General features: G+C 40.2%; 2 protein-coding genes across 2 annotated transcripts; one reads left to right on the forward strand and one right to left on the reverse strand.

Moving 5' to 3' along the window:
* Positions 1 to 530: 530 nt before the first annotated feature.
* FOCAD (focadhesin) lies at positions 531 to 95,144 on the reverse strand. The gene is made up of 44 exons (XM_069881192.1): positions 95,055 to 95,144; positions 90,673 to 90,761; positions 89,095 to 89,169; positions 88,146 to 88,300; positions 84,456 to 84,560; positions 77,265 to 77,366; positions 75,549 to 75,753; positions 73,177 to 73,383; positions 72,650 to 72,737; positions 71,684 to 71,898; positions 68,223 to 68,480; positions 54,691 to 54,795; positions 54,195 to 54,296; positions 53,543 to 53,673; positions 51,805 to 51,931; positions 50,616 to 50,750; positions 50,213 to 50,263; positions 49,470 to 49,553; positions 47,475 to 47,604; positions 44,330 to 44,518; positions 43,755 to 43,876; positions 39,185 to 39,277; positions 36,292 to 36,380; positions 34,111 to 34,152; positions 31,693 to 31,801; positions 29,705 to 29,821; positions 26,700 to 26,938; positions 25,622 to 25,711; positions 22,751 to 22,898; positions 21,263 to 21,382; positions 20,069 to 20,191; positions 19,178 to 19,255; positions 18,718 to 18,789; positions 18,449 to 18,551; positions 17,941 to 18,021; positions 16,734 to 16,862; positions 13,968 to 14,083; positions 12,421 to 12,681; positions 11,704 to 11,793; positions 10,416 to 10,593; positions 8,861 to 8,958; positions 7,805 to 8,056; positions 2,275 to 2,350; positions 531 to 880 (listed from the first exon to the last, which is right to left on the reverse strand). The coding sequence occupies exons 2-44, from the start codon at positions 90,727 to 90,729 to the stop codon at positions 807 to 809; spliced, it is 5,421 nt and encodes a 1,806-aa protein (XP_069737293.1). The 5' UTR covers positions 90,730 to 90,761; positions 95,055 to 95,144; the 3' UTR covers positions 531 to 806.
* A 12,175-nt stretch (positions 95,145 to 107,319) lies between these two features.
* Positions 107,320 to 218,335, forward strand: MLLT3 (MLLT3 super elongation complex subunit). The gene is made up of 12 exons (XM_069881203.1): positions 107,320 to 107,455; positions 107,860 to 108,040; positions 165,394 to 165,476; positions 169,635 to 169,778; positions 181,505 to 181,624; positions 186,457 to 187,062; positions 202,130 to 202,208; positions 208,565 to 208,697; positions 210,242 to 210,341; positions 213,211 to 213,282; positions 214,567 to 214,638; positions 217,100 to 218,335. The coding sequence occupies exons 1-12, from the start codon at positions 107,444 to 107,446 to the stop codon at positions 217,229 to 217,231; spliced, it is 1,734 nt and encodes a 577-aa protein (XP_069737304.1). The 5' UTR covers positions 107,320 to 107,443; the 3' UTR covers positions 217,232 to 218,335.
* Positions 218,336 to 288,358: the final 70,023 nt, after the last annotated feature.

The following is a 288,358-nucleotide window of genomic DNA, read 5'->3' on the forward strand; positions in this document are numbered from 1 at the left end:
TCTTAGCAAGACGGTGAAGTGGAACAGTTCTTCATTCTTTCAAAAACACAAGAGTATTAAATAAGGAAAATGGCAGGAGCTAATTCATTCAACATGGCAAAGATGGAAGAGAGCTGCTATATTCTCCCTTTTGCCCAGAGGCAGAGAAAAACTCTCCTTATGTGCAAAAGAGGAAACAAGAACAGTTACAATGGGAAAGAAAACATAGCAGCTACTAGGATCATTCATTTATGTCAATGATCTTGATAAAGCTGTTGCAAAACTGACAAGCATTTTAAAAAACCCTACTCACATTATAAACCTTCATTGTGTTGCCACTACTGCACAAGAGCATTGTGTTCTAACTAAAAAAGGCAAATGTTTATAAAATAGCGGTAATTCAAAAGTATTTCACTAAAATGTATTTCAGTAAATATGCTACATCCAAACAAAGATTTTTTTTCCCCACCCATTCCTACAAAGTTTCCATGAGGTAAAGGAATATTCCACTCCAGTGTCTGAGGCTCTCAAGTGCCAGTGAAGCAAGTCAATTCAATCAACCGAGTATTTATTTCTCATTTAGATTTAGCACAGCTCAAACCATGTCAGGCAGTTCGTGAAAGAATGACACCCTGTCAAAAAAAAAAAAAATTCCAAAATGTTTTTCATCTTATGAGTCTTTGGGAGGAGGTAAATGAATACGAAAAATTCAAAACCTTCTGATAAGAAACCTCTTTGAAACTGGTCGGTCTTCCTGATGCCTGTTTAGCAATATTATTATTCCATGTACGAACAGTTTTCTGTACTGGGTAAGACATGGCATGCAGCTACCACCCATAAGCTTTTGTCCATACTGCTTTCTTCTCAAACTCTGTAAGAGATCTCAAGGCCAGAAGTGTAACTGTGAAGACAAGGACAAATGATATTAATTCGCACAGTCCAGACTGGAAAGGATGTAAGAGGAGTCTCCCTAGTAATTTGACTAACACAGGTCTAGATTCAATTCTCTTTCTACAACTTTTCCACTTCCTATCCTGACAGCTTCTGAAGCTACTTTCATTGTTCACTGGATACACCAGTATCTCCACCCCTGTGAACTATGATGACGTATGAGGCCTTTCATCTACTTTATGGCAAGTCTCCTACTGAAATCATACCACATCACCTGCTAATTAGACTGTCACTTTGAAACAGCACATAGATGAACCAACACTGCAGAAAGTTTGAATCCAATAAGCAGTGATACAAGAGGGTGGGTGGGAGGCACTGGGAAGGACACAACCACAGAGTAAAATGTTGTAAGTCCTCTGTGCAATTCACTGATTGAAAATGTAATTCACAGATTCTTTGATTCAGTTTGAAATTATCACATGTTTAGGCTAAATCCAGTAACCAGTTGAGTCACATTCTAGTCATCCAGAAGGGAGTTTCATGTTCTAGTATTTAAATGCAAAAACAAACAATGGAAAGCTGGAGGGTAAAAATGACTCATCTCAATCAGGGCATACTGAGAATATACTGTATATCAATCTCTGCTGCAGATCAGAGGATTCTCCAACAGTAGTTAGCATAGTTTCTGCTGGAGATCAGTGGATACAACAGGGGAATTTTGAAATGTATCAGACAGTGACTAAAGATTACAGAACCTCAAAACAAGGCTAACTATTTGAGTAAAGCGTGGAACTTATAACCAGATTTCAAGAAACCATGTTTAGCTCCAACAAGTCAGGTGTTTCAAAGGAGGTGCTTTCTGTTACTGGAAAGAGGCACAACCATACTCACTTCCCTTGAAAGTATTTGTGGTGTCCTCTTAAAATGACTTACACAGATCATATTCATAATCCTACATCTCTAGGTAAGCAATGAGGCTAGGGCTACAGGACATCACTGTAATTCAAAACATCATTTTCCCATGTTTCTTTTCATACAACTTTTCAACAACTCTCATTATAGCGTTGGAGGGTTTCCAAGCAGTAAGTCACATTTCATTTTTAAGGGTAACTTCAAAAATAATTGACAGTTCTATCACCAAAACAGACTTGCAGGACTAGATGTACTTCTAGGTCCTTTGGACCTTCAGTGGTACATCATCTTAAGTGCCAGCAGTTCAGACAGCAAACATAAGGTGTTACATACAGGAATGTTAACTTACACGTGAAGGTTTCCTTAAAGACAAAATATAGCTTTCCTACATGTGCTAATAGTAAGGATTCATCTCACTCTTTTTAACAACTGGATTTTGACCTTTAGTGATACTTATGAAAAAAAATAAGGACCCAGTTAAAAATATCTTACCTTTCAACAGGTCTGTGGAAAAGCTTGATAATGCCTCCTGAGGACTTTCCATCATACTGATCAGCCAGCCAATAAACTACAGATTGAAATATAAAGTAAAATCTGAATTAGAAGAGCTCTATATCAGAACATCACAAACTGTTTTCAGTTTGACAGGCAGCATCCAGCTGCTGCTAAACTGAGTAATTCAAGCGGAGTCAGTGACCAATCTATCTGAACACCCCAGAGTACATCCCACTGTAAATGTGATTTCTCCCACAGCTGCATCTGAAACTCCCTTTGTTTCTTCTAACTCCCTCAGCAATAATTCTTCGTAATGAAGAAGGTACGGTAAGTATTTTCCCTCCCTCTTGCCTGTTCATCCTTTTACCTATTAATACAGTCCTTTCTTATCAGTCTCTTGCCCGAACATTTTACTGCAAATCCTTCAGAACACTTACTGTCGTTGTTCCTCTTATGTCCTCTCTCATTTCTCATTGTTTATCTGGCAGTGCAATATGCCTGAAGAACAATGATGATTTTCGGGGCATAGTTTCAATGTCTTCCCTAAAGCCTAGTTAGGCACTTGCATATTAACAACCCACCCCTGAATTCCTCCAAAATTCTGAATTCTGACTACACTGGCAACTCTGAGCACAGCAGTGCACAGGAACCAGTCCTTAATGGATTCTGGTTTGCACTAAGCAGCTACCTATTAATCTGCAGGTTTACAAAAGTATTTCCGCATATCTCAGCCACAAGAGATACAGCAGGCTTGCCAAGTTAGGCACAGTTTTGCACGCTTATTTTTAACTTACACTTGAAAATAAATGACACCACAAACTGCACAGAAGAACTTTGATTGCTCTAAATTGCCACTGTGGTGATACTCAACTGCAGAGGATCCGTCTTTCAGTGTTTAAAAGACCAACTTGCTACTAGCAGCTGCCAACTCTCCTCTCTCAGCTCTAACTTAAGAGTTTGACTCCCAACACTGGAATGCTTTTTGTTCTTTGAAACTCTCACATTTTACTTGAGAAACTACAGTCAGTATTTTGAGACAAGTCATATCTGATTGCAAAAGAAAAACAAGATCATAGAATCATAGAATAACCAGGTTGGAAGAGACCCACCGGATCATCGAGTCCAACCATTCCCACCAATCTCTAAACCATGCCCTTCAGCACCTCGTCCACCCGTGCCTTAAACACCTCCAGGGAAGGTGAATCAACCACCTCCCTGGGTAGATCGTTCCATTGCCCAATGACCCTTTCAGTGAAGAATTTTTTCCTAATGTCCAGCCCAAATCTCCCTTGGTGGAGCTTGAGGCAATTCCCTCTTGTCCTGTCCCCCGTCACTTGGGAGAAGAGGCCAGCACCCTCCTCTCCACAACCTCCTTTCAGGTAGTTATAGAGAGCAATGAGGTCTCCCCTCAGCCTCCTCTTCTCCAGGCTAAACAACCCCAGCTCTCTCAGCCGCTCCTCGTAAGACTTGTTCTCCAGCCCCTTCATCAGCTTTGTTGCTCTTCTCTGGACTCGCTCCAGAGCCTCAACATCCTTCTTGTGGTGAGGGGCCCAGAACTGAACACAGTATTCGAGGAGCGGTCTCACCAGTGCAGAGTACAGAGGGAGAATAACCTCCCTGGACCTGCAGGTGACGCCGTTTCTGATCCAAGCCAAGATGCCATTGGCCTTCTTGGCCACCTGGGCACACTGCTGGCTCATGTTCAGTCGGTTGTCAAACAACATCCCCAGGTCCCTCTCCTCCAGGCAGCTTTCTAGACAGACTTCTCCTAGTCTGTAGCACTGCCACTGGACTCTGCCCAGCGGTCCAGCCTGTTCAGATCCCTTTGCAGAGCCTCCCTGCCCTCCAGCAGATCAACACTTCCACTCAGCTTAGCGTCGTCTGCAAACTTGCTAAGGGTGCACTCAATGCCTTCATCCAGGTCATTGATAAAGACATCGAACAGGGCTGGACCCAGCACTGAGCCCTGGGGAACCCCACTTGTCACTGGCCTCCAGCTGGAGTTAACTCCATTTCCCACCACTCTCTGGGCCCGGCCATCCAACCAGTTTTCCACCCAGGAGAGTGTGCGCCTGTCCAGGCCAGAGGCTGACAGTTTCTCAAGCAGAATGCTGTGAAAAACTGTGTCAAAGGCTTTACTGAAGTCCAGGAAAATACATCCACAGCCTTTCCCTCATCCAGCAGCCGAGTCACTTTGTCATAGAAAGCGATCAGGTTAGTTTGGAAAGACCTGGCTTTTGTGAACCCATGTTGACTGGGCCTGATCACCCGGTTCTCTTGCATGTGCTTCATGATAGCACTCAAGATCACCTGCTCCATGACTTTCCCTGGCACTGAGGTCAGACTGACATGCCTGTAGTTTTCTGGGTCCTCCCTGCGACCCTTCTTGTAGATGGGCACAACATCAGCCAGCCTCCAGTCCAGTGGAACTTCCCCAGTCTTCCAGGACTGTTGGAAGATGATGGGAAGGGGTTTGGCCAGCACATCCGCCAGCTCCTTCAATATCCTTGGATGAATCCCATCCGACCCCATAGACTTGCGGGTGTCTAGCCGGGCTAGCAAGGCTCTGACCACCTCCTCTTGGATCATGGGAGCCTCATTTTGCTCCTCTAGCTCCTGGGTTTGTACACAGACGGAACGACTTTCTTAACAATTAAAGACTGAGGCAAAGAAGGCATTAAGTACCTCAGCCTTTTCCTCATCCCCTGTCACTGTTGTTACTTCTGCGTCCAATAGGGACTGTATGGTCTCCCTAGTCCTCCTTTTATTATTTATATATTTATAGAAGGATTTTTTGTTATCTTTCACAGACTTTGCCAATCTGATTTCTAGTTGAGCCTTAGCCCTTCTGATTTTTTCTCTACACAGTCTCACTTCCCTCCTGTAGTCCACCCAAGAGGCCTGTCCCCTCTTCCAGAGCCCATAAATGTTTCTCTTCTTCTTGATATCACTCAAGATCTCTCTGTTCAACCAAGCTGGTTTTCTCCCCTGCCGGCTTTTTTCCGGAACATGGGGATGGCTTTCTCCTGAGCTGCTAGGATTTCCTTTTTGAAGAGCTCCCAGCCCTCATGGGCTCCCTTGCCCTTAAGTACTGTCTCCCATGAGACTTTGCCAACCAGCCTTCTGAAGAGTTCAGCCTGCCCTCTGGAAATTTAATGCTACTGTCCTGCTTACCACCCTCTTCACTTCACCTAGAACAGAAAACCCCATCATGTCATGATCACTTTGTCCTAGGCGTCCACCTACTGCCACATCCCCCTCAAGGCCTTCTCTGTTCACAAACAGCAGGTCCAGGAGGGCACCTTCCCTTGTTGGTTCATTCACCAGCTGTGCAAGGAAGTTGTCTCGCACGCACTCCAGGAACCTCCTAGACTGCTTCCTTTCTGCTGTATTGTACTTCCAGCAGATATCAGGAAGATTGAAGTCTCCCACCAGAACAAGAGGCATCAATCTAGAGATTAACCCCAGCTGTTTATAGAAGAGCTCATCAGCTGCTTCTCCTTGGCTGGGTGGTCTGTAACAGACTCCCATCACAAAATCTACCTTCTGGTGGGCTCCTCTGATTTTAACCCACAGGCACTCAATCTCCTCATCACCACAATCCATCTCAACAGTGTCCAAGTCCTCCCTTACAAACAGCTGTACCCCACCTCCTCTCCTACCCTTCCTATCCCGCCTGAAGAGTTTGTACCCCACCATAACTGTACTCCAGTTATATGAGTCGTCCCACCATGATTCCGTGATGGCAACGACATCATAGGCTCCTTGCCTTACAACAGCTTCCAGCCCTTCCTTCTTATTCCCCATGCTGTGTGCATTGGTGTAAATGCACTTCAGCTGAGCTGCCAAGCCTTCAGCCCTCTTATAGGGAATAGAGTTCATTCCCAATTGCCTGGTAACTGGAGTAGCTAGCGCCAGAGTGCCCGTATCTCCCTTAGCACCCCCAGGTGTGTTCTCCCCCACTTTCTGTGTGGTGATGTACTGGTGGTCCACATCAGCACACCCTCTCCGAATCACCATTGCCCCACGTCCAGGCTCGTTCCTGTCTAGCCTGGGCTCAACCCCCTCCCCCTTCACATCTAGTTTAAAGCTCGATTTATGAGCTTAGCTAGGTTTCTAGCAAGGGCTTTAGTCCCCCTAGGAGACACACGTGTCCCATCCTTAGCAACAAAGTCTGGGGGTGCGTGAGCCACCCCATGATCAAAGAAGCCAAAGCCCCTTTCCTCACACCAGGCTCAGAGCCAGGCACTAATCGAATTCTTCTTCCTGACTTCCAGCTCCTCTTTATTTAGCCTTGGGATGGAGCAGAATACTATTTGTGCCCCAGAGCCCTCCATCATTTTCCCAATGGCCCTGAAGTCTTTCTTGATGGTTTTGGTCTTTTTGTTTACTAGATCATCGTTACCAATTTGGACTACTGTCAGAGGATAGTAGTCTGTCTTGTGGACCAGGGAAGGAAGTTTTCTAGCTACCTCCTTCACTGATGCCCCCGGTAAGAAGCAGACCTTTCTGTGGAGTGGGTCCGGTCTGCAAATGGGTCCCTCCGTTCCTTTTAGGGGGGAGTCCCCTACAACAATCACCCTCCTCTTCTTCTTAATGGAGGATGTTTTTGTCTTTTTCTGAGGATGGTGCGGCCTAGGCAAGGATTCTAGGCTGTGGGAGCCATCATCCTCAGGGTTGGATTCCACCTGCAGCACATGGTACTTGTTCACCAGGGGGATCTGGGGTTTTGGTGTCTGGTTGAGGGGAGCAGGTTTCCTTCATCTGGCAGGAACTTGCTGCCACTCCCCATCTCATGTAACCCCAACCTTGCAGTTTGCAGATGGATGGTGTTTGGACACACCAGCTCCAGCAGGCTGCTGAGTTAGTGAGAGGGCACTGCTCCACTGGTCTATCTCCCTCTCGCACTCCCTGATGGTCCTCAGCCTCTTTACCTCCTCCCTTAGCTCCTCCACCATGTGAAGGAGTTCCCCCACTCGAGCGCAACTTTCACAAGTGGAGCCAGGACCAGAGGCACGAGCTGGTGTGGGAGGGGTGCACTGCCTGCAGCCCAGGGTCTGGGTAGCTGCTGCACCCACTGTGGCTCTGGCTGGGTGGCAGCATCCATCCTGCCTGCTGCAGCACACGGAGCAGCTTTAATCTTCTGCCAGGTGGCCACCATGGTCTTCGGTGTCTTCTGTCTAGTCTCTAGGTCCTCTCTGCACCCTGCCTTCTCGCCCTGCCCGCTCAAACTGCCCCGCACCTCTTTGCCACACTCCTCTTCGCTGTGCTCCAGGTCATGGTGCTCCCAGGGGACTGTTTAAATCTCCCGCTGTATCCACTGGGACCGCCCCCTCCTGTCAGGCACCGCACGGGACCAGCGTGGCTGTCAGGAGCCCCGCCCTCACCTGTTTTTTTCTGGGATTTTCATAAATCAGATTCAGTAGATACAGAGGACATAACTGCTCCAACTAAAACTTGAGCTGACTACTAAAAACGGGTTGATTTCCGACTCCTGGAAAATGCTTACCATGACATGCAATTTTACCTTCTGTGTTTGTTCCTTCCAAGGGTCTTTAGCCAGCAAAAGGGAAATGCTGCTTGGGAGGAGAGTGAGAGTCTCTTGCACAGCAAGCTTGTCAGCAGGATGCTTGCCAATGGGATCCTCAGATAATTTTGGTAATATTGTTTGGTGCTTCCACGCTGACCAGTTAGCACTGAGGCCAATCAGTAAGGGTGAACCATGGTCAGCCCAGGCCACAACAGAAGCAGCAAACAGCCGCAGGAGGAAATCTATGCACTAAATAGGAAAAAGGCAAAAATACACTTTGATATAGAATAATACAGAAGGGGCAAAAAAAAAACCCAATAGCCCCCCGCTCCAAACCTGCATTCAAAGTGTAATAACTAGAAAGTCCTTAATAGTCTCTTATCCTTTGAAACAGCATAAGACTTTTCAAATCAAACTAAAATGTTTACAGTAAGAAACAAACCCACAATCTTCTAAAATCGTCCTTCAGCTTAAGGCCGATCTGCATTTCACATAAAATGGGAAATGACTTTTTTACACCAAGTTGACTTTTGAGGGAAATTAGAGATTGTTACTCTTGTGGTGCTACAAATGTTTAGGGAGTATTGCAGCAGTGTAACAAATGCCTTTCTGATCTAAGCAGCAGCTTATTTTATGTCCTCAATCAAAAGACTTCAACAGACGAACAGATGTAACTGAACAATATTAGTCCCCTGAATCTGTCCAAGCCATCTTAGAAACACCAGCTGCACAGTTCTGATCTGCTTAGACAATTCTACTGGTGATATCAAATTTTTCCTTTAATTGTTCTAAATACAGTGCATTTGAAGCAATGATTTCCTTCATTTGTCTTTAGCTTCTAACATGTTTTAAATGTCATAGTTATTTTAAAGTAAGAGTTTAAAATACACACACGTTCACAAAAATTGAGAAAAATTTCTCTAAGGAGGTAACATGGCAATCTTGTAAAATATAAGAGCATAGGGAATAATACTTATTGCTGAGGAAGAATGTTAAATACATCAAGGCGTCCTTGTTTTCATAAAAGCTGCAAATTATTTTCACAGCAAGTACCTCTTTAAGATTGACATTCTGTAAGGGTGTTGACTTGTATGCTAAATTTCTGATGTAGCCCATCAGGTCTAGCAGCCAGTCCATTCTTTTCAGTACACCTAGAAGAAGATTGATAACACTGACCCACATAAAACGCTAGAATGCATAATTTTTCATTAAAAACTAGCACAAGGAATCGCTATAGCAACAAAGCACTGACTGTGGAAGACCACCAATATCACTATCACAATTGATTCAATATTGTCAATAACAGAAGGCATACAGGCATCTAAGAAATAAAAAAAATTTGCTTATAATGCAGGCAACATGCTGAATGCACAGATAAAAGAATGCTGAGTGAGAATTATTTCACATAATGGCAGCCTGCATGTCCCACTAACCCAGTCTGCATTTATGACTGCTACAGAAACCTAAAGCTTCCCTGAAGTTTTTGCCTGAGTACTTCATCTAACTCTAGCACTGATATCATTATACATTGGACAAGAACGTGGGAGGTGCTGTGAATATCCTCCTACAGTGCAGAGAGGATCAGTAAAATACAGCCAAGGCATGCAAATAAAATTAGTCCCCAACACAAGGGACAGAACATATTTAATTGATTCATATTCTGCAGTCCAAAATATGTTCTACATCCTGCAAATTTATAACCATCTTCACCTTTGAGACCATTTCACATCATACACTACCATTTCCTTGCACTCTTCACACGTGCTCTCTTTCATGTTGCCTCATCTTTTGCCTAAAGAAACCTCATTTCACTCATTCAAAACTCACTACTGCTTCAAGTTCTCCAACCACAGCTGACAGCTAAGCAACATAATGCTCCGAAGCTGTTCCATGAATACAGGCAGCCAAAGATCCTTCCACCACGAAAATGAAGAAGTCTCATTCTTTCTTCCCTCTGCTCTTGTTTTTAACTCCTTTATTTTCCTGCACAATTCTGCTATATCTCTTGCACCAGCTCCGGTGCTTTATAAGATTCTTAGCTGAGCCAGCCCAACTCACTAACCCACCAGATAACTATCTGGTATGGTCATGAAAAAGCGGAAAGGCAATTTGCTTCCTGTGTTAACTCAGTGCAAAGAGTTCAGAAAAGCAAGCTACCTCCTTGGTTCAACTAGTCTCACCGAACATGCTCCTGCCTGCTGTGTCATGCAGCAGTAAGTCAGATGGTGTGCCTGGAGGTCAGCAGCGTTCCACTATTATTGGTATATAATGTACATGTACATTTTTAAGACTACTTTATACTGAAAATCTAAAAAGACCGAGAAGTGTGGATCTAGTAAAAACTCTGGTCTGTGAACCACCTGGTTGAAATACTATAAAAGAATTTTAGCTGATCCACAGAAACGTAAAGAAATAGAGAAAAGCATAAAAGTAATGTTTGAAACAAGTAACTGAAGAGCAGAAAGTATCTGAAGACTGAGTAGTTTCTAATATGGAAAAATCTGGAAACACTTAGGCTAAACTGTTTTAAAATTATGTAAAAAGAATCAGTTTAGATTTTCGATATCTGATGATTTTATTGTTGATTTTTCTTTAAGTCTGACCGTACCTGTATTTTCATGGTTTACAATGCGAGAATGATAGAAACTATGCAAAAGTATCCACAAAATATTTTCTTTACAGTGATATCCTGCCACAGCATCTATCACGGCACTCAAGTTCATCAGAGGTAGTCTGCCTTGAGAAATTAAATACACCTTCGTGAATGTGGTCTTCTGTATATTGTTCTGCAAATATAATTAAAAAACATGTTAAATTAGAACTTACTTTTCTTGGGGGAACAGTAAATGCTGCACCTCTTTCCATAAAAAAGGAGGGGGTTGTAAATTCTTTATCTAGCAGGCTCATTTTTATTTAAGAGAAATTATGAAAGAGAACACTGTACACACTACTTTAATTTTATATGCTTCTAAATAGTCCAGCAAACTGCAAATCAGTACAGCTGGACTGTTTTCATACTGCTTGACAATTCTGAAGATGCTAGTCTTCTTGCAAGAGAGATTCACTACAGTGACATAAAAGGTTTTCTCTACGGCATTTTCCAGTGTGGAAATAAGAACTCAAAGGTATAAAGAAATGACAGTTCAGATTTCCAGACCTATCTAAATGCTTAACTCTCTAGTGAATCTTCCAGTAAAGAGAACAACATGGTTTTATGGCACAGTTGTTTGCTTATAACAATCTGCTCTGAAACCGTCAAGTTCATCCACACAGGTTACTTCCCCAGCATTTCAGCTGCTAAGGATTTCACTGCTGATTTATTCCACTGGTGACCTAGAAGCTCTTCTATTCCATTGTTATACTTAGCCATCCTGTATACCAGTAAACACTCTGACTGTGAATGCAAATTTATCACATTAAGTCAAGAATGGAAGGTTGTTTAGACAATGTACTTCGCATTTTTAAGAGAAGCGAGGCTCCACCCAGTTCAAGTACTGCTAGTCATTGGGATGCGTTTATAGTCTGTTTGTATAGTAGGTAGTTACATTAACTGAAGAGGACTATGGTCTGCTGTTTGCATTAATGGTCTGGAATTCAGAAGAGCTAGTACTACTTCTGTACTGCTGACAGAGTCCAGTTATCTATCCTGTCCAGTCAAAAGCTCCCAGATGAATTTAGTAGTATTTTAGTTGCCTTGAAAGAGTTTTGGATATGGGCTCTTAGAACTATTGCTTCTTCATGCTGCCTTCAAAATAGAGCCAAAACACTCTTAGTTATGTAGCAGATAAAACTATCATTGCTCCCAATGTGCTAAAACACTGTTGACAGGAAAAATGGTAAGGCATAGTTGTTTCACCTGATTATGTGATAAAAGACCAGGAGTAAGTCACGATTACCTTAGAGATCTGGAGAATACGATCAATCTCTGAATCGGCCATTTCCGAGATACACTTTGCTACAGTGATATACACCTCCAGTTCACCTCTCTGGAAACAGTAAATACATGTTCAGATATATACTTCCAGGTCTCTTCATAATTAAAATTGCTGAGCCTAGCAACTCTGTTAATGATTAGAATGAAGAGTTAATCTAGCCTCTAGCTGTATTTATTCTATATTATAAAATAAATTCTGTATTCGGTGGGGACTTCAATATACTTAATGATAAAGGAATGATGGCAACTGAAAAAATTTCAGACTTCATTTTTAATGGTAAAGTGCCCTTCCTTGGAGATACTTGTAGCTAAATAGTTTATTTAAATTACTGTGGGAAGCTGAACCTTCTATGTGGGAAAAAAAAACCCCAAACCTTTTAACTGCTCTCTGCTTCTGTTTCAATAACATTTAATTCAGTACTAGAACTGTATTTTTCAATTACTAAATAATTTATGAGGGAAATGCATATATTAAACTGGTCTCACAACTTAGTCATATTCTAAAGAATATTCCTAAGTAACTTAAATTGAAATTATGCAGGCATCTTAACTACTATGACTAAAAATTCTATATCTACTTCATGTTTCAAAACCTGATGGGTCAGTGCAAAAAAATGGGACATAGCATCAGTAAAAATATCCAGTTACAATGTACATATACCTCATAATTATTCCTTACCTGAATGTCATTTGGTAGAAGCTCAAATATTTTCTCCACAGCCTGGCACAGAAAGCTCCAGTAGTACTGGGCAGGGTTTGGAAGTTTCATAGACTGCATGAGTCCCTGTAAAACACACTGGCACATTTCTGTTTTTTTTATGTGGTTCTTCACTTCAAACTGTTGTATCATAAATACTTCTATAAAATATTGTAGTTTGTCTTCTGCAACATGTTTCACCCACAGGGGCAGGGATGTGAAAAGATATTCCTGGGTTTTCATCTGAAAAGCAAAAACTTTTGCTTAGATTCAGATTCTAGCTCTTCACTGACCTTCAACTATTGTCATAAAGGATAAAATTAAAAAGGATGAAATGTAAAATGCAAAGTCATAAATATTTCTCAATTCTGCTTCTCTTTTGATGAACTGCATGAATTCAAGAGTTCTAACATGTCAATATTCTGTTTTCCCTAAAGATGAAGGAGCTTTCTTTTAATGCAGTACAGATACCATATCTCTGTATCGGCAGGACAATTCTGATTTCCCTGTGTGGTGCTCACTGCATTCCTTCATAAAGCATCCAGACTGATCAGACAGCCAAGGACAGAAGTATGGTACTCCTAGCACCTTTAGTATTGCTAGCTAGTGAGGAAGAATGAATAATTATGTTGAAGGAATACAAAGCTTACATACATTGTGTCTGAGTTCATCCTGTGACCCTCAGATCCTCACTGAGGTGGGAAACTGGTGCTCAGAAAGAAAGAAAACCTTGGGGTTTTTTTGGTACTTTACCAATTACGTATCTTAAAATTGCCAAGTGTTTATATGTCAGTGAAAACTAATGAATTAAAAAATACAGTACCCCTTGAAGAACTGGAAAAGATTACAGAAATCCAAAATAGATTTTCTGAGAATTGTCGTGAACCTGCTCCTTAACTTGTATATAAACTGGCAGAACTGCAGTCCAGTGCACTGTGGGATTCAGGAAGTTTTACGTACTGTATAATGGAATCTGTGTTGTATGCCCAAATTTGACTATACTATAGGTTGGTGTGCTGGCTATCTACAGAATTAAGGCAAGGTTTTCAAGAAGTAACACATCTTATTAGATCAAGTCATTACTGGAAGAAGCAGGCAAGCTTTAGGGCAGATAGGTGGGACTTTTCTAAGACTATCAGCTAGTATAATAAAAGATACTTTTTCTCCCTACGTGCCATGCCTTCTTACATCATAAAATAGAGTAAGGTTGTTGTTCTATTAGAGGACTACATTAAAATTTGCTTTTCTAGAGATGCTGCTTAAAGCTTTTAACACCTATAGCATGAAATGAGAGAGAGGAAATAAGATTCAAGCAATTCAAGTAAAACCAGTGCAACAGATCTTAAATCTGCCTTTAATTTCAAGGCCCCAGAATAGCTTTTCCCTCACTATAAATATTCTATAAACAATACTTTTGCAGAATTCTGAACCCTGTAATCCTTTTCTGGTGAGACATCCCTAAATATCATCACTGAAGAATCTTACAGGAAAGAGGTGCTGAGGACCCACAAATTTTCTGACATACGTACACCAAGACTGTAGATAAGAGGTGGTGCCACCCACATCCCCAAAAGCATTGCTGCATTTTGAGATGACTGGGCTTGTGTTGCAGCCAGCTGAAGGCAGAGATGTTTTACCTCATCACCTAGAGCAGAAGAAAGCAAACAGAAGTTATGAGGAAATTATTTTCACTCTATATTTGTTCTTAGCTCATAAAATAGAGGAAGGTTATTGTTCTACTAGAGGATTACATTAATAATTTCTTTTCTAGAGATGCTGCTTAAAGCTTTTAACACATATTTCTTAGAAGTCTCCTTTCTATTCATGCACTTCCAGCAAGAAATCTCAGCATTGGTCCAAGTTCATTACAATTTACTCCAGAATAAAAACATGGGAGTGGTAAGAAAAGTAGGAATCAAAAAAAAAATCCTTGCCAAATAAAAAGAAGACTTAATCTATAGAAGGAGAAATGAGTCAATATTCCTTCCTACTAAATGTAGGAGTATTAGCATTTGTTCATTAGTTCCTAATCTTCCATGTACCCCTTAGCTGGGTGCTCAGTTTCAGCATTCTCCAGGTTAACACTTAGGAAGATCTTCCTGTGCACAGAGGTTACAATGGTCATTAAACCCTTACTGTTCCTCTTTAAAGTTCCATCAATGACTGATACAGTCTGTTTCTTAATAAACAGTCATAGATATGTTGAAGAGTGGGCAATTGCATGGTTTCCTTCTGTATAGTTAATGAGCAACATAAAGACAAACAACTGAAGTATTATACTAGCACTTGACAATTAGACATTAAGTTTCAAGCTGACATTTAACAGTAAACAGGTGCTTTGCAAGTTAAAATGTTCTTTCAATAATAAAAGTGGCAATCTATATAGCATAACTTTATGAAAGTTAACTGACATTAGCACAAGAACAAAGTAAAGGTTTAATAGTCTAGTATCAAGCTCTTCAAAATAAGGTATCTTATACACGAAGTCAAGTAATTTGCAGAACTCTGAAGTAGCACCTATTTGTTATTCAATAAGGCTCTGAAATGAGCAGTCACAGGCAAATCATAATCTGTGTCTTAGCAGTCCAAGCTAGCAACAGAGAATTTTTTAATTGGTTACTGAAGTATTTTGCTACAATTTCACCCTTTCAATCATGTTACATTGCTTCTTCTCAGCATCACACTTTGTAAGGCAATCTGTTATCTTCAGTATGTTTACAGAATTTGTGAAACATTTAAAATTTATAAAACCATTTATGAATTCTCGGATAGGAATAACGGTGACCAGCACAATCCAAGAGTATTGCGCATATAGTGTAATTTTCATAAAAATATTTGTTAGTGTGCCACATTTCTAAGTGGACTGTTAGGTCATAATAACAACTGTTCTGCATTATGCTTTCTAGCACAACATGAATACTGCACATTAGCACAGAGCAAGACCTATTCTGCATGTATTTTTAATCTAGAGAAGGGTGTGCAACTTCCGTAATGCTCCAGAGGGACAGTCAAGAGTAATTACATATAAAAATATAGACTATGATGCTGTCTAAAGTCAATAAAAACATAGCCGCAAAACTGATGTACTGTTCCTCTGGAATTCCCTTGATTTACAGAAGACTCCTAAGTGAAAAACAGAAAAAAGAAAATCCCTCATACATGTAACAAGTTCCAGCTATTCATAAAGTTGCACACAAATTTGCATCAGCATGGACTGCAGAGCTCAGTTGAGGAAATTCTTTCACTTATATAAAAGACTTGACAGTTAATTGCAAGAATATCATGTAAAACAGGATCTGCAGGTCACGTGTAAGTAAAAATGTTTAATATGTAGCCAAATATTTCTATATCTCACAAGCAGTTGTTCCTCATAGGACAATTCAATGATTTTTAGTGCTTACACAAACACTCCATATAAGTAAAATAAACCCCAGAAAGAAATTAGAACAAACTTGCATATTGTCGACTCTATAGCACACCACTTTAACTACAAAAGCTCTTGCCCAACCCAGTCGAAAAAGAATCTGCAAGGCCAGTAATAACAGTTACATAAATCAGGAGGAACAAAACTCAGAGGAACCAAATAAGAGAATACAGAACTTTGTACAGTAGTTTGTTGGGTTTTTTTTTTAATTAAACTAGTTAAAAACAGATGCTTACATCAACCAAAACAGGCACAGACATCCTGAGTAGAAAAATATATAAGCTGTCCAACACAAGACTTCAGGATGAAAGCTGTTCTCCAGCATGATGAAAGAAGGCTCTTAGAAGCACTAACAAAATGAGGATCCTGACAGAAAAAGGAACATGCTTTCCTCTCTCACCCACTGTAATTTAGCAGAAAGTGTATTTCAGACTGGTTCTGGCTAGATGAACTAGAGGAGTTCAAACTTGTGATAAAGCTGCCTGCAGCCTCTGACACAGGCACTGTACCAGCATTTAGTGGGTACTGAAAATAAGAAATAATTATTTGAGTTTCATGATGGGTCCTTCTTACTGTAAACAGTTCAAATGAAAAATCTGGTCCAATTTCACCAGTGTTCTAGGGAACTTCCAATACTGCTAAAAACTTCTCAGCTCTGATCTTCTCTAGTCTTTTCTTGAGTTCAACCAAACTGTCCACACACAAACATGCTGCAAATGTTAAAAAGTTGGTCTTGAAAGCATAGTAAGCACTTGAATCTCTGCAATATCTTCAAGCCCTAAAGCAGGCTCTAAAGTGCATGAAAGCTGTGTGTTGGTAAAGAAGTCTTGCAACAAGTACAAAAGATTTAATAGAAAACTGTTGATCTTACCAAAGTTTAGCCTCATCAAAGGAGAAAGAATGGATGCCCAGTTTACAGGTGGATACTGATGGCTTTCTCCAACTAATGCAATGGGTGCCAGCACTACTTTCACCAGCTCAGCTGGGATAGATTCAGGGCCTACAACAGAAGGTCCCATCAGAGTTTGAATTCTGTACACACGCATTTCGTTAAACAGCTCAGGAAAAAAAAAAAAGTGAACACTGCACTGAAGACCAATTTCTAGCGAAGAACTGAAAAGCATTATACAATTACTGTTACTTCTTCTCATACCTGGGAATTAGCTTTTTGTAACCAACAGTTGTATTTTTGACATTAGAGTCCTATCAAAACAAGCTTTTTGTGACTGGTAGAAACTTTCTGGTTCATTCCCCTTGAATAATTTTATGAGTTAATTACGCATGTTCCTCATCTAGTAGGATGGTATTTTTGCTTTTGTTAGTAGGACATCAGGAAATGTTTTCTGATACTGCTACCCTTCCCCATCCTGTAGGTGAAGGCCACAAAAATTGTCAGACAGGTGCCAACCTTCGCTATGTACTATGTTACTTAAACACAGGGAATTAACTCAGCAAGTCATCCTGGAGGTAAGGGATAAGCAATATTTACCTCCATTGAAAGCAAAGCCTATATTGTTGGGACAGCAGTGAGCTCACTTAGCTCCACAAAGGAATAATCTCCTCTGCTTTATCTCCTTTAATGCTGTACTCCAAGACATCTCTCTTTTACTAGCACTCCTCATGCACAAGCACACTTTCTTCACGTTCTTTCGCATTTATCCCATATAGCAGTAGCCCATTTGAATACTGCTCTGGGGTGCAGAGAATCTTAACCTAGCATCACTGAAACAAGAGGCAGTGTAAAGTTTGCTGGATGATGGAATATTTCTGAGGATACATATTTAAATTTAAAGTGATTTGACTTTCATTCCCACAGGGAAGATACACCATCTCAGACACGGAGGGGAAGAGTTTAAAAAGTCATAAAAATTCAGTGGACAAAACTAAAGCCCTAACTACATGATTCTAATTCACCTTGTTGAGTTTACTTACCTTTTTTTGTTTAGAAATTAAATATCCCCAATAGTGAAGTCCAGTTAGTATTTAGACAAGTTCTCTTACCAAATAGAGAGGTTATTAGGGTCACCATTCATAGTCACAGGAAATTTCCCAGATACTGTAGTTACATCTCCTCTTACCTTTCTTTCCACTTTCAATGGCAAAGTCAATGGCTGCTCTGATAAAGCTGTTTACAGGCAAGTAGCTAAAATCTGGAGGAACTGTGAAGACAAAAAGACTATCAATATACTAAAACACATCAGCAGAAATGATAACATCCATCTCCCACATTATAATGTCCCAATCTCTCCATTCAAAAGTCAAACTGAGCTAACTTATTCTGCAGGTGACTCAAAGCATCTAGCCCACATGATTATTGATAGATGCATTGGCATTTTCACTTCTAAGTCAAGCTAAACATTTGTGCTGGTGAGAGCTACTAGGTCTGAAAAAACAAAATCATTGACGAACTGAGAAGCCGAGGATAAGAACTTCCTTAAAACCTATGAGCCGCTGTGAGTCAGGCTTTGAAAGGGACAACTTCAAAAGCAACGTCTGACCTGTATTTGCTTAATGTGTCCCTTGCTGCCTTTTTAGCTAGATGATACTTCTATATGTTCTGTAAGCAGGAATAGCAAAGAATCTTACCAGATGCCCTGTTTTGAGTAGAAGACAAACAGGACATATGAAGGTGTCCCAAAAGTCCTGCTGCATTTGTCTGAAGTCCGATCTGCCCTGAGAAACTGATTATCTGTTAAGACAATAAACCGGTATTCAGACAAGTTTCCTTATGTTGCCTCATTCAAGCTGGACACAGACAATATGCAGTTTCTTTAAACACATTCGGCCTGTTTGTGCAAGGTGTCACAACAACCTAGCATATTATCCAAAGCAGGAGATAGAGGTCACCTTCTTACCTGTGTAAGAGTTCTGATAACTTCATTCAGCTTACTTTGAAACTGGGAGGACTGAATGCTCTCAGATTTCAGCTGCCAAAGAAAAAAAAAATTATGTGAATTTTATAGCAGAGAAAAAGAAACAACAAAACAGACAACAGGTTCTGAAAAGACAGATTACATCTGGACAGATGCCTTTTTTGTGCGGAGTGGAGCAGAAAAGGAAGAGAGCCTACATGGCTATATACTTTTCCCAAGTGGCATTGCACATGTGCCATATGATGGGGAATGAGAACACGTCTCATTTTATACACTATAATTCCATTCCACACAGTTCACACCCAGCATGACTTAGTTTTGCATAAAGGACATGCCCTGGTATATAACTACTGCTGTAGGGATACAGAGGATGTCATTACATCTTGCCTTATAGCCAAATTTCTGGAACAGATGCAGGTAACATTTGCTTGCATGTTCTCACCTGTATCACAGCTCCTTCAGAGCCCACCAGTGCAACCAGCCCACTGACAGCAGCCAGACGCTGCATTGTTGGAGAACCCTGGAGGTGTAATTCAGGATCAGTGAGTCAATGCAGTCACAACACACTATTGTATAACAAAACAATTGTTTCTTCCAGCTTAAAACCCATGACAACAACCATTTTTACACTTCTCATTCCAGTAATCTTTCCAGGTCAGACTCAAGCATGCCGGATAATTACTTATCCCTATCTTGGTGAATGAAACGTTTTATACAGAGCTTTCCCCGCCACCACTCCACCCCATCTGAAGTCATTATGCATTTCTCCCTGACAAATCACTTTCTTCTAGGACAGTCAGTATTCTACAAAACACAACATTGCAATTAGCCTCTGAAATACTGTTTCTTTATTGACATTTACCTTTAGTTGCAATTTTAAGTTGTAAGATTAGAGCTTAATTTCAAACACGGAATTTTTGTTACAATGAGATAAATTAAATCATTATAAAAACATAAGCACTATAATCACCATTTTGTTAGCCTAATTTTGGTAAGTAGCACTTAATTTCACAAGGCATCTTCCCTTTACTAACCCAGGTTTTATCCTTGGATATTGCTTCAAATTATTAAAGATATCCAAATTAGGGTCTCATTGAGATAAGCATATCCTATAAATCATCCAGAAGAGAAACAGGGGTTCTTTTTTTCCGTTTAGTAAACAGACCAAATATGTACTTTTGTTTCCAAATATCAATCAAAAGGGTGTTCATATGGTCGTGACTTTTACTAAAATCACTCCTGCAGAAGCAAGGAAAATAATGTCTCTACTGTCCATTTAAAAACAAGACTTCCACTCTGCAAAGAAACAGCATATGAATTCCAATTCCTTTACCTCTGCAAGCACAACTTTTATCCAGACTGGCATAAGTCTGTTACTCAGGTCTTCGGCTTTCCCATGACCACAAGCTGACAAGCCATGTACTACTGCACCTAGAGCTAAAGCAAAACCATGGACCTGCAAGGTGAAAAAGACAAAACTAAACTGAGATTTCCAAAGGATTTTGTATTCTATTTAATATTTATTATTGAAATATTATTTAAATATTTACTACTTCCTGATAACTACAAGTAACGTCTTTGTCTAAAATATTGGATTCTTTCTTACTTCAAGTATTTTCTCATGTTGAGTGACTGATCTTTGGCATAGATTGCTCTGGAGCCTTTATTTTAGAGCAGATTTTCTGATACGAAGGTAAAAAGCTGTAGCAAAGGTAGTTTGTTTTGACTTTTTTTTTCCAGATAAACATTCTAAACAGTTGATGGGTGTAATGTCAGGCTTTTGATCCAAAATAGCTGCCTCCACACCCCACCTTTTAACAAAAAAGAATGTGCACTGAAATAGTGAGATTATTTGGGGCATTTTTAGGGGGTAACCCTAGTGATAGGATGAGAGGGAGTGGCCTCAAGTGGCACCATGGGAGGTTCAGATTAGACATCAGGAAAAATTTCTTCACCAAAAGGGTTATCAAGCACCGGAACAGGCCACCCAGGAAGTGGTTGAGTAGTGGACAGCTACAGTTGGACTTGATGATCAAAAAGATCCTTTCCAACCTAGTGATTCTATGATTCTAGGGATGAAACAGACACCTGAGGAAGCTGGGGTTGTAGTTACAATGCACTGTCTGGAGGCTAAAGGAAAGCAAAGATTCAGAAGAGCATAGTAGATGTATCTTCCTGACAAAAAAGATAATCTAGAGAAACACATTATAAAAGTGACAAAAATTGGCAGGATGCAGGGAGGAACTTCAAAGCACCAACTTCCCTTCTAGGTGCAATCAAACATATAAAATCTTACATGTTTTGATTTTCCTGTCTGGTAATTCCTATACACCTGTAGACAATGTATCAATGGATCAACTGGTAGTCTTTGTAATTGAATGGTATGCACTACATACTCAATGCTAGTTAATGTTAAAGTAGATCACTATAATTTTCTTGATGTTACAGTCTGGGTAAAGCAGTATCCAATATTAAACAGATAAGAGAAAGACAGAACTGAAGTAAAGCCCAAACACTGAATTATGACCTGCTGATTATTTTCCACTATGGTCCTTATCTTGTTCATGGTGTCCTCAGCTTCAGCTGCTTCTATGATTCCAGCATTGAAAGCAGAGACACAGGAACAGGCCACAGAATAGGCAAGTACCTGAAAAAAAACCCCAATTTAATTCTCTTAAGCAGTGTTGGATGAAATCCACTGCAGCAATGTGCACATGAAGCAACAGACCAGCATAATGAAAAAGCCATGACATTTTCAATTTATACTGTCAGATGTTTATTCCCTCTCTGAGTCTTCATTGATGCTAACATTAAACAACTACAACTAAAGCTCAGAAATACTTCTGGGTTAGAGTACATCAAAATCTTGATCTTCCACACAAATCTAGTTACTCTTCTCAACACAAGTATCTGATCATTATTTATAAGAACATACAAAGCATCCTGTGATCCCAGCAGGGCTACATGCAGGTCTGCCAGACCAGAAGAGGAGCACGCAGCAGGACTGTCTCACAGCACATGACACTAGCCTCATGGATTCACAAATAACATTGTTTTTCTTTTCTTCAGTGGAGAACAAGGAAATGAAGCCTGAACTTTCAACAAGGCAACGGTTTAACCTTCTTTGTACCAAAGCTAAGCAACAGAAAAACACATGGCTATAAGGGGAGTACAGAGCACCTACCAGTGTATGATTGGTGACAATTTGACTAGCACAAGTTAACCTGCTGGAGGCTTACATAAATCAGGTGCAAGGTTGCTTTTTTTTTTCTGTGCAAAACACCTGCTTATTCTGATTCTTTTTTTCTGTTGTAAACTCCTCCAATTCCATCAGTTTTCCTTCTCAGGTTTTACCTCAACAACTTTACAGACTTTGTGCATGGACCATGTCAAAACTTAAAGGACATATCTTGGCAAAATAAGTTGAAAAATACTCAAGCTTCGCAGAGGTCAGTTTAAGTCTTCAAAGAGAACAGAAAATGGGTCCATAGCAGCATTCACAAGTGGAAGATTCATATTAGCTAGTGAAAGTAGCTTGCAAAGAAGGAAACAGAAGGCATATTGGAGGAAGAAGTATTAGCATTAAGGTTCTCTCTGAGAGTAACTTGGTATCTGCTTTCTAGTAGATCAGTAAACAACTATATATGAGAGACCTATATCCCCATTTACTCAGGATCCAATTTTAAACAGTTAATTTAAAGTTAAATAATTAAAGAAGCCCTTCAAATAATAATGCCTGTTAACTTTTCAGGTAGTTTCTTAATGTTTATGAAGCATTACACGCCACTCTATTATAATTACACATACAATATGAATTCTGTATATAATTATATACAAAGAAAGTAATTACAATTATTTTCTTCAGCAGCTACAAAACCATTTATTGTGAAAGAAATACTAGAAACCAGGCACTCTTCTACTACAGATACAAAGCTTCAGTAAAACATCTACAGTTATTAAAGGAATGCAACAAACTAAAAGGAAGAATTTAAATTTGTTATAAAATAGTTCATACCTCCTGGACCCATCTGCTTTGGTCCTGACTGCTGTCCAGGTATTTGCAGAGTTTCCGCAATGAAGCGGAAACATGTACCCGTGATTCGGTTTGGCTACTGTGACTCATAAATGAAAGAACAAGTCCCACTCCCAAAATACATCCAGTGCTTGAAGAGAAGAGAAAAGAAAGAGGATTACGTATGCTTTGGTTGGGCAAAAAGACCTCTGCCTAATAACTAGCCCTGCGAATAATTACTTACTAAAGTCAATTTTACAAATGGCTTTTATTTCATATGTAGGTTATGCTTTTTGGGAAATACAAGATGAAAGAAGAGCAAGAGAAAATGTGCATTTAAAATAATAAATTCTACACATACAGCCTCATTATTCCTTCTGCCCCAGCAGCTACAAAACCAAGAACATCAACTAGTATGAAGGAAGTACGGATTCAAACTTCTACATCTGATTTAAACTGATATCCCAAACTCTTATACCCCACTTAAACATACTAATTGTGGGACCACTAGTTCTCAGGCTCCTGCAAGAGGTGTTTCAGTCTGCAAAAAATTATGGAAGCTTGTGACTGAGCCAGAGAGCAGATGAGATGCCTGTAAAGATTAAGGCACCAACAGCTTCGCAGTCTGCCTCTTTTTCAGCTATGACCAGAAATCCCATTCTGGAGCAGAGAACTCACACTAAATTGAGCACCTGTGCTCCCACAACATGTTTCAGCTTCCACAGGTGATCAGTCATAACACTGAAAAGTTTTGTCAGAAAATTTCTGAACAGCTCTGACTGCCATCACAAAATACTAAAAGCATAGCAGATAGTCACTGCTCTGAAGTTGACCTCTCACTGGCACATATACACAGTAGCTTTAAGAATCAAGTCTTATTTTTTCCCCTTGGGCCAACAAGGCACTGTTGAGCGGGCCAACAACAGACACTGTATGTAGCAAGCAGTTAAAACGTACATGGCTAAGACCTCAGGCATTCTTCTAAGCTTCTGCTATCCAACTTAAAGCAGGAAAAGCCATGGACTTTACTCAGCGAAGTAAAAAAGAAACTTCCAAGAAGAACTTCACTCATATTTATAAGCTAATCTCTTTCAGTAACTGGAGATGAAGATGATGAGTATGGCTATAAGACTTGGAGTGGTGTTTTTACCCAGCAAAGAAAATACAAAAACCCTTCAGAATCAACATTTTTAGAGTAACTGGCATATGAAAACATGAACAGCCACAAATAAGGACATGGCTTATACACAAGGGTTCTATACACAATTCTACACTAACGCTCATTAGCAAATATACACAGAGAAAACAAAGTCCTGCATTAGAGCTGGCCAGAGCCAGACATACCCTCAGGCAGATGAAGGCCAGCAGTGCACTGGCGACATGAGCAGGGCACAGTCATGACCCAGTCTCTGGGGAGCACTGTGAACAGAAGTGTGGCAAACTGGTGCAGAGTGTGTTAGAAAAAAAGGGCAGTTTGAGCGGCAGTTCGAGCAGGGAGGGGCTGGAGGTTGGTCATAAGGGACTGAGGACCATGGGGACCACCCGGCATAAAATTAAGGCTGCTCCAGGTGCTGCACCAGACAGGATGGATGCAGCCACCCAGACAGAGCCTCAGTGGGCACATGCAGCAACCCAGACACTGGGCTGCTGGGAGTGCCCCCCTCCCACACTGACTCACATCACTGGTACTGACTTCAGTTGTGGAAGTTGTGCTCGCGTGGGGGAACTCCTCCGCTTGGTGTCAGAGCTAAGGGAGGAGATAACTAGACTGAGGACCATTAGGGAGTGTGAGAGGGAGACAGACCAGTGGAGCAACACCCTATGCTCCCTCTCACACACCAAGCAGGCAGCCAGAGTGGGCACAGTTGAGAACTCCCCATCCACTAAATGCAAGACTGAAGAGAAAAAAGATGGAGAATGGCAGCAAGTTCCTGCCCAGCACAGAAAACATGTTGTCCTCATTCAGATGACAAATTCCCAGGTTCCCATGCAGAACAGATACAAAGCACTTCAAGTGGAATCAAACTCCATAGACGAGGAGGATGGCTCCTGCAGCCTAGAAACATACCCTAGGCAGTGCCATCCTCAAATGACCATCTAAACAACCTTTAGGAAAAGAAAAGAAGGGTGATTGTCTTGTGGGTATTTAAAAGATGGGTAGACGAGGTGCTCAGACATGGTTTAGGGGCAGATAGGAATGGTTGGACTCAATGATCCAAATGGTCTTTTCCAACCTGGTGATTCTATGATTCTATGACAGCCAGGGGAGGGATAATCCCTCTACTCTGTGCTACCAACACATCTGGAATACTGCTCTAAATGCAGGAAAGACACCAACAAAATTGGAACAAGTTAATGGAAGGCAACTGAGGGAGCAAGGCTGGAGCCCATGCTGAGCCTTGCTGACAGGACAGGCTGTGGAGCCATGGCTGGTTCATGAGTGAGAAGTGCTGTTCTAGGGGCACCCAACATCATCTCCAGCACTGACAGGAAAGGACTGAGATGTAGTTGAGCTCTTGCATGGTGGGAGGCCAAGAGTCAGCAGGCACAAGCTGAAAGATTGGACATTCACATGGAGGTAAGGACAGCCCAAAAACAGAGATAGGGTTCAGAGACATTGTGCTGTCTCCACTCTTGGGGGTTTCAAATCCTGACTGTAAATCTTTGGGCAATGTAGTCCAAGTCCATGACTGAGGGGTTTGGGCAGGGATGTGGACATCCGAAGGTCTTGCTAGCCTGCGCAAGTTTGTGATGCTACACAAGTACACAGAACAGGCTTCTTATCCTATCCTTATACTCTTCTGTATAGAATTAAGGAATAGAAGCATGAACTAAAAACATAATAAAATATCATCAGTAATGAAGGAAGCTCACTTGTACTCCAGACTGGTGTCAAAGCAGCAGTCTTCCAGTGCATCCAGGGACTTCATTAGAACTAAGTTCATCTGTTGACTGGGTACATCACTACAAAACCAAAACAAAACAGATAAAAATTTGAAAATGCAGCTCTGCTCTTTAAATCACATAGGATACTAAACCTCTTGCTAAGACTGAATATGCCAGAAAATACAGTTCTTTTCTTGCTGTTTACCAGTTCTCATACTAGTCTGTAAGCAATAACTATATGACTGGTCATTTGTGTCACGTTAAAATAAACTTAATCATACACAAATAATAAAACATATTCAGACCTTAATTGGTACTCATTATTGCTACAACCCCCAGACAGAAACTCAGCACCCAGGATTTGTATAACACACTTGACAACAAGAAGACACTGATAGAACACGATCTCAGTTAGACCTGTAACTACTTATAAGCTGAAAATCTATAACATTTAAAGATATTAGCTCTGTCAATCTCTGCCTCCATCTCTTGGCCTACCTTACTGATAAAATAGGAAGCGTTTACATCTCACTTCAAAGACTTTAAGGACTCCTCTCTTTTACAAAACACACACAGTTTTCCTAATGAACAGGATATATTTAACACCAAGTAACTCTGTGATTTGGTATTAGCTATAGCTACATTCCTACCAGCTTTGCTGTTGTTGCCAGCCAATGCTTAGAACAACGTGTGAGATTAAGCTTTGAAATTATACAGGACAGTGGCAGAGTAAAAATGTATTTAGTCCATAAGAAATGTTTAAATAAATTTATTAATTTCAATAATTGCCAAACAAACAAAAAAATTCACATACTCCAAAATAAAGTGATTAAACAATTTTTTCCTTTGAGAGCATTTTAGTCCTTGTGTGTAGCTCAGCTGCCACCACTGACTAATCATCCGAAGACTGCCCATGCTCAAATTATGTGGCTGAGTCAGAGGCAGCAAGGCATCACGGATGAAGACAGAAGACTTGTAAATACTGTAATTCCTCAGAACTTAACGCAATATGCAGGAAAAAGAAGAAAGTTATCAGAACGCCTACATTACATAGGGCAATCCTTACCTAACTTTTTCTTCATACAAACGTGAGATAAACATCCCCAAACCAAGGCCCACATGGATCTGAACAGCTTGAGACTCATCAGCATTTAGTTTCCCAGGTAACCTGTCAGTCAGTATATTCAGGACCTCCTCAACCTTCTCCTTGCACGATACAACGAAAAATGGCACCAGGAGAGACAAAGCAGTTGCTGCACATGAACGAGCTATAACACTAGCTGTATTTTCACCTGAATAGGATTTCTAGAAAAACATAAAAAAAAATAATTTTTTTTTCTTTTTCCTCTTGGGGGAGGGAAATAAAATTCCTTTCCTGGTAGTAATTCTCAGTATTTCTAGAATTTAAAATAAATACCTATACAGCAAATCGCAGCACAGAGGTATTGCAATCTGGCAATAAACAGCATTTCATGGAATTGCTCATGGTAACTCTTCTTTTTGCTTTACCTTGTAAGCAGCTTAGAATTATGGTAATTCAGGATCTAATTTCTAAGTGTAAATAAGATCATTAAACATGGAACTGTAAACAAAAGATAAGACAAGATGCAACTAGAATTTAACAGCTAGTCTGCACAAAAATATGTTAGTTCATTTTAATTTTCATCCTGTTTGTTAAGATATCCAGCAGCATGATCAGAAGGGCAAACATACCAGCCATGATGTTACGTATATAATTATAACACACTAAGAAGTTAGTGAGTTGTAAAAAGCACTTCATTAAAAGCATCATACCTAGGATGCCAAAATATCATGAGATCATGCAAGATAAACAGTAGAGATACTTTTTAGAACAAAGATCCCCTAGAAAGGTTTCTCATTCCTTTCCATTCTGGAAGTTAAATCCATACATCTACCTCTAATTTTAAAGCAATGGATTGATTGTAAGTAATAGCCAAATGTATATTTGTCAACTTCCATGTGCAACTTCGAAAAGAAAAAGAAATAAAATCCCAGCAAAATACAAGGCACTCTGCAAGACAGCAATTTCTATTGTGCACCTTAGGACTTCAGAAATGAAACGTTGTATATTGTTTTATCTCAAACCCACCTTTTTTTTTAAACAGCATTATTTTCACAGGCAGGATTCACAGAACAATTCTGGAAGAATTGTTGGTGTCAACCAACAAATTAGCTCAATCTCCTTATATCCAACCTGTCTTGTGTTTATTTGGCGACCACAGGGGTCACATAACAAGGTTGAGTCAGGTTCATCAGTAATTTTCCGCTTTTTAATGCCATTATAACATCTCATCTACTGGATTAAATTCATAAATGCAGTTAATAACGTTCTGGTTAGAAAACATTACAACTATTTAGCCTTGTAGGACCCAAGTTCCATTATCAATTCATGATTCAATCTCCAAACCTGGTCATTTTGACCACAGATAGTTAAAAGCTAGCAATACTTATTCCTTAGGTCTATACAGAGCTTTCAGTCCATCTCCAGGTCAGAGTCAGGAAGGGACCTTAAAGATCGTCTAGTTCCAACACCCCTGCCATGGGCAGGAACACATCCCAGTACATCAGGCTGCCCAAGGCCCCATCCAGCCTGGCCTTGAACACCTTGAGGGATGAGGCATCCACAACTTCCCTGGGCAACCTGTGCCAATGCCTCATCACCCTCACTGTGAAGAAATTCCTCCTTATGTCTAGTCTATATCTGCCCCTCTCCAGTTTATCACCATTGCCCCTAGTACTATTGCCTTTGAAAAAAAGTCCCTCCCCAGCTTTCCTGTAGCACCTTCAGGTACCAGAAGGTTGCTATAAGGTCTCCTCGGAGCCTTCTCTTCTCCAGGCCAAACAACTCTAACTCTCTCAGCCTGCCCTCGAATGAGAGGTGCTCCAGCCCTCGGATCATCTCTGTAGCCCTCCTCTGGATCTGTTCCAACAGCTCCATATCCTTCTTAGGTTGAGGATTCCAGAATTGGACACAGGACTCCAGGTGAGGTCCCACAAGAAACGAACAGAGGGGCAGAATCACCTCCCTCAATCTGCTGGCCACACTTCTTCTGATGCAGCCCTGGATACAGTTGGCCTTCTGGGCTGCGAGCGCACATTGCTGGCTCATGTTGAGCTTCTCATCCCTCAACACCCCAAGTCCTCCTCCACAGGGCAGCTCTCAATCACATCATCCCCCATCCTGTACTGAAATTGGGGATTGCCTCAATCTAAGTCTAGGAACCTCACGAGGTTCTCACAGGCCCACTTCCCCAGCCTGTCCAGGTCCCTCTGGATGACATCTCATCCCTCCAGTGTGGCAACTGTACCACTCAGCTTGGTATCATTTACAAACGTGCTAAGGGTGCACTCAATCTCACTGTCTATATCACTGATGAAGATATTAAACAGCACTGGTCCCAGTACAGACCCCTGAGGAACACCACTAGTCACAGATCTGCATCTGGACATTGAGCTGTTGACCACTACTCTCTGAATGTGACCATCCAACCAGTTTCTCATCCACCGAACAGTCCTCCCATCAAATCCGTATCTCTCCAATTTAGAGAGAAGGATGTTGTGGGGGCTCTGTCAAAGGCTTTACAAAAGTCAGATAGATCAGATCCGTTAGTTTTCCTGTGTCTACTGATATGGTTACTCCATCACAGAAGGCCACTAGGTTGGTCATACAGGACTTGCCCCTGGTGAAACCATGCTGGCTGCCAAGGTCCTACTTAAGAACTGCCTAATACTAAAATGGCTTGAGAATTTCAGGCTGGTCTGAGGAAAGTTTGTTCATATTAGAAGGCTTTGTTTTGTATAAACCTGCCAGGGTTTGAATGCTTTTGTGTTTTTAAAACTTCCTTCATTCTTGTATCCTCATGTGTGGTTTTTACTATTTTGGTAAGACAGTCATGACAAACCCAAACATAAGCAGAAAACACAATAAAAGAAAAAACGATAGCAAGAAATGTTTTTATTCTCCTGTATTACAATTACTATAGGAAAACTCCACACTAAGAATTCCAGTTATGACATACAGATTTATTCTCTTAATGCCACAACACGTACCTGGTAGAACCATGGGAAGACTTGACCTTTAGGGTGATAGCGGCTATTCACAATACTAAGGAGGGTCTCTGTGACCATGGAAATCCAGTGTTTTGTGGGAATAAAATCAGGTTCAGTCTGCAAAAAACCAAACTCAAATATTATTTTTTTATATTCTACCTGAACAGAAGCTCAGCAGCTTATGTTCCAGCTATCATCATCAGGAATGAATGAGATTATTCTGCCACTCTTCTATATAGTAAGCAGTATGATTTACTTGCCAATGCTGACCTTCCAGACACTACTTCTGATCAGACACTGTTCAGTGAAAGCTTGAGAGTTGCAAGCAAACCTCACAATGACAGCAGGAAAAAAAAGCCAAAAGGTACTCACAGCTCTGAGCTTCTGCAACTCAGTGTAAATTACTGACTTCAAGAATCTCTTCACTCTGAAGCATAAATTAAATGCAGCCACAAAAAAGCGAACATGACTATTTGAACAATTATACTGATTTGGCTTGGTTATAAAGCACAAAACCCTCTAAGAATATCTAGGCCAAGCACTTTAATCTCTTGAATTATGTCAGGAACACCTAAATTCTGCTGAGACAGTAATCATATACAGGCAGACCAACGGCATTTAAAAATCAGGACTCTGTCTCCCCAAACATCCACTTAAAGGTTTGGCCAAAAATAAAAGCGATTCAGCCCTTCACACAGACAAACTACCAGTGTTATCAACTTGCCCTGTGACAAAAAAGGATCCATGTAAAAATAATATATAATTCAACTGCAGCTACACAGAAACGGCACCTTGAACTGTGATCTACCCTGTTGCTAACAACTGGCAGGTTCCCCATCACGTATATGGTTCAAAAGCCCTCTTCATTCTAGGTAGAATTCAAGTAAATGTGAGGGCAAACACAGCATGACAATGTATTTTTCTCAGATTTAAGGAGCAGTATATTAACTAGTGTTAACAGAAGGAATAAAATGGCAATGAATGAATATCCAAACCATTCGCCACAAATGTCTCAGCCTCTCAGATGCTGAACAATAGTGGATGACTGTAGCTTTTCAGTATGGAAATGAGTTTCTGAAAGGTTTTCACACATGTGGAACAAAACTCAACTAGAAAAAGTTCTTCCCTACCTCAACGACATATTTTGCATTTTTACATAAGCTGTTGAACTCCCTTCCATGAGTAACTGTTCACACACTGTTTCGTCACACTATAATGCTCTTCCACCATTAGGCAGGTCAAAAGAGTTTCATTCAAAATGCTCTTCAAAGACATTAGGCAGAAAAATCCTAACAAATCAGTACTCACAATTCTCCCAGCTGCCCCCCTTGCCCCGCTAAAAAAGATTCCAGGTCAGTAGAAAACACCACAATAAGGAAATTAATAAATGGGCTCTCAGAGCATTACCTTCCCTTCCTTGCAAGCCTTATGTCCTCTAAGTCTGCTAGATCCATTAGCAAAAGTTGTCCGTATGCAAAAGTTGTATGCATTAAATACAGCCTACAATAGATACCCATTGATCTGTACTTTTCTTCAGTTGATCAGTTGGTTTTAAGATCTTTCTGATCCCTGCATGTAAAACTTGAACAATTACAGTTGGTGAAACATTGTAAGATACTGTGCTGATGCGATGCTGAAATAGCAAGTTTGTTGAGCCTGCCACCTTAAAACACACAGTCATAACTGATTAGGAGGTGAGAAAAGAGGCTGGCTGGGTTTCATTATTCACTAGACCTCTACCTCATCTGTCAAAAGCAACAAATCAATGTGTTGGTCATTACATTCCTTGTTAGAAAGCACCTGTGCAGTCCAGCTGCTTTTGAACAGATCACACAGAAGCTATCACATAGAATTCACTGAGCAGGTTTAAATCTGAACTTCAAAATGTGAAGCACTTCACATCCATGTACTAGACCCTCAAACAACCGGTCATATTGCTTCATCATATTCCAATAAAAGCACAGAATCTCTTTCACAGATTGACTCACCTCAGGTAACCCTTCAGTGTCTGAAGAAAGGCTGCTTTCATATTTGGCTACAGCAACTGCAAGACCAGTTAAGGCAAAAATACAGTTTCCTTTGACCACTGGGTTGTCTCTGGACAAAAGTACAAACAGTTAAGAAGTGTAACAGAGATGCAGGCAATAAAACATGTATATCAGTGCAGGAAAGTTATGCTACACGTGGCCCAGGAGGAAAGGCCATTGTACCTAGCAACTTCATTGGCCAGCATTCTAGCTCAGCAAAAGCCCATAGCATTTCGCCTTCAGGAATTAGAGAAAGAATAGGGGCAAGAAGTATTTCAGCCTTCTTTCTTGTTTGTCTTATATATAAAAAGCCTAGCACACACAAAGTTGTACAAAAATACAAGCCTGCTCCTACTATAATTAGGACTGCATCCTGCAAAGCAAGCAGCACTCTCAGAAATGGACCAATCGGTCTTAGCTAGTACCAGCTCCACACAAGACAACAAAAAAATCTCTTCAAGCAGAGAACACTACACAGGCAGGTGTCACTTCACTGCAACAGCATCTGTTCTGGAGGTTTAGCAGAGCAGCCATCATGGAAATCTCAGCTGAAAAAAAGTCTGGAATTACTCCCCTGTGCTACAGAAACATCAACATCATGAAAAATGACACAGGTGTTAACTTCTACCAGGGCGCAAACTTTTTCTTTTAAGGAACTCAAGACAAAAAAAAAAATCTGCCACCTACAAATAAGAGAAAGAATGTAACTGTTAGCTAGACCAGTACACAGTGTGCTACTCTTCCTGCAATAGTATTTCTTTTCTAAAAACTTTCTCAATGGTTACTTTGAAAACACACCTACACTGCAAATTATAGGCATTTGCTCAAAGCACAAAGATCCCACTTAAATTATAAAAACGTATTCTGGGTTTCTGGTTTGCTTTTTAAAATAAAACACACAGGTCTTAGTTTCAGTGTTCCAAATAGGAGAGGTCAACGATACTCCACCATCGTCCTCTTAGATAAAGGATGTCTACAAATAACTACACCTAGGTGGTTAGTTAAGTTCTGTGAAATCTCCCTGTATCTCTTGCCTTAAAATTTCTTAATCTATGTATGGAACCTTTGCTGTTGTTAACCTTCTAAAAGGTTACTTTTTAATGATGTACCAAAACCAGGGAGAAACTTCTAAATCTACACATGGAAGTTGCATGTTTTAAATTTAATGAAGGTAAAAAGCCTTAAAGCGCCAGGAGGAAAAAGATTACGTTTTACTCTTAACTGAAAATAGGAGGAAAACCTTCAGTATTTTCTTACAAAAAATTGACCTATGCACAGGAAATCCTTCTGTTGTTACCTAAAGAACATTCACTACTCTTTCCCACATGAGGAAATGCTTCTACTCAGCCAGTTTTGCTAAAGAAATTCCATAACTAAAATCATAACTTTAATTCTGAGACAGAGAATATGATATATTTAAAGTTTATTATGTGGTTTCTCCTTTCTTTATCTCTTTCTACTACATTACCTTAACACAAGTATTTATTGAGTAGCTAAAATATCAATCTTCCAATTTTATCCCTTTTAAACTGACTCTTCCAAGATAGACCTATATGCAAGGAAATGGAAGAGCTGGAAGTATTTTAGATATGTGAATAATGATAACTTAAAAAAGGAAAAAGTTCAAACCTTTATGGAAAGTCTTTATTAAAATCTCTAGAACTCTCAACTCATATAAGTATTTAATATTAGTCCTTTATACATTTACAAGAATATCAACATTGGAATGGTCTTCTGAGATTTCACTGCAATTCTTTCAATAATGACTTCTCTATGATTTAAGATTTTCTATGTACTCATTCTTATGTGGATTCACTACTTCTGATGCTTTTGCTTAATCTTGTGCAGGTGGCCAATTTCAGGTTAACCAAGGGCTGTCAGTGGAGAGTGGAAGGAAGAAATCAAACCACTTTGGCAGCCTAAGAAGGAAGGTTGAGATACTTACTGCTGCCTGAAAGTGATGTGCTAATTCTAATAGCAAATGAACACATCCATCACAATGTGAAAACATGTAATTTCCTGTCTTTGAGGGAACCTAAGCACAGAAATGACACCTTAACAGAAAGTGCAACGGTTTTGAAGAACCCACACTCTAATACAGATGAGCCAACTTCTAGATAAATGAAGCTACTTGATACAAACAGGCTGTTAGGTAAAGGACAGACTTTAAAGTGCATACTCAAAACATTAGGAATCAGTCTTTCTAACAGGCACCGTCAGTGGTAAAAATCTGAAAGCGTGAGGTGGGGAAGAGTTTCTTTCCTGAGAAGCAGTCATGTGAAATCATGAAACTGGCAGATAATCAACCACAGAAAAAACTAACATCTTCCAGCACAAAAAACCCCTCATTCTCATCCATAATAAATTGTCAGTTCTTACTTGGAAGCGCCTTTGATGACATCAGTCAACATATCTCTGACCCTGCAACAGAAACAAAGAATTTATACCATGTTGGTCATACTACAGCATGAACTTAGCCAATTTTCCCTTGTGACTTAGACATGTCCATTACAGGTTAATAGTTATCTCACCTACCTAACAGAAGACATAGCACAAATAAATCAAAAGAATTAAAACCATAAAACTGCTTATATACTACCCAACATTTCTTCATGCTCACATGCGCTACCTATTTTTTATAAAGGGCTCTTACCTGACTTCATACTGCTTTTTATAAAAAGGTAGGTTCATACAATAGCTGTCTGTTCTTTGAGCTGCTAGACACAAGTTGCCCGACTACTGTGCTAGCTCTTAGTATAATAAAATGAGTATGTTTTACAGTGGACAACCATAACAATTTATCCAACATTTACTATACTCTTGGAAACCACTATGAGCAGTTATGACAGTAGGCAGTACAATAACCTGAATTTATTTAACTGAAAGCCATAGGAATAGTTACAATTCCTTATGCATTATTACAGTTGCTTTACAATAGGGTACTGGTCTGTGTTTGTTTAGTTTCACATTCATATCAAGACAGAACTAGGGATGCAGTGAATCTTCTATATTGCCAGATTTGAGTGAGGAAAGAGATCCTGCATACTACAACATACAATACCATCCTTGCTATGATTGTCATCCTACAGGAAAATATATATTCCAATCACAGTTCCACAACACATGATTAGAAGACTAAAATGCATGCCTCGTAAAATAGGGTCAAATGTTATAAGACTGAGTTATACTCTAGCTTTAAGAGTATCTCTTAAATTCAGAATTTAATCCTTCAGGAATATTCCTCAGGATTTCCTTTATAACCACAGTTTTTGCACACAGTACGCTAGAAACACACCAACTTGGCAAATATCAATGCGAAATTGCACAGTATTTATATAATAAATCATTAACACTGAAGTTTGTATCAAGCTGTCCACAATCAAGTTAAACACTGTGGTCAATACAAATGCTTAGTGAGTACTTGAGTTAGAGCCCGAAGCACCAAGTAATTAAGGTGGAACAGGAAAAATACATGGGAACTAATACTAGCCTCCCAACTCTTACTGTTGATTTCGTTAGTGCTAAATGGAATCCAGTTTGGTTTTGACAGAGCTTACGCGAATACTATTTAGGAAACACAGAGCAGAAATCCATTCAGGAGAAATCTACAAAAGCAGCATTACTATAGTCATTCTTCTCACACAGAAAATGTTTCCTATTTATACCCTACCAAGAAAGGGATTGGGCAGGGCAACAACAGAAAATTATGCCACTACTATGTAAAGAATCTCTTCTACAATATCGTATCATTCTGGTTCTTACTATGAAACTCTGTAATCTATACTTCTCTGGCATAAAACAAACAAACACAAGTGTATTCCTGTTGAGTGGGACACATCATGCTTTGTGACTGAAACAGGCAAAGGGCATCTTGGTTCCTTTTATACATACTGTGTTCCAAATGCACAGAAACAGGTATTCATACTGTCCATGGGTATGTAGTTCCTTCTGTCCATGACGTGCCCAACTTCATGCCTCTGGCTACACTCATACATAGCTAAATCTTGACAGATTGACAGACACTTCTCAGCTGACTAAAACAGAAGTAACTGAGGATGTGGATTGAGATGTGCAGTACGTCCTTGGTTTTAAACAACATCCTCAGGGGCAACATTGCCAACGTAATATATGAACTGAGGTGTGTCTCGGTTTACTGCAACATACATCGTATCACAGCTTACGTATCTTTTGCAAGTAATTTCAATGAGACAGCTCACTTAGTCTCTATATGTAAGTTCTGCTCTTTGCACAATCCTGATTTAAAATGACACAACCAAATACAGTTCTCCATTCTTTCCAGTTGCTAACCCTACAAAATTTCAGACACTGTAGAGGGCAAAGTACCTTTGAACCTGTGCATATGGGAATCCTCACAGACAAGTACCCAACAGTGTCTTTCTTCCTGCACAATCCCCCAGCCTTACCTTGGTCATTGATCTGCCATTTTTTCCAGTGCTCATAGTCTTTAAACTTGCAAATCTAAAGGCTTTAAATTCTTGCCAGCCTCTGCCTCCTTACTTGCCATTACAAGGAATTAAGAGCAAGCAGACACTCGCTTACCAGAGCCAGGCAGTAAATTGTTTGTGCTGCACCTCTTCAGGATCCTCTTTTCTATGTTTTAACTGCATTTCCAGCTCTGCCTGCCTCCCCTGCAGAATTACAAAATAAGTCTGAAGTGGATCTAACAAGGCCAGTTATCACAACACTTATTCAGAGAACACTTAGGTAACAGATGTAGCTACTTAATAAGTGAACTTGAACATTTTTGGTATAAGATCCTATTGCAATACACAATATATTAAGTAAAATATCATTGGGCAGCCTGTTCCAGTGCCTGATAATCCTCTCAGTGAAGGGGTACAAGAAGGAGGGAATAAGATTTAGAAGCCTGTTAGCTAAAGTTGATTGTAACAGCAGAACACCACTGCCTCTGTTCACTACTTAAAGCAGAATTCCTCATTCTTTTCCCTTCTATGACCTCAGCCTCCCCGAGACCTCATAAAACAATTCTTTCAATACCTTAAAGGAGATGATATGCACTCTGGCCTCTAACAATCACTATCTAAAAACAGTAAGCAGTTTTGCCTAATGTTCAGTCTCCAGACATGAGATAATTACATCTTAACTTGTTTATGTAGTCAGTTTCTGCTCCTTAGTAAGTTATTAAGTCTTATGTGAAAAATATGGGCACATAAGATGTGTTTTTCAGGTACCGAATGCTTGCAGTTTGGGTGTGCATAAGAATACAAGAGAGTCAATCCTGTAAATCCAGATGTCACTCAAAAGATGACTCTCCACAGAGATCAAAGAGGCAGATAGAACATACTGACTAAAGAGAAGGCTGCATAAAAACTATACAGAACCCCACTGCAATTTCATAGAATCACAGAACCACCAGGTTGGAAGAGACCCACCGGATCATCGAGTCCAACCATTCCCACCAATCTCTAAACCATGCCCCTCAGTACCTCATCCACCCGCACCTTAAACACGTCCAGGGAAGGTGACCCAACCACCTCCCTGGGCAGATCGTTCCATTGCCTAATGACCCTTTCAGTGAAGAATTTTTTCCTTACGTCAAGCCTGAACCTCCCCTGGCGGAGCTTGAGGCCATTCCCTCTTGTCCTGTCCCCCGTCACTTGGGAGAAGAGGCCAGCTCCCTCCTCTCCACAACCTCCCTTCAGGTAGTTGTAGAGAGCAATAAGATCTCCCCCGAACCTCCTCTTCTCCAGGCTAAACAACCCCAGCTCTCTCAGTTGCTCCTCGTAAAACTTGTTCTCCAGCCCCTTCATCAGCTTTGTCGCTCTTCTCTGGACACGCTCCAGAGCCTCAAACACAAAAACATTGGCTTAAGTTCTGTACTAAATCAAAACCTGTGCAATCATCATAATGAAGTTGATATCAGTCTCAGTAACACGCTGAATGCACAAACTGACAGAAGTGCTTAGGCATGTAAGTAGACATAAAAACCAAGAGGACTTTCAAGTGTCCTAAGGGAAAAAAAATCCCTACACAAGTGTTTGGCAAACTGGACTCAATGAACACTTGCCGTGACATTGTAGAAATGATTATTAGCTGTTGAGAAATACTGAATTGTGTACTAACCAGACTACTTATCTTATCTTGCAGTCTCTTTTGGCCATCTCAGATGAAATGCATATGGAGTAAGTAAAGATACTAGGTTTCAGTTAAAAAGGAAGTCTGCAGTGAGGGACTTCAGAAGCAATCGAGATAGGCTCTACTGCTCTGTAAAATGGCACAAAATTCTAGAGAGGCTTTCAGAAACAAGTCCAGTAAACGCCAAGCTTCGTGTGAAATCCCTCAGTGTAAGAAACCAGGAAAGGGAGGCAAGACACCAATATGGTCGAGTCAAGACCTCATGTTCAAATTGAAGGGCAAGAAGGAAATGCACAGCTAGCAGAAGCAGGGCAGTATTAGGGTTATGGTTGGACTCGGATGGTCTCTGAGGTCTTTTCCAATATAAATGATTCTGTGATTCTGTGAAATCCTGGAATGGTCAAGCAAAATAGGAAAAGCAACACTCAGAAGTAAAATGGGAAATTAATTAAACACAAGCAACAATGGCCCCCTGTGCAGTTACAATCTAAAATTACAATTTGAATAGCAGCTGCTATTACAATGTGGCTAGCTCTGCTTAGAATCTGGTATTTTGCTGATGGCCAAGATAAAATTTGTTTTGAAAATGTTAGAGAGGCGTATCTTTTGCTACACAGCAAAACAAGGAACAGCTGGGGCTTCTAGAATTTGCTCAGCAACCTGAGCTGCTCATGCTGAAAACAGCTGATGTGGCCTGGAAATAGAAACAAATATGCCCTCCTAGTGGCACAAACAGAGCATTCTAGAAAGCAGCTATTTGTTAGAAGTTTTTTAGATCATTTCCCTGTTGAAAAAATAAATGACAACGGTTGCTCTAGATATCAGGTTAGCTAACCTTACAAAAGAGAGGTTTCAAGATATTTCCTAATCATTAGATAGGGTGGGAAAAAACCAAAAGACAAGTACTTCACATCATGATAGCATTACATGCAGCTTAAGAGAAGTTCTACTTCCTTAATTACTCCTTGATAGCTTCTTTGTCCTATGTGATACTATTGTTACAGATTTCCCCACAAAACAATAGGTTACAGCTCTAGCTAAAATTTCACATTGTGTAATTCCTAAGAATTGACGCATTCCGTAGCTTGACAGAGGAACAAGACTGCAACAATCTCAACTGTAAGCAGAGGTTATACTTCTGTGACGCACCCCAGACAGAGCTGTCATTAATTGAAGACTCATTTTAGTTTTACTTCCCTTTCATAAATTTTATCATTGAACACCTCAAACTTTATTTTTAAATTATTGTAACTTGTAAGAATGCTCTTGCTGGTAAAAATAAAACAACCCCTTAAATGAGCATTAATGTGCATGATATTATGTACCTCAAAATTACCTGCAGGACTGCACTGTAGGTTCGAGTCATAAATCCTAACCAGGACTGTGGTAGCATTATGGAGCAGTGCCATTCAGAAGGCTGAATGTTAACCTGTGCAAGAGACCAGAAAGTGTAAAAGTGATTACATTAAGTCTAACATATGCAGAATGTATATTCTCCAACCTGTGATTTGCAGGTAATCATGTGCACAGGACATTACACATTGCCGTAGGAAACTAAAATGTTAATGTATTTAATTCTCCATTCTGGTTTTACCTACACCAAGTTACTTCCAACATTATTACCCAGGTCAGATAAAACTGGTTGCTTCAGGTAGTCCAACAGATAATTGATCCCAGAGAGAGGAGTAAAATTATCTGTGGTGATAAGGAGAACAATTAGTAGCACTGGCAGACAAACATACGTACACAACGAAGATGTTAGTACAGTTTCTGTTTGTCATAATTTTTTTAAAACTTAGGTACTTCTAAAGTTTTAAACAGATAATTAAAATAAATGTAAGTATCTAACTACCTAAATACAGGGGAGATTAACTATAAGCAATTAGTAGCCAGGACTGGGGCGTATATAACTGTGTTCAAGTACATAGTTCAAACTTCCTTTAAGTAAAGGAATTGATAAAAAATAGAAACTAATCATGTAGTTGCTTTCTAGGAAGCACCAGTAGAGAACTAACAGGAGGAGAACAATACCGCTTCAAAGACAGTTTAGATAAATATGCTACAGTTCTCCCAACCAGAATGGAGAATTAAGTACATTAACATTTTAGTTTCCTACAGCAATGTGTAATGGCCTGTGTGTGAGCAACTCACACAGGTATGACAGCCTCAACTTCATAAGGAAAGAATAATTCAGTCAACTACACAATGTGATGCATGTGCACAGACTTTCCTCAGGAGCCCAATGTTGTTCTCTTCAGCAAGGGCCATAGCAAACTGCCTTAAAGACTTTTTCAGAGCATGTGGAAAACCAAAAAATAAGTCAAGTGATCTCAGTTACGTGTAATTTTCTAGCCTGTGGCAGATTAAACAGATGCTTCACAATTTCAAAGCCAACAAAGTTTTTCCAGACACAGTCCTGTGTGATATATGTACCTCTGCCCAAATGCAATGTGCATGGAACGCAGGTTATATATCAAAATATATTAATCCACAAAACATGCATATCACAACTGAGTAGAAGAGTCTCTATTTCCCTCTCTCAATGGTTGTCTCAATTGCAGCAACATTTTATTGAAAAAAGATAGGAGTTCAGGTGTCCTCTCCTTTTAAACTGGTGTGTTTTCAGATCCATGAACAACAGAAGCTCTATACTTTAAATCGTGAATGTGAATTGTTATATCTCATCATATTGCATGGTCGGCATACAGAATTGATTGTTCTATTGTCTACCTCTACCAAAAAGATGAAAAAATATCATCACAGATTCTTTTGAGTGCACAATTTACCTGTAAGAAGATATTGCACGGTGGGAGGCACAGAGAAGGAGGCTCAAGGGACTTTTAACCAACAACAAGTGGTTGCTATACACTGCCTCACTGGTCCTGGGATGTTTTTAGGAGGCAACATAGCCAGGTCAGGTTCCCAAGTTGTTTTCAAGGAAGAGCTGCAGCCTGACATCTGATGTAATGAGAAACATGAGCTAGGAGCTAGTAATCTGAGCCTGTTGATTGATACTTAAGAAGGGCATGTCTCCTTGATAAGACACACAAGCAGAGACTGTGTTAGCCAAAACCCAAGACAGGGAACGCTGGCAAACTGTCATAGAGACTACTACTGTACTTCAACACCTATTAATACACATGGCACAAGTTTTGCACACTTCCGCAAGACTGGAAAGTAATTTCAAATGAAATCAGAAGCCTGTCTCCCCTCTCCAGTGCACTCCCAATAAAAATCAAACACCATGGCAAGATGTGGATGAGTTTTCTTTAGGCACATGTGCCTTTGCACTGCCACAGATCTTTAATTGCTTCCTCATTTTGTGGTGATACATAGCCAGCAGAGGGCACACAAAACAAATTTAGGGAACAGATAAATTAAGCATGCTTCCCTCGCTATCCAATTGAGATAATACTGTTTAAAGAACTTAGAAGCTGTGATAACATTAATATTTATGGCCCATCTTAAACCTGCTGTAGAGCAGGGAGACTGGGAATACCAGTAAGCTCTTTTACTAAGTACAACAGCTTTCCACCTTGATAGCCCTACCAATTCACATTGCTGCTAAATTCAGCTCATGTCGAACAAATATGTGGCTATGAAAACATGTTTTCAATAATATTCCCATATCAGTGAAATGTTTAGACATGTATTTAAATGCCTTTCTTACACAAAGTACATATAAACTGCAGCCTTGGTGATTTCATAAAGCTAGCATTACATATCCATAATCTATGAAATAGACCAGTAGCCTCTCTTTTCATCTCAAATTTTGCTTAGAGGCTCAAACTTGTATGCATACACTTCCAAATTTTCCCCACAGTATTCCCTTGTAAGAAAAAAGTTGTCTTTCTCCAAGGCACATTAGTCTGAGAAAAAGAAACATTTTGTCAACAAACTTAGTTCCTGAATGGTGTTTTCTCCCAGAAGGAGGGGCTTCCTGTACATTTAGTAGTGGAAACCAGCACAAAGTTGTTAATAATCTGAACTTCATCCATTAAAATATCAAGGCAGAGAAGAACACACTACAGTGAAATCTCTTACAGAAAATCCAATTATCCCTATATTCTTCAGGTACAACATCTGAATAAGCCCTGAATCTTCTGAGTACATCACAACCAAACCAGGAAAGAAATATACAGAAGGAGCTTTCCACTTCACTGCTCAAAGATGTATGTCATCATAGCACATCTTATGAATGCACTTGAAGCAGAGGCAGAGAATACTTCTTCCTTGAGTATACAAAGTGCCTAACACAATTACTACTTGTGGAGCAGTATTTAATAGTGTACACATTGCTACTGGCACCCAACTTTGCAATTGTGCCTATAAATATTACAGGCACAATTATTGGGAAAAATAACTGTGCCAGTTCCAACACTGAGAAACACACAAAGGCAAGACCTTCCTCCTTTACCTTAAAGCACTGCACCAGTTCAGACTGTCAACGCCACCCTCTACCATGCCTGTGCGCTGAAAGAAGGCAGCCTCTGTGCTTTCTACATGTACCTTGAACTGTTCCCTTCTTCTCCACGAAAGAAAGAAAAAATGAGTAGCTTAGCTGAAGGCCTAATAACTTTAACCGAAAACATACATTTTGAAAACCATCAAAACATTGGTACATGATGTGAACATATATGACTATTCATCCTCACTGATTTTCACAACAGAGATTAAGTGAAGCTGGTAAGAGATTATTCCCATAAACCCCTAGGACGAATTACTCCAAGAACTGAAACAGTCACAGATAATTATTAACTAATCTAGCCCAGGTAACTGTGATAAACCCCAAAGACTTCTTGCGCAGTTTGATCCAGGCATCCATTGAGAAACTACAGAAAGTTCATGGTCTGTCTGACCACCATGACTACAGTAACTTAGACGTCCTTAGAAACCTCTGTTTAATAATCAATCATACAGCATACTCCTATTTCTGGGGAAAAGATGAAGATGATCCTCTTCTTTCAAGACACCAGTGATCAGTAAAGAGCAATACAGTATATCAAATGCACCATTGTTTATTGAACATCTGTTATGCCTCCCATGAGAGACCAGTTCAAATAAAATCAAAACCCTCTTCTGAATCTTAGTATGTTCCTGCTGGCAGCTATTACAGCTGCATCCAATCCTTCAATTAGAACAGCACCAAGGAGGTAGAATAAGTCTGGCCCATTAAGGTTAAATACTAAATTACCTTTTTACACTTGTTGTTAAAGTTAGATTTGAATGGAAGCTAAACCCAGGTATTAGTAATTTCTATGCTTTATAGACTTAAACATACATGAAGAAATTCTTTCCTCTGTATACAAATCTCATGTAACTCATTTTTTGGTACCGCTATCTCAGGCATCACACTTGTACAAAAAGAATCTCACAAAATGGAAATTGACTGCTTTAAGCCACACCCCGTGCCCCAGTACTCAAACAAGTAAGTGTAATAATGGCAAATAATCACTGATACAGGTAGATATGCAACCTGTAGGTTTATAAGCTTTAAAGCTTAAGCTCTCTGTTTGTACTGTTAAACTCTGCTCCCCAAAAGAACACTACGGCATGAAATTCAGTTGGATGAGCCCAGGCCCAAATAACTTTTTCCTGACAATGCTAACTCCACCTGCCTCTTTATTCAAGAGGGAAAAAAGCAAGACAATACTTTTTTGGCTTTTTAAAGCAGTATCAGCTGAGAACAGAAACACTGATATTTTGATAAAAATTTTCTAGTTATTGTGAATTTTCACCAAAATGGTGCAGTTAGGATTGTGAGAAGATGTTTTGTGCCTCATAAATACAGTCGTATATGCCATTGCTAGCTGATACTAATTCCTAACTAGCACGAACACATTGGGTAGTAAGGCAGGGAAGGAAGCATAATACTTCTGAAAGGAGAAGAAAAGCCAGCAACTTACCTCATGAATGAGGGCTACCAACATTTGCTGGAATTGGCGTGCCCTGCTGGCCAGAAATCGATTAATAGGCTTGCCATCTTTGCCTACATGGACTGGAAGGTCGTAACACAACAACATGCCAGCTTAAAGAAGAAGGGAAGGAGTAAAGAAAGGTCAGCATCAATACTCATGCTACTACTTTGTAAGCCTTGCCTAAGTCAGTGAAGAACCCAAAGCAAAGTAAACTTAACTTACTAAAGCTAACAATTTAAAAGCATATGCAAATGCCATAACACATACAGAATCACTAGGTTAGAAAAGACCCACTGGATCATTGAGTCCAACCATTTCTATCAATCACTAAACCATGCCCCTCAGCACCTCACCCACCCGTCTTTTAAACACTTCCAGGGAAGGTGACTCAATCACCTCTCTGGGCAGCCTGTTCCAGTGCCCAATGACCCTTTCCACAGAATCACAAGAATAGCTGAATCACAACACATAGTTGTTTCTTAAAGTAATCCAGTCTCAGATTCATAGAAATCTTTCAGTCGAAGCATGTAGCCTTGTCTAACTTCAAGAAAATGACAGCTTACCTGCAAGGCCTGACGTCATGCCTGGTTGTTTATTCCTCTCATACATTTTCAGCAAGAAGTTTGGAACACCTGCCACGGTCTTCCCCTGGTCTGAGTATGTGGTCCCTCCTCTCAAGGCAGAATGATACACACCACGGGGCATATTGGTCATCTCCTGTTTCACAAGTGATGCTGTAAACTCTTCAAATGCTAGATGAGTGCAAGAAATGAGGAGAGAGGAAAGGGAATGTCAGAGCTTTATGACAGAGACCAAACAAGTCCTGGAAAATGCAAATGATACCAGTGCTTCAAGAGAGATTTGTTTAGATACTAACACACTCAGATGAAAGCTTAAGGTCAAAGAATTGAGAAATCTTTGCAAGTCTCTCTGACACCATACCTGCTGCTACTGTAACTGCAAGAGGCTCAGAGCAAGTCATGTCAGATACCTGGATTACAAAGAAAACCAGCTTTAACTATTCCCTCAGCTGCTGGACTGCATTCTTTGACTGCTACACCAGTAATGCTAGCACATGCTGACAGAAGGAAAACGAGAAATGAAACCAGTGTTTAACAACCCAGTAAAAAATATTACCTTTAAAACCAGGTGATTCCTAAAGAGGTCTAAGAGAAGCATAATGCAAAGAGGCTAGATGGAGAGAGTGCATGTCTATACAAACAGGGAACACAGGGATATAGAAGTATTACTTTGATTTCTGTTACAACTGCAGTACAATTCTTTTGTCAAGCTCTGCGCTTTCAAACTATGTATGGTTTTAGTCTAATGAGCTTTAAAGTTATACACAATTAATATAATGTTCATTTGGAAAACCACCTTTAAAAAGCCTTTACAGGCACACATTAGAGAAAAGGGTTGTATTGCTACATGTACCATGTATGGACACATACATCACTTGCACAGTGTTTGTTGTCACATCACAGCTGAGAGCTGACACTGTACCAGCACCTTGCAAACCTGTTATGTTTGTAAGTCTTTCAGCGCTTTCTACAACTGAGTTTTAACGGGATTTATAGTAGCTGTTTCAGGCTTTAAACTAGCATGTTAGTTCCCAAATCCCATGCAGTCCTGCCTTAATTAGGAACTAGAGGAAAAAAGAGATGAAAGAGATGAACTCATCCTTTCTAAGTCCAAAAAATACTTATGGCAGCTTGGAATGAAATAGTTATTTACCGGAACTTTCTCATGTTCCCTGTTTTCAGCAAGTTTCTGTAATTTTCAGCAATGTTCCTTCCCAATTCAACTTCGTAGCGGAGTAGCAGTCTAAATCTGAAAGATTTTTGTAGCATAGCAGGAAGGACACCTAAATATGTTCTTTTTTTTTTTTTTTTTTTTAGTTTCTCCACCCGAAATGCCAACATTCTTCAAACAAAACCTCCAGAGGGTAGTCAGCAATTTTCACTACAGTGATTCAATCAAACTATAAATCTTTATCCTTAGGAATCCTCAACACTACATACTCTTCCAACAAAACTAAATTTACTGACATGAAAAACACTATTCACTTACCTGCTTTAGACTTTTATAAGAGCTTTTTTGTTTAAGATGGCTACAGCAATAGAGGAAAACTTATCTGAAGTGCACAGCTCTTTCTTTGCTGGTGACCATCCACTGACTTTGACAGACACATCCTATTACAGGTAATATTCGCTGCTGATGTATTACTGCACTTACTAGTTATGCCAAAGGACATAGTACTTACAAGCTATTCAAAACCAATTCTTCCTGTAAGAGGCACAATCTAATAATCTAGGCTGCCAGATAGAACTCAAACTAGAAACTGGATAAATGTAATAACACACCTAGATTAGCAGCAAAAGTTAGGAAATCATACTTTAAAGCTTGCAACCTGAAGGAAAAAAAAAACCAAAACCAAAAAGATGTAACTAACATCACAGGAACAAAATTCTTATCAAACCTCCTGCAGAGATATATCTCTGAAAAATAATAATAATAATAATAATAATAATAACAACAACAACAACAACAAAATTGCTGTTGTCTGGAGTTTATAGTTTGTTATATGGTATTATTTTTAATTCTGACTACCAGGTTTCAGACAATCTCAGACATTCAGAATGAAAAACTATTAAAAAAAGCCCCAAAAACTGGCTGTCATACCCTTTTCAAATACCCTGTGGACTCTAACGCTCTGTACAACAAACCAGTTTTATCAGAGAGAAAAATGATACCTAAAACTTCATTTTGCAATTCCTCACATAAGTAGTCAGCTATGGTAAATTGAAACCGCGGCATGTTCTAACCAACTGCCATAGACAGTCTGCTTTTACTTTGTTTCCTTTTTTTTTTTCTGTCAGCTGCATTGCAGACACAGGCCCTAAAGCTTGGTTTGCAAGTTTAGACATTTTTACCCCACAGACCTGGAGAAGACACTTGGCAAAAACACACAACTCAAAAGTAATGCCAGCACCAATCCCACCTCCTGTTTGGAGCCTTTTAACTGCAGCTGCCATAGAATTAAGTGCTCACCTCTTCAGGAAGACAGCATATGGAGGCTGAAAAAAACTAAAGATTTTCCTCTCCCTTCGAAGATTAGAGAGAAAGGGAAGAAAAAGAAACAGCCACTCGAAGTTCGAGGAAAAAGAGAGGAAAAGCAAGAGAGGAGATCTCACAAGCAGCAAGCTAAACTTCCTTTAGAAATTTCAGTTGATTTCATGTGCACTAACAAGGACTTGGAGGGTAACTGAGAATCAGAGACTGTTTTCTTAAAAATCATTTCAGCCTTTCTTCTTCTAAGTAGTAAGGAGGTAGCAAATTAATTGCAATAACGTGTAATAGCACAGTTCCAGCAGATGAGATGCCACATAATGAGCTCCAATAGAACAGAGGTCTTCTGACTGACTCAGACCATTGTCTTACAAATCCAGTTTCATACCTTTTCAGTGGAGCAATTAACTCAGAACAACCACACTTGCTGGTCATTAAAGCTTTTAGAATCATAGAATCATTTAGGTTGGAAAAGACTCTTAAGATAATTAAACCTAACACTCCTAAGACCACCATTTTCTTAGGAAAAAATAAAGGCTGCACTTTAACATGACATTCCATTATAAGAAAGCCACATGTCTGTACAGTCACCATGACTATAAATCTGCAAAGCAATCTCAAATACTGAATATATTCTACCTCCTAAAACAGGAGCTGGCGTTAGAAACAACAGCTTGATATATGAAGATCCTGGAACAAAAAGATCCACTTCCCTCTCCTCTTCATCTTCATACTCTGCCTCCTCTAGTGGTTCAACTTCTGGTCGTGCCTGAAAGATTAAAAAGGAACAATTGGAAATGTCAACACAAAAACTCCAACTCCTTATTATGTTCCATGACTCTAAGTGTCAAAAATATCAACTAAAAGGTTCCCATTTCATTAACTTGAAGCTGAAAAAGCACAAGCTTGTCTTCTACCTGAATGAAAAGTAAGACTGATTAATAAATATTCACATAGTACGTAAGTCAATATTTGTAATAGTAAAATTAACCTTGATGCTTACAGGCTGAATTAATACTGTTAAAACTTCATTTTCACTGTTTCTTCTTCAAAGTATAACAATACTTTATGTTGGTACTATAATATACACAGAGCATTTGCACATTAAAAGAGGGGCAACAAAGCTGGTGAAGGATCTGAAGAACAAATCTTATGAGGAGTGGCTGAGGGACCTGGGGTTTTTAGTCTGGGGGAAAGGAAGCTGAGGGGACACCTTATCACTCTCTACAAATATCTGAAAGGAGACTGTAGCAAGGTGGGAGGCAGTATCACCTCCCAAGCAGCAAGCGACAGTACGAGAGGAAATAGCCTCAAGTTGCAGCAGGGGTGGTTTAGAATGGATATTACGAAAAATTTCTTCACCAAAAGGGTCATCAAGCATTTGAACAGGCTGCCCAGGAAGTGACTGCGTGACCATCACTGGAGATTTTTAAAAGATGTGTAAATATGGAGCCTGGAGACATGGCTTAGTTGTGGACTTAGCAGTGTTTCCAGTTGGACTCACTGATCTTAAAGGTCTTTTCCAACCTAAATGATTCAGTGATTCTATGTTTTCTACTAGATGTTACTTTACCCTTCTGATTTTCAGAACTTGAAAAATTACAACACATATTAAATGCTTTCAGTGACAACATATTTACTCATTTTCTAGTGATTGTAAAGTACCAACATCAGTCATACCACCATGGAAGAGATTTATTACTGCAGCACTGTTTAGAGATTTTTCTCATTCTATCTTGTGCTCTTTTATGCAAAACATAATTTTTATTTGTAATGTTTATGCTGAACTCTTCTCACTGATTTACATAAAGTAGGTATGTTTTTTAACTTTAAAGTTGTTTCCAACCTTTTCACAACCGCCAGTTTCAACATGCAAATGGAGCCAATCTTGTCATAACACAAGAAATAAAAACTTACAGAAGTATTTACTATGCCATAAATTACTAATAGACTAATGGTTATTGCCTAGCCTCCCTTGCAAGGTTCACATAAAAAAAAAAAAAATATCACACAGATGTCCTTATATGTTCGTCTCCTTTCAGTGTTTCATTCTGTAACGTCAACCAATCGGACTGAAGTCTGATACGTACTTAAACTTTCCAATAAGTATCTCAATTCCTTTCTGGCTGCCTTTGTCACCAAAAAAGCAAAATGTTACGCTGTATAAATTCACAACACAAACATAGGAAAAGTTTTGCTTCCAAAAAGAAATTACCTACTTTTCAAACTGACTTGCCCACTCCAGAAACAAAAGCACTAACCATAAGTGTGACTGCAAAGGATGAAACAGGAATCACAAGAGCCATTTAATATCAAGACTTAACTGTATGTGTTAACAGAAAAGCTTAAAAGGCAAATCAGTTGTCCAAAAAATAACCTGATTTAACAACTGAAAGTAAGAAAAACTATCTGCTAACTGTTTAGATCTCACTCAGCCTCCCTTTGTCCCACTCACCTCACATAAGTCTTAGATATGCTAACTAAAAGCAATATCATTCCATTTCAGCAATAGGAGCTCATATTCCCTCTAGGAAGCATTGATGTCTGTCTTGTAGAGATGGCACAAAGACGTATTTCCCCTCCAAGAAGACAAAACCCATATCAGATAGAAGTGTCAGCAGTCCTTACTGTTACCTGTTCAGGAAGATGAAGAACTGTATGTTCCCCAGAGCCAAATGATGACAGTGACTTATAGGCTGAAATCGCTACAACAGCATCCTAGAAAATTAACAGGAAGAACAAGGAGATCACAAGCACAGCACATGGTATTGCTACCAACAGGAAACCCCATATACCAAGAGCATATCCACTAACAAGTGAATACTTAAGAAGACTTCAAAATTACAATGTCTTCCTAAGGTGAACTCTTAATTCCTCACTTTATACTTAAAATGCAAACCAGCAATACTACCTAGGCTTGACAGCAAACACTCTGATTGCTAAACTCCATTATTGCTGTGACGGTTTACAGAGAATTATCTGAACTATTTTTGAACTAAATGACTTTGGTTCCAGCAGCCTCATGTTGGTGACAGTCCAACATTCCCACTGTATTACAATACACCACCAAAGAACTGAGTTACTTGTCACAGTTGCAGCTTTGCCAAGAATGCTTCACCATATCAAGACTGAAGTGTACCAAAGGAGTCAAACTAGTTCATGTTAACAATTTTCCTTGGGAGTGGTGGATCATAGGACCATCTGTTATCCCCTTCCATGTGCACTAAACTGCTTCTAAAACAGTGTTAAATGGTCAGTGACATGAAACTCTATTAGAAAATTAGATTGCTGACACTGACAACCTTATCTTGACAGGTTTAAAACTTAATGTTAATTCTTGGTGTCAGCAACTGGATATTTTCAGTTGTATCGCTTACCTTGTTTTGTGTGTTGTTCCAAAGGAAGCTGATAACTTGAGCTTTGAATTTCTATAAAAGTAAACAAAACATGCACTCAGATTTTCTTTATCCAAATAAGCAGTTGAAGTAAAGGCAGTCACCTGAAACTGCTGCCACATCAACACGCACTGAGCTAAGGAAGCTGAAAGGACACAGGTCTGAACTGCAGACACATTCATGTGTTCTCGCATTTTGGGAGAGGGAAACCCCTGATAAAACTTGCACTAGAATTTCTCACCTCTCTCCTAGGATTCACAACGCAATCTAAAATTGCAAAACTCCGGGGAAACATGCATTATGATTAGCTTGAATTAGGCAGTGAGTGCAATTCAGAGATATTAAAAAGGTACACTAAAAGAAGACTCAGCCCATGAATACATACCTCATATTCATTTGTATGTACTGTTAACGAGGGAACCAGGGCAAATAATTCATTCAGTGATTTTAAAATGAGGGGTCTTGTATCACAACTCAGCTTTGGTGACAGAGCATTCCATGTAGAACGGATGCAAACAACCTGGAGGGAAAGTGAGAGACACCATTTATAATAGCAGTTCCAAGTTATTTAAACAACATCTGTTTCCAGCACTTGCCTTCTCCATGCCTACTTGGCACTAGGAATGAATATATGGTTCATAAAAAGAATAAGAAAAAAAAGGCAAGCATGTTAAATATTTACTTGTATTAACAGTCTCACGGTATATTAACTGACATCATGCAATAACACTGGACAGCACCAGGTAAAGCAGCAATAAATAGAATAGTGTAGCAATACACAAAAGCTGTAGTTGTATCTTCATGTAACACTACTGCTCTCCATCACTTCTTCAAATCAACTTAAAAGCAAGCTGTCTCTGGGAGCTCAACAGGATGAAAGCATAGGAAGCTATGGAGTAAGCTATACTCTCTGAGAGCCTCCAAAAGAAAATGTCCTTAATCTTTAAACACAAGCAAATACAATCAAATTTGTGGAACAAAAAAAAAGAATGTAAAACTGTAGAAGTTAACAAATCACTGGGAAAATATCCAACTAAAATAAACACAAATATCATGGCTTCATTAGGTCAGTTCTTACAATTTATAGTGAAAGAAACCACTTCAATGAACTACAAAATATTAATTGTTGGGAAACCACAGATGTTAGTAACAACATGCTCCCAATTCTTAATTTACAAAATTGGCTTTAAAATTATAGAATTGATTTTTATTCTGTTAAAAATGAGTTTGGAGTCTTGTCATTTATTTTCTAAGTCCTTAGAACATAATAACTGCACTCTTAAATCTCCCATTACAGTTACACTAGCAACCAGAAAGTTATTGTGTGTTAAGTAGAAGCTAAAACCACTTTAGACAAACTTCTGCAATCCCAGCCATTAGGTCCTTAGGAGAAAGGAGAAAAAAAACTACAACAAATTATTAGCAATAATACATAAAACCAGGAGTATCTGCAGGCTCCCATGCTACAAAAAATCCAGTAAAAGCTGAGAAAAAAATCATGCTTTTTCTCCCTTTCTGGGTTTAGTAGGGTTTTTTTGAGTAAAAGTAACAGGAACAAATTAGTTTAATTTTACCTCAGCCTCACAAAGTGCCTGAAGACCCTGTAACACTATGGCAGCAGGTGAAGCTTGATCAGGTTTTGTGCATTCATTTAACACCTGGGAAATTGCAGCCAACATGTCTGCTCCATGCTGATATGGCCTAAAGGGAAAAACATGATGATACAAGGCAACATTCATGCATACACACCAGTTTTGATCTATTAAAAAGAAAAAAAAATAACTAAGTATTGGTTTTGTTTAAATGAAAACTAAAATAAACTAAAAGTAGAAGGAAAAAATATACAAATGAGGGTATCAGAGAGAGCTCTGAAAGCTTAGTGACACAGAGAGTTAAATCAAGAGGCATCAAGTTCCAAATAAAAGATCATTAAGCTAAACCAAAAAGTGATTAAGTTATTGAAGTTTTTGTCCAAGGATTTCACATACACTGAAAGATTAAATAATTAAAGAAGTGAATGAGAAGAAAAATCTGTGCATGCTATTGAAGACTCTGTTCCTTGCTTCTTTATTGCTGTCTTATCACAGTACTCATTGCCACAGGTTGGTAGAGATTCTGGCAGCAAAACACTTATAGCTATCTTACATCAGATAACAACATTCTTCCAAATTTTCTGGTTCTCCAATATCATCTGTTTCTTCTTCAGCGACTGCATGGGTTGCTTGTTTGCTTTCCATTCCTTTAGCATCCATTCAGTTTTATAGGGCTGTGGTGGGGTAGGTGTCAACTGCTGATTCAGCAGTTCCTCATACTGTTTCTGCAAAAGCTTGTGGTAAAAAGCTAGGCAATTTGCATTCATGAAACATTCAGGCTTCCTCTATTTGCTCTCAGTTTCTTCCAAATAATTTCTAAATGCATGAAGAAATTACGTACACCTAAACTCTTAACTATCACTTAGATGGCAGAAAGAATATTACAGCAGCACTGAGATTTATTTCTTGCTTTTAGCTCTTTCTTCTTTAATTATTTCATGAAAAATGCTGTTTGGCAAAATTAAAGAAGGCTGACAAGGTAAAGGAAAGACTATTTCCTTTAAGATTGTTTTCTTTCAGTTGATGACTGAAAGATACATGAACCTTTCCAGCTGTTAGTAACTGACCTTCAAGAAAGAAAAATAAAAGTGAAACCCAAACGACAGGTGGCAAAGAAAAAAAGCTGGTATTGTGCACTCAAAACCAGAAAGTGATTAATAATGTTTTTTTTAAATAATCATTACAGGAACTGTCAATTATCATCAAGTACTGATATACATGGATTGTTAGAGCTGGAAGGGATACATCATCCAGCTAGACGTTCAACTGTGTTCCATGGTTGCTATTACGTCTGAATATAGACCAGTAATCTCCATGTGACAGAACACACTTTTCAGAAATGCACCCCATCTTTATTTGAATAGATCAAAAGACAGACAGATCAATAGTTGTTTCATCTAATGTTTCATCACTTTTTTTAAAATGTGGGGGTCGTATGCTTTAAAAGTTTCTGCTCTCAGTCAGTATAGAATACGTGTTTTGTTTCAGGGTGAAGACATTTTAATTTTCCCATTATTTATATATGCTTCCTATTAGTTACAATATAAATCCTGAAACCTACCAACTGCTGACATCAGCAATACCCAGGTATCTTATACTAGAAACCTATTACCCATAATTAATGTAACAGAGTAGGTAAAAATAATTATGCAGCTTTTCTGGGGGAAAAGAAAAATGTATTCCCTTACAAAGACAGAAGATGAACAACACTTTTGCTTACCTCTTCCTACATATATCTCTTATACAGGCAGCTTTAGCAATCAGCTTTTCCCATTGAGCATCTTTGTCAACAGACAAAGAGGGTATATCAGATGTTGCCAAGAACTTCTGCAATTCTGGGTAAATTCGATCCTGGAAAAGATTTAATGGAAAAACTATCATCAGATCTCCAAAAGTTGGTGATGAGATTTTCAATCGCAAGCACTTTCACATGACTTTTAAGTATCACTTTTACTGTATACCATACTCGACTTTATTTCTTTATTGGAATCTACTGCTGCACTGAGATCTAACTGGCCGTTGCAGACTGAATCTCTACTGCTACTTTATAAACAGAGAAGCAAATTACTGCCATGTAGCTAAGGCCTTGTTCGTACTGCACATTATGAAAAGCAGAAAGCTGTTCTTCAGTTTTTTTCCTATTCCAGTTTGAGACCTGAAGAAATGAAAAGCAGGTTTCATGAAAGACATGCTATTGATTTTTTTTCACTAAAACAGAATCAGTATGGATACCACTTCCACCATTTACTTTATGCTGCTGATCATTTAATCCTATTGTATGCAATGTCCCAAAATTAATTTCCTTCCTTGGTTAAAGGTAATGAAGTTATTCAACAACACTTATCTTAGTGACACTACAAGAATTTTCTAACCTGTCTTTCCCATAATGATGTCATCAGCCGCAAAGCAATGGCTCTAAGCTTTGGTGTGCTCCCCAGCATGTGTATGGCATGAAGAATCTGAGCTACACAAACCTGAAAAAAATTTTAACCAAATGTCACTATTATTTTTTATGTTCAAGAACAAAGACAAATCTATAATCGTTACTTTACAATTAAATACAACAAGGAGGTAACTGTCCAACTGTGATGCCAGAAAGGAACTTAAAGTCATTTTCTGAAAAACTTTAGTGCATAGTGAGTCCAAAAGAAACCTCCTATGATATATATAACGACATGGTGCAGACAAAGCATAACATACATTTCACTATATCAACATACTATTCCATTCAAAATATTAGAAAGTTATACTGAAGCTTACAATCCAGTTATTTCAAACACGCTATGCATTGCTCTGTCTAAATTTTTTTTAGAAATAAATGACCTCTTATTGATAGTTTCGGTTTTACTAAAAATTTTTCATTCTGACCTTGTGTACACCCAGTGCAGGTAACGTATACAATATATCCCTGTAAAGAGCAGGCTCCAAAGGTCTTCCTAATTTAAATATCAGTACTGGGATGAGATTTGGGACCTAAAATAAGAAAAAAGTAAGAAAAAAGGTTGGAACTATGTTGCCAACACAATATCTTGTATAAGAGAGCAATCTTGTCAGAACATATTAGAAATTCCTACCTTTTGGCATTATTTATTCTGCTAATAGGGAAGAAAAAGGAAAATTCTGAAGTCTATAATTTCATAGTGCATAAAACATTTCTTTTCAAGTTACCTCAAAACCAATTTGTTATGCATGTTCAGCTCTAACCACAGCAATTGTCTAATTTCCACAATACATTAATTTTTACTTGAAATTCCATTACAGGCACAGAGAAAGGAATATGTAATTGAAAATAGTACATTAGCATACATATCAAATCAATGAAGAAACTATTCCAATTCTGTTCTGTCATTACAGAAGAATTCTGATGATGTTATTATCATATGCAACAAACTTCTTATATAGTACAGTATAATTTACTACATTCTTTAATATATGGTAGAAAACTTCCAGAGAGCTGCTCCTGAAACAACAATGAAGGAAAAGAGACTTAATTACCTCCATTCCCCCTTTATTTAGATCAGATTTTCATTATTTTCATACTGGCAAGTCCTTCATTTTTTTCCAGTGGGCATTCATATAAATATGTTGTAAAATAAAATCTGCTCATGATGGGCTTGCTTTTTTTCCACTTGATTTTATTGATACTTAGTGATAGTTACACTACACTGCTTCACTTCTGCCTTTATGTAGTAGTAATGATGTTCGCTTAGTCACACGGGTTAGCCTTCAATAGATGAAAATTGTGATAAAAGATAATGCCACTCTCAAGAAGAGAGAAACTAACATGGATATTTGGTATGTAGCAGTAACAAGTGGAGACAATTATTTTGTAGTAATGTGGCTTTCAGAAAATTATTTCCCTTAGAGGATAAATAGGGTATAGAGTTCTCCGTTTCACTTTTACTGTTTACTTCTAGAGCGAGTTACCCTTGGAAGAGGCTTTTGCCTCTTTAATCTCTAACTTTAGAAAATTCATTCATTAAATCCAAGTTTGGAGGCTTAAAGCAGAACAAATGTGTATTAAAACCCACACATACTTGGTTGAAGTAAAAGACTGAACAACACTTAAATCCAGTGATTACAAGATTGGATCCAATCTTTAATCCAATCTATAATTCAGCAATCTTACACCTCTGAAAATGTATCTTGGTGAGGCTTATGTTTTATACACATATGAGTGGTTTACACATACAGTGGTTCAAAAAATTGTTAATGGGGAATTCTGCTACAATATTCTCTCAAGATGTATTTTTACATGAGCAGATTTTGAGATGATAATATTTTTCACTGTGCAAGGTCTACCTTAGTCCACAGAAACTACAGAAGAAGAATAATGAATAAAGAGTACCGAATAAAAATTCAACAGCTCCTGGATTCGGCATAATTCCCCCTGTACTTACTGGTTCCAAATTACGGACAAAAAAAGTATTCTTTATTCTACAAGAGATGACTATATTTACAGCTGAGCAATCTAAATTTGTTCTTCCACAAACTTAAAAACTTTGTTGTGGAATTTATACTTAATACCTAAGGAATTAATTATTTTTTTCCCCATTTCCCCAGATACTACTTGGCATTCTTAAATAGAATAAATCCCTTTATAAACCAAAACTTCCCCATATTTTAGACCCACAGACTAGCATTCCTTCCTCTCTTTCCCAAGGTTGTTGTCTAGGTTCTGCAGAAGTACTCATCAACCCATCACCTGCCTAGACAGAGGATGGGCTTTACTGTGAATCTTTCAAAGCAAAATCAGTAACAGTGGTAGAGAATTCAAGGTACTATTCCTTTGAGCAGACTTTCACACCTAGCAGCACTTTCAGGACAAGTTAAACGCTGCTTTGCTTTCCCATCTGTTCATTGAAACCTGAAAGCATCTTCTTAGCTAGCACCATCCCTCCTTTTTCTTTCAGACCTTTGGATTTAAGATTAGTTGGACAGTTTTCCAGCTTTTGTTGTGTACTGGTTTTGGCTGGAATAGAGTTAAGTGTCTTCACATTAGCTTGCATAAGCCTATTTTTTTGATTTGTGACTGAAACAGTGTGGACACTATTACTGATGTTCTAGCAATGGCTGAGCAGCATTCATACAGCATCACGGCCTTCTCAGTTTCTCACCTCTCCCCACCAACAAGAAGGCTGGTGGTGCACAATACATTGGGAAGCGACACAGCCGACCCCAACTGACCAGAGGGATATTCCATAGCACATATTGTCATTCTCAGCAATAAACTGAGGGAAGAAGGAGGAAGACAAGACATTGTGAGAGACAGTGGTTTTTTTTCCCCAATTAACCATTATGCATGATGGAGTCCTGCTTTCCTGAAGCTCAACGCCTGCCCACCAATGCGAAGTAGAGAATTAATTCCTTGTTTTGCTTTGCCTGCGCGCATGGCATTTGTTTTACCTATTAAACTGCCTTTACCTCAACCCACAAGTTTTCCTGCTTTCACTCTTCCAATTCTCTCACATCCCACTGTCAGAGAGTGAGCAAGGAGCTGTGACGGGCTCAGCTACCCACTAGGGTTAAACTGCAACATGCACAAATTTTTTAAAGTTATCTTCTAGATAAAAACTGAATGGCAGATGAGCAAAATTAAAAGAAGGTATCAGAGATACCGACTGAGGCAGGATCTATCAAGCTAAGACTTCATATGAAGCACAAATATTTCAAAGAGAACAAACATTCAACCCTTCAAATACACACACATAACTACTAGTTTTCTAAAGAAGGACTCTAGAGGCAAGACTTCTTCCATTAGAGGAATAAAAAATAAAAATTACACACAGAAAATGGAAACTAGAAATGGTTTAATTAAGCATCCTGCCTTACATATCTCATAAGCCTACTTACTACATTTAAGCAAGCAAAAATAGTAAATGGTTGGGGTTGGAAGGGATCTCTGGAGATCACCTAGTCCAACCTCCCCTGCTAATTCAAGTTCCCCTCATCAAGTTGCACAGAATTGCATTCAGGTGAACCTTAAACTCCCTTCAGACCAAACACATAGGTTTACTTCACACAAGTCAAAGCAGTGAGTCCACATACAACCCACCTCACAACATCACCTTGGATCAAGGCTTTAATGAAACTTGGGGATGGCAGCTCCTCAGTAACTCTCTGAACTACCCTTTTGTCTCTGCTCAAAATATTTTTTTTTTCTCTCCTCCCCATCTGGCTTTAGGCTCATTACAGCTCAACTGCTATTTCAGATACATGTAACAGCTGGGATGTTTCTCCCGCACCTCACTCCCTGGGGGCTTCCCTGAATTTATCCCACTGTGTGCCCTAATCAGAACTCCTCCTAGCTTAGATGTCTTTGAAATGATTGGTCACACTTCCAAGACCAACATCACAATAATTCTTAAATACTGTATGGTGATAAATACTCCTTGTTATCACAGTATTCTTTAAAGTACAAAAGAAGTTGGGGGAAGCAAATAATTCCAAACTCATCAGTACATTAGCTAGAGTTTAATTAACATCAATTCCAGTCCCAGTCAAAATTTAATGATAATATGTCTGCATTAACACTGATTAAACAGAAAACTGAAACCTTTACTCCCAATACGAGATTTAATTTGCTGCCCTATTGTAATGATTTGATTAGACTAATCTATGCACACTTTATCCAAAAGGGCAACTGCACTGCCTAAGAAAAAACAGCATTCATTACCACACATGAAGAAAACAGAAATTAATTTCCTGATTAAATTAAATGGAATCCAAAAGAATGCTTGAGTACCAAAGGCTCACCATCCTCAAAGCAAGTACCTATTTTGGTTAAATCAAGCCTCAGGAGAAGGAAAGCCTGTACATAAACCAAATAATACCAGAATAAACAAAAAGTCCCATTGAAGTTAGGAGACTTGATAGATGGAATTAGTTTTATTTCTAGGCACCTGTTGTACCTTGAGTGTTAAGAAAAAAAACCATCATCTGATTGACTGGTACCTAAATCTTTGAATGACACAAGGTAAATTGCAGGGCAATAAGCAAGCACTGGACATTCCATACCTCCAGGAGGGACAATCATTAACACTAATACAGCAACGTGAATCATCAATTTAAATCCCAAAATTATCAGGGAGGTCAGGTGCCCCTTCGTATCTAGTGAGATACAAAGACTTCAACATAACCTCTAACATGATGTGTGTATAGGAACGAACTGTCTTCTAATAATATTATCCAGAGAGTTTTGTATGCAGCAGCATGGTTGGAAGATTCTCAGCTCTGAGGGTAAGAGGCTTTTTTGTTAATTCTTTAAACCATACCAATGCCTGATAAATGCTGTCACTGGTTAATACCGCACTGGGCAAAAAGGCTCCATAAAACATTTCAACAGACATGGCAGACATGTCATTGCAATGGTCAAAATACTTACCTAAGTTCCTTCCTTCCAAACACTCCACATAGTGCCTCTTCCTTTTGCCAAAGGCGTCTTACAGTACACTATCTGGTCTTAGGTAAGTTCTCTACTCAGTAGGCAGTTTCCTGCATTTTTCTCAATTGTAGCTACACTGGATTACACATATGGCAATCAGACTTAAATTAAAAATAAATTATAATAAATTATATTCATAATCCCTAATTATAAAAGCATTTAAACCCTCTGAAGTCAGTCTGTTCAGGCCTGGCCTTATCAGTCATGAGTTCATTCCAAGCCTGGTGTATGCATTAATTAGAATCATAGAATCATAGAATAACCAGGTTGGAAGAGACCCACCGGATCATCGAGTCCAACCATTCCTATCAAACACTAGTGTAGTTATGAAATTATTGTCTAGTTATTGTCTAGTTATGAAGTTCATTCTACGCCAAACAGGTGTTAAATGAAAGTTCTACTAAATTTTTATACTCACGTCAAGTAAAAAGTTTGATTTACAGAATTCTCAGAAAAAGACTAAGTAGGTGCTACTGTAAAGCCAATTACAAAGCATGTGCTACTATAAAGCCAGTTACATATTTCCTTAAAGGTACTGGCCTTTAAAAGTGTACTTGTTTTGAACTGAATACTGAAGTCATAAGATCCAGGAAAAAAATAAAGTGTTCTAGTACAGCAAAGCTGCTCCTCTCTTCATCTCCCTAATGTAATGGATAAAAAATGCTGGGTCTAATTTCAATATTAAATTTATGCTAGATCTTCATTAAGTGCTTAAGAGCTCCAAAAAAGCTGACACAATAACTCATCAGCTCGCAGTAGGTAGGAAGCACCTATGGAGAGGAATGCATGTTAACACTGCCTTCTGCATCCCCCATGCTCCTGGAAGATGTGGTGGTGAGGTCAAGTCTGTCATCAGCAACCTGAAGAAGGGTTTCAAGATCATAGTTTTTTATTTTTAAAATAATTTTGCATCTCAAAATCATGCAAAGGTATGTCAATAACTCTACATTTTAAAATTAAGATTAAACACGCAAGAGAGAATGCTTTTATTTAATAAACCCTTCTGAGAACTGTTCTCACTCTTTGCAACTTGGTGATCTGTTTTCTTTTTCCTGAGTTAAAACAGTTTTTCTTTAAAAGCACAAGCTAAGGGAGGACAGCATGGGAAGAAGATAATTGTCCTCCTTACATTTTACTGAAGAGAAATCATTCTTGTGCAGTCCTTGAATCACAACATAGAATAAGAGACAGACAGAAAACAATACGCCAAGAGAAGTGATTTTTAAAAGGGAAAAAAAAAATTAAAAAAAAATTCAGATGTGTATTAACTTACGCTGTCCCCACTTGATATTCTAAACATAAGATATCACTTCACATTATTCCCATCATACCTTCTTTGCTTGCACACCTATCCTGGAGATTCTTATGGGCAAATTTTAACACTAACAGATTATTCCAGGCCCTCCACAAAGAGCCAACCAAAAGGCAGGAAATAACCATCACTATAAAGTTACAGGTTTTATTACTAGGAAATGTCAGGCTGAATTTTGGAAGACAGGTAGCATCAATCTAGCTCTCCAGAAGGCAACACAGTGAAATAAGTAGGCTTTCAAAAGCACTCATTAGTCTGGTAGTTCCTGCTCCAGTTAGCAAGGCAAAGTACTGAACAATTCACACAAATGGAGGAACCAGTTTTTCAGATAAGTGCACAAACGAAGACAAGTTTCTGCATATAAAAGCTATAAAATAAACTGCTCTCAAAAATTAGAAGCACTTTTTAGAGAATGTAAGCTGGGTTTTCAAAAGTTTCATGCACTCCAGCATGATCACAGAATCACAGAATCACAGAATAACCAGGTTGGAAGAGACCCACCGGATCACCGAGTCCAACCGTTCCTACATGATCCTAACTAATAAGCTTCCACCATGAAGAATCTGTCTATAAGATCTGTCTACAAGGTTATAATGATTGTTTCTCTACTCCTAGTCTCCAAAGCCCACATAATCAGATATGGAACAATACCATCAGGCATGACCTGAGTGAGCCAAATCCAGTTCAACATATCCCTCAACATGTTTTCTACACTAATACAAACATATTTTACTTTTTTCTTTTCTTCAGTGCATTCAAACCCACAAAGAACACAAAATAATACATCTTCAGATAGATGTCCCACAACACTGTCATTTACAACTGAAATACTTAATTCCAGCAGCTGAAAGACCACAGAATGACTGTTCTGTAGAGCTTCACAACCCTCTAATAACAGCAACAAATCTTGTGCTACTATTCACCAGTGACCTCTCAGTAAGATGATTTCATTTCTTCCCCTTGCAGCACAGCTGGTTTCACATAGTGTAGTAACAGATTTTCCACAACAAGAAAATTCATTCGATTAGAAGAACTATATTAACTTTTCCATGAACAGCATGTGTCAGTATAGCCTCTGCAGTAACTTGGCTTAACACAGCCTTAAAGTCCATGTATTACTCTTCGTTCATCAGCCGATTAAAAAGATTACTGGATTTTCTTCCACAATGTTTCAGATTGTTACTCCAAAATGCCTCAGCTAAAAACCAATCTTATACAATCAATAGATCTTACGCCATAAAAAGGCTTTTACTCAGTGGGGAAGGAGGCGTTATATACACAGAAGTCCTCTGTAGGCTCTCTTCAAGGAAAGGGTGAGAAAAAAAAATATTAAGTGTAACCAGAACAATGTCTGCAAAAACAATTATGGTAGTTTCTTTTAAAGCTTGCAAGTTTTTTTTAAACACTCTATTAATTTACTGCTAAGACTCCTTACAAAAACAACATTCAATGTGGAAATGGGAGATCCTGTTTGTGAAACCCCCCCGTGGAGCTCTTAATAAACACAAAAGCAATGAGGATAGGATTCTCAATGTACATTCTTTCTTTCTAACCCTGTTTTATTTTGAAACACAACTCTTCAACTCAGACTTTGCCAGGCAATCAACATGGCTTTTCCACTCAATATTTACATCTACAACCACAAATCATCTGAGCCACAAAGTAACAGAATTTCAGCAGCAGCAGAATTACTCATTGTCTTGATCATTTAGGGGAAAAAAAAAAAAGACCACATAATTCTTTTTATGCTATAGCCCTCACCATGAGATATCAGCGCATTCCTGTATTTTGCTGTACTACAGGAAGTACACAGTTTGGTGGTCTAGAAGTCCACCCTTTTTCATTTTGCCCTGTGGATGTTTTATTTAATTTTTGCAGGGCTAAGCAATGAAGTTTTCTAGCCCGAGTTTAATTTGATTCCAACATGGATTGAGGACAAGGGATTCAGAATGTACCTTTATTTCCTTATTTAGACATTCTTTCCTTTACAAACACCTGGCTTTAAAGTGTCCAAGTTCTGCTGACACCAAAGGAACAGATTCAAGTTAAAATAGGTGACTTTAAAAATAAGCTTGGGTTAGAAATAAGCCTGGTTCAAGATTATTTAGTAGACTTGCCGAACTACTGCTCAGGGCTGGGGTGTACTACTCTGACTAGTTTTGAACACTGGCTTACACAGAAGACTTTCAGAAGAAACTGAGTCAAAGAACAGATGCACAGGTGGCTCTACATCAGCTGAGCTTTGCTTTTGCACATATGCGCAATTCTTTTTGCTTACTCCTGCCCTTTGTACACAGTTAAGTACTTCCCACTTGATGTGAGAAAATGAAGATTTAATAACTACCCTACTAAAAAAATAGGTCAACAAAGTATCTATAAGCTACCTTAAGCTTTAAGTCTTCCCTCAAAAACCTGTTTCTTGCAGTTGCAAGAGAAAATCCATTTGGAAGACTTATCTCTGACTGATGGCTTACGAGCACACTGTCATGGTCAGATCACAATTTTCGTTACCTGTTAAGTTTTACATGTTTTCTCTTGCACTGATTAGCTCCACACCTTTCCTCCCAACTGCAGCTCTGAATGGCACATAAGAAATAAAAAGTGTTATTTTTCAGCAATACAATCCTATTCCTAAAATGCCTGTTTAGGAAAGGATTTCTTTTTGTTTCTTGGAGATAAAACAATGAGATTGCTTACTTATATGCTACCACCTTTCCAACTCATAGTTAAATAATATTATCAATATTTCATGCACCTAAAGCTTTATACCCAGAAAAATAAGTCAACATTTTAGCCTGGGCTAAAAGAGTGTACAAAGAAGCCACTTTTATACTACATTCAATCAACAAGTCTCAACTGGTGATATGCTTCATACAATGCTTCCCTCAAATACATTACAGTGCACATAATGCAAAACCCCAGACCTCTGGTAATGATAAACTCATGAATGAAACATTTAAAAGAAACCTTGGCATTGCTAAGCTGTTAATGTTTTCTAGCTGTTAATTGGATGATCAAGGAAAAGCTACATCTTCTGGGTTCAGAAGATTAAGATTTCTTTTATTTCTCAGCAAACAAAATGCGGAGTGTGTTTTTTTATATTCTAATTTAAAAAGCATGAAGCCACTTGTTAAGAAGGCTTTAAAAAATGCTCAAAGCTTCCCCTTCTTACAAAACAATTAAGTAAAAACTCACTGAATGAACTCCACACCATGCTCATTCAAAAACATTACAGCATGCCATTGTACCCCACGATTGGCAGCAATACCACCACCACTTAGTAAATGGCTCTCCTACCATAGGTTGGTTGGAGTTTTACCAGCCAAGAAAAGTAATCTAGGAGGTCTTAATGCAATACATTTATTTCTCCTTGCCACAGACCACCAAAGACTTTATGAGCCAGTGGTTTTTACTTTAAGGTTTTAAACAACACGCACCATTGGTATCTTTAGTTAAATGGAGAGACAACAAGCCAGCAACAAATTGAAAGGAAGCTAAACATTGCATGAAAAAGTAAAAGCAGCTTCCTGCATCCTCTTGCCTGCTGTCTGACAAAGTATCTTTTGCTGTGAGAAGAGTACTTTGAGGTTCCCATTTGCTCTCATGCTTTGTTATGCTTTTTGTTATGCTTTTCAACTCTCTCCTGTTTTGTGTTATTTAACCATCCTCTACAAGAGGTACAAAGCAATAAGAGAATGGAAGAGTTTTATATCGGTAGTTTGAGAGAAAGAATTTACCCACATGCAAGAAAATAGCAGCCATTCTAAGAAAAAAAGAAAGAACTATTAACTGCCAAAGTAAGAATGGGAAAAGATATCCTGAAAAGAACAAAAAGAACTTAATTTTGCACATTTCCATCAGAAGCTTATCTTTGAGGAGTCAGCTCTAACCTCTAGCAGCTCATTATTTCTGCTGATGTCAGACTTGTAAAATTCCAGGACAGCTGTTTCACACACAATTCCAGAAGGAGTATACCAAGGACACTGAATATATATTTCAAAAAGGACCATCTATGAACTACATCTTGTTCTTATTTTGAACTGTAAATAAATCGTGTAACCTTGAAGATTCTTCCTAAGGTAAATTATCAACATTGCAGTTCAATCTTTACATAACCACTGCAGTCTTCACACTGCAACCACCTGTGTATTCACTGAAATGAAATACCATACTAACACACACTAGCATAATGATAGCAGTATGCATAGGACAAAACAGGAACTTCAAAATACGATAAAATTCGCAAAGCACAACAATTTCACATTTAATACACACTCAGGCACGGATGTACTTTAACAGCATAGTTAATTCAACTGATGGCTACTTTGGTTTCAAGTGTGCTACAAATGTATTTCAGACAGATCAAAATGACTGTATTGCTCAGTTCAGTTTGCAGTTTTTTCTTCACTGCTACAGCACTCGCCAATATACTGTGTCCTTATCTAGTCCGCTCTGGTGAGACACCACCTGGACCACCGCACCCTGCTGGGTGAGACCCAGCTCTGGAGCCCTCAGCACAAGGGAGACATGGACTTGTTGGAGTGACTCCAGAGAAGGCATGCAAAAATGATCAGAGGGATGGAACACCTCTCCTGTGAGGAAAAGCTGAGAGAGTTGGGGTTGTTCAGCCTGGAGAAGAGAAGTCTCCAGAGAGACCTTATCACAGCCTTTCAATACTTAAAGAGGTCTTACAAGAAAGATGTGGGCAAACTTTTTAGCAGGGCCTACTGGGATAGGAAAAGGTTTTAACAGAAGGATGGTGATGAAGCACTGGAAAAGGTCACACAGAGAGGTGCTAGATGCCCCACCCCTGGAAACATTTCAAGTCAGGTTTGACGGTGCTGATAAACCTGATTAAGGTAAAGATGTCCCTGCTTTTTGCAGGAGGGTTGGACTAGATGATCTTTAAAAGTTTCTTCCAGCCCAAACTAGTCTATGATTCTTCCAGGCAAACAAACTAATGCTACCCTACACATGCCACAACAAAAAAAATAAATGAAACTTTCATCCTTTTATTCCTTCCTCCAAAGTACAGTGTTTTCTCCAGCTGCAATAGTGAGAAATGCAGTGAAGTTAAATGTGTGTGAAGATTACACACTTATCTGAAACCCACAGAATCACAGAACTGTTTGGACAGTCCCCAGCTTTCCTGCAGCCCCCCTTCAGGTACTAGAAAGTCACTACAAGGTCTCCCCGGAGGCTCCTCTTCTCCAGGCTGAACAAACCCAACTCTCTTAGTCTTTCCTCACAGCAGAGGTGCTCCAGCCCCCTGATCATCTTTGTAGTCCTCCTCTGGGCCCATTCCAAAAGTTCCATATCCTTCTTACGTTGAGAATTCCAGAACTGGACACAACATACCAGGTGAGGTCCCGCAAGAACAGAGTAGAGGGGCAGAATCACCTCCCTCGAACTGCTGGCCACACTTCTTTTGTTACAGCCCAGGATACAACTGGCCTTCTGGTCCATGGCTCACACTGAGCTTCTCATTAATGAGCACCCCCAAGTCCTTCTCCACAGGACTGGTCACAATCACATCATCCCCCATCCTGTATTGAAATCAGGGATTGCCCCGACCCAGGTGCAGGACCTTGCACTTGGTCTTTTTGAAATTCATGAGGTTCGCACAGGCTGACTTCTCCAGCTTGTCCAGTCCCTCTGGATGACATCCCATCTCTCCGGTGTGGCAACTGCACCACTCAGCTTGGTGTCATCTGCAAACTTGCTGAGTGTGCACTTGACGACCTCACTGTCTGTATCACTGATGAAGATATTAAACAGCACTGGTCCGCACCAGCTACCCCTCCCCTAAACCCAGCTACAGTTTGTTTAGCTAAGATGTAAATAATATATTTCACTATTTTTTTCAGAGCAGTGATCTTACAGTTCATATAAATTAATAGGTTCTACATGTTCTTCCATGCCCATATAACACTCACGGTCTTGACGAGTAATTCTACAGCAAAACCGTAAAATTTTCTCCAGACCGAATATGACTTTTCAATCTGTTACTGTGTGCCTGAAAAGGAGTCGAATTACTTTTTCCACATACCATCCAAACTAGAAACCCTTATCTTTAACACATAGTTTAAAAAAATTCAAGTGTGTAAGAATAGAAAACAAAATCCCTTGAACTAGCATCATTTAAGCCTAGAAATATAAAATAACTGACCTCCCCAAAGCCTAATTACAATGTAAAAGGATGACTCAATACAATGAAAAATAATAAAGAAAAGTTAAAGTGCAAAAAAATCAGTCAAATTGAGAAAGAAATTCTAAAAAAAATCACGTGCCAAAATCTGTATCAATTTGAGTGCATTATGAAACACACCCATACAAAAAACCAACAAAATAAAAGCCAGACTGAAAGAGATTTGAGAAGAGCCATAAAAGCTTAGCAGCAGGCAAACCGCAACAGATGAAGCTGACATCTGGCTTAAGAAACATGGTTATCTCCAAAAGCAGTGTATAATGGGCTCAAGTTTAGCAGAGCATTTCAGTATGTGTTCAACAGCAGTACATCCTGGACTGTTTCCCTGGATCAGAACTGCAGTGTTCAGCACTGTAAGTCATCAAGCACATACCCCATAAGCTGTACCTTTTTCCAACTCTTGCTCTGCCAAGTACGATAACTCTTTGAGATACAAAGCAATTTAAAAAAAAATTGAAGCAAATAAAGCGTGTCTTCATGGCACATCTGAAATTTGAAACACTTCTCCCTTTCCTACATTTTTTTTTTAATTTTACATGTGAGATATGATTGGTTCTCTTAATGCCTCCTGCATTGCTTACTACTGTTTCTAGACAAAGACTATGCACGTATTTTTAAGAACCAAGAATACAGATCACACAAGAGACTTGGCAGTCTTCCAGTAACCACAAAAGGACACAGAGAACAATTTATATGGTCACCAGAAGCCAGAAATAGTTTAGTAGCCTCTTTTCAACTTCCTTATGGTGTATTTTCATATATATTAGATTGTACCAGCAAAAAAAACCAGTCTTCTTTCCTAAGCCTAAACAACTGAAATACACTCCAAATCAAAGACATAAATGACGTTCTGAAGGTGAGTTCCAGCCATTTTGGGGTATATGTGTGTGTGTGCATATGTGTGTGTCTAAGAGTGAGACCACACGCGGGTTGCACACTTAGGAGCCAGGAAAATTCCAGTCAGCAGGAGGATGTGTGTGTGTCTGTGACAGCTGGATCTTGTGGGGAGTGTGCAGCCTCAGGGGCTGTAAAATGTCCAGATTCCAACAACTAGTGAGACTGGGATCCAGGGGCCACCTGTTGTGCGCCCTGACCATCTATGCTCCATTGGTGGAGGGATCCATAGTGTAGATATCAGACATGTCCATACTTTGTACATATGTTCCCACTAGGAGAACTCCATTCTGCTCAGCCGGAAAGCAGAGGAGGATGGGGCCTCTAGTGCTGCTTTGTGTTCTTGTGAATGCTCTGCGTGTGTGTTATAATCACTGCTATGTAGTGTGCACGTGCTGCATGTGCATGTTGCTACTGGGATACAGGCACAGTCTCACCACTTGCTGGACATTGGGTTACAAAGCTGTGGCAGCCTTGCCTCTTTTGGGCTGCAGAGTACAGCCCAGATCCTGCAATGAAATGCACTAACAGTAAGTTTTTACCTGAGAACAATCAGCCTTGGCTATTTCTGTAGTAGCCTGGAGTACATCACGAAGACTGTCTCCATTTTCACGGATCAGTAGATAAGCCAGCAGAAGAAAAACATGGGCAGGAACTTGAGTTGTAACAGGTAGCAGTGATTTCACTGAAGATAACCAGTGAGTAACTGCAGATTCCTCTTTCATGAACTCTATGATCTTCCAGGTTGTATACAATGAGCTATAAGAGCTGGTTATGGGGAAAAGGAGTTTGGAGGACACCTGAGAACAAGTAAAACAAACAAAATCCTCAATCAAACCAATAAGGTACCGTGAAAGAACAAAGAAAAAACATAACTAATCCAGTTCTGTCATCCAAAACAAATGCAATGGATGTAAAGAATAAATTGCAACACATTTCTTCATAATCCTTTAGATCAATTCTTGCACTAAGGATGCTGGAATGGGCCACTAATTCCCTATTTGGGAGCTCTCCCTTCATTTGGCATCCATCATTTCTGTTCTTGCTGGTAACTGCTACTTCTTCACTAAAACAGGCACAATAAAACTAGTGTACATTAAAAGCCTCTGCTCCCAACAATGACAGGTATATCACAAAAATGTAAGTATCATCTACACTATTTTAAGGAAATTATCTTAACTTTTGATAGTTCTTCATAAAACAGTTAATTTGAATTTATAGTTTTTGTTTAATTGTTTCAATTCTCAGAAGAAAATGTTATATAGATTTAGTCATCAAAGATAACACTTAGAAGCCAAAAAGTAGTAAAATACAAATAAGGAATCCTAACTCAGATTTTATATACGTAAAAGTACATATATTTCAAAGCTCCCACAAATTAATGCTTAAGGTCAAAGTTTTTAATTAAAATAAAAAAGCTTAATCCAAGAGAAATCATCTTTTTCCTAATAATTCTCGGTTTCCTTAGAAAACACATTATTTTCAGAAATGTCCTTCCATTATTAAGCCAATAGTTGGCAGGCAGTAATTAGACGAAGAACATTGATACAAAAATCAGGTCAAGGAAGCATCAGAATCATAGAATCACCAGGTTGGAAGAGACCCGCCGGATCATCAAGTCCAACCATTCCTATCAAATACTAATCCATGCCCCTCAGCACCTCATCCACCTGTCCCTTAAACACCTCCAGGGAAGGGGACTCAACCACTTCCCTGGACAGCCTGTTCCAGTGCCCAATGACCCTTTCCGTGAAAAATTTTTTCCTAATGTTCAGCCTGAACGTCCCCTGGCGGAGTTTAAGGCCATTCCCTCTTGTCTTGTCCCCTGTCACTTGGGAGAAGAGGCCAGCACCCTCCTCTCCACAACTTCCTTTTAGGTAGTTGAAGACAGCAATGAGGTCTCCCCTCAGCCTCCTCTTCTCCAGGCTAAACAACCCCAGCTCTCTCAGCCATTCCTCATAAGGCCTGTTCTCCAGCCCTTTCACCAGCTTTGTTGCTCTTCTCTGGACTCGCTCCAGAGCCTCAACATCCTTCTTGTGGTGAGGGGCCCAGAACAACCTCCCTGGACCTGCAGGTGACGCCATTTCTGATACAAACCAAGATGCCACTGGCCTTCTTGGCCACCGGCGCACACTGCTGGCTCATGTTCAGTCAACTGTCAACCAACACCCCCAGGTCCTTCTCCTCCAGGCAGCTTTCTAGACAGACTTCTCCCAGTCTGTAGCACTGCACAGGGTTGTTGTGCCCCAAGTGCAGGACCCGGCATCTGGTCTTGTTAAACCTCATGCCATTGGTCTCAGCCCATGGATCCAGCCTGTTCAGATCCCTTTGCAGAGCCTCCTGACCCTGCAGCAGATCCACGCTTCCACCCAGCTTAGTATCGTCTGCAAACTTGCCAAGGGTGTGCTCAATGCCTTCATCCAGGTCATTGATAAAGACATCGAACAGGGCTGGACCCAGCACTAAGCCCTGGGGGACACCACTTGTAACTGGCCTCCAGCTGGATTTAATGCCATTTAGCACCACTCTCTGTACATGAGAAGTACATGAGAAGATGTCTCCAAACGAACACTAAAAACGGAATTCCAGCTCCCACTGGGCAGGACCCACTCACCTTCACCAGGGAAAAATAGATTCTGAGTGGCAAAAGCTGTTTTTCATAAAACTGCAGAAGCTTATTTTAAGCACACTGTTCAATGCAATGTAAATTTATTTTGGCTAAAGGAAGGCAGAATGCCTCTGTACTTTAGATGATCATTTAAAAATAACATTAAAATCAGCTATTCCATTACATTACAATTTTTATATGTGAAAAAATCAGCAATCTGTAATGCCATCTCTCTAGGTGGTAATATCACAACAAGCCAAAAATCTTTTCTGCGAAATGGTCATTTACGGATAAAGACACTTAAACTTTATCTGCAGTATGCTTTATTGACATACATCAGGCTAAGGAGACCTTCAGGATCTGTACGTTGTACTGTTTGAGTTGCCTACCCCTACAAGATCACAGGAGTTGAAATCAAGATCATACTATTACAGTCTTTGTTTCTTGTTTGTTTGTTTTACTCCTGGAGAAAACAGGAGTTTTCTTCTTGCTTTGCTTCAGCTACTTGGAAACAAGCTATCATGACATTTTACTTTAATACTGCATCCCTTTCAGACAGGTTAGGTAGAAAATTTCAGTCTGCCAAAGCTGCTTCTATGGCAGAGTAGAAGTTAGCCATGTCCTAACACTCTTCAAAATCTTCGGAGTACAAGCAGAACGCATTACTGTCACTGCCAAAAAAAAGCTACTGAAAAAAATACAGGTTTTGAGTGTCATTAAAAGCAAAAAAAACCCAGCATACTGGCTACGGAAAAGCAGCTACATACTCGTTAAAGGCTACAAGAGCCTTGATAGGGCATGCTGAGATGCAGAGAGGAAGGTCAACGTTCAGCTAGAACTGGAACTGGCCAGAGATGTCAAGGAGAAAAGGTTCTTCAGATATGTGAGCATTTAAGCAGAAGCACAGGGCAGGCAGGCCCCTCACTAAACAGAGCAGGGAAACCAGTTACAAATAATGCTGACAAGGCAGAGGTTCTCAATGCCTTCTTCGCCTCTATCTCTACTCGAGCAGCTACATCCCAGATCACAGGATCAAATGTCAGCCCACCAGATGAGGCTCTCTGCAATAACTTAAATAAATCAATGGATCTGGAGGGAAAAAACGCCAGGGTGCTAACAGAAGTGGCTGACACTGTTGCAAGGCCACTATCTATAATCTTTGAAAAGTCTCAGAGATCAGGGTGCATCCTTGATGCCTCGAAGAGGGTAAATCTCACACTCATCTACAAGAATGGCCAAAAAGAGGACCCATGAAACTATAGGCCCACTAGTGTTATTTCAGTTACTGGGAAAGTGGTGGAATGAGTCCTCCTGGAAACTATTACAAACCAAATGAAGCAGGTGACTGGGAAAATCCAGCACAGATTTACCAAAGGCAAATCATGCCAGGCTAACCTGATCACCTTCATTCTTCTTTCTATCCTTCACGCCTTCCTCCTGTAATATTCCCAAAAGATCTGTAGCCAGCTGCTGCCTGGTAGTTCCAGAATCATCCAACAGTAGGCAGTCTCCAACTGCTGTAGAAGATAAGATCTGTAGCACAGGCATCACCAGTGTAAGGGCTGTGGTTGAGATGTTCTGTGTTTCTGAACAGGAAAGGACCTTGTAGGCTGTTTAAGGCAAGGTGGGGAAAACCAAAAAACAGATGAGAAAAAAAAAAACTAACATAATTTGTACTTTCAAGCATGACCAAATGTTACTAGGAATCACTCTGTTCAAGCAAAGTAACAGTCCCAAGAATCCCAGTACATGCATACTAGATTTAAACAACAAAAGACTCTTCGTGGTCAAACTCCAATTCTCTTTAAAGACCCATAGATTGGTGTTGTTTTTAGCAAAGTACCTGATGGCAGTATGAAATACAATAACAGAAGGTAGCACAGTCTCTTGTTTTTACTGGAATAACTCCACTAATCAAAACTGCTACGTCAAAAGCCCAGTCAAACATCACCATGAATCAAATAACTCCACTAATCAATACTGCTAAGTCAAAAGCCCAGTCAAACATCACCATGACTATCAGAACTGCTCTCTTAAGATCTCTCAAAGGAAATCATTCAAGATACATGAATACCAGCTGAGAACATCCTGTTGCTGACTCAAAAATTAAACAGATAATCTCCAAGATAGCGGGGAGCTTCAAATATAGTAACATCCATAGAAAAAGTCAGCATAGCAGGAAAATTTATCTTTATTGCCATCAGAGCAAACATTACTTTTTATAGTCAGGAAAAATCCTGCTTATAAAAAAACCACTTCACCACCCAGTCCAACTTCAGTGGAGGGCAGTGTTTATTTTCATAAATACGAAGAAACAAACTCTTGAGAGTTTGAATTCCTCTTCCACGAGAAGAGCTTTACCTAGACTCAAGATAGACTTTTGCTGATTTTCTGGTGTTTGCAGCAGTAGAAGCGCTAGCCCAATTATACACTGTTCCACTGGAAATACCTATATGGAAAAAAGAAAAAGTTTCAAGCCATCTTTGTTTTTCAGCGGAGTTAAAAAGCATAAATGGGCAGCAATCAAATACCATAAGGAGTTACTTCATGAATCACAGTGAGTGCACACACAGTGACATAGTACATGCAATGAAGATTATAAAGAGCATAAAAATAGAACTTTAACTTAATAAGGATAATATTTTTATTTTCCACTTTGTTCAAACCATTTTAGCTCAGTCTAAACCAACTTCCATACTAAAAGATTAATATATACAGAACCACTTAAGTTTTTGCATTCTGCAAGTCTTCAACCAAAAAATAAATTAGATACTTTTGAAACTACACTGTTCACTTGCAGATGCATGCCATGTATCAATGTCTTAAACATGACATTCTTTAAATTCAATAGAATTTCTGCACCCCCGCCCCCAGTCATGAAATCTTACCTCTTTTAAGAGCTCAAAGTTGTCCTCTATTAAGTAGACCAAAGATGAGCATTCTCCCGTTACATTTAAACAAACTTCACAGAAGCAAACCAGTTGTAAACAAAACTGGGATAGCTGAACTTTCCAAAACACAGGATAGCGCAGTAGGCTGAGGAATAGCTCTTGCAGAAAAAAAGAGGCTTCTGTGACTTGAAGAAAGTTTTTAAGCTGTAGGGAGGTAGTTAAGAAAAAACAAAACATAACTAAAACACACTCTGGTGTAGTTGCCCTTTCCTATCTGTGCAGAATTCCCCAAGTTTAGGATTAGTTGTATTAGCTCTGCAATGTTTCCCTTGCAAATGTTACTAAGATTTTGAAGAAATACATTTCTAAACTTAACCCAGGAATCTCTTATCCAACTTCCTTAAAAAAACAAAAGATGAAATGCTACTTAATGTTTTGAAGTAAAACCAGAAACCTCGTGGTAGCTGATGAGAAAAACACTTTTTTCCTCAAAAGGAATAGCAACTTAATTCAACTCTTGGGGTTCTCTCAGCCACATAAAACAAATTGTGTGGGAATTTCATACAGCAGGTAAACATTCTAGTAAAAGAAACAGCCTGCTCTAAGATATTTCCTTTATTTTAAGATATGTCTCAAAAGAGAAAGGCAGTAGTGTTACCTTCTTCTAGAACACCATGTAATATACTAACTACAAAAATAACAAGCTGAAGTGAGATATTCAAAAGCAGTATCTCCATATTTGGAAGCCAAGCAAAGAGGTTTCAAGAAGCAGGCTGCCTCAACATCCTAATGTGTTACATAACAGCATTTCTGCTATTAAAGTACAAATTCCAGTCAAAGCCAGCTGTTTCAATCCGAACTCTGGAGTCAGCACTATGTATGAAATACCAATTTTTTGTCCCTTGGAACAAATTCTATGAATAATCTGCTCTGATGAGAAGCTTCATGTCCACTGAATTTTTCAGCAGAAAAGCCTGCAGGTGAAGTGCTGTACTTTTGACAGTTTGGTTGGTATTGCAAGACAAAACGACTAGGAAGCATTTCAGAATTTATACAAAACAGAGGATTACATAAGGCTAAGCTTACAGAAAGGATAAGAAGAACTTGAGGTTCAAAGAAAGAAGGAAAAGGAATGACAGGTTATGAAGTAGTCCATCAAACAAGATTCTTACAGGAAGTACTTCCCTTTCCATTGTGTGAAAGATGTATTTCTGGCAAGACAAAACCATTCAAGTATCAATCTGAGTTTAAAAAAAAAGCAAGAGATTTCTAGTCTAAAAAAACAAAAAAGCGCCAACCAGCATGGAGGAGAGAAAGGCTTTCATCTTCAGTGCCATTTTTATGGCCAAATGTTACCACATCAAAACCTTGGTCATACATTCAGGACATAAACTGAAGTTCAGGTACAATCAAGACAAAATCAGAAACGTCTCCATGACTTGAAAAGGTCAGCATGTACCTGTCATCACAAAGGGCAGACTTAAACCAAGATAAATGTGCATGATACAAATTATTAGCTGTCCAAAAGACTGTGTAAAGTAGCTACCAATAGAAAGTAGAATTTACTAGTAAAATTCCTTGTAAAGAAGATGTCCTCATATCAAACCTATTTAGCTTTACACTGTCAATGCCATCAAGCCCCCACTCTATGGCAATAATGCCATTGCACCTCATGTTCAACTGAATAAATTTCAAACTTAAGATGTTGCTCTAACATTAAAGAAGTAGGGAAAGGTATACAAGTACAAAAGAGCTTAACAAAGCCATAGTAAAGCACAAGGCAAAGCAGAGCTATTAACCCTAACTAAAACCCTAGACTATTAACCAAAAGGAACAGAAAGATTAAATCATTAGCTCCCAGCAAGTATCACTGTGCAACTTAAAAATTCCTTAAAACTTCAGCATTTTCCAGAGGGATTAGTTTTTTTCTACAGATCCACTAATCCCTCTATTACAAATAGCAAGAATGTAATATCTAGGCGTACTTAAATCCTGCTCCTCTTAGTTTGTTTCATTTTAATAATATCCACAGTAAGTTAGAAATACCATGTTTTTAACAAATATCTTAACATTTCACAACATTGGTTGTCTTGTGTGCACCCCTACAAGTTTACTGAGACAACTAGTGTCAAATAACTATGGTAAATACACGTTTCAATTTACAACTTACCAAGTGAAAAGATTTGAACAAAAACAGTTATACCTTCTACTAGAAAGAGCCAGTTTGTTAAATTTCTTTATTAACCACATATCACATCTATAGGAAATGGAAAAGAATGCTATATTTGTACACTTGAAAGGCAATAACTATAATACTATCATCGCTTTGATAGCATTTATTTGTTAAAGATGGTGTCAGACAACTGTACCTGAAGGTGTGGAATCAAATCATACAGAAGTTGAAGAATCTGGCATTCCAGCATAGTGGGAGCTTCCTCATGCTTTGGACCATAAGGCTGAAGTAAGATCTTAAGTAAACCCATGCGCAGCTCAGCATATTCCCGTAACTGAGATGGTTCACAATACAGGTACTTTAGAAATGGAGCCATTATGCCAATACATGAATTCTGTGCCCTGCAGTTCAAGAAATAAGTTTGGTGAGGCTGTTTTCTACTGAAAACTTAATAAATAACAAGGGAAGTCCATGCAATGTGACATTCCATGCAATGTGACATTCCATGCAATAACTTTCAGGATTAAATTAACAGAAAGGCATAATTAAAGGCATTACTAAATGTCATAAAATGCTTTTGACCTACTGGCATGAAGGACTGTCATAAGACCTTATATAACAGCCATACAATAAAGTGCAATTATGAAAACACTCAATACTTAAGCATCAATACTACTCAACATGTACCTGAAAATTATGATATTCTTAATTTTATTCTTCTTTTTTCCCCTCATCAATTCAGGAAAGTGACTTTCCTTGCTGAATGTCATGAGAGACTAGTGCACCATTCTGAAGTAGCATTTGGACAAGACTATTCAGAAATAAATTTTTTAAAACACGTAAAACCTAATTTAAATTTAAAAAAGCCATCCATTCCTTTCCAGTTTTTGTCCAATGGTCTTAAACAATTGTGTGAAACAGGAACTCCTTTGAATCAAGTAAAAAATTACTAGCTTCCCAGTAAAAAGTTGATCACAGAAGAATTCTTTTGGCTTGACTATGTTAGGAATAGCAGCTGTTCTTGACATTAGTAAACAATCAAATAAAGCTAATGATCAATACATTAACAAAAATGAAGGGAATCAAAATTAAAAGTCAATTTTAAACAAAACTCAAAGCCCACTAGAAATTTAAAAAGAATAATAAACTTCTTTCTTTATGGGAGCAATATAATACAGAAGTCAATTTCATTGCCATTACACTGTTGGATCAGCACGAGTCTTGCAGAAAATAGAAGATGAGAGGAAACTTATATGGAAAGCATACACATGGTGTAAAACCACTGAAAACATTTGACTATGGCATTTGGTGTCTTACACTGAAGTGTTATTGGACAAGTCCCTTGGAGATAAGCACGAAGAAATATTGAAATTGTTGGTATCCTGGACATATGTTCATTGTTAAACATATTTTATAATAAGGCTGTGCCACTAATCTTTTCTATTTTTTTGAAATCAAGAAGGATCATAATTTTAAGGACCTCATCCTTTACTATGAGAGTGTGTGCTTTCCCTTTATCATACCACCATTTTGTACAGATAAGTCACTCCTACACAGTAGTCATCCGTTCTGACCAAGCAGTAAAAAATCTTGACAAACTAAATAATGAAAATTCCTTATTTAAAAAAAATTATCCAAAGGTGCTATCAATTTTGCATCAGTTTTTCCACATGTGTAAAAATTATATCAACATAAGAGTTAAGAAAAACCCATAAAAATAAATTTTGATGGTTATTCTTATATTTTATTAATAATCTATTTTTAACCTTTAAATAGTGTCATTACATTTTATAATTATCTTTTTCAAATGACAGATTTCTTACTGTTCATTGCAGCTGCCTTCAAGAAAAAAGTTACACCGGTATGATTCAATTATTTACAACTGCTATTTTTAAATTATTCGTTCATTTACCTCTCTGGACATTGACGGAAAAAGACAATTATCTGCTGTAGTAGGACTGGCCAGCAATCAGGTCTGTTTTCAAGGACACTGATTAATGGATGAGGAGTGTTCCTGAAATACAAAAAAATGACATTTGGATCTATAATGCAGGAAATGAGTGCGTAAAATAACTGCCTTCAAAATAAAAGCAGCTGTAGAAATAGAGAGTTTAACCCACTGGTATTACCAACTTCCTTTACCAGATTTGCCAGGACTGCTACACTCAAAAAAGCACATTTTATATGAAGTTCAGGAAATAAGATCAAACCAACATCTCTCTTTGAAAAATCTTACTCTAATTTTTCTTTCCTGTTTGTTTTTTTTAGTAATTGTCTAAAAATCACTGTTCCACTGTGTAGCATCATTTTAGTCACTGCTCCAAGCAATATCCACTAGTTTATATGTCCCAGCTTATTAATTTTTCTTCCTTTCTTCGTTTTTGGTTTGTTGGGGTTTTTTTGTGTGGGCTTTTTGTTTTTTAGGTGGTGAAAGAAGCAGGAAAGGAGAAAGGCTGGCCACACCACCTACCTCCGAAGTCAGTGACTGAATGTCGCCTACACCACCTCACTTCCTGCAATTGCAACACTTATCAAACAGATAGAGGAAAATCTGGGCAAGAGGGGAGCCTGAGGTATGTAATTTGTTCTGTCAGAAGCAAAACAAAAGTAATTTGATTAGGGTAAGTTAGCTTGAGAAAGGAAAAGAGAATATGTGAGTCTGAGCATTAAATTTTCTGAAGAGGTGTAAAATAACCGGTGATGTGAAGGCAGGTTCACAACTACCTCCAATACCTCCTCTGCAGTTTATCCACTGTCCTTGCTGTGACTGCCCCCTTTATTCCCATCTGCTCGCTAAATGTTATTTCCCGCAGTTTCCTTTGCTGCTTCAGCCAACCACAAGCAGCGTAATGTAATGTAGATTCTTTTCTGGGATACCAACAGCTTAACAGCAGACAACCAGATACTCCTGAACTCTCAGAGCAGAAGCAACTTCCCAAATATCAAGGGAAAAAAAGTTTGAAAAGTCTTGCTGATTTCCAGAGATCTGCCTAACATATGCGAGAGAGCAGGGCTAAACTAATAAATGGAAAAGCAACAAATGCACGCACAGCACACAAGGCCAGCAGCCACAGGGAGGGGCTGCATTAACCTAGGAACTGCAAATGCTGCAGGCTACCACCTTCAGATTGGTTAACCATCTTGCTTGTTCATGTGTCCAACGAATCTGTGCTACAGACCAGAAAGACCTCAAGACAGTTTTACCGTACAGCACTAGATGATCTGAGAGTCACCAACTGAACTGGTACATCAATATATACCTTGTATGCACTTATAGTCCCAACTGACCTACATGATGTGAGCTGTCTCACTTGAAGGACAGCAGATAAGAAGCACTGCAGTGAAGGAACTGTTAAGTTTCCTGACACACTGTTAATTTTACTACAGTGAATAATACAGTCAAACAACCCTTCTAGAAAGGACTTATAATCCTATTTGGTTTGTTTGTTATTTTTATTTTAGAAACCTGTGCAGAGCAGAAAGCCCAAGATCTGAAGCAGTCTTTTTATTATTAAGACACACTTTTATTCAATAGCATCGTGCTGTGACACAGCCATCATTTTGAGCAGCACCAAACAAACCCAGCTCCAAGAGGAGTGAGTAAGAGTGCAAGAATCTAGTGAAAGAACTAGAAATATCTACCTATTTTTTCCATTACATAGCAAATTTGAATTGCATAACACAATGAAATATTAAGGCTTCCCTCAAATGAGCTAAAAAGGCAATACATATATAGACAGGAAGGTTTAGAGTTACATGATGACTAGTAAGATATTATTTCTGAAGAAACATCATCTAGCACGCATAACCTTAAACTAAAATAAGTACTCCTTATTATGTTATTCTTATTTCTCAGTGTTTACATTGTTCGAATTCTGGGCAAATGAGTACTTTTGAGGATAATCACGGAGTAACAAACATCACGATTAGCTGAACGAAAAGCCCACCAAGTTATGAAAGCTGGCTCCAGAATATTTTACATACCTGATATATCTTGTTTTCTTTGCAATGCAGTCAGAATAGAGCTAACAATCAAGGAAACTGCAAATATTTACACCAACAGAAGACCACAGCCAAATATGACAATATGACCCACTGAACTCTGCAGCTGTGTAGCTAACCTGATATTCCTCTTCCATAAGGTTACTTGCCTAGAGGGGGACAGGAAGGCAGTGGACACAGGGTTTTCTGTATTTAAGTGAGGTTTTTGATCCTGTTCCTCACAGCATCCTTCCAACCACTGTCCAACTGAGATGAGCAGGTCCACACCACACTGGGTGAAGAACTGGCAGGGCTCAAAGTGCTGTAGCGAATGGGGCTACATCTGTCTGGCTACCAGTCACTAGTGATCAATTAAGGCTCAATTCTGCAGCCAGTCCTATTCAATATATTTATCAATGGATGCAGTGTTGGATGCACCATTAGTAAGTTTGCTGGTGATACTAATCTTGGAGGTGCTGCTGATTCTCTTAAGAGACAAGAGGCCTCGCAGAAGAATCTAGGTAGATTGGAGCCTGGGATAATGATTAATGTGATGAGATTCAACAGGTTCAAGTGCCGGATTGTGCACCTGGGACAGAATAACACTGACACAAGTCTAAATTAGGCGAGAAGTGTCTGGGGAGCAGCCTTTCAGAAAGGGATCTGGAGGTGCTGGTTGAGATTAAGCTCAATGTGAGTCAGCAGCACAACCTGGTAGCCAAGATGCATCCTGGGGTGCATCAAACAGCATAACCAGCTGGTCAAAAGAGGGGATTATCCTGATGAATCTAGCATTGTACAGCCTTGACTGTACTGTGTGCAGCTCTGGGCCTCACAATTTCAGAAGCATGTCCAGGCCCTTGAATGTGTCCAGAGGAGGGCAACAAAGCTGGTGGAAGGCCTAGAAGGCATGTAGTATGAGGAGTGTGGGAGGACTCTGGGTTTGTCTCAGTTGCAAGAAAGGAGGCTGAGGGGAGACTTCATTGCTCTCAACGGCTTTCCGAAGCCAGGACATGGAGAGGGAGATAATGATCTCTTCTCTATGGGATCCAGTGACAGGAGGCATGGGAATGGCTCAAAGCTGTGTCAGGGGAGTTTTAGACTGGATATTTGGAAGCAGTTTTTTACCAAGAGGGTAGTCAAATCCTGGAATAGGCTTCCGAGAGAGGTGATTAATGCCCCATCCATGTCAGCATTTACAAAGCACTTGGTCAATGCCCTTAATAACATACTTTAATTTGGTCATCCCTGGAGAGGTTAGATGGTTGGAATGGATGATCATTATACATCCCTTCAACCGATATAATCTACTCCATATATCCTTCACTTCTTGAGAAGGCCATTGTTAGGCCCTCAGCAAATGGTCTCTTCTCCAGCCTGAACATGCCTAATTCCCTCAGTGAAGAGCATATTGCTTCAGCCATATGACCATCTTTAAGGCCCTCCACTAAACTTGTTCCAGTTTATTGCTTTTTTTTCCTCGTACTGGATGCCCCAAAAATGGACACAGTACTCTAAAAACTGTCTGGTAAGCGCCAAGAAAAAAAAGCATAAACATTTCCCTCAATCTATAGGCCATGGTCCTGTTCTGGTGCCCATCTTTCAAGGCAGTTACTAGAAATCTGGAGAAGCTTCATCATTCTCATGGTTGTCTCATGAAGGCCTGGAAGGATACATCTCTCTGTGTGAGCATAAGCTAAGAAGGATTAGAATAGTGTAACTGCAGCCAACATACCTCCACTGAGAATTTAAGTTTCAGAGAGCAAGAAATGTCAAGATACCATACAAGAAACGGAATCTGAAACTGGCAATTCATACCAAAACAAAGACAATGCATTTTCACTGAGGAAGAATCAGTCACTGGAACAATTCACCAAGCCCAGAAGATTTGGGAAGAGGACATTGTTGGGTTGTTGTTTTGTTTGTTTTTTTAAACAATGCATTCTCCCTCTACTTCTCAAATAATTTTTCTTCCAAACAAGTGTGATTCTGTTCAGGCAAATAAATGATATGAAGACACTGGGACTTTCAGAAAGCTGGCTGATGTGATGGACTTCTTGAAGCATGTTCATAAAATGGATACTAAGATCCCAATGTATTTATATATTTTAGGTCTGGCCTTCATATTTGAGACTAGGAGCACAGCATTTCCCAAATTAATCTCTCTAAAATTTGTTAATTTACATACACAGTCTTCATATGTCTGGTTTCCTTGATTCTATAAACATTTACTCAAGTGAGTCTTTTATAATCTGTGCCTTAAGACTAGAAAAGCTAAGTTTATTGCCTCATGAATATGAGGCAATATTATCATGAACATGACAGGTTGTAAGAGGCAAAAAACTTGTTGCTTGTCCAGCACTTGAATCCAGCAAGATCACAGACAAGATCATTTATCAGGCAGTAAGCTAGAATTACTCTTCATATACATGACAGGACCTTGAAAGTGCACAGCCCTGTATAGATATACAGTTATACAGAACCAGCTTATCTCAATGCGCTTCTCATGTTTTAGGAATTAACTACCTTTCCTTGCTTACAGAAACTGCAGAATTGCAGCATTAAATCGACAGAGGCTTCCTCAGATGAAATCAGAAAAGTATGTGGTGGGTTGATCTTAGCTGCCTGCCAGCTGCCCATCAAGTTGTCCTCCCACTCCCTCTCCTCAGCTGGACGGGGAGAAAATGAGATGAAAAAATTGTAGGTTGAGATAAAGGCAGTTTAATAAAGAAAAGCAAAGGTCACATGTGAAACCAAAGGGAAACAAAGAGATATATTCTCTAGTTCAAATCAGCAGGTGATGTTCAGCCACTTCCTGAGAGGTAGGGCTTCAGTACATGTAGCAGGTGCTTCAGAAGACAAATGCCTTAATAATGCCCCCTTATGGATCCTGTCTCTAAGCTTTCACTGCTGAGCACAACGTCATATGGTATGTTATAGGTCTCTGGTCAGTTTAGGTCAGCTGTCCTGGCTATGATCCCTTCTAGTCTTGCCCAGCCCCAGCTGACCAGCCTTAGAAGGGTTGAGAGTGGGCTGAAGAGACAGCACTGCTCCAGAAGTCTTTATGATACTACATCATCACTAGAAGTAGTAACAAAATTAATAATACTGTCCAGAATGAATGTTGGTCTAACCCAATTTTATTTATTACTCTGCAGTACTGGTTTTAAAACATGCCAAACCCGATGACAACAGCAAACTACTTAACAACACTGTAATAGCTGCTGGTGAATTATTGTATATATTAGAATCATGGCATAGTTAAGGTTGGAAGGGACCTTAAAGATCACCTAGTTCCAACACCCCTGCCATAGGCAGGGACATCCCACTAGATCAGGCTGCCCAAGGCCCCATGCCACCTGGTTTTGAACACCTCCAGGGTTGGGGCAGACACAACGCCCCCTGGCAACATATTCCAGTTTCTCACCACTCCCATGGTGAAGAAATTCTTCCTAATGTCTAGTCTAAATCTGCTCCTCTCCAGATTATATCTGTTCCCCCTCATCCTATCACCACAAACCTTTATGAATAGTCCCTCTCCAGCTTTCTTGTACACCCCCTTCAGGTACTGGAAGGCTGCTATAAGATCTCCTCTGAGCCTTCTCTTCTTCAGGCTGAACAAGCCCAACTCTCTCAGCCTGTCCTCGTGTGGAAGGTGCTCCAGTCCTGTGATCATCTTTGTAGCCCTCCTCTGGATCCGTTCCAACAGCTCCATATCCTTCTTACACTGAGGATTCCAGAACTGGACACAGTATTCCAGATGAGGTCTCACAAGAGAGACCTCATATTCTTAAGTCAGATCTCAAAATCACAAGGCCTTGACTTACTAGATATTCAAAACTAAGTCAAACAATCTTACACCTCTCTTCTTTAAAGTTAATGGGAAGCAGAAGGAAAAACAAAGAATTAGTTAATTGTAGGCGTGCTGCATATTTTCAGTTCTCTATTACTTCAAATTACCTTAACCATTCTGCATGATCAAATTTCATCTTCCTTTTATGTTACCACCAATTTTTTTGTTTTGGTAGGTGGGGGGAAAAGTAGTAGCGATTTTTCTTCACACTACTAGGGAGAGGTTATGTCTTTATTCTAGCTACATCCAACAATCCTCCTTTTCATACAGAGCTGGCATTAAGCTGCTTTAACTTAGCCTTTTCTACCAGGAGGCTTTAAATAAGCTTATTTACTACTAAAGAGAAAATTTCCAAAAGAGTTCCAGCTTACTTTCTTTCACTAGCTGTCTTTTCCATAAAAACTGTTCTATGAAATTATGGACTTTGTAGAAAGAACTGATATAGCTAGAAAGACAAAGCCATGCAGGATTTCAGGAATGCAAGCACAACCTGCATTCTAAAGTCTGTTTTACTTCCCTTCACTATTTCACTTTGCTTAATTAAAGACACTATTCCTGCCTACCAAATAATACGTTTTATATCTTCAAAACATTACAGCTACAGCCTGCACACTGATACCTCTTAATTGCATAAAAAGCAACCTGAAAAATATTTATGACATCTATCAGGCTGAGACCTCCTCTAGAAAAGATGGAAGAGCAGCAGTTAATGTCAGCACCAACTCATGGTTTCTCAAAAGCTGGATGAAGTCACTAAGGTGTGCCCTTAGGAAGGCTGCTACTGTAGGACAAGCAGCTTTATATGAGTAGCTCTTGATGCATCATTTTCATACAGAAACCTCTGTAAACGCAATAGCATTCAGGAACCTTATTTTGATTACAGGAATAAAGCAGGAAAAACAAGTGAGAGGAAAACGGTTCACAGTCTTAGAATATAAAGACTTAACAAAAGGACTATTAGCAATCATCCAGCTCCTATAGTTGAACAAATCCCAATTCTTTCTCTTGCACAGCTTTCATGATGCCATTGCCCTTTTTGAGTTTATGGCAGCAATCTTATCCCTGTACTATAAAAATGATTTTATAACCTCTCTGGTCAACCTGTGCTAGTGCTGGATTACCTGCACAGTAAGTGAAGAAAAAAGGAAAAAGAAAAAAGAAAAAGAGAGTAAGAGACTGAAAGCCAGTATCAACACTTTATCTAGGTTATTTCTGGATAACAGACAAAAAGTTATTTTGCTGTTTAAATAAAACTAATATGAACCCAACCTGATTCCATACAGATTCTGAGCAGCCTCATTTCCATCTTTTCCCAGTTGAATAGCTTGAACTTGTAGTAATTTCCAAATAGTTTTTACTAAACCGTGAACATTCCTGTTGACAAAAAAAAATACATTACTAACATGTATTACATTAGTTCATTCTTCCATAAGAAGAGGAATGCAGGAACAAACTGAGACTCAACCAGCCTTGATTTCTCCTTAAAGATCTCCTCACACTTGCCTACACAATTTTGGGCAAGTCGCGCATGCACATGTCTTTGTTTTCCTTTCCACACAACAAGCAAAATAGCAGAGAGAATAATTAACACATCCATTAAAACATTTGGTGATTTCCTTCTGCCACGACTTTCAAATAAGTATGCTGCCCCAGCTTAAATGAAACTGGTGCTTTCAATGTAAGAAACGCAAAACTAGGTCTTCTCTGAATGCATAAGTACATAGGTAAAGTATACTGGTAAAACTAACCATGTCACTGTCTACCAAGAGAAAGCAAGAGAAATCATATTGTCAGGAAAAATACTTGAGCTATCTAGTTTATAGTGACTTTTGATCTCAGGAGACAAGGACTACTAAAATAATATATGTACAGCTATTTTATCTCCCTCCTCCTATGATGCTTAACTTACCATTCAATAATACTACTCCTCAGCTGAGCCTAACAAGGACAACTTTCAAAATTTTGCTCTCCTTTTCATAATGATGTACTTACTAAATGCTTCCAGTCCTTCTACAGCTTTGCAACCAGATCATGCCAGATCCAACCCAATTACTTTGGATTCTATAATGAAACACCTCCTCACAAGGTGAAAATTTTGGACAAGTGGCGCATCCACATGCACTTTGTTTTCCTTTTCACATAACAAGCAAAATAGCAGAGAGTCAATTAAATGGGAATTTGCTAGCATACTGCCCAGCTTCAACTGGGTAACTAAGGAACGAGGGAAACAAACAAAAACCACAGAACACTCAAAAAGAAAACAATTTTCCCTGTTCTGAAACTCCTGTATTGCTGGTCCTAATTCCCCCTAATTCCCCCCACAGGGAAGAGAACAGCTGCTTTAAGCTTTGCACTCAGCTCCTGAACACAAGCAGCACATTGGCATGATGTATCACAAGGATTTACCCACTTCCTATGTACATGGATGCTCTGGTGATAAAAACATTCTGGAAGCTTACATACACACAGAAATCCTTCTGACAATTTCTTAAAGATTAGAATAATCCATTGCTTCACAGGTTTTTAATGTATCGACTTGATTATTTAAGCTTATCCATTACTGAAAGCAGACCACAGTTTTCCCATCATCTTCTACACAAAAAGCTGGAGACCAACGTTGAAAAATCAGCAAAAATGTGCATGAATATATGTACACACATATGCAGATTTTGTATGCATGAACACACACATAAATATGATTTTCCATAAAGTTTAAGCTCTTGGAGCATCAGAGGAAACTGAACATTGGGTCTAAGAGACAAGTTATGGCACAATGTTGCACCAGAGATAAGAATGGATTCCTGTTTATATAATGAGCAGACAGTGAGAACTGCATAACAAGTCAACTCAGATAAGCACTGGATGTTCACTTCTGACAAAGCAAAACGCCCTTCCCAGAGTGCAGAATTCAATATACCAGACAATAAAACACACCAGATGCACTAAGCCTCTGATAAATTCATCACAACAGAAGAAAGAGAAGCAATAACACAACACAAGTAGTCTTTGCCAATAAAACATCCACTGGAACCCATCCAGCCCTAAAAGGTACTCAACAGTGGCAAGGGCCTGTCTCCTGGCTGCCACTTGCTGTTAATTTCACATTTACTTTATTCAAGAGACACTAGGCACAGAGCAGTGCAAAGCCGCAGAGCAAACACGAATGAAATTTTGGCAGCGAACAGGATGATGAACAGCAGACTACAATTTGAAAAAGAGTGAATGAAAAAAAAGAGGTATCAGCACTGAATGAATCAATCTGAAATAGTTTAATCAGCTCCTGAGACTACAGACACTTTAAACCCACAGACTTCCTGCTTTGCAATCCATAGTGTATGTGGTTTGAATTGTGAGAGACAGAGGGAAGAAGCCAAAAATACATAAAAGGTTCCTCGGTAATTTGACAGCAGTTCCTATAGCAATCACTCCTGCGTGTTGGTTTCACACATGGAAAAATCTAAGAATGGTGTAGAAATGGGGCATACCAAATTCCTTCAATACACAACTCTGGCTTTGTTTTTAAAGTTAACTCAGTCCTAACTATCCCATCTTACACTTTTTGTTTTCTGAAGTATAAAACTATCAATATTTCATTTACTTATAAACTGCTGATCTGTAATCAACCCTTAGCTGAACATGAATTTCACGTTTCTTAGTCTGAAAGCCCTAGCTAATGAAACCTTCTCATCACCTTGCCTCACAGGACTCAGGTTCACATAGTCTAAACAGAGGTGCTTTTACTTCTTTGTTAATAATACAAATTCTTCCCTTAACCCCAAACTTTACTATTAAAAATTTTGTCGTTCGGAGGACAGTGGTTTACAGAAATCATTCATATTCTAAAAACCTATTTACAAAACAATTCCTAGGGATCCATAACAACCTAATGTAAACTCTGTATAGATTCAGCATCACCACACCAAGTTCCCAGCTGCAAACAAGCTAGTCACAAGGAGCGATACAGTCTTTTTTAAAAGATCTGACTTCTTACACATTTCACTAGTTTGCTCAAGCCTAAACTCACCTTTGGTTCAGACTTACCGTAAGAAACCCCAGCCTAAAACTAATTATGTAAAGGTTAGACAGGGTAAAAAATACGTCTTGAATAGCATGGTTCCTGCAGCCTCTGTGATGAGCCCACCAGAGTAATACAGCACAGGTGTAGCACCAAGTAGCTGGCTTGGCTAAAAACAATTCCTGCATTCTCTAAGAAGAGAACAAGAAGGCTTAGCACAGAAACCCAGCTGGCTGCCAAAATCACAGAAGAGAAAGATAGCACAAGAAACTTTTTACGGTTGGTAGATTTGAATGGAAACATCTTCCCAATTATTTATTTCCCATTTATAAGTTTTATGCATAGTGTCTCCCCCACAATTGCCTTCTTTTTGCATATCGCACAGGCAGATTAGCCCAAAACACCATTGTGAGATGTATGCATTATATTTGCAGAATTTTGTAAGAGAAAATAGCAGCAGACTCAGGTAAAGCGATTTCTTCCTAAGTTTGATGAGGAAACAAACCCCAACATTCCTAATCCCTATCCACAGTGTTATGGTGATTCTTACATGAGCAACTAGTTATTTGGACAGATTGATTAGAAACTTACCTCCCTCCTGCATAATGGTAGTTGCTGCCACTTTTTTCCCCCCTTCCCTATGATAGGTACAACAAAACTAGTCAGGGCATCGATTTCTGACAGTCCAAAGTACTAGTCTAAATTGCTAACAAATCCAGCTTACGCGCATAGAATACTCTATGAGCTCTTACGTCAGACCCACACTGTCACACTGCCAAGATGAAAGCAACAGCCTTCAGAGTGGCAGGGCAATGCCACCCCTTAATGCCACAGCTTATCTGAAGTTCCTGTCATTTACAGAACCTCTTTCCTCTCCCCCTGTATTTACAAGGGAAAAGCAATCACTGATAAACAGCTGGCAAAGTCAGGCGATCAAACACTACCTTGCTGAGGGAATTAAGCTGAGTGCTCCGTGAAGAACATAATCATGCTCAGCATGTTTCTCTGCAACAAGTGCCACCAATCCCTCAGAGCAGGCTGTTCGCAAGGCAACATTCTCACTGCAGCACTTCTCCCAAAGCAAGTTCAGAGCAGGAGTCTGAAACCAAAAGCATGAAACAAGCAGTGAGAAGGGCGATACTGTTTTATCTTCATTCATATCAAACACACTTTTAAATAAAAGAACAGCTCAACAGCTTCTAGTGAAGTCTTACAGAGTACAAGAGAAGAAGCAGGGGTAGAGATTTTACACCTAAGGCAGGCATTTCCCAGAGCATATCCCACTTTTCTGCCCCCTACTGTCTATGACCCCAACAGGGACAGGACAAAATGTTCACCCAAAAAAAGGAAGCCTCTATAGTCTAAGTGGCACAATCTGCTTCTTAGCATTTTAGAAGGTGTGGCTGTATTTCAGTTTAAAACCTTTCACGGGGCAGCAAATGGGATGGCTCAGAATAGAATGCCACTTGATCAGGAATGTTGGAGGATTTTCTGTTACAGAAACAACACATTGCCAACATTCCCTCACAGCACCTTCCAGGTTTGGGTTTGCTGTAATAGTTCTGCGGGGAGAGGGTGGCTAAGACTTGAGACTGGGAGGAAAAAATCCACATATCATGCCATATTTCTTGAAATTTGTATAGTGATGTGGAAGACTTCTGCATAACTAGATAATGGTGTGGAACAGAAGTAAGACTTCTGCCATTAAGACTTCAAATGGAAATAAAACTGCTATTCGGATCCCAGAGACGTACTGTTTCTACCTGTACACCCATTGTTAACTACCCTACTTTACACCTAGGATTTACTAAAATGACACAATGTAGAATGGTAAACCAGAGAAAAATATAAGCACATATGAATGGGAGACAAAAGTTAAAAATTGCCACAGACCTGGTCAGATGACTGTCTGATCTTCTGCAAAGAAACATTTTCTTTCAATACTGCAGCAATCAGATGACCGACTGCCTAAAAGAAGAAAATAAAAATTAAAATCACATGCAGATCAAGCATTATTTTTCAGTTCTCTGTCAGAAAGAATTGACACTGCTGTTGCCATACGATCATTTTATCAATATCTGAAACACCAAACTTACAGGTATGGAAGCTGAAATACGTTTTAGGGCCAAAAATTTCCATAACGCTGCAATACTTTTTCACTGTTATCCTGAGGCAGGAGGGAAACTAACTTCCATAGGTCTCCACATAAATCCAAAGGCCCCTTTGTACAGAGCCTCTTATAAGATTAGAATCAGGTACATAATCAGAATTGCAGAAATTCTAATGTACCATCTGCAACAGACATTTACATCTCCACTGCTGTACAGATTTTGGTGTACATAGCAGCACTGGTAATTATTAAATCCTTCAGCATATAGGGAAGTAGAAGCAAGAGAGGACACGGAACGCAGCAAATCTAAGCTACTTGCCCAAATCTTCACATCACAAGTTTTGCCAAACATTGATGACAAACATACTATGGTATCTGAAGCACTACAGTATCCCCTAGCATACTTACTGCCAGAAATGTTTCATTTGCCTTAAACAAGGCATTTGAAGTTAACAGTATTCCTTATAAAGCTACTTTGTGGCAGACATAAAACCCAAGATTTTAATTTGGTCAAGGGCAAACATCCTCCAAAATAATGCTTCAGTTCTCAAGAATGAGAGCTTCAGCTCTGTAGAACAGCATGTATTTGCTTATTTGAGGTTTACAATGAAGCTTCTTATTCTATTTTAATAGAATGAATGTCTCATTTCCTCAAACTGCCTTAAAAAAAGCTCTAAGTATAGAATGAAATACTAACAAATCCTCCAGAGCTTCAGGTCTTCCCACTCGTATCTAATGCCTTACCCTGTCTTGCTTCATAATCATTTATACTGCTACACAGAAAAGCGCTTCTGGGCGAGAAACTGTGAGAGAAATCTCTTCATAGTAAGAGCACAAAAGTGTTTCAGATTATCAACATACCCAGAACAGCAGCTGCATCTACTCTTCTATGCTAAAGACAGATCCTTACTTCTGGAAAAAGTTAACTAGGAGGCCAGCAAGAAAAAATAGTAACATTTCTATTATGCTAATGTATAAAAATACAAGACCATGTCATTTCAAATGTCTTCAAATTCCTGCTCCTTTTAACTTCTTTAGATACTAGTTGCTAGCCTGACATTACAAACAGCAGCACTCTCAGATAACAGTTTACAGTTCCAGGAAAGATGACACGTTAAGCCTTCCTAGACTACAAGGATTACACCCGTCAAAGCTTTGAATACGTATTCTAATAAATTTGACCTAAAAGCACACTTTATTATTTGGAAATCTTACTCTTGTGAAAACAGAACGAGAAAATGGGACAAAGTCAGCTATTTATCTCTGTTTCTCTGCAGCTATCCCACTGCAAGAGCAACGACACAATCACGAGGCAGACTAGATCTTTGTTTAACTTGATTAATGCTTTTAAAAATAATTACCTGTGACTGAATAACTGCATTAGGAAATTCAAGCCGCTTATTGATGTCGTCCAGCATTTTGGCTTTGGCATATGACAATAATTCTCACTCTATAAAAGAAAGTAAAGAATTATGCTTTGGACTAGGAGACAAAGTATGCTATTTTCCAGGAAAAAAATAAATAAAATCACAAGATTTACACTGTACTTAACAGAAGATATAAGCATTGAAGCATATCTTTCCCCCTACTAAGACTACAATATCACTACGCTTTACGGGCTTAAACCCACAAAATGGTGATACTCACTGGTCTTGCACAAAGAACAGGTGACTGACATTTCTTGAAGCTGGAGCAAACACACAGTTCCACATGACACAGCGTATGTGTACTCTAAGAACATTAATCCTTCAGTGTACTTTTGAGTAGATTTCATTGACTTGAAAATTGGACAGCTCAATGAGTGTTTGTAAAACCTGATTCAAAATGCAAAATTCTCCACAGTTTTTCAATTATTTAATGCAAACCCAGAAGTAAAACCAATAAAAGACCCACCTGTGAGACTGTAAATCATAATAAGGGGCTGGAACACCTGACAAAGAAACTTCTCTATAAGTTGGAATATACAGACACCCACAAGCATACAGGAACCTAAACTCGAGAGAAATTAAAACTCAGCATATCCTGTGGCACACCAAGGACACTGACGCCAACAGCAAATACTTAAATATTTCACCTAACACACCTCTAGTCACTTGGGATGGCTTCCTTAAAAAAATAAAACCCTAGCATTTGCTGAAAACCCAGTGCAATTCTTCACAATATGCACTGAGAAAAATACGTACACACAGTACTACAGTTTCAAGGTATGCTTTCAGTGTGACATTTAAAGAATCTTGCCATTACTTTTCAAAAAATGGAATTAAAACATGGAAGTGTGCAAATGCAGCACATGCCACACCAAATTCTAATCACAGCAGAAAATCTCAAAATTAATATTTAGCACCTCAATAAGTACAAATTTGTGGCAGACAAAGAGCAAAATATTACCATATGATTGTAAACTATATTTCTGGAAGCTCAGGAAGAAAAAGAACCTCTTAACATGTATAAGCAATACCTGTAAATTCTTGCAGGATTACTGGACAATTAAGGCTGGCAGGGACCCAATGCCTCTAGTTCAACCTCCTGCTCAGAAAACTTCACATGTGGGGTTAGACCAGGTTGCTTCGAACTTTGTCCTATCAGAGTTTAAAAACCTCCAAGAAGAGAGAAGGCACTGCCTTACTGAGCTGTCCTGACTGATAAAAGCTTTCTTGTCATCATTAACCCAAGTGTTTCTGCCACAGACTGCTGTGAAGAGTCTGGCTGTGTCTTCTTTATCCGCTTCCCACTGGTGCCAGGGCTGTTCTTGGGTACCCCTGAAGCCACCCCTCCTTCCAGCTGAACCAGTCCCACAGTGTCTCTCTCCTCACAGGGAAAGGACTCCAGCCCTACTGTTGCAGTGGTACGTCCTGAATTCACTCCTGCTGGTCAGCGTCCTGCCCGTACTGGAGGATCCAAAACTGGACATGTCCATATGAGGCCTAACAAGTGCTGAGCAGAGGGGTATAAATCCCACCCTATCCTGGCTCCCAAGGCTGTGCCCTGTTCATGTTGCCTGGGGCACTGACTGGCAGGGTCTACAGCTATCTCCAAAGAATTGCTCCCCAACCAGTCCAACCCCAGCCTGTACTGTAAGGTATGGAGCAAGACAGGGCATTTGCCATTGCTGAAATTCCTGGAGTTCCCATCAGCCTGTTCCTCTAGGCTGTCCAAAGTGAAGCCCCAAGAGTGGGCAAACATCCTACCTCTGACACAAGAACACTGCAGAAAACAGTGTTGAAAGCCTACCTAAAGTTGAGGCAAATGATATCTACTGCTCACCCCTCGTCTACAAACCCAGTTATTTTACCCTTTAATAAAGGCAAGCAGATGGGTCTGGCATAAATTTTCCTTGGTAAATGCATACCCATGTTTATCTTCCCAATAGGAATCACTGAATCAGAGTTTAGGCTGGAACAAAAATCTCCAGAGGAAAAAAAACCAAAACTTTTTCGTAATATGTAATATGAATTTTGGTTCATATATAATTTGTTTTATTTTATATAGCCAGTTTCTACCTGTTACCTTCTGTCCTATTGCTGTGCACCTCTGAGAATAGTCTGGTCCCACCTTTTCTGTATCTTCCCACCAGTCAGTCGCAAATAACAATAAAGTCTCTCTTCTCCAAGATGAGCTAGTGCAGCTCTCAGCCTCTTGTTAAATATTTTGTGCTCCAGACCCCTGATCATCTCGATGACCCCTACTGGACTTGGCTCCAGTGTCCTTCTTGTACTGGGGAGCCCAAGTGCTGGGTATAGTACTCCAGATGCTATCTCACAAGTACCACGTAATGGAGAACCATCATGATCACAGATGTCGCATTCGTACTTATACAGCCCAAGACACAGCTGGCCCTCCTTGCTGTCCAGCTTCATTGCTGACTCACGTTCCACCTTGGTGTCTGCCAAGATCCACTTTCAGACCTTTTCTGTAGAGCTGCTTCCTAGATAGTCGGCCCCTCAGTGCATTGGTGCAGGAGGTTGTAGAGAGGAGGGTGCTGGCCTCTTCTCCCGAGTTACAGGGACAGGACGAGAGGGAATGGCCTCAAGCTCCGCCAGGGGAGGTTTAGGCTGAACATTAGGAAAAAATTTTTCACAGAAAGCATCATTGGGCACTGGAACAGGCTGCCCAGAGAGGTGGTTGAGTTTCCTTGCCTGGAGGTGTTTAAGGCATGGGTGGACGAGGTGCTGAGGGACGTGGTTTAGTGGTTGATAGGAATGGTTGGACTCGATGATCCGGTGGGTCTCTTCCAACCTGGTTATTCTATGATTCTATGATTCCAGATGCATGACCTTACATTGCTCCCTGCATTCACTGCATTCACGTATGCCTGAAAAGTACCCTAATTATCAGTGCTTTGAATACTCTTTGCAATTCAGCATCACCCACAAATTTGCTGAATGCACCCCATCTCACCATCCTAATTATTAAAGAAAGCACTGAGTAATGTTGGGGCCACTACTGATGCCTGCAGGACATCATTACCTGCCAGTATGACAGACTTTGCACTACCGATCATCACTCTAAATCTTTTATAACAAAGGCACCACCACCGCCACTGGACAGGTCAGCCTTGGCCAGCAGCGGGTGTATCCTGGAGCCATCTGGCATTGGCTCCATCTGACACGGAGCAAGAAGCTTCTGGCATCTTCTCAGAGAAGCCACCCCTGTAGCCCACACACTACAGAAATGCCAACACATAAACCCCATACAGCATCCTAACACTAGGGACAACAGGAATTGCTAATGCAAGTCAATCAGAGAGCGGTTGTCACAGTGCCACACCTCCAGATCTGGGACCACACCAGCTTACCAAAAGCAACTACAGCAAGGTAACATCAGCTAAGTAACAGAAAGTGATGTCTGGGAGAAGTGACAGCACATCTCCAAAATTTGTTGCCTTTTGCTCACTGGTAAGGACTGACTCAAACTAAGGACTCTGACTCAAACGGGCATTCCTATCAAACAGGTACAGTGCCAACAGAATCATAGAATCATGGAATCATAGAATCACCAGGTTGGAAAAGACCCACTGGATCATCAAGTCCACCCATTCCATCAACCACTAAACCATGTCCCTCAGCACCTCGTCCACCCATCCCTTAAACACCTCCAGGCAAGGAGACTCAACCACCTCTCTGGGCAGCCTGTTCCAGTGCCCAATGACGCTTTCTGTGAAAAATTTTTTTCTAATGTTCAGCCTAAACCTCCCCTGGCGGAGCTTAAGGCCATTCCCTCTGGTCCTGTCCCTGTAACTCGGGAGAAGAGGCCAGCTCCCTCCTCTCCACAACCTCCTTTCAGGTAGTTGTAGTGAAGATTCCCACCACTTGCTTGTCACACACGCAGCACTTCAATACGCACTCAAAATAATCAGGTTTAAATAAAAAGCAACAGGACGAGAGGGAACGGCCTCCAGATGAGCCCGGGGAGGTTCAAACTGGACATCAGCAAAGTTTTCTTAACCGAAAGGGTTATCAAGCACTGGCACGGGCTGCCCAGGAAGGTGGCTGAGTCACCATCCCTGGAGATGTTTGAAAGACGGGTAGATGAGGTGATTAGGGATAGTCCTAGTGGGCAGGTACGGTTGGATTCGATGATGTCAAACCAAGCGATTCCACGATTGTATTTTATCACACACACACCCCCCACCACACACACCGCCCCCCCCCCCACCCCCACACACCTCGAGTGCCCCCGCCCACACGGGGAGCGGCGCTCCCAGCCCCCGTCCCCACGCCCTCGACGACACGGCGCTCCTCACCTCGCCTCTCCTGTCCTCCTCTCCTCTCCGAGCGACACCTCCGACCGCCTCCCCGACAGAGCAGGGACGCGAAGCCCGACCCGCGACTCCGCCACCCCCGGAGCTGCGGCGCCTGCGCGGCTGCGGCGCCTGCGCGCTGCCCGGCGGGGCGGAACGGGGCGGGGGCGTCCGGCTCCGCGGATTTTCAGCTGGGACCGGGATGCTGAGGCGGGTCTGAAGGCCCGGGCGGCTTCCTCGTCGCGGCGAGGGCTGCGCCCGCGCACGCCGAGCGTCGCGCGCACTCGCGTCCCGACTGGGACGGCGCCGTTCGAATAAGCCCCCGCAACTCCCCTCGCATCGCAACTGACATAGAGACTCCAGGGACTCACAGGATCATAGAACGGTTTGGAATTGAAAGGACCTTAAGGATCATCTAGTTCCAACCCCCGTGCCGTGGGCAGGAACACCTCCCACCAGGCCAGGCTGCCAAGGCACGTCCAACCTGGCCTGGAACACCTTGAGGGATGAGGCATCCACAGCTTCCCTGGGGAACCTGTGCCTCACCATCCTCATCATGAAGAGTTTCCTCCTTATATCTAGTCTAAATCTGACCCGTCCAATTTATAGCTATTCTCCCTCATCCTATCAGTACATAGTCCCTCCCTGGCTTTCCTGTAGCCCCCTTCAGGTACTGGAAAGTCTCCCCAAAGCCACCTCTTCTCCAGGCTGAACAAACCCAACTCACTCAGTCATTCTTTATGGCAGAGGTACTCCAGCCCTCAGATCGTCTTTGTAACCCTCCTCTGGACCAGTTCCAACAGCTCCATATCCTTCTTATGTTGAGGATTCCAGAACTGGACACAGTACTCCAAGTGAGGTCCTACAGGAGAGGAACAGAGTGGCAGAATCACCTCCCTTGACCTGCTGGCCACACTTCTTTCAATGCAGCCCAGGATATGGTTGCCCTTCTGGGCTGCAAGCACACATTGCAGGCTCATGTCAAACTCCTCATCAATGAGCAACCCCAGGTTCTTCTCCACAGGACTGGTCTCAGTCACATCACCACCCCTCCCACCACCCCATCTGCACTGAAATAGGGGATTGCCCTGGCCCAGGTGTAGGACCTTGCACTTGCTCTTGTTGACCTCCATGATGCTCACACAGGCCAACTTCTCCAGCTTGTCCAGGTCCCTCTGGATGACGTCGCATCTTTCTGGTGTAACAACTGCACCACTCAGTTTGGTGTCATCTGTCCTCTGCAGACTTGCTGGGGGTGCACTCAATCTCGCTGTCTGTATCACTGGTCCCAGTACAGACCCCTGAGGGAGACTACTTGTCACAGACCTCCATCTGGACATCAAGCTGTGGACCATTACTCTGTGCATCCAACCATCCAACCAATTTCTTATCCACCAAGCAGTCCACCCATTAAAAGTATTTCTCTCCAATTTAGAGGGAAGGATGTTGTGGGGGACTGTGTCAAAGGGTCTACAGAAGTCCATATAGAATACTTACTTGGATAGCTAGGAAATCTTTACCATTTATTATTCAATCAGAATAGAGAAATAAAAGCTGAATAGAGAGGGGAGAGGCTGTGCAGTAAACCAAGGAGTAATTTTGACTTGGAAAGAGACAAATAAAGACTTCTAGTGGCCTTGCCTCTCTGGGGTTTTGAGGTCTTCACATGTTGACCAGATTAAGGGAAGACAGGACATTTGTTGTGAGAATTTTAATGCGGGTTTCCCCCTGTTACAGTAAGTTTGACATGGAGGAAGAATTGCACAGGTGAGCATTTTCTCCGTAGCACAGAATGTGAGTGGGGTGTCAGCTTTCTATACCAGGGAGTTGGGGGGGCCATGTGGGTAATGTAGTTGCCAGTAGAAAGTGGGAGCTGCCTCCAGGTTCCTCAGTTGCAATGCACTGGCTGAATTTGCGCTGCGCTAAGGGGTCGGTGCAGCATGACATAGGCCTGAAGGCCATGCTGTACATGCAGTGCCACACAGCACAGCTCTGTAGCTACACTCAGGTCAGCTGTCATGTGCGTCTCTGACTCCATGACATGCAATGATCTCCTGGTCAGCATCAATACATTCCATCCGTTGATGCACATGCACATTACCTTTTCCAAAGATATTACAAATTACAGATTAAATTAATAACATACGGGCTTCTCTGATCCAAAGTGTAAGGCCCATTACAGCAGAGATGACCTATTCAAGATCACTGACTCCTGGGACACAATGTCTTTTCTAAGGCTTCCAGTGCAGCTTGTCAGGTCCATGCCTCATGCGCTGCCACAACAACTGCCATATCCACTGCTGTAGCAGGTAGGTGTGGGAGATGTGGTTGCATTTGGTATGCTGCTTTGTTGTAATGTTGCCCTTCCCCCCCCCCCGACAGACTATTTTTATTTGTTAACATAGCCTTTCAGCCAACCAGCTTTCCTTTCTGAAGCTGCCATGTTGCAGAGGTTGGCTGGACAGATGAAGTGTGTCTCAGGAGCATGTTAACTGAGGAAACTTCACTGATCATGACTCAGCTCCATGTTAAGCCCAAGAGAGAACACCCCTGGTCTCTGAGTACAGTGCTAGGTTTGCTATTGGCCAAATAAGCATTAGACAAAATGGCTGTCAATTAGATGAAAATTGCAACAAGATCTCTCGAAGGGAAAGAAAATATTTTGATCTTAACAGTTCTGATTCTGCTTATACTGCAGAATCTTGCTTAGAGAAGCATCTCACCAGAGTGGTTTCAGGCTTGTCACCAGGATACCAGAGGTATCACATCCATTCTCTGGATTAATCGACTGTTGTGCCTGATTCCCAGTACTGATTCACAACACTGTTTCTTGCAGATCACCTAAGTACATTGATACATAAGGACATTGAACGTGCATGAGCCAAACACTCTCACAAAGGGCTTTTGGTAGCTCCAGAGACTCAGTCCTGGCTAGAGAAAATAGTCCATGTCACCTGTATGAAATCGTCTTTATCGGGTTTTGGTACTGTTTTTTTCTATGCCTCGATCTCAGAAGCGGGAAAAAAAGCAGAAGATATATCCTAATGGACATGTCTAAATTCACAGATATATCTTTGACTGCCTTTCAACTTGTAAGTTTTCCAGAGCCTGAATGTGAAATCAAGATATATTTTCTGTAGTTTCTGGTGTCCCCACCTTCCAAGGTCTTCCTAAAGTAAAATAAATACTTGGGAGTTATGAAGGCAGTATCACTGCCAAAGCTGTAACCAGGTTTGATTCAAAGCAGATCATGCCAGCTGCAGATTATGCTGCAAATTTTGCTTTCACGAGTCAGATTTGAAATAAACTTGACATCTCTGGGATGTATCTCCAGCATCATCTCCTGCTGGTCTTAATGTGGCCTATCTGATATACAGAAAAGAATAAAAGTAGAATTTAGCTTGCTTGGATTGAGCAGCCATATAAGCATACCACCCTCCAGTTCCTGTGACGGGAGTTTTTACAAAAGTCAATAAATCCATGAAAACTTTCTTTCAGGAAAGAAACTAAAGAGGAGCCCTTGGCCTCAGTTACACTTTCTCTAGGACATTCTGGGTTGTTTTATCAGGGGACAGTCATCCCGTTATGGGGTAATGTGCTGGTAATGCTCCCCTAGAAACACCAGAAGGTCCTCTTGGCAGCTTTTGTAATCTGCTGTGATGACTCCCAGTTAAGGTTATCATCCAAAAGACAATCATGTAGTAACTGCACTGATAATATCCTAATCTGCGTATCTTGTTAGTTATATGGAGTTTTACCCAAGCCAGAAAGCAACTTTAGCTTTAAAAATGAAAGAAAGGAATAGCGAAAGTCACAGTTTAGAATGTATTGTAGAAATCAGTAGCAGCAAAGCCTGCCTCTATTAAAATTCATTTTTTAAAAATCTTCTAAGTCCAACAAATAGTTTTAGGAAATAGGCCTAGTTAGCTCTGTCTTTAGCCTTTATTACTGAGATGAAGGCTTATTTAAACACTTCAAACTTTTAAATGCAGCTGCTTTTACTACAAACAGAGGTCAGCTATGAAGGGGCATCACTCCACACAGAGCTTCCATGGACTTCTGCGAAAATGAATCTTGACAGCAGAATTGAGCGGAGTCCCTGATTTGCATTCTTAAAGACTGTTGAGATTAATAGGGGTTAAAATTGTTTAGCACTTGCCAGGGAGTGCTCTGCATCTCATGAGATTAGGTGTGAAATACCTTACTGAACCCTATCCTGCAGCATTTCACAGAATAAAAACTCCCTTTGTCTTAGTGAAAGCAAGGCCCATGAGATAGCTAGGCTGCCTGTAACTGTACATGATTTGCTCTGCTGAAAGGTAGCATAGAAAGTTTGAGACACATTCTTGGCAAAGACAAATTGCTACCACTCTTGGAGCATTTCAGTTTCCCATTGATGGTAGTAAGAAAGTGGTGCAGAGGTGAGATGCTGAGGTATTAAACCCTGAATACTCTCCAGGCTTGGGGAAGAATGGCTGGACAGCTGCCTGGTGTGGAAGGACCTGGGGTTGATGGTTGACTGCTAGCTAAACATGAGCCAGCAGTGTGTCCAGGTGGCCAAGAAGGCCAATAGCATCCTGACCTGTCTCAGAAATGGTGTGGCCAGCAAAAGTAGGGCAATGATTGTCCCTCCGTACTCAGTACTGGTGAGGCCACACCTCAAAATACTGTGTTTAGTTTTGGGCCCCTCACTATAAGAAAGAGTGGTGAGGCATTGTAACAGGCTGCCCAGGAAAGTGGTTGAGTCACCATCCCTGGAGGTGTTAAAAAAAAGTGTAGTCATGGCCATTTGTGACATGGTTTAGTGTTGTTGGACTGATGGTTAGACTTGATGGTTTTAGAGATCTTTTCCAGCCCTAATGATTGTATGATTCTACGATTTGAGTATGCCTGGACATTGCTAAGCCATTAATCTGTCTGAGCAATCTCCTGGTGTTTATACATTTGGTCATACATTAATCTGAATTTGATGTCAAGGAAATAAAAATGGAAATTGCCAGCAGATTTGGATTGTTGAGGCATGTTTTCAACTAAAATAAAGGGTTCCCAGGAAGCTTTCAATATAGTGCAAATTCACTCTGAATATTTCCTTTGCGCATTTTGAGGTCCATTATTCATGAAAAACACTCATTTGCTTCCAGCTTTCCTGTTTGTAAAGCTCTCATTGGCTTTGGAAGCCCATGGTAGCATCTGTGAAGTCTGGTCCTAAAGCAATGTACTTGTGATCTTGTAGGCCACATTTTAAATATACTAATACTGAATTGTTTTCTGAACCAAACTTGCAGAAGTGATTCTACTATTAATTTCAATAAATGTACTTAAGTAGTTGCTCAAACTTGCTGATTCATAATTACATAAAGCTGTCCAACCAATCTTCAGCTGCTGCAAATAAATGTGCTTCTGAAGTTTGTGGAACACCTGTGTCTTTCCCTGTAACCTTAAAAATGCATTTATGTGTCATGAGAACTGTTATCTACTATGTGACAGAAAATGACCTGGAACTCTTCCCAGCTGTTTTATTCTGTTTATATCAGGACATTCCAGTTTCTAGAATCAAAAGCACGGTTATGGTTCATAACTGCATTAGTTTAGCCAGCAGATAAACAGCACACAGCTGCTCTCTCATTCCTTCTCTGTGTGGAAGAGAATCGGAAAATGAAAGGAAAAATCATGGGTTGAAATAAAACCAGTTTTAATAGAACAATAAAAGAGGATAAAACAACAATAATAAAAATAATAAAATACATAAACTGATACTCAGCCTGTCCCGGGTAGTAGTCGCAGAATGCGCCCTCTAAGCCGTGACCACCAGGTGGCAAACGCAGCAAGTACAGCACTTCCAGCAGGCGCAGGAGTCACAGCCAGCGCAGGGACCACCGAACGTGGAAACCAACTCAAGCACTGGAAATTGGACACTGGGACTTAATACCAGTCTTCATAACACTACTCATTTATTTAGAGTTACTCAATGTGTGTTTTCAAGACAAGGCTTTAATTTTAATGTTGTCATTGAAGTCCATTGAATTTCACCTGAACCGCCAATGCAAAAAATAAAACTAAGAGCCGATATGAGCTTTTTTGTGACACATTCTGCAAGGATTTATATTACTTTTGCTACAGACAGTGCTACTGATATGAAAGGAATCAGCACCATGAGGGAAAATTAGTAATATGATTGAACTCTCTGTTGAAAAAATGTTCAGTGAAACGTACTATTTTTTCTTACTGCTTAAGGTGCTTTTGCATTTCTGTCTTTTGCCTGGTAATTGTTTGGGTTTTTCTCCTGTCTGTCTTTCCATCTTACATTTTTTTTACTGCCAGTTACATTCTTCAGGGCTCTTGTAGAGCTGTGTTTCTAATGGGTTACATTTTCTGGGCTCACTGGAGTTAAATTGCCTTTGGTTCTGTTTGAGACTGCATTCTGGAACCCTGGAGATTTTAATCTCATTATCAGTGCAATCACTTACACTGAAATGCTTTCCAGTGTTTGCAGTAAGATCAATTGTAGCACTTTAAATACTTCTTCAACCAAAACTTTCTGTATTTTATTGACTTGATAAAGTATCTGTGAATCTCATTCCCACTGAACTGAGGTTTTTAGAGCACCTTGTGGAGAGCTGGGAAGTTTTATTTGAAATTGTAAATATATGGAGAAGTATCTGGAATTAATGTCAAATGGTCATGGAAAGCATTCTGATAAGAAATTCATTGTGCATTGAGGGGTGCCTGCCATTAGGAGGATTGTAAACAGACTGCAGCTGCTCCGCTACTAAAATCTGTTAATTCAGTGTCCACACAAAGCTTATGCGGAAGGGCTTCTGAAATCTGCATGGTGGGTCAGACTATACCGGCTGCAGCTCCACTCCCTCTCCAGCAGCTGGCAAAGCATTTCCACGCACCTTGATTCTGCTTTGTTCCCTACTGTGCCTTCACAAAAATTACCTCCAGCTTCCTTGCAATGCTATGATTACTAGCTGACTCCTAAACATCTGTATGTTGAGCAGTCTTGCTTTACAGCTTTCTTATGTGTCAAAGTAACTATTTCTCATTCATATAATTTCTGTTTAGATTTCTGAAATATGCCTGTCTAGGCCCTAGTGCCAGACTTCTGCAAATACATGTGTAATATATCCCTTAAACTTTGCAATATTCTTTCAAATCCCACATTTGTCAAAACATTTCTTATTCATAGTTGATCCAGCTGTGAATTTCAGTCTCCCTGTTGTCCCATGCTACCTTCATTTAAAAAATTTTTGCTATTTTTTCATTTTTTCCATTTTTATTTTCTTAAGGCCAAACCTTGTCCTCATTTGGTTTTACTACTTGCCCTACCTCATGCCTTATTTTATTGTCCTTGGTAAAGTCATTTATCTCTTCTTGTTTCAATTTCCCATCCTTACAGTTGGGCTAAAACTACTTTCAGAGTCACAGTGGAGGCACAATTATGAGTTTATTAAAGATGAGGACAACTAAGATTGTATGGTTATGCAAATACTTGTCACTGATAAAGAATTCTGATTTTCCCCATAAGTTTCTTGACAAGGTAATGCTAAGCTATTCCAGCTTCTCACTCACTTTCTAGTGACACTGGGAGTAAGGACTGTTTGGCTAGGTCATGGTTCTTGCAACAGAAAGTGTGAAGGTACTGTACTCAGTCTTTCTGATTCGCCTGTAACAAAGCTACAGCGTAAGGACAAGTAGCCCATGATCAAGACACACTGGTCATCTCATGTATAAACTCCTGTCCTGGACAACAGCCAACTTATGAAACTAATACAGTGGTCAGCACAAGAACCTGGTGAGACTGAGGACAATCATGTAATTCCTTTACATTCTTTGGTTGATATCCAGTGAGGAGATACACCATCAGGCCAAGAACTGAGAACACCGATTTAAACAGAGTTACTCCCTTGCATGTATAATCAGACTCTGTCCTGGTTATGATTGTGGAAATACAGAACAGGTTCTCTGAACCTGGTCTTTACACAGGCCTAAGCTGAGTACAGAATTTGGCTGGGTTTCTTTGTCCAGGAGCACTTCCTCTAGGGGCTACACCACTGTGAGGAAATAAGTAACTAAACACTTCCTTGTGGGTCTCTCAACAAGACTTCCCACTCTGAACAGATTTCCTTATGTTTCCCCAGAGGTCTTTAAACACTTTTTTCTTACCTCCTATACTGTAATATTGTGCATAGCTACGACTCCCTTTCTGTATTTATTTTTTGTCATTACTATGCCCCTCTGAGGTGGCTGATTGTGAGTTATAAACTATTTCATATTGTTTTCTAAAACATGCAGCCCTTGCTTTTAAAGATCTTTTCCACTGACCAGGGTTTAATATGTTACCAGGTAAAGTGCTTGTTTTCTATTTGATTTGTGATTAGAAATAGACAAGCCAATAAAACCTCAAAACAGGCATGCACTTGGCTCAGGCTGCTTGGCATTTGTTCAGCCTACGTAGCTAACTCACAAAAAAAGCCAGTCCAGAGAGGTTATTTTACCATTAGTTCCTGGCAGCCAGGGTGGCCTTACAAAGCATCTTGTACATATTCCTTTTCATATGTATAAGATCAGCTTGCAGGGTCATTTTAAGCTTTGGCTCTGGTTCAGACCAGCATCTTAACATTGTAATCAAAGTATCTGGCTTGGACCAGTAATAGGCTATGATTTTATATATTGTCTGCATAAGGAAATTAAAACATCTCAAATACAGAAATTCAGACTGATGATATATTTAAAAGGCACTATGGTTTCCCTTACATCCAGTAATATTAGCTGTTTCAGCTAGTCGATTTTTTGAAGCATTTGAAAACAAAGCTTATGTAAAAGTCAGTCCATATATATGGGTCACAAAATTCAAACTTCAAATGGAAATTTAAAACAGCTGTGTTTGGGACACTGAAGACAATTCAGTGTGTCCAAATGAGCTGCGAAACAGTCTCCTTTTTTTTTTCACAAAAGACATATCTGCCTTGTGTAAGAAAATAATACAGAAAGGCAGCAGTTCCTTCCAACTGTGTGTGGAATCACCAACAGTATAGCTATGAAATACGGCTCTTGTTAGGTCAGGTGCACTGCTGTGCTAACATAGCAAAGCTGCTTCCAGAATTAGCTGTGTATTGAGCTGACATGTTGACTCACATTCCATCTAAGTCAGGGATCTCGGATCTGTACATCACTCTTCACACCATGATGCAGGTACGTCTAAAGGTGTCTGAAGGTTTCTGAACGTAGGAACTGGTCCATACTGGGAAGCCTACGGCTATATTATTTGTTTCAGCAGACATAAAATATGCAAGCACTTTTAGCATTGCGGTAGCTGATTACACAAACCTTTTGGTAGTTAAATACCCTCACAAACACAACCCAAATGTCTTTCATATTCCCGCAGCTGTACAATTATTCCATGGTAAACCCTGTTTTAGCAGTACTGGATAGTACTACTATAAAATTGTCTTCATCTTTATACCTCTGCCGTTATTTCAGCCAGGGGCTTTGCACTTCCATATGGATGTCATTGCATCCATCTGCCATAATGAAATGATAGAATGTTTATATTAACTGTTAATCCAAAATGAAGAAAATAGTTGCACTGGTTCATCATTTAACCAGCTCAAGACTGTTCTCAGATTCTGCTCCTGTCAGCCGAAGATTGTATGCTAAATTTGTGAAACTGACAGATTTTTAAATGGCTGCAATTGCATCATTATCCCTTCAGCTTGAATACAAATGCTATTTTTAATTTCTTTCATTGTTGTTTAAAAATCAACATTGCTTCACAACCAATGCATATTAAACAACTCCCTTTTCCATATTTGAGCCTGAATTTGCAGATGTTTCTAAGTAATCATTACTCAATTGATTGGTCTCAGTTAAGTAGTTAAAAAGACTATTGGAATGAATAAAGTAGAATCATCTCCACTGAAAAACCTTGTGATTATTCAGTCCTGTCTAAAGTCAAATGGAAACTGTTTTTTCTCCAAATACTTAAGAAATAAAATCAGCATAGAAGAATTGCAGAGGACTATCCAGCTCTATTCTTTCTTGTAGAATCCCGAGTTAGAGAGATGAACGTAGACTGTGAGTCTGTGCTGGAAAACTCACCCATTTAAAGGGTTCAGGAAAACTGAATTGTCTCACTGGTATCTGTTAAGAATAAATTGATTTTCCAGTTACTGATACTTCTTCATCTTATTCTCAGCTGTGGCACAATCTAGAACTTTTGAAGAAAATGTCTCACTTCAGTGGAAGACTTTTTTTTCTCTCTTCTTTCCAGTTTCTTCCATGGATGAAAATTAAAAATCTACCAACCCTAATCACACAGTGTAGTGGAGGCTCTTTAATTCTTGGGCACCAAGTCCCTTCCTAAGCAGGCTGGATATCACCAGCTGTATTAAAGCTACTATTAAAAGCTTAATAGCTACTCTGTTTGCCTAGGGTCTTACTAAAACTTCTCTTTTTGAGTTGGCCTGAGTATGAAAGCTGTTCTGCTCATCTACACTCTGATTCTAGTAGAACAAAAATGTCAAAGATACCATAAAGTAGAACAACTATTAAAATGATTATAGTTTTGTGGCTTTCAAGAAAAATACCTCAAGCTTCAGAAAAGACTTTGGTTTCTTGACTTTAACATAAAACCAATCAGGAACATAGAGAGGCAGACTTCTTGGAGACAAGAGATGTTTGCTCTTTCTTGTCTGATTTGTTCTCTTTTAAAGTACATATATTTGATGTTGCCTAAAAGAACCCTTCCTTTCTCAGAAAGCAGTAGATCAGGAGGAAGAAAAAGCCTGTGGATGCTCTTTTCAGAAGGACCCTGACAATCTGTCTATCTTTCTTGCACGTATGAAGCTTTAAAGTTACTGGAATAATCTTTGACGGGTTTATGGGCTCAGCAGGAGTTCCTGTGCATACCGGTTCGCTGGGTAGCCCAATGCAGGGAGACTAACTGAAGATATGTGAGATGCTGGATCTGCACGCTGCAATTTTTAAACACGGATATTCATATACCTGAGGAGTTAATGTCAGTAATTTTCAGATTACGTTGTAACTCGTGGAACTTTTACAAATAGTATTCACTCTTTTGAGTAATTAAGTACTGATTTTATTCATCTGGGCTAACAACACTTGTCAGAAAAATAAGATACAGCTCGGTAGTTTTGAAGTGACTATTGAGTTAGAATTTCTGTAATATGCGTTTTTCGTACCCGAGAGAAAAGAGAGAAGATAGGAACCGGTGGATATTCAGGAGGCTTCTGGAGAGGTCAAATGAGGACAGCAGCGCAATGACTCCATGCGCCATCCCATGGTGGAATCTGGAACGCCCAGGGAGGGAGTTTCGCTTGGATGTAGAGCTGGGAGAGGATCGCCGCGTTGACCGTCGAGCTATTGAGTCGTAATCGTAATCAGAAAAGTCATCGAAAACATGATTATCGAACCGATAGAAACACTTTTTCTCGCGGTTTTACTGTGGGCAGTGTGGGGCTGTTTCGTGACTGCCGGGAAGCGCTCATCTCATAAGCATCGGCCCCGCGGGTCAGCCGCGGGCGGTAAATCGCTTCTAGCTCCTCACGGGCACGTTCCCGCGGCAGGAATCGGCGCGTTACCTCGCGGGACACGGGGATCGCTGAGGCGGTAACTCTTGTTTTAAAAGAGCATCAGCGCGCTCGCAGCAGGAGCAGCAGCCGGTGCCACGGGGATCGCTCCAACACCCGCGGCGTCCTCTCCCGCCCGTCGTCACCTGCCGTACCGGGGCGGCCAGGGCATTTCTTTCGCCTCTTTTTCCCCTTCGTATTTTCGAGAGGGTTTATCGGGGGGAGGGGTGTGCTTTTAAGAGACAGGGCACGAGGCGCGGGCTGAAGGTCTGGGGAGGATGCTCCTTGTCCTTAACCTCTGCCCCGTGCGGACAGGGGGTCTCTCCGAGAGGACCGCGTTCCCCGCTTCTCTTTTGTCCCTCGCTCAGGTTCGCTGCCCTTCACGCCCCCCGCCCTCCTCTACCCCTCAACCTGTTGCGGGCGGGGCGGGGCGGGGCCGGGCGGAGGGTCTCGCGCCGCCCCGCCACTCGGGCCGAGCCCCCGCCCGCCGCTCCGTCCGCGCCTCGGTGTCAGCCGGGCGGGCCGCGCCGCGCACGCGCGCAGCCACCGCCGCCGGGGCCGCGCAGAGCGCTGGGGCCGCCCGCGGGCTCGGCGCGGGGCGAGGGAGGAGGAGGAGGAGGAGGAAGAAGAGGAGGAGGAGAAGAAGGAGGAGGAGGAGGAGGGGAGGAGGGGGAAGGGGAAGGGGAGATGTCCGCTCCTCCGCTCGCCCGCCGTCGCCTCCGCATCTTCATGAATTAACGCCGCGGGGTGGGGGCGGGGGACAGGACCGAGTGTCCCGGCGGCACCGGCGACCCAGGCATGGCCGGCTCGGTGAGTACCGTCGCCCGCCGGGAAGGGCTCGGCGCGGCGCAGCGGGGAGTTTCTCCTCGCCTGCGGCTTTCCCCGCGCCCCCGCCGCTGCCGGAGCCCGCACGCACCCGTCCGGGGGGAGGCGGCGGGTGTCGCCGCGGCCACGTTCCTGTCGCCGCGCTGGGATGGGACGCGCTGCGAACCTGACAGCGGCGCCCGGCTGCGAGACCGCGCTGGCGACGGGGCTGCTTTTCGCCCTCGCCTGCGGGGCCGGTGTTTTTCTTTCTTTTTTTTTTTTTTAGATTTATTTATTTTTACATATTTGTGGTGCCTTTCTGTTTGGTTCCCCTCGCCGGGTTTGTCGGTACCGCCGTGCCGGTGTGTCCCGGGGCGCTCAGCGGGCGCTCCCCGCCTCTCCCTTCGCAGTGCGCCGTCCAGGTGAAGCTGGAGCTGGGACACCGAGCCCAGGTCAGGAGGAAACCCACCGTGGAGGGCTTCACCCACGACTGGATCGTGTTCGTCAGAGGGCCGGAGCACAGCAACATTCAGCACTTTGTGGAGAAAGTCGTCTTTCACCTGCACGAGAGCTTCCCCAGGCCGAAAAGAGGTGGGTAGGGTGGCAGGAGACGGACTCTTCCCGGCCGGCGCGGAGCGGGCGCAGCCGGCGGGGTCCGTGCCGCTCTCCGCGGAGAACAAAAGCGGCCGTCAGTGCGGTGGCGGCTGCCGGGGGCCCTTCTCCCGCCTCCCGTGGGCTGCCCGGAGCCGGCGGACTCCGTTCTGCCCCGGCCGCGGTGTCGGGGACGCGCGCTGGCGGCTGCCCGAGCCCCGGTACCCCGCGCCGGCCCTGGGTCGGGGTCCCGGTCCCGCTCCTGCCGGGCGCTCCCGGCCGGTGCCGCGGGGTCGGTCGCACCGGAGGTCTCTGCCCACGTGTTGCTTTCTTCTGTCTGGCGTGGCTTTCTCCCGACGTGCTACTGCACGACTGACTAGAACGGGGGTGTCGGGAAACGCGTTCCTGCTCCGATTTTGGTAACTTCCATTTGGACTCGAACCAGCACTTTGCTTTTCGATTAGTTCTCTGGTTCCTCATTATCGGGGCTTTACCCTTTCCCCAAGTGCGTGAAAACATCTCGAAAGATGTGTGTGTGTGTGGTACATGTGTAGCCACGTAAGTTGGGCTGGTAGAGGTGCGAGAAGCCTTTTGTTTTCGGATCTAAATCCTAAGTCCTTACTGTCCTGATTATCGTAGTTGGATTAGTAGAGGTAACAGTCAAAATGAAAGAAGTGAGCAGGTTTATTTATCTGTGCAGACACAATGAATAGTAGTTATCTTTCTTTTCATACATAATCTTTATTGGCATCTAGAACCCCTGCAGTTCCTTAGGACAATGTCATCATAAATCCTGTGTGCTTAGAGGTAGTTGCAGAGAAAATTGAATGTTCAGGGAACAAAAGCCAGGAAATTTTTCAGTGTTGAGATAAAAAAGACTTTTTTTTTGTGATAATGTGAAAACGTAATGTTTTGATTTAATTTTTCTTAGTTTGAAGGTTCCAAGATGTGACTTCTTTTGCATAAATTGTTGTACTTATTTATTTTCCTTCATCTAAGCAACAGAGCGTAGGATTTGCAATATTTCAGCTGCTGAGATTATATTCTACATTTTAGGCTATTAACTCCCTTTTATTACCACAAAATCGGTAAATTTTTAACTCTTCTGTACACCAGTGCAGTACTACACAGTTTTTAGTGGACTGTATGTAGTAGCGTAGTGTTTCTGATGAATTAAATTGCCCAGATCGCTCTGTGGAGTCTTCCTCCTGCATTCTTTTATTTCTTTGATGGAAAAACGTGACTTTAAGTCTAAAAATGTTTGTCAGAGAAGCTCCTAAGAACAGGTCTGAGTGGTCTAAGGTCAGATTGTACTATCAGTATTCATTGAATTAGATGTTGTATTGAAGTTGGTGGTAGAAAGTATATTTCATTCCTTGAAGCCCTTCCTGCATAAGGTGTGTTTGTGATGCTCTCTGTTTTTATTATCCTTTATTTATTTATTTGCTTGTTTTCTGGCCTCAGGGAGCATGATGCTGCAGCCCAGACTTGGGGTTTGGTTGCTAGGTGTGATGTGGAGCTTGCTAATAAGAATGTATTTTAGGGGTTTCACAAGCGTAAGATGTGTGGTTTGCTGTTGGGAATGCTTTGTGTCTCCAGCTGCTGAGTTTAGTTGTTCAGCCATTTAAGCCATTGTTTTAAAGTGTTTATTTCAGGATTTCATTTGTATGCATCATTTTCATGGTGTGGCAACTGCTGGGAAAGATGCCAGCTTGTGTAGCCCAGGAGGCGACTGTGATCGTACATGACTTGGATTGTAGGTGAACACTGCAGCCATTCCCATCCAGCATCGCTCAGGCTCAGGTGGCAATGGCTCCATTGACTTCTGGGTTTTGCTTAGCCTCCTAAAACTCAAGAAAAGGATGAAAAATAGATGCTGAAGAAATTTCAGGCCCCTGAAATCCGATTGGGAAAGATGAGCGCTGTGCTGCCGAGTGGGATCTGTGTATGAATTACCTAGCACACTCTCTGGTGTTCAGGAGTGCTTAAAAGAGTGGTGGTGATGAGTGCCTTGTAAATGCGAACATTTTATTTGTCTGATTTACAAATACCATTGATACTTTTGACAAAAATATTCTAGGTTTTCTTGACTCTGTAAATCAGTGCTGTTAGTTTGATGTGACATCAGATAGCCTTCAGGGTGTTTTTTTAAGTGGTGCATGTTTAATAGAAATTATATGCTTTCTTGTAGTGTTAGTCAAACTGTTTTCCATCGCCATCTCTGAAGTTATGTACTTTGTTATTTTATTTTATGGTAACTTACTGCTTGGAGATACGTGGTAAGTTCTCAAACTAATCCTGAGCCATGGGTTTAGCAAGGTGAAGAAGGTGTACAGTATTAATCATAAACAAATACTAGTATACTTACTAGCCATAATTACACTTACCTCTCTGGTAAGTGATTTTTTTTTTTTTTAATTGCTGCATTCATGCTGTGCATAGCTACTGTAACATGTATGTTTGCTAGGAGAAGTTTTAATTCGTTAAGTCTATCCATAGGGCTCACAGATCAATTTGAAAATAGTAAATGAATAGTCTTGTTGTAGGTGGTGTTAGCTCTTAATTTGTTTATGTTGGTAGAAGAGGCATAGTCATTCCAAACACCAAGGGAGTCAAGGGAGATGAATTATTTTCAGTGCATTTGCTTTGCATGTTTTTAAGAATAGCTGGATAAATTGTCACTTTGCTGGTTACAGCTCTGGCTTTGTTTCTCTCTTCTGCCTAAACTAAAGATCTTGGAAATACTAGAGGTTTGTGGCGAGTGTGCAAAGGTGTGTCCAAGCGTTTGTTCCACTCATGCTTGTGGCAGAGCAAGTAGGGTCCTGTGCCCAAAAGTTGCATTGGTGTTAAGGTGGAAACAGAGCTAGGAGCACTGTTCAGTCATTGGAGTGCGGAACAGATTGGTTTGTGTGTCTAGTAGGATTGGAAGGTAATGGTGACTAACAGGGAACAACAGAGTGTAAATAAGCTTTAGTGACCTGCTTCATCTTTCATTGTCTCACCTTAAAAACTCGAGCTTGGCAGCAGTTTTATGTTTTGTGTTTGCCTTAGGGTGACTGAGTGCTTTCTTTTATCCTTGAATGGTGGAGGCATTCGCAGTGGCTGATTCCCCGTACTTCCTTCCATTTAATAGCCTGCTTCTGCCGTCTGACTTTCTTGAGTGGTTTTGGGTGGGACACAGGTAGATGGGGATGGATGGTGGGGCACAACTGTAGGACTGTTTGTCAGGTTAAAGAAAGTAGACCTGTGGCCAAAATCAGTTCTGAGTAGAGTTTGCAAAACAAGAGCACCCTAAAATAATCATGCAATCACAAGTACTAATGTTGTCAGATCTGTCGAATCTTGTGTATTTTTGTGATGCTGATGTAAACTGCTTAAGAGAAGACATGGAGAAGTTCTAAGATTGTCACTTAATTTCAAAGCATGTGTTGCCTAACTTTGACGTGAAGAAAATAGTACTGTGTGTGCAGTATTTTGAAGCATGTCTGTGAAACAAGTTTTATCACCAGGTTATGGTTACTTTTGGTCTACTGCGAGACTTCCCCCGAAAGCAGAGCTGTTGCTCTTGTCTGATAATGCATTTTGTTATTTGTTTAGATGCTAAGCGGTGCAGAAATAGTTTTTTCCTTTTATCTAGCGAATGTTGGTACCCAGCAACAGTAGTCCAACTTTCTATTTATCTTGCACTAACTTGGCCAACTGAAATACTGTATCTCTTGTGTTTTGGGGACATTATTATGCATTGTGTGCAGAGACTTGCTCCTCAAATACTGTGTTAAGTTTTGGGCCCCTCACTGTAAGAAAGATACTGAGGTCTTGGAGTGCATCCAGAGAAGAGCAGCAAAGCTGGTGAAGGGGCTGGAGAGCAAGTGTTATAAGGAGCAGCTGAGGGAACTGGGGTTGTTTAGGTTGGAGGAGAGGAGGCTGAGGCGAGACCGTATTGCTCTCTACAACTACCTGAAAGGAGTTTGCAGAGAGGTGGGCGTTGGTCTCTTCTCCCAAGCGATAGGTGATAGGACAGGAGGGAATGTCCTTAAGCTGCGTCAGGGGAAGTTTAGATGGGACATTAGGAAAAATTTCTTCACAGAAGGGCTTGTCAGGCACTAGCAGAGGCTGTCCAGGGAGGTGGTTGAGTCACCATTCCTGGAGGTATTTAAAAGGTGGGGAGATGAAGTGCTTAGGGATATGGCTTGGTAGTGGACAGGTACAGTTGGAGCTGGTGGTCTCCAAGGTCTTTTCCAGCCTAAAGATTCAATGACTCTATATCTGTGTCAAAAACTACGTTGTAACCAATATGGCCTGTGGTCAGATTTCCATTAATCAGTGGTGCATTTTGACAAACCATATTTTTCTCATGAAGAAGGACTGGACTAATATTTCTGTGATAATAATTTAATCAATATTAAAATGGCAGTTTGGATGCTGGAATGTTGTAATTATAAGAGTAGTAGGTGTTGCTTTCCTCTGAGGAGAGCAATGCTTACTGCATCTTGTAGTTCAGTTAAAGTCATCAGGCAAGGTGATGGAATTGGAGCTGCTTGTTATTCACTCTAGGATGGACCAAGCTGTAACGTTCTGCTAGAAAAGTCCACATTTCCAATACTGGTTGTTTTTGTTATGGTTATCCTAGTGCAGAATGAGACTTTAGTGGACCATAACGTTTTGAAATAGGTTTAGCTACTGCAAATGGTGTTGATAACTACCTCCTAGTAGACACATTCTTTCTCTTCTCCTGGGAAAGCTTTTCCAGTTTTGTTCCCGCTATTCAGTTAGGTGGTTTTTCTGAATAGTCTCCCTTAGAAAAGTAACAAAATCTTCCCTTCAGAATACGTTGTGTTGTAGGAGTCTGGTAAGGGGAAGAAGCACTAAAAGGTGCAGTCCTCTTATCACTGGCGTTTTTTAATTCTTTACTTGTTTGGGTTTTATTTATTTATTTTAAGATAACTATTTTTGGGCCACAGCAAGACAAGAATCTTTTGGCACAGGAAGTGTGGCATGAAGGGCAGTGGTGGTGTGGGGTGTGTTTTTGTGTTTTTTTCTGGTGTGGTGGAGGAAGCTGCTTTGCAAGCCCACGCATACCCATGGGCTGACTTCAGTTCTGGTGCCTCACAGTGCATGGTGACACACACGGTGTGAGCAGCACCCAGTTTTTCTCTTTCACCCTTAGTGCAGAACAGTGCAGTTGCAAAGTGGAAAATTGTTCAGTTTGCTTGTAAGCTTTTCTAGGGAGAACGTATTTGCAAATAAGCCCTAATATAGTATGCAATTTTATTTAGAAAGGGGAGACTTTTTAATTAAAAATCTCATGGTTTTTTTTGTGCCCTGTACACTACCTTGAAATGAAAAAATAACAATCAATTTTTTCTTCTGTGTATTTAGATTCATTGTACAAAAACTGAACTAGGCTGAATTAATCAGTTGCTAAACTTGTTATTGTCATATTGATGCAGTTTCAAGATGTGGATAGGCTCCTCTATAGAAATGTTTTGTTCTGCTGCTTTAAAGGAATCTTTAAATTTAGATAAAACTTTCATGGTGGCATTTTAATCCTCTTGTGAAATCACTTCGCATAGTATATTTAAAAACAGTCTCTGGTGGTCTATATTTTGGCTGTAGAAATGCTTAATGAAGATTCCTAAAAGTATTTATTGATAATATGCCGGCCAAGAAAATCAGTGAAGTGTCTTAGAATGAATTTTGATTAAGAAAAATGATGCAGTAGTCCCCTGTGGTCTACTTTTTTTTTTTTTAATTTGCTTTTCAAATATTTTGCTATGTTTGAAGGCACATTAGAGGAAGGGAAAGTAGATCCTCTATCTTTCCATCTGTTCCTAGTCTTATTTTATTAATGTGTTGATGACAATGCTAATGATTCTGCTTTTAGTAGCTTGCATGTTGTCTTGTGAAATTTTGGAGATGGTAGCTAAACAGTATTATCTTATTCACTGCTCTTGCTTCTCCTCCTCCCCACTTTCATTTTCCTGAGATATCTCTCTCTTTATGCCTGCTCCATTTAAAGTCAACGAGAAAATCTATTAATTTTAGGAAACTAAGTTATGTGAGGCTAGGGACCCACAAGCAGAATATTACCATATGATGCAAGTTTTCCCTTTGTACCAGCTAGTGCAGGCAGATGGTCAAAATCAATAAAGAGGCAGTTTCCCGCTGTACGTTTTAGTAGGTTATTTAGCCACGCTTGTAGCAGCTTAGGTTAATTGTAGCTCTGTCTTGTGTTTTGGTGCTTTTTTTCCCCTCTTAAATTTTGCCTAAGCCTAACCCTCTAATTAAGATAAACATGATGGGGGAATTTCTCTCTCCATCTGTCTTACAGATACAGGTTTGATACTGCATGTTTTAGGGCAGGTGTTGCTATTTTAGTTGCAAACCAGTTGTGTTGTTTGGCATAGATTTCCTTATCAGTGGATTTCAGCTGCGGCCAAATGAAACTTATAATGCCTAGTGAAGATTTCATTTGTTTAACAGGAAACTCTTGAGACTTAATGTTGTTGTTAATAAGAGGCTGAATAGCTTTGAGAGTACATAGGTGTTTTCAAGTGCACTTTCTAATTCAGCCCAAGGCAAATCACAAGGGCATTTCTCAGCTTTCTTTTTCAAAGAGAGTGAGAAGTGTTTGAAAATAGGAAGGCTATCAAGTTTCCCTTTTACATGAGTGCTATCAGTAAGTAATTGGTGGCTTTGGTAAGATACTACCTGTATGGGAAAACCCGTTTCTAATAAATAACTTTCTCTCCATGATTCCTCTCTAAAAATGATCTCTTCCTTATCAGTGCTTACACTTAGTTAGAAATATACATTGTAACAAGAAATTGATTCCCGGATTGGGCAGTATACATGTTTTGATAGTATACAAATCTGATGATCAGTTTCCATCAGAAATTATTTGATTTCAGTCAAGACTTGCATTGTATTCAGCTGAAATGTATTTAAATGCAGACGTGTGACAATGGGCTTTTAATGCTTGCTCAAGGTGTGTAGAGACCGTACAGAAATGACAAAACGTAAATATCAAGGCTGCTGCATCCACCAATGCCACAAACTTACAGTTTAATTTAAAGTTTATTGCACCTTTTTTTTTTGTGTGTGTGTGTGTGATTTAACTGTGGGGTTTGTGTTCAGCATGTGATTTTCAGTTCTGCATGGGATGTCTAGTTTAGGATAGGTTTCTTCCCCTGCCAATGTGTATCTGGAAGGGCACATGGCTGATTTCTGTCAGAACTGCCAGCTGGTTCTGATTCTCATTTTGTGACTCTTAAAAGATGAACCTAGGTTATTTATTTCACATTATTTATTTTCAAGTTACCTTTGAATAGCATTTAATTGCCCATACAGTATTTTTCATTTTAAGAATATATGATTACCTCTTTCTCAAGTTACAATATTAATACTCTGTGATTGTAAATCATGTAGAATTTAGATGGTAGGAAATTATATGGAGTTACAGGGATATCATACACAAGTTTTTTGGATAGCTGTAGAGTAAAACTCACTTGAAGGACAGAAAATCAGACTGTATGTATGCTCAGCTGTATCAGTTCTTAGTAAGGTGAGGGGGAAAATACCTTAAAATGTTTAAATTGGTAGACATTTAAATTTGTTAGCATTTATTTGCTAACATGAAAACAGCTGGGCTTGGTTGCTATTTGTTGTTGTTACTCTGTTCTGTGCAGCCATTATCCTTAGGAAAAAAAGATATGTAAGAAATATGTAAGCCACATTTACTGTTACAGGTTAGACAATCTGAACTGTACGTATAATTAAGTCTGTTAAGATTTTTCAGTGCTGTATTAGTAAGCTACATAAGCTTGGGAATTTGATTTGTTTTGTTTTTCTTTGTATGTGTTCAGGGTATGAGGGCTGTATTTGTAACAGTGTTACGCAGTGTGGTTAGGTGTGTTTGGTTTGGGTTTTTGGTTGTTTTCTAATTCAGGTTTGGGGTGTTAAAGTGTTGGAGAGGGTAATTCTGTCCTTTGTTCTCTTAAAATCTGTGGAAAAGACTGACAAACTTATATTTGCAACCTGCAAAGCGTGTTGATAATGGTTGCAGTAGGTGTGCAAAGCACAGATTAATTTATAAAGGTTTGATCCAGAATTAAGCATGTAGGCTGCTGCACTTTGACTACATTAATTTTTCTAAGATTGTTATGATGGACATGTGTACTTCTAAACCAGCAGAATTTAGTTCATGTGCAACCATTCTGTTTCTTTCCTTCCCAGCAGTGATTGATAGGCATATATGAAAACAAAGGAATGGCCGTGTTATAGCGCTTTGATATATTTGCATGAAAGTCATGGTTTCTCATCTTGTTACAAAACACTTCAAACTCTAATTGAAAATGTTTGCTTTTTGTGTGGTTGTTGGCTTTTTGCTATGCTTTTTAGTACTTAAAAGAGAGGAAGAACAGACTGGTTTTGAAAATATTTATATGCTTACTTTAATCTCTGTACGGGAATTAATTTTAAGCTTAAATGTGTTATCTTGCCTACTATTAAAGGATAAATTGTAAAAATTGATATTTTAGTTGTGTAGAAAATAACTTCAATTATACACTGCTGGGTAAAATGTCTTGTTCAGTACAAGTTAAAAAAAAACTTAAGTTGTTAACTCTTCTAGGGTGCCATTTATTTAAACAATGCTAGTGGACGAGACTGTTACTACCAGGCAGAGTCAGTCATAAGAGAGTTTCAGTATCCTTGTGATGGTGCTCGTAGGCAGAGCATCAGTGCTTCATGCTCTTCCTTGCTTGGCAGCTACAGGCTTGTATCATGCTATTTATTCTGCACTGGCTCTTTCTCTCTTGAGGAGTTCAGTTATTTTTCTTCAAGATCCCTGGATAAGCCCAATGATGCTGGATGAGTTTGATTTTTAGAATCAGTGGCACACTATAGTGACAGTTCTCAACAGCTGTAACGTCATGTAAATGACAGATGAAATCTTTTAAGTATAATTCAGACCTTTTCTCAGCAGTTGATGCATATGAATTGTGTTTAGATGGCTTCAGTAAGTTGTTCATAATTCTGTGTAGAAAAGCATATGCCTACACGGTAAGATATGTGTATTGCTCATTAGGGTAACTACCAAGATAAGTGTTTCTGTTTTCAGATGGTTATGATAGCAGAGGTTATACTGCAAGCTGCATTATTATACACAACGAACACAACAAAAAAAGTAGAACTGAACAAGAAGTGTGAGGTGTATTAATTTTGCTGAGTGGTTTGTAAGTCTCTGTTAAGAAGTGGGCTGTTGTCATAAAGGACTCCCTTCTAAAGGGAACAGAAGGACCAATATGCAGACCAGAGCTGTTACACAGGGAAGTTTGCATTCCTGGGGCCTCAGTCAGAGCCGTAAAGAAAAAAATTACCAGCTCTGGTCAGGCCCATGGATTATTATCCTCTGTTGATTTTCCAATTAGGTAGTAACAAAATCCCAGTAAGAAATTTGAGAGTAATTAAAAGGGATTTCAGGGCCTTGGGATGTGTGGGGAAAGGTTTAGGGGCACAAGTTGTTTTCTTCTCTGTCATTCCAGCTACTGAGAATGTTGAGGGAATGAATAGGAAGCACTGGGAAATAAATAACTGGCTCTGAATATGTTGTGAGGAGCAAAACTTTGGGTTCTTTGATCATGGGTTGACAGGCGGATCACCAAGCTTGCTGTCTGAGGATGGGGTACACCTGTGTGTAAAAAGCTAGCAGGGCTCATTAATAAAGCTTGACATTAGATGTAATGGGGGAGGGGAACATAACCAGACTTGATTGAAGAAAGACCTGGGAATGGCACTCCATTTTCTGTGGGAGGATGTGCCGGCAAAGACCCTTGGTCTGCCATCTCACAGGCAGTGAGGAATAGCACTTCAAATGGCACTACAGAAGGGTTATATAATTCAGTGAGTAGTCGCTTAGGAATTAAGATTATTCCCCTTAGGAATGTAGTGGGATCAACAGCCCAGCTGAGGTGCATCTACACCAATGCACACAGCATGGTCAGTAAACAAGAGGAGCTAGAAGTTATATTGTGGTCCTCCTGTTTTGTAATAATTGCCATTGTGGAAATGTGGTGGGATGACTCGCATAGCTGGAGTGCTGCTATGGATGGCTGCAGACCCTTCAGCCAGGATGGGTGAGGAAGTAGAAGTGGTGGGGTAGTCATCTATGTTAGAGAATTTCCACAGCCTCAAACTCATTGATAGTGATGGTAGGGTTGAATGTCTATGGTTGAAAATAAAAAAAAAAAATCAAACCCTAATAAGGCAGATACTGTGGTGGGAGTATACTATAGACCACCCATCCAGAATGAGGAGGCTGATGAGTTATTCTATAAGCAACTGGGGGAAGTCTTGTGATTGCTAGCCCTTGTCCATATGGGAGACAAGGATTGAGTACTCTTTAAGAAGGAATTCCTGGTGGCACAAGAGCAAGCCGTCCATGTGTGCCGGAAGATGAGCTGGTGGGGAAGGAAACTGGTCTGGCTGAGCAGAGACCTCTAGGTGAAAGCTGGGGAAAAGGTGGAAAATATATGAGCTTTGGAGGAAGGGGTGGGCATCTCAGGACTACAGAGAGGAAGTGAGATCATGTAGAGGGAAAAGGAGAGAGGCTAAAGCCCAACTAGGCCTTAAACTGGCCCATTCTGTGAAAGATTATAAAAAAATCCTTCTACAAATATACCAGCAACAAAAGAATGACCAAGGAGAATCTCCATCCTTTACTTGGATGCACGGCGAACAAAAGTGACAAAGGGTGAGAATAAAGCTGAGGTACTTAATGCCTTCTTTGCCTCAGTCTTTAATAGTAGGTAAGATAGTCCCTGGGTACTCAACCTCGTGACCCAGTAGACAGGGAGGACAAAGCTCCCTTGACCTAAGAGGAAATGGTTAGAGACCTACTAGGTAAATTAGGCGTTCATAAGTCTGTGGGGCCAGATTGGATCCATCCAAGGCTGTTACGGGAGCTGGTAGAGGTGCTTGCCAAACCTCTTTCCGTCATCTACCAGCAGTCCTAGCTGACTGGGGAAGTTCCACTTGACTGGAGGTTGGCAAATGTGATGCCCATTTACAAGTAATGCTGAGGGGAAGATCCAGGAAACTACTGGCCTGTCAGTCTGATCTCAGTGTGAGGGAAGATCATGGAGCGGATCATCTTGTGTTCTGTCACACATCACATTCAAGACAACCAGGTGGTCAGGCCCTGTCAGCATAGGTTTATGAAAGGAAGGTCCACTTAATGAATGATGGAAAGGCTGTGCATATAGTGTACCTGGACTTTAGTAAAGCCTTTGACATCGTTTCTCATGGTGTCCTACTTGAGAAACTGTCTTCCAATGGCAGGACAGGTGCACCCTCTGCTGGGTTAAAAACTGGCTGGGTGGCCGGGCTCAAAGAGTGGTGGTGCATGGAGTTAACTCCAGTTGGAGGCTGGTCACAAGTGGGGTTCCCCAGGGCTCAGTGCGGGGTCCAGTCCTGTTCAATGTCTTTATCAATAACCTGGATGAGGGGATTGAATGTACCCTTAGTAAGTTCGTGAATGACGCTAAGCTGGGAGGAAGCGTTGATCTGCTGGAGGGTAGGGAGGCTCTTCAAAGGGATCTGAACAGGCTGGATTGATGAGCTGAGGCCAGAGTGATGGGGTTCAACAAGGCCAAATGCCGGGTCCTGTAGTTGGGGCACAACCGCCCCATGTAGTGCTACAGACTTGGGAAAGAGTGGCTGGAAAGCTGCCTGTAGGAGAACAGATTGAGGTTGTTGGTTGACAGCTGATTGAACATAAGCCAGCAGTGTGCCCCAGTGGCCAATAGCATCTTGGCTTGTATCAGAAACAGTGTGACCAGCAGGACCAGGGAAGTGGTGAGGCTGCACCTCAAATACTGTGTTAAGTTTTGGGCCCCTTACTATAAGAAGGACATTCAGGTCCTGGCGTGCATCCAGAGCAAAGCAACAAAGCTAGTGAAGGGGCTGGAGAACAAGTCTAATAAGGAGCAGTTGAGGGAACTGGGGTTGTTTAGCCTGGAGAAGAGGAGGCTGAGGTGAAACCTTATTGCTTTCTACAACTACCGAAAAGGAGTTTGCAGAGAGGTGGGTGTTGGTCTCTTCTCCCAAGCGATAGGTGATAGGACAGGAGGGAATGTCCTTAAGCTGCGTCAGGGGAAGTTTAGATTGGACATTAGGAAAAATTTCTTCACAGAAAGGGTTATCAGGCACTGGCAGAGGCTGCCCAGGGAGGTGGCTGAGTTGCTGCCCAGGGAGGTGGCGGAGTCACCATCCCTGGAGGTGTTTAAAAAGCAAGTAAATAAAGTGCTTAGGGATATGGTTTAGTAGTGGACAGGTACAGTTGGAGTTGAGGATCTCAAAGGTCTTTTCCAACCTAATTATTCTGTGATTCTATAAATTTACTGTTTGTGCCTGTTGCATGGAGAAACCTCCTGATTCCAAGGCGCTGATTTTTTTTCCTGGTTCTAGGTAGAAGGAATGTGAATGTAACACGTGTCTTGAAAAGAGGTGACAGACAAGGTGTTCTGGATTTATAGTCTTGTAAGGGAAGTCAAGGACTTTGTATATTTAAGAGGGAGACACTATTTTACCTTTCACATGCTGCCTTTAAAAGGCAAATGATGCAGGAAAGAATGATGTTGAGATTCAGTTAATACAAAAGTACCTGATACTGTGGGTAAACAGCATTGGACTTGAAGTATTTTATTGAAGCATTTGGTGGAACCATGTAGACAATGGATGTTGAAACCATCACAGCACTAAAATCATGCTTTACTGAAAAGCAGGATAGGTGAATTAAACTTGAAATTTTGTACTCGCTGCATCAGAAAGATGTATACATGTGGAATCATATTAAATTAGTTATTTTTAAGCAGGATGCTGTCTGATGACACGGTCTGTGCTGTCCCAGAGCTCGGAGATTTTATGTCGCTGACTACTGACTGAATATGCACTGCGTTCTAGAGCCCAGCTCCCATCTGTGACAGGCAGTGCATGAGGAAGCATCTAGCAACCTGCTCTCTCATGGATGGGCTAGCAAGAAGACAGGTAGATATCTACTGCCATTGGATAATTGCGTGTGAGATCTATATTAAAGTTTTTTAGGGAATGTGGAGGAAAGCTGTGGAACGTTTTTTCTGTGTTTTAAGAGTGAATGTCAGAAGTATGTATGCAAGTTGTTCCCTAGTAGCTGGCCAGAAGATGAAAATACAGTTGTACTAGTGTACTTACTTGGCCTTGCACAAAACATAAACAGGTAAACTTCAGTTATCTCAAAAATAATGAGAGCTATGTTGAGGAATAGAGACAGGTCTGCTCTCATCTGTGATGTAATTCTGATACTGCTAAGACTTTAAAGATTTATGATGCTGAAGTTTTGTTGCCTGTCTGAAACTAATTTGTCTAAGGTGTCTTTTAAGTAAATGTGTGATTTCTGTCAGTCTGTGAATATTGTAAATATTCTTGTTTGTATGTTGCCAATGTTCTGGAACAGAAAGTTCAGTTTCTTAAGTTTGGTGAGGCTTTTTTTGCCCTTTCAGTTGATCCAGGCTTTAGCCCAATTCTGCGGAGAATTGCTATAATGCCTTCACAACAAGAAGTGTTTTGCCCATAACATATAATCAATTCAGTAATTCATAACACTTAGGCTGATAGAAGCAGCAATGTCATTGCACATCCTTACTATCTGAAGAATAAAGATACTTTAGGAAGTTTGACATTTCAGACTATAAATAATTTTTTTTGAGATTGCTTTTAGTGTGAGAACGAATGTACTCCCTTGCTTAATAAAAAGGCAGCTAGAACGTGTAAGTGTATTCTCTATCTTGTAGTCTTAGCCTCTTCTTTCTGCTCTGTGTAAGTATGGGGAAATAGCAGCCTTTCAACCAGTTTCTATATTTACCTAGCATCCTTTCTTTCAAGAGTATTGGCTTTTACTGTTCTTTAGTGCCTCTTCTTTATAATACTTCCCTAGATACATTGTTTTTTTTTTAATGAAGGAGGCTACTTAGAATTGACTTACAAATGCTGTAAGGTATTTGTGTGTAAATGACTGTGAGGCAACTGCCTTTGACAGTCTTGTGCAGATACACCAAGACCAACCCTTGAACCGAAATCAAACAAGGTAGGCCAGCAATAGTAAAACACTTCAATGTGCTTCTGCAGACATTGCTGTGCTTTCCTAGCACTGCTCTTCCAGTGGGTGGCTGGGTGCACTGTGGGTTGTCCTCTCCATCTTTAACACCATAGAGGCAGTAATGAGAAAGGCTCCTGTACAACAGTGCCCTTATTTTGAGCCTGCTACACTCCTGGGGTGAGTTGGAGAACTCCAGTGAAGTGACAGCAGCTTGTGATCTCCAAACTGGAACTGATTGAGCAGGCTATTCTGTGTGAATCCAGTTACAGCACTTCTGTAGCTAAAACGTGGTAGAGGCAATGATTTTAGTGTGTGGGTAAACTTCAGAAACCCTCCTCAAGCAAAACCACTTATATGCTGGTACACACACACTTTTTACAAATATTGACTGTTTTAGACATGAGACAGCATTTTTGTGGGGGTTCTGTAGCTCTCTAAGGCTTTAAGTTGAGGCGATACATTGCACTTACTATTTTTAAGTGCCTGTGTTTTAGGAAACTGAAGGTATCTGTTGGATGTTGCACTTAGTTAGAGGCTGTCCTTGTACTCTCGAGTACTGCAGTTTTTGGCTCCTCACTATAAGAAAGACATAAAGGTGCTGGAGTGCGTACAGAGAAGGACAACGAAGCTGGTGAAGGGGCTGGAGAACGAGTCTTACGAGGAGCAGCTGAGGGAATTCTGGTTGTTTAGTCTGCAGGAAAGAGGGCTGATGGGAGACCTTATTGCTCCTTCCAGTTTCTTCAAAGGAGGTTGTAGTGAGTTGGATGTAGATTTCTTCTCCCAAATGACTAATGATAGGATGGGAGGAAATGGCCTCAAGTTGCGCCAGGGGAGTTTTAGATTAGGTATTAGGAAAAATTTCTTGACTGAACAAGTGGTGAAGCATTGGAACAGGCTCCCTAGGGAAGTGGTTTGGTCACCATCCCTGGAGGTGTTGAAAAATGGATACATCTGGCACTTAAGGACATGGTTTAGTGGGCATGGTGTTGTTGGGCTGACGGTTAGACTTGATGGTTTTGGAAGTATTTTTCAAACTTAATGGTTCTATGATTCTATTACTTCACAGAAAGGGTTGTCAAGCACTGGAAGAGGCTGCCCAGGACTGAGTCACCATCCCTGGAGGTATTTTAAAGAGGTGTATATATAGCAGTTAGGGACATGGTTTAGTGGTGAGCTTGGCATTGCTAGATTTATGATTGGATTCAATGATCTTCAAGGTCTTTTCCCACCTAAACTATTCTATGATTCTGTGAAAGGTTGAGTCATCCCTCACTGGAAAGTTTATTTTCCAGTTACAAAATTATTTCCAAACAAACTAAATCTCTCTTTTTATTTTACATAGGAAAAAAAGTTAACATTTGACAGAAGTAAGTTGTCAAATAAACTGTGAATGATTTTTGTTTTAATTTTCCTTTTTATTGCCTGGAAACTAAATAGAAATAAAATGGTTTCTATGTAGCATATCTACATAAGGTTACTTCCTTGAATTTTTGATAAAATAAAGGCAAAGTTAAACAGCCATTGCAGATCTTGCAGATTTTGTGTCAAAGGGTTAGTTGTATTAGTCTGCTAATCTTAGTCTGCAGAGATGTTTCCTCACAGCTGTCTTAATGCCTGAGCTGCAATTTTACAGGAGTTTAAATATCCAATAAAGTGCTTATTGATGTATATTGACATTTTAAGTGTACAGTCAGAAATATCAATCAGTGTTTCTGTTGGAATATTTAAATAGTTTTGCTTTCTTTTTTGTTTCTATGAGTAGCTTAGATCTGGGAAGTTGTCAATCTGTTTGTCTAGACAATGGGAAATTTTACATTTTGGATTTAGTTTCTTCTTTCATGGTCTGTCCTGAAGTCTAGATAATAGAAATTTCTTGATTAAAATCTAAACTTGTCTCTGTTCTCTTATTGCATTTTTAGTGATGCATTGTTACGTAACTACTAAGCGAAGCTGTGCATCTGGCATGTAGGCTGTATGTGTGTTCATATGTATTGTAGTTTTAGAGGCCTAACAACCTTTCTTTTTTTTTTAACTTTAAGTTGTTTTGGAATCTAATGCAGTGATTAGATCAGTGTGTTTGCCTTGAGGCTTCAGTCATTTACTGTAAACTCAGAAACTTTATGGAACATTCTTTATTTGAAAATAAAACTATTCAATAAAAGAAAACTGGCATCTGTATCTTTGAAAAACACTGAAGCAAATTAAGGATAGTTAAGACTGCTGTGCAGTCAGGCACTCAAGATAAAGGTTTTTCCTTCTGCCTTCCCTAGGGTGTTGTTTCCTTTCATATATTTCATGCAGCCTGTTGTACTGTAAGTTAATCTCATATGACTGTTCTGTGAACCATTTCTGTAATAATTTTCATAAAGCCAGCATGGGGGCCCAACATTTTAACTGCAAATTAGGGATATAGTGAGTATAAAATGTCTTGAGGCCATAGCCAGGTATGGGGTTAAAAGGGTTTTTGAAAATTTTCCTTGCCAAAGTTCAGAATAGCGAATTCATGAAAAAAAAAACCTAAAAGAATGGGAGGAGGTGGTTATTGGGGAAAGGCATGGATTAAAGATTATTCTTCATTTTTCACTTTGTTGATGGAGTGTTTTCCTTGCTAGAGATCGTCAGGTTGATGCCTATTTCTAAAATGAAGGATTTAAAACTAAATTACGGATTTTGATTTTTTGGGAGGGTACTACTTTTATGCAGCACCAACAGAGTGTATGAATTCCTTTTGTGAGGGAGGGAAAATGTGATATGTGGGTGTGACACTCATTTATACAAACTGGAACTCTAGAATGAAGACTCCATAATTCTAATTTAATACTGACTCTGTGTATGTATATTTGTGTGTGTCTGCTCACAGTAGGAATTGCCAGCAAAAGTTTTTAGCCTTCCACCAAAAACCAGCAGGGACTTAAAATAAACAGAGAGTTTAAAAATGTTTTTGATTTTTTGTGCGTTTTTCAATAAGTGCAAATAATATTACTCTGCTAATGTTTTCCTTGGCCAACGTAGAAGTTTCTCTCATGCAAAGAAATAGTCTTCAGTCTTCTATTAGTTCAGTTTAATCTCTCTTAAACTGTAGGTCTTAAGAGGCAAGAGCATTGCTGGCGTTATTTAAAAGGGTCATAGTGTGTCCCCTTGAGTCTCTTGGAGAAGTTTAATGGATATTGCCAAGTGTGTTGTTACGTCAAGAACTAGCTCCACCTGCTTACTAGAGGGGAGGACCTTTTCATAATATAAGTAGTAACACAAAGATAAAATGCAGCTGTGTAAATCCTCAGGTACCTCTGATAGTTGACTCTCAATATATTTGTCATGCCTACTGGCAGTATCAGTACCTTAAAGGGAAGGGTAATACCTTTGTTTCCTCTGCATGTAGGAAGTTAGGTAGTTTCACTGCTTTCCTTTACTGTTTGATTATTTCCCACCCTTTTCTTTGCCATCATACAAGAAGGGAATAAAAGCTGACTGCTTAAGCAGGAAAATGTGCTTCCCAGCTTACAGTAAAGAGTGGGGAATCAGAGACAGGTGTTGTATGCTCCCAGTCACGCTTTCTGAAGTTGTCTGTCTGCTTTCTGTAAGGCAGTATTGATTTCAACTGTTGCTGTATCTTATTTGTTCATGTTTGTTTTAAGTCACTTTCTTTTCAAACATAATTATCCTAGTGCTAAGATTTTGGTGTTTTCATGTTTGAACATGTGGGAATTGAAATGGATTATTTTCCTTCTGTCTGCTGGAAATTGGATTTTTAGCATTGCCCTAAGATGGCTTTGAAGCCCTACGGGCAAGCTGGAATATCAAAGGGCTACAGGAATTCAGCCATAATGGTTTTATGGCTTGCCAGAAATCAGACCTATTTGTATTGGTAGCATAGACAATAGCTGTGATTTGACAGTTTGGTGCCATTTATATGCACCATAAAAATAATAAAAAAAGTTAAAGGGGTATTTCGGAAGCAGGAACTAAGCTGTAAATGCAAATTGCTACTCCATTTTCTCAAAGGAACAAAAAGGAAATGGGGCTTAGGAAGCTTTTTATTGAAGCAAATTTAACAAGGATCCCGTCTACTTTAAGGGTACTTAATACTATACCTGCACTGTGAAACTGCACATTTGTTTGTTCCTCTAGTACAATATCACATCATACAAAATATACAGATTAAATAGGACTTAATTTTTAATAAGTCATAAGGAAAAATCATACAAAGTTATGCACTGGCATGAGTAATTTACCTAAGTGACCTCACTTCTGGGAAATTCATGTAGTTCATTTTTCCGTTTTGAGTGTAAGCATGATGCCCTTGCTGTCTTCTGGAAGTCTCATTCTGAGTTACTTTTCCAGGTACCATTTAGAACTGAATAGTCAAGTGTGCAGATCTGAAATTCTAGTAGAATACTTTCTTAGTTGCTTGGAGAAGCCCTTTTAGAAAGGGGTTGGCAATCTTATTTGAAAACCAGGGGTGAGGAAACACTGGTATGTATCCCACAAGGGAGGTTTTTGGGTGTTCTGCCACTTTCCAATGTGTTGATAAGCATCTGGTGACAGTAACTTACTTGTATTTGCCTGGCTTTTCCCTTGACTGTACAAAGTACACTGAACATGTGAGTGTGTTTGTGGGATTATCTTAGTGCCTTGTGTAGGGGAGCAATATAGGGAAGAAGTGTTCTCTGAGATACCATTCAGTGGCTGGTGGTAATAGAAAGTTGTGGAAGACCATCTTTTCTTAGATGAAAGCAGCTTTTAAAGATGTATGACTTGGAATCAGCACAAATATCATGTAGGAGAGCCTGTCACTGTCTTTACGTGTCTGAAGAGATGTGGAACTGAGGTCAGTTGGGAAACTAAGAAAACCAATTACTAACTACTGAAAATTTGAGTACTTTACAGCTACAAGTGTATCAAAGCATTAGCATTGCTCAGAGTGAGGGCTGTTGAAGTGGTTAGCATTTAGCTGGCATTACTCTATAAATAAAGCAAAGCATGTTCAAGGTGGTGAAAAGAAGTGCTCCAACTTAAAAAGGGACATTTGAGGCCCAGAAGAATGAGTGACCCATGCCCTGCTCTGAGCATAGCAGAGGCTAGCAATTCCACCCTGGGAACTCTTCATTTTGTTGGATCTGTGTGACCCTGCTGACATAGAAGCTATTTTCGTAGATTAGGCACACCCAATTACTTTGTCCCTGGTCTCTTCTCGTTCTTAAACATCTCTAGGTACCTTAATGTTTGCTAGCATGTGTTATCCTGCACTTGCATCATATAGTTCTTGGGGAGGAGTCTGAAGTGCCTCTGCTCTTATTGTGAGCTCTCAGTGTGTCTGAGATGTTTGGAATGGTAATGGATCCTTGCAAGAAGTCTTGTTTATGCAACTCCTTTTAACATGCTGCTGCTATGTCATTGTTTCCTGTGTAAAGTTTATAGCAAAAAAGGAGTATGATTCCTTTAAAAAAATATGTAAAACAAGATCTTCAGCTGCAGAGAGTGGATTTGCAGCTTGTGAATTTTTCAACCAAGCTAAACTCCTGTCTCGTTAGTCTTACTGTGCTTTAGTTAAGGCTAAAGATACTTTTATGGAGTTGCTCAGCACCTCATTTTCATAGTTGTTCTCTTCTTCCTCTTTATCAGGGACTGCTGGTGCCAGTTATTTATCAACTGTTTTTATTCTTGGAGCTCTGGCGAATGCAATTAGATTCATGCAGACAACAAACCACTTAGTAAGTGTAGTGAAGTGGTATGCCTTAATAGATTTGAGTACAATGTTGCAAAAATGGGTGGCCCACCTGTCCTCTCATCTGTATGCTGATGAAGTTTTCCGTGAGATATTGCTGTGAGTTGGTCCAGCACCCTGATTCAACAGAAGTCAACTTCCAACCCTCTCCTGCTGCTTCTGACTCTGAACTCTGAGAGGTTCACTCTTTGTTTTTTTGCATTTGTTTTTGTTGGTTTGTTTTTGTATGGAAGTATTTAAACTATCTAATAGAATTCTTGACTGGTAATCCTAAATCCCCTAATAAATTTATCAGACTACTTCTTGGGTTTTGTATTTGCAGGAGAAAATTGGAAATGACCAGAAAATGTCTCCTACAGTATTTGACCAAAATGAGGCAGCGTTTTTATGTTCTGTCTCCAGAGACAAGTCTCTCTGCTGTCAGAGATGAAAATTACTACAGCAATACTTGAAGATATGCTGCTTACTTTGAAGCATGCTTTTAAGAGCCTTTATTTGGCACAGTGACACAGTGATGACAGTGTTCATCAGCTGAATGGCTCACTACTTGTGGAGTAGTAGTCTGTCAGTGATGCAGGGACTGAACTCTGCATGCCCAGTTCTGAGAATTCTCTCTTCTACGAGCTTGTAACTTAGTAGGCTTTTACTGCGTTTTGGTTGTAGGTAGACATGTAGCAGTGCAACAGTGCTGTTATTTTGGAATGTCTCTGATAGACTGAATTGGATATAAACTGTTAATTTTTCTTTAAATGTTGATATCTTAGGATAAACAGAAGAGGCCAGCACTGACTCAGGCTGCTTCTCGTGGTTTTGACAGTTGTATACCAGAACTACTGCTTTAACACTTCATAAAGAGGAACTGATCCATGCTGAAGCTTAACTAAACATTAATTTCCCTATGGAAACTGATAAATTGAAAACAGTACAGACTTTTTTCCTAATAGTGAGTATTTTTATTGATAACTTACTGCTTCTTAACTCATGCGATTGGCCTGTGTTTGGTGGAAATCTAAAATTGAGAGGCTCTTAGTTGCTGTAAAGCCTTCACAAAGGAAAAAAATAGGTGCTTGCTTGCTTGCTTCACCATAGAAGAGTGTCTTCCAGATCCAATAAAGTAAAACATATTTTAGTCCTGAATCTGCAGGACATGAAGGCATAGTGCTTCCAGTGCTTCTCCTGGCACTTGTTACGCCATATCAGAGGTACCTAATGAACCTTCCACAGCATTCTAGCTGGGGAGCATGATTGTTAGAAATCATGGGATATTTTTGAGGTTGCTGGGATGGCAGGACTTCAGTGGGCTAGAGTACTGCAAACACTATTGCTTCATATAAACCTGAAGGCTCGTGCCAGTTTATTGGCAAAAATTACTTACTCTTGCCAAACTGAGTAGCAGCAACTGCTGTCTACTTTTGTTTCTGTGTTTACTATGGGTCTTGCCTCGCCCATGTTTCTTCCCGCCTCAGATTGCATGACTTAATGCTCATATAAAATAGAATATTTTTTTTTAAAAATGCAGATTTTTTAATTTCTGTGATCTTTTAGATTATGAATATTATTGCCTCTAACAAGAGAAGAGAAATCTTAACTTCCATTGCTGAGGGTAGCCGCAAGAACTGAGACTGTCTTCTGTTTAGTAAGGGCAGCTGTTATCTTCAAGAAGTATTTGAACAGGTAGAATAGTCTGCTGTCTTCTCCTTTTGCTTGCTCACAGGTTACCACTGTTCAAAAGACGGTGTGATATCAGGACAGTTCAGCAGTTGAGATTTCTGTTGACATCAGGATAGGGTTAGTGGTGTAAATGTGGAATGCAGAGATGTTTCATTTAAGCAAAGTGAGGGAGGAGAATGTTTTTTTCTTTCAATTGCATGTCTAAAAATTTCTCAAAATAGTCAATTTGTTTATCTTGCATTCATAGTGATATCCATGGTGCTACATGCAAAAAAATCCTGTTTAATATGGTTTTATTTGGCAAACAACTTAATGATTTTGTGTGCATGCAATTCCTCTCAGGTTACAGCAAATTAATTTGAAATTTTAAATTTCCATCATACCAACCTTTAGAATCTACCTGTACATAAGGCATTTTACCAAAATGCTTAGAAACTTATATGACTTTCTCGTGTGGAATTGTTATTCCTTTTCAGCATAGAATATAGTTGGAAACAAATGAAATGGACTGTTCAGAAATTAAATTTGAGTATCTGTACAACTGAACCCCCTTGCCAAGCTGTTGAATGGGTTAACTTCAGAAGGCATGGCCTTGGAATAGACAAGAGTGCAGACAAGAAAAGGTAGAGGGCGTCTTGGTTATCCAAAAGATGGATAGTCTGCAGTGGTTAGCTTGTGTTGATCTTCCAGTTCTGAAATTTTAAATGCTTTTTGCAGAATTTGCTGGCTTTTAGAATTAGCCTAGGTAGAGTGAGAAAAGTCATGGGTGTTTTTATGAAAGCATACATGGTAAATGCTTGGGCCTTCGTTGTCTGGAGGGAATGTATACTGTGGGTATGGGTCAAGAGCTGAATGTCAGGGGAAGTGTCTGGGAAGAAGTGATGAGCACAGATTCATGAGTAGAGCAGAGAGACTGGAAGCTTTAGGGTTAGCGTTTTTCCTTGTTTAGTGTTAAAAGAAAGCAATCTTATTCAATTAATTGCTTAAGGACTTGTAGGTATACTGTGATTTACAGGTCTGCAGCTGCAGCTCTGTGTTAAGTCTCCTGTGGGAAGCAGAGACTGCCGTGGCTGTCTAAAGGTGTTGCCATGGTTGTGAACTCAGTTCTCCTGTAATATTCTAGTTTGGGGAGAGAAATTTCTGCACAACTTCACAAATTAGACATCTCAAAGGGGAAGAGATTGTAAAAGATAAGTAGTGAAAAACTAAAATGGAGATTTCCTTGATTAGATTCAAGTGGTTGTTACTTAGCCCATACCTTTATCTGCTGTAAAAACACCTGATGTAACAATGAAACAACCTGTTCCAAGGACCAGGGAAGGAAATCCATACCACAGCTAAATTAATTGGTGTACATTCCCTGTTGTTAAGGACATTTGAGATAAGGGTCATGAGGAAATCCTCTTGCAAAATTTTTTTTAATGTTTGTCATTTTGTGTGTTGTAATTCAAGTAGATTGCTTTTCACCTGCTTTGTTCTAGATAGGTCTTGTAATTTTAGGTTTTAATTTTTTTTTGTCTAATGCTTCATAATTATGTTATTTCGGTTTTTATTTGGTTTGGGAAATGCCAGAATTGTTAACATGTCTGTGCTATCAGTGACAACACTCATACATAAAACTGGCAAGAAAGTTCTCATGTTTAATACGTGACTGATCCTGCTTTCTGATAGTTAAACTCCTATAAGACAGGAGTCTGAGTTGCCTGAACTGAGATTACGGGATGGTTGGGGACAGCAGTTTGAGTTCAATGCAAATTGTACTTCAGCACCTGGATGTCATTTTGAGAAATTAGCAACCCCTCCTCCCCTGTGCCCTTCCCCCTGCACCAAGCAATCTTAAAAGTCTAGTAGTGGGGGCTGGTGTATTTTCCTGTTTTCAGAAATTTGTCAAAAGTGTATTATATTTTAAAAGATTACTAGCTTATTGAAGACTTCTGTGTCTTTATTCTCAGCTAATTTGCTTTGAGACATCAGATTTCTTTTAATTTAAAATCAACAAAAATCCCAGAACCTTAGGTCCTGAAATTATAAATTCTTGAACATAAAATGTAAAACCCTCCAAGGCACATGCATGAAGCTGCATACTTGCTTAAGTGTTTGCAGGCCTGCCTTCTCTCTTTTCCCCATGCATTGCCTTAGCAAAGAGATTCAATCAGCAATGGCACTTAAGTTTTCCTCACAATACATTATTTGAGAATTTACTGTATTGTTTAATTTCTGTGAAATATTTTAAAAAGCATTGATTCCTGTGATGTAAAGAAGTTGTTTCTAATGTAATATTTAGAAATAGTTCTGCTGGTTTGTTTGTTTTTTTTTTTTTTGGTAGGACTTATTCACTACCAAATATCCGCTTTAAACATCTTTCTGAAATCAGTTTATTTTTGGGGTGATTGGAAGGGGAGGTATTCTTTATTCCTTCTCCTCCTCCCCACCGCCCCGGGAGACTGATGTTAGCAAGAGAAAAGCATTATTGCTAAATCTTCACAGAGAGAAAACACTGCATCACGTTTAATTTTGTACTTAGAAGACAAGTTTGGACAGTCTGAATTCCTGGAATTTGTTTGGGGAAGGTTATGATATAAATATGGTTTTTATTACTGAAATATTTAGAGATTACATTGTTGATTTAGTTCATGGCATGGTTCATTTAGTCATGTAGGCTTTTCCCGAAACAGATAGCCATTTAGTTACTGTGAAATGCTTATGATGTTGAGTTTAGCTTTGCCATCGTAATACAGTAATGCAAATAAAGAGTTCATATATATTATGTCATGGGTTTGCTTTTATTAATCTAGCAAATAATTGGATGTCTTGGGAGGTCCAATGACATTAGCTAAATATATTTAAAACATAGTTGATGACCTGCAAATGTACATGTTGTAACATAACATCAGCACTCAATGTATTTTAAATTTAATTAAAGAAAATGTGATAAAGGTAAGGGATTGTAGCACATGATTAGTACTTCAGAATAACTTCTTATTTTAAAAGGCAAGATCAGGACTGAGTTTTGAATTTACCAATTTTGATATCTTGGCTAACAAACAGGTTCAAGGAAGATGGAGCCGAGCTTTCCTCAGTAGTGCCCAGTGATGGGACAAGAGGCAAAGGACACATGTTGACATATAGGAAATACCATCTGAGCAGACAAAAACTTTTTATCTTTCTGTACTGTGCAGATGGTCAAACACTAACCTAGGTTGCTCAGTGAGGTTCTGGAGTCTCCACCCTTTGAGATACTCAAAGCTGAACTCTCAAGTCCTTGAAAAACTTGCTCTGTTTGGGCTTGGGGATAGTGACGGGGAAGGATACAAAAGCTGATGAGAATTCAGGATGAAGGAGGGAACACAGAGATGCCCTCCAACCTTGATTGCTATGTGATTCTGTGTGAAGTAGAAGATGATGCAGATGGAGGCCTGGCATTCACGTAAAAATGATGCATGCAGTCCAAAGCTGTTGTCCTGATTTGCACCCTATCAGAAATGGTACTGCAAAACTGATGGCTGCAGTATGCTCAGAACACCACAAGCTTGCTTATTTTCAGAAAGTGGTGAAAGAAGATTTTATCAGGAAAGGTGACCAATGGGTTATAGCATGGCAGTTAACTGTTTTTAATAAATGAGTAAATGCTCCATTTTAGCCTGTTGAAATATAATTGTAATTTTCAGTTATGCTTTATGTCAAATTAAGACTATATATGTCTGAAGCCTCACTGTATGATTCCTTATTCTTAACAGTTTTCTCTTGACATCCATTTTTAACTATTGGCAGGGAAGGGATCAAGTTCTATGACTCTTTGGTTTCATCAGTTGTTGGATATTTTGTATGAGGTGTTCCACTGTGTAAACAGATCACAAAAGGAGTTTCATTTTGTCTTCGTGATTCTTGTGAATTTGCATGAGCTATTTTGACTTATGAGCCACGCAGTGCTTGTAAGTATAAGCCACAGCACTTACAGATTGCAGCTCTGGATCTTAAATATTGGCATTTCCCATTACAACTAACAAGAGAGACTCTCCCACCAGGTACAGGAAAGCTAGGGGTCCATAAAAGGAACAGAGGATAAATCTGTTGCTGGAGAAACAAAGGCTTTTTGGAAGTTATTATAAAGAAGGAGGATAGGAAGAAATATAAAGGAAAACAAAGGGAAAGTGGCAGATGCTGAGATTTCACAACTAAGCTAAAAATTAAGAGACACTGCTGTCCCAGGAGATGCTTGGGAGACAGATGAAAATGTGACAGCATCTTAATAATATTAAAGACAAATATCCATTTTTCTCTTTATTTTTTTTTCCTTTCTTGTAAGTCAGTTGATTCCAGCCTTGGACTATTTCTATCCTGTACTTCATGTTGAAATTAATTTTCTAGGGAGTGAAAGTATTTCCTGTCTGAAAAGGAGTTTTCCAACTATTCTAAAAAATCCAAATCCTTCTCATGTTCTTTTCTTAATTCAGATTTGTTTTTTTCTTCCTGCCTGTCGTATTTAAATGATTAACTGTGTATGAAAACCTGTACTTGAGATTTGCAGCTATATAAGAGACAAATCCCTGAAGAAGGCAAATTATACAGAATATCGAGAGTCCATTTACATTAAAGCAAATCAAAGAATTGGAGTGAATAACATAGAGTTATGTAGGAAATTTGTGCTTATGAGGTACAATTAATTCCACATATTTGGGAGTTAAGATAAATCTGGCCCCAGTTGTAATTGGTGTGTGTTTGTTTGTTTTCTTTTGTGTTCCTGTGTTAAGTAACACCAAAATACCTGCAGGAAATTGAGTGGTCTGCTTGAGAGTCTTTTGCCTCTTTTTGATTATCACTTTGCTCAGTCAGTTTCTTGTTTTAATGAGCTTTTGACTGAATTGAGAATTGTAGAATAGTTTGGGTTGGAATTATCCACTTCCAGCCCCCTGCCATAGGCAGAGAGATGTTCCACTAGACCAGCCTGCCCAAGGCCCCATCCAGCCTGGCCTTGAACACCTGCAGGGATGGGGCAGCCACAGCTTCCCTGGGCAACCTGTGCCAGTGCCTCACCATTCTCATAGTGAAGAAATTCCTCCTTATGTCTAGTCTAAATCTGCCCCTCTCCAGCTTATACCTATTGCCCCTGGTCCTGTCTCTACAAGCCTTTGTAAACAGTCCCTCCCCAGCTTTCCTGTAGGCCCTCTTCAGGTACTGGTAGGTCACTATGAGGTCTCCCTGGAGCCTTCTTTTCTCCAGGCTGAGCAAACCTAACCCTCTCAGCCTGTCCTCGTATGGGAGGTGCTCCAGCCCTCTGATCATCTTTGTAGCCCTCCTCTGGACCTGTTCCAATAGCTCCATATCCTTGTTATGTTGAAGATTCCACAACTGGACACAATACTCCAGATGAGGTCTCACAAGAAAAGAACAGAGGGACAGAATCACTTCCCTTGACCCTGCTGGCTGTGACTCTTTTGATGCAGCCCAGTATATGGTTGACCTTCTGGGCTGCAAGCACACATTGCCGGCTCGTATTGAGCTTCTCATCAATCAGCTCCCCCAAATTCTTTGCAGGACTGCTCTCAATCACATCATCCCTCAGCCTGTATTGATCTGACCCAGGTGTAGGACCTTACACTTGGCCTTGTTGAAGGCCCACTTCTCCAGCTTGTCTGGGTCCCTCTGGATGACATCCCACCCTTCCTGTGTGGCAACTGCTCCACTCAGCTTGGTGTCATCTGCGAACTTGCTGAGGGTGCACTCAATCTTGCTGTCTATATCCTTGATGAAGATATTAAACATCACTGGTGTGAGTACAGACCCCTGCGGGGCACTACTTGTTATGGATCTCTATCTAGATATTGAGCCATTGACCACTACTCTCTGAATGCAACCATCCAACCAATTTCTTGTCCACCAAACAGTCCACTCATCAAATCCAGATGTCTCCTATTTAGAGAGAAGGATATTGTTAGGGACCGTGTCAAAGGCTTTACAGAAGTCCAGATAGATCACATCTGTTGGTTTTGCCATGTCCACAATTGGGGTTACCCCATCATAGAAAGCCACTTGGCTGGTCATACAGGACTTGCCTGTGGTTAGTGTAACCATGCTGGCTGCCACTAATCACTTCCTTGTCCTCCATGTGCTTTAGCAGAGCTTCTTGGAAGATGTGTTCCAGGATCTTTCCAGGCACAGAGGTAAGGCTGACAGGTCAGTAGTTCCCAAGGTCATCTTTTCTGCTCTTTTTAAAAGCAGGCACAATGTTACCCTTCTTCCAGTCACCAGGAACTTCTGATTGCTGTGGATATTTAAATATCGTGGAAGGTGGCTTGGCAACTCTATCAGCCAATGCCCTCAGGACTTTGGGATGCATCTTATCAGGTCCCATAGACTTCAGGTTCCTCAGGTGGTCACAAACCTGATCTTTCCCCAAAGTAGGAGGTGCTTTACTCCCTTGGTTCTCATCTCTTTGTCCAGTGACCCAGGAGGGATGAGGAGAGTGGTTGTAAGTGAAGACTGAGATAAAATAGTTGAGTACTTCAACCTCCTGGACTGCGTAAATCTTGCTGTGCTACTTTTCCATCTGATGTCAGGGTGACTGAAGTCTTCCAGTAGGATGAGAGCTTGTAAGTGTGAAGCCTCCTGTAGCTGGAGGAAGGAGGCTTCATCAGTAGGCTCCCCTTGATCAGGTGTCATGTAGTAGACACCAACCACAAGGTTCCTGTTGTTCCTCGGTCTTTTATTTCCACTCACAAGCTTTCAACCTGTTAATGGCTATTCTTCAGAGGCGGCTCTTCACACTCTATCCATTTCTGGTCATAGAGGGCAATGCCTCCCCCCTCCTTCCTGGTATGTTCTTTCTGAACAGCCTGTAGCCATTGATAGCCGCACTCTAGTCATGGGATTCATCCCACCAAGTTTCAGTAATGGCAATTGGGTCATAGCTTTGTAGCAGTACGGTGGCTTAAAACGTTTGTTGCCCAAGATGTGTGGGTTTGTGTAGAGGCACTTCAGCTGGGATGTTGGCTGTATCACCTTCTTAGTTGAAAAAAAAAAAAAAAAGAAATTGTGTAGAACTTGTATGAATATAGTATTGGGAAATTTGATTTCATGTACAGTGAAAAAACTGAATCATTCTACATGCACAAGAAAGTTGTGCATTTATTCTCAGTTTTCCAGTAAATGCCATGTGTGTGGCATCTTTTCTAGAGGAACATACTCTATGAAAACTTTAGGCCTGCTTTGCATTACTTATTATTTTTCTTACACAATTGGGAGCTTTGGTTCCAAATCTTCCAGTGTTTTTTTAATTGTAATGCTGTGTTGTGAAATACAGTACTGATATTGCCTTTTTGAAGTTTAATAGAATTTTTAGGTGTAGTATTAGATTCATAGAATCATATAATTACCGGGTTGGAAAAGACCTCTTGGATCATCAAGTCCAGCCATTCCTATCTGCCACTAAACCATGTCCCTGAGGAAATTGTTGAAACAGGATTTTTTAAATGAAGAATATACAAAACTTTTTCACCTGTCCACTGATTAGCCTGACTTGTTTGGGTGTTTATTGAAGGTTCCCCTTCTTTCTTCTTTTTGATGTGACTATTTCAGAGCTGTGTCCATATAATAACAAAAAGAGAGACCTCGTTCTCTCCACCTTCTTGGTAACTGGCAAGACATTCATACTTAAAATGTACAGGCACATGATGGAACTTGGCTTATTTCAGGCAGACATGCTTAGTAAAGGGCTGATATTTTTGCTAGGTTTACTTTTTAGTTACTTCTAAATTATGAGGTGCCCCCATTCCCTGGCTTCCCATGTTACCATTATTGCAGGATACTTCAGTTTAAAACGCACACAGGAGTAAGAGAAGGTGCAAAGAGACTCATTCCTGCTGCTTTTCTTCATCCTACAGTAATCCAGCTAGGGAGGTGAAGTTGTGAAACTGAACTGGGGCAGCTGAATCCTGCTCCCGTTGACATCAAAAGTCACTTCTGCAGTCATCTGTTGAGCCAGAGTTTGGCCTTGTAAGATGGATAATCTTCATAGTGGAGAGAACTTCTCAGCAGAATACGTATGGCCACAGTAGTTATGAAACTTCAAAATAATCTGTGCAAAAATGCTTAGTGGTAGAGCTGGTGTTGAAAAGGCATGGATACCTTTTCCAATTACATCCTTTGACTTGGTAGGGTGAACATATAAGAAATCCTAGAGGCTAAGGATATCAGCCACTACTCTTGGAAATTGCTGCAAGAAAAGTGAGAGTGTGTACAGTGCTTACATTTGTGCATTCAGACTTGTTAATCAAGAAAAACAATGGTTCTTTTCAAACCTCTGTTATAGTGCAGCCTATGTCTTGGGGAAAATATTGAAACTCTACCTGCAAGTCAGGGAGTTATCATGGATGTAGCTTCTCTTCAGGCACTGCCGGTAGCCGTGACAGCCAAGTGGAAGAGAGCGTGAGCAACTTCAGTCTGAAAGTTGTAACTCAAATTGGTACTTAAGGTGAGAGGCACAAGTAAACTTTGGGTGTAAGTAGGACATAGCACACGAGGAGCTTGCTAAGCAGCTTTGTCTTTCCTCTTTATGAGTGGTTTTGCACACTGCCGATGTATGCCAAATATGTGTAGTAGAGTGTCTGTCTCATTTCTTCAGATGCTCACGGTGAGAAAAGGTGTGTAAGATTAGTGGAGCTTCTTAACCTGGGCAGAAATTATATCCAAGACTGATTAAGCTCACATATATGCTTCAGCATTGTGTATATGAAAAGAAGAAAACAGCAACAGTCCGTTTTGTGCTTAGTAATAAGTAGTACATTTACTAGTATAAGCATAGCTCAAGAGTTGAAAAAGATCTGATAGTCTTTTCTTGTTTGGTCTATATCCTAGATTTTTTTGTTGTTGTTGTGAAGCAGATCTAGTCTTTTTACATTTGGTAGGGAGAATATGTATTTATCAGGGCATTTTCGGGAATTATGGGTTTTATAAATCATCCTCACAGTAGCAGCAGCAATATTTTAGAGTTGCTGTCCTAGACTGCATTAACTAAATGGTAAAGCAGTATGGAATTTTACTGAAACAGAAGCAGAGATTCAGCATAAGTTGCTGTATAATAATCAGCAGGTTATTTATGTCAACATTTGAAAGAATCAGGTTCTTTCTGGCAGTTTGTTTTCACTGGAATGTGTGGAGGACACTTGAATGAGTATGAAGTCCTTAAAACTATAATAGAGGCAAGACATCTAAGTCCTTGGAGGTAGTTGAAATCAATTTATTGCACAGACTTAGGAAAGGATCACTAGTAAAGAAATGGAGGAAAGAAATCCCAAAGAAACACAATCATTAGTAAATGGGATTTGAACTATGTGTTAATCACAGTGGATTTGTATTCTGAAATCCCAGCTGTACTTAGGCTTTCTGGTGTATGCAGTAACGTAGTGAGCTGGTAGAAGCTGGACAGCTGTTTAGAAATGAGACCAAGATGTCCCCACTCATCCATGAAACATGTCAAACTGCTGTCAGCAGTTTTCAGTACTGACTTGCTTGTTACTCTTCTACCTTAACTGCAGGACTGCCAGTCTTGTGATGTGGCTTTTGTGATGTAAATGGTAAAAACCAAGCTGCTTTCCAGAGAGTCTAACAGTGAGAGCTGAGTCTCCCGACTGGGAGTCCCAAGCTGCCTGTTGCAGGAAGGATGTAGCAGTACCAAGTACCTGGATGCTATGTAGGCATTTGATGGTTGAAAAGCTGGATATGAGCTGACAGCGTGCACTCACAGCCCATAAGGCTAGCTGAATGCTGGGCTACATTAAAAGAACTGTTACCAGCAGATGGAGGGAGGTAATTCTGCCCCTCTGCTTGGGTTTGGTGAGAGCTTACGTGGACCACTGCATTCAGCTTTGGAGTCCTCAGTAAAAAAAAAAAAAAAAGACTTGAACCTATTAGAGCAGCTCTAGAGGAGGACCACAAGAGATGATCAAAGGGATGGATCACCTCTCCTATGAAGAAAGGCTGAGAGCTGGGATTGCTCAGCCTGGAGAAGACAAAGCTCTAGGGAGACTTATTTTGCAGCTTTTCAGTACACAAAGAGAACCTTTAAGAATGATGGAGACAAACTCTTTAGCAATCTGTTGCAATATGACAAAGGGTAATGGTTTAAAAGTAAAAGAGAGTAAATTTGGATTAGATATAAGGAAGGAGTATTTTGTGCTGAAGGTGGTGAAACAGTGGGACAGGTTGCGTAGGGAGGTGGTAAATATTCTGTCCTTGTACATGTTGCAGGTCAGGTTGGATGGGCCTCCAAACAGCCTGATGTAGTTGAAGATGTCCTTGCTTATTGCAGAGAGGTTGAACTAGATGGCCTTTAAAAACCCCTTCCAACCCAGGCTATTCTGTGATTCTGTGGTCCTGTTGCCTAGCTAAGAACTTAAGTTCTTAAAATTTTTCCTTGGTGTTGTGGAACACTTCACTTGGAATTTTGGATGAGAAGGCATTGAAGCATAGTCTTGGAAGAGAAAAGGACAAAATTTTAAGTTTGTGTCGTTCTCTCCTTATAGAATGGGCAAGTCAGGTAGACGACTACTCTTAAAAATCATCTTTACACAGGTAGTTCAAAAATCAGCCTCCCTCTACTTCTGTCCTCTCCCCCGCAACAAAAAACCCCAACCAAACCCAAACAAAAAAGCCAACCTAAATAAAGACACTTTCCTTCCCCCTCAAAGAAACCCCAACAACAACTTAGGGGAGGTTCTGAATTGGCTTTTCTTTCAGTTCTGAATTGGCTTTCTCTTATTCTTTTCTGAGTGTGGAATATATAGCTTATTCGTGCAAATTGCAAAACAATGTCTGAAACTTTCTGACTGATTTCATCCAGCAGCTTTGCCTGTCATATGATAATCACACGTTGTAGTACTGAAAATTTATTTTAGGCTTGACCTGCCTGCAAAGACATACTCGGACATATCCATAGCGTGTAGCACTAAAGCTAATATGCAGATAAGCTCTGCATACAAAACAATCATATGTCCTCATAAATGTACATGTTTGTCAGGTGTCAGAAAAATAAAATACGGGGCACTTCGGGAAGCACTCATTTCCAAAAAACATTCCCAGGACTATTTATACCTTCTCCTTCACAGTAACTAACAGCAGCCTCAATTTCTATTTGTTGTATTCCCTTTTTCCCATTCATGTGTTTGGAGTCAGTTGCACGTGGGTGCTTTTGTTTGGGTTTCTTCTGCCTTCACAACACTTCTCACTCCTGTAGCAAGGGAAACCCGTATTTTGTACTGTGTGGTTAATGAAAAACCCACAATGCTGCCCCTCTGATTTATGTAGGAGAGCCCATGCAGTGTGTCCCTTCCTCTAAGCTGACGCATGGAGGGCTCCTTTGGCGTACTTACAACTTTACAAAAGACTCGATGCGAGCAGCCTGGTATTCAGTATGTTTAGCATGGCAAATATATCTTCTTTGCTGGCAAAAGATGGCTGCCAGCTGTTGCTGGCTTTTAGGGAAGGAAGGAGGGGAGATCAGGAGTAGCAGGGTCATGGCGTATACCATTCCTTTCTCATTCGAGGTCTTCAGGCTTATGAAAGTTTTTGGCTGCGGTATTCTGGAAAGAAGGTATCAGCGGTATTTGCTTGTAAGATTAGGAAGAAGAATTGTTTTTTTTTTTTACTCATTTGTTTATCTGAGCACAATGTAGGATAGTTAAAGCATCAGTAGCTATTTCAGGTTTCAGCTAAGATTCTGTGAAATTCAGCCAACTTAATGTTTAACTTATGAATTTTAACTGTGGAGGTCAAGGTGTTTCAGAGAGGGGAGAGATATATCTCTGTTTACATACAGGGAGAGCCTGAAACATGTTGTCAGATTGTCCTGAGAGGCTAGTGACAGAAACATGGAGAGACAAACTCCACTGGGCACTGAGTACGGGGTTTCCCTGCACCAGATCAGATGGATGGACGATTTCTTGCCCATTCCCCACTTCAGTTACGTGCTACTATAGGGTAATAAAACTGGTGGTTGTGCTTTGAAATTGTTCAAGGAAAGCAGCTGAATTGTTACAAGAATGAGCATGAAAATTTGTAGTAACAAGTATGTATTGATATATGTATTATATACTATACATATAGTATATTCTATATACTATATGTATTATATACTGTGCATATATATATGTAAATATGCAGTATATAGAATATAGTATGTTCTTCAACCATACGACTCCTTTCTGTGTGAAACTGAGCCCAGACCCTTTCATGAACTATTCACAGGTGATCCCTTATATTCCTTTTGCTCTCTTTTCAGCTATGCTATGTGGACCACATAATTATTGGGTCATATTTGAAAAGGCCCTGCCCACTGTTATTCCCAGTTTTCCTGAGCACACTAGGACTGTTGCACAACACTGTTTGAGTGTGCTTGCATGTCCACACAAAGGATGGAGTGTGAAGCTAGCACGACTTGTTATTCTATCATCTCTTGACAGAAATCTTTCTCCCACTGTTACTGTCCCCTTTCTGTCTTTTGGTGGTTCTTTTTCCAAAAGAAAGTTATTTAACTTCTTTTTCTCAACAGTCTAATAGACGTTTATGGTGCACCGTATTCCTCTTGGCACACTAGCAGGCTCCTTGGGATGCTGTCAGCTGAGGCCTGCACTGTGATGTGCCTGTGCAGCTAGACTGGCATATTCTACCTCACTTACCAAGGGCTAAAAGCTCACACATCATCCTTACTTGTGCCTCACCTGATTTATATGATACCTCAGTAATGTTTATAGCTCCTCAGGTGACATTGATTTCTTCTCTTTGTCCTCTTAGTTCCTTCCTCAACAGTGCTTTTCACACTTGAACCTCAGCAAAATTTATTCTGCTTTCTCAGTACATTGAGGATAACAGTGTCTCACTGTTAGGTCAGGCTCAGTGACTGTGACCGGTTAAAAAAGTTGGTGATCCTTTGTTTAGTATGCCTGTGCTACAGAACAATATGTGAATTTACAGTGCAGTCTCAGTTTAGCATGTAGTATCTTTTCTTCAGTTCCAAAGAGACAGGGTGTACTGAGGTCACTTGTCCAACTGACATTAGTAAAGAGATGCTGATAGACTGCTTTCTACATGCAAACAAATCTGTGAACAGCTTCAGGGATTTTCTAATCACTTTGATGGTGATCAGTCATCACCTTGGTGGTGACCAGTTTGGATCGCTTTTCATACAGTGCAAGGAATATTAGACGGGGTATTTTTCAAGTTGTTCTTTGAACGGTGACTCCTTACCAGCCTTGACTGTACTATATCTGGTGCTTTCCTTTGCATGGATTGGATAATTCTGAACTGCTGCAAGAAGTCACTCCTCTAATACTGATTTATTTACTGTTATTATAGAAGCATTGCAAATTGCTAATGACTAACAGCTACTGTGTCTTTTCAGAATGTCTTCTTTTATGATAACCTAACTGAAGTTGTTCTGTAATAAATATTAATTGTGCAGAACGTGTTTGTGACCTGACTATCAGAGCAACCTGATCTAGTTGAAGATGTCCCTGCTCACTTCAAGGGGGTTGAACTAGATGACGTTCATGATCCCTTCCGACCCAGACCTTTTTATGATTTTATTAATTGCTTAGAGGTTATTTGTAGACTTCCTATCCAAGGATTCTCATTTCCATAGGTAGTGAGGTTGTATTTAAAGCTACACTACTGAAGTAATAGTTGCTGGACAGCAGGCAATTTGGTTTACATTTTGGACCACTGAAATGCAAGTTCTTAAGACGCATTGTTTCCCTGCTATATATTTCCTGTTTAGTAGCGATGATTTGGCTGGTGTTGAATTGGGAGGAGGGATGGTGTTGAGAAGATTGTGAGTAGCTAACTCAAAGGTTGAACAGCTTGCCATATGAAAACTGGTCCATGGAAAGGGGGAGTCAAGATGTAAGTCCCTATAGTGATTTGGCTGCTGTATGTGGTAGTCCTCCTTTGAGTCAGAAGTAGCCACAGAAACACAAGTTGTCAGAGTGTAACTAGCTGTCCACCTCTTACACAGCTCTGATTAGAGGCCTGTTCTCATGCGTTGTGCCATACAAAATACAATCCTAGCACGTTTTCCTGTTTAGTTTTTCTAAGTAGCTGTGAACAAGCTTTTTCAAGTAGCAGTTTGGGAAAGTAGCAGTTACGCTGCAATAACAAAAGCCTACAAGGCTGTGATAAAGGCCAGTAAGGGATTTAAAATAAGAAATTGATGTGGTGAAAAGCCTTATTGTTGCTTTAAAAAGGCTGCAAATCCTCCAAAAATGTAATGAGACTGATTTACAGAGAGGAGAAGAGAAGTATGTGTTTGTAGTGACCTTGGGACTGAGCACTTGCTTTAGGGATTTGACAGGAATGGTTTGCAGACCAGAGAAATAAAAAGCATGTGTACTAAGTATACAGTTACATTTGATGGCAGGAATGAAAACAGAATCTTAGCTCTTATGTTAAGTTTCTATGTACTTTTTTTGCTACAAAAGTCATGATTGTAATTTGTTTGCCAAAGTTGTTCTCTTCAGTGATAAATGTTCTTCTGAGCATCTGAAAACACCTATGGAAGTCAGAATAACAGCCAAACATGTACCACATTCTGTCCCTCCATAAGTATCCTTACAGAGGCTTTTTTTTGTTTGTTTTAAAACAAAATTATTTATATGGTTGTGCTAGTAACCTTTTTGTAAAAAAACTGTATGCCCTATAAAGCAAATACACGAGACAGGAGAATAAGACTTGTTATATAGTAAGTAGTGAGGAAGGGTATTTGTTTGTTGCATTTGTTTACCAGTTTATGTAGGCTGCTATACTATTAAAACCTGGAAGGAACTGGCACTACAGAAATATGTGCTTAGGTGTTTTAGCAGCCAATGTGCAGCCTGTGTGCTTGAGTTCTTAAGACTTTCTCTGTTGCTTGTTCATCACATGACTGTGAATAAGTGGTTTCATTTTGATAGTCTTTCTGCCTTCTATACATGCATATATGTCAATTGCTGTGATGTAGCTTTAGGAAAGGTGCTAACAGACAAAACTCTCCTGTTCCACTCATTTCCTCTTTTCCATTTGGAGTTCTTGGCAGTCACACTTGGGGATGGAGCTTTTCTGCAGGCTTAGGTCTCAGTCTTAGTTGTGAAGCTGTTTTCATTTTCAGTTCACTGGTGTTTAAGTGTTTGGGTTATGGCTCCAGCTTCTCAGCCAGACAGATATGATGCTTAAGGATGCTTATGTTTAACTCATTGCTAGAAGCAGCTGTTTACAATAGTAGAAAGCACTTTGTCATTAAAGCACTAAGCAACTACCTGTGTTTATGGACAGTGAGGAGAAAAGAAACAGGCGACTAAAGAGGGGACTTAAGTCTAGCCTCCGTAAGACAGACTGCCTGGTATGTTCCAATATTCAAGTTTTGCAGTGTTTTGTGACGTAATCACATTGGTGACTTGGAGAAAACTATTGGAAAATTTGCCTTTTATTCAGATCTTAAGATCAGGTGGAAATACTCACTTTGTCCTCATACTATAGACTGAGCAAAGTTTGTATTAGAATATGAGAACAGCTTCTATTTGTCTTCTGTTAAAACTGGGTTATACAAGGGCGGGTGTTCCTGGTTTTCATTTTGTTCTTAAACTGTGGGTCGCTGATAACTTTTGCCAGAAAATCTCTATTCTTGGAACATATTTATAGGATCTAATAGTAAGGTAGATAGTTACAATTGTGAGAACATATAAATAGGTATTTCTGAAAAAGAGGAGTTTTACCTTGTTCTTTATTTAACTTTTGATTCCCACTTAATAAAGTAGCGTGGAATATCTCACAGAATGGTGTGAACTAGAATATATTGTTAAGTCACTCAAAAAAAATCAATAAGAAGAATTTGGAAATGAAGCCTTGTGCGAGAAAGATGTAGAAACAATAGAGGGAGCTTGAAGTTAATTCAAGTTGCAGAAAAAAGAATGAGACCAATTAAATAGTCCTCACCAATTACCATAATGCTCTGAATGCACATACTCATAATAGTATCCTGCTATTACTGTCTGCCAGATACCTTTGTCTGTGAGGGTGTCTCATTCTCCTAGAGCCTGACCCACTGATTGCAGTGGATGTGCAGGCATTAGGGGAAGGAGAGAGAGCATTTGTGTGCGCTCTTGTACATACTGTAAACGTTCACTGGCAGATCTATGTTAAACTTTCATAGTGTTGTCATTTAATCCTGTTTTACAGTAGCTGTAAGAAATGGCTAATACAGTGCTAAGACTGCACTATTATGTTTACAAGCTTCTTGTGGTTGTAACAGAAGGTGGAGAGAAGCATTAGCTCAACTGTGTACATCTTTTCTGATATAAAATAAATTATATAAAAATCGTAAAATATTAACTGGAAAAGAAAATTAGAACATGTCACACAAATATAAGGACAACAGATTAATGTGTCTTCCTCTTGCCTGTGCACACACTGTGAGTTGTGTAAATGAGCAAATTGAAAGTGCTATTAACACAGAAATTAGTTTCTGATCTTTTTTTTGTGTTAGAGAGTCACTGAAACTTGTTTGAACTGAGCTGGTTTTACAGCTCACAGAGGATAACCTCATGTGTTGTGTTTCTGATTGATTGTAGGGTTCTCTTGTATCACTGAAAGATGAGATTTTCTTCTTTATTTGGATACCTTGTGGATAGAAGATGTAGTTCTAGTCAAGATAGTTTGTACTAAATGCATGGTAAAGGAAAAGTGCTTCACTGATCACTGGTGTTTTGTAGAAATATACGATCTGAGCTAAATTCTGCATGACAGTAAATAAGCGAAGTGTTCTGGGCTAATGAATGCTATGAGATAGGTGATTTTTATATTTGACCAGTAGTTACTGGTCATAGTAGTTCTAATCAGACATAAATGGTCTTGGAGTAAAATTATAGCTGAATTGGTTAAAAAATTTATGTTACCAGAAACTAGCCATCAAAATTTCATGGAAGGTTTTGGTTTTATTTTGTGGTCATGGGATGGGGACCTGTATCTTCCAATGTTGTTGTAGAGGGCCTTGGACCACACAGAGACGTTATGGGATCTCCAGAGGCTGTCACTGCGTAAACAATATGACTTCCTATCAGTCTGACATAGTTTCTTATACTCCTATAGCTTCTCACCCTCATTGTGTCCTTTGCAAACTGACTTTTGATTTAGTAGTTGATTATCATCAGCATCAGTGTGAGTGCCTGGTTGTTTGGTACTGTTTTGGTGGCACCATTCTGCCTTGGAAAGCATTTATCTCAAAACTGTTACAGCAACCAGTAGGTAAGGTCTGTAGGTTATGGTTCACTGAAGCAACTGAAGGAAAAATGGCTAAGATCTTTGGCACATGTAATAAGTGGCCATCCCTGATACTGATAATGGGTATCCCAGCGTGTGCATCCAGTCATATCCAGAGAATACCAACTGTGCTTTTAATATATCTGCAGTGTTTAAGTTGATAGGTGGTGAGGGAAGGGGTTATAAAGATGGTTATCATTAGTGTTTTTGTGTGGGAGACAAGGATTATGTTGTATGGCAAGTATGACCTGTAGAAGATGGAAGAAAAATTGGAAAGCCATAGCTGAATGCTTTTAGGTACACAATGCCAAATGTTGTATTGTTGAGATACTCCCAAGCTGTAAGTGATTTTTTCTCTTCTCCTTGATTTTTATATCTAAAAATAGCACAATCATGAAATAATACCAAACTTTGTACCCACTTGCCACTCCAGCATAAGTATGCTGGTAATGTGCCAGGCAGAGAGAACCTGCTGTTCCATAGCTGTGAAGATACAGACACCTTCCTTCTCTGTGCAGATGATAGCACATGCCAGTATGATTGTAAAAAATGAGAACATATTACAAAAAACATTTGAACATCTATTTTACTTTGAAGCTTGAGAGGAGACAGTGAAAGTTTTGTGATATTTTTTGAAAGTGAGGGAGGGAAGGAGGGGTCAGGAACGCTTCAATGGAAGCATGCTTTTACAAGTGACCTGCATTGTATTCACAGCAGTAATATTTATGGCACATGAAGACTAGTCGATTTCCAACAGTAAAACTAAAGAATCAAAATTACGTAGGCAGTGCTTTAGGATGGAAAGCGAGGGGGAAACTACTTTTTTTTTTTTTTTTAGCCAGCCTTTTGCTACAGGCTGTGACTGAGTGGAAGAAAAATATCATATACTTTGACCTTACTGTGTTTTGCTGCAGCTTATTCAGTCCCTTTAGCAATGCTGATCGCGAAGTGTATGGTTTCTGAAAGTGTTATAATCGCCTAAACTATGAATGTAGCAGTAATCTGAGCTGTTGGAAATGACATTTTGTCTTCTCTAAAAGGAGATGCTTTGCAGTTTGTGACTATGCTTTGCTTTTAGGATCGCAGCTCTGTTGTGCTATTTTCAGCACCTGGTAATACAGGCTGTGAAAAGCAGTTACACTGACACACTTGCTGTCTTTTGTGTTGGGTACAATATGTGGGTATTGATGGCAAAATATAAAACTCCTTATTTGTCTGATATGCCCTTGTGACAGATGATTGCTTTGTTAATATTATTAACTCCCTCAAAGTTTAAAACACTGGAAACAATACTTCTGCAAATTGCTAAGTACAACTGTTTTGAATAGAAAGAGAAGACTTCCTTTCTCTTTAGAAAATAAGCCAGAGTAATAGAAAATTATTAGGTGATACTTCAGTTTTCACTTAGTCGTATTAGCTTTCTTCTTGCAGATCCTTGATACAGACTGGTTCCCAATACAGTTTTCCTTCCACATGTCTTTTTCATGTGTTAGTAAGTACCGTCGTGAAGTTAAGTCCGCAAAACTTTATCCTGTGCCAATATAGTTCACCCCAGCAGAAGGAACTATGTGAAAACCTATTTCTCCCTTGAAAACCTTGAGCTCTCATCAGTGGCAGCCAAGCCGTAATGTACCTTCTTGTATTTTAGTGGAGTTGAAATAATTACAGCAAACTTTTGTTTCTGCTCTGAGGTGAAGTCCAGTTACGTAGTAAAGTATTTCATAGGAAAGAGCATAATTGACAAGCCTATTCGTTGCCTAGGGTTCTGGCTTCTCCTTTAAGACTCATAGCAAAAGCTTGAAAGTTGCTTTACTTTTAAGAAAGCATCCTTTAGTGTATAAGAATATTTGAGCAAATAGCTTTTTAGGAAAACACTTTACTAGTGTAGTACTTGCAAATACATTTTGTTTAGAAACCAAAGGTTATTATTTGAATCATTGCTCAAACCAACCAGATAGGAAAACTGTTAGTGATCTTTAGTGCTGTCCCATTTTGGAGAAAGCCAAGAGCTCCCTGCCATTTAATCCTGTGTAATGTGGTATGGACAACTGTAATATCTCTGAGTATGACCACATTCCCTTACTGCTATTTGTCTGGTGATAATTGCAGGTCTTGTGTGGTGATGTAAGCACATGTTGGACTTGCAGTGCCTGAACTCTTAAAGTTAATGGCTCGTTGTCTTTCTATTATTGTTTTAGTAATGAGATGAAATGCTGTTCAGAAAACTTATACTCTGAAACTTTTGTGACCATTTAAGTGCTCCACTGTAACTTTTTGGATTTTAAAAAAACAACTCATATCTTACTGGGAGAGTAAGTTTGTTATCTTGCAGTTGAGAAAATTGTCTCTTGTATATCTATCCAAAATTATTACGGCTTGTCACTGATGTTTAGTAATGCTAAGACTGACAAAATACATGCATGTGGTTGTATGGTACATCCCCAAATGTTAGAATTTTAAGCTCCTTTTGAAAGCAATCGTAGAAAATGTCAGGTAGTTTTTGCTCTGGAAGGCATGTTATGTACAAAGCAGCTGAGGGCCAGATGTGAGTGAAAGATCCAGACTGTTTTTGTTGATTTGCTTTCTGCCTTTTAGGAATGTTGAATATGAGGCCATATTCAGGTTTGACTTTGTAAAGTGTAGCAAAATGGAGGCTTTTTGTGGATAGAGCCATGTCTTAATGGTAGTCAGCACCCTTGCTTCTGTTCTTGACTCCACCACTGATTTGGTGGATGACTTAGAACAAGGTGCTTCACTCCCCTCAAATCCTTTTTAATGTGATGCCAATAGTACTACCTTCTTTGAGGTAAACTAAGTTATTACTACATTTGTCTTCACAAGTGGTTAAAAATTGGCTCTTATTTCCTGTCAGCTGAATACAAATTTGATGAGATTCCACATTAATGTCATTCTTGAGGTGAAACACTGCTCATTTGTGCCTTTTTAAAATAGGTGTTCCTGTATGATTTTTAAATAGGAGGACCTTCTATTGCAAGCTGCTTTGTGGTTTTCTTTTTTTTATCAGGAAGGTGGAAGGACTGTGGGTATTAACTTATGCCCAGGATGCAATAAACAAAACAGGATTTTACAAACTAGTCAATGGACTAATTATCAAACATTAAATTAAAATTTGCTAATTTATGTAAAAGAAAAGGCACTAAAAGATGCTAATGACTTAGCTTGAGTTGGAAAGAAGCTTTCTTCCTACTGTTAGTGGTGCTACCAATGAGAGAATGAACAAATAAACTTTAAAAATGTCCAGAATGACTGTGGTCTGAGACAATACACTAGATAAGGTACATAACTTCTTTCATATAATATGTCTTAATATCACTTGTTCTTGCAGCTGTTCATATAAAGTAATAGTACAAGACTTTGCCCAGTGACTGAAATTTTCACTTTAAGTGTATTTGAGTAACAAAAATAATCAGTGTTTACACACAGAATCACAGAATCACAGAATAACCAGGTTGGAAGAGACCCACCGGATCATCAAGTCCAACCGTTCCCATCAAACACTAAACCATATCCCTCAGCACCTCGTCCACCCGTGCCTTAAACACCTCCAGGGAAGGTGACTCAACCACCTCCCTGGGCAGCCTGTTCCAGTGCCCAATGACCCTTTCTGTAAAGAATTTTTTCCTCACGTCTAGCCTAAACCTCCCCTGGCGGAGCTTGAGGCCATTCCCTCTTGTCCTGTCCCCTGTCACTTGGAAGAAGAGGCCAGCACCCTCCTCTCTACAACCTCCTTTCAGGTAGTTCTAGACAGCAATGAGGTCTCCCCTCAGCCTCCTCTTCTCCAGGCTAAACAACCCCAGCTCTCTTAGCCGCTCCTCATAAGGCCTGTTCTCCAGCCCCTTCACCAGTTTTGTTGCTCTTCTCTGGACTTGTTCCAGAGCCTCAACATCCTTCTTGTGGTGAGGGGCCCAGAACTTTCTACACAGCCATTTTTTCTCACTGTGGCCTAACTTCAAGGTCTAAAGGGTTAAATGTATTCTTAATACTTAATTTACTGTAACAGCTGACTTAACCAAGGAAGAATGTGTAGGTGCCAAGGAAACTCTCACAACTTGAAAAAGCTACTAGCCTCTGGGAATTTCATCCTTATACACATGGTACGTATTAGGGGCTCTTGTGGGAAAATAGTATTTTATAGAATGCGAAGGGAAAAAAGCGTAATTCACAAGATGATCGGCATACAAATGCTTTGTTAAAGGAATTTCTACTGTAAGCAAAGAGGAGACAAGCAGGGGATCAAATTCAGTGGGAACAGATGAATCAAAATTTAGATTATACTATAAACAATGCATAAGTGCATCTTAAACAGCGTGGCTGACTAGAAGAAACATCTAAGTCTTACTGCTTCCCTTAAGGATCAAGGCTTTTTTCCTCATTTTTACATATTCTCATGAAAGCTATCCAGTTTCAGCTGTAACTTGACAGAAGAGATGGGGCCCGTGGGGATATTAAGTTTTTCTATATTTTATTAAAACAGGTACTTTTTGGAAGGGAGGACAGACCCAGATTAGTGCCACTGGTGAAGGGCAGGCAATGCTGAAGTCAATACTGGCTTTTTCTACTGGCCTTTTTCCTGACCTGTATGCCTGGCTAGAACATCAGCACTTGCCATCTCCTACTCAGAAATGTGGGAGGCTGACCAGTTGTGAAACTGGTGAAACTTTCAGGTGAAAAGCTGGAAGACATCCATGGAGAAGAGGCTTGGGAACAGGTTAAGATACCCAAGGCCACAAACCCTTCAAAATCTGGACAAAGTAACTGTTGCTTTGCTAGTTGCAGTTAGTCAAAGCAGAGACTTTCCTTTTCCTTCATACAAGACATTTAAGCTTTAGTGGCCAAGATTCTTTTTTTCTGTTGCCCTCCTTTAGTGTAGCCACAGTCTGACAATGTGATGGAAGAGGCAGTATTACACATATGTTATCATGTGTAAAACTTTTGAGGCCAAGACACTTAAGTTTTTTGTGACTTCCAAAAAACCCGTGCTGTTTTCTTGTGATGTTAGTTTTCTCATCGTGGGCCTCAGCAGATCTAGGGAATGATGAGTAAATGATGATGCTTTCTTTGCAGTCCTTCTCCAAACTTCCTCAGAGGCAGAAGAGTAAATTTTGAATCATATTCTTCTGAATTCCTGCTCACAGGGTGGTGTGAAGGAATAGGGAACAAAAGTGTGAGCGCAGTTTATCTGTTTGTCTTGGCTTCTGAATGAAGCCAGTGAACTGCTGCTGGGAGTAAGAGGATAAATAAGCCCCCTTTATATTGCATGTCAGCTTGAACACGTGTCACATATTCAAAATATGTCAATATTAGTAACATCCAGTAGGAAGTGAACAAAGCAAGAGCTTCTCTAATGTAAAGAATGATCACAGTCAAAGAAAGAGCAGTGAGCATTTGAAGGTACAAACAAGTGTTAACACCATGTGTACATGTTGCTTACGTATGAAAAACTGTCTATAAGTATTATAGCCAACGTGTGTCCCCTCTTCTCCCCATATTAATACATTTTAGTAGCAGATGCCTGGTTATAACTCTTGATCTAAATTATTTCCCAGTAGTTCGATGGGTACCAAACTATTACTGGCTCCACCATTTTTGTTTTACAGTCTCCTCATTTAAAACTGTGGTGAAAAACATCCTGCTTTGTGCCTTATGGGAGCAGACAACATAAAATGAATGACCTTAGTTCAAAGCATTAAAGTAAAAAATAAAGTGTTTGTTTAGAAAGCTGTAATAAGCAACTCCTATCTCCTTCCATCATTAAATGAGATTGTTTCCAGGGGAGGAAGTGGAGCACTAGTGAAGCTTTTACATTGTACTCCCGAAAACCAGTGTGTTTAGTTGCTACCTCTGTTCTATGAGAGAAAACCAGAATAGAGTTTATGTTGTGCCCTCTGAACTACCATCCAGAAACCGAGGGACAAAAGCCATTGGAAACAGCATATGCATAAAACAATTATTTCAAGGATTTGGGTGACCGTGAAAGAAGATAGGAGAGACAAAACAAACGTTGTTTAGCCTGAGTATCTTAATTTAGGTTAATGTCCTGGGTGAGTTGGATTGGTTGACTTGGGTGTCCAGGCATCCTGTTTCCTACATAATTGTGTATGCTTTCAAAGGGTAAAATCTGTTTGTGGCTGTCAAGTGTTCACTATGGATTGGTGAAAGTTAAATAAACACCTAGAAGGGTCATAGCTGTACTTTTTTGGGGTGTTCCTGCAATAAATAGCAGTGGTGGAGGTGGGTGAAGTATAGATTCTTGTATGTACTTGTGTAATTTTCTGGAAGGAGAGTTGATTGAAAAATGAGAAGAGCAGAAAATATTCAGTATAGGTCATTATAGAAGTGTATGGTTGCTTTTCCTGTAGCTCTGAGGAAATTATCCATTTAGTTAACTATGTTGAAGCCATACCCCAAAGTCTCTGCTGAATGCTTAGGTCACTGGTAGATGATGATTGGGGGCTTCCTGGAGAACTCTGTACTGAAAAAGCAGTCAGCAAGGATAAAGTGGTAAAAGTTGCATGTCTCAACAATGATGAACGGCTGAGAGAGCTGGGGTTGTTTAGCCTGGAGAAGAGGAGGCTGAGGGGAGACCTCATTGCTCTCTACAACTACCTGAAAGGAGGTTGTAGAGAGGAGGGTGCTGGCCTCTTCTTCCAAGTGACAGGGGACAGGACAAGAGGGAACGGCCTCAAGCTCTGCCAGGGGAGATTTAGGCTTGACATTAGGAAAAAATTTTTCACAGAAGGGGTCATTGGGCACTGGAACAGGCTGCCCAGGGAGGTGGTTGAGTCCCCTTCCCTGGAGGTGTTTAAGGCACAGGTGGACAAGGTGCTGAGGGGCATGGTTTAGTGATTGATGGGAATGGTTGAACTCGATGATCCGGTGGGTCTCTTCCAACCTGGTGATTCTAAGATTCTATGGCAAAGGAGATCTATCACTTTAACTTGGCAAGTGTATGTTTCTTGCAGGTAAGGAATAGGCTTGAACATAAACTTGCAGGCTGTTTTTTGTAGGTGCACAGGCAAAATGAAGATGTTAAATATAGAAATATGTTTGGCTTAGGGTGTTCAATGGAAATATCAAGGGGTTTTGTATTGAATAGCATCTTGTTTAAAACACTGTCCTTAACTAAGTTGCAGGTGTATGTAGGTAGCTTATGACTTAGCAAATGTTGCTGTATAGAGAGGCATTACTAATAGAAGAAATAATGTTAAAGTTATGTGATGTTTAAGGGGTGAAGAACATTCAAATTAACAAAATAAGGCTTATCTTGGATTAATATGAGCTAATACCTAAACTCACAATGGCAAGTTTTAATGGTAGGGAGATGGAGAGAAAATAGATTGAGAAAGGAGCAGGGTATGCTGAGAAGCTTGTAGAGAACAGCAATTAAATTGGTTTATGTTGGATATATGTAGAAACAGAACCAGCGTCTACAGTTTCTTTGAGACAAGGCACTGCAGAATACAGTGAGAAATCACTCCAGACTTATTGCAAGGGGACATGGACAGTTCTTCCTCCTTCAGGGCTGTGCTGCATGAGACTATGGGAGGAATCCCATATTAAGAGCGAGGAATTGCCTCATAGAGAGGGATCATAGGTCACTACACAGTTTGATCTGAGACTATTATTAAAATGAAACAGTTTGCTTTGTGGAATCCAGTGCTTTTAGGAGTCATCTTGTGAGACCTGGTTTCATCACTCTTCGTTAGAGATTTCCAGACCATATTCAGCCAAAAGCAGTACAGAAGTGCTATTTGTCCGTTGCCCAGAGGCTTTAAGGTTATCTTGTGAAGGAAGACACTTCTGCTGCTCTTTTTTTCAAGTGTAAATTGGAGTGTGTTTGGTGCCATAGACAACTAGTTTTGTGAGCGCACTGCTGTGAAGCATCTTACAAAGATGGGACTAAAATTAGAAGGATGCTGGGGATGGTAACATGCTGCTTTCTGAAATTGGCAAAATCCAGTGGCATTAAATTAACTTTCTATTCTTGCAGTTTTAGGTGTATTTCCTGTAGGTACTCTATGTATTTGTGGGGGCTTACTATGTGTCTGAAAGTACTTACAGGTTTGAAATACTCAATTGTTCTGTATTAATGCACAGGCACAATAAATAGAGCTTAAATAGATTAGATAGTTTAAAGGATCGATGGTTGCAAGGCAACATCTACCAGCATGTACTGCTCAGTGTTGTTGTCTTAAGGTAACTGCTGCGTTCTGAAGTCGCAACAATTGGTACTTTATTATTGAGAAGTGTTGTGAGACTCTTCTGGTGAGAGAGATTTCAGACTGAAAATGGAAAGAAGTTATTCTCATCTCTTGCTGTAGGGCTTCAGCCAGGGTATTGTGAAAGAGCATGTCTGAGATTGTCTTAAATGGCTAATGTTTCCATTTATGTTGAAGCTGAGTCTATGGCATTTATGTGAACATGATCAGGCTCTATGTTTATGTTATCTGAATAAAACTTGTCACAGATTTATTTTAGCTCCTCTCAGTGGTGTTGAAATAAATTCTTGTGTTTTAATATTCCCTTGAAGTTTCTCAGCTTTTCCTCATTTTCTGTTCCATTTTTTAGGGGAGGAGAATGTATAAATTCATGAGTATTACAGCAATTCAGTTACCCAGAAAAATTGTTACACTGCAGAAGAGCAGTTTTATGATTAACTGAAATAGCCAGTTACCCGTTTACCAGATTCATACTGTGATTGCCTTGACTAAGTAGATTATAGTACAAAACAGCAGGTACTTAAAATGGAATTGCAGTTTTAATGGTGACATTTCAAAATTCATATTAGATGTTTCTCTCTACGTTGATTTTTGCCTCGTTAAGTGTAGGAATTTGTTTTAAGTCACCAGGTTTTCTTCTTCATGCTCAGTTGGAATTTAATCTACTGTTCTTTTATCAAGATGTTTTACTCTGAGAAGGCTGTCTGTCTTGCATTCAGTCATTAATAAATGCTATAGCAGTGCTGTACTGAAAACATCTCATTAAGAATCATAAAAGTAAAAAAACCCCATGTTTAATAAATAAATAACTAGAATTAAGGTTGCTGTCTACAGTATTCATTTAGTTTCATGGAAGACTTTTTCCTGCAGTACATTGTCTATCTAAGTGCTACTTATCCAACCCACCCTGATATTTTTCTTGGTTCTAAAGTCTTCAAATCAGAGTTGGTTGTGGCATTGTGACTCTGTTTGAGTTTTAGACTTGTTTTTAGACTGGATTTGGCATGTATCTTCTGTACTACTGAGGAATTATCTTCCTCTGTGTATCTCATTTTTCTGCCTGTGAGGTGGACACCCCTACTATCCTTCACTTTTGTCCTTTGTGTCTTAAAGATGTAAGATGACTTTATTTGTGGGAAATCTTAAGAGTGTCTGGTGCGTATGATTGTTCTTGAAACAAAAATGAGTTGGATAGAGGACTCTAGAGACAGACTGAATATAACACTCTCAGACTTTTGCTCTTAAATATATCAAAACCTTTCCTGCAAGTGAATGCTGTTAATTTCTGCCTTCCTGAAAGTCTTCCCTGGATCAGAAGGGTGTTTGATCTTTTGTGATGTCCTATGACCAGGGTTGGTGAGAATCAAAATGGACCATAATACAGCTAATTGGTATTTGTTATGCTGTCTTTTGTGTATGTAAGTAAATATTCATGAAGTAACTTAAGGACATTTTGGAAGGTGTTAATTAGTGTGTTCTAAAAGTACAGTTTTTACTATGTATGTTTTCAATATCTGTCCCCTCATCGCTTCTCTTAGTTCTCCTTTTAATAACATTAACTACATTTTGCTTGGAGAGCTCTTAAAAGTGAAGAATTATTAAATAGCAGAGATCTGACAGTATGTATCTTATCTCAAAACCTGTAGAAAGCCCATTTATCCATTCTTACAGGTGACAACCTGTTGACTGATTTATTGCATTTCCTTAAGCATTTCCTGTAATCTCAGTCTGTCTAAATGGCATTGCATATTGATGTATCCTGGCAAATAGACACAGAAGCTTTTTTAGTTTCTGAAGCACGTGGCTGAAGTTCTGGTGCAGACAGCAATTGATTTCTGAAGACAGAGGTGCAGGCTGAGTGCTGAAACGAAAGCCTTCTCTTTGCCCTGCTCTGCCTCGTGCTTCCTTAAACCTTTCAGCTGCAGAGCTTGTACTGGCACGTGTTAGGCTTTGCTTCAGCTTTTTGTACTTCTGAACACTGAGACTCTTCACAGCTTCAATTTTATTGTTGTTAGTGTTTTCTTTGTAGTATATTGGATTATGTGTGTGGGGAGGGTTCTTCAATGCTCACTCAGCATGAGGCCATGGATGGGTATGTTTCTGACACTGTGACCTCGTTAGGGAAGAAAGAGGGGTGGTTTGTTGTGTTAATTTTTCTCAGACAGAGGAATTAGAAGTAGTCCTTAGTATGGCTGGAGGCAGCAAAGTGATGAGGAGTTCATGAGTGCTTGTGGGTGGCATGGAGCAAGGAGAGAGTCTTAAGTGTGGGCCCAGGCCAGGTGGAATCTGTGTACTTCACTGCTGCAGGAGAGAATGAGGGGCGTCAGGTCTTCAGCCCTTGATATGAGCTCTGCCTTAGATGAGAAGTACTAGAGTGTATGTGGTTTTCCAGTAGAGTACTCCCTGAAGAGGGTGGGTAGGGCAGAGCAGATACTGCACAGAGGAACACCCTTCCAGCACTTGCACCCCCAAGTGCACAGCTTGCAGCTTGTGATGCTGCTTGACCAACTTTTGGACCAGATGAAGCCTTTCTGCCATTGTTTATCTTCCTCTTCTCTTTCCCTTGAATAAGAACGTGTCCTCTTTAGCCACAACTTGTAGCTTCTTTACCATTCATGCAAAGAGGCAGAGGTCTTAATTTTACTGCACTTAAGAGTTGCCATCTTTGGGTCTGGGTGCTCACCGATGGCTGCCATCCCTTATAAGTTTCCAGAAATGCCCAAAGGCTCCTGTGTTAACCTACCTGTAGTAAATGGTAGGTGAATGCTATGTTATAAGAAAAACAACAACAACAACAACAACAACATCCCAACTTGTGCCTGCTGTTCGGTGCTGTTTCATGCTTATGTGCTTGAAATTGAATTAATAGAAACATATGGAATTCAAACTCAAACATCAGCTGTCTGATATAGCATGAAATTTTTAACACACTTGATTGATAGAAAGACTTGTTCTTCGGAAAGCATACAGAAGTACAAATGGGGAAGCTTGCTTGGAGTTTTGCTCTTATTTGACTGCATTTCTTTAGGTGCTTCCCCTTCTCTTTTTGTTTCATGATTTAGCAGTAGATTACATGCACACTGTGGTTAGGGGTGTTCTGTCTCCAAACCTATGAAGATCAGACCGGGAAAATAATCTAAGATATATCTATTCAGAAAATTTCCTAGGGCAATTGCTACTTTAAAACATACAAATCAATGACAAAAAAAAAACACAACCAACCAAAACAACCTCGATGATCCTGGGCATCTTTTCCAGCGTAGTGATTCTGTGGTTCTGTGAACCAGTAAATAAAAAATAAGAAAGCTAAGGAATGCCTAGAATTAAACATGCCAGGTTTTGAAAACTCTGTCTGCAGTTATTGTCTATCTAATCTGCTATGGGAAATAATGTTCTGATAAATTATGTCTAAACGAGGAAGTCTGCTTTGATACAGACCAGTTGTGTGTATAACTTCTTTGAAAGCACCTGTTGTACTAGTCTGAAATGCTGAGTTCCATAGCTTTCTGATTTTCATTTAAAGACTAATTTGCAAATGCAATTTTGTCCACTTTTTCCCCTGACATTTTATAAATAACAGATGTGAAAGATTGTGAAGAGAATGGCTTTCATGCCTAAGACAACCATTTATCTACTTAGACAAAACCCTAGCCACAGGCTAACAAATGTGTGTTTGGACAGCATGGTCACTTTATTTTTGTTAATGTTTTACAGATTACCAGCAGATTAGTAGTGCAAAAGCAGTCTCATGATGTAGCATTTTTTAAAATGAGGACTTTTAAGAACTGTAATTGTCACTTGTTCTAGGACAATTCCAGCATCAAAACTAATTATTCAGGCCACTTTGGAGATTTTCTGCTTTTAAGGCTGAAACTATATTTCTTCCCCTTCCTTTTTCTGTTCTATGTGCAAAGGAGAGTTTGTCGTATGCATAGTATGTAGGGCTGCAGAGTCTGAGGAGGAGTTTATCTGCTACTGACTTTCAGGATCTCCTATCTTATACGTCTCCTAGGCAGAAGAATAAAGCTGTGGGTATGCTATAGTGGTCAGAAACAGCATTACAATTTAAGTTACTTCTGTTTGAAGAAAATCTTAGTTTTCTATGCCCCTTCTTTATAATTCACTCATCCATTAGTCTTACATGGCTAACTGTTCTCTTCCCTCAAAAGGTCAAAATGTTGAATAGTGTAAGTGTTCTGATTGTTACCTGCCTGCAAACACAGCTCTTAATTAAGCTGTGTTTATGCCTGGAGTATACATTTACATCATACTCATTATAAATGTGCTTGCATACAGACTTCAGGTCTCTGTTCTTCAGGGTATTCTTGGTTGTAGAGCTTTGTGTTGTTCTGTTACACATGTAATGCAAGTGAGACCCAGAAAAAGCAGGCACTTTGATGTAAACGTACTGTGTAAATAATTGTTCCAACCTTAGCAGTTCCCTTCTATAATTTTTAGGTCATACCGTACTAATGTGTCAATGTTTTGCTTAAATTAGAATAACACACTTCATTGTTTCCTTTTTGTTTTTTTTTCTTCAAGTGGCAGGGGACAGGACAAGAGGGAATGGACATCAGAAAAAATGGCTGGACATCAGAAAAATATTTTTCAAGGCAAGGGTCATTGGGCACTGGAACAGGCTTCCCAGGGAGGTGGTTGAGTCACCTTCCCTGGAGGTGTATAAAAGATGAGTAGATGAAGTGCTGAGGGCGTGATTTAGTGATTGATAGAAATGGTTGGACTTGATGATCCTGTGGGTCTTTTCCAACCTAGTAATTCTGTGATTGTGATTCTGTGCCCTGATTTCCTGTCTCAGTTTCTTAATTTTAAATACTTGATTTCATTTTCTGTGAAGAAAAATTCACTGTTACTTGGCTTTTGCTGGAGAATTATTGTTGCAGTCCAGGGATTGTTCTGGACTTCCAGAAATCCACTCACTTTTGTTACTGTAATTAGTCATGGTGGGTTTTTTTTTAGTTATAATATAAAAAGCAACCTAGATTTATGATGACCAGTTATAAGGATGAGTGGTCAGCTTAGTAGAAGGTTTTGTTCTTTGATACTGAATTTTCACAGTTCTACTAGATGACATTACAGATATAGATTCTCACCTCTTGCCTCTTAACACCGTGGAAAGATTGATATTGGCTTTGGTGAGCATTAGGTGGCAGCCGTTTTTTTTCAGTTGTAAGCACTCCCAGATGGAGAGGCCTACCTTGTCAGGGCTGATCCAAATACAGATTTCATGTGACACTGTTGTTTAAGAGAAATGTTTTGATATTTTCCGGAGTTACTGTACATGCTCCATAGAACAAAAAGCCTTTATAAATAAAGGAAGTTGTATTTACTTGATCATTAATGAAGTTAAACAGCCACAAAGAACTGTGAGATGCTGTGTATTAGTAATGATAATGTTGTTACTGAACTTTTACTTGAAGATGCACATTGGTATCTTGCAGTTGGTCTCTGGAAGGCACATTTTATTTTAGGAACACTTCAGTAGTTTTTCAGTTGCATATTACTGCACTTGTATGTCTGGGAAGGCTGGTCAAAAAGAATGGATCAGCGTAGCCAAGATGCTCCTAACTATTGCTGTTGCTTGTGAATTGTTTGTAATACAGCTAGGATTGCAGCTAAGTGACTAAATAGTCCTTTATGAAGGGAAGTTCAGTGATAGCATGCTGAGGTGAACACCTGAAGTTCATACAGTACTGGAATTCAGAACCTGTGCAGTTTCATATGTGTATATTTGTGTATGCTTCCCCAACATTTCAAAAAAATCGCATTCCACCTATAAGAACTCCTTACTTTCCTAAGACCTAGGCCTTCTTGCTCTAGCTTCTACACCTTCTGTTCTTCCTTCCATCTTTTAATAGCTTATCTAGTCTTTTAGGTTCACAAAAGTTCAAGCTCCTATGCAGTATTTGAGTAGATTTTTCTGTGGTTGGAGCCCTGTTTGATCTAAATTCCCTTCTATGGTGTCAAACATGCCAGCGTTACTACTTGTTTACAGCAACGTTCATTACAAAGTACAGTGGAACTTGGTGAACAGAAGGGATGGACTTTGGCTGTGTAACTGTGTTGCATAAACTGGTTTTATTTCAAAATTTCACCTAAAATTGCTTTAGTGGGCTGTTGGTGTTTAGCAGATGCATTTGCAAATGCAAATACCCAAGACTAAAGCTTTACGGAAGATTTATGAAAGAAGAGAAATGATCCCGTATTCTGATAAGACACAGTAATGGTGTAGTATGGTGAACTCCTTATCTTGCCTTACGCTGACAACAAAAAACCTAGCTTACTTTGTGGCCAGTGGGCCTTGAGTATTTCTCTCCTCCTAGATCTACTGTTCTTATGAGAAAAGACACTGGTGTATGTGGTTTGTAATTCTGCAGAATGCTAGCTGCTTCTCCTTGCATCTCAGTGAAGATGTTCTCTAGAACTGCCTCCTCAGTGCAATTAAATCTGCAGGAATCTGTTGGTTCTTAATTGTTGCAGAGACTGTCTTGAAGCTGGGCCACCTAGTAAAAAGATACAGGAAGAGGGAGGAAGTGCATTATGGTCATACCAAATTATTTGGTCCTAGTGGTAGCACAAGAGGCTTTGTTATCTGATGGTTGAAATCCATTTGTATGTGACATTGCAAAGGAGGGGAGCAGTCATTAGGGAAGTGCCTCTGGGTGAGGGGTAAATCATTTATCTGTAGAAATGTAGTGTTTTCTGCTTATCTACCTGGTTTTAGTGTAGCTGCTGTTTTAAAATGAATCCTGAGAAGCCTATTAGGGCTTCCAGGTGCTTCCTTCTTCAAAATCACTTCTTCCTAGGTTCTGTTCTTGATTTTGATCTGTTGGTCTATACTTGCGTTTTGCTTTTGTTTCTTTCCCTTCTTCACTGTAGTGTTTTTTTTCCCTCCCTCCCTCCCTCCCTCCTTCCCTCCCTCCTTCTGTAACTCTTGCCACTTTTCTCTGTTCAATAAAACTTGTTAGGGTGGTTGCCTATTGGCTTGGCTAAATCACAGGTCATTGCAACTCTGTTTGCTGCTTGTGTTAGTTCAACACATCAAAAAGAGCTTATGCCAGTGAGTGCTGGTTCAGGGTGCACAGAGATGCTGTTTCTGTCAGTATATATAATAGTACCTTGCACAACAAGGTGAGGAAAACGTAATAGCTTTCACTTTGGTTGCTGTCCACACATATGCAATAGCAGTCACTTGGATTTTTTTTTTTCAGGAAAGTTTCATTCACGAGACTGTAGGATTTTCCTTCTTTTAAAACCCTTATCTTTCAATTATGAAGGCACACAAGGTACTTCTCTTGAGATAAAATATTTTGTAAGCCATCACTGAAGTTTCAACAGAGCCTGCAAGTGTAATAGACTTTGTTTTTGGAACTGTAATGTGAAACTGACAAGGTGGTACTCAGTGGCTAACAGCTGTGTAAATCTGAAAGAAGAGAGATTTGAGGGAGAAAATGAAAAATACTTATGCTGACACTGTTTTCTGTACAACTAAGGACTCAGGAAGGAGTTGTGATATCTAGCAAAAAGAAAAAAAAAAGGTGATTTGTGACTTGTCGTGTAATACAGCCTGAAATCTCTGTAACAGTTAATGTATTATTACAGTTTCTAAAGTTTCTGTGTTTCTCTGGATGGTATCTGCTCTGTAGTCTATCCCTGTTTTTATGTAAGTGGATTTCAGTCTTCTGAACACTGCATGACCATACAAATGATACTAGGCTTTTTTCTCAAATTATCTTACAAAGGCAGATGAGGATCAGGAAGTGTCTTCTATCTTTGACTGAAAAAATTATCAGTATGTATTACTGTAACCTGTCTCAGTGCTTAATTAGGACTCTTACCTTCATGCTTCTAAAATGTCGGTAAGTCTTCTTAAGGGAAGACGCGTCAATATAAGGTGAAATACTTCTTCAATGTTCTGACACAAAATGCTCGTTCGAAGCACAAAATGTGTCTTTGACCTAGTAACATAATATAGTTTGAAAGCACCACTCAGATTTGACCTATGAAGGTAACACTTCTCTTCAAAAATTTTCAAATTCTACTTTGTAAACTATAGCTTCTTTTTTTTTTCCTGCTAAGAAAATCTAAATTCTGTATCTGCAAGAGGACAGTGTTGCAGAAGAATCCATAAAAGAGATTTTTCTTGTTTAGTATCTTTCATCCTTATTTATTTCCATTGACTGCATAAAGTGAACTTTGTAGTAATAACCAGCTGCAGTAGGTGAGCAAGGACTTGGAATCATCCTCATCCTTTATGTCCCTTTGAGGGTTTGGTGCGGGTAGAGCAGGAGGAGAATGGCAAGGTAGTAAGAGAAAATTCTGCTGTGTTCATTTATTTGAGGATTAACCAAGCTTGCAGGTTCTCAGAAAGTTGGCATACTGATCATAATATTGAGAATGCAGCAGCATTTATGTGTAAGGCCTTGTTGTGTTTTCAGGATGATTTAGAATAGTAAGTGACTGTCTGTGGTGCTTTCCTAAAAGTAGTAGTTCTGATATTTGGGTCCTGCACAATTGGTTGCAAGACAAACTTTTTGTGAACTATGGTTTAAGCTCCACCTAATACTACGCGGTGAGCAGCTACCAGGCAGTTCTGAAAAGAGTATGTATCTTAACAAATGATGATCCATTTGGGAGTCTGAATTTCTTTTTTTGGGCAGCAAGATGTACTCAGCACCTGTACTTGGCATTGGTGAGGCTGTATCTCTAATGTTGTGTTAAGTTTTGGGCCTCTTGCTACAGGAAAGACATTGAGATGCTGGAGTGCATCCAGAGAAGGACAAGGAAGCTGGTGAAGGGGCTGGAGAACAAGTCTTATGAGGAGCAGCTGAGGGAACTGGGGTTGTTTAGCCTAGAGAAAAGGAGGCTGAGGGGAAACCTTATCACTATCTACAACTACCTGAAAGGAGGTTGTAGACAGGTGGGTGCTGGCCTCTTCTCCAAAGTGACAGGTGATAGGATGAGAGGAAATAGCTTCAGGTTGCATCAGGGGAGGTTCAGATGAGATATCAGAGACAAGTTCTTCACCGAAAGTGTTATCAGGCACTGGCAGAGGCTGCCCAGGGAGGCGATTGAGTCACCGTCCCTGGAGGTATTTAAAAGATGGGTAGATGAGGTGCTCAGGGATATGGTTTAATAGTGGACAGGTACAGTTGGAGTTGATGATCTCAAAGGTCTTTTCTAACCTAGTGATTCTATGAAGATAAATAGAGCTTGAGCAAATATTTCTAAAGAAGTCTACCCTTTGTGTATGAAACCAGTGTCCTGCTGCTACCAGTCTACAATAGAGAAACTGTCATTGTCCTATAGTGTCATTGAGATGATAGTGCATACAACATGAGTTAATGCAGCATTTGGAAGCATCTGAGTTGATGCTGCAGGAGATACATGGTTTCTCGAGCTCATCCTACCTTTGTGGTTTTGCGTTATGTGGGTACTAATTCTGTCATGAGGACCTTACGCAGTCAAACAAGAGAAGGACGAGATGGCATTTATTGTAATTTCTATAACAACCTGCTTTATGTCTCTGTCTAAAGTTCCCAGCCTAGTGCCACTTCCTTCACAGAGCTCGTGTTCGGCACTGTGGAGATTTTGTGTAACTAAAACTTCTTGAAGTAAACTGAAAACTTTAACAAAAAGATTGTATATTTGATATATTACTATTCACTATCGCATTAAAGAAATCTGAATTCTATAGAGTAAACCTGGATAAGATTTTAACATCATATGATAGTTAACCTCCCTGAGGTTCTCCGTTATGTGCTGGAATGTTTTTGTGTCCCTCCTTCCCTCAATAATACAGATTTAAATTTTATCAGCATTAATTCTAATTAAATTTATTTATTTTAAATTATGTTTATTAGAAATTTATTAGTATTAGGTTATGAATACATGAGTGGTAGTAGTTCTGCTCTCTACATATTTAATTTTATCAGTATGCTGTCCTATGTATTTCCCATTCCCAGAACAAGCATTGGCTGCTGTACCAGTTTTGCTGTAGTGGGTACTCAGTGGGTCCACCTGGTGTTGAAGGTCTTAGTTCATCTGAGGATTCAAAAAAGAGGAAAACCAAATTGATATCCCTTAACTGTAGGTTATATTCAGTCAGGAACAATTTACTTGCGAATTTCATGTTGGGTTGTGTATAAACATGTCTTATTATGTGTGTACAGTGTTATAATGGTGCTGCCACAGAACTGTTTTCACAGATTATTTGCTTATATGTTTTCTATGCATTTAAAACATTATTTTTGGTGCATTAAATACAGGTTTTTCTCCGTTTCAGTGTGCAAAGATCCACCCTACAAAGTTGAAGAATCTGGGTATGCTGGTTTCATTTTACCAATTGAAGTTTACTTCAAAAACAAGGTATGGAATCAGATAGCTTTAATTTTAAAAAAAAAATCGTACAGAAGTCAGGGGTTTTTTTTTAAGATTTACAGTTTAATTCACAAACTCAGTGAAAAAATAGGCTTAAAGCTATCTTTTTCAGTGTGGTTCCTCAGTTCCTCAGTTATAGAAATGCATAAATGTATTTATGAGTTAATTTTGTGAAAGTAGGTTTACCTAGTAAAGTAAAGAAGTTGAGTGTAATTATTGAGAAGATTACCAGCCCTACTCAGGAGTGTACAGCCTTTAAATAATGCTTATGGAAGCTCAAGAGCTACTTAAATGTCAAGAAAGGAAAACAATCTTTATTATGCTGATTTTATAATGAACTCATACTATTTTAGTGTTGTCAATCTTCTGAATTGTTTCAGTTTTTCATCTTTCAAAACTGTCTTTTTTTTTTTTTTTATTAATCCTACATCCTCAGTCTGAAAAACCTTGCTTTACACTGCATGTGAACCTTGCTTCTACTCACCTGAACATTGCTGGTGGCACAGTTTAAAAACAAACCCAGGGCTGTTCTACAAAGCTGTGCTAGTTCAGATTCTAAGTAAAATCTGCATTTACTGTGGCTCTCTCAGAAAACCTATAGGTTTGTTATGCTTACGTAACAGGATCTCTATTACTAGTAACTCATTTGGATAAAAAGAATTGGATTTGCGTGCAATTAAAGAACAAAAAAATTGCAAAAGTTAATGTACAGTACTTTATTAAATGCAATGCATTAGGTTCCTTTTTTTGTCATGTGCCTCAGTGGAGCTATTATTGTAGTCTGCATGCACTTCTAAGCTATCTGTGTGTTTATTTTATATTACCAAGATGTTTATTGGCACAATTATTTTAATCATGTCAGTGTTGTACCATTACTGTGTTGAACGCTTGGTGATAAACTCAAACTGAAAGAAAACAGAAATGCATGATAAAACACTTTTGCTGGAACCCTGGTCACTTAAAATTTGTGTTAGAGTACAACTTGAAGGTGTACACAGCTAACAGAGCAGATATTCCAGTTTTCTTCAGTCTTTCACAGAAAGCTCTGTCAGGATGTGAGATGTGGATAATTCTGCTCTGGTACTTTAAGTTGTAGGTTTCGAACAGGTAGTTCTGAAGTGTTCCCTGTATCAATCTGTGAAGACCAGGCTTAGTCTACTCTGTTTGCTGCTGGAAAAGGAAACAGAACTGCCTGAGTCAGTTGACTGGCAGTTTTTTTGGTATGCTTTTTAGCTCCATCTCCATTAGAGACACAGTTTTGATTAATTCAGGAAATCTGATGAAAAACAGGCCATACGTTTTAATTCCTCTCTTAAGAGCTCATCCCAAAACTAGGCAAGCAGAATCAGAGGACAGTAAGTCAATCACTGACGCATCTCTACAGAAAGCCTCCCACCCGACATATCTTTTTTTGTTCTCCACTCAGACTTTTGGCTGCCTGTGACTGTGGAGACCTGCAAGTCTCAGGTGTTCTCCAGCAGGGGTTGTGGCTTAGACTGCGATCAAGAGGGCAGGACTGATTACAGCTCACCTCACTTTCAAACATCATGTGGATTTAGGAAGTTTGCAGACATCCCTTACTCCTATTTTGGTTTCACAGAATACAATCAGCAATTGGACAATGTGACAGCTAGCTTGTCGTGCTGCAGCAGCGTGTCCTTCCATGGGGTTGTTACAATAAAAATGAAAAGGGACACAAAAATCAAGCTGGCATTCCTGAGGCAAATTACTGCTTTCTCCTGGCTCAGCTACTCTTCCTACCCTAAGCCACTTCACAGGTATTCCAGTACAGAAAAAGAGGAGTTAGAAAGAGGAAGAGGAGGCAGACCCTCATTACTTATTCAAGGTAGACAATTTTTCAGTTTCTGGCTCAGAAAGTAGCCTAATGAATAGTGAAGGCAGGGGCAGAGGAAACCACCTGGACCATGGAAAATTATAGGGAGCCTGTTCCCAACACTACGGAGAAATTGGTAGAAACACCTAATAGTCATTTCACGCTGATGGAAAATACTCCAAGCTTTGAAGAATTAGTCAAGCACAAACAAACCCACCTTCCAAATTCAGCATTAGCAGGCTATAGTTGTTAGGTGTTGAGACCAAGTCCTTGAAAAAACACTTTTAGGTTGAAGGTCTCCTACTCTGGAAAATGCACACCATTTAGGATAAGGCTTATAAACTGCAGTATATTCTGCCTCCACTGTCATGCTGTTCTGAAATAATGACAGTGGTGCTGCGACTCCATTTGTGTTGTAAAATTCTGCTTTGAAATTACTGGTTATGTTCATTTTAACTTTATAAATGAGGCTCTCAAAAGAATTCTGTAAAAATTCTTGTAATTCTGCTTTTCTAGCAAAGTTGCTGGTACCTACTGTTTGTTTGCCTGTAGCAACATCATGATTTCCTAAGCAGTTTAGGGAGTAAATCACTTCCATTTTTTCTGCAAGCAATCCTGACTTAATTTTTCTGACAATAAGAAATATCATCATCCACAGTTGCCTTTGAAAACAGTCCATCAAGAAAATATTTCATCCAAGGGAGCCATTCTCTTCTGTCTTCAGAGGCAGACCACAGGAGACCTTTTATTTCAGGTTCCCTTCTGTTGTCTGTGCTGCAAGTCTAGAGATGGGATGATAAGGACATCCTTTGGCTGTGTTTGAAACTTCTGATTAAACTTTTAGAATAACTGAGATTTCTATGCTTTCTGTTCTTCACATTCTTGAAATCCTGAATCAAACCCAAATGTTTTAAATGTGAATTTTTTAAGCATCTGTCACTGAACAGAGCACACATTTTGATTTTATGCAGCCTTGGACATGTGCTGAGATTTCCACAGAATAACAAGATGGCAGGGGTGTGGGAAGGGACCTCTAGAGATCATCTAGTCCAACACCCCTACTAAAGCAGGTTCACCTAGAGCAGGTTGCATCAAGATGGGTTTTGAATGTCTCCAGAGAAGGAGATTCTACCACCTCTCTGGGCAGCTGCTTGCAGTGCTTTGTCACCCTCAAAGTAAGGAACTTTTTCCTTCTGTTCAGATGGAGCTCTTGTGTTCTGATTTGTGGCGTTGCCCTTTGTTCTGTTGCTGGGGACCACTGAAAAGAGTCTAGCCCCATCCTTTTAACACCCACCCTCTAGGTATTTCAGTTTTGCTGTATCTCTTTCTTTTCGTCCCCCATGGTTCTCTTTTTACTAAAGCTTTTCCTGAATTTGACCTTTTACTTTTGTTTTGCTTTAAGACTGAGGTTGGTTTGGTGGCTTCTGTTGCATGTCAGGGCTACTTAATATTCCTTTAAAAGAGCACTTACCTTACATATAGCTTCTAGAAGGGGCTGTGTAAATACATACCACAAAGTGTACTTTGTATCTTTCCTCTGATATTACAAACTGAAGTCTATTCAATGCTACTAGTGTCCTTTTTCATTTGAGGCTTTCTCAGGGCAGTAGAACACTGACATTTACTTCCAAGATAAATTTGCCTTTCCTGTTCTTTCTCTCTCCGTATTGGTACAGGGAACATTCAGTTTTATTTTTCACTACAATGGCAGAGAATTCTAATTTCTTGGAAGTTGTGGTGGAACACTGGAAATCTAGTTGGCTACCTTTGTGAAAGATGATGAAATTACGTTGATAAATGAGCAGACCCAAAACACTGGAGATCAAATGCAGCTGGCTGCAGCAGCTTCATTCTTACTCCTTTCTACAACTCATGAAGAAAACAAATGTTTGGCATTGGTGGAGGAATTTGCATTGAGAACTTACTGCAGTGTATCCAGTACTATCAAGAGCTCAGAAGTGTGATTACATTGGTGACTAACTTAACTTGTGTCAGCTGATGATATTATCTTATGTGTATATCTATAGTCTGTGCCAAACATGACATAACACTTCCAATTAAACCTTGTCAGGACAGCGTCAAGTTCATTGAAATTCATGCATTTTACCATGTGTTATCATGGGCTGGTAGGAGCTTCTCTGATTTACTGTAGCTCAGCTGATACTTGATAAATTCAGTCATGTGTCTGAGAACACACACAGTGATTAAAGATTGTGTATTTCATTTTAATTGACAGTCTTTATGTAGCACTTGTTTTCAACTTGGTTGGTTTTGATGCTAGTTGTTTCTGTGTGGTTATTTTCAACCTTCAGGAAGAACCTAAGAAAGTTCGATTTGACTATGACTTATTCCTGCACCTTGAAGGCCACCCACCTGTAAATCACCTCCGTTGTGAAAAGCTTACATTCAACAACCCAACAGAGGAGTTCAGAAGAAAGCTGCTAAAGGCAGGAGGGGTGAGTCCTGCACCCATGTCAAAAGTCATCACAGTAAAGATGTTGCTGCTTATTGCTGGTGCATGGTTAGTATAATAAAGATTCACCTGACAGTGAAATTAAGTCTATTTGTGATTAACTTCGTGTAAGAGCTCAGTGCTTGTTGTCTTTAAGTGGAATGGGTAAGGAAATAAGCATGTGCCTACAGTAAATACACGTTTAGATGTCTTCACGACCAAGTGGTTTGTATATACTTCTGTGAAAGCAGAACTTTGACCTTATACACGAAGCATTGCTTGTTTGACTTTACAGAGGTAAAATGCAGGATGGCTACTGTGGTGGGAGGGAGTAATAAGAAAATAACATGTCTCTCAATTTAAGAGATTGTTCTATATTAATCAGTAGTTATAAGTCGAATGTTAGAAACTTAAGTAGGTTTATTTCAACTTACAGTTTATACAGTGTTACTTAGTGTGGACCAGAAAATTCGCCAAGAGTTTGTAACATATTGGTGGAATTCGTTCATGTGAAAAAAGCTAAAGGAAGTTTGCCCACTTGAAGGGAGAAGGCCCAACCTGTAGTTTTATGCTTGGTCTATTAGAGGAAGCCTGTCTGCTATGTTTTATATAATGGCAGAATCATTCGTGTTGGCAGAGACCACTAGAGGCTCAGCCATGGAGTCAAACTGGGCTGCTCAGGACTTCACCTCTATCTGCTGGACTGTGAATTTTCCCCTGGCCAAAGGGAACCCAACCCCCTTGGGTACTGGCTGCATGCTGTGCTGTGTTTTTGGGGAAGAGGCTTCTTATCCCCAGCCTGAGCCTTGCATGTGTCAGTTTGTGCTGCTGCCTCTTGCTCTCCCATCACGTATTGCTACAAGAGCCCAGCTATATCTTTTTCCTCCATACCTTCCCACTGGTGTTGGGGATGCTATTGAGTGTCCCAAAAGCCATTTCTCCTCTCAACTGAAACAACATTGTCCTGGTTCTGTTTCTTGAGGCTGGGTCCCTCCTGCTTCCCTTCCCCAGTTGGTTGCCATCTGCAAACTGCTTAAATAACAATGTGACCTCTAGGTCACTGATAGACATATTAAGCAATGTATTGTGGGTTTACTATTGTAAATGACAATGTTTATATTTTTGAACAGTTGTAACAGAAATGGGTTGCGTGGTTTGACACAGTTAGACAATAGGAGGTCCTGGAGTTAAAAGGGAGCTTATGTGAGGATATTCAGTTTGCTGAAGAGGATCTTTGAAAATAAATGTGAAATAAGTAACAGGTAATGTCTGAAAGACTATCTTATTCTTCTAGAGGAGAGAACTGTTGCAACTATAGTTGTCTTGAAATAGAAGCATGAAGTGTGTTTTATGTTTGCATTTACTAGGTGCAAGTGGGTATCCATGTCTAGGCAATGTCTAGGCTCTTTAGCGTATTTGCAAGTAGAACATCGAGAATATTTTCTGGAAAACTTAATGAACCACTGCTTTAATATTAATCATATCAGTTCTGTTGTCAATGGAAAAGTCTTACTTATGAGTGTAATAAATCTAAATGGTGCCATAAAGGAGTTTAGAAGGTGTGTGTTGAGTGGTTAAAGAGGTAAAAATAGGAAGCATCACTTCTATTTCTTATTTTTCTATGCCTTCTAATTTTAGGAGTTTGAGTTATCTAAAGCAGAAGTGTTGCCTAACTATAAACAGTGATATGTGGGGTGTTTTGATCGAATTGTTTCTCTGAATGTATTGGTGTGGTCATTCCTGAAATGCTTTGCTATTGCCTTTTCTTTCTGGAGGCTACGAACTACATGCTTCATTTTTAATTTTTTACTCTCCTTTATTTCCCCAATTTCCTTCCAAGAAATAGGTTCTTTTTTTTAAGGTATCAGTCTTTTGTGCTTCCACCTATACACTTTGTGACCTGGAAGAGAGTCTGATCAATGCAGCAGTGATGGTGTAATAGCATTCTGTCTTGTTACTAATAGTGTCTGTGAAGGGCTTACATCTCCCAGCACTGGAAGGCCCGTTACGTATTTATGAAATGCCATGCACAGGCTCTTACTTCACTGTAGTAGGAGTCCTGAAAAGCTGACTCTCACTTCCGAGTGTAAGTAGAATAGGCAACTGAATGAATTCATGAAACATTAACTCACTTCCATGCCTTAGGCTGAGAAAAGCATTCCCAGGATAATGAAGTATGAGATGGGGTTTTTAACTTATCAGTCAAAACATTTAATACTTTTAGCTTATGGCTATTTTCAATAAAAAGTAAAAATATCACCTCACTGAATTTCCTTGACAGTCAACAAGTCAGGCAAAATGAGGTTTATGGCCTTCAAAATGAATGGTATACCATGTTAACATAAAACACAGTGGTAGCTTTAAGTCAGTTTAGTCAGGAATACTTGCTGCAGCCAATTTTCTTTTGTCTTTCAGGCTAAGAACCTATTTTTTTTTTGTTTGTTTTTAGATGAAGTGCTAGCAGTCTGCCAGTGCATTCTCATGGTTACTTTTTCCCATATATTTCCCGTCTTTCATGTGCCTAGAGGTCTGACTGGTTATCCTGAAGTTCACTGTAAGTGAGTAAGAGTAACATTCAGATATCCCGAATAATAAGTGAAAACACAGCTTTAGCACAGCTTTGCAGTGCTGCCAACTTTAGCTAGCAAACAGGGCATTTAGGGTGGTGCCTGTCATGTTAGATTAACTCTGGATTTTGTTATGCTCAAGGCCATCTCTACCATTCACCTTGTTTCTCATAAGCGTGAAACGAAACGTTTACAGAGGAAACAAAACTTTTTCAGGAGTATGCTGGGCAAGTTCAATCATATTCTAATTGTTTCTAATTGTTCTAATTGATTCTAATTGTTTATGTTCCGTCTCTTTGCATGTGTATTCTAAATGACATTTCTCTTAGAAATGTTTGTTGTGGAAATGATGCCACTGAAAACTTTTTGCACTATTTACTCAGTGTAGTACTTAATGATGTGAAACTAACTTCTGTACAAATAAGACTCCTGAATTAGCAGTGTGTACCATAAATGAACTTGTTGCTTTCAGTCCACAAATCCCTGTATAAAAATGATGACTTTTAGTCAATCCATTGCTTACTAAGCAAATTACCAAGGTAGTGGCAGAACAATATATGTGTAGTTTCCTACAGAGCTCCTCTTCTAGAGACGGCACAAAATTACGCATTAGTAAGTACAGTAAGACTGATGTTTTCATTAAGTAAACATCAGTAAGCATTGATACATACATGATCATTTCTTCCTATATGTGTCAGTTACCTTTTCCAGTTATTTTCAGCCTCTAAACATGAAGGAGATTGAGAGAAAAGAGGTGGCACTGTGATTCTTGCATATGAATATGGGAGGAGGGATAACACTGGCTGGGAAATTATAGTAATAGATAAATAATCTTCAAATTTGAAACGGATTTTGAATGACGAATCCCACTAAAACCATTTATAAAAAGGGTCTGTCTCCATTGATGTGTTTGGTATTGTTGGTAGTGCTGGTTGTCTTTTTTTTTGTCTGGCATGTTTTTCAATTTCAAGGAAAAATTGAAAATTACAGCTTATCTGCCTTCTGAGCAAGCAGGAATAAATTAATTTTGAAGATGCTACATGACAGCTAGCTAACAGTTAAGTTGAATTTTGCCTCTGGAAGCATAGACATGCTGAGCCATCACTTGTTTGAATACGGTGTTATTGAGTAACTTTTTGATTCTCACAGCACAAAGTAGTGAAAATATTTTCAGTTCCTGTTAAGACAGGAATTTAATACAGCTGTGTAATACTCCTACCTTTTTGAAGGAGTCTCAAAATCTGTTTTATCCAAGACGACATGGACAACATTTAATAGTTTTTTTCATGAGAGCAAAAGCCTTATAGATGCCCCTTAGAGAGCTGTTACCACAAAAATATGAACAAAAATATTAAAAATCATAACATTATTACAAAGTCTATTATTGATACAGTTTAAAGTTTCAGACTTAGAGGATGCAAAGAATATATTTCTTTTAGAGTAGTAATGATTCTTTATAGCAACAGAGGTATCCTTTTTGTCTACTTTCTGTAAAATTAATTTAGAAATAAAAGCTGGTCTGATTCTGTAGCAAGGTAGCACTTTCCTTCAAGACAGTTGTCCATTAATGGGTTAAGACAGAGGAAGACCATTCTGAGAGGGGTACAATTTTTAAGGAAAAAAAGATCAAGGTAAAAATTAAGGTTTTGCCAAACCACATTGCATTCTGGTTTTTGAGTTTTTCTTTGTGTTTTTACTGTTTAACGATTGAGAAATATCTTTCCAGTCACTTGAATTGCCTGCATAATGTCTATTCTAAAATCTACACACGTAATATGTGTAATGAACATGAAATTATGGGGTTTCTTTTTCCTTTATCCTCCTTCTCTCCTTGCAGTTCCTCTGTGTCAACTGAAATAGTTGGTTTCTCCCCAGAGCTAGCCTTAGTTATAATGTTCTAGTTAAGAGATTATCTTTAATTTTGAGCTTTTCTTAATTACGTAATTGAATTTTCTTATACTATATATTAGATTCAAACAAATAACTCAAAAGAATTCTAAAAGGTGTTCTTATTTCCTTGTGAATATTTTGTTTTAAATAGGAATAGTTGTTCAGGAGAACTGTTTTTTTGTTGTTAGTGAACTTGTTCTTCACTGTGAAACAACATAGGGTGCAGCAGCCCAAAACCACACCAAGTAGTCTGCCTGGCTCGGTGATCCTGTGGGTCTTTTCCAACCTAGTGATTCTGTATAATGCATCTGTGGGGCTGCAGAAATGTTGTAGTAATGATTCGTTTTTTCACAGTCAGGTATCTGACAGGCTGAAAATACCGTCTGAATTTTTCTGCAGCATATTGTGGAGAAGGTCACCAATCTGTTCGGAGGCTGCTGTATGACACTGTTTGTAGATTACCAGCTCAGGTTGCTTGGGATGGATCTGTTTTGAGGCAAGATTGTTCTAGTTTTGTTGATGTCCTCCTTTCATTTGGGAAAATGAAAAAACAGATTTTTGGTAGTTCATTCCCCTGCAAAATCTCTAATGTGCCTTAATAAGGGAGATCGTGTTGATCTGGAGCAACTGTGATAGTTGATGCAGTTTATAACTGTGTTAATTATCTATGTGGGCTTGGCTGACCTATGTCTTCTATGCATCAGGGATGGCATGATGTGTGCTTGTTGAAATTGGCAATAAGCGAAGATGAGCTTCCATGGAACATTTTGAGGCTGTTCTTTCTTTTTGTACAGGGAATCTGAAAATCTAAGTTTTGTTTTGAAAATGTATGCTTTTTGTTGGGCAATTAGGTACTGCAAGCTGCCAAGCGTGTTAGTAGATAAATCTTGTCTTGAACAAGTCACTTTTTTTCATAAGGAAATTTCTGAATTGGGTGATAGTAGGTTTATGTACGGGTATTACAATTTCCTAATTTTTCATGAATTACTGGGAAAAGGATAGTAGAAAAAGGTTCCCGATTATATGAAGATAATTGGTGGTATACATTTGTACCTAATCCTTGTTTTTGTTCAGCAGTGCATGGAACTACATAAATCATAGAATCATAGAATGGTTTGGGTTGGAAGAGACCTTAACAATCATCTAGTTCCAACTCCCCTGCAACGAGCAGGGAAACCTCCCACTAGATCAGGCTGCCCAAGACCCCATCCAGCCTGGCCTTGAACACTTCCTTATTCCATAGCACTCAGGTTTTCATTCCATAGAACCCAGTTGTCTTAAGAGCTTTCTGATTTGCCACCTAGAAGGTGCCTGCAGCTCAGGTATTATGGAAACTGGTCAATTCAGGTTAATCAGTTGGACAGGATCTTTCTGTCCAATAATGTGAATACCAATGGATTTTCTCTACCCACTGTTTGCGTTTTTTTTGTGGTGGGTTTTTTTTTGTTTGTTTGTTTTTTGGTTTTTTTTTAGAAAATTAGGTTTTTCTTTGCCCTGGAAGTTCTTAAGTTCTTTTATTTAAAGCAGCTGTTAGACAAATGTTTTAAATATAAACTCAACAGTTGCCACCTATCAAGGTGGGTGTTCAGTGAACTAGAGGCTAGATACTCTACCAGCAGATTAATTAGAATCCTTGTATGTGTAATGCTTTATTACCATATATGATAGAAGAATTATCTTTGGTGGTGGAGGTGAAGCTGTCTTATAAATCTGTCCCTGCCAGCAATGTCAGTAAAAGATAGCTTATGAACATTTGTTATTTTGCTCTGTTGTAGGAGATATTTATCATAGTAGATAATACTAGGGTGATATTCACATGTTATTTGTATGCTCCAGTATGATTTAGTCTCGAATTATTTTTATAAATTTTTTAGATATGTTATGAGGTTGAGATCTTGTTAAAACTTGTTTTGATATACCTCTTCCGTATGAAACTTATATGGAAAGGCTTGTTAGTGATGGTGTAGTGATTGCTGCCCACACTAGTGCTCCAGTTTGCCTTTCACAGAGAAATTGAAGTTAGGAGTGGCTCCTTCCACCTCTGTGCTTTACTGAAGTAACTTTTCCCCCAAAACTGTCCTTTAACTGCTGTCTTTGGTGCTACTGAAGCAGATGGGCTTTGGAGCAGGACCTTTTGGGAAGATCATCAGTAGGCATCCACATTTCCTTCTAGCAGTGCTGCTACTACTGGTCTTTCTTCTCTTCATCTTGATCTTCTCTTCATCTTGACTAGCATCCTCTACGTGTCAACATCATCTCCATCTTCACTGGATTGCAGGATGGCTTTTTTTTGGAGTTCACGTCCCCTGATGACTGAGTTTCTATACGAAAAGAACAGTTCATCTGACTTTTTTCCTGTAATACCTTCAAACCCAACAATCATGTTTGTATGTTAGAGCTTCTCCTGGACAACACAGGGAGTTTCTGAAAGATAGTTATCTGTGTGTCATCTGAGGGTTCACTCAATTCCACTTAATTGTTAATCAAGACATTAAACTGTTTTGGACTAAGCGTTGATCCTGGAGGGACACTAGTAGTCACTGGCCTCTAGATGGATTTCACAGAACTGAAGAGGACCATTTGAGACCAAATCTCATCTGTTTATCTGGCCCATGTCTTGTAGATCTGGCCGTAAATTGGGCAGGATTGTTCCTGTTAAACCTGTGCTGACTGCACTGAGCTGTGTTCCTGTCCCTCTAGTGGCTGCAAGTGGCTTTCCGGAAGTGTTTTCTCCATCTTGTTCCTGGGGACTGAAGTGAGACTGATGGGACACTGGCTCCCTGTATCTTCCTTCTTGAAGGTTAGTCTGATGTCTACATTTCTTTAAATAACAGGACCATTTTCTGATCAGCACAACCTTTTGAAAGTGATAGAGAGTTGTCTTGCAGTGGTACTGATTCCAGCTTGACTCCAGTCTTCTCTTACAAACCTGGGTGTACCTGTGACTGTAGCGTACCCTAACTCAATCCCTCTGTCTTATGGGCACTGTCACAGCACCACAGAGCCTGTGAGGATGTTCAGGTACCTTGGAGGCCTGAGGAAACGGAATCATACTAATGAAAACAGAGGCTAAGTGAACATTGAGAACATAAGCTAAATTCCTTGTTATGAGGTCTCTTGCTCCATTGAAGGGCCCACACTTTCTTTACCCTTCCCTTTATGGACTATTTTTAGAAGCATTTCTTATTGACAGTCACATCACATAAAATAAGCTGCTTTCTGTGGTTGCAAAGGATTTCTGTTCTGTGAGGGTTACGAAGTTTGCACCAACAGGTAGAAGTTTCAAAATGCAATTTAAAAAACATGTTTTAACAAAAAAAACTATATGGATAAATAGAATCATAGAATGTCTCAAGTTCTAAGAGCCCCAAAGGAACCATCAAGTCCAACTGCCTGCTCCTCACAAGACTACCCGGAACTAAGCCACATGACACTCCCTGAAGTCTGTCAGACTTGGTGCTGTGGCAGCTTCCCCGGGGAACCTGTTCCAGTGACCGACTACCTGTCAAATTTGAACTTCACCTGATGCAGTTTCATCCAATTGCCTTGTGTCGTATTACTGGCCACCAAAGAGGAGATCAGCAGCTGCTACCCTTCTGAGGAAGTTGTAGATAACAATGAGGTCACACCTCAGCCTTCTCTAAGTTGAACAAGCCAAGTGACATCAGCCAGTCCTCAGAAGTCTTGCTTCCAAGGCCTTTCACTGTCTTGGGCATCCTGCTCTGGGCATAGTCTAATAGTTCGATGCCCTTCTTATATTAAAGCACCGAAAACTGCACTGGGGTGGGGCTGTAGCCGTGCATCGTAGAGAGGGATAATCGCTTCTCTCAGCATGTTTCTTAATACAGTCTATTTTGTAATTCTGATATCACTTGTACCCTGCTATTAAACTGTGCAAGTATTTTTGTCTTGGTCATGTTTCATGTTTTTAATGCTTATCAAGTACGAAGCTCTCCAATCCACTAAACTGCTTTTTAAAACCCTTTAACAGTTGTGAGCAAATGTCTAACTCCCTACTTTTACATGGCCTGTTATTGTCGCCGTTGCCCACATCAAAGACAGGCTGCAAGATTAGCTAGACCTCTGCTCTGTTTAAATATAGTCTAACTAAATCTTTGAGGGAACAGCAAAACTGTAACTAGAATTTCAAGCTTTACATACTGATGAACCGAGTGTGATTACATGGCTGTTAAACAGAGTTGTTTAAAACACAGATGTTGTTTCCATTTGCTTCCTTAACAGCAGCACTGGTGCTGCTGCAGCACTGGGTTCCACCAGCTTGTCTGATCCCCTGAGCTGGTGACTTGTGGAAAGGGCTGAGGAGAGGAATTACTGAAGGTCCTGATTTTTGTTACTGAAGTGACTCATTGTGGGAATAGACAGGTACTAGCCACAGGTAGTCTTGAGTGCCTAGCTTAAGCATGGGCTGCAGCCATGTCCCCCACCTATTGGGGTGTACTCTTCTTTGCAACTATAAGCTAGCAGGAAACTTAGAGTGCAGAAAGGAGCAAACAAACAAAACCAGTATGTATAACATGGCTGCAGTGGAGAGCTCTTGCTATGCTTTTGATGAGCTATATTCTTACTTCAGAATTAGTGACTTGCTATGATATGCTCATTCCCACCTTTTGCTTCTTTTGTGTAGCCTTGACTTAGTATAGCCATAGACACAAACACACACAAGCGGTATATACTGCCAGTGTGATAGTGGTAATGTAGAAGCAGGGAATTGCTCTGAAAGCCAGTTGAAGTACATCTGCCAGGCTTTGTTTCTGTGTTGGACCAATGAGAGTACAAAGGCCAGTTACCCAAAAGTTGTTACAATTCTGTCAGCTGAGCTCTTTCAGTAAACTGAAATTGGATGTATAGCAATCTCTTACCTAAATGTAGCCTAAGCAGAAATGCATATCAATTCCGAAAAGTGTCTGTAGCCTCTCTTTACATAATTTGGCAAAAGAAAGAAACATTTTTGAAGAGTTCACGAAGAGTTACTTAATATTAACTTTATTCTTTGAGAGGGAAGAGAAGGCAAGTGTGGTGGGATTTGTTTGGTTGTTTTTGTTTGGTTTTGTTGTTTGCTGGTATAGAGGACTTTAATGAGGGCCATATCCTTTTCCTAACAGACTAGTTTGGAGGACATAGGTGTGGTGTTTGTGTTTACATGAGATTTTTGATTCTTTTTGTAATCTTTACAAGCAATGAAGTCTGTAGTCTGAACTGAGAAATTATTTGGTTTTAATTCAGTTGGTATTTTCTGTGAAGTTTGTGGGTTTAAAACATTACATTGAGTTAAATTAAAAGAACATTCTTTATTACCACCCGTTTGACTTAGTCTATGAGATGAAATAATTATAGAGATATGCGTTTTCTCTGCCTCTCGTGCAGGTTTATGGTATGCATGTGTCACTACATATTTTCCTTGTCCTTGTTTCTTCTTGTGCTTTCTCTTGCATTCAGCTGGGCTGAATTCAACCAAGCTAAGGTTAAGAAGTATTCATCAGGCTAAATGAAATCACTGATTGAGATTCACAGTGGCTAACTGATATCAACAGTACTGTGAATACAAGACTGGTGCCATTGCTTTTGCCCAGCTGATTTTTGAGAGTTCTGGCTCCTGAGGGGCTCTGGTTTAGGTGTCTGAGAAACGGAAATGAGGAACTGGGGAGAAAATTTGTCACACATCCTGTGCGGAATCTTGCTTCACAAAATGTTTGAATACATAACTAACTTCAAAATATTTTTTTAATACATGAACCTTTGGTCAAAGAAGGAGAACAACTTTCTTTCTTTCTTCCTCCACCTTTGGATTCTAGCAGCAATGTTGGAAGATAATGCTCAACTTACAGGCTGATAAAAATAATCTTTATTACCTAGACAAGTCCCTTAATATTCTTCAGGCTACTGCATGATCTTTTGAACAGAGTTGTCTGCAACAAGATGAAGCGGAAGCTTGAAGTTAGAGGTTCAAGTTAGACTTGTACTGCTTTCACAGTAAAACCTTAAGCTGTTTACAGTATTTTGTTGTGGTGGGTTAACCTTTGCTAAAGGTTGAGCTCTCACTCAGACACTTGGTTGCTTACTTTGCCTCCTCAACAGGACAGGGGGAGAAGATAGGATGAGAAGGCTTATGGGTGAAGATAAAGACAGGGAGATTGCTTACCAGGTAGTTTTATAGGCAAAACAGACTTGATTTGGGAAAAATTAATTTGTTGTGAATTAAAATAGATTTGGGTAATGAAAAATGAACAATCCCATAAGCAAACAAAAACCACAACCAACCAAACCCCTCCCCTGCTCCCCAAAAATCTTCTTCCAAAAACCTCCAACCCCCAGAACAAACAAAACCTGACACTACTTTCCCATGCTCAATTTCACTCCATTCATCACTTGTCTAGCTCTTCCACTTCTCCACGTGGCACAGGTGAGTGGGGAATGAGGTTTTCAGTCAATCCACAACAGCTCTTCTGGTGCTCCCCTCCCCTCATACTTTAGCCCTGGTCCAGCATGGGGCACGTCTGTGGGCGAGTGTGCTTGAAAAATGGCTGCAGTATGGGCTCTCCATGGGCTGCAGGGAAATACCTTTTCCAGCCCTTGGAACGCTTCTTCCCCTCCTTTGACCTTGGTGTTCATGCTGCAGCTTCTCACTGATATTTACTTTTTTCTCCTCACCTTCTCTCCTTGTGAAGTGTTTTGCCCTTTCTCCAACTTGTTTTCTGTGAGGCAGCACCATCTCCACTGTGGGGCTCAGACAAATCCTGCAGTGAGTCCAAGATGCTGGCTGCATCTGGCTGTCTGCCATGGGGGAGTCCCTGGCCTCTCCTGCCACCCAAGCCTTGCCACCTATACCTATTACAGTCTTCCTTCACTTCAGTTGAGAGCACAGACTGCTGCACATACATATTTTCGGGATGTCAGCAGGCTGCCAAACCTTTTACTGCAGGTGGGTTGAACTTGGAAGTGTTCTAAACATTGCTGAGGACAAGAGCAAGAGTGCCAAGGACTTGGATGCCATGGCATGTAAGCAGACGCAATAGAACAAGTTATGCCATTTTGAGGGGCTTGTCTTGTATTTGCATGGAAATTGAAAGATGTGATTTGCTCATTAAGTAGGAGGATGGCAGTGTAGTTTCATTAACCCATCTCCTCTTGAGAAGGAACATGGACACTGTTTGTTGGAGAAGTTTTATTCTCCTACCAATGTGATTTGCTAGTTCTTAGACAGGTGAGACTCTGTTGGTAATGTTTGACTGATGTGCTTTGCCTCTTAAAACAGATCATGGTAATGTCAGATGGCACATCGTTCTCTTCAGGACAGAGCCTTCATCTCCCCAACCTTCCCTGTAATTCCCTGTCTTTTTCAGAAGTGAAGAAGAAATCATCTCATGGGCCAAAGGTGAGACTTATTTTGGTAGAAGATACTTGATACAGTGTTGCTTTCCGTGGGAGTTAACTTAAGAGAAAAAGTATTTCTAGGTATTTTTGCAGTCTCATGACGTAGTCCAGTGACTGTAGGTCATGACGTTGCTTTGTTGTGAACTTCGGTGTCCACCTGAAAATAATGCAGAATGAAAATGATTGAGAACTGATGCCAATGAACTTACTGCTTTTCTGGTTTCTGTACATGCATAAATGTTTTCCTCCTTTCCCAGAAGGACTTCTAGTGGTCTGTTGTAGTATGAGGGGATTCTGTTAATGGAAGCATGTTCTACAGAAATATAAATAATGTGAGAAAATACTAATATAATGGCTTCATTTACTGAATATTTTCTAATATTTTTACCATAATTGTGTGGAATGAAACCTAAAATTTTCTTCTTAAAGATTTTTGATTTTGTTGAAATTTCAGGGGTTAACTCATTATGACATGTTTCAAAGACAGCAATGTGTCATCAGTCTCTAAGACATCAAATTTTATCCCCACCCTAGAACACATTAAAAAAATTATAGTCCAGTGAACCTTGTTAGTAACAAAAATAGAACTCTCTGAAACAGCAGATAACTTCTTCAGTTTGACAAAATGAATTCATATTGAGAGAATAAAGAGCATCTAGTTGTTTATTCAAAGAAGAAATGCAACACAATGACTTGCTTTGTAAATGAATTAACATATATGCCTTTTCTGCATTCTATTAAACCACTTGGGTTTTGATTTTCTTTCTTAGCATCTTGTGGATTTGATGTATGTTTCTTAATCTTGCAGCGCAGATACTGCAAGAGCAATACCCACTTTTATCAATAAATTTCATGTTCTACAGCTGTGCCAAATCTTGTATCTTCTAAGAACTGCCAGGGAATGAACTATGGGTATGCCTTAGTGTGTCCGTTGTTAAGAATTTGTCCCAACGCTAAGGATACATAGGGGGAAAACAGTTCCATTGACATGTTCTTGCCCAGTTTGCATTGTACCTGGATGCCTCATGATCTCTAATGCAGGTCGTCTTGCAACATTTAAAGGATATATGGATATGTTATTAGTTTTATTTATTTAATACGGACCTGAGATAGATTGAATCTGAAGGTTAGACTGAAGATGCTTACTTTGGCATGCTAAAATGACTGCTTAATACTGAAAAGGAAAGCACCTGGCTACACCAGGTGTTGAAGCAAGATGCTGAAGATGACTTTCTGGCTCCTTAGGCTCAAATGCATTTCCATCTACTTGGATAGTGAGGATGAGTTACTTCAATACTTTACCATCTATAATAGAGGTTCTTGTGAGCCTGAGTAGCTCTCTAGAGTTCAGTTTGCAATCACATCTTCAGTTTTAGCTGTAATGTTGATTCATCCAGGTCTTGCACTGAATGCCAAAGCAGGCATACCGAGGCTTGGCCTATTTGAGCAGCTCAAATATCTACAGATGGACTTCAGGGAGGTACAGTCAAAATGCCAAGTTCTACATTAATGTTCCATTTAGTAGCTGCACACCATGGTAAGTCTTGAATCTCGAGCAGAATTTTTTTCATAAACAAATACTGACCACGGATGTCGTTTTCTGAACCATATTGGGACAATGAACTTTTGCCTAGGGTAGAATGAACTTTTGCCTAGGGTAGAAAGCTTTCATGTTGTAGAAAAAGGGAAGAAGCTGTGTTTTAAAACTGAAAAGACAAGAAAGATCTCAACTTGCTATTGGTTTTAATACTGCTGTGCCCCAGGACCTATTTCACAGCTCTCATCTGTTGGAAAGCCACTAAAACGAGTCTCTCCTTTTGGAGCAATTTGAAATACATGCTGAGGAGACCAATAAGAAAGATAAGGGCTCCATGTAGTTTATTAATGGTGCATATTATATTCTTCCCCAGGGTCACACTTAAAGCTCTGGCATGACAGATCAAGATGTGGAGATAAAAGCATTAATGGTTTGCATGTCAAACTTTGGGACTGGTCTTGCATCAAACAAAATATGGAACTTTTTTTTTTTAAAAAAGTTTTAAAATAACCTACTGGGGAATATATTTTGACTAAAGTAAAACATCTGAAGGGATGATTAGTGCTTTTTTATTTTTGTTTTGTAATTAATGGCCTGGTAAGTAAGGAAGCACCTTATGTTCAGACATTCAGATGTCATTGTAATATTTTTCATTGTTGGTGCTTCTGCCCATTGTTAATGTATACATACTATATAGATTTATAGTTAGATTTCCAAATCTGACTCAAAAATACATTTGCATTACTGATGCAAGAAATGTGAGCAAAAAGCACAATTAAATAATTTGTGCAGCACTGTGTGCGAACTCAGTATTTTGCTAATTAGTTGAGATATTGAAAAGGGAAAAAGAGTTCAAAGTAATTACGTATTGTTCCTACCTGTTGCTACAGGGGAGAACAGAGATACTGCTCTTTTTGCATGTATATGTGTAAGCTGTTTAGGTCATATGGTATTAAATACTAGCTTAACACATCCCAGTTGGTCAAGTCATAAGTGGTTATCAGCCAGCAGGAAATACTCAAGTTGATATATTCTTAGTCCTGATTTCTCCTCTTGTAGACAGAGCTTTCATTAAACAGGCTAATTCTGCTTTGTGTTATTGGGTGTTTTTTTTCTCAGAACAGTTCTACTGACTGTATTTTGAAAATCAGCATTTGTGGCTGCTGAGGCTGGCTGTGTCCTGGTTTGGTCCTTCGTTTTCCAGTGCACTGCTGCTATCCAATCTATGTTGTCGGTGAAACAGTGGTTAAATAAGGGGGAAGAATAGCTAAATATTTCACCCTCTGCAGCTCTGTAAGTCTGTGGCAGTGTCAGACAGACATAATCACATCTACATATATGTTGGAGAGTTTTTGCACTTTAACCCCAGTGGGCAGGTGAGCTCCATGGAGCTCCTCACTCACTTCCCTGGTGAGATGGGGGAGAGAATCAGAGGGGCGTAAGCAAGAGAACTCATGGCTTGAGAGAAAGATAGTTTAACTAGGAAAAGCGCAAGTTGCTCGTGCAAGCAAAGAAATACAAGGTATTCATTCGGTACTTCCAATCAGCATGCAAATGTTCAACCATGTCCAGGAAAGCAAATCTCCGTCATGTGTAACAGTTACTTGGAAAGACAAATGCTGGTGTGACATATCCCCCTGGTCAATTGGGGTTAGCTGTCCCAGCTGTATCCGCTTCCAACTTCTTGTGCACCCCCAGCCTTCTGGCTGGATGAGTGCTGTGAGAAGCAGACCAACGCTGTTTTTGTCATAAATCCAAACCACAAGTTCGATAATTTCAGAGTTGAAGGGTGTTACACTGGCATGGCACGTAGCACTTGGGGAATAGCCCGCTTGGTTAGTTTCCTCAGTCTGTGGGCCAGCAGTCTTAGATTTTTTTCATTAGGAATAAAACTTCACATATTTCTATTTTCTAGGCTGCTATGGGTTCTTCATTGTTATTTCAGCATGATATTGTCAATGAAGTGTTATTTAGTATAAATGTGTATCTAGAGTTAGGGTTTTTACAAATTTCACATTGCATCAGGTTTCATGCTTGATTTTTTTTTCAGGGTTTTAGAATTTTCAGTTTTACATTATTTAAATGTCTGTTCTAGGTAAAGGGAAAATAAACCAACAGGTATATGCGGTATTTGTTGATGTGTTTCTGAAAGTTTCTCAGATGCTAGGCAACATATAGATATAAATGCTTAAAATGAGCTTGGAAAAAAGTTAGCAACCTCAAGTTGTTGACCTTGGATTCCTATGTATTGAAATGTCACTGTGCAGATTTGAAGTATGGTAAAAATTAAGCTTGTTTCTGGAGAGACTGCTACAGGTATTTGTTGTTTGTAATGGTGCAGTTAGGCTACTGGCTATTTCTGAGATGCTGAGCACCCACTGCTAGCAGTTCCTGTGAAAGTGGACAGTGCTGGAGTTATCCTCATCTTTTGAAAACTCATGGATGATAATTCTCAGGAGGAAGCATCCCATATGACCCATTCCATATGGTTCAGTTCTCTTATTGCTGGTTCTAGCTGCAGGTCACCGCTTTCCTTGCCACTTCAGCCTTTCAGATCCAGCTGAGCAAGGAATGATACTGCTCTACTCTTTCTGCTTTTGCCTGTCTTATAGAAACTCAGAGTCATCACCCTCTCAGAAACCCTTCTCACTTGTAACAGTTGAATTTTAGAAAATGCAATGAAATACTCACCAGACAACAGCGATAAATTCAAAGAAGAAAGCTTTCTTAGTACAGGAGATTTTCTGTAAAAATGCATTGACTGCTGAAATGTTGGGTGTCAAATCAAGTTTTTCATAGCCAGACGGGACCCAGAGTTGTTTTTATGTATGAAGAAAAGGTTCTGGCAAAAGCTAGAGAGAAGATTCCATTAGAGAAGTCAGATTTTGCCTGACGTCATCAGGAGCACATGTGTTTATCTAATGCTGAAGTAATTCTGGTAACAGCATATGTTTCATATCTTGATCTTTCCTTATGCTGTTTTTTGTTTTCTGTTTTTTTTTTTTTTTTTTTTTTCTGATAGGTAATGGTTATCGTTAACATTTTCTAAACTATCTTTCTATTTATCTTATGATGATCTTTTAAGCATACCTTAAGATAAAGACTAATTTGTCATGTAGATATTGACAAGCAGTTGTAACTGCTCATGTTCCATGGCTTTGTAACAGATAAATTGACCAAAATGATGGGGCATCTGTTCTTACATATAGGTATTTCCAGTTTTTAATATGAATCCTGTGTCTATATTGTGTCTGTGTTTTGGGGATATATGGGTTCTTTTTTTTTTTTTTTTTCAGGACCCAACTAGGATTCTGAACATAAATAGTAGCAGTAGTAGCAACAGTTTTTTGAAGACCCACAAGTTAACAAAGGAGCATAAGGAAAAAACTTCTAAAGACTCAAAAGAACATAAAAGTGCCTTCAAAGAACCTTCCAGGGAACACAACAAATCTTCCAAAGAATTCTCTAAGAAACCCAAAGAAAACAAACCACTAAAAGATGAAAAAAATGTTCCTAAGATGGCCTTCAAGGAACCCAAAACTTTATCCAGGGAGCCAAAATCTGAAAACACCCCCATCCTTACCATAGCAGGTGGGCAACAGCAAGAGAAGAAGAACCCCACAAAAAGGCCCTTTGTCCTGGACTCTGATGAACCTTCTGCAAAAAAAAGGAAAAAAAGCAGCTCGGATTCATTATTTAAAAGTTTTTCTAGTGCCCCACCACTGATTCTTACTTGTTCAGCTGACAAAAAACAGACCAAGGATAGATCTCAGCTCAAGCTGGGGAGAGTCAAAATTGAAAGTGATGTACTGGAAAGGAAGACGCCTACTCTGCCACCATTTGATGATATTGTAGATCCCAATGATTCTGACATGGAGGAAAACATGTCCTCTAAAACTGAAGTAAGTACATTTTGATTTTGCTTCATATATGTTGAGTGTTCCCAGTCTCTGGGATTGTGCCACATATTTCTATTTTCCCCTTCCTTTTTCTAGTCTGCTAGCTGACTGTTCAAACTGAAGGTTATTGACTGCTGGCAGTTTAAACCTGTGCATGTTCTATTTGAATTGTGTTGCCTGTTCAGTTCTACTCAATTTGTAAATCTGTCGACATTACGATGAATAAGGATGTGGGAAATAGCTATAAATAATTCTGCTCTTTAGATCATCTTCTTTTCAGTGTCATCCTTCTAGTGAGAAAAAAGTAAATTGAGTTAAATGTTTGCATGTCACACTCTTAAGTCTTTGTTATCTGGTATTAGAGCATTCAGTAAATTCAGGAAAGGGTTGCAGTTAATCAATGTCTTATCTGCTATTTTTCTGCTAAAAGGGCAGTTTTGTGAATGGTGCCAGTTTCGAGGAAGAGGAGGAGGAGCTTCCAGAACCCTTGTTCTGATGATGAGAATCCATTCAAAGTAACTGGCTTGCCTAAGAAGAAAGACTATTTTATGGAAGTTTACTTTCCTGATAATACTTGGCTACAAGGCCTGCCTGAAAATATTTGTCTACCATACCTGCTCTGCTGTTTCAATTATCATTTGCTCTTGATTATTAGGATTGCAATCACTCTCATAGCAAACTTTAGTTTTCAGAAGTATCTTTTCTGGAGTCATGAGTAGAGAAGGAAAAGGGTGGGAGGAGAAGGCTTGTTTGATGCCTTCAGTTGTGCTTATGTGAAGAGGTGGTGTGCATTTCAGAGAGGAAGCCTTCTGAGCCATGCTTTTCAATTCTCATTTTTTCTGTTTGCTGTGTGTGCCTCTGTTACTGCTAGCAGACTCATAGCCCTGCTTGCCTGCTCTAAAACAGACAATAAATACCCTACTGTGGGAGGTGTCAGCTTTAGGTTTTTACGTTATAGAAACCTGCCATGAAGGAGAAAGTAATCTATTTCTGAAGTGACCTTTTAATGACTGGTCCCTTACGGGCATGCAAAGGCTGTAAAACTTAGAAAGCATGGACTAGACAGGCTCTGCTTGGCACTGGTGATACTGTGGTTTGTGTGGTGTTCTTGTTCTGGGTTAGAAATTATGAACTTGTCTCTAAACCTGGGAATGTTCACACTTGTCACCCTTGATGTGAATTAATCTTTACTGTGTTCAAAAGAAGCTGAATCTTCTATTTTAATTTTTGTCAGTATGCTTAAGACATGCTACCTACCCTCAGTATAGCTGTCTAATAAGCATAGATTTTGTTTCCAGATTTCCTGTTCATTCAAGTAGGTGCCACATAGCAGTACATGCAGCATTTACTGGCAGCAGTGGTTCTCTAGTTCTCTTCAGAGACAAAATAATTGAGAGGAGCAACTGCAGTGCAACTGGAATTTTTTAAATGCAAGCACTATAGAGGTGTGCTGCATAACAGCTTGCAGATAACTGATACGTGAAGGATATGGGTGGTGCTTAAAATGAATCCTTTTTCATTTTTGACGTGTGTTTCTCTCTTTACTGTCTCACAGCCTCTCACCCATTACCAATGACATAATGGATAAACCCTTGTTTTTCGAATGATGACACATATCTACTTGCACTGCTTTTTATCATCCCTCTGTAGTTGACCTGTGGGACTATACAGAAGCAAAAAAGCAAATTCAGGATTTTCTAGTTCTTTGAACCACTGTTAGTGAGGGGCTAGATTGCTTGAGTCCACACAAAGGGAGGCAGTTCCTACTGATCTGGGCTCCAGTGTATTTTAATGCTGACATCCTGGATCATGGAACAGATAGGTCTTTGGTGGGAGGGCCAGCATGGTCCGCATCAGCATGGGTGAAAAGGATGTCTGCTGCTTTAGGACTGTGCTCATTAGTGATTCAGGCTGAGTGTGGCTCCAGTCAGTGACTAGATGCTACTTAGATATTCAGCAATATACTTGATTTTAGAGGAGGTATCTAGAAAACCTGGAATAATCCCCTAAGAATCCTGTGAATTCATACTTTTGTTAGTACTGTGGGATAAAGATCTGGGCAGCCTGGTATATTAATGAGTATATACAGAATCTCACAAAGAGTTGTTCCTTCTCTGTTTTATTGGTTTTAACCAGGGAGCCTAAAAAAAGGTGACCAAGCAGGGCAATTGAGGTAATCCCATATGTTGGAAAAAATAGTTTGAACTTCATGCATGTGTTGGAGTGTTTCTGAGCATTTCAGGAGAAGAAGTAGATTTTACAGCTATATCCATAAAGGTTAATTCCTACAAATACAGTCATACTGGAAAAAAAAATGGTGAAAAGTTGCAGTTTACATAGAGGGTAATGGAAATGAAAATATAACAATCCTTTTGCTGTAAAGGAACAGTTATTTCAGGTCTCTTAATGCTTCATGATTCTAACTGACATTGTGGCATGAAGCTGGGAAGACACTCGGTGGCATGTTCTGGCATAATAATATGCTACATTTAGTCAAATGTTATTTCTTTCTCTGGTATGGTTACGGTGGTGGGTTTCATAGCATTGATGAACAAAGAATGTTATTTAGGAGTATATTCAGTATTAATGTATCCAGGATTTATTCCTAAAGTGACTTTGCAAAAACAGAACCATAAAACCCAACTCAGCAAATTTGAGTTGGATGCCACATATCAGATTAGAAATCAATACCTAAAAAAGAAATTGTTAGGATACCACAAAAACATTAATGTTAAGTCAAGTGCATTTTTTCTATTTTATTTAGGATACAGTGCAAACATAAACTGTGTGAATTCTTGTATAATAATAGAATTATGAATAACTTTGCTAAGAATTTTGAGGGCATTATTTTCTTCACTCCACAGAGGATGAGATGTTCTCATTCTCAGATACATACATCTCAAAATGGTGACTGTTTGTTTTCTTTGTGTTAGCTTGTATGTATAACTATGCATATCAAATGCTATAAATTTGTAATAAAAGGTATAATGTATCAGAGCTATTTACTTCATAGCTAAGGGTGTATTACTTCACCTCAGAAAAGCTAGTCATGCTTTTATATTTTACAGAAAGTTCCATGGATGCACGAAACCAAGCCAGTTTTGTATGTATTTCTTTAAAAAAGAGAAAACCAATAACAACAGCAAAAAATTGGGGGGAGGGTAGAAATAGGCTGGCTCTAAGTGAAGCTGCAGCAGCAGAAAGTTGCAAAGGAGATCAGGCAGATCAAATACATATGTTTAGGTGTTAACAAATGTTCTCACTATCCTTCCAGTTGCAGTGATCCAAATAAAAACTCTTAATCTGGTGTGTGTGAAAGTGGTTTGTTGATGGATTTTTGTTTTTAGAGAATGCATATGGCTCTGTTGTTTGAATTTCTGCTCACGGTGTGATTATTTTTGTTGATGTGTGTTGTTTTTTTCCCTTCCTGGCTGTATGTGTCCCTGAAATGGTAGCATTGACATGTGTAATACTAGCAGGCTTTCGGCATGTTGAAGCCTATGGAGATAAAAAATGAGCAGAAAAGTGTACTGGCAAATTGTGACAGCTCAGGAGCGAGGAGTTTCAGTTATCAAAAGCAGAGTACTTTAGCAGGTCTTTTGTCTTTGGAAAACCTGCCAGCTCCTTCTGAGGAAGTCCATTACAGAACAATATTGATCCAGTAGACTATGGGCTTGTACGTAATTAGCTGCTTGCATATCTTAAAACAATCTTAAAGTTGCAACATAAGAACATTTTTAAAGTAATCCATAAAATGCCACTTTGGATCTGGCATGTGATCTGTTAACTGTTATGAAAGTGGAAGAATATTTTGAAAACCCCTGTGGTTTTATAAACCCTCCAGGCCCTTCTTAGCTGAAAAATCCTGCTTTCTGCCAGGGCTGGGAGCCAAAGTGAAGTGGAGCTCCATGTGGTATTTTGATGTGGTTACTCATGAAAAAAAATGAAGCTAGGTTTTAATGTTTTTCATGAAACTGCAACTTTGTTGAGATCATTAATAATACAGAAAAAGATTAATACCAACATGGGTGATCTTTATTGCAGTCTGGGCACCCTGGGTTTGCGACCTGTTGTATTCTTAGAGCCTTTATTTTGGTTGTTATTTTAATACATTGTTTCCACAATTGGTTACTTCTGGTCCAAATGCTGCTATTAAGAACCCTATCATCCACTCTTAGGGATTGCTTGCCCATGGTACTCCTGTGATGAGAAGGTAATTCAGTAGCTGGAAATGGGGGGATGTTAGCAGGTCATGTAAATACAGTATGTAGTCCAAGGTGTTTCCTTCTAGATACGTGCTCAGAAAGAGATAGTGGCCAAACAGTATGAGACCTCCTTAGAGAAATGGTAGTGGCACAAATATGCTCTATGGCCATCAGCATCTGCTGTAATATGGCACCATTCAGCTGCTAAACTTAGCCTATTTTTGTTAGCTGATACCATGAAGCGAAAAATGCTTTGGCTTGCTCACAAAAGCTTGGGTGCGCATTAAGCAGCTCTGTATGTTGCAAAATGAACTATTGCTGAGTAAGGAGGTGGCAGGATTGACAGGTTTGATTCCTGCATGGCAGCAATGTTACTCCATGTCACTATGTTAAACTGAGATACTTCTGTTATTCCAGTGTGTTGAGAAATTGCTGGCTTACAAAAATGTTAAAAGACAGAAATAAAAATGCTAAGAGAAACTATGTACATCTGGTTAAATGTATGTGTTGCAAATGTCATCTTGTGAGAGATCATTTTGCGTTCTTGAGGCAAGCGTTGAGTTGTGTTTTCTTCAGCTTTAGGCAATAACATATTTTGACCACAAAAATAGCATTTATCTATTATTAGACTACTAGTTCAGGCCTCTGTATTTTGTTTTATTCACAAGCGTTGGCGACATCCATTTCAGTGGAGATTAGCCATGTGGATTAAGTCAGTCGTTTGAGCTTTATTTTCTATATTGCAGTCCTGGAAAATTCTGTTCACTGCTAGCCTGCAGAAAGTTAAGACTTTAAGTGGTTATGAGCAGAGACAGTATTTTCATTATATTCTTTCTTTTGTGGCAAAAAAAAGACTTTGTGCCTAGTCCAGTAAAGTAGCGGCAGTTTTACAAAGCTGAGTGATGGCCGTCAAAATGCTAAATATAGAATATTTTTGATTTTTATCATGATCAGGTGAGTTCTTCCTGATGCACATTTCATTAATTGGAAGTTGCTTTACTTACTATATACATTTAGTTTTGGTCCAGAGAAATGGCTCAATATAATTAAAATCTAGCACCTGTTAGTTATCAGCTGAAGTAGTTCAACTGTGTGTACAATAATTAGATCTGTCTAAGGCCTTTATGCCCTTTTATTTTCTGTGTAAAACCATTAAGTTTACGATTGTTTTCTTTGGCAAAAATGGTGTGTTTTACTCTTGTACTGACGGTTTGCTGACAAAGTCCCATGGAATTAATTAGATATATTTTCGTAACACTTCCCATTCAGAAGCTTGTGATCTAGCAGTGGCTGATGTGAATTCTCTGGGACACACCATAAATGCGCAGTTTAGTTTTTATGTTTTAAAGACCAAGTAATCCCTGCAGTTTAGATTTTATCAAGGCAGGATAAGGGCTGCCTGAACTTACTTCTGCTATGAGTGTATCATGCATGTATTGTGCCTGTGCAGAAGTAATGACAATTCTTTGCCTTCTGATGTGGGACTGTTGTTCAGGTCACATTGTGGAGCACTGGGGTTGTGCTGGATGTTGGCACACAATGCCATGCTGTCGGGTGGGGGGTGGTGCTGGAGGGGCATTTTTTGGAATAGGCAAGGGACATTTGTGATGAATATCATGTGCCTGCCCCGAACTCGGGAGTGATAGTGCCTGTGTGTCACTGTTGTACTAGTATTGACCTGTTCATGTAACCCTGGTACAGAAAATAAGTAAAAGCCTATGTCAGCCAGCAGTGCTCCTTCATGCCCTTCACTGCAAAATTAAGGCATGCCAGGCAGCAGTGACTGCAAAGTGGATTTTCTTCACACTTTTTCCTACAAACATCTTCAAGTAAAAAATTCAGCTGTGTTGGTAACAATTCCTATAAAACCTGATATTTATTTAAAAAGCCCTTTAGCAGGCTTGCATCTTCCCTTGAAAACAGAAATGCTCATCTGCCCAGCTGAAATGTGTAGTTTGTGCTTTCTTTTGCCTTGACCATGTTAGTGAGGCTGCTTCTTCACTGAGCAGGACTGTTTTATGCTGTTCATTCCCATTTCGGGCAGAACACAAGTAACTGTGTAGCTTTGGTGATCAGACCCTCTTGTTACAAGACTGGGAGGCTATGAAGGGACCAAGAAATTTGTTAATTTCTTGCTGATTTTATCCCATTGAAAGCAATAGTCCTTGCACAGATGTAGCATAGCAAGACAAGGCTGTGTGATTCTAGGACATGTATGTAGGATTTTTCAAATTGTCTTGAGACAGGCTGCCTGTGCTTGTTGTGGGTGTCTGAACCTGTGTAAATAAATTGCTTGCTGTTTACTAACTGTGCTACAAGCCATCTGGCAAAAGTGAAGGTGATGGGTTTGTATTGCAGAAATTAATATTTCAAGCAACAACATTGGAAGATAAAGATAAGTTGAGTTGTTTGTGCTTATCTGAATACGTTCAAATATCCACAAAACTTGTATCATCAGCTCTAGAGTGACATAAGAGAAAAATGTTTAAAAGTGATTGATAATATATACCCTATCAGCGGAAGAGCTGTATTTTGTAGCTGAGGTTAGTAGGTGGCTCTACTGGTGCCTGAGCATCCTGAGGAAACAGTATTCATGTATCTGGGGGTAATGGGTAACAAGGGCAGCAGTAACTGGATCAGTGGGCTCCACATTAATTATCTCGATGAGAAACCATTGCAAAGTTTATGCCCTGTAATATCACTGTAGATGAGCAGTTGTAATTAGGACAGAAGTAAATCAAATAACTTTGCTACTTTGTGTGAGGTCATTTTACTTTATTGCCTAAAGAGTGGGAAGAGATTGCATGTGAGTCCAACCTATGATTCAAGTTATCAACTGCAAATGTTATTTAAAGCATGACAAGAAAAGAGTAGATACAGGCTGTAATAATTTTAGTTTCTTTCGTTATATGCGTATTGGACGAGAGGGAATGGCCTCAAGCTCTGCCAGGGGAGGTTTAGGCTGAACATTAGGAAAAAATTTTTCACGGAAAGGGTAATTGGGCACTGGAACAGGCTGCCCAGGGAGGTGGTTGATTCACCTTCCCTGGAGGTGTTTAAGGCACGGGTGGACAAGGTGCTGAGGGGGCTGGTTTAGTGTTTGGTAGGAATGGTTGGACTTGATGATCCGGTGGGTCTCTTCCAATCTGGTGATTCTGTGATTCTATTCTATGATTCCTTTGCCTGTGTTCAGTTGCAAAGTTTCTCTGGTTCAAGACAGAAAAAGGCAAGTTCAAGGCAAAAAAACAGAAATCACTTTTGGTCTTCTCTGTGACCTAAATGTCCTTTGATGAACGCTAGGAGCAGATAAAATTTTACTAGTTAAATGTTACAAGTTTGGCCAAAGAGAACCGTTTGTAGATGTGATGGTTCAACTTGATTTATTTGTGCCATATGCAGCCTTTTTGATCCTTTGAACACTGTAAAACTCAAGACTGATCAAGGTTACACTACACAAGATCTTAATTTAACCAATATTTGAAATAATAATATTAAGCAGATATCTTAAATATCTTCAGTTACCTGTGTCAATTACATTACAAATATATACTACATTATAATGGTATGAGTGAACTGTAGTTGAAATATAAACAAGTGTTAGATGTTTGGGGTTTTTAAGAGATTTTCTTTGTCTTTATCATGTGTTAGTAACTTATTACATCTTGTGAACCAGTTGCAAAACTCTTTCTACTAGTATAAAGCCGAGGCCAAACTATCAAAAACCTAGTTCAAGTCTCTAAATCAAGGACAAGGAGCTTTGAATATGTAGCTTTGGGTTTTTTGGTTTTTTTTTGTATTAATCAGTAAAAGTATGTGTAGGTAAATTTGCAGCACACAGATGTGTTGGCTCTAAATGGTGATATATTAGTAGGACAACAGCAATCTCTTATCTGTTCTTTTTTCTGAGAATCAACGTTGTATAGTTCTGCATGTATATAACAAGCATGGTCTTTTGTGAAAACTACTAGGCAGATCCTTGATAATAATAGCATAGAGCAAGTGCATAGGAACCACAACAACAGATGGCTCAGAAATATCTGTAGGGAAGAACATGTACAGAGCATATTGTTGCCAACCATCACATCTAAAAATCATTTTTTCTGTCTATAGTATTATAAGATCAGCTAAAAATTATGAAACTTTGGAGTTTGTGGGGCTTTGTTTTGTTTTAGGGACCTGAGATTTTTTTTTTTAGGGTATAACATAGCTTTTTATATTTTTCTCTGTACAGCTTTTCACTATTAAATCCCAGGAGTTAAGTTTTAGAAAAAAGTAAATATAATGAGGCTTGCTGTAAAACTGGCAGTGCCAACAAACATGGCATGAAAGAGCTGCACCATAGCCTATAGTGAAATTTTTGTTAAAATTTTTGTGTTTTCTGGGATATGGGTTCAGCAGCCAGCTATCTGCAATAGCAAAGACAGTGCATAGGGATTGTGCAGCAGCACTTCAGAGGAACTTTTTGATGTAGTTAGCTCTACAATAACTTCATGTGTGGGACCTTGAGAATATTTCTGTAAAGTTTTAGGGTAGGGTCGTGCTGGGAGCACTCTAAGCAATTGAGCCACATAAGAAGAGAGAGTAACTACGGTGGATTTACAAAGTCTGTGAATACCTGCTGGGAAAACTAGATCTCTAATGGTGTGGAAATGTATCATAGTGCAGAATAACATCCATAGAAGTTTTACACGTAGTTAGATCATTCTCCAGCTGCTTCTTTGTTAATACAAGTGCATGAATTTCAGATGTTTGTTTATTTTTGAGTTGGGTTTTGGTTTTTTTTTCTTTTCTGTCCAGTTTCCCAAACAGCAAGCTGAGGCTGCATCAACATCTGCCCTTCTCTGTGCTGATATGCAAAGTAGACCTCAGGAGAAAAAACAGGGCAACAGAAGAGAGTTGGGAAGGGTTGTCTTCTGATACAGCAGCTGTCAGGGCTGGCCAGAAAAGCCACTACCCATCTTCTGCCACTGCTTTTAGTCCTATCTGCACTGTGCCTCTTTCTGTTTGTTAGGGACCATGTTCATACTCACTTGACCATATACTTTTAAAATTTATTTTAACTTCAGTTTACTCATTTTCTTGTAGGCATGAAATCCACAGGAATTGTAGGATTCCTCTGCTCTATGTGAAAAACCATAATCTTCTCTCCTGTATTTCTTTGCCTGCTTTACCCTGTGTCACCAGTAAGATTTCTTCAGCAAAAATATTCCTACAGGCAATGGCCTTCACTAGTTCTTTGTCTTTCAACTGTGTTGTGTGGTGTACTGCAAAAGAACTTTTTATCCATGTTTTTTTAGCTCAGTCTCCTGTGCATGAGTCTTCTCTAAGTCTTACACTAGCTTAACTGTTTCAGAGCTTTTGTTAGTAGTGTCTCAAATTTATTTTTTATTTATAAAGCTGAGACAAAATATGTACATAAATATAGAAGGAGAAGGATTTTTCTTCAAAAGTAGATACATGTTTCAGTAGGATAGTGTCTAAAGTTTCTTTTGTTCAGGTGAAACAGTTGCAATGTTTGTCTTGCTGCCTTTTCTGGATTTTTAAATGAAAGATGCATTGCAGATTCACAGAATCACAGACTGTTTGTGGTTGGGAGTAGTCTCTGATGATCGTCTGGTCTAACTCTTTGGCCACTTACATCTGGTTGCATAGGACCATGCCTAAACATTTTTTTTTAATATCTCTAAGGAAGGAGATGCTACAACCTCCCTGGGCAACTTGTGCCCATGTTTGATCACCCTCACAGTACAAAAATATCTCCTGATGTTCAGAGGGAACCTCCTGTGTTTCCATTTGTGCACATTGATGCTTGTTCCGTCACTGGGTATTACTGAAAAGAGCCTGTCTCAGTCCTCTTTGCTCCCTCCTATCAAGTATTTATATACATTAATAAGATCCCCAAGGACCCCCAGGTCCTTTTCTGCCAAGCTGCTTTCCAGCTGGGTGACTTCCAGGATATATTGGTGCATGGGGCTGTACTTCAGCCGGACTTCATGTTTCTCCTTGTTGAACTTCCTGAAGTTTTCATTGGCCTATTTTGCCTGCCTTTCAAGGTCTTTCTGCGTGGCAGAATGACTCTCTGGCATACCACTCCTCTAGTTCTGTGCAGTCAGCAAACTTGCTGAGGGTACACTCTATCCCATCATCCAGATAATTCATGAAGATGTTAAACGGGACTGGATTCAGTATTGACCCCTGGGGTACACTGCTGGCTACTGACGTCCAAGTAGACTTTGCATCACTGATCACCCGCTCTGGGCCCAGCCATTCAGCCAGTTTTCAATCCACATTGCTGTCTGCTTATGTAGCCCACACTTCCAACAGCTGTTCTGTGACAATCTTGGAGAAGACAGTGTCAAAGACTTTAACAAAGTCCAGGTAGACAATATCCAGTGCTCATCATCCACCCCATCTAGCAGGTCTGTCATTTAGTCACAGAAGTTATTAGGTTGATCAACCATGACTTCCTCTTAGTGAAGCCATACTGACTGTTCCTGATGAATTCTCATCTTTAAGTGCCTGGAATAGCGTTCCAAGACTAGCTGCTCCATTACCTTCCTAGGCACTAAGGTGAGGCTGACCAGCCTGTAGTATTCCAGGTCCTCCTCCTTGCCCTTCGTGGAGACAGCAGTGATGTTTGCTTTCCTCCAGTATTTGGGCTCTTCTCCCAGTCACCTTGATCAATCAAAGATTATCAAGAGTGGATGGGCTTGCAATGACCTCTCCCAGCTCCCTCACCACTCATGGGTGCATCCCATCAGGGTACATGGACTTGCATAGGCAGCAGGTACAGAGATAACTTAAATAACAAGTAACCTCATCTCTATCAGTGTTATGGAATTTTTGTTTGAATATACTATAAATAATTAATTCAGCAAATTCTATCAATAGGTCCCATTCTCTGCTTCCTCTCAAAAATCAAAAATTCTGTTTAAATTCTTATAGTCTTAATTTTAAATTACTTGTATTAATAAATATTTCCATTTCTCTAGGAAAATAATTAATCCCACTTCCCACTCCATACCCCTGTTCTTCCATCTTCTCTGTGAACTTGTAATCTGCAAGTTAACTTGTGTGAATGGTTAAAAAGGAATGGCTGTACCCTGCCTTGGAGATTAGGGGCTCATGTAGCAGCTTGGTAGGAGATGTGTTGATACAGAGTTTGGGCAGGGTGCAGGGAGCTCAGTTCAGGCTTATGGTATCATCAGCACCTGCATGGTGTTTCCTCTTGGTGGTGGCAGATGTGGGCACTTGGTGGATGTGGATCTTGTTAGAGAAGGTGGCTTGTCCCGGTTGAGCATGTTCCTCCTCCCCAAGAAAGCTAACTTCAGGCAAAGTGGAAGTAAAACTCAACTATAAGCAGTTTTCAGTGGGTACACTTTTCAGTATGTATGGCACAGAGAAACATAAATCTCTAGACTATTGTGCATAAATGTAGGAAATTTGCAGACTGGCTGATATGAAATCGGATATTACCACACCACTTAAGCTTTATTTCAGGAAATTTAAGGCGGCTTTCTTTAAAAACAGTTCAGGAGAAGGCAAGAAAGGCCATTGTCACCCACATACAGATGCTTTCCATTTTTTAATATAAATAAGGAGCATAAAATCACGTGGGTTTATTTTTGGAAGAAGTTTTATGAATATAGCCATGAAATACTACAGAAACAACTATGTTATATCCTGTGTCATAAACAGGTGAGTTTGCCTGAAAATTGTTTGCAGCTCAAAAGTTGTTGTTCTACTTATAAAAAGAGACAAGAGTTTGGAAATGACAGAAGCCAAGTGATTTAGAAAAAGGAAAAGGAAAACCTGAGCCAAAGAAAAGTTTCTTTTTCTGGCTGAACAGTTTCAAAGCACAGAATCCCTCAAACAGGCCTAATAAAGAAGCCAGTGCCTCCTGTGCATCATTAAAATGAAACTGTGCCTAAGAATGCAAAAAATCATATCAGGTCATTGCACTAATGAACAGTTTGGGCCCAAAGTCTCATTAGTTTGTCTGCAGGAAGAGAAAACTAGTGGAACAGGAAAAGGACATTAAAGAGAAGCTCTTTGCTGATACTGTCTTAAGCTTTTACTGCTGAAGGAGATGCTTATTAACTAATTTCAGACCCATTAAAAAAATAATATTTGGTGATTAGTAAACAGTGATAAGAGCAGAAAGCCCCAGTGAGTAAATCCATAAATACCTAGGTCCTTGGGATAACAGCCTGTTAAACTGTCAAAAACACTTAAGTGACAAAAGATAGCCTCTGGTAACCACAAGCATCAGTGTTGTCGGCACTAATCCATATTCATATATGAAAGGCATATTTTTAGTTCCCTCTGAAGAGGAAAGTATTTTCTGTTAATAACGTTCATTATGTTAAAAGCAGCTGTTTCCTCTGGGTGTGCTCTCAGCCCAGACTTCTCAAAGTTGAAATAGCTAGGTTTGTGATTTCCTTTACTTGACAATTCTAATATTTATGCTAATCTGTATTTCTTGGAATGAATTTTCAGACAGGGCCATTTAAAGAAATAATGTAAATGATTTCAAGAGGCACTAAGAGCCTTTTTAAAAAGAGCATGGGTGATCATTTGTGTTTCACTGGGACATTCTATGGCTGGGCTTCTCCAAGTGATTTTGCTAAAGCAGAGCAAAATTTTACCAGGAGGATATTACAACAGTTTCATATGTAGCCATATTCGTTCCTTCTTTTAATCCCATCTCAATTCATTAATGTGAGAGAAAATGTTGACATGGAGGAATTTCACCTGTCTTTGCATGTGTTATAATGCAAACTACATCTTGCCTTTTCCCTTTTTTTCATTTCTAGCAAACTGTTTTAAAAAGGAAGTAGTGAAGTTTTAATAATGACACATCTCTGTACCTGTGTGATGTTTTTTCCTACAGTTTTAGCATTTCCTATTTTGAACTGAATATGATAGTCTTTTAGTGTCTCTTGCTTTTTCAAAGCAAGTTTCACATGAGTTAAACTTCATCTTGAAATGAATAACGGAAAAATACACTTAATGCAGAAACCAGCTTGTAATTTTGCTGTAAAAAGCAGAAAGTGGGAGGTAAACCAGATGTTTAAGAGTAACTTGAAGCTAGAAGACTGAAATTAGTTTCCAGAATGGTGATGTCTTTAAAGATGGCATTCGCTCTTATTGTTCATTAGTGCAGTCTGTTTCATGTTATCATAATTATTTTACAGCTAGAAATCTTGTAATGTTTTGCAGATGTTCAGGCAGTTAAAGAAAGTTTTTTTTCAAAATTAGTTGATTTTTGGAACAGTATTAAGTGATGCTGCAGTGTTCTCCAGAAAGCTCGGATGCAGGGGACCACGTAAGAATCTCTCTTGCTGCTTTGAAATGGGTTTTGCTGTTGGTTGGGTTGGGTTTTTTTGTGCACAACAATCAGGTCCAGAGTTTGTGTTTTGTCTGTGTGTCAGAGAACTGGAGGTGGTGTTGATTTGAGGAGACCAGATGCTAATGATGTTTTTCTTGAGCATTCTGTTGCCCAAATAGGCATTTCTTATTGTGAGAGAGGCGATGAAAGGCTGTAAATCTGCCTGCTTGTTATAAAAGCCATCAATAGATTGATTTATGGGGGGGGGAAACAACAACTGCTACTATTAGGTAGCCTGAGTTTTACAGTGACCGGATATTGCTGCCTTTATTTTTGAGAACAATTTAGTTCTAACTTAATCGGAAGGGATATTGTGGAGGCAAGGAAAGTCAGAAAACTTTTGTTAGCCTTGATAACATGTCCCAATAATAGTTGTATAAAATTTAAAGTGTAAGCAGGTTTTCTTTTCAATAGTAGGGTTTTCTTTCAGATCATTGTTTCCTAACCTGATTTTCACCATTCCTTTGGTATGGATGCTTCTTTCTTGTTTTATGTGCCCTATTAGCATCCCCTGGGTCCACGTACCAGATTTGTTCTTTGTTTTATGTAAACAGATGAATGTACAAGTACGTACTGGCACCCACACAATTCAAGCCGCTGAACCTAAGAAACAGCAAAAGTACATGGAGACATGCAACATGGCAGCACTAAGCAAGACTTATCAGTACAACCCTCATAAGCCATAACCACTATGAGATAAAAACATAAAGAATTTTTGGATTAACGAATAGGCCTTTCTCAGTAATTTTGTAGAATTTTAGAGAGAAATGTATACATTTTAAACAACAGTGAGAAACAATATATCAAACTGTTTGTTAAACAATGTGAACTGTTTTTAATAACTCTGTTTTAAAAATCTAGTTATCTTCTGTGATACGTAGGTGCCAGATAATTTCCCTGTGTAACAAGGCGATCTTTCTGGTTCAATGACTATCAGGATCTGTAGGGTCTTAATACATATGGGAGGTGTTGAGATGAAGAGAAGTCCAATAACAACAGAAAAGATTATTTTGAATCCTCATCTTAAGACTTGTTTTCAAAGGAAGAGGAAAGAAAACTATCTGTTTTCTGGCAGTTAGTGTGATCTGCTTTTGTTCATCTGTTTTTTGATTCTACTATATCATTACTATTTTGGAAAATGTTTCAACTACATTATGAAAAGGGCACAGGAGCTTTAGGCTTATTATAAACTCATTTAGGCTCTCATGTTTAATAGACTTCAAACAAAGTGTTTATAACTTCTTGTTAGGATATTTGCTTTCATAAAGAACTAGACATGATGTAGTAGTATGTACGTATGTTGTGTGTGTAGCAGTTTCTGTGTTTGCCACACTGGCACCTAAAATTAAGTTTTTAGAGTATTATTCTGCTCCATAGTTCTTTTTTTCTTGACAGCGTACCTTAGGTATGAGTAAGAGTTTTAGGCAAAAATGTTTCTTACAATGTTATTTATTTTCTTTTTTTTTTCTTTAAGTCTGAACAGCCCAGTCCTGCCAGTTCCAGCTCCAGTTCCAGTTCCAGTTTTACACCATCTCAAAACAGCAGACAACAAGGTACCAACAAAGGAAAAAAAAAAAAAAAAAAAGGAATGTGTGAAATGAAGCGGCTAATAAAAACAGCATTGGTGGCATCTCACTACCACTTTCCTGCTGTCTTTCACATCCGGAACTGGCACGGTTTTTCTTTAGAGTCTTTTTCTCTGGTTGTTTTCAGATATGCCCGTAAGGGCAAAATGAAAGGGGAGAAAAAGTGTATCCAAGAAAGGGGTGGGAAGGGTATGCGTTTTAAAGCACTAAATACATGCCAGTCATTTAACAGATGGCAAACTTGAAAGAGCTACTGTTTCTCAGATTGTCCTTTTGCACCCTTATGTCACATGGCACCTGACTCCATCTGAAGCCTTGCTCAGAAAGGTGTGGCTTCCAAATGGAAGCCCAAGATCCATGTGTATGGACCCCTTCATTGGACTGTGATCTACTATTGGGAAGTTTTAAAAGCATACAGTATTTACTTCAGGTACATGTTAGGGGAAGTTGATGGTTAGATTTGAAGTTGACTTTAAGTTTGCATTTTGGTTTTCTGGATAGTAATTACGGTTTACGTGAAACTAAGTGAAGGAATGTGTTTTTCTTCCCAGTGAACTTGCCAAGGCAGGTTTTCTGTAAATAAGGAGATTCATTCTACATGACCTATTAAACTACTTAGTTCCTTCTTGGACTTTTTCCTTGGGTTTATAAGATTGTACAACTCATGCATTTCAAGTCAGCTTTTGTTTTGTTCTTTGGATGAGGATCTTTAAAAAAGCAGCTTTTGACTAATTACAGTTCTATTTGTAGTATTCCTTTATATTACTCAATGGTAGACTTGATTTAAGGTTATGAAAATACATTAGTGCCTCTGGCAGACAGTTTTCTTTTAAACAGAACTGCACATGATGCATATCTATCCTACTGCTTTTCTGTAGGTGACTAGTACTGATTTTCTAATGTGTTCTGGCAGCACTATTCCAGGTGAAAGAAAGCAAGAGCTGAAGTGACCTGTAGATCATTACTGGCTTCAGGCATTTAATTTTTACCTGAGACTAAACAGAGAACCTCTTTTTGCTGAAACCCCATTTTTGCTCTCATGAAAGCCTCATTAATGGTATCAACTGTCCATTACAAGGTAAAAGATTTGGATACTAATCCCTGCATCTGTTATCTTGCTTGATGGCAGGAAGACTCTACAAAAGGATCTGAACAGGCTGGATCAATGGGTTGAAGCCAACAGGATGAGGTTTAACAAGGCCAAGTGCAGAGTCCTGCCCTTGGGACACAACCCCATGCAGCACTACTGGCCTTGGGAAGAGTGGCTGGAAAGCTGCCTGGCAGAGAGGGGCCTGGGGGGCTGTTGGTTAACAGCTGGGTATGAGCCAACAGTGTGTCCAGGTTGCCAAGAAGGCCAATAGCATCTTGGCTTGTATCAGAAATGGTGTGACCAGCAGGACCAGGGAGGTGATTCTGCCCCTGTACTTGGCACTGGTGAGACCGTACCTTGAATGCTGTGTTCAATTTTGGGCCTCTCACTACAAGAAAGACATTGAGGTCCTGGAGCATGTCCAGAGAAGAGCAATGAAGCTAGTGAAGGGGCTGGAGAACAAGTCTTATGAGGGTGGCTGAAGGAACTGGGGTTGTTTAGCCTGCAGAAAAGGAGGCTGAGGGGAGACCTTATCACTGTCTATAGCTGCCTGAAAGGAGGTCATAGCAAGGTCGGTGTTGGTCTGTTCTCACAAGATTTATAGGTGATAGGGCAAGAGGAAATGGCTTCAGAATGCACTAGGGGAGGTTCAGATGAGATATCAGGAAAAGTTTCTCTCTGAAAGTCTTATCGTGCATTGGAACTGGCTGCCCAGGGAGGTGATTGGGTCACCATTCAGAAGATGGGTAAATGAAGTGCTCAGGGGTATGGTTTAGTAGTGGACAGATATAGTTGGATTCAATGATCTCAAAGGTCTTTTCTAACCAAGTGATTCTATTATCTTATGTTGGGGATAATGTTGATGTATCATTTTCTTCTTAGCAGCCTGAATCCATCCATCTCTACTTGGTCATATATAGGTCGTATCACAGACTGTCCTTCAGGGTTTTGTGCCTTCTCAGGAACAGGTGGTAGATTTTTTTTCCCATGACGTGGAGAGCACTGAAGTGCAAGTGACATATACATCTCTTCTTTTTTTGCTGCAGTAAATAGCGATTGCAGCTTCTTTCAGGGATTTCTAGTCAATTAGATGCATTCATTGCCCAGGCTGTGCGTTTGTATATCGGTGGGATGAAGCACCAGATGTACTGTGGCATGTTCACACTGTATGTTGTGCTCTGCTCAGAACCCATGGGTTTTTTTGCTAACTATAAGTTACCTGCCAGGGCCTTCGCTCTTTTTCTGTTGTGTTAGAAGTCCAGTGCTCATCAAGTGTCAGGGAAAGCACAGTACGAACTTTTTTCACCTCTTTTTGCTTAAGCAGTGGGACAGGTTAAGGTTCTTCAAGTTCTCCTGCCCTTGGGCATTATGCTGATATTTGCGTTTCTTTACCAAGAACACTTGCTCTTGGGCAGCTCCTAGTTTTCAGTTTCACCTTAACTATTCTAACCGTTCAGGAGATAACAGCTTCTCAAACCCTTAAAAAGATTGTCATGGAATTTTAAATTAAGTGTTAGCAAGGAGCAGAAGATCATCAGTGACATCGCTATCAGTGCTTGAAACAAATGACTTGAAAATTAATGCTTTGCTGATAATTAAGAAAGTCTATTGAAAAAGTTATCTTTCTGAGTACAAAATGCCTGTTCAGAGTCTTGGACACAGTCCTGAGTTAAGTGAAAACTTGTCTGAATGACAGGTTGTTTAATGCCTAAGCGGCTGTCAGTGATGGATATCTCAGGAGTCCAAGTCCCTTTTTCTCCAAGAACGAGCAACAAGCCTGCTGGCACCTTGAGGCAGGACTGTCTAATTGGTCCAGAACACAGCAAGGAGTATCAGGGGATAAAACGACCCTCTGCTATACTTGAAAAAAAAGGATGTAGGCAAGAAAAATGAGTTAGCTTAAGCTTGGGAGACCAGGCTTTGTAGGGATCATGAGGAATGTGTGCTGGTTTTCTTTCTGCTTCCATTTAAAAATAAAATCAAGGATTGACTTTTGGGTGGCTTGCAGGCATAGCTAACAGTTTGCATGTTGTGGAGGTCCGTGCTGCTGTTTTATGTAAGATTAGCTGTTCATATGTCATACTAAATTTCATTGCAAAATTAGGTTTTAGTTGATTATTTTACTTCATCATACTTCATTTTCTATCATATTCTTTCTCTTGTACGTTGTAGTGATGAGATGAATGTGTTCTCAGAAGCTGACTTTGGCTTATGGAGTGGAGCGGGACTCATTTGTGTTCAATGCAGACAAAGACCATCTTTGTTAAGACTTTGATGGTGGTTCTTAGTGTCTTTGCCCAGTAAGGTGTAAGGAAACTAGCCTTTGTAGGCTGAGCCTAGACTGAGGAAATACTTGTGTTCTACCCTTTTATCTGTTGTGAAACATGGAATCCTCCTTTGTGTATATATAATTTCTTTTTTTCAAATCCTTTACCTCAATTCATTTAGCTGCCTATGCCACATCTCTTATTCACTTACCTCAACAGTCAAGGGCCATTAAGAATATTTTCTAAAATATCAAAATGGCCAAATTCTTCCGCTATCATTGTTGCCTGTACAAGTGTCTGATCCACGAGGAATTTGCCCATCAGTACCATCTAGGCTTCTTCCCAGCCAGCCTTGAAGTGTAAAAACAGAGGAGGGAAACCATTGATCTCAACTTACCCAAACTGCACCAATTTGCAGAAGCTCTAAAGCAGCCTTAGTGGTAAATAATTCTCAGCATCAGTGTTGAGGTCATGCATGCAAAATGAGTCAAAATGCCTGTGACCTGAGCCTTTTGCTAGGTCTGGAATAAGCCATAAAAGCATTCCTCCCATGAAAGGAATGTGTATCTTCTCTTTTAGCAGTGACCAGGAGCATCAGTTCTTGACTCTGTTTCCCCATTAGCAAACTTTAGCTTTGTCTCCCTTTGAAAAACACTCTGAAGCTTGCTGCATTCAACTTAGTGCTTCGTGTTTCCTATGCTGAAGGAATTACATAACCCTATAGTTATAACTGTCCCTGCAATGATTACTATTGCTTTTACTTCCTCCTTGACTCAATGATCCGATTGGTCTTTTCCAACCTGGTGATTCTATGATTCTTTGTCTCTTATCTGGGCTGTACTTCAGTTAAGTGCCCTGTGACATCAGTCTTGCTTAGTTCCCTCTTCTAATCTGCTTCTGCTGATTCTTGTTTCAAGCAGCTGTAGTTGAACATTTCTGAGGTATGATAAACACATACCTCTTTTTGGTACTGTGTTTTACAGCAAAATAAATTGAGTGAAATCAAACCCAAACCCCAAACTTAATGCAGTTTTGTGAGCAAGTACATTCTGTTAACTCAGGAAAAGTGATAGCATGGTGTTGCATGGGGATGATGCACTATTTATGTGTGAGCTTTGGCAATGTGCTTATTTGACCCAAAATCGATCCTGAAATAAAGGGAGCAGCTTAATCTAATATATATATATATATTTAGATGTATATGTAGAGAGAGAGACAAGAAGACAAAGGCTGCCTTATCCAGTAGAACTTAGTCAGAATGATTGTTAGACCTTACTTCTCAATACATGGATTAGCCAAATAAATGTGCTATTGCTGATCAGTACATCCTTGTAGATCTTTACTTGCATATAATATCCTTTGAGAAAGAAAAAAAAGTATTAGAACTCAGCAATGCAAAAGAATCTTGCTTCTAATAATAACAACACATTTTACTTACTTCAGCTGTGGTCCAGGGGGACAGTCATGCAAACACTTGAACATATGAGTCACTTCACTGCCATGAGTAAATCTATTGCAACTTAGTTGCTCATGTGAATAAATGATTCATGGTTAAGTCTCTGCAGCATTAGCTCCTGCTGCCTTACTTTATTTGTTTAGTGTTTGAGACTCTCCCCTTCCAACAATGTGTGGGGAAGGTACTTTTCTGTCATCTGCAAGTCTGGGTGCATTGCCTGGAACACTGTGAAATGAATTTCATTTGTGAATTTTTAAAAATAGCACAGCAAGCTGTAGGTAATCCAGGAGACTTCTGGAGTGCATTGAAGGTAATTTCTTAACTCAGCCAACAGACATCCCTGCCTGAGGGTGCAGTCTGTCTGGACTTCTGTAAAGCCATTGACATAGGCCCCGACAACATCCTTCTCTCTAAATTGGGAAGATATGGATTTGATAGGTGGACTGTTCAGTGGATAAGGAATTGATTGGATGTTTTTATTCAGAGAGTAGTGGTCAATGGCTCAGTGTCCAGATGGAGATCCGTGACAAGTGGTGCCCCTCGGGGGTTGGTACCGGGACGGGTGCTGTTTAATATCTTCATCAGTGATATAGACAGTGAGGCTGAGTGCACCCTCAGCAAGTTTGCAGATGACAGCAAGCTGAGTTGCCTCACTGGAAGGACGGTATGTCATCTAGATAGACCGGGACAAGCTGGAGAATTGGGCCTGTGTGAATCTCATGAGGTTCAGTGAGGCCAAGTATAAGGTCTTACACCTTGGTCAGGACAATCTGTCATTCTTACACAGGATAGGGGGTGTTGAGATTGAGAACAACCCTGCATAGAAGGACTTTGAGGTGTTGATTGACGAAAAGCTTGACATGAGCTGTCAATGTGTGCTTGCAGGCCAGAAGGCCAACTGTATCCTGAGCCGCATCAGAAGAAGCATGTGGCCAGCAGGTCGAGGGAAGTGATTCTCCCCCTTTATTCCTTTCTTGTGAGAGCCCACATGGAGTGTTGTGTCCAGTTCTGGCATCCTCAATGGAAGAAGGATATGGGACTGTTGGAACTGGTCCAGAGGAGGGCTGCAAAGATGATCAGAGGGCTGGAGCCCCTCTGCTATGAGGACAGGCTGAGAGAGTTTGGGTTGTTCAACCTGGAGAAGAGAAGGCTCGAAGAAGATCTTACAGCGACCTTCCAGTACCTGAAGGGGGCTACAAGAAAGTTGGGGAGGGACGTTTTACCAAGGCTTTTAGCGATAGGACTAGGGGCAATGGGGGTAGACTGGAGAGGGGCAGTTTTAAACTAGACATAAGGAGGAAATTCTTTACAATGAGGGTGGTGAGACACTGGCACAAGTTGCCCAGGGAAGTTGTGGATGCCCTGTTCCTCGAAGTATTCAAGGCCAGGTTGGATGGGGCCTTGGGCATCCTGGTCTAGTGGGAGGTATCCCTGCCCACAGCAGAGGGGTTAGAACTAGATGCCTACCAACCCAAACCATTCTATGATTTTATTGTCTGTGTTGCTTCAGGTCCATTGAGGTCTATAATGAAAGATCTGCGTTCAGACGATAATGAAGATGAATCTGATGAAGCAGATGAGAATGACAATGATTCTGAGTTGGAACGACCCATAAATACACGAGTAGGAAGCAGGAGTCACAGGTGAGTGTCTTCTGATTGCGAGTAGTCTGGTGTCCAAGACCTTGTGCTTGTTAGTGATGGAATGGGGTCTTAAGTTGTCAAAGAGCATTGAGTAGCAAATGGGTGGAGAGTTCAGGCTGGTTTTCAAGCATATGCATGCATAAAGGCATCAAAAGTAGCCATTCCTAATGCAACTGTTTATCTAGTAATCCATGTAGTTATGATGATCTTAATTAATTTGACTTCCCTTGATTTTATGTCATTGTGACTTCAGGGGAATAGTTGTAATTACTCTGTGGAATAAAAGAGATAAAATTAAGTCCTTAATTGCCCCATGAGCTATTCAATACATCGTGTCTCATTTTTGAGATCTCTCTGCTTACCATTTTTAGATTAGGTTGTTAAACCAGAGTCAATGAAATCTGAATTCCAAGTAACTTCTGCATTGCTACAGTAGTGATGCGTAAAACAGTAGACAGAATGTAAAGCAAACTCTTGTCACAAATAACTTTTTTAAAAAAGGGTTCCACATCCTATCTGCAACCCTAAGAGTGTTCCAAAAATATTCTGTTCTTTAAGCACCTCGTTTCTTAGGCTCCATCTGAATGTTGGTGAAGGTTATGGAGAACCTGGAACAGTCTCTCTTGAAGCTTTCCATAGTGGACTTTTTACCCGATCAACAGAGTTTTGCTCTGAGTGTACAGCACTTGGGTGTTAGTGTCAGCTACTGCTTAAATGGGAAGGTAATAGGAAAGCATTAATGAATGTCAGTTGCTTCCCTGGTGCATTTTAACAGCTGGGATCAAGGGAAAAATGAATGTGACTAGGAGATTGAGAATTTTTGTTGGTCATTGTATAAATGATTATCTCAAGCTCCACTTGTTTTTAAGTGTGAAGATTTTTTAAAATTTTTTTTAACAGAATCTTAAGTCTAATGTTTCTCTACCTTCTTTTTTCCCAAGTAATTGTTTTCTTTTCCTTCCAACAAGTAAATATTCCCTGTTGTTTCTAAATAAATGAAGGATAAGACTGACTAGTAAGTCAGCTTTTTCATGTTACCTCTCTTCAAATACTAAGTTTTTAAATTTTAGCCACGAGAAAGAGTGTTATTTATGATGATTAACAAGGAACTTTTCAGTGAAGCCCTTCTCCAAGTGGGAAGTGTAGGTGTTTAGAAAACTTTCAGAAGCCTTTAGAAGAGTTAAAAAGTGTCTGTACAAAACATTTTCCTCATTCCCTGTGGCTATGAACCAAAATACAGATTCACTTCAGGAATGTTGGGAAATGTGGCTTAATGTTCCAAGTATTTTAACATTTCTGTAATGTTAACTGCTGTCAACTGGACACGTCATTTCAGCCAAATGTAGACAGACAGCCTCATTCTCATTGCTGTGCAGGGCATTTTCCAGAATGTCAAATGCTTCTTTTCCTTGTGACCTTGATTAATGATGGCTTGCTTAGCGAGGGGTCGTTCTTGGTTTCCTTCCTCAAAGTGCAAGCTTGATTCATCCCTGTTAACAGCCCTTTGTCTGGAGGTGTAATACCTTGCCTCTGTTTTTCCATAGGGTTAGTCTGAGTGATGGCAGTGACAGTGACAGTAGTTCAGCTTCCTCACCACTACATCATGAATCAGCACCACCTTTACTGAAACCCAACAACAACCAGGTAAAGTCAGGATTCATAAATGCCATCCTAGTGAGCCGCTATGACATTCTGATTACTTCAGTGTTGTTATGTGGCCTATAATCTGAAATAAGAGCTTTACAGCTTCTGTCATACAGGTTTTGGTTTTATTAGCAGTAGATAGCATAAAGAGACTCATTCTCAGGAGTTTATTCATTCATCCCTTCCTTTCTCCAACCAGTGTTTATCAAGAAGATAAAATATTTTTTTACTTCCTTAGAATACACAGTAGTTTTTACTTCACTGTCAGAGTATTTGTTCCATATCTGTATGACCTAATATTGTTGTTATTGTTGAAGTAGGAAAGCAGAGTAGTTCTGGTTTTCAGTGAAAAGAGATTAAATAACCTAAAAAATACATAAGGGACAAAGGAGAATTAAGAGTTTGAGAGTCACCTGGCCAATAAAATAAGGCTCTCTAAATACAAAAATTAAACATAGAAGGTGATATTCTCTAAAAAAAACCCATACTCCATAAAGTACATATTGTCACTTATGCTAGGGAGCCATAATTCCCTCCCAGTGTCAGCTGAATCATAGAGTCATGAAAGGTAGTGACTGCTTACAGTATTGATATTATGAGAATAACATTATATACGTTAACAGAGGTTTGTGGTTTTAGACGATGAGTTTTATGGATGAGTGTTTTCTGTATTTGTTAGGGTAACTGCTTCAATTATCTGGCAGAAATTATTTACTTGTCATCGTTTTTGTAATAAGGTTTCCAATACAAGCTTACTGATAGTGCAAAACCAAAGCATTATTATTATTATTCATGTCAGTCAAGTTCAAATACACTCTGGGGCACATAAAACTAGGGAGCAGTATGGATACAGAGAGAAGGAGGAGATTCTGTTTCCAGAAAGCATTCTTATCCACCAGATACTCTGTGGGCTTTTCTAGGTTGATCTGTGTGAAAGTAACAAGTTTTTAAGAGTCTTTGGGGAAGAGAAGAAAACTATGAAGATAAAGAATATTGTGTTTCCTAGAGTCATAAAAAAAATAAAATACCTATCTATGACTTGTTAATTGAAGACTAATTTCTACACAGACAGTGTAACGTCTCAATATCAGCAGCCCACTCAGTCACATCTTTCATGTTCCTTTCCCCTTCAGTGATCTAACAGGATGTCTGCCTGTGCGTTTAGACACTCCAGACAATAGCAGTGTGCCAGCTAAAATTGAATGTTGCATACCTTCTTCCTTTTTTATAATTGAGCTGAAAATCAGAAATTTGAGGACGTATGGAAATTCAAATAGTATGGACCATAGCCACATTTGATATCTCTACTGGATGACATAGTGCTGCTTGCCAGGGTAATGCTTTTGACTGATGATATCAGTCTTGTGTTGACCAAGTCCATTCCTAGAGAGCTAAGACAGAATTAGTATTTCTATGAGTCCTCAGAAGTGATTTATGTTGTGTCTCAACTGAAAAATGGTGCTTATGGTATTAAATTTCAACTACGTGTCAAGAGCACAGTAAGGAAGGAAAGCCACTTCTTCAAATATACTGTGTCCTTGCTGTGGCTCTGTTTCTAACCAAGAATTTACTACATTTAAAAACATGAAAAGCATCTAAAAAGTACTGGATCCATGCCTAGAGTTCTGGTTGGTGTTTTTGGTTGTTTATTTTTTTGGGTTTTTTTTTTTTCAAAACAAGACATATTCTTCCAGTGGCCTACACAGCAGTAATCCCAGGGCATGTTGAATTGAAGAAGCTGGGTTTTCTTAGGAAAAGTATATTTTGCTTTCTGGCCATGCATTGGTCTTGACAAAGTACTTGGGTAGGGTTAACTCAGGTCTACAGTCACTTTCTATGCATAGGGAAATAGCTGCTTGCCTGCTGTATTCTTATGTTGCTGTTCATCCCAGGGAGCCTATATGCAATTTTAGTCATTTATACCAAGGGAAGTAGAAATGAGATGGAATTTGCAGAAAGCTGTCAGTGTGGCTTCTAGCTAGTCTAGAAGACTTGCTTTTACAGGCCTTATTTCCTTGTTTTATTTGTTCAGCTTTGTCCTGTGTTGTGACTGTCCAGTGTGGTTTTGGGCATAACCATGCTGGTGATGTTAGTCGTACAGTGAAATGTGAAAAAAAATCTCCAATCATCTGCGATAATTTTTTTTTGTGTGTGAAAAAATCGGAAGAACAGACAATAGTTATGTTTCCCCATAATATTCATCACTTAAATCCCAAAATTTCATATTAAGCATGCTCTTCTGATGCTTGTTAACATGCTTTTCTTGACTGAGATTCAGTACTGGGTGAAACGTTCTTGGTTTGTGTATGTTGTAATAAATGGCGTTGTATGGCATTGTAGGAAGGATACCATGGAAGTGCAAGAGAAATTACCATCCAACGCTTTTTTTTTCCCGGTTACAACTTATGTGGCCATTTCAAAAACTGTTTCAAAATCTCTGTTATAGTTGAAGAAATACAGCATTGGGAAAACAAAAGAACAGGAAACATAAGGATCATGTGACATTTCAAGGACACTGGAGAGTACCTCAGCATGATTTTATATCTGCAAAATCAGACCTCTTATCCTACCAGCATACAAAAAGATACAAAAAAGCGCTGAGGAGTTTTTAAATGACATGAAATGTATTCTTTTTTAAGGATTAATAATATCGTATTATTCTGGTAACTCAGTTTTTTCTACTGTAAGCTGCTTTTTTTCCTGAAACATATAAGTGTACGGATTAAAGAATAAAAAGCTCAATTTTGAGTTTTGCTTATGTCTTTTCCAGATATTATATTTTTTTGTGTTATTACCTGGAAGGAATTCTTCGTATGTAACTGTATCCAGTGGTGCATTTAATTTTTACAGGAATTTATTTCTTTTCCAGATTTTAGAAGTGAAAAGTCCAATAAAGCAGAACAAGTCTGATAAACCAATAAAGAATGGGGATTGTGATAAGGTAAATGAGAATGAGGTAACAGTAATTGAGTCCAGAATGTAATACTAATGTATTTACTAAACAACCACCCTTATTACAGAAAGAAAATTAGTAGTTAGTACATCTTTGCTTTGGTTCCTTTAGGTGCAGATCTTCCTCTTTCTTTCTGTAGTGATTTCTTTTTCTGTCCTGTTTTGAAAGTGTTTTTTCATTCTCTTCAGTCCATGTGCTGGTTTGGCAAATGTTACCAGTTGGGAGCCTGTCATTGATTATTTATTTTGTCTCGTCTCCACCATGAGTTTGTATTGGGCTTCACAGATGAAGTGATAATTTTTTAAGAGAGTATTCACAGCTGTATTTGTAGCACGTAGATCAATCAATTAGAAAATATATTTCCCAGATTCCTTTTGGGGGCTTTGTGCTAGTAAGTGGCAGTGTGATCTAGCATATTATGTGAAGCAACTGTTGCTATTTAATGCTAAGAAATAGTTTTGTTTAAAATCATTTCAGCTGACCATGGGTTAGAGCTCGAAGTCTTTCTGTAAGTGAACATAGTGCAATTTCCCAGCCTGCACAAGTTCCTCTGAAGGCTTATATTTTAAAGGTATTAGTGTCAACTTTGTGATAATGTGAGGCAGGAGACCAGAGTTTCAGTCTATGTTGGTAGATTTTCAGTGGCCTCAACCATATGGTTTTTGGTTTCTTAAGATGGGTGCTATATGTCTGTGTTCTTAAAAGACAAAAAGGTTTCTAATGGCTGAGGCTGAAAAAGGATATCGATTACTGGATGGAGAGGTGGGACTTGTTTGACATCCCAGGAAGGAGGACAGTGGAATTTACTATTGCATTAATCTTGCTTGTTCTTTCTCCCTTTATATCTCCTTGTTGACACAGAAAATTAGTTATGTGGCTTTAGAGAAAAAGGGGTATTTGATTGTGAGCTTTTGGGTTTAGGCCCTAAGCGGAAAGGTGGGAGATGTTTTTTAAAGATGCTGTTTTGGCATCCCCAGCCTGTTTGAGACTTTTTGCCACAGTTGTGATACGGAGATTGTCCTCTACAGCAAAGAACTACCTGATGAGATTTTCAATGGCATGAAGTAGCTAAGAAAACACATGAAAACTTACACTTGGGTTGTATTAAGCTAGAGAAAGCCAGATTGCTAAATAAGAAAATTTAGCTTAAAGAATATTTAAAACAAAATTTCAATTTGTATTGTTTTTGAAGACATCTGAATTTTTTTTTAAATACATAGCTATGACTTAATTAACAAGTTGTTTGTGGGGGGGTGGGGAATTTGTTTCTAGGCATACCTTGATGAACTAGTAGAACTCCACAGAAGATTAATGACTTTGAGAGAGAGACATGTACTGCAGCAGGTGAGGAGCATTTTCATGCAATATTGCAGTGTGCTCATTGAAACTATGAAGTCACATCTGTTTCCCCCCCCCCTTCGTTTAAAACTCTAATAATAATAATAAAAAAAATGCATGTCTAAGCTAAGTTTGTGACTAATTCATTGTTATGTTCTCAATATACTGTATGAATAATTATATAAACAGGATGGGAAAATGGACACAGCTGTGAACCATGATGAAAATTTTGTTGCTTATTTCTGAAAATGAACAGGGTTTTCTCAGGAACAACTAAAGATGGTTTCTATGGCAAACATAAAACATAGAATTAAAAGTAAAACTCAGTTTGGGCAAAATGACAATATATTCATTGAGTATTCTGAGGTCATGGAAGATGTAAAATAAGGAAATATGCAAACCACTAAGGCTCCAAATTTATTAAAAGGTTATGTAATAGTAAGAACAAGAATAGTGGTTTTTGTTTTGAGTGGCATTGTCAGGTACTATTGGATTACAACTTCTGGTGATTAAACAACAAGCATTGTTAACAAAGTAAATATAATTGTAGCACAGATGGTTTTATTCTGCTTAGTACGATTATGTGCCAGTTTTGAAGTAAAGACAGAAATTCTTACCAGTTTTAAATGACTGCAATCACTCATCAAATTTCTCAACAAACACTTGGGTAAATATGTTAAAAATAATTTGTAGGCCCTAGCATTAATCTGTTTATTAGTTAAGGCTCCATATTTTGATTAAAGATAAGAAAAATAATTGAGGGGTGAGTGCAAAGGAAGACCTTGGTTAAGGATACGCTTAGTTAAAGAGGAATTTTGATAACTTTGTTGGATTTCCTAAGTACAGTACACTACAATGCATATTGGTTGTGCTTCATATTTAATGTATTGTTGTTTCCCAGGTTCCCTTTTGTCTACAAAGGAAACCCTGTCACTCCCTGTCACTTGGGAGAAGAGGCCAGTTCCCTTCTCTCCACAACCTCCTTTCAGGTAGTTGTAGAGAGCAATAAGGTCTCCTCTCAGCCTCCCCTTCACCAGCTACGTTGCTCTTCTGTGAACTCGTTCCAGAGCCTCAACATCCTTCTTGTGGTGAGGGGCCCAGAACTGAACACAGTATTCAAAGAGTGGTCTCACCAGTGCTGAGTGAAATGCAGCTGTGTTGGAAAGGAGAAAAATATATGTTTTAGAATGTGGCCTTTCCCCAAGGGAGGCATTTCTATTTGAGTCACTTTGTTCAATAAAGCTGAAATAAATCAAAAAAAAGAGGGATGAGGCAGGAGAGGTGCAATACTGAACTGCAAGCACCTTGATAGGTTGCTAAGTTATCCCAATGTAAAATGATAGTTATAACTTTATATGTTAAATGGTACTTATATTTGCCAGAAGGCAGTGAAAAAGAACAATTGACCAAGAAATCAGTCCTGTGAGAATCGCCTGAGCTTTTTTTATGTGAATATTATGCTATGGATAGGCAGCAATTGGTCTTAAATTATGTTTTTAAAAGAAATCTCTCTGTTCAAGCAGGGTCATGTTGACATTGTTGCCAGGACTGTGTCACGTGGCTTTTGAATGTCTCCAAGAATGGAGACTTCAGAACCTCTATGGGCAGCCTGTCCCAGTGCTTCGTCACCCACACAGTACAAGAGTGTCTTGATAGTCAGTCAACCTCCTATGTTTCAGTTTGTGCTATTGCCTCTGGTCTTGTTACTGTGCACCACTGAAAAGAGCTTGGCTCTGTCTTCTTTATGCTCTCCCATCAGGTGTATGCATGCATTACTGAGATGCACCCTAAGTCTTTTCTTCTCCAGGCTGAAGAGTTCCTACTTTTTCACCCTTTCCTCGTAGGAAAGATGTTTTAGTCCTTGTTCTACTCAAGAACTTACAACAGCTCTTCTTGTCTAGACTAGTCACCAGAAGTGATCTTATGCCACTAGTAGGAACTCAGTTAGTTTAAAAAAGTTGATTTAAATTTATGACTCCAGAAATCACTGCTAGGATGTGAACAGTTGATGTGAGAGCTCTTGAATACATTTTTGTGTGATGTGAACTAGATTCTTTAAGGATTTATTTCTTCCTTCCCTTGCTTGCACAAAGACTTATGCCAATTATTTTCAAAAGTAATGTGCTTAGCTATACACTGCTAAGTAAATATTCCAGACAGAGAAGATCTACCTGTGCACTTTTTTTTTATTTGGGCTTGGGGTTGGTGTTGCCCTATTCTCAATGGTAATGTTTGCTGGAACAGCACTGAGCAGGCTGATGTTATAAAAAAGCCTGAGGTACTATAGTCTGGACCTTAGTTCATGTCAGAAGGCAAGTGACCAGTAATCATAATGCTATCACCTGCAAGAATTGGAGCAATTAGATTTGTTTTATGCCTCTCTCATGATACTTTGTGGCATGTTAATAGGTTTAGTGAGCATGAAAAACTACTGAAATTTTCAACTGCATCTTTTCTTTCCTTTCAGATAGTAAATCTTATAGAAGAAACTGGACACTTTCATATCACAAATACAACCTTTGACTTTGACCTTTGTTCACTGGACAAAACCACAGTCCGTAAACTACAGAGTTATCTGGAAACTTCTGGAACCTCTTGAGGATTCAGCTTCTTGCTGCATCAACAACTGTTCTTTAAAAGAAACATTGAAAACGATGGGGGATAAAACAAAATAACCTTGTGCAGCTTTATTTTTCCTTAAAGCCAGTCATCATCTCTTGAAAAGGGAGAGGAAAAGTGACAAGACTCAGAGAACCACTCTTCTCAAGAAGAAAATGCTCTGGAAAAGTTTGCCTGGATAGTCTTGAAAAACAAACACGCAAAACCAAACAAAAATACTTGGTCTTAATGAATGTGTATGGTATTGTGTATCTCTCTGTGGTGTTCCAATCCACAAGACAAATGGATGTTCAACACACTGCCTTATTACATAACTGATCTATTTATTATTGCATACATGTATTCTAAAGTCAATGAATCATTGAATGGCACTACCAGAGGTTGCAAGTAGCGGGATTCTATGCGTGCTCTTTTGGTGCAGAACTATCACAAGCCTAGTAACTTCATTCATGTTAAAATGCTACTTCTTGGTATATTTCTCTTCTCTAGTAAATTAAAACACTAGCATCTTGTTTCCACTTCTGCAGTTCCAAGAAACAAGTTACAAAGTTGTGGGCCAAACAATGGTCCTGTATTTTGTTCCCTGTGTGCCACAGTGGTTGGACTGCAGCATGTTGGACTGCAGGTCCTTGAGTCTATCCATTTACTGGTCTTGACCATGGTAGAAAATGCACCAAATAGGGTCATTTGACTTGCTCTCTAGCCTTAGTGAATAAACCAGTAGGACTTTTAACAAAAAATGTTATGTATGGTGTTCCGAATCCAGCGTCTTTTGCAGTCTACATTCTTGTGTCTGTTTTAGTGTTATAAAATTAAATATATATGAGTGAAGGTATTCTGCAGGATCATCATAAAAGAAGAAATACTGGTCCTGTCTTCTGAGGAAATGTAGAAAATTCATAATTTGGAACTATTTATTACTATGAGTTTCAGCACTCCTTTGCTACCAGTGTCTGGCTGACTTCTACCTTAAAACTGTTTGCATAATGTTTAGTTTGTTCATACCGAATATGGTCTGCTTAATTTGTTTTTGGGGTTTTGTTTCTGATTTTATTTGGGTTTTTTTATAACTACTAAGTTAAAACCCTTTATTTGAAAAGAAATGTTGTTATACAGTCACATGTTGAAATAAATACAATTATAATGCATCATTTGTGTGTGTGTGTACACTAATTCTGTATATGTGTATACACACACACACATAAGCTTTATATACTTTCCGGGTTTTGGCATAAGTTCAGTAACCTGCTTGTATTTCCAGAAGGATTTCTTGTCTATAAATTTAGTATTCTTTCATACCATCCATTATTCCTTAAAATCAGGATCCTTGTTTGTGCATGATCAAATGAGAGAATATGTACTCAGTTTCACATTAAAGCTCCATGCTTTCATATTGCTGATGATTCCTTGATAAAACCATCACCCACCCTTCTGTTCAAATTCAAATTCCCCAATTAGTATAAAAGAGTTTTAGAAGTGCTTCTGGATGCAAAGGTTTATTCAGGTCTCCCAGCCTTAAAAAAGGTATCTTGTTTCTGAACAGGCCAGTATGTTACATGTATGCTTATCTGCCATGTGTAGTTTGTATGTGTAGAGCTAAACAGTACTGTCTACATGACTTACTGTTTCATGCACCAAGTTTGTTCAGCACTGTAGAACTGAATTCCTGTTGGGGTTATTTCTTATTCAGATTGTAAATCTTAATGCTGTTTCTTTTAGTCCAAAGAAAATTTAACGCTTTACTTTTCTTGAGAGGGTGGGATACAGTTTGAGTTAGTGGGCTTTTTTCTTATTTAAAATATTATTTGACCACACTCTGTGGGGAGTTGTTCTCAGGCTTCCCAAGAATAAGTGTACTTTTTCAGTCATGTTATGACTCATACGACGATTGGCATGAAGCATACTTGAAGTGCTATGTTGTTCTCTTAAGTCTATGTCTTAATGTGCAATTGGAGAGAGGGGTGAAGAGTAGGAGTGTTAATTTTAAAGTTACTTTTTGTCATAGGGGAGGTGAAGGTGGGGAGGGTGAAGGGGTGCATGTGAAGGGGATAAACTTCAATTTTTATTGTTTATTTTATATGGAAATGTTCGAAAATCTAAAAGCAATCTTAACTTTTGATCTACTAGCTTGTCTTCTACTTCCTATCTTTAACTTACACCAGATACATATAAAATTTTGTCCATTTTGATATTTCTGAATTTTGTGGTAAAAGCCCATTGAATTTCAGGAGAGGATGAATCCCATGATACTTCTAGTATGACTATTGCACTGTTTTGTCAGAAATACTAAAATGAATCATTTTATCCTTAAAATACCAGATAAGCTTTATTATACAATGAGAATGGGGTGGAAGAAAATAACAAACAGAACAATAGGCATGAAAGGGAGGTGACAGCAAGTACAGTGTCAAGTTAGTGCTGAATTTCATGCAAATCATGGGTCATGCTTAAACTCTTAGATTTTTTAGTTCAGTGGGAAAAGGAAGAAAATAGACTGCAGTTGCGTGTGCATGTTGACTTTTTCACAAAATTCTGATAGAATGAGTTACTAAGTGTTGATCTAAATAAAAAAATAGCCATTTTCATTTAATTTTGTATGCAGAAACAAAATAAATCCTTGTTCTCTTAATTACAGACATTTATATTTCTCTTAAAGAAAAAGCAATGATACCCTTCCAAGTCCGTAACATGTATGAACATTGATCTTTGGTATGGATTGATGTGTTTTGGCAATAAATGCTTTTAACCATTACTTTACATGAAACTGTTTAAAACAAGTTCTGTGTGAGAATTTGAATTAATTAATTGAGATGACCAGACAGAAGTTAGCAGTGTGGTGCAATATGTAAAAAAATAATTTTCAGAGTAAGCGACTCATTGTCACTAAAACTGTTGTTATATCCAATAGTAAGGACAGTTTTTATCTTGCCACGAACTTTTCACCTCAGGAAGTGGATGTCCAGTTGGGTAGAAAAGTTTTAATAACTTCTTAGAAATTTGAATCCACTGAGAGGCATTACAGAAATTTCAGTATCATCTAGTTTGCAGGCCATATTAATCCATGCTAAAGAGAGAAGAGCAAGTTTGGAGAAAGGGGCATACTTTGAAGTGAGGAGTGTCTTTCAAGGTAAAACAAGACCCTTGCTCAGAGTTCAGCCTTTGGATCATAAGAAATGGTTGATTATTCCTCTTTCTCTTCTTTCGTTGGGTGCTTTTAGGTTAAGTCTGCCCTTTTGATTTCAGAAGGAGGTTACACAGAGTACTGTACTGCATTTGGAGACCCCAATATATTTCTGTTTCTTCTGGTCTGGGGGAAGGAAATTAAAATCTCTTGGGTTTTACCTGACCTGTTGTCCTTCTTACCCATTCTAAGTGAAATAAAGTATGTTCACTATCTCATTTGGGCCCTTGGTCCTTACCTGCTAAGTATCATGTTTTCTTAGAAGCTATACTAATGTTTTAGTGTCTTTGGAATGACCTTTTGATTTCAAGTCCCATTACTTATTTACTTTGTAAAATTAATGGGAAAGCTGTAGAATGGTCTGAAGATAAAACTGCACTGTTCAGTTGTTGTATGCATTATTTTACCCCAGACACTGCTGTGATGGTAGGATGCTTGATTTCCTTCATACTGTCCTCCTTCTATGCTTCATATCCCATCTTCTATAATACCACTTGCAGTTTAGTAGCAGAGTGTGTCTTGTAGCAAACTCTTGCTTCAATCATTAAAGGGAGTTGTTATTTTTTGTGTTTGCTCCTTGGTCCATTGATTTACCCAGTTTGCCATAGTGCAGTACACTGAAATTGAGACTTACGGTGAAAATTTTATCTGAGTTGCAGCCATAATGGGAACTAGCAGGAACTGCAAAAATAAGCAGTGCAAAATACGTTCCGAAGTTTAACAAGTGCAAATCCTGTGTTTTTATGAGCCTTAGTAGTTTTTTACTTGTTAAGCAATATATAGTAGGATATAATGTACACCAGGAAGCTACTCTGTATATTGTACCAAACAGCTTAATTGTTGGGCTTAAAAAGCTTACAAACAGATAATGGGGACTAAAACTCATATATCTCTGGAGAATTTGTGTGTGCTTGGGAGTTAATCAGTGCATTAACACAGCTAAACCAATGACATTTGCAATGCTGTCTCTGTGTGTGAGTAAGCAGATAAGTTAATATCAAAGCACAATCATGTAAGGGCCTTGCATTGATTTGAACAGTAAGTAATGTCACTGACTAGACAGGGAAAAGAAGTGTTAACACAGTGAGAACCATTCCAGGGTGGGTGGGTGGGGGGGGTGGGCAAAAAAAAAAGTTAAGGAGTTCCTTCAGTAGCTGGATGTGGTTCTTTATGTTAACCAAGACTTTGCTGGTCAGCAGTTCTGTGTGCTGTAATTTATTGTGACAGCTTGTAGAGTGGCAGCTTCTTTGGTTGACTGCTGTAATAACTGTGTTGTTGCTGACTTGATGAGAGAGATGTATTGCAGTATCATACAAAAATCTGAGCTGTTTTATGGTTTGACATGCTAATGTCTGTTTAACGTTTGTTTGAATATTGCATCTTACTTATATTCTGTATCTTAACTCAGCCAGTGATGCTACTGTGAAGTGATAATCCAGCATTTTTCATTCTTCATTTACTTTTAATTTTTCCAGTCTGGAAATCTGAGCAATACAGGAGAATATGCATTTTCATCACCATTAGTTATAATTCTGACTGGAAGTAACCCTTTCCTGAATGTTACATCAAATAGGTCTTGCGTTTTCCTATGTTCTTTCAGATAACTGGTGCCATAAAGCTGAAATTTCCATTACTAATTTCCGTCACAGCGAGGAATAGAGAGTTACCTTTTACCATTGCTCACAGAGAGACAGAATTCAATGTCTGAGTCCTATTTAGGAAATAGGAAAATATTTTCAGTCTTATAATGGTGGTTTTTTCTAATAGTTATATTCCACTTCCAGATCCTTAAGCATATAATGGCCAGTAGAAAGACGACATACAAACCATTAAGGAATCAAGATATTGAAAAGATAATACAAGTTGTATCAAAACCCTGGCTGCACAAGTAGTAAGGTCATACTACTGATACTGCTTTCAATGCAAGGCAGACATTCCTAGCACATGTGGTTTATGTATCCACATCTGAGTGTGTGGTCTAGAAAACAGTGCAAAATGCTGCAGGAGGGCTTAGTGTTTGAGGAGTGCAGAGGAGATATTGAGTATAGGCTCAGCCAACACCACCCAGGCTATCCAAAATAAAGTACATTTTTTTCAACTTCCAGGAGTAGCTAAGATTTCACTCTGCCTATTCATCTAAATATTTTAATTCTTTTTTTGCAGCTATATTAGCCTCCAGTCAGAAGTTTCATACTTGCTAGGGACCTGGCTAGGTTTGGGGTTGTGTTATTTTGATGTGGTTATTACTTTCTTTGGGCAGGGCATGAGAAAATAGAGGTGGAACTTGGTAGTGAATTATTTTTTATTATTTTTTTGTATTTCTGTCCAACAATTATAAACCTCTAAAATGTTTTCCCTCAAAAATTCTATTACATGTGGGAAGAAGCTCTTACTTCTTTCATTAGTGTCACTTCGGCTAGCGCAGTTTATAATACGGGCATGAATTAAGATGAAGCTTCTGTGAAAGTGTGAACATCTAAGAATAGGGTGGGCCTTGATGATGTGTTTGATGGTCTGTTGGACCACAGCTTGCAGAGGGTGGCCTGTCGCTGCTATTTTTATTATTATAGGAATGTGGGAATAAGACTATTTAAGCCTGTGTAGCAGGGAAAGTAAGTGATTAAGGTGAACAATTAGGTTTTTTACTGTATCTTTTCTAAGCTTCCTTGGACATCTGCATAATTATTTACCTAGGTAAATAATCATGAGTGTCTGCTGAGATTTTTCTGCGCTGAACAGCCCTTTTTCTTTGCATTATCACAGGTATCAGAAGTGAGTGGCTAAAATAGGCACCTGCTACTGTCTTGCAACCATAGAGGAGAATTGTGCAGTGCCTTACTTTAAATTGAATTATGTTCAGGATTAGTCAAGATGTTGGTTGCTCAGGTAAATTTTTTTATCCTTTACTAGTTTTCAGTTGCAGTTACTTTTTTTTTTTCTTCAGAGAGAAAGTTGTCTCTCCTTCTGTGTAATGCCTTCATTCCTTCCTCGTTTATACTGTCAAAGTAGTTGACAATAAAACATCAGCACTCAAGCTCTCCCCTTGACAACATTAAGCATTAGACATCTGGAAGTTCTGTGGACTAAATCAACACTGGATCTACAATTTCTTCTTCAAACAGAGTTGAAGCAAGGAAAGCAAGATTGATTGTTTCATAAATTGTTTGAGGTTGGAGGAACCTTGAGAGGTCATCTGGTCCAGCCCCCTGATTTTTCTGTGAAGGTTGCATTAGGCTTGGTATTGGGCCTTCCTCATATGCAGGGTGTCCAAGTAAACTAAATGTTGCTTTGAGCATCCAGGAACGCTCTTATAAACTTTGTTTATAAACGTTTTATAAACTATTCTGCTTTAATTTCCTCACACAACCTTCACCCTTCCATAGGAAGCCCTGCTCTTTCCTACTTCTTCTTGAATTTTCTTTATCTCCTTTTCTTACTCCCACCCTTCTGGAAGGCCATCTGTATCTTGACAGCTATTCTTGTGTGGCAAGCCCACCATGTCCTTTAAGAACAGGCTTTCTTGCTTTCTATATAAGGAGTTTTTCTCCAAGGTCCAAAGCTAGTACAGGTCTCCCTCTATTAAAACTAAATGAAAATAATTTTAAAGGAGCTTTTTCAACAATGTAGATATACTGTCTTATAGTCAGTAATGCACATAGTTGGCTGTGGTTTTTACACTAATGATTGTTTCTTCTTAAAGAATTATTAACGCACATGCTATATTATAGAGTCATAGATTGGTCTGAGTTGGAAGAGACCTCTAACTATTACCCAGTCCAAACCTCTTGCAACAAGCAGGGACATGTTCAACTCTATTAGGTTGCTCATCCAACCTTACTTTGAACAATTCCCTTCTAGGTTGGGGGCATCAAAAAATCCTCTGGGCCATCTGTTCCAATGTCTCACCACCCTCGCCATAAAAATTTTTCTTTTTTTATGTCCAATCTAAATCAACTTTCTATTAGGTCAATACTGTTGCCCCTTGTCCTGTCACTACAGGCCTTGGTAAAAAGTCTTTCTCTTTTTTGTGTGTGTATATATATATACACATGCACACACATATATATATAATCTATTGAAAGTCACAATAAGGTCATTTGCGGAGCCTTGTCTTCTCCAGGCTGAGCAACCCCAGCTATCTCAGCCTTTCTTCACAGGAGAGGTGCTCCAGCCCTCTGTTTTTGTGGCCATCCTTTGGACACATGGTCCAAAACAGGTCCATGTCTACGCTGTACTGAGGGCTCCAGTGCTGGGCACAGTGCTCCAGGTAGGGTATCACAAAAGCAGAGTAATGGGGCAGAATCGCTTCCCTTGACCTGCTGGCCATGATTCATTTTATGTGTGTACATACACTTTTGAGTGTACATTGTCAGGTCAGGCTCAGGCTTTTGTGTAAGAGTACTCCTGAATCCTGCTTCATAGGGCTGTTGTCAGTTAACCACCCAGTGGTTACCACCACCCAGGTGCAGGACCTTGGGCTTGGCCTTGTTGAACTTCATGAGGTTTACATGAGTGCACTCCTCAAGTCTGTCAAGGTCCCTCTGGATGGCACCCCTTTCCCTCAAGTTAATCTACTGCATCACTCATCTTGATGTCATCTGCAGACTTAATGAGGGTGCACTGTCTATGTCACTGATATAGATAACGAAATAGTATTGGTCCCAGTACAGAACCTTGAGGTACACCATTTGTTACTGGTTTCCTCTTGGAAAATGAGCCACTGAGTCTGATTCTTTAGATGGTGCCATCCAGGCAATTATTTATGCATCTAGCAGTGCATCCATCAAATTGATATCTTTCTAATGCCATGGCAAGCCTTTTGTGGGGGACTTTATAAAAATCCTTAGTGGAAGATGGTGACATACGTAGTTCTTCCCTTCTCCACTGATGCACTCACTCTGTAGTAAAAGGCCATTATCTTTGTTAGAATTGATTCACCCGCGGTGAAGCCATGTTGGCTGTCTCTAATCACCTCCCAATCTTCCACGTGTGCTCACATATCTTCCAGGAAGATCTCTTCCATAACCTTATCAGGCACAGAGGGGAGGTTTGGTTAGTCATTAGTTCTCATGCTCCATCTTTTTACCCTTTTTAAAAACAGATATGATGTTCCCTTTTTGCAGTCTGAGGGGACTTACACTGCTGTGACTTTTCAAATATGGTGGAGAGTGGCTGTGATTTGGAAGCTCCATTAGCCGGTTCCCTCAGGAACCTGAGATACATCTCTTTGGGTCACATGAATTTATGTATGTTCAGGTTCCTCAACTGGTCTTGAACCTGATCTTCACTTATGATGGGAGACACTTAATTCCTCCAGTCCCTGCCATGAGGTTCAGAGGCTTCAGAGATGTGGGAAGAGAGATTACCATTGAAAACTGAGGCAAAAAAAAAAAGTTGAATACCTCAGCCTACCCAGATCACAGAATCACAGAATCACAGAATAACCAGGTTGGAAGAGACCCACCGGATCACCGAGTCCAACCGTTCCTACCAAACACTAAACCATATCCCTCAGCACCTCGTCCACCCGTGCCTTAAACACCTCCAGGGAAGGTGACTCAACCACCTCCCTGGGCAGCCTGTTCCAGTGCCCAATGACCCTTTCTGTAAAGAATTTTTTCCTAACGTCTAGCCTAAACCTCCCCTGGCGGAGCTTGAAGCCATTCCCTCTTGTCCTGTCCCCTGTCACTTGGGAGAAGAGGCCAGCACCCTCCTCTCTACAACGTCCTTTCAAGTAGTTGTAGAGAGCAATGAGGTCACCCCTCAGCCTCCTCTTCTCCAGGCTAAACAACCCCAGCTCTCTCAGCCGCTCCTCATAAGGCCTGTTCTCCAGCCCTTTCACCAGCTTTGTTGCTCTTCTCTGGACTCTCTCCAGAGCCTCAACATCCTTCTTGTGGTGAGGGGCCCAGAACTGAACACAGTATTCGAGGAGCGGTCTCACCAGTGCCGAGTACAGAGGGAGGATAACCTCCCTGGACCTGCTGGTCACGCCGTTTCTGATACAAGCCAAGATGCCATTGGCCTTCTTGGCCACCTGGGCACACTGCTGGCTCATATTCAGTCGGCTGTCAACCAACACACCCAGGTCCCTCTCCTCCAGGCAGCTTTCTAGACAGACTTCTCCCAGTCTGTAGCACTGCATAGGGTTGTTGTGCCCCAAGTGCAGGACCCGGCATTTGGCCTTGTTAAACCTCATGCCGTTGGACTCTGCCCAGCGGTCCAGCCTGTTCAGATCCCTTTGCAGAGCCTCCCGACCCTCCAGCAGATCAACACTTCCACCCAGCTTAGTGTCGTCCGCAAACTTGCTCAGGGTGCACTCGATGCCTAGATGTCACTAGTTCTGTATTATCTATGAAGGATGGTGAGGTACATTTTCATTCATCTTACTGTTCTGGTCAACATGGGTGCAAAGAAAATACCACCACACCAAAACAGAGACAGAAGTACTTACAAACCTACAGGGAAGTTTGGAAGAGCTTGTTTTACTGTGGTTGGTCAGCAGTCCTTTTCGTCTTTCTTAGCTTCCATTTCCATTAGGATATTTGACCCTGTAACCTCTGGAATCAAGTCAGAAAATGGCTCCTTGGTTAATTTATGGCTGAAGTAATCTGCTCCTACTAGCCATAAGCTTTCTAAAATGAATTCACTGAAGTGTCTTGCCAGCTGCCAAATGCTTCTCATACGTTATTAGTGGCTATATTGAAGACGTCCCTGAAGACTGTAGCCTTTGCTCTCACTTGGTGAAAAATGCATTTATGGTAGTCATCACCTAGAACACTCAGGAGACCAATTTTAAGGAAGTTTCTAATAAATATATTTGGTTTTCCTGGTAATTATTTGTCCTTGCATCTTTTTCAAACTTACATCTGACCACAGCCTCCCATTTTTACGTTGGTGGTGTTAGTGGCTTCTTTTGCAGAACTTCATTCTATTGCAGATGTAGCAGAACTTTTGGGTGTTGCTGGCTGGTTGCTTTCTTTTTCAGCTTGCACAGGATCTAGCCTTTTCAGGTGTATACTTGCATTCCTTGTTTTATTTCCTGGCAGAAATAACGTGCCGGCTACTTGTTTCTTCCTAACAGTCGCGTTATTCTGTAGTCATCTGTCTTCAATAATCAACCTGTGCTATCTTAAAAAACTTGCAGTTTTTAAGATTTTATTGGCGAAGCATACGTCTGCCTTGCATCTTTTGCTGCTGTGCTTCACGATGTCAGAAAGTAGCTGTGAGGCAAGCAAACTGCAATTGTGGGTAATCTGCTCTCATGTGTATGTATACCTGTCCCCTCTGAATGGGCCACATATCTTAATACCATGAAGCAAACAACTGGTTAGTTTCACCACATGCATACTGTGTGACCTTCAACAAGGCATTATGCTGCTTAGGTGCTTTGTTTCTTTTGCTGTAGTAAGAGACTAGCACAATCTTTGCCTTCCCCTTTCTTCCAGCGGTTATAAGCTTTATTTGTCTCCAGGATATCACTTTATAGATTAACAGTATCTAGCAGAATGCAGGTCACAGAACGGCTGAGGTTAGAAGAGACCTCTGGAGGTCATCTGGTTCAACCTCTGTATACAAACAGGGTCCCACGACCATGTCCAGACAGCTTTTGTATACCTCCAGGAATGGAAACTGCAACCTCCCTGGGCAACCTGTGCCAGTGCTCGGTCACTGTCATAGGAAAAAGTGTTTCCTGCTGTTCAGAGGGAACTTACTGTGTTTCCATTTCTGTCCATTCCTCTTGTCACTGGGCACCATAGAAATGATCCTGACTATCATTTTTACACCCTCCCTTCAGGTACACGTACAGATGAGATTGCCCTTGAGTGTTCTGTTCTCTAGGCTGAACAATCAATCCCAGGTCAGCAGCATGCTTGACTGGATTCATGTGCCTCTATTGTTATTAGGTAGAGGTTGATTTTAAAATAACTTTTGAAAGAGTTGATGATGTTATGTAATCTTCCAGGCTTGTGAAAACAGGTACATGTGGTTTGCAGTCTGCTTTATGAGTCCTACATGGATTTCAGGGAAGTGTTTGTTTGCAGCATAGGGTCTTAATGGTGGAATTATGGGGGCAGCTTTCAGGATTCCTACCCAACTTCTAGTCTATATAGAATGGGAGAAAGTTAAGTGGAAAACCTATAATGCTGCTGAATCACCATGGCTAGCTGGACGGTGAGGCTCTCCAACACCACGTTGAACTTCCATTGGTTACTTCTTAAAGGGGAGTAAATACAATACCTGACTGTCTTGGCACAATGATTACTATGAAAGTTTGAGCAAGTAATGATTTTGACTTTTGTGTTGAGATAACTTTATAAAGAATGAATCTGTGACTTCTGAAGGGGAAATTCAGAAAATAAGAGGAACTGACTGGTTCTTCTAGAATTTAAAAACCTATTTTCATTGACAGGATTGAAGTAGTGATGAAAGACTGGTTAACTTTCCTGGAAAGTTCTTCAATGCTTTTTGTTTCACCAGTACCTGGAAGTTTTAATTTCTTTCTAATCCAAGACTGTAATCCATCTAACTGGAGAAAAAAAGGGATAGCATGTAGGTTAGAGAAACAAACTAATGGAATATTTTAAATAGGAAGGGACCTGGGGAGGTCTCCACCTCAAGTACTTGTCCAGAGCAGGTTGAACTGGGATCTCAGGCCCAGTCAGGGTGTCAAAACCCCTGAGGATGGAGACAAGCCAAACTCCCTGGGCTCCACTGCTGGGCTGTCCTCACAGGGGAGTGGCCTCTCCTTACCTTCCCTCTGATCCTCTCATGTTGTAGTTTGTGCTGCTGCTTCTGGTTTTCCCTGTGTGCTGCTGTGAAGAGCCTGTCTGTGTCCTCCATCCCCTCCTATCAGTGCCTGGGATGCTTTTGGGTGCCTCCAAGGCAATCCCTTTTCCCAGCTGAGCCAGCCCTAGTTCCACAGGCTCCTCAGAGGGCAAGAATTGAACCCCACCATCTTGGTGGTCTCCTCTCAAGTCCCACCAATCTGTTGATGCTTTTCCTGCATTCAAGGCAATATCCCTTACATAGTCTAAGTGCAAAGAAAAGGGGATGATTCCTCCCGTGGTTCTTAGGGCTACACCCTGCTCGTACCCCCCAGGGTGCTGCTGGTCCTCATTGTTGCCTGGGTATGTGGCAGGAACCTGCTTATCTTGCTGCCTGGCTGTTTCCCCAGAGCTGCTCCTTGGGCCCAGCCTGTGTCTCTGCAGGGGTTCTGCCTTCTCAGGGCAGAGCTCAGCACCTGACATTGTTGAATTTTACAGGGTCACTGCCACCCCCATCCTCCCACCTATCTAGATCATGCAGCCCTGCTCTCAAGTATCTGACTACAGGCCCTCCAGTTTGGTGCCAAATGCAGGCAAAGGCAGGTGCACTCCATCTCTTCCTTCAGGTCACTGATAAAGGTAGAAAACAGGACAGATCCCAACAGAGGCTCTTGAGGAATGCCACCCATAACTGGCTTCCAGGAAGAGCAAAAACCTTTCATCATCAGCCATTAAAGCTGACCGCCCAAACAGACTTTCACTCACGTAGATGTTTCTCCACCCAGACTATAATGTCTGAATCTGAATGTGAAGAGTACCATGAGAAAACAGGCTGAAACATTTGCTAAAGTTGAGGTACATGACATCCATGTGCTCTCGGTTTCCTGCCACCACCTTCATGTGTCTTGAAGAGACTTTGGAGAATGTTCACTACATGAATTTTCAGGGGCTGAAAAGATGGGAAATGGCTTTTAGTTCTGCAGATCACCCTGCTTGCTTTTTCTAAGGATGGATACCACATTTGCCTTTCTCTAGTCAATACAAGATACTCGCTCAAGCTGCATGACCTGTCCAAGATGTTAGGGAGTAGCTGTGTTAAGGTGTAAGCCATCTAGTTCAGCACCTTTGAATGCATCCTTTCAGGTTCCACGGACACATGGGAGTCAGGATTTCTCAAGAAATGCTAGATGCAATTCTCATGCACTCCCAGTACCTCCTTTCTTCTTTGGCCTGGGACACCTTTTCAGCAAAGGCCAAGGCAAAGAAGACAGTGAGAATCCTACATCTTCACCTGTCTCCATGGTCACTAAGCAGAATCTGGATAACTAAGAGTGGTACAGATATCAGGCTATAAAGCTTGGTCATATGTAGTATGATTTGGGTCTCCTGTGCAGTTTATAGGAGGAAAAGCATGCATCATCCGCTCTGGGGGAGTTCTTTTCTTTAATAGGAATGACAGATAACAAGTTACAAGGATTTTCTGCCTTTTTCTATTCACAGAGAAGCACAAAGGGTCTGAAATAGTGCTGACAATGCAACCTTTATCTGAAAATAAATAAGCAGAGAAATTCTTTGTAGATTTTTTGTGTTGTTTTTTCCCTCACTCTTTCTCAAAGCAGATGCTAGAATACAACAATGGAAGCCAGAACAAATATAAAACATTTAAAGAGCACTCAGTAGTCACTGTATTTCAAAACTGACCAGTATAACACATCTTGCCCTCGAGCACTGAGAGCTCAACTGAAATGTGTTCTGAATTAAGGAGTTATAAATGTCTAATTTCCTCTGAACTGGGAGGAGAAGACAAAAGAAGGGGGATCACTGGAAAACCGGTGAAACATTTAACACATGCCGTTCAAATATGAGTCTGATCAGAGAGAGCAGAATAAGATAGACATGCTTTTGCACCATTGGTGCGGTGTGAAGCATACAGGTATATACATGAACATGGGGAAGATGCTTTAGCTTTAGGTGCGTACAGCTGTACCATCAAAGATGAAAACTAAGCAATATTGCCCTCTCGAAATTACTGGCTTTGTCTCCTGAAGGGAGGCTGAGTACATGGAGTCCCCTAACTGAGGAGCTGTGACAAGCACAGAGAATGCTGTCTTCCCACTGTTTCTACCTGCAAACAAACAGGCTGAGAGAAAAGGTACCGTGTGTTTGCTAATAGGAAGAAGGCAATGAGCTTTGGTGCTGCCACTTGTTTTCAAGGGGAATACCAGAAGAAATCATCAGAGGTGGAGACCAGGCTATGAAAGAGACATGTGGGAATGCAAGGTGTTGACAGATATGCAACTGAGATGAGGGAGGCTGAGGCATTAACATTAGTGTGAGAATATACTTTCATTAGAAGAAAAAGTATCAAAGTGCTGGTACAGATGAGGGTGTGTCAATTGGCTAGTGGGAAGGAGGAAGAGGAATATGTGAAGTAAGAAAATGGCTCTTTGTGGGGCTAATCTTTAGAGAGTAATTTTAAGTTGAAGAATATCAGGCGTAGTTTTGTGAGCATTTTCAAAATCTCAGTGCAGGGGCTTTAAATGTGAAACTACCACAACTTTTTCTGGTGTTCAAAAGCTGAAACACAGATGTGGCCTGTACCCTAGGAAATTGAGTCAATATAGAAAATTGACAGTATTTCTTCACTTGGTGAATGATGGCTTCATGGAACACATTTCTGAGAAAAGCAAGTTAAGCAGTCATTTAATGAGATCAGGATATCTTGATTTGTTCCAGGAGAGCTCAAGATGCCAAAGAAGCAGGGTGAAAAAGTTCATAAGTGAGCTTTTGATATATTTCAGAAAGTTTAATAACTTTTAGTGTCTCTAATTTTAGTATGCTCTTACCTCTGATTAACCTTTCACCCCTGTTGCGTAGCAGAACAATGGTGCCTTTGTTAAACTCTCAGCAGAGCTACTGATTCATTGTGTCTTACTTAATGTTTATTGGTAATTCACCAGTTTATCTGTGGTGGATTTTTTCTTCTTTTTTTTTTTTTTCCTTATCAAAACAACAGAAATGAAAAGGTAGCACTCAGACTCTGCGGCCTTGTGTTTTAACCCTAGATGCTGAAATGTGAGATAAGTAATAGAGTGTGCAAGTGAAGAGTAAAGAAGTAAACTAGAGTATGTCTGCATTTAAATATCACAGTGAGAACATACAAAGAACTCATACAATTCTCTATACTTTCTGTAAAGCCTTCATAATGGATTTGCAACAATAGTCTCAAATCTAATGCCACTGAAAATGTTTAAGTATTTTGTCTTGTACTTTTGTCTAAAGGCTTGGGATGTTTGCTTTTTTTTTTTTTAACTGACTTTTCTTATCATAGGAAACCAGACCGCTACCCTTTGTCAGTGAACATTTGAGGCTTTGGGGTTGTATTTTCTTAATATTGCTGAAAGTATTAACTGTTGATGGCATAGAAATAGGCTTTTAATGTTAATTTAATGGTTGTTAATACTTTAATGTTTAATAGCGTGGTTTCTTTACAGCATCCGAAACTTTCAGGAGAATTTGTTTTGTCTCTAAATTTAAGTAACTAAGCACGTGAATTTTTATGGATCTGCAGAGAGCCCCAGTAGTTGAAATAGGCTTTGCAGACAAGATGTTTACTACGTACCCTACAGCCTTAACTGAAACAGTCATTAAATCACTTATTGTAAATCACAGATTTACTCACTATAAATCGCTTTTATAATACTTTAGAGAGCAAAGTATTGCTTACACAGTACTGTGAGTAGGCATAGCACTATGGGTGCCTGAACATTCTGGAGAAGTTTACTATCTAAATAAGAATTTCTTCACAGTGGGGGTGGTGAGGCACTGGCACAGGCTGCCCAGGGAAGCTGTGGCTGCCCCATCCCCGAAGGTGTTCAAGGGCAGGTTGGATGGGGCTTTGGTCAGCCTGATCTAGTGGGAAGTGTCCCTGCCCACGACAAGGGGATTGGAACTAGATAATTTTTAACGTCCATTCCAACCCAAACTATTCTATGATTCTATAAGATATAATTTAGCTAGTAAAGAGAAATTAAAAAATTGAGAAACCCAAGAGCAGTTGCATTGAATTTGTTGTAGGCAATGCAACAGTTTCAAAAGCATTACCATACCAGTGAAATTTAGCAATCCCAACCTACTCAACCTGTGCACTGTGCTTTTGAAAACAAGTAGATCAAGTGATTGTAACAGAATCAAATACTGTCCTCTTTCAATGTTTCTCCATTAGCTCGTTGTATGTTGGCTAGACAACCCACATCTGATTCCAGGCAGTGACATACAGTCAGAGACCTTGGCCTAGAAGTACAAATGCAAAGTGCATTTATTGAAAAGGTCCACAAGGTAAATATTTTCACATTTGAGATTGAAAGCTGAGGATAGTTGGGGATTTACCATGAAAAAATTCAGTTAATCTTTCTTGATATCTTCTTTTGAGAGCCATCTGGGAAGAATTTTCTCACATTTGACCAAAATAATAATTTTTCTTTTGTACATGGCCCACAGCCTGTTTTTACGTCTCATAGCAAAAACTCATCAAAGTAGGAGATTTGCCTGGGTTTTGAAGTATGCAGTGTCCATGATCAGTGATCTCACCACCCAGTTTCTACAAACTGGATGTTGCAAACCTATTCTATAGCACAAAAAAAATCTGTCATGGGAAGGTTTGGGGTTTTTATTCCTCCTTCCCTTATGGTGCTGTATGGGACCAAAGTCAAGGATCATTTATGTAGTCAACAAGTTAATTTTTATAAGGATTTTGAAACCTTAGAACAGCAACTGCTCTATCCTTGCTAACTGCTTGCCACCAAATTACCAGTCCTGCTGAGCTGACAGTATGTTCCCAGCTCACTGCAAGTATGATGAAGAGACACCGGTTTATGCACAGTAGCAATAAATGGAAAGGATTGTTGGAACATAACGCTGCTTCCACAAAGTGCTTCTTTCAGTCATCAGACTCTTGGTTTTTCAATACTATGTTTAGAATAGTAAAGTGGGCATATTCCTTTAGCTCACAGGGGACTTCTGAAGCTGGCTTTATTATTAATCTACAGTCAGTTAGTTCTTTCTGTCATTGCTTCTCAGTTAGATAGAGTGAATTCAGAGGTATTAGATGTGCTCAAAAAAGCTACATAACTTCTCAAAAATGCCACCAACTCCACAATAGCTGTTGGACTACCTGTTTCATCCCATGATGCTCAGCCACTTATTGCAACTGCAGAAATCTTTTGAGCATTTTGCAGCTCCATAGTGTAACTGGTGCCTAAGATGCAGGTAGTCTGAATTCCTGATTAGAAACACAGGAATGTAGAAGGCATGTGGTGTTGTAAAATGTTGAGTACCTTTAAAGGTTATACGTTGCCAACCCTAAAAGAAAATTCCTTCTGAAATTCTCTAAGGTATTGCAAAGTGAGGAATGAAGAAAAAAAGACTGAAAAAGTAGAGAACTTTTGGAAGTTGGAACCTGGAATCTGTGTGTAAGCCTAAGCATTTTTTTTTTGGCACCATTGAATATGAATAATAATCATCTGCTAATTATCTGAGGGATTATTTTGCATGCCTTTTATCTACCCTATCCAGAAAAATGCACAGTATGTTTTCTGAGTTGTTTTGTGACTGAAAATGGGAAATGATAAATATTTTTCAAAATCTGTATTACTGGTTCTGAAAGATATTTTGTGGGCACACATTGTGACAGGATGTGTACACCCCATTCTGCTTCTGTGAAAATCAATAGCAGCATGATATGTAGACACAATCCTTAAAGAAAACAAAGCTTTACAAACAAAGCTTTAGCTCTACTAAATGTTGAGGGTTTTTTTCCATCTGTATACTATCCAAAAACACATAGTTCCCCTGGTGCCAATTAATCAAAATGGTTTGCTTATTTGGGCAATGTTTTCAAGTGCCACTAAACTCTCTGAGGCCTTGGCACACAATTAAAGTAGACGGGTTCAGCAGTTAAAATAAAAAAAAAGGAAAAAAAAAGGAACAATTAAATCATATTTAAATGTCATTGTGAGAGCTCATGAGTAAATATGTATACCGTTTATACAGATGCATGTGGGAACATAAATCTGTTACTGATTTGGAATATTAAGTAGTTTCAAGACTTTTGTCTTCAATTACCATTTCTTTGAAATATTAATCATGTACTGGCTTTTTAAAAAGTTGGAAAGTTCTTTCTTCTACTATGCTTTCCTCCCCCTGCCCAGTCTGTATTCCTTTCTTGTCCCTTTTCCTTTGATTCTTGTTCTTATTGTTATGTCTTGGGTGGAAGCTGTCCAGGGGCAGAGTAATAGCAAGGTGGAACAGGATGTGTGGTTTTCTAGGTCAGCTTGGTATTTGCAATGCTCCTTCAGCAGCAGCGTGTTGTGGACATAAAATGAACAGCAAGACTTCTATTTTCAGATTGTTGCTTTTAAAAATCAATCTTTAAGAAAGTACTTACCTACAGGAGATTGAAAATACTGTGTTGCAGTGTTCCAGATAGTGAGTTTATGCAAAGCGAATGCCACTACCCTCTTTTAACACTGCTAATAGTACTTCAGTGCAGAACTGGAGGTTATTCAGACTTCAAAGAGACTTTGTCCTTTGATACCCATGACCTCCAGCCTGCTCTCTGCTCTCTATAGAGGTGCATGGTCCATGCCAGAGAACCCCCAGCCATGTGTGACTGATCTCTGGCAGCAGGTGCCCTTCCAGTCCTGTAACCTGGTGTCCTCAGATCTGCAGCTCCAAACAGCAATCAGCTTGCTTTGTTGTGAATGGCATTGTAACCCCATCTATAATTTCAGGAGTTGTCTCATACTTCTCTCATCCTCTCTCTCCCTTCTCCCTTCCTCACCCTCCCTCACAGGCTGTCTTTCCTCTGTGCCATCACATAGAACAAACACTGGGCCAAAATCAAAGTCTGGGTAAAATAATGAAACAAGATATGGACACTGGGTTTTAGATCAGATGAGATGCAATGGTCTGGTGAGGGAAGAAAGGTTTCTTCTAGGCTGCCACTGACTTTGGTGGGGGTATAGAAATTTCCTAGTGGCTAACAACTACAGCCCTGCTCTTTCTAAGAGCAATGAAATGTAATTGCAGTAGGAAACAAGGAGGGTGGTCTACTGAGTGAAATTTGATTTTAAAACCAAACAATGCATAAATATGCAGGGCATAAAAGAAAGTTACCTAAGCTGATTACATTTTTATTGCCTTCTAGCTTTGTTTTCCTGGGCAATTATGCTGTGGATTTTGTACTAACACTGTGAGATATGGAGAATCAGGATGTTTGAAGTTAATGTCACAAAGCACGTTAATCTACTTACAGGCAGTTTGAATAGTGTGAGTAATTCTATGCCAGCAAGTATCTTCTGTTCCTGCGTTATTCCCTTTAGAGCAACTGAGAGTTCACAGTCTTAGGTTTCCTAAAATGGAATTAGGTACCTAGAAGCCTGCAGTTTGTTTATGTTTCTCTTTAAACTAATGGGACAATGTCATTGCATTCAATTAAACCTTTTCTTGCAGACTTTGCAATCTTGGAAACAGCTTTGTGGTTTTTTAGTCTCCATGTAGATGCATTCATGCTGATTAGATTCAGTCCTGCACTGAGACTTTGTGATATAAATACTAAAATAAGCAAAACAACCACTCAAATGTTGCCAATTGCTGCTCTTCGTGGCAATCTTGAATGCAAGATAGTGCTACAGTTTTTTTTTGTGTAAACGTCTATTATATTTTTCTTGGCTACACACTAACTTTCACCACAACCTCTTAAAAATAATGTGAGACGAAAGGGTGTCCCATTTCGTACTTAAACGGAGCTAGGAGGTTTAACATGTGAGACCACAGGGAGTATATAATTGTTATACTACTGCTCATTTTAACTGCACATGGTACTGAAATACCTGTCAGGCTGAGGTGTTTATAGTCCCATGCCTTGATTCTCACAGGAGCCACTGAAAAGCCTTGAGAGGAAGGTAAAGGAAACTGCACAGCTGACAAATAAGAATTAACTGGGTTTTATGGGAAGTCTGTTGACTTATGAACCCCAGACTTCAGGACGTAATCTTCCCTTTTGCTGTTTAGTCAAGTGATTGTTCTCCTCAGCTATCAACAATGCATCAGAATGGCTTGTTGACTAGTCTGGGGAGTGGGGAATAAGACTGAAAGAAGAAAAAGAAGATAAAGTGAGCCTGTGCTAATTTTTTTGTTGTAGTTACTGAACAAAATGAAGTGTCTAAAATGAACAGGGAAAACATTCCACCTACTTGTTTTCTGCTTTCTTTTATTGAAAGACCTCGGTGAAGAGTAATGAAATACACAAAGCACACTAATGAAAAGTGGTTTTCAGGGGCCACTCTTGGGTCCAGAAGCCAGTGGGACCCCATCTCTGCTGAAGAACTGGCTGATCAGTTTCCATGGGTCAGGTCCTCACTCCTGTAAAACCAAATGTCAAAGTTCTCAAGTTCTTGGCAATGTTCCTCATTAGATACACTTGCATTAGCTTGTTAGTTGTGTTCAGCATTAAGCTTCACATGTGTTATTTTTCCTGTGTTTAAAGGCAAAGGAATCTCTTTTTCTATGGATCATGATGCAAATTACTGAATAAAATAGACATCTACACAATGAATAACATTGCTCAGATTTTAAATCTCCTTCAACTTATTGTTAGCAACCTCATATTTAATGTAAATGGAGAAGAAAATTACAGATATCTGTACCTTTCCTGAAGAAATATAGAATTAATTTGCCTTTCAAAACTTAACTTTTTTTTTTTTTTTTATAAAACTCCTTGAGGGGTGTGTTCACTTTCATTATTTTATGGATATTTCACTTGTCTAGTTCAGGAGGACAGAAAGAGACAGGGATCTGAAAAATAAAATGCTAACCAAAGTCTAGCTTCTAAAGACTTGTTTTTCAACAGTCAAGGAGCTATTGACACAAATATATGGGACTTTTGCATCTCCAGTTTTATATCCCATGTTATCAGAGGCAGTTATTGTTCCAGAGTTAAAAGCAAATGTTTCTAAGTGTTACAGCTAAGATCTAAAAAGGTGCTTTGCAAGTGGCTTAGGAATCAAAATAGTTAGCTATAAACATGGACATTGCAGGGCATGAGGGGAGAAAATGTGACGAGGAACTTAACTTTGTTTTGACAGTGCGAGTTTACACTACTAAATGAATATTAGGAGCATTTGTGGGTCTGGCCACTTGTAACTGGCAAAGCAGAAGAGCATTTGTCAATCATTCAAACAAAAGCTTAGATGGAGGCTGCAGCAACAGATGCAATAATGAATTTGTCTTGCAGAAATTTTCTTGTAGCTGATGTAAGTTATGAGTTGCAATTGAAATCTTTCCTGTGGTGTTTGCTTCATTCCTCTGGGAGCTTCCCACACTCAATCAACCCTCACAGCCTCCTCATGGCCACAAGCAGAGGTGTTATCATTCAGCAGCCCTCTATATTTCTAAGCAAGGTCCCAGAAACACCTCCGCTTCACATGATTCCTTTTTCCCACAAAGTCTCAGGTGTTAGTCATGCAGGAAGCGAGGGAGAGTATTTATACAGATGGCATGATCATTTGAGGCCTTTTTTCCTTAAGGCTGGTAAAAAGGCACAACGCAGGTTTGTGTCAGACCCTGATAATGCATGGGTTTCTTAGCTAGTTTATTGTTTGCTGTTTCATCTAATAACATTTGTGAACTGACTAGTACGTTGCAGACATGCTGATGAAACTTGCTCAAGTTTTACATTACACTTTCAAAAAAAAGATTATTTACATGGTTCGTTTTACTAGCACTTTTACAGTTTCAGTAGTGCCACCAAGAATTCTGGAAAGAGTATAAAAAAAAGAAAGTAAAGTGGCATTATGACATTTTTGCTCTAAGTAGAAAGCTCTAAGTTTTTTGCTCTAAGTAGAAAGCTACTGAAATCTGATGTGGCATGCTTTAGCTCCTGTCAGAAAGACTGTGGTACTCAATAAGGCTACAGGGAAGTGATGCATCTTTGCACCAAAAGTGCAAAGACCCAGTAGGAAAATGGTTAAATGATACATCATATCTATGTTTTGTCATAGTATTTCTTGACAGCCTTGCTTGTAGAAATAAGAACTAATCATGTTTGAGAGAGCTTTTGCATTGGTACATATATAATCCAAGGCTAACAATTTCATATATGTAATTGCTTTGTAGCTATGTAATGAAATTTTGCTGAGACTGTCATGTGCTTTGGGAAATCATTGCACGCTGAGGAGCATGCAGTACAGTTAGGCAATTGCTTGCTGATGATCACCATCAGCCCACAAAACAAATTCAAAAGCCTGTGAAAAACACACCTAGAAACACCACAGAAAATGGTTAGCAAGTAAGTGTAAATTATATGATTACTAAAACCCCTGTGGATAGTTCTAGCCTCAAAACATTTGGTCATAAGCTTGGAGAAACTAATTACAGCATTTTCATGACTTTCTATCACTTTTTAATAGAGTTTCTTTACCTCGGTTTTAAACAGATGCAAGCAACTGTGTAAGGCATAGTATTGAGTTAGACATAGATCTTCCAATATTACTAATGGACTTAACGTTTAAGTTTGTTTGCTGTACTAAGTTTTCAACATATTGGAAAATCGAGCTTTACACAACCAATGTGCCTGTAAAAACAGCAGATCAAAGATTGTGTAGGCAGGCAGCAGTGACAACAAGTAACAAAGCCAGGAACTTATGCCCTATGTAGCAGCTCCATCAGAACAGAGCGCAAAGAGTGTCTCTCAACACTTGGCTCATGAACTCGCTGTCTTCTGATAAATCTGTTCTTTGGTAAACGTCTTCTATCTGCAAATAAAGAAATCCCTAAATATTTATTGAAATGTGAGAACAGTTTGAATGATTTATAACTTCATGCTAGGAAACAGAATATAGAAAATCAATGTTAGCAGGCAGTAGCCTGCTACTGTAAATGCCCTAAAGATAGTGTCAAAACATGTTTACTTTGTCACTTAAAACTTCTTTGGGGTTGTCATTCATTGAGTTACTACGCTATGGTAAGCATAACATATAGATTCAGCAGGCCTAATGTATAATCAAACAGTAATCAAAATGTAGATTAAGATTTGGAAGTGATAGACAGTATTCTTCCAACTTACTTTTTTTCCCAGTTATTATAAAACACGTTGTTTAAAGTTCGATTGCTTTTCTAAGGGAATAAATATAAATGAACACTGTTTCTATTGTGTTCTCATGCTTAGTATTTCACAGACATTGTTCCTCAAGCTCTGGTTTAAAAAATCAATCTTAAGCCACACTTCTTCAGTCTTTGATCTGCAATGCAAAAGTGAAAACAACACCCTGGCCTTGAAACACCAAGGCCTGTGTAACAATTTTCTTTTATTTAAGGATATTAATTAAAAGCATTTAGACAGATTTTACTTTTTATATGTTCTCTGTATGGTAAACTACTTTCTAGATGATTGTCTGTGGCTATGCTACAGATAGAAATATTTCGCGAGTTTATAGTGATTCTTGTTTCTTCAACATGGCAACACCATGTGGTGTCTAGAAATGACTCAGTATTTTAGTTAGTACCCTTTCCTTTTCAGTTGAAATCTTGGATGCTACTATAATGTTTTGTCAGTCCATTTGTAAAACCAGAAGGATTTACTAAATCGCCAAGTCTGATCCCTTGGTGAGCAGAGGATGAAAATTTTGTTCAATTAATCCTGAACTGTATCTAACAGAGAACACAATACTGCATCTGTTGGCAAAGCATAGAGTTCTCTTTAAATTTCTTCATTTGTCCAAGTATATTTAATCGGCTCTGCAAGGTACAAATAAAGCATGGTGAAATTACGTGATCTTACGAATGCTTCCTTACTTTATATAAATACAGCCTATTTTAAAAATCGGCATAAGCTTGTTGATAAAACAAGTACAGGAACTAAATCAGGGGATTTTCCAAAAGGCCTTTGAAAATTTTTACATCCTTGATAATTTGGCTCTTGCAGTTTTTTTCTGAAATATCTTTTAAATGTGACTTGTGAAATTATGTCACTGCCATTTGCTTCTTGTTTAGGTGCAGACTCTGTTGGCAGAAAATATTTCTATAAATGAATGAACTGCAAGTTATTTTCTTTAATATGAGTGCAGTGTTTTCTTTGGCACGGCTACAAGATATGCCAAATGTATTATGTTGCACAAAATTCTATCCACACATGTTTAATTGGTTTGGTAGTGTATTGTGCTGCTGCCATCAAGAGAATTCATCAGAAAGGATTCAGCCATATGTGGAAATGACCAGGCATGATGAGCCACCAGATCTTTAGTTATCTCTGAACATATTTTTCTACAAAAATCATCTCCCAGCTTATGCTTTTCTGGATGACAATTCAGAACAGGTTTCTCTAGACGCATTGGAAAAGTCCATGCTTCAGTTCAGTCTCCACTCTGTGACATTTCTGACCCTTAGTCATGATTGACACTCTCTCTTCCTGGCTGGAGGGCATGGTCATCTACTGCTGCTCACCTAGTCCACAAGCTGTCTCCTGTGCCTTGGGAAAGGAGGGAAATTGGTAAGGCATTTTGAAACTACTAGACCAAACCAAACAAATTACCTACCAACTAGCAACAGTAAAGAGTCAGAGCAAGACACATGTAGGGTTAATATGATTGCATTGTATCAAACTTTATGAGGCTGCTTTCTACCACTTTGTCTCTCAGCTACACACAGAATTCTGCTTCTTACACTCTGTATGCTGGTTCTGATTTTCCTGTAACCTTCTCCCTCCAGAGGATGGCTTCTGTGATTTCAACTGAACTTCATGAAGAAAATATTAGAGTAAAAAATCCCTACTCTGTTGGCCTATTGTGTTCAAATTGAGATTCATAAATAGCAGCGTTTTTAGAATAACTTTTCATTGTAATTGCTGTTTCAAGTAGCTGAGATTTTTAAATGAAAAAATGTAATTTAAAGGCAGTGTGTTACAGTAGGGACATTATAGTTCAGAGCATATCAATATATTATCCTCATTAAAAAAAAACTATGATATTTATTTTCCAGTAACCTTATGAAAATCCATTGATGATTATTTTTACTTCTTATAAGAAGATTAAAAAGTCAGAAGTCAGACTTGAACCTCGTGATCTGTGGAACACTCCTCAGGACTCATGCTGAAAGCCCTGACTATTCATTTCTGTTTCATGAGCTTTTTCCTGTAACAAAAGTCTCTCTTAAATTGTAGTCATATGATTAAAGATAACACCATTTTTCCATCATGTCCTTCCTGTAACTCCTGTGATAATAGGTGGTGAAGAAATTCAGCAATTTATAAAGGGTATTGTATTACTTTTAGCTCTCCAACGCTCAGCCTTACACTTAGTAACACTCATGACCTGTTGCATAATAAGCATGATGAACTGAATAAATGTTTTTAAAGAGCTGAGAGCCATCCATTGAAAACAGTCTGGGAACTCTATTTGCTTTACTGAAGTGATCTGATGAAAATCTATTCATTTCTGACTTTGGCAACAGTTTTCCTCTCCATACTGTGCCCTGTTATGTTTCAAGTGTAGGAAACATGCAAGCCAGTCAGCTCTTTGGGTCCATAAAAGTGAGAAGGGCTGTAAACTCAGCTCAGCTGTACAAGCAAACCTGCTGTCTGGCATCAATTCCACTTGGTGTAAGTAGGAAATCAGAAACAACTGCAGCCCTCATGGTAGAATATTCACACAGAGGAGTCAGTCAAGTGCCCAGTTCTTTATTTAAACTCAAAACACTTTAATAGTGTTAACTAGCAGTGTTTCACTTTTGAAAAAGGGATCCCTGAACATGCTCATCCTCACCTATCATCTAAAAATTGTAAAGAATTTTATGCATTTTATCTATTACTTTAGCTGAAGAATATTCTGTTACTTTGCAGTCCCAGCCTCCTGGCCTGTGGGGAGATTCTTTGACCTTGATATTGTCTTCTATCTCCCTAATATACAGAAAAGCCTTGATAAACCTCAGTAGGAAAGATTATGACGGCCTTGAGAACCTAGACCTTCACTTTGTTCATGGAATGGTAAGCTGCACTTGCTTGACCTATCCTTTGGACTAGTGTGGAAGCACATAAAAATTTATGCAGACCATTTTACAAATGCGAGTGCCTTTTGTGGTAAACTCTTCCTGTGATCAGAATAAACTGAAGTGTAAAATACGTCCTATGTCCTGTCCTAAGTGACAATAAGTTTTACTTAAGTAACTGGAACAGATGTGTGCCTCAGCAGCAAATGGGTATGCTTGGGACATTACATAACTGAAATCTCATTTAATGTACTTACCTTACAAGCAAGTCCATCAAAGTGTTGATGCTAGTTTTAGTTGCTTAGATGTTGCATGTCAGAGTTCAGTATCATAGTGTGTCACTGTCAAAAGTTACAAGGAAAAGGAGATGTCTGCTTTTTATTTGTTGTGGAGTTACCCTGAGATGCAAGCGCAACAGGGCTGAAAAGCCTAAGTTAGTTGTTGTAACCCAAGTTTCTGCTGTATCAGAGGATGAAAGAGAGTGCATTATATTGCTTCTTTCCTCACTGGGCACAGTGAAAGTCCCTTTCTTCAGAAGGCAGGGACAAATAGACATAAGTTCTTTGAAAATACGGCAATAGCGATGTGGAATGTTTGGGTTTTTGTTGCTGTGCCAAAGCCAATACCAACAATGTAATAACAATAAATAAAAAACTCATGTAGAAACACTGTACTGTTTCCTCTCTCAGGGTTAATGTAGAGCTTCTCTTGCAGGCACGACCAAAATTCTTTAATTACATATAATTCAGTGCAGAATTAGTATCTCTAAATTTTGACCGATTAAGCAAGAGAACACGAAGAAATAGACTTTCTCAACTCACTTCAGTTCTTCTGTCTCTTCCATGAGATCCTACTGGCATAGGCTGACTTAAGAAATGAAACAGCTGCAAATCCTTTTGCTCCAGAATCTTGATTTCTAGGTATTTTCCCAACTGGAAAAGGAAGATGACTTTTTAATCTATGTGAGATACCTCTCTTAAGCCTCTTTCTGACAGGAGCAGGCATGCTGAGAGTGATTTGTCTTGGCAAGACATTAAACTAGCTACTGCTTTTGAAAATCATATTGAAAAATATACTAAAAGAGATCACAGTCCTGTTTTAGTGCTGGTGTAGATCAACCCAGAGAAGCAATGCTGTCAGCATAGTCTGTAGTCTTCAAAAGCAGAACTTGTAAGTTCTTTGTAGCAGGGAGAGCACATTGACATTTTTCATGATCAGGGGGCAGAATCATCCAATATTCCTGACACCTCCATTGTAACTTTACCACTGGCTAACCACTGGAGAGCATTTCTGCCACTACCTTGAGAGGATAATCACAGCATGCAAAGAATCACAGAATAGTTGAGGTTGGAAGGGTTCTCTTAAGATGATCTAGACCATTCCACACTTCTTAGAGCAGGTTTAGCCATGGATGATTGTTTTGGTCATTGTCTAGTGTGAATCAAGAAGAAAATAAATTATATGACAATGCCACATATGTAGGCCCTGTGACCGGCATTCAGTGTGCAGTTAGCTCTGAGTCTAGGGAGGCTGGGGGAAGCACCCACAAATAGTCTGACTTGAGGCAGAGTGGGCTTGGAGCTGGTTCAGGCATTGTGGACTGTCTGCTCTCTATTAGGAAAGCAGGATGTGCGTGCTGCTGTTTCCTATTGTAGGTGGGAACATAAAAGTAATAATTCCCACCTGTGGAAAATCACACCAAACAGACAATTGCCTTCCCACCTGTAATGTGAGGATAGTACATTCAATGCAATTAATTGCACTGATGTCTATGCAATCTGAATGTTGGATTGTCTAGTTTTTGTGATCCTGAAAGACAGAAGAGAGCTGATAACACCTCGCATTTCCCCTCTGGTCTTTCCCTCCCTCCCATCACACACACTGAATGATTGTTGCCTATAAAGCCTGCTACAAAGCCATGAAAAACTAGCAGTGGCATGAAGGCTGTGTTGGCTGTAACATGTCAATGCTGCAGCTATCTGATATTGTAAAGAAGTTGGGGCAGAAACCAGTAGGCCAGAACACTGCAATGGAACCTTCTCCCTAGGATACCTAAGGTGAGGAACCAATCCCTAGCAAACAACCTCTGCAGTACCTTGCAACCTGCTGCAATGCCAAACACGAGCTTGAAGCTCTGAACACTTGCTGTGGTTTGGTTCTGCTGTTAATGGAGGACCAGCTTAACTAACAGCAGGAGGTGCAAGCCAAAAATGGGGTTTACCAGAGGCTTTCTTAAAATCAAGAGAGTCAGAAGTCCCAGGAGTTGGGGAGACCTTACAGATTAGTTGGTTGGCATGGTTGGATTTCAGCAGAGTCACAGTCAGAGACTAATGGTAACCACAGTTGTAGGGCTCTGTGTCTCACCCAAGATGGCATCTGGTGCAAAGAATCCTTCACAGTCATAAAGTCATAGAATCACTAGGTTGGAAAGGGCCCACTGGATCATTGAGTCCAACCATTCCTATCAATCACTAAACCATGCCCCTCAGCACCTCATCCACCCATCCTTTAAACACCTCCAGGGAAGGTGACTCAATCACCTCCCTGAGCAGCCTGTTCCAGTGCCCAATGACCCTTTCTGTGAAATATTTTTTCCTAATGTCAAATCTGAACCTCCCCTGGTGGAGCTTGAGGCCATTCCCTCTTGTCCTGTCCCCTGTCACTTGGAAGAAGAGGCCAGCTCACTCCTCTCCACAACTTCCTTTTAGGTAGTTGTAGAGAGCAATGAGGTCTCCCCTCAGTCTCCTCTTCTCCACAGTAAACAACCCCAGTTCCCTCAGCTGCTCCTCATAAGATTTGTTCTCCAGCCCCTTCACCATCTTCATCACTCTTCTCTGGACTCGCTCCAGGGTCTCAACATCCTTCTTGTTGCAAGGGGCTCAGAACTGAACACAGTATTCGAGGAGCGGTCTCACCAGTGCTGAGTACAGAGGCAGAATCACCTCCCTGGACCTGCTGGTCACACCATTTCTGATACAAGCCAAGATGCCATTGGCTTTCTTGGTCACCTGGGCACACTGCTGGCTCATGTTCAGTTGCTGTCAAACAACACCCCCAGGTCCCTCTCCTCCAGGCAGCTTTTCAGCCAGACTTCTCCTAGTCTGTAGCACTGCACAGGGTTGTTGTGCCCCAAGTGCAGGACCCGGCATTTGGCCTTGTTAAACCTCATCCCATTGGTCTCTGCCCAGTGGTCCAGCCTGTTCAGATCCCTTTGCAGAGCCTCCCTACCCTCCAGCAGATTCACGCTTCCATCCAGCTTAGTGTCATCCGCAAACTTGCTAAGGGTGCCCTCAATGCCTTCATCCAGGTCATTGATAAAGACATTGAACAGGGCTGGACCCAGCCCTGAGCCCTGGGGAACCCCACTTGTCACTGGCCTCCAGCTGGAGTTAACACCATTTCCCACCACTCTCTGGGCCCGGCCATCCAACCAGTTTTCCACCCAGCAGAGTGGGCGCCTGTCCAGTCCAGAGGCTGACAGTTTCCGAAGCAGAATGCTGTGAGAAACTGTGTCAAAGGCTTTACTGAAGTCCAGGAAGATACATCCACAGCCTTCCCCTCATCCAGCAGCCGAATGACTTCGTCGTAGAAGGCGATCAAGTTAGTTTGGCAAGACCTGCCTTTTGTGAACCCGTGTTGACTGGGCCTGATCACCTGGTTCTCTTGCATGTGCTTCATGAGTCATGTTCAGACATGCTCATATTTATGCATTCAATTCATGGTAGCAAATTCTCACCGGGCAGAATCACAGCAACTTCTATAAAATTCACAGTGTATCAATGATAACATGTATTAAGCCATCTGCTTTTGAGCCAAATTAGTCCCACAACATTTTCTTTCATAAATTAAAATGCACAGTAAGTTCTGCTCCAGAGCAGTGTTTTGCACACACATTGATCATACTGTTCTGGTGCATATAATCACAATCTTACAAACGAAAATCTATTATACTGAAAAATAGTCTTTTCTTTACTTCATACAGACTAGGAGAAGTCTGTCTAGAAAGCTGCCTGGAGGAGAGGGACCTGGGGGTGTTGTTTGACAGCAACTGAACATACGCTAGCAGTGTGCCCAGGTGGCCAAGAAGGCCAATGGCATCTTGGCTTGTATCAGAAAAGGCGTGACCAGCAGGTCCAGGGAGGTTATCCTCCCTCTGTACTCGGCACTGGTGAGACCGCTCCTCGAATACTGTGTTCAGTTCTGGGCCCCTCACCACAAGAAGGATGTTGAGGCTCTGGAGCGAGTCCAGAGAAGAGCAACAAAGCTGGTGAAAGGGCTGGAGAACAGGCCTTATGAGGAATGGCTGAGAGAGCTGGGGTTGTTTAGCCTGGAGAAGAGGAGGCTGAGGGGAGACCTCATTGCTCTCTATAACTACCTGAAAGGACGTTGTAGAGAGGAGTGAGCTGGCCTCTTCTCCCAAGTGACAGGGGACAGGACAAGAGGGAATGGCCTCAAGCTCCGCCAGGGGAGGTTTAGGCTAGACGTTAGGAAAAAATTCTTTACAGAAAGGGTCATTGGGCACTGGAACATGCTGCCCAGGGAGGTGGTTGAGTCACCTTCCTGGAGGTGTTTAAGGCACGGGTGGATGAGGTGCTGAGGGACATGGTTTAGTGTTTGATGGGAACGGTTGGACTCGATGATCCGGTGGGTCTCTTCCAACCTGGTTGTTCTGTGATTCTGTGATTAATCCACCAGGAGTAGTCAGTGTGCTCAGGAGAGAAAGACATGATGTTTTCGATGCCTATGTCTTTTGTTGGTGTACATTTGTAAAGGAATTTATTTCTTCCATATTAATTTTAACCAAGGTATTTCACAACTGTAAAAGACTGCAGAGAACTGAATGCCTGGTTTGAGTGGTGGTGGGAAGGGAGTCAAGGCTTTAGTGGTTCTAGGACAATAAGAAGTACGTGAGACAGGCATACCCAATGACTGATGCACACATAGCAGAGAACTTGCACAGAGTGTGTCCCAGGGCATGTGGGCAATTTGCTGCTCATTTCCATATGAATTTTTATAACTGTTGTATCTACCTATTACATGCGTACAGCCAGTTGCTACAGGCAAATGCTGGGCATGGCTGATCGTTGTGCCTACTTCTTAACCTCCTGTGGGCAGTACAGTTCAAAGCAAGGGGATTGTGTCTTCTCACTCACTCTGTACACGAAATTTCACCCTGCCACCAACATTTGAGCTCATATAAACATCTTTGCTTGCATAAGTATCCATGTGACTCTTGTACTAGAAAATGGCTCACTAGAGAAGGGAAGGTATGGTAATGACCTTTTGCAATGCTGATAGGATTGTTAGTGGTTGAAATGGTGCCTTCCTACAGGGATATAGGGAACAATGATAAACAAGGACCTGTGGGTACATACAAGTTTCCTTTTCAGCTCTGAGCGTAGCTGCAGCTCCGTAGGATGGTCATCCCCATAATTATATTGTTATAAAGGCAATAATTGTATATCTATTATATTGTTTGAGAGTTGGATGTCAACAGCAGATTTGTTGCATGGTAACAAAGGTGAAGGATGTTTGCAAACATTCAGCTGTGTGTCTCGTGAACATTTTTGCCACCTTATATTCTTTTATGCTTAAGGAGCATAGAGTGGGTGTATGTCTATGTGCACTTTATATTCCTGACATAGATTTCCCAGGGTCTTGAACCTGGCAAGAATTCTCTGAGTTTTCATCCTAGATGAGCATTTCATCTTACCCTAACTGTGAAAGGGAAGTGGCTGTGTTCTGTGCTCTCTAAGTCCTCACTAGTGTCTCAGCTGGAAAAGGGAACATATGTGTATTTTCAAGCTGTTTAATTAACTATAGCCATTGTATCTAATGAATTTATGCTCTTTATAAAATAAAAAAGTATGGGAGTCAGAAGACTGTAACTGACAATTTGTGGAAATAAAACAGAAAAGAAACCAGGAAGAAGCTGGAAACTGCCGTATTCTGGGCTCTTCCTGGTCTGAAACCCAAATATAGGTAGATCCTGAAACATCATAATGACAGGTGCACATGGCCTCCTTGCTGTCAAGCAATAGGAAAATCTTATAGTGATACAGATATGTAGATATTCATGCTGATGCTGTTTAGTTTTCCTTTTTTTTTAACCAAGCTGTACAGTGTGACATCCTTATTACAGGTTGTAATGCTGTCCAACTGCCTTGGAAGCTGGTCTGTGTTTCAGAGACCAGCATGCCTGGACTGAGGGCAGTTTATACTGTAATACAGGTGTTTCCTCTTACATCATTTGTACCAGTATTATTGCCCACCTTTCTTAGCCACAGTTTTACAATGTCTTCATGGCAACTACAGTAGCAATATATTTGGTAAAAAAATATTCCTGTTACAGTGTTTTCAGTTGTGTCTGTGCTGACACAGGAAAATCCAGGATCGTCAACATCCCAAGGACAGGCAAATGTCTGCTACCTACAAGTGAGCCCCATTCTGTGAATGAGAGAAACTCATGACTCATAGAAGGCTCTTTTTTTCCTGTGAACTCACTGTTTCTGCCCAGGCACCTCATTGTAGCTATGAAACACAACTGTTCTCCAAGTGTGCATATGGGAAATAGCTGCACACTGTGTTTTGCAATATGTTTCAGAACTGGCCAAAGCCTGCCCATTAAGCCTCTCTGGACTGATGAACCTTCTCTCTTTTTTTTTTTTCTTTTAAAATTTCTCTAGGATGTAAGGATGGAGAGGACAAGTCATTATATACCTGACTTTTCTACTGAGAATTATACATTTATCCATGTTTTTAGGTTTCTTCAACTATCTCTACAAAATATGGACATAACTCATACATTCATTCCCTCTTTCCTGTAGTATCCAGTTTGAAATCCATTGTGCAACGTAGGAAACAAGATGGCACTCATAGATTTTGGCAAAGACTTCAGCTGAAGTGTCATTTTACTTTTGAAATATGTCTTTCAGAGAAAGCTGGACTTGCCTCTTCGCATAACAATGATGATTATTAGTACCACAAAACTTCTGAGGGATTACTGTGGGCTGTAGGAGAGGCACACCAAACCTGTGTGTTACTGTGTTGTGCTTTCCTTGGCATGCTGTTGCTGTCAGGGTGCATATCGACAATAGCTCAGGGCAGGGCACTGGCTGCTGGTTTGGGTCTGAGGAATGCTGGTGCTCAGCACTAGTTTTGCTACGGACTAAGTGTGACAAGATTTGGGCAAGTGGTCGAATCTTGCCTGGTGTGGTATTCTCTCTCCTGGTGAGGGATTGGCAAATGACTGGGAGACCGTGAAAGATGAATCTTTTATAGTTTGTCAGCTTTTACTACCCATATAATAATGTAGCCCAGTAAAGGGAAGTGAAATGTAAAATATGACTCTGTGTTTACAAATAATTGCTTATGGCAACAGTAAAGAAATTTTGTTCATGATAGGAAGACCTGCCGTAATTAACCTAAGATAGCCTAAGATACATTTCCTCTATCAGATTTTTTATATCAGCAGGATATACAGAAAAATTGTTATTTATTTATTTGAAAATGCTATCTGTAAAGATGTGTAAGATCTTGACAATGTTGTACATAGAATGTTTTCCAATGCAAAGCTCTGTTTTTTACGCTGTCTAATAAAAACCACAGATAATGCAAATATACCTCATAACTGCAGTTCATACCTAACAGCCATATAATTTTTTTTTTGAGGTAGCACTATTCAAAAACAATAGATAGGGGGACTGAATCACAATTAGTTTGCAAAGGTCTGTCTGTGGACAATAGGTATATTCAGATACATGTTTTAACATGATAGTTTCTAGTCACATTATTATCCAGAGGAACTGCCTTCCTAGAGCTGCCTGCTAAGGCGGCATCCCTCTGAAGGTTTTGAGTCTTTAAGGAAAAAAGCTAAAGACGAAATCTGCAGCCTAGTCTCACTGGATTAACTTAAGCCATACTGCGTCACTAGCATGGCTGATGAAACGGAGTCTTTCAAAGCCTGGGACAGCAGCAGGACATCCTGTTTCAGTTTAGAAATCACCCCCCTGGCTTGCACCTCCCCACTAATAAAACAAAGGAGACTAAGGAATAATCTCTGACTGAAGAGGCTGCTCAGGCACTGATTGTCACCCTGGCACCCAGCCAAGCCCAGCATGCCACAGAAATGGGCCCAAGAGGGGAGAGACTGGAAAGCAGTCAAAGAGCACCGAAAAGGGAAGTCATTAAACTACCACCACCAACAAAACTCTCATCTGTTCAGTTTTCCTTTCTTCTTGTTCCTCCCCCCCCCCACACTTTTTCTTTTCTTTTTTTTTTCTTTCACATTTTGTAAAGGATGAATTCAATACAAAACTTTCCTCCAGGCTGAAAGTCCAAATCCACTTATTTCTACCACCCCAGTGCTGCTGCTGTTGCTTTTTTGTTTTGGTCACATTTTTTATGAACTTATGCATAACCTGACTTCCTTATTTCAAAAATAATAATAAATAATGACTAGACTATGAGTTTCTTGCAGAATCAAAGGAAAAGTTTTGTAAGCAGCATGAGTCTTGTAAGTGATACTCTTAATATCTTTGTGATGATACTCTTACAGTTGCAGAATGGTTTATTTGTTCTCTTTTGGAATATAATGGGGAAAAGAGAGAATGAGGGTTTTTTTTACTGTTCAAGGACTGGATTCCTGCTGGTGGAACTGATGTTGATACATAGAAGAGAGTGAAGATAGGTTGATTTATTCCAGAGAAGAATCTGTTCTGTAGTTAATTTTTTTAATCAGAAGAATGTAAATACTTCGGAGAAAGTGATATTGAACCGTAAATAAGTAGAGTGTGTATACACTGTGAAGCTGGAAGGGATGCTGTTATAATTAAGATTTCACCTTGTAAGATTAAGGAAGGGTTTGAAGACATTAAAATCTGCCCTCAAGGGACCTCTGACTTTTCAGACAATAAAGAAAAAAATTACAAACCCCTCCCCCAGTGTGGTGGGACTCGAAGAAACCAACCAAACAAACTAATCAGTCTGCTTAGCAAAATAAGTGAGTTGGCTATGTATTGTAACAATAACCAGACGCGATGATAATAATGGCTCAATAGTGGGGGTCTAATAAGGAAAACTGATAAAACAAGTAATGAATGTTTTGGCAGATAATGGAGAGAGATGTTAGATAATGTTTACTTTTCCTAAATAGTGTTTTTAATTAGCACCAGACTGCTTCCTCTGCAGCCATTTGGAGAGCAGCTTTGCAATGACTCCTTTGATACAACACAGCACTTGGGGTGGCTGTTCAGTTGTCAGCACTTGACATTGTGGAGGAAAGATGCAACTTGAGATATTTCCTAACATATGGCCCAAAACGAAAAGCTTTTAGGGAAGGGGAAGAAACTGGGGATGTGACAGATCAAAAATACTGTAGTAGATCTAAGAATACCCTCTGAGAGCTGTGCCTTACTGGCACAGCCACATTGTTTATGACAATCTGGTAAGTCTTCTGAACAGAGGAGGAACGCCCATGCAGTGCAGCAAAACCCTGGCCTTTTTGAGAGTGGCTGTATTTTGTATGCAGTGCCTGAAGGGTGGGAAGAGGTGAGGGAAGAGCAAGGCAGCTTTTTACACAAAGGGAAAACTCTAGCTACCAACTGCAGGTGTGTACTTAAAGCACTTCGTATGACCATAGGCTTTTGTGTTTTGTTCTACATTGTAGATGAGATTTTATACATAAAGTGGAACTTTGCATCCTAAATCTGAACTTGTCTGTGTTGAGAATCTTTGTTTTTAATGCATTTGCTTACTGGGTCCAAAAAACTTCAGCTTAAGCTAAGGGGCAATGCTATGTTGTGTCATCTAAAAGACAAAATTATATTTGATTGCAGTTGCCCTCTTTTAAATAATTATCTATGCACATACAGAGACCTTTCTTAAATCTTCTTCAGATGAGTTCTTCAGGCTTCTTGTTACTTTCTTCCCACTCACAGTTCTTCTTACAACAATTTAGTAATAACTACTCTCCTAATTAAATATCTAAAAATACATCTTATGCAAATTTGACAGCAGAATGTGTATGACACTAATGAAAAAATATATTTGAGTATATGTATCATGGACACCCTGCTTGACATTCACATCCTTTTTCCCCCTATTCATTTACATTTATCCACCTGCTGGTGTGCTATAGACTTGTGGATTTTGGGCAGTGAGCGGGGTCACTATGTAACTGATGGCTGCTGGAGCTTTACAGAGCTACCCTTGTTACCTTCACTGCAAACTTTCAAACTGTTCTGCTACTGCTTGTAACTTTTTTGTGTATTTTTAATTGTTTCTGGATGTTGTAACATCCTTAATCCTCAAAATAATTGTGAATTAAGGTCATTGCCATTTAAAAAGAGTATGTGTGCAAGTCACATGGACATCAATTTGAGTGAGGAAGCAGAAATGTGGCACTTCTTGCAGACAGGTGTACTTGCAGAGCATAAGCTTTCCAAAATGTTAGAGTCCTACAAAACCTATTGACTTGAGCGGTGGCTGGAGAGCAGTGCTCCTGAAAGTTTGGTCCAAACTGGCTATTAAGGAGGCATCTAAATCTCTCAGAGGAGGTACGAGCACAGGGCTTGCAATTGGATGCCCAAAGACAGCTTCAGCTTACGTTTTGTAGCTGAATACAGCATTCCTTAACACGTGTGTTTCCAAAAGGATTTGCAGGCCTAAATTTCAGATCCTTGTAAATCAATTTCTGGTTATAAAACTGGTGCATTTACAGGAATCAAGTAGCAACACATACCACCAGGGATGGTGTATGCTCACATACTGCTGACATTTAGCCTGTCTCTGAAGTGGAATCCTTTTGTGTCTTCATCAGTTTTGTTTTTCACAACCCTTTTGGCAGAAAGCTGAGCCAGTCTCTGTTCAGCTAGTGCACAAAGAAAGCAGTTCCTTTTAGAAAAAGCTGGCTTTGGCGGGCAAGGGTTAGCTTGTGACCAGAGGTGGTGATTACAACACTCAGAGTCTACAAGTGATGGTGTTGCAGCACATATCTTTGTGCTCACATGTTTGATATTTACAAGGCCCATCACCTCAAAATATGGTTCAGTTCCATTGTGTTGTCTCAGCAGATCTGCCTTTCCAAAGACAGTCAGTGGAGCTGACTGTAGGCATGTACTTCAAGGTACAGTGACGTAAATTGTTTCTTAGGGCAATTTTCTAAGCTTCAGTGCTGTGGATATGAAAAGATGGAGTGTCTCCAAAACAGGTAGTATAGCATGTGTGCTTAAAACTGTACAGGAACGAATGGTGTTTAATTACAGCAACTCTTGCATGAGTTGCTTAAGGTGACTGGACACAGCCCTCCATACAAAAGCTCCATGGTTGCTGTCAACATCTGTTCACACCAAAAACTCTTGGCCATACTAGTTCACTTCAGCTTCTGCTGTCTTCAGGATTTCTGAACAAGGCTAGGTGCAAAGGCCACCATAGATTAGTGTAGCTTCAGCTGAGCAAGCATGTGGGGCAGCAGAAAGTCAAGCAAACGAAAGAAGGAAATCCACAGTCTAGGCTGGAATCAGTGCGAGAACTTCAGTCTCCTTGTAGAGCAACAAGTAAGAATGGACAGGAGATTGAGGAACAAGACATGCTTTCCTCCCTGTTTTCTTTAGACTAAGCTAGTGGATTTCTAATGCCTCGATTTTCTTCTAGTAAACCATTACTGCCTTGATCTCCTTTTCCTCACAACAAACTATGGCATACCTGTCTTGTAGGAAACTCATAGGTATAAATGAAAATTTCTAAATCCAGTGTCCTTGATGCTGAAACAGATCAAGCACTGGTAAGAGAACAGCAATACCCTTTCTTCAAAAATGTCATCTGGATTCATAATAAAACTTTTCTGGAAGAAATGAAAGCGAGAAAGGTAAAGGGCTAAGGATGTGTTTTCAGTATGCAGACGTGTATGATGTGCTAAACACAGACAGGACTCTATAGACTTAGGCTCTCTTCTTAAAAATATTCCACAAAATCCTATCCAAAAATCTGTCTTGTAGTAGGAAAGTCTTCAACAGGGAAATTTTTCAAATGTCCACAAAATATTTCCACTTCTGAGACCTAATATTTTTCCATACAAAACAACCTTGCTTGGTTTGCACTGTTTTGTTGTGCTGTTCTGAAGCACTCTTTGTTAGCCCTTAATCATCAGAAGGACTGAAAAACATACGGATTCTAACATCAGCAGCCCAAATGGTCTTGTCAGACAGTTTAGAAAGAATAGATAGACTAAAGAGGAGATTAAACATTAGCTGGAGCAACATGAAATAAATGAAAGAGGCAGGGGTAGAGACAGGGGAAGAAGGAAGAAAAGCTGTTTAGCCTCTCCGTGTAGTAGGAAACAGATCACTGCTGAGTGCATGTTTGCTCTTCCCCTTGCTGCAACTGCTTTTTTCCTTTGTTTGCTGTTTCCTCACTCCCTAACATTGCTCAGATTGCCATGCTGTGAGTCAGAGGTATTTTCCTTCTGTCTCATTCTGCCTTCCCTCTTTAAACAACACTGAAAGAACCAGTGAGAGCGTGGGCTCCCAGACAAGAGAAGGAGAGACAGGAGAAGGAAAACAGGTGGACTTGGTTGTGGCATTTATGTTGGCTTTTCAGAAGAAGGAGGTAAGATGAGGCAATATGAATAAGGAAAATGTGTATGAGAGCCTCCCATGTGCCTTAAAAAAAATTCCTTCTATTGTACCTACTTAAAGATTTATGATTTTTTTTTAAAAAACTATTTATCATATCTCTATTTAAAAAAGAAAATGTTAGTGACCAAAGCTCACCCCAGGTTTATGCAGCAAAATAGGCCCAAAAATCCAAAATGCAGTTTGCCCAGAACACTGTAGGTCATAGCTTACACATGCCAGTAAAATGTTGACTGAATGAGTGACTACAAGAGGCACCATCTCTACCTGCACCATTTTAAAGCAAGGCTTGTGTCTTCCTAACACATCTCAGCAGCCCTAAGTCTGCTTCATGTGAGATTGACTGCTATCATTTTGCACACACTGCGAAAAGGGCCAGTAATAACCACTATAAGCAAAAGTTCTTATGAGTTAAATCTGCTTGGGTTTGTTTGGGTTTTTTCCTCTCTTCATGTCCTGTGCAGGAATAAAATCTGCAGGGATAAAACCTGTTTCCTCTGCTCTTTTTGCCTATTTGCTGGAAGTTCCCACTTCAGTGCTAAATTTTTATTGCTTCTGTTTGTTCTTCAAAGAAAAGCAACTTCTGGCATTGTTATTTGTTGCAGATGCTTTTAGCTGTCAACCTTTTCTATTCAAAAGGGTTGCTTTATTCTTCTAAGTTGACAAAGCAATGCAGCTCTGGGAAACCCAGCTCCAAAACAAATTGTTGGAAACAGTACTTTTCTGGTTTTGTGCAGTGCTTTTGTTCTGTAGCTACCACTAGAAAAGAGTGGGCACAGACAAGTAGAATCATAGAATCATAGAATCATAGAATAACCAGGTTGGAAAAGACCCATAGGATCGTTGAGTCCAACCGTTCCTATCAATCACTAAACCATGTCCTGCAGTGCCTCGTCCACCCGTGCCTTAAACACCTCCAGGGAAGGTGAATCAACCACCTCCCTGGGCAGCCTGTGCCAGTGCCCAGTGACTCTTTCTGTGAAATATTTTTTCCTAATGTCAAATCTGAACCTCCACTGGTGGAGTTTGAGGCCATTCCCTCTTGCCCTGTCCCCTGTCACTTGGGAGAAGAGGCCAGCACCCTCCTCTCCACAACTTCCTTTCAGGTAGTTGTAGAGAACAATGAGGTCTCCCCTCAGCCTCCTCTTCTCCAGGCTAAACAACCCCAGCTCTCTCAGCCGTTCCTCATATGGCCTGTTCTCCAGCCCCTTCACCATCTTCGTTGCTCTTCTGTGGACTCGCTCCAGAGCCTCAACATCCTTCTTGTGGTGAGGGGCCCAGAACTGAACACAGTATTCGAGGAGCGGTCTCACCAGTGCCGAGTACAGAGGGAGAATAACCTCCCTGGACCTGCTGGTCACGCCATTTCTGATACAAGCCAAGATGCCATTGGCCTTCTTGGCCACCTGGGCACACTGCTAGCGTATGTTCAGTTGCTGTCAAACAACACCCCCAGGTCCCTCTCCTCCAGGCAGCTTTCTAGACAGACTTCTCCTAGTCTGTAGCACTGCACAGGGTTGTTGTGCCCCAAGCGCAGGACCTGGCATTTGGCCTTGTTAAACCTCATCCCATCGGTCTCAGCCCACTGATCCAGCCTGTTCAGATCCCTTTGCAGAGCCTCCTAACCCTCCAGCAGATTCATGCTTCCATCCAGCTTAGTGTCATCCGCAAACTTGCTAAGGGTGCACTCAAAGCCTTCATCCAGGTCATTGATAAAGACATTGAACAGGATTGGATGCAGCCCTGAGCCCTGGGGCCACTGCTTGTAACTGGCCTCCAGCTGGAGTTAACACCATTTACCACCACTCTCTGGGCCTGGCAGGCCAAGTAGTTTTCAACCCAGGAGAGTGTGCGCCTGTCCAGGCCAGAGGCTGACAGTTTCTCAAGCAGAATGCTGTGAGAAACTCTGTCAAAGGCTTTACTGAAGTCCAAGAAGATACATCCACAGCCTTTCCCTCATCCAGCAGCCGAGTCACTTTGTCATAGAAGGCGATCAAGTTAGTTTGGCAAGACCTGCCTTTTGTGAACCCATGTTGACTGGGCCTGATCACCCGGTTCTCTTGCATGTGCTTTATGATAGCACTCAAGATCAGCTGTTCCATGACTTTCCCTGGCACTGAGGGCAGACTGACAGGCCTGTAGTTTTCTGGGTCCTCCCTGCGACCCTTCTTGTAGATGGGCACTACATCAGCCAGCCTCCTGTCCAGTGGAACTTCCCCAGTCTTCCAGGACTGTTGGAAGATGATGGAAAGGGGTTTGGCCAGCACATCCACCTGCTCCTTTAATACACTTGGGTGAATCCCATCTGACCCCATAGACTTGTGGGTGTCTAGCTGGGCAAGCAAGTCTCTAACTGCCTCCTCTTGGATCATGGGAGCCTCATTTTGCTCCTCTAGCTCCTGGGTTTGTACACAGATGGAACAACTTTCTTTACAATTAAAGACTGAGGCAAAGTAAAAACGTCCGGTTCACAGCCTACTGCCAAGCCAATGGCAGAGCATGAACAATACCACAAGAGATTTCTGAGTACCAGAACAGTCCTATCCCCACCAGTTCATGCTGCTTCAAGGTATTTTACAATTGATCCAGAATAGCACACTAGTATATAATTTGGAGAAGTATTATGTGCTAAACTTAGATGTCTAAATACATATTTCCCTATTGTCCAGCAAAATATGTCTGCACTTATGTGCCTAGGTGTCTCCAGAATTCTTGCAAGGTCATGCCTCTGCTTAAAAATCTGGTCTCCACTAAGTGATTCTGACTCAGTACTGTGACTGCCTTACGCAGAGAGCTGTTAACTTGTTCTGGAACTAGTCATCATACACATACAGTGTATCTACACAATATAATTAACTTGTAATTATTTTGCTGTTGCCATGAATTATTGTTTATTACTTATCAAGAAGACAAATTACAATATTCGCTACAAAACCCCATGACTAGCCTGATGGGAAGACCTAGGCCTGACATACCCACAGTCATCTGTAACTATATTTCTTTATTTATGGAGTGCTCAAAAGTGTGCTGGGTGTCCTCACAGTAACAGGCTTTGTGTTATCAGATGGACTACAAAAAAAATGTGTAAAACCCACTTCCATTTCTAAAAGAAAAAGATGAGCCGTTACATTTATAATATTTTTAACAGAAAGAGCAATTTACTGAGGAGCTTTACACAGGCAATGTGTGACAGACAGAACATTGGCCATCAGGCTGGGTCACCAAATTACCATGCATCTTAGGGAACACATGAAGCTGGCACACTGGTAATGTTGCAGCCAGGTGAAAGGAGGAATTCCCCTCAAAAAGTGATTACTGCGGTGAAAAAAGCACTGCTTCCTCATGGCCTCTGTAGGAAGGGAACATTTGCAAGTGTCTGGCCTGACAACAGCCCAGGTTCATAAGCATCAAGAAGCATGGCACAGTGGGCTGCAGTAATTGAGCCCAAACTTCAAAAGAGGTCAGGCTGAGTGACCAAAACTGTTTGTGAAGTGGACTTGGAACTCTAGTGGTGATGATTTATTTTACGACCCCCTCGCAGTTTCAGATAAATAGTGCTGAAGTATGCTGGAATCTAGCAAATGCATAATGTATGTCTCCCTTGTGCCAGCTGTAATCTGGAGCAGCTTAATTTCCCAGCACCTCTTTCTTCCTCACTCCTCTCCTTGAATGTTGGCTAGTGAGGTAAAAATCAGGAATTGTAATTGATTTCTTTTTGTAGTTTCTTACCATACTCTACCTAAAGAAGCAGGTGCTCCAGTTCATCATAGCATCATGTACCCATCAGGCAACTTTGGCCCAAATGCACATCTGCTAGGTTTTTCTTTTATTATGGTTAAATTTACCCATGTCCCCTTTTGGACTCATTCAGTAGAAGAAAGGAGCTTTCTTCTCAGAAGTTTCTTACCTTGGCAAACATTTGGCACTGTTCACTGTACTTTACAGCTCACCTCCATAACAAGCTCATTTGCTCCTAGAAAAGAAGAGGCATATGGAAACATTTGTCTAGTTCTAGTGTACACTGGCTTTGGAATAATATATCCCTTCCAAATCTCTTGTACAATTTGTCTGATAATTCATCAGCTATTGCTGTGAGAGATCTCTAACATTAGCCTTTTTTTTGAGGAGTAAGAGCTGAAGAAGACTAAATAAATGTCATTTACAGTCTTTCACTACTTCATTTTCATCAGATGTGAGATAGTAACAATGGTCTTTCAAACAGCAAACATAGGTCAGGTATGTATCTGGCAGATGTTCATAAATTAGCTGAATTTATTCCTTCACAGAATTTCCTCTGGCTTTGACCTTTGGTATTTGGTTTTCTCCCAGATGTCTGCAAGCAGCAAAGCTCTCCAATCATTATAGAAATACTGAGGAGTTGCCCAAAACTCAATGGAAATCTCAATAAAGCTGGACATGAGCTAAGGCCCCTTCCCTTCCCTTCCCTTCCCTTCCCTTCCCTTCCCTTCCCTTCCCTTCCCTTCCCTTCCCTTCCCTTCCCTTCCCTTCCCTTCCCTTCCCTTCCCTTCCCTTCCCTTCCCTTCCCTTCCCTTCCCTTCCCTTCCCTTCCCTTCCCTTCCCTTCCCTTCCCTTCCCTTCCCTTCCCTTCCCTTCCCTTCCCTTCCCTTCCCTTCCCTTCCCTTCCCTTCCCTTCCCTTCCCTTCCCTTCCCTTCCCTTCCCTTCCCTTCCCTTCCCTTCCCTTCCCTTCCCTTCCCTTCCCTTCCCTTCCCTTCCCTTCCCTTCCCTTCCCTTCCCTTCCCTTCCCTTCCCTTCCCTTCCCTTCCCTTCCCTTCCCTTCCCTTCCCTTCCCTTCCCTTCCCTTCCCTTCCCTTCCCTTCCCTTCCCTTCCCTTCCCTTCCCTTCCCTTCCCTTCCCTTCCCTTCCCTTCCCTTCCCTTCCCTTCCCTTCCCTTCCCTTCCCTTCCCTTCCCTTCCCTTCCCTTCCCTTCCCTTCCCTTCCCTTCCCTTCCCTTCCCTTCCCACACAGAGAGTCTCAGATGGCAAATCTGAATTGGTTGGTTATAAATGAAGTCTGGCTAGCTTCCCTAAGATTAGATGCCTGGACATGCTTCATATTGCTGGTTCCCCCCATCCCCTCTTTCTGGTCAGTCACTGATGTGTGTATATCCAGCAAAGACACAGTGAACTCACAGACTTTCTAGCATGTTCTTAGTTTTTTTCTTCGTGTTTCTTTTTTTTTTCCCCTTTCATTTGAGAGGGTGAAAAGGAGTTTCAAATCAGAAAGGAGGCTAACAAGACTTTAAAAAAAATCTGGTTCCCCCCCTCTTTTTCTTATTACAATAAGAAAAATCTTATTAAAACTGTGCCTGCTCTTCTTTATGAGATGCCGTGTCTTAAAATGCCATTGCACTTTAAAAAGGCCTGACAACTTGTGAGGGATTTTTTAATGTTTATGGGATTCTTCCCTTTTGAAGGTACAATTACTTTACAGACTGGGACTCAGAGGCAGTCATTACTGCACGGGCCTCGCTGTCTGTCATTAACTAGAAGCTGTGTGCAGCAAGTCTTAAATATATGGCAGACAACAGGAAAGCACCTACTGAAAAGTCCTGGGAGGGAAGTAAGAAGAGGTGGAGGAAAAATAATGGGATAGAAACACATATACTTACGTATACTTACATCCTAAATGTGGAGAGAAGAGAGTTTACCATTTGTGCCTTAGCTCTGAAAAAGGCAGCCATCCAGCAAGTTTGAATTCCAGTGCCTGAGCTCTATCATAGTCACTTCATCTTATTTTATTTTCAGGCACTCTGTTATGTACAGGATATGAAGCTAAATTGCTAATATGTTAGTCACAGCTTTAATAAGGTCACTTTAGGGGAAGTATTTTTCTTTCTCCCTCACTCTTTACCTCCCCAACAAAACCCATTAAAATAGTTGATTGTTCCTGATTTGTCAGGTGCAAAAGAAAGGAGTTGCATTGCTTCGGGAGATGAAAGTCACTTGGCTGTTCGATGTGGGGCTCTGGGAGGGGTGCCTCACTGTCTGCATGAGGTGCAAATACAGAATACTGTTCCCAAGACAGGTTTGCATACAGCAAATGGCAGATTTTTGCTCTCCTGCTTGTAGTATGGTGATGTAAGAGAGCATATGTGCCCTGCAAAAATCCCCTCCTACAAGTATGTAACCACAGGAACATCAAATAATTCCCTCTTTGTCCATAGACAGACTTTTTCAGCAATCCCAGATGAATCTGTTAGACCTGGCTTTGGGATACTTTAGTTATAGAGTACAGAGTAAGCAGGGAGAAAAGATTAAAGGAAGAATACAATCTGTGTGAAACAGCGGCCCTGACTCTAAAGAAGCAGATGATCTAAGGCAAGGAAGAGCTTCCCTTTAAACAAGAGGCTCCGCATGCAATGCAAATGATCCCATATGCAGCTGCCACTGGCAGGCAGCCACCCGCCTACAGAAGAATAAAGTCAAAGTAACAATTCCCCTGAACACTGAAGCTCAGTAACTTCAAACAAGAGAAAAAGAAAAAGTGACATGATTTTTCCCAGTGAACCCTTTCGATCTCTAAACTGTATTGGTGACCTCATGAGCTACAGCTGTCTTCTTGAAGCTTAGCTTCTTTCTGCCCAATGGACAACATCTAGTACTATCTGTGTATTTGTACCTATGATGGGAAACATGTGGAGCACCTTCATTAAAAAATTGCTAATGACACCATTAAAACTGAAGCTCAGCTATTGCTCACATCGGCAAGCACGTGCAAACCTATTAACTTACTGGAACTGCATACAGAGGGGCACATCAACATAGATAATTCAGGAACTATTAGCTCATTACTCAAATCTTGCTGACAACTATTTGTGGCCATCTCAGCTTTAAGAACTTGCATGATCCCTACATATAGCCACAGTGATAAAGAGTCTCTCAAATAGCAAGGCAAGCTTGCCATTTCTAGCACACTCATGTATCCTTTAAAGAAGGCTGAGGGATCTTGGTAGTGTATCTAGATATTTTAATGCTCTGCTATCTTGTGTACCTCAGAAGTGTGACACTTGCCTTCCTTCGGAGGCAAACTTTCAAATCCAACAATGTACTCCAGTTTGTCCTATCTCTTACTCTCCAGGCAGGAAGATGCAAATGCTTGGAATAAGGTGAGACCATAGTACTTCTTGTACTGGGAACACGGTAAACTTGAAGGGTTCTTCTCTGTACCATATACCAATCAATACTGAACCATTTGAATGTGCCATGTTAGTCTTTATGACTTCCCAGGGAAATTTTTCATTGTATAAAGACATCATTGGGTTTCCGCTTAGTTCCGTGTGGCTGCCTGACTATGAGAGTTGGCAGTTGCTGTCACTTCGATTGCTGTTCACTGAGTAGCACCCAGAAGTGTCCATGCAGGCTTAAGTCTTGATGCTAAATACTTTGCAGATACATGGGAAGAGTGAGGCCTCCCTGGAAAACTTAGAGCTCAAGGCTCTAATTCAGCAAAACATGTTTTGTTGTGCACTCACACACCTATACACCTGCAGTGTGTAGGAGAACACCTGAGTGAAGATTAAAAACACAATTTATAACCAACTGGAAGGTTCATTCAATGCATTGCTAAAACAAAGCTTACTGGGATATAAGGAAGAGGAACAACGGACGGAAAGTGAGAAGTCACATTGTGAATTTAAAAGCTGCTCATGTGTTGTTTCTTGCTAACATACATCCAGAAAACACAATTCCTGACAGCTACCTGCTAGGTCCGTAGTTTTTAGTATAGGAAAACAGACTTAGTGGCAGAACTGGAGGAACAGATCGTTATGGAGATGCAGACGGTTCTGGAAAAATCACTCCTTGTGGGAGCAGCTGGCAAGCTCACAGTTGAGACTGCTGCAAAGAGGGAGAGTAAAAATTGACTCCTGAAAATACAGAAGTGGATAAAAAAGACACACAGAGAGATGTGGAAGAAGCTTAGGAATAAAAAACACTGCTGTTTTTTAAACTCCTTCTGCTTTGGGTGTGCTGCCCTGTTCCAGAGAAGTTCAGCCTTTAAAATACTATTTGCAAATAAGATTTTAAACATTATCACACATTACTGTATTTAGTTCTGAATGCTACCCTATTTCTCTGCTCTTGACTTTCAAAGGTCTGAATTTCAAGCATTTCAGATGAATGAAGAATTATCAGTAAAAATTAGTGAGATAAACAACTTTGCAGAGTGAAGGGGCTACAACTGCTAACTTTGTGGTTCCTTAGTCTCAAAAATGGGTCAATTTAAGTGGAGAAAGGGGGCTTTGATTTGCGAGGATGGGATTTGTTTGGAAAGGTAAAACCATAATTGCTGGAAATGATCACATTAAGGTTTTCTCATGGAAATTCTTCTCTATCATTTGTCCTGTACTGTGGACAATCTGTTAATAAGACTAAAAAAAGCAGAAACAGTGATAAATACAATGACAACCACAACCTAACAGCTATCCCTACTTACAAAGGATGAAACTGAAATGTGAGCACAGATCATCTGAGAGCTTCTGGGCTGCCTTTTTGCTGACAGCATTTGGACATCAATAGATTTCAGTGGGTATAGTTCAAAGGCTTTCTATTGTCTGTGGGTCTGTTTCACTGCTCTCCACAAATAGATCCAATGCATTGAGAATGGGGAGTGAAGGGAATTCAGGAATGCAGCAGAGGGCATAATTTGTCCCAAAGAGCAAAAATATAAGTCTAGAATCAATTTCTCTTAATCTTGAACATTTTTAGATATTACAACAAGAAGAAGAAAATTAAGTGACTCATGTAAGGAAAAATTCAAATTCAAGAGTGCCGTTATCTGTATTTGAACTATATACAGATCATGTATCTGGTCTAAATTTTTTACAACGTTCATCTAGATGACAAATAGCTGTGTATGTTACAGTTGAATTCAGCAGAACATAACGGATCCTGGAAGTGTCTACATTATAGGAATTTCTGTAGAAAATTTTCCTATTTTGTCCTAGATTTCTAAAATTTTCTAGACATACTAGAACCAGGGATAAGTTCACAGTCGCTCCTTATGCTAACAAGCAATATGTTAAATATACCTTCTGTGCCACAGCTAGAACACTGCACTGACCACTTTTTTTCAGCAATGTGAGAACTACTTTACTTAGAGGTTGTTCAGTACGTGTAAATCCTGCCTGGATAAATTAAATCTAAACAAGGTGCCTGTATATGTTTGCATTGTCAGAAATTCACACATAAACACACATAATCAGTATTACACATTTCTCACATACAATTGCATGTTCTGTGCTTTTACTGTGATGTATACAGTACACCTTGGGAAACTGGGCAGTAATATTGTGAAATTTACGCTGATGACACTTCCCATAGCTACTCAGCTTTCCTGTAAAACTCTCACAGCTTTGTGAAAGAAGAGATTTTATTTTTTCCCTTACACCTAGGTCTAAGAGCTCTGCTTTAATCTTTTTCAGGTGCAAATTACTAGCTTCTACTAGAATTGTAGGCTTATCATAGCAATTGGTGTCTAAAACATACAAAACACACATACATGCTAATAAGTTTATCAAGAGTGATGGGAACTGCTTTTGTCCAAATCTTCACACGTGCCTACAGTGCGTCAGCTGAAATGTTATTCCGCCCCTGCTACCCGTTTCTAATCACACCATTGTCACAAAGAAGCTGCTTTCTAGAAATCTGGTAGATTTCTCACTATGGTCTTAGGTTTAGTATTGAAACTATATACACCATAGAAGCTCTGCTTTTTAGGAGGAAGAGATGAGAAGCAAGGATTATCTGCAGATGTGTGCCTCATCACAAATTAAGGCAGCTGTGAGCAAGTTAAGAACTAAGGTAACAGGGGAAATACAAAACACTGATCTTTTTTCATTTCTTTAGCTGGGAAAGGACATAGAGTTTATTTTATCTTCTAAGAATGAACAGAAAGTTCAGATATGAAAAATAGCACTTCTTGCTATTGAATTTTTTACTTTAATCTCTGTGAAATTTGGCTATATACTATCCCTGCCTGGTAGAGAAAATACAGTGTTAACCAACGATATGGAAAATGTCCCTCAATGCCACCTCTGCCAAAAAGGCAGCGCTCTGCAAAAAGCAGCTAGAAATACGTGTACGTAACTCCATATTGCCGGGAAGTGAAATATCATAGTCTAGTGTCAAGCATGAGACACTGCAGTCAACACTGCTCCTCTGGACCAGCAATGTCAAGTACATACCCTGCTGGAAGACCACTTGTATGATCATTTTTCTGGAGTAGCAAAACCATATTTCAACCCTTCTCTCTCTAGCTGAGTGACTTAGTGATAATTGTAGAACTTGAAAAGCACACAAGTTTTATCTGAGTATGCATTTCAGTGCTGTAACCAAGTTATAAAAGCAACAGTGAGGTAAATTGTGGTGAGTAAAGCTCTTTCTGCTTCTCTGTGTATGACCTCTGCATGGTACCATTAGGATAATAAAAGTCATTGGCTAGTGTCATGCACAGAAGGAGGAAGGAATGAATTTCCCATCAGCCTTCCTAGACTCAATGCCCACTATCCACACTGTGGCAATCACTCTGTGATTGAAGAAAGGCTGCTTTAGGAGTTCTTCCTAGTCTTGCTTCTCCTGCCTGTTAGAATGTTCATGTACATGAGTGAGACTGACTCTGAGAAAGGTGGGGTCTGATTCTGATCTGCCCTAGTGGTCTTCCCTCTGTGTAAGAGAGTGCTTTCATACCACCGAGCTTGATTATGGTGATGAGGAGATTGAGTGCCTGTGGGTTAAAATCAGAGGAGCCCAAAAGAAGGTAGATTTTGTGATGGGAGTCTGTTATAGACCACCCAGCCAAGGAGTAGCAGCTGATGAGCTCTTCTATAAACAGCTGGGGATAGTCTCTAGATTGATGCCTCTTGTTCTCGTGGGAGACTTCAGTCTTCCTGATATCTGCTGGAAGTACAATACAGCAGAAAGGAAGCAGTCCAGGAGATTCCTGGAGTGTGTGGAAGACAACTTCCTTGCACAGCTGGTGAGTGAACCGACAAGGGAAGGTGCCCTCCTGGACCTGCTGTTTGTGAACAGAGAAGGCCTTGTGGGGGACGTAGTGGTAGGTGGACGCCTGGGACAAAGCGATTACAAGATGATAGGGTTTTCAGTACCAGGTGAGGTGAGGAGGGTGGTTAGCAGGACAGTCGCATTAAACTTCCAGAGGGCAGACTTTGGACTGTTCAGAAGGCTGGTTGGCAAAGTCCCATGGGAGACAGTCCTTAAGGGCAAGGGAGCCCATGAGGGCTGGGAGCTCTTCAAAAAGGAAATCCTAGCAGCTCAGGAGGAAGATGTCCCCATGTTCTGGAAGAAGAGCCAGTGGGGGTAAAAAACCAGCTTGGTTGTGCAGGGAGTTTTTGAGAGATATCAAGAAGAAGAGAAATGTCTATGAGCTTTGGAAGAAGGGACAGGAGTCCTGGGTGGACTACAGGAGGGAAGTGAGATCATGCAGGAGAAAAAAATGGGAGGGCTAAGGCCCAACTAGAAATTAGAATGGCTAAGTCTGTGAAAGATAATAAAAAAATCTTTCTATAAATATATTCACAATAAAAGGAGAACGAGGGAGAATATACAGTCCCTATTGTATGTAGAAGGAACAACAGTGACAGGGGATGAGGAAAAGGCTGAGGCACTTAATGCCTTCTTTGCTTCAGTCTTTAATTGTAAAGGAAGTTGTTCCATCTGTGTACAAACCCAGGAGCTAGAGGAGCAGAATGAGGCTCCCGTGATCCAAAAGGAGGCGGTTAGAGACTTGCTTGCCCAGCTAGACACCCACAAGTCTATGGGGTCAGATGGGATCCACCCAAGGGTATTGAGGGAGCAGGTGGATGTGCTGGCCAAACCCCTTTCCATCATCTTCCAACAGTCCTGGAAGACTGGGGAAGTTCCACTGGACAGGAGGCTGGCTGATGTAGTGCCCATCTACAAGAAGGGTTGCAGGGAGGATCCAGGGAACTACAGGCCTGTCAGTCTGACCTCAGTGCCAGGGAAAGTCATGGAACAGGTGATCTTGAGTGCTATCATGAAGCACATGCAAGAGAACCGGGTGATCAGGCCCAGTCAACATGGGTTCACAAAAGGCAGGTCTTGCCAAACTAACCTGATCGCCTTCTATGACGAAGTCATTCGGCTGCTGGATGAGGGAAAGGCTGTGGATGTATCTTCTTGGACTTCAGTAAAGCCTTTGACACAGTTTCTCACAGCATTCTGCTTCGGAAACTGTCAGCCTCTGGCCTGGACAGGCGCACACTCTGCTGGGTGGAAAACTGGTTGGATGGCCGGGCCCAGAGAGTGGTGGTAAATGGTGTTAACTCCAGCTGGAGGCCAGTGACAAGTGGGGTTCCCCAGGGCTCAGGGCTGGGTCCAGCCCTGTTCAATGTCTTTATCAATGACCTGGATGAAGGCATTGATTGCACCCTTAGCAAGTTTGCGGATGACACTAAGCTGGATGGAAGCGTGAATCTGCTGGAGGGTAGGGAGGCTCTGCAAAGGGATCTGAACAGGCTGGACCAGTGGGCTGAGACCAATGGGATGAGGTTTAACAAGGCCAAATGCCGGGTCCTGCACTTGGGGCACAACAACCCTGTGCAGTGCTACAGACTAGGAGAAGTCTGGCTGAAAAGCTGCCTGGAGGAGAGGGACCTAGGGGTGTTGGTTGACAGCGACTGAACATACGCTAGCAGTGTGCCCAGGTGACCAAGAAGGCCAATAGCATCTTGGCTTGTATCAGAAATGGCGTGACCAGCAGGTCCAGGGAGGTTATTCTCCCTCTGTACTCAGCACTGGTGAGACCGCTCCTCGAATACTGTGTTCAGTTCTGGGCCCCTCACCACAAGAAGGATGTTGAGGCTCTGGAGCGAGTCCACAGAAGAGCAACGAAGCTGGTGAAGGGGCTGGAGAACAGGCCTTATGAGGAATGGCTGAAAGAGCTGGGTTTGTTTAGCCTGGAGAAGAGGAGGCTGAGGGGAGACCTCATTGTTCTCTACAACTACCTGAAAGGACGTTGTAGAGAGGAGGGTGCTGGCCTCTTCTCCCAAGTGACAGGGGACAGGACAAGAGGGAATGGCCTCAAACTCCACCAGTGGAGGTTCAGATTTGACATTAGGAAAAAATATTTCACAGAAAGAGTCACTGGGCACTGGAACAGGCCGCCCAGGGAGGTGGTTGAGTCACCTTCCCTGGAGGTGTTTAAGGCACGGGTGGACGAGGTGCTGAGGGGCATGGTTTAGTGTTTGATGGGAATGGTTGGACTCAATGATCCTATGGGTCTTTTCCAATCTGGTGATTCTATGATTCTATGATTCTAAAGTGGAGTAATCACACTGAAAAAATCGGAGTTAAAGCAGTGTAAGATGATGCGCCCACAGTGACGACTGGTGACACATAAGTTAATTTCATTCCCTGCATGAGATCTGGTGCTGGATATACTGTGGTTTAGTGAAGCTGTGAGCCAACAGAAGATCTCATGGGAAGCTGGGTGACTGTGAAATGTATTAACCTGTGTCACGGCTGCATGGTGGGGCCATGGTGGGGCCTGTGATTAAGCTGTAATTTCTCCCAGATAGTTTCATAGTTCTCCTTTTGCAACCATCACTAATTCTAAACCGTAACTCTTCTGACCTTAACCCTCTCCAGACTCACAGAGACTTCACTGGGTACGAATGCCCATTTTGATAGCATTTTAAATAACCCGATACTTTCTTCTTTTCCTGGTCAATCAATTCTCCTTGGGGTGCAAGTTTAGGGGGAAAATAACTCTTAGGAGCACAGGACTTGTATCAAAAACCAAAGAGGAGTTTTAGGAGTTTGTCACTTGTATCAAAAGCTGAATTCTGCAGCAGCTTTACTTAGAAAGATGAAAGAGGTTTTAGCTTTGGGTGCTAGGGGGACTGTGTAGTATTCAAAGTCTTTAGAACTCTGGTTGAGCTCATTGTTAGCTAACCAAAGAAAGTATCATGCTATGCTAAATGTAAAGCCTTTAAAAGCTTTCCTTTTTGATGAGATCTTTCAAAATGGATAGCTCAAACAATCCTTAAGATTCATAATGTCAAATGAATTTCATGGTAGAGATAGATCTAACATTGCTTTTTAAGACTTCTCCATAAAAAAACATTAGCAAAAAGTTCTGAAGTTCTTATGGTAGGGCACTGACTTTTGTATTTTTATGGGGTTTTTTCCCACTTAGAGCACCATTTTTCAACCATTTTGGCCCCAGGATCCCACCCCTCCCCTTACCTCCCGTTCCCAGGCCTGGAGTTCTACGTCTGAGAAGTCATCTCGCTGAGATCCAGAAACCTGAAAGTGTTGATTTAATTCATTACAATAGATGACATCTTCATTGTTGGTATGGGAGTTTTGGCCTTCACAGAATAGTGAGGGTCTGGGAGGGCAAAGGTTGAATTGGAAAGCATAAACAAATCCCAAATAAAAATATATTTTAAAAAGGAATTAACCTTGAAGTTCAGAATAATGCCCTATGCATTGCCAAATCTTCTAGTTTAAGAACTTTATAGTATCATAGAATCATTAGGTTGGAAAAGACCTCAGAGATCATCAACTCCAACTGTACCTGTCCACTACTAAATCGTGTCCCCAAGCACCTCATCTACCTGCCTTTTAAACACCTCCAGGGATGGTGACACAACCACCTCCCTGGGCAGCCTATTTCAGTGCTTGATAATCCTTTCTGTGAAGATATTTTTCCTAATGTCCAGTCTAAACTTCCCCTGATGCAGCTTGAGGCGACTCCTTTTTGTCTTATCACCTGTCACGCAGGGGAAGAGACCAGCATCCACCTCTCTGTGACCTCTTTTAGGTAGCTCTAGACAGTGATAAGGACTCCCCTCAGCCTCCTCTTCTCCAGGCTAAACAACCCCAGGTCCCTCAGCTGCTCCTCATAAGACTTGTTCTCCAGCCCCTTCACTAGCTTCATCACTCTTCTCTGGACACACTCCAAGACCTCAGTGTCTTTCTTATAGCGAGGGGACAAGAACTGAACACAGTATTCAAGATGCGGCCTCACCAGTGCCGAGTACAGTGGGAGACCTACTGGCCACAGCATTTCTGATATAAGCCAAGATACTACTGGCCTTCTTGGCCACCTAGGCACACCACTGGCTCATGTTCAGTCAGCTGTCTAGAATCATGGAATCATAGAATCACAGAATCACAGAATCACCAGGTTGGAAGAGACCTACCTGATCATCGAGTCCAACCATTCCTATCAAACACTAAACCATGCCCTGCCGTGCCTTGTCCACCCGTGCCTTAAACACCTCCAGGGAAGGTGAATCAACCACCTCCCTGGGCAGCCTGTTCCAGTGCCCAATGACCCTTTCTGTGAAAAATTTTTTCCTTAAGTCCAGCCTAAACCTCCCCTGGTGGAGCTTGAGGCCATTCCCTCTTGTCCTGTCCCCTGTCACTTGGGAGAAGAGGCCAGCATCCTCCTCTCCACAACTTCCTTTTAGGTAGTTGTAGAGAACAACAAGGTCTCCCCTCAGCCTCCTCTTCTCCAGGCTAAACAAACCCAGCTCTCTCAGCCGTTCCTCATAAGGCCTGTTCTCCAGCCCCTTCACCATCTTCGTTGCTCTTCTGTGGACTCGCTCCAGAGCCTCAACATCCTTCTTGTGGTGAGGGGCCCAGACTGAACACAGTATTCGAGGAGCGGTCTCACCAGTGCCAAGTACAGAGGGAGAATAACCTCCCTGGACCTGCTGGTCACGCCATTTCTGATACAAGCCAAGATGCCATTGGCCTTCTTGGCCACCTGGGCACACTGCTAGCGTATGTTCAGTTGCTGTCAAACAACACCCCCAGGTCCCTCTCCTCCAGGCAGCTTTCTAGACAGACTTCTCCTAGTCTGTAGCACTGCACAGGGTTGTTGTGCCCCAAGTGCAGGACCTGGCATTTGGCCTTGTTAAACCTCATCCCATTGGTCTCAGCCCACTGGTCCAGCCTGTTCAGATCCCTTTGCAGAGCCTCCCTACCCTCCAGCAGATTCATGCTTCCATCCAGCTTAGTGTCATCCGCAAACTTGCAAAGGGTGTACTCAATGCCTTCATCCAGGTCATTGATAAAGATATTGAACAGGGTTGGACACAGCCCTGAGCCCTGAGGAACCCTGCATGTGACCAGCTTCCAGCTGGAGTTAACCCGATTTACCACCACTCTTTGGGCCTGGCCATTGAGACCTCATTTAACCCAGCAGAGGGTGCGCCTGTCCAGGCCAGTGGTACCCAGTTTCTCACATAGGATATTGTGAGATATTGTGTCAAAGGCTTTGCTAAAGTCCAGGTACACCAGACAAGATATTCAGGTTTTCCTAACACATCATACCTTTCAAGTATTCTTGAGTCTTTAAAGGTTGGTCAATAAGCACCGTTTTTGTAATCCATACATTTACTTTCCTACTCTCTCTGAGTCCTTCAACTCATTTGTTTAGTTAACTAAAGGTCAGAAATTTCAGACAAAGGCAAGAGAAATTAGCCTGACGTGTCAGATGGACATATTTGTCTTCTAAAGGTGTCCCCATGGTGCCATTACTGATAACTTCACAAATGTAACTGAGCCGAAATTTTATTCTTTCTAATGATTATGTTTTTCAATTTTTGTCTAGCAAATCTACATGAAACTCTGTGTTACAGTTCACCTCAGTGCTAGGCTACTCACATTCTGAACACATAAAAATGACTGCAAGTTCCTGTTATGTCTGAATTTGCTTTTAAAAATTGGGGTGCCAAGCACATCTATTTACTACTTTTAATGTAAGAATAGATCTCTGAGACTCTTTCTGCTTCTCTGTCTGTGTAGTAGAAACTTTTCTAAGCACTTAAGGGTTTGGATTGTGTCCTGCAGTATACAGATTGAAAGGGTAAAATATGCAAGGGACTAGGAAGGCTGCAGTGCCAATAGTGACAGTATGCTAAGCCTGCCTTTGGTGGAATGCTTGCTGTTTTGACAAATAGCTTGTCATGGCACTGCTCTGCTCTGATCATGTCTTTGCTGTGTGCAAGCACAGTTACATCACTGCTATCACCAGGAAATATCCTTTTTTTGCTTCATGAGGAGATCAAGTGCTCATTAGGGTCTGATTATCTATGTTGACTGTCATCTTGGAGATCATTGAGTAGCTGCACACATTTAAACAGGTAGAAATTTATGCTCTCTCTTTCTGTTGGTAAAGTAGGCACTCTTAGCGCAAGCATTAGTGCTCTAACTCTTCAGGTCTGAAGACAGCAGAATGTTTTCTGGAGTGGTGGATTACCAATATTTTCACAGCCTACCTCACTGCAAATTATGCTTAAATTCAGACACCTACGGCAAACAAGCCACTTTTTTTCACTGCATTTATCCAGACTCCAGGGCTAAATCCAGACTCAGTGGCGGGCTGTTTGTCACATAATTCCCAAAACAGAACTCTTGCCTTGGTAAGGTAGGCATAGACATTTTTCTATGATGTTTGTCTTAAGATCTACCTGAGCCTAAAACACTTTCTGATTTTACATTCAGGTACCACTTAGCCAGTCAGCTGTTGTTCTTGCCCGTGAAAGAGATGATTTATTACTGGTACTGAGAGGTCTGCCTTCAATGCCATGCATCTTCAGACTTTCACAGGACTGTGGGATGTTTCACAAACCCTCAGAAAGAAATCCTGCCAGGGCAAGCCACACAGACCTGTTTGCTCTGGCAAGTCTGTGAAACTAAGTACAACTTGAGATTGTTTATCTCTTTAAACTCTTACCAGGTGCTGGAAGTTGAACAGTCACAAGGGATGCTGGAAGCCTTGTGATGAGCTCACTGGGAAGAGAACATGGTTAACTGTGATCTCCCCCATCACCTAGAAAATCATGCTTTTCAAAATAAGGTGAAGCCTTGTCCAGCTGTACTGAATCACCAAACCCTGAGGACACAGGAATGGACAAAAAAAAAGGAAAGAATAAAATTTGTGTTGTACAAATAATAATTAGCTAAGTTATGCAAAGAAGTTTCTCCACGGTAAATACAATTCACGTCTCACTTCTGTGTTCACTGGTTACTGAATATTCCTCAATACTTTGCTTAATTTTTTTCTTTGGAATTTGTAATAAGAAAAGTTTTTTTAATTGTATGAACTTGTACATGGATTATTTAAAAGTATTTTACATATTTTCAAGTTTTCAGGGAAGTGGAAAATTTCGGCTGGGTATAAAGCAGTTTTGACTGGCTTAGCATCCAAATGAAACATTCAGACAGCAGGCAGAAGAGAAGAAAGACACTCTTGTGCTGTTGTGGCAATAAGAAACGCAAGTCTGCAGGTCTCTCAGTGCAATGGAGAGAATGGTAAGGAAAACTGAATGAGTTTTGGTACTTGGGAGTTGCAGGAAGCACCTGAGAGACCAGAGAATTGTGCAAACACTCAGTCCATGAAAATAGTTGATGATGACAGTGGCTGAAAAAAATGTTATTTTTTTAAAATTACTGAAAGTATACACGGTACCTATATTTTATTACAACAATATTCTGAAGTTTTACTCTGTAGTTCTATTCCAGATACTGTGCTGGAGAGAAAGGCATCAGGATTGTCCTCTACCGAAAATACTCAGGTAAAAAACTACTTGTCTTTCCACGAGACAAGATTGCACAGAGATGAAGTTTGCCTGCTTGTCAGTGAACTCAAACTTATCCAGTGAATCAAATACCTGTAAAGAGACTTACCTCTTGCACTCCAGTTCTACCATATGTAAATACAGAAGGGAGCATATGCTGTGGATCTTTTTGTGCGGATTTAATAGGCCAGTGGCAACGGGGCAGGACCTCAAATTCAAAGTAATTTTTTTGCACCATGCTTTGAGTTGTTCTAGACCTATTTTCAAAAGATACTTGAGCTAAATTCTCTGGCCCCTTTGTCTGTGTAGGTAGAATAAGAATGATTATATAGTCGCAGCTTTATCAAGCAGTATAAATAACAATACTGCTTTTCTTCCAATTGCTTAACAGTCTCAAAAGGAAGAATTAGTTTCGCCAAAGAACAATTCGTCTCTTTAAAAGGCAGGATGCTTTTTAGGTGCTAGTGCTTAGACTTGCGTAAGCACTTAAATTTAACTTCTTCTACCACCTGTCTGAGCTCTTTATGTGGAGGCGGCAAGACCAGTTCACAACGAGCTTCCTCGAACATTTCTACTGGCATAACTAAGTGTGGCAACTGAAGAACCAGTCTAGTAGACAAGGAGGGGAATGCCATGACAGGGTGAGGGAAAAATATTTTGTTAAATTTGCCTTGAAAAGAAATGAACTTGAAGCAGAGATTGTAGGATTTGAGGCATCCTAATCCTATGCTTCATGCTTTTGTTTGAATAGTTTATCTGTTGAGCTCTTTCCCTTCTTTGTATACACATGAGAACCAAACATTACTATATGAAAGGAAAAAAAACCCCAAGAAATCAGCAGTAGGAACTTTGTCTCTTCAGTCAGTTTTCTTGAAAGTGGTTACACCATAAACTTAAATATCTCATGTAGGAACTGTGAATAGCTGGACATTCTTCATGATTTAAACTGTACCAGATGTATTGCCTTTCATGGTTTACAGGCTGATGTCACAGTATAGCTGGTGTCAGCAATGTGTGGACAGAGTCTTTTAGCTTACTAATAGCTTACTGATGATGTCTTATTTTCCAGACATTTTATCTTTCGTATTTCCTCTTGCAATACAGTTTTTTTTTCAGTTTACACCTTTCCTACAGTGCTATTTCAGGACAAACTAGCCCTTGTATTAGTTAAGTGTAGCTAGTCTCACTTGGTGATGGCTCTGACAAACAACAGAAACATGAAAGGACATTCGGATAATTAAACTAATAGGAGACTAATAAGGAGTGAATATTATGCCTTACATTGTGCTTTTGTTCTTTCTTTTTGAGAACCAATAAGTTTTTCTATACCTTTAGGTAACTTCTTGTTCTCTAGATTTTATATTTTCCAGATTCTGTACACAGTTGACCGATTTGCTGAAGTTTCTAATCCCCAAGACTTAATACACCCCAAGTAAGGGATGTGATATATTTCTAAGATGTATTAAGCGAGGTAGAACAGCAATGGACATCGTTGTTTTAATCCACATTTAAACCTGCTAAGTTGTAGGGGTTTTTTTAATAAATACCCTTTCAGAACGTAGCTGAAAAATAGAGAAGTCTGGATTTTTCCTGTTTCCTACTTTTTAATTTAATGTAGTTGGCTGATAAATGAAAAGTCTGTTCTTCCTGATCTGGAGGTCCAGCAGAAATTGTCTTCTGTGATCCTTCTTTAATTATTTTATGCTTCTTTTACAGACAAGTTTTAGAAACTGGATCATTATCTTTTTCATGTGTGCACTGGGAAGTTATCAAAGCAGATAGATGCAGGTGTGGTGTGATTGCATCACCAGGCCCAAGATGTCCACATATACCTGACTTGAAGATGGAGTCAGGCAATTAAATCATGGCGTTACCTTAACTATGTCTGCATACATCAGCTCTTGCTGGATCAGGGGAGGGGCTTGTCATTTACAATTGATCTTGGATGTCTTTTCCAGCCTCAGTGATTCTGTGATTCTGTGAATACCCATTACAAGGAACGATTCTGTCATATTTTAACCCCATCTCGCAGCTGAACCCCACACAACTGCTTGCTCACTCTCACCGCAGTGGGATGCAGGAGTGCATTGGAAGGGTAAAAGTGAGAAAAGTCATAGATTGAGGTAAAGACAGCTTGACAGATAAAAGCAAAAGCTGCATGCACAAGAAGAGAGAACCAAGGGATTAATTCAATTTCCATTGGCAGGCAAGTGTTTGGCTGTCTCCAGGAAAGCAAAAAAACAATAGACCAAATGAAAAATTACTGATGCAAAAACAAAAGTAAATTTAGTGCTTGACTGCCCCATTAGTTTCATTGGGGATGTAAGATACATCATGTGAGTATTTCTAAACAGCCTTTCTTATCACGTGAAACCGTAACAAACACACAAAATTATTATATCTAGAGAATAAATGGCATTGAGTTTTTCTCAAACACTCACTAAAGCCAGAATAATTTATTTTTGAGACAAACATACTGAATCTTACTAGAGGCAGCTAGCCTTAACTCTTCTTCAGTGTGTTGCCTGTCGTTATTACAAATTGGTATTTCTAGCTAATATGTGATTTAATTTTTTTATAGGGGTGTGTATATATACATGTTTGCTAGAGAGGTCCATAGTAATATTCCATTGCTAAAATGGAAAATATTAATAGTCTGATTTTAATGATCCTGTGCAGGCTGTGCTGCATCAGCAAAACACTTGAAGTCTAAACCCCGTAGCACTATGAGGAAATCTACCATATCTTTGCAGGGAAACACGCACAACTGTGTGCCTGCCAGAAGTGTTCGTACATTAACACCCATAGCCTGAGTGATACACAAATGGAATTAGAGATCTGTCTCATCTGCAGGTTTACAGTCTCACTGGGATCATGGAGATATGGTGGGATAGTCCACACGACAATAGTACTGCCATGTGTGACTACAGGCTTTTTAGAGGGACAGGCAAGGAAGGTGAGGAGGAAGAGTTTATGCGAGTCCTTTCTGTGAGACTGTAATGAGAATGGATGGAGCTCTGCCGTGGAATATGCAGTAAGCCAGCAGTAAGCCAGCTGAGAGCTTGTGGGTCAGGATTAATTAGCACACAACATATGAGCTATGTTGTAGTGGCTGCTGCAGATTGCCTAACCTGGAAGTATAAGTACTTGAGGTCTTTTCAGACATGTGCAAGAAGCCACACATTCACAGGTCCTTCACAGAGCACTTCAGCCACCCTGAGAACTGCTAAAGGGACAACCCAACAGGGCATAAGCAATCCAAGGGGTCTCCAAAGTGCACTGATTATAACTTCCTGATAAGAGATCAAGGAATTATGAAGGGACATAATTTGCCTGGCAGCTGGCCTTCTTCCTGTGTATCCTTCTACCTCAACCATACACTGGTTATTAACACCATTCTGCCTGCTGTACAGCTTTTGCTAGGGATATGAGTGTCCAAGTACTGGATTTCACCTGAGAGCACAATTCTCAGTGTGGTGACTCTAAGAGCCGCAGCTACGACGTGTACAGAATAATTTTACAGTCTTTCCTTTGCAGATGCTCATGTTTTCTTCCTGTCCCATGTCCTTTTACCCTGAGTAGATGGTAGATTGTCTCATGACTTAAGGGGAGATCTAATGACATGGATTTCTAGGTAACTGGAGTTTTTAACTGCCTCTGATGAGTTCCTTGCTGAGGTGCTGACTGGTGTAATCTCAGGTCTGTCAGCAGTGGAGTAAGACCTCACTTCTATTCTTCCAGAAGGCAGCAGAAAGAGAGGTAGCTGTACAATAAGCCATTGCAATTTCTTTTCTTCGGGCTTAATTTAAGCTTCCCCTGCAGTAGCACAGATTCAGTGCATCAAGAGCTGAGCAGCTTTTCAATTCAAATCCGTTCCCCATAAGCATGTGTGTATTTTCCAGTACCTGTGCACTTAAATTCACCTCTTTTTGATTTCTATGTGGTAACTGCCACAGGTGTTACTAGAAATCTGTTCCTGCTAAACTTAGTAGTAGCTCACAAGAATCTCCAATTGGAATGTCTGCATGGAAAGTAGATTTATGTCTTAAATTACTTGTAAGCTACAAATGATTATTTCATTTTCATTCATTTTCATTATAAATTTAATTTATAAAGATCTACTGTGTGTTATATGAAAGTGATACAGTATATGCAAAAAGCCTGTTTATTCTTCTTTATTAAAAATTCTAGATTTCCAACTAAGCAGTCAGTCTCCAGTCAATCTCTACCTCTTAGCTGAGTTTAAAGGCTGAGTGTATATCTTCCATCATAATCTGAATAGCATGTCATGTTTGCAAAACAAAGATTCTCCCTCGTGTCTCATTAGTTCAAGGATACAGAATTAAAATGCTCAGTAAAGACATAGCCTGGCTTTACTAGTATGCTTCATATAATTCCCACTGGGTCCTGCGGCTGAAAGTGGAAACTCCACTCTCTAAGGTCTCCAACCAGCCAAAATACACTGCTGTTTGTGTCAACATCCTGCTGTATTATCTACATTGTCCTTGGAGAAAGAATTCTGCCAACTGTATTTTAAAAAGTAAAACAGAAATATCCCATCAGAATTGAAAATTAGAAAGATTTAAAAGTAGACCAGGTAAACACTGTGAGAGGAAAGATATGCAGATGAACAAGGTTTCAGGTTATGCTTAATTAGTTTTCTGACATTCATGTTATAGGAGGCTGTGTTTTGTCCATCCTTGCTTGAGCAAACAGATTGCCTTATTTGTCTTGCTTTGACACTTTGTTATTTAGGATTTCTGTTCCACATAAAGTAAGACATGAAAATACTACCGAAAGCGGTATTTCCCTGGGGAAATGGGTATATTCATTCTGTGAAGCTGTTTGGGAAAAGGAGCTGTGGCAACATGTCTGTTGTGTTCAGTGTTTGATGAAAGGTGTCTTTAGAAGACAAACAAAAATGCCCCTCTGGGCTGTCTCCTGTGGTGAGGTGGGCTGGTGCAGATTGCTTTACTGAAACATCATAGAATCATAGAATAATCAGGTTGGAAGAGACCCACCTGATCATCGAGTCCAACCGTTCCTATCAAACACTAAACCATGCCCCTTAGCACCACGTCCACCCATGCCTTAAACACCTCCAGGGAAGGTGAATCAACCACCTCCCTGGGCAGCCTGTTCCAGTGCCCAATGACTCTTTCTGTGAAAAATTTTTTCCTAATGTCCAGCCTAATTCTCCCCTGGCTGAGCTTGAGGCCATTCCCTCTTGTCCCGTCCCCTGTCACTTGGGAGAAGAGGCCATCACCCTCCTCTCTACAACCTCCTTTCAGGTAGCTATAGGGAGCAATGAGGTCTCCCCTCAGCCTCCTCTTCTGCAGGCTAAACAACCCCAGCTAAACAACCCCATCATCCAGGCTTGGAAAAGATGCATGGAGGGCCTGCATTATTCCAGCATGTTTTATGGGAAGATGGATTCAGGTTGCTTGTGTAAGTCAGTACCACATGCAAAACTTTGAGAAGCTGCTGGCTAGCTACCTGGAGGTTTGCCCAATGATTTCAGCTACTCAGGGGGAGCTTGTCATCTGCATTATGTCTCTTCAGCACAGGCAAAGTAATAATAATGAAAACAGAGCACAGTAATGAAGACTTCTTTCCTCAGCACTTTCAAAGTGCCTGCTTTTCACTTGGTAGATAATGGTGGGGGACTGTATGTGATTTCAAAGCCTATGTCCAGACATAATTTCAAGTTTACCTCTCTTTGGATACTGTGATTAGTTTTGGCTGAAGTACACCTGACTGGAGACAACAATAAAATTAACTGATTTAATATTTCTTAAATTAAGCTTGTGATAGAGCTTTTCCTCAGAGGTAAAACATGTGGCAGTGGCCAGACTCCTCAACATCAGAGCGGCTGAACTGCAAGCCCAGTCCCTTCTTGTCTCCCTCAGCTGCAGTTCTGCATGAAAACCTGCAAGCCGTCCTCTGAGTTGGGCAGCACAGTCCGCAGAAGCAACGCTAGCTTCAGGCATGCAGGAGATTCTATCAGGGACTCCAGCATTCAGTGGGCAAAAGATCAAAACAGTAGCTAGCAAAATTACCTCTTCTGGGCCTGGACTTTTATTGCTTTCTCTGAGGGTACTGGTGTATAACTTTCAATCAAATGCAATCAGTCGAAAGAGCAGTCCTTTCCAGAAAATTCAAACTAATAGCTTTCCCCAAAAAATAAGTCCAAAATAAACTAAGCTGCATTTAACAGAGTCTAACAATGACAGGTGAATCCCTGGAGTGGGAGTCCTGAGCCTGCTGCAGGAAAGCTGTTGCAGGACAAAGCACTTGGACGCTACCTGTGCACTTGATGGATGAAAAGCTGGATATGAGATAACAATGTGCACTTACACACCAGAAGGCCGACTATATGCTGGGTTGCATCAAAAGAAGTGTGACTAGCAGATCAAGGGAGATTATTCTGCTCCTCTGCTCTGCTCTGGTGAGATCCAATCTGGACCCCTGCATCAGGCTCTGGAGTTCTCAGCACAGGAAAGACATGGACCTGTTGGAATGAGTCTGGAGGAGGGCCACAAAAATGATCAGAGGAATGGAAAACATGTCCTGCGGCAAAAGACTGAGAGAGTTGGGGTTGTTCAGCCTGCAGAAAAGAAGTCTCCAGGGAGATCAACTGTAGCCTTTCAGTACTTAAAAGAAGCCTACAGGAAAGATGGGGACAAAATTTTTAGCAGGGCGTGTTGAGATAGGGCAAGGGGTAATGTTATTAACCTAAATGAAGGTACATTTAGACTACATATACAGAAGAAATACTTTAAATGAGGACAGTAAACCATTGGAATATGTTGTCTAGAGAGGTGGTAGAGGCTCCATCCCTGGAAACGTGCCAGGTCAGGTTGAATGGGGCTTTGAGCAACCTGACCTAATTGAAGATGTCCCTGCTTATTCCAGGCGGGGTGGAACAGGTGACTTTTAAAGGTCTATTCCAACACAAACTGTTCCATGATCCTATGTTTCTACTTGTTCCTGCTTATGTGGATGGACAACCAAGCAGGAAGCAATCACTCCTCAGCAGCACAAAGGGCTCTGGCTTGCATGGTGGTACATGGCGTAGCACCACCTGTCCTCTGCATGTCCCAGCCTCCTCAGAGGTGATAGAGCACAAGGAACTTGTGTTCTTTTGTGGGGTCCTAGCCTGTGCCTTAGAAGGTCTAGGTGGCAGGGAGCAGCACACAGACACAGGGAGTAATGCTTTTCTTTAGAAGGCTTCTAAGAGCCCATTTGCCATTTACACGCCTGGATAAAAAGTTTTCTGTCTCTGAGGTGAGGAAGAGTCTCACTGGTTTCAGAAACAGAAACTTTCCATTCACTGAAATGCTGCACTTGTATTATTGCTTGGTTTTGCTTCATTTATTTGCTTTGGAACATTTTTCAGCTGGGACGGTTAATGAATATGAAAGAGATTGTATCTGTGTTGATTCAACTGGTCTCTTTTATTAAGTGCTCAAGTCAGCCTTAGTAGCTGAAAATGCAGCTGTTTCTCTTCAAATACAGATGGTATCATAGCTGACAAGCCAAATTAAGCCTGAACAAGCAACCCTAGACTACATCTCAGCTAGTTCAAGAATCAATTTTAGAGATTTATAATACCACAGTGGGTACTGTTCTGTATTATCTCAATATGCAATGATTTACACATTTACCAACCACTTACCATTAATAACACAGACAGAGAAAACCCCAGTCAGTGAAGTACGAAGTATGCTACTGAACAGAGTTCCCAGCAGTGCTATGGGGCCTCCATGTAGAAAGGAAAAGAATTTTCTATAAACTGCTTTTGCATGTCTATAACACTATGCACTGGCATTCATCCAGTGTGGTTGCTTTGACATTTTTTCTTTCATTTTAAAGTGTTTTTGAATATAATATGTTTCTAGCATGGAGTCATTAGTATGATGGAGGACAAGCACAGATAAACAGAATTTGCTTGTGTTTAATATGGGCAACTTCTCAATTACTTCCATTCTACTGCTCAAATCAGGAACATTACAATGTGAGCTTACCTGCTCATCTACTCATGGCAGACTATTTTGTTGCTTATGAGAGCATAAGAAAAGCATGAAATTTAAGGTGAAAATTAAAGAAGGTGAAAATTAAAGAAGGTGAAATTTAAGAAGCTTTAAGCTTTATTCATGATAAGTAGATAACTGTTCAAAGAGACACATTTCTACAGTTGGTATAGTTAAGCTGCAAAATTGTATGTTGCCTCAACAAAGTCAAGGATGCTCCACAAATCTAAACTTGTCATTCCTTTCCCACTCCTGCCACTTTTGTATGTTTTGCATGTGCTACATGTCTGGCCCTCACCACTGAAGTGTATGACATCATACACCTGCCAGACTGCACTTCTTCAGAGAAGTCAGTTTTTCTCTATTCTGTCTCAAACTCCACCTTGAAGGGTGGCATTAGGCAGAGGAGGTTAATGCTCTCAAACTACATTGCTATGTTTTCACACTCATGAGAGAAAATACTTTACCTGAACAGATCACAGAACACCTAAGAAAATGTTGCAGAGGTTGTGGTTTCTGTGTTGATAGCAGTCAGATGCTTTGACTTCCAAAATGCCGGAAGCACACAGTACACCCACATGCTTTGGCATGAGTTGGAGGCTTGCAGCAGTGCCGGGGAGGCAGAGATGGTGGCTGTGGTCAGTGCTTGGTGTTTGGAGGCCTGCCTTCACCTTTCAGCTCTGCCCCAGACCATAACCTCCCTCTTCCCCCTCATAAAACAATAACTACTCTCTGTACATCAGCCTGGCCTGTGGGTCCTTTGGGGACTGATTTTGCATGAGCAGCACCTAATTCAGTCCATCAAAGGCCAGCAACTAACTTGAGTAGTGACCGCCCAGAGAAAGCAGAGCAAAGCCTGAATATGACAGAAATTTTACACAAGTTCATTCACTGCTCTGGCTGCTGCTGTAACAGAAGCAGCTGCTTCTTTGTTCTACTGTGAGAAGGACTGGTTTACTGGGAGAGCTGCCCAAGGAGGACCAGCACACCAGGACAAACTCTCCGTCACAGGGGAAAACGTTTTGGAGCTCAATCCTCTGTATGACAAAGCGCTTGGAGAAAGGAAGTAACAGCTATTCTCCTTATTCTCTCCTTATCTCCCACAAGTGAGCCTCAACATTCTTTTAAACTTTTAAAAGAATTATTACCCTTGGATAAGTGCGAGGAGAAAGGGCTTCAGTTTTTAGCTGTCATGTTAATTGCATATTTCTATCTATTACTTGGGAGACTGGAGTTTTGTAACTTTCCATATTTTTCATTTTCATAGTTTTCTTTCCAATTATTTTCTACAACTAGAAAAATTTGCCTCTACAACTTAAATGTGTTCCCTATTATGCCATTATGTAGTTATTTACTATAATACTGTGAGACACAATCCATCAAAGATTTTCAGGATTCTAAACTCAATTACACAGGGACACAAAACGAGAAGCCCCCTGCCCTCTGCCCTTCTACCACCCCAATAGCTTAAAATACGTAGGTGGGATGGAGAATGCCTACAGAGGGAATCTATGTACCACACAGTGGAGCAGAGCACAGCAGGGCTGGAAGGGAGCTGGTGCAGCCATATGATGCAGGCATGTTTGCCTGGGTTCTAACAGCATGGAAACAGAATTCACTTGGGGTTTTGTCTGGGCTCATTAGTCCTACTACTGATTAGCTCAGGTGTAGTAACACCTTGATAAGTTTATATGCTGTCTGTTTCTGGGGCGCGACCATGTCCGTTCAACACCACGTATTGTACATAGAAAGTCACTGCTGAAGGCGGACACAGGCACAAGTAAACTACTTCCAGTGTTACTTCATAGAATCAAAGAATCATAGAATCAAAGAATCATAGAATCATAGAATCATAGAATAACCAGGTTGGAAGAGACCCACCTGATCATCGAGTCCAACCATTCCTATCAAACACTAAACCATACCCCTCAGCACCTCGTCCACCCATGCCTTAAACACCTCCAGGGAAGGTGAATCAACCACCTCCCTGGGCAGCCTGTTCCAGTGCCCAATGACCCTTTCTGTGAAAATTTTTTCCTAATGCCCAGCCTAAACCTCCCCTGGCGGAGCTTGAGACCATTCCCTCTTGTCCTGTCCCCTGTCACTTGGGAGAAGAGGCCAGCACCCTCCTCTCTACAACGTCCTTTCAGGTAGTTATAGAGAGCAATGAGGTACCCCCTCAGCCTCCTCTTCTCCAGGCTAAACAACCCCAGCTCTCTCAGCCATTCCTCATAAGACCTGCTCTCCAGCCCCCTCACCATCTTTGCTGCTCTTCTCTGGACTCACTCCAGAGCCTCAACATCCTTCTTGTGGTGAGGGGCCCAGAACTGAACACAGTATTCGAGGAGCGGTCTCACCAGTGCCGAGTGCAGAGGGAGAATAACCTCCCTGGACCTGCTGGTCACACCGTTTCTGATACAAGCCAAGATGCCATTGGCCTTCTTGGTCACCTGGGCACACTGCTGGCTCATATTCAGTCGGCTGTCAACCAACACGCCCAGGACCCTCTCCTCCAGGCAGCTTTCTAGACAGACTTCTCCTAGTCTGTAGCACTGCACAGGGTTGTTGTGCCCCAAGTGCAGGACCCGGCATTTGGCCTTGTTAAACCTCATGCTGTTGGACTCTGCCCAGCGGTCCAGCCTGTTCAGATCCCTTTGCAGAGCCTCCCTACCCTCCAGCAGATCCACGCTTCCACCCAGCTTAGTGTCATCTGCAAACTTGCTAAGGGTGCAATCAATGCCTTCATCCAGGTCATTGATAAAGACATTGAACAGGGCTGGACCCAGCCCTGAGCCCTGGGGAACCCCTCTTGTCACTGGCCTCCAGCTGGAGTTAACACTATTTCCCACCACTCTCTGGGCCCGGCCATCCAACCAGTTTTCCACCCAGGAGAGTGTGCGCCTGTCCAGGCCAGAGGCTGACAGTTTCTCAAGCAGAACGCTGTGAGAAACTGTGTCAAAGGCTTTACTGAAGTCCAGGAAGATACATCCACAGCCTTTCCCTCATCCAGCAGCTGAGTCACTTTGTCATAGAAGGCGATCAAGTTAGTTTGGCAAGACCTGCCTTTTGTGAACCCATGTTGACTGGGCCTGATCACCCGGTTCTCTTGCATGTGCTTCATGATAGCACTCAAGATCACCTGTTCCATGACTTTCCCTGGCACTGAGGTCAGACTGACAGGCCTGTAGTTCCCTGGATCCTCCCTGTGACCCTTCTTGTAGATGGGCACTACGTCAGCCAGCCTTCTGTCCAGTGGGACTTCCCCAGTCTTCCAGGACTGTTGGCAGATGATGGAAAGGGGTTTGGCCAGCACATCCGCCAGCTCCTTCAATACCCTTGGATGAATCCCATCCAGCCCCATAGACTTGTGGATGTCTAGTCGGGCTGGCAAGGCTCTGACCACCTCCTCTTGGATCATGGGAGCCTCATTTTGCTCCTCTAGCTCCTGGGTTTGTACACAGATGGAACAACTTCCTTTACAATTAAAGACTGAGGCAAAGAAGGCATTAAGTACCTCAGGCTTTTCCTCATCCCCTGTCACTGTTGTTCCTTCTACATACAATAAGGACTGTGTGGTCTCCCTAGTCCTCCTTTTACTATTTATATATTTATAGAAGGTTTTTTTGTTATCTTTTACAGACTTTGCCAATCTTCTTACAAAATACTTTATTAATATGCAGAGACCAATTTTATGAGGGAGGTGATCTGTAAAGGCTGAATCCTAATATAAATAGCCCCAACTAGGGTCCTTTCTGTAACAAAATTTACCCTGCCTTACACATTGTTATAAAAGGCCAGCTTCTTCAGACCCATTGTTGCTCATACCAGTGTTTCAGCTGTGAACATAACTTCAGAGAATAGTCCTCCTGCTATAATATATTTCTAAACATAACAGTCCCTCAACCTAAAAAAACTGTAACAACTAACAGCACGCTATTCAAAAAACCAACAACTCCATTAGTTTACACAGAGGAATAAGGGATAAACGAGACTCCCAGGGGCATGCATGCAGTTTATATGATGCAAGAGATTCCTCTGAGAGATTTCAACTCAGCATGGCACAGACATGGCAATTGTGCATAGCTTGTCCCTTTGCATTTAATTCTTTCACTTATTTCTTTGTCATTTGTAATGAGGAAAACAAAATGAAAGAAACAGATGGCTGGATGTAGCGACAAGAGTATGTTTGTTGCACTAAACTGTAACTAATTGCCTGTTAAATGCAATTCAGGTCTGATCATTGCTATGAAACTGTAGGCTTCTTTACAGCAGGTTCCTGACATTATGGCTTCCTAATCACAGAACCACAGAATCCTTCAGGTTGGAAAAGACCTTTAAGATCATTGAGTCCAACTATAAACTTAACACTGCCAATTCCAACACTAAACCGTGTCCTGAATCCTTTAAATACCTCAAGGGATGCTGAGTCAAACAGCTCCCTGGGCAGCCTGTTCCAACACTTTACAACTCTTTTGGTGAAGAAAAATTTTCTAATCTAGCTGAAACCTCCTCTAGCACAACTTGAGGCAATATCCTCTCATCCTATCAATTGTTACTTAGGAGAAGAGACCAACACCCACCTCACTACAGCCTCCTTTCCAGTAGTTGTAGAGAGTGATAAGGTCTCCCCTCAGTCTCCTTTCCTCTAGACTAAACAACCCCAGTTCCCTCAGCTATTCCTCACAGGACTCATAGAATCCCTAGGTTGGAAAAGACCTTTGAGATCATCAAGCCCAACCCTACCTGTCCACTGCTAAATCATATCCCTAAGCACTTCATCTATCCATCTTTTAAATACCTCCCTGGGCAGCCTGTTTCAGGGCCTGATAACCCTTTTGGTGAAGAAATTTTTCCTAATGTCCAATCTGAACCTCCCCTGGCATAGCTTGAGGCCATTCCCTCTTGTCCTATCGCTTGTCACTTGAGAAAAGAGGCCAACACCCACATGTCTACAACCACCTTTCTGGTGGTCTCCCCTCAGCCTTCTCTTCTCCAGGGTAAACAACCCCAGTTCCCTCAGCCGCTCCTCGTAAGACTTGTTCTCCAGCCCCTTCACCAGCTTCATTGCCCTTCTTTGGACATGCTTCAACATCTCAATATCTTTCTTGTAGTGAGAGGCCCAAAACTGAACACAGTATTCAAAGTGTGCCTTCACCAGCACTCAGCACAGAAGGATGATCACTTCTCTACTCATGCTGGCCACAGTATTCCTGAGACAAGCCAGAATGCCGTTGGCCTTCTTTGCCACCTGGGCATGCTGATGGCTCATATTCAGCCAGCTGTTAACCAGCACACTTATCTCTTTTTCCACTATGCAGCCTTCCAGCCACTCTTCCCCAAGCCTGAAGAATTTCAAGGGGTTTTTGTGGCCCAAGTGCAAGACCTGACACCTAGCCTTGTTAGACCCCATACAGTTATCGTTTACCTGTCAATATAGCTTGTCCAGATCCCTCTGTACAACTGTAATATCTAATCCCAAATGGTTCCAAACCATTCTAAGCCATTCCTCAACAGTTTGCTAAACCTACTGAAATTTCCACTGATGCTGATTCTAAGCCCACAACATCTCCCTTCTCATCAGCTCTTAACAACTCTTTAGAAAATAACGGATCATTACTTTGATGCATTTATTTTATTATACACATGTGATTTCAGAATAACTTTGTAGGTGGCCCATAAACAGAAACAGTCCTGCAGTGTTCCTTTGTCCTAGAGCAAGCCTGGACTCTTTATTATCGCTGAACGTTAACAGTCTTATTTGCATATTTTGTTTAAACTATCAAGTCCTAGAGAAATAAGTAAGTTGAGCTGTTCCTTTACAAGCTGCTGTTTATAAATGCATGTAAAGCTTTTATAGATC

The sequence above is a fragment of the Phaenicophaeus curvirostris genome, chromosome Z (genome assembly GCF_032191515.1).
Source record: "Phaenicophaeus curvirostris isolate KB17595 chromosome Z, BPBGC_Pcur_1.0, whole genome shotgun sequence".
Lineage (NCBI taxonomy): Eukaryota > Metazoa > Chordata > Aves > Cuculiformes > Cuculidae > Phaenicophaeus > Phaenicophaeus curvirostris.

Bases quoted from the DNA above. Each gene is read 5' to 3' on its own strand.
- FOCAD (XM_069881192.1), bottom strand. From the start codon at position 90,729: ATGCTGGACGACATCAATAAGCGGCTTGAATTTCCTAATGCAGTTATT. The intron at 29,822-31,692 runs GTGAGTCAATCT...GGTTTTTTGCAG, and splicing joins ACACTGAAGGGTTACCTGAG to ACTGAACCTGATTTTATTCC. The intron at 21,383-22,750 runs GTATGAACTATT...GTTTTTTTTCAG, and splicing joins AAAGCAGATGGGTCCAGGAG to GTACTTGCCTATTCTGTGGC.
- MLLT3 (XM_069881203.1), top strand. The intron at 187,063-202,129 runs GTAAGTACATTT...TTTTTCTTTAAG, and splicing joins ACATGTCCTCTAAAACTGAA to TCTGAACAGCCCAGTCCTGC. The intron at 210,342-213,210 runs GTAAAGTCAGGA...TTTCTTTTCCAG, and splicing joins TGAAACCCAACAACAACCAG to ATTTTAGAAGTGAAAAGTCC.